The sequence below is a fragment of the Salvelinus alpinus genome, chromosome 5 (assembly GCF_045679555.1).
Source record: "Salvelinus alpinus chromosome 5, SLU_Salpinus.1, whole genome shotgun sequence".
In the NCBI taxonomy this organism is placed as follows: domain Eukaryota; kingdom Metazoa; phylum Chordata; class Actinopteri; order Salmoniformes; family Salmonidae; genus Salvelinus; species Salvelinus alpinus.
Window position 1 is genome coordinate 62142989 of NC_092090.1, and position 288358 is coordinate 62431346.

The 288358-nt window shown below is 44.3% G+C and overlaps 2 protein-coding genes across 5 annotated transcripts in view; both read right to left on the bottom strand.

The window, feature by feature from the left end:
• Positions 1-22214: 22214 nt before the first annotated feature.
• LOC139576442 (ephrin-A5b-like) lies at positions 22215-136932 on the bottom strand. Of its 2 annotated transcripts, XM_071402568.1 has the most exons (5): positions 135802-136929; positions 49807-50099; positions 30565-30630; positions 30102-30182; positions 22215-27033 (listed from the first exon to the last, which is right to left on the bottom strand). In XM_071402568.1, exons 1-5 carry the CDS (start codon positions 135924-135926, stop codon positions 26906-26908), a joined length of 693 nt encoding a protein of 230 aa, XP_071258669.1. In that variant the 5' UTR covers positions 135927-136929; the 3' UTR covers positions 22215-26905. The 2 variants fall into 2 exon arrangements, with proteins under 2 accessions (XP_071258669.1, XP_071258670.1); XM_071402569.1 differs by lacking the exon at positions 30102-30182 and having other exon boundaries at positions 135802-136932.
• A 79062-nt stretch (positions 136933-215994) lies between these two features.
• LOC139576443 (F-box/LRR-repeat protein 17-like) overlaps positions 215995-288358 on the bottom strand; it is a 321636-nt gene continuing 249272 nt past the window's right edge. For all 3 annotated transcript variants that reach the window (XM_071402571.1, XM_071402573.1, XM_071402572.1), the window contains 2 exons: positions 242944-243086; positions 215995-218407 (listed from right to left, as the gene is read on the bottom strand). In XM_071402571.1, coding sequence (XP_071258672.1) covers positions 218270-218407; positions 242944-243086 — 281 coding nt within the window. In that variant the 3' untranslated portion in view covers positions 215995-218269. The remainder of the gene's footprint in view (positions 218408-242943; positions 243087-288358) is intronic.

A 288358-nucleotide genomic window follows, 5' to 3' on the forward strand; every position in this document is an offset into this window, starting at 1 on the left:
ATCTAAAGAAGGTATTTAATTGCTACCCAGAAAGGATTTGATACTGAGAGAAAAGCGGCTGCATTGGACCTTTAAACCAAGGGCAACCATATGGATCTTCCCTAGCCTCAAGGGGGCATAACAGACCAAACTGACTATGCCACACTATGGTTTTACCACACACCCCTGGGGGAAATTAAACGTATTCACATTCTAACAACAGCAGTCTCTATTTTCACATAGGGCCAAATAGAACCACCCGAGCCTCTGCCTGTTCACACCGCTATCATCCAGAAGGCGAGGTCAGTACAGGTGCATCAAAGCTGGGACCGAGAGACTGGAAAACAGGCCATCTCAAGGCCATCAGACTGTTAAATAGCCATCACTAGGCGGCTTCCACCCGGTTACATAACTCTGCACCTTAGAGGCTGCTGCCCTATATACATAGACTTGGATTCACTGGCCACTTTAATAATGGAACACTAGTCACTTTAATAATGTTTAGATATTTTTGCTTTACTCATTTCATATGTATTTACTGTATTTCGTCTATGCCACTCCGACATTGCTCATCTTAATATTTATAAATATTCCTTAATTCCATTCTTTTACTTTTAGGTTTGTGTGTATTGTGTGTATTGTTGTGAATTGTTAGATATTACTGCACTGTTGGAGCTAGAAACACAAGCATTTCGCTACACCCGCAATAACATCTGCTAAACATGTGTATGTGACCAATAAAATTTGATTTGATTTGAAATACTATATTGATATGTACATTTATGTGCGTGACACTAGAAGTCTCCCATGAACAGCAGTCCATGTTTCCCATGAAAGTCTAAGATGTGTGTGTATCTCAAGAAGAACACCCATTTTTAGTTGCGAAACATTGACAAATATGTGATTCAATGAAGACGCATATCTGTTTAAGGTTGCAACACAGACAAGTGGGTATATCAAGTAAGGATTTAGCCCTTCACCCCCTAAGTGTTAAAAGCTGTAAATGAGCCACAACCTAGGGTGTAGTACATTTTCATGCCTCCACAGACGTGTGTGTGTGTGTGTGTGTGTGTGTGTGTGTGTGTGTGTGTGTGTGTGTGTGTGTGTGTGTGTGTGTGTGTGTGTGTGTGTGTGTGTGTGTGTGTGTGTGTGTGTGTGTGTGTGTGTGTGTGTGTGTGTGTGTGTGTGTGTGTGTGTGTGTGTGTGTGTGTGTGTGTGTGTGTGTGTGTGTGTGCGAGAGAGAGAGGAGCACCACACACAGCACTGTGATTTATATTGCAACCCCACTCATAGATTTATGATGAATGGAATTAATCTACTTCTAATCTGTTACAGATCTAGCAGGGGGAAATAATGAAAAGTGATCATGTGAGTGTGGCGAGCCAACCGCATCAATTAACACGGGGTCTGCTGACGGCAGCCTTTGTGCCCGTGACAGATGTAGTACTCCTCGTTTGGGCCTGGGTGTTCGCTATACGTGGAGAAATTTGGCGAGGCGTGATAGCCTTCAACAATGCATGACACAAGAAGACTGATAAGGTGGGGTAGGGAGTTGAGGGAGACAGAGACAGACATACGGACAGAGGGAAAGAAAGAGAGACAGACAGAGAGCTGAGCTCAATCATGTTCGATTGCAGTGATGATAACTCCTGAAAGTCATTTGATTGATTTAGGCCATCAGAGATTAGGTTTTGATTTACTGACTTGTGTGTCAAAGGTCAAATAGGGGGTGCTTATATTTGTCCAGTTTCACTGCATGTTCATGTGTGAGATGTGAATTGGAAATGTGTTTTTTGCATATCCCAACTCTACCTGAGAGTGGGGTCACAGCCACGGATCAGCCATTATTGATGCAGACCGTGGAGCAATTAGGGTTAGGGCAGATCGACATCATTTTCACCTTGTCGGCTCGGGGATTCAAACTAGCAACCTTTCGGTTACTGGCACAACACTCTAACCGCTAGGCTACCTCTCTCTCTGTGTGTGTGTGTGTGTGTGTGTGTGTGTGTGTGTGTGTGTGTGTGTGTGTGTGTGTGTGTGTGTGTGTGTGTGTGTGTGTGTGTGTGTGTGTGTGTGTGTGTGTGTGTGTGTGTGTGTGTGTGTGTGTGTGTGTGTGTGTGTGTGTGTGTGTGTGTGTGTGTGTGTGTGTTATCCACATCTACCCTGCACAGATGGCACAAATATGGAAGCACAACACTCTAACCGCTAGGCTACCTGTGTGCGCATGTAGAGACGCATTTGCACTTGCTGTATTCTGGTGTTAACCTACAGCATGATTACATATCAAACCCCAAGGAAATGGAATCTTACATCATCAATGGATGAAATATCTCTTCTGCACACATTCTTGTCTTATCTCGTATGGACAATGTGTAATGTATCGCCAGTACATGTAATTGGCCTATTGATAATGACTGATTCAGTGCCACCAAATACAGAACTAGCGTTCTCTTCACTGTAAGAAAAACAAACTGGTTTGGCATCATTTGTAACCCACAAGAAGTTACAACTCCAAAAAGGAGAACACCTACTCCTAGCAATAAAGGCAATAAAAAGAGCAAGCTATCTGTCCCCCTGCTTGGCAGTCCTGTAACTCTGTCCTGGTGATATATTCAGTGCAGTGATGTGATTGTAAAACCCCATCTCATCCACCCCGCCAGACCCCATAAAAAGGCTGTGTGTCGCTGGCAATACTGATGTGAAGCTATTGCCTTGAGCGCAGCACAGCCAGGTGAATGGCCCAGAAAGACTGTGTGTGTGTATGATCACATTCAGATCCCAGGGATTCTACAGCCTACTTCTGACAGTGGGGATAGAATACAGACATATCCTGGAATGGCGCCAATGGAATTCTATGAATATAGCCTGTAGACGTGACAATAGCGATGACAAAAATATAATGCATAAATTCACTCCTCTGTCAATCCTCCACACAGAGGGAAAGAAAATACAGTGATAGTGTATGAATTTGTTTTGATTTTATTTGATAGGGGCCAGACATTCTGAGCACAAAGATAGATGTCATGACTGAAATCATAATAAGGGGAGGACTTCGCTCCACGTCCTTGAGCTGCCTCTGTCAAACTGCACACCAGGGGCACAAAAAAAGGAAAAGAATGTGAGAATGACAAAGCCGGAGGAAAGAACCAAAGTCTGCAGTCACTGTTTGTAATCTGTGCAGAGAGAGAGAGAGAGAGAGAGAGAGAGGAATTGAGAGTGAACGAGGGAGAGAAAAAGAGAGACAAGGCACTGAAAATGGGGAGGTACTGAAAATTCTAAATGTTCCCCCTCATAAAAACTCAACAGACCTCAATTAGCTGAGCACTTAACGGAGCCGGAAAGAAACACAGAGAGAGAGTGGCTGCCTAACAGCAGCTGAAGTGCTTCATCCGAGGAGACATTAGGGGCAAATTAATTACATTTGATGGTAAAACATGAGAACGTATTGTACAGGCCTTTGAAAAGGGGAACCAGGTTGTATTTGGAAGGCCGTGATGCTTAATTTAAGGCGTGATGAGGGCTCTGAAAGCTTTCCCAGTGACACGGCGAGCCGATTCCATTGTGGAGACAGGAGTTCCATAATCAAACCTACATTACTGCCATGGAAACTGAGGAAGAAAATAAATTAAATGATAAAAAACAAACTTAATTGTTGACAATCTTGTGAAGAGGGGAAAAAATCAAGGGAATGGAATAAGTATTGTGAATGAACTGTGTATTATCAGACGGTAAAGACTGTTTTGTGGTCCGTAGAAGGAAAGCTCTCCCCCTAAAAGGGCTTATTATCCACATTTAGACACATAACTTTCCTACTGACTGACAGAGAGGACTGGTTTGGATGGGACACACACACACACAGCAGAAGGAAACAAACACTTAATTATCTGAGATTAGCAGGGTGGTCAAACATAGCGGCTGGAAACTTTCTCTACTTCTGATGTAGGAGTGTGTGTGTGTGTGTGTGTGTGTGTGTGTGTGTGTGTGTGTGTGTGTGTGTGTGTGTGTGTGTGTGTGTGTGTGTGTGTGTGTGTGTGTGTGTGTGTGTGTGTGTGTGTGTGTGTGTGTGTGAGAGTGTGTGTCAATCCCTCAAATCATTGCCTGGTTTCTCACCCCACAACGTAGCTGCCAAGCGTTGCTGGTTTGGGTTATTTTGTTTTTTTGAAGTTCAAGTGGAAGGGTTTAAAAGCCTCAGACATTTTGCTTCTGTTGGAGAATGTGGATCTGTGAGTTTTCTAGTGTGTTCTGGAAATGTTGTTCTGATGTGTGACCTTATGCACACAGGTCTTAAAGGGATAGTGTGAGATTCTGGCAATTAAGTTTTTCTACTTATAGAGAGTATACCATTTTTTATGTGACTGCGTGCAGCATGCTAGCCTTACCGGTAGACTTCCAGTCATTGCGCTAACGCTAGTTAGCATTGGCTTGTGAATCTACCTTCAACTTCCTTCAAACGGCGCAGAGACATACAAATGATATCCATGAGTTAATCTAACTCTGGGTAAGTTGATTACCTGAATCTCGCACTATCCCTTTAAGGATTCTGGCATCAACATGTACAGCAAAACCCAGTAACATGGAAATATGGCCATGTGGTAACCCTAAGCCTAACCCTATTAAGGTGTGTAGTAATTGAACCTTTTGTTTTTTGAAAACGATTTCTCGTTGATGTGAAAGTTAAGTTCCAAATGCTTCCAAAACCGTATCACAAGCGAGGCGTATTGACGTTTAGACACCGCTTCCGTGCATTTGCACGGTACATGTTTAGCATTACCGTCTATGAATGGGCTAGTCATTTGCTAGGCTGCTACTGTACCACAGATTCAAATTTGCTTCCTGTTCGCACTGTCAAACAGGAAGTGTTGTCATCACCTGGTATAAGTCCTGGAACCCCTATTAACAAGATGTCATCATTTTTTCAGCATTCTGTTCAAGAAATATAGCGTTCATATATTGATCAAGGTTTTGTTGAGTAGATTGACTCAACTTCTTCAGTCCAAGAGCAATGTTGTTTTGGACTAAACTCAGAAATCGGCTAACCATTTCTCACTTAATAAGACTGGCTTTGGACTAATACACCAATCTCCATATCCCTAAAAGACTGTACTGTATTCGTCGTATCTTGCTCAGTCCAGTCTCTCTAGTTTAGCTGAACCATCGATCCACTTCATTGAGGGCCTTACCAGTCCTTTCTATGCCCGTTTCACTGGAAATGTAGCATACTTAATGGGTATTATTCAAAGAATAAAGGGTTACAGTTCCTCTAAGTGCCTAGGATAGAAATAAATGAACTGAAAACGCTATTATCCCAGAAGAAGAGATTAAAAAGCTTTAAAGCTATTAGGCCCCTAAATAAAGGGAAACAACTTTTATATGCCTTTATTTCAAGCTGTATGCATTTGGTAATGGCGCACATAACCTGATCATTTCTCTGTAATCCTGTAAGGATTAGAGTTCTTTTGAGACTCGACTGTTTGTGATTATGCCCCACGCAGTTGCTCAGACGAGAGCATGTGTTTAAACACTTTACTGAGAATTTCCATCGGTGCTCTGCGGCTTCCAAGATGAACTGCATTCTGGCTTATTTTTAATGGTGCCCAATAAAAATCCACAGTATGGTATTTATCTGAAATGGTGGTGGTAGTGTTTGTGTGATGTATGCCACCTAACTGGGTTGTGTTTAAGGGAGATTCCAGAATAAACCTTTGCTGAGCGTTGATAGAATGCCCAAAAATGTCCCTAGGTGGCCTTAGACTTATCACTCGATGGTGGGCTCATACGCAAGCTCTCTCTCCTTCTTTCTCTCTCTCTCTATCTTCATCTCTCTCCCTATCCCTGTCTTCATCTCTCTCCCTCCCACACTCGCTCCCAGAAAAACATTCCTAATTTGTAGCCATCGATTCAGTAATAACCACATGATTTCTGTATTGTTAACAGAAAAATCAAAGCTTTTTAATGAAGCAGACATGTGATGTAAGTGTGATCAATACTGGCTAGACAATGGTTTCACTGATAATCCTAAAACTGGACAGCTTTAATGTTTATTGGGGACAATAATATTGGAGGCTCGTTTGCCATTTCGAGCTTAAAAGCAACTGTAAATTAGAAGTACACAAGGCCATCAAGTAGAGTCATTGTTAATTCTCGGAAGGCCTGTAGACTTAGAGGCAAAGTTCCCCTATGTCTCTGTAATTCGAGCAGTTAATAAAGAAATGGAAAGAAATCTTTTTATTTTTTCACTTTTAGAAAGAACTTGGTAATTTAATATGGCTATGGGAGGTAGAATAAAGAGAAATCAATAGTTGTATTATTCAGGGAAGAGAGGATATAAGTCATCCAACCTCAGGGACCGATGCCAGATATTACCACAGAAAGCATATTGACTTTATCAAACAATAAGCACTGGCCTCCACAAACAGGCCTGAATAACAACCTGACTGTATTTGTGTGCTTCTGGTCACTATATACATGGTAGCAGGCATCCTTTCACACAGCCTTGTGGTTGTCCCTGTTCCCATTCTCTCTCTTTCCCTTACTATCTCTCTCTCATTGTGAATCACTGATACGTCAAATGGTAAATATACTTTACACACACCGAGCAAAGCCTATATCATCCTGTTGTACGGCATTGTTGATGTAGTAGCCTATGGCCCTTTCAGGGTGTCTGTAAACCAACAAAGACCAGACATTATGTTCAGGCTTCTCTACAGTAACCACAATAAGCTTTGTTCAATTTCCCTAGAAACCGAGGGTCAAATTGACTCCATTACACTACAGTACACAGACTCACACTCTAACACTTCTGTTACAGAGCAGACGGTTATTGGATTTGTTTGTGATGCATTTCAGCGACGAAGGTGAGAGATAAATCAGTGTGTGACACAGGCCTTGACATTGTGCTGAGAATTTGATTAATACACTGTTCATGTATTGCTACACCAGAAGCCCATGTGTGCTACACTGTGTCGGGAGAGAGTGGGAAAACGTGTTTTTGCTGCTATTGTATGATTTGAAAAGTTGAAACCCCCCCCCCAAAAAAAACAGTAAATCTGTTTATTCTTTGTGTTGAATAACCTGATTGCCTCAGGACAATGCGAGCAAGTGTGTGTGCACGTGTGTTGGCCCAGTGTCGTCCGGGTTTGGCCGGGGTAGGCCGTCATTGTAAATAAGAATTTGTTCTTAACTGACTTGCCTAGTTAAAAAAAAAAAGGTAAAATAAAAAAATAAAATGTGTGTGTGGCTCACAAATAAAGATTGGGGCTTTATCTTTGTAATCTTTTCATGCTGGGCAACACCTCTCTGTGGGTTAGTGGTGTTGGCCTTCCATTACTGCTCTTTACTCTGTTTTTATCCGGAATTACTAGCTAAACCCATCTAGGAGTGGCTGTCTGCATCTTAAAGCATGGACACAGAAATACACAGACACACGCAGACACAGACACACGCAAAACACACAGCCAAGCACATACACACAAGCATACACACAAAGCAAGGCGCACACACACACACGCAGCCAGGCACACACAAAGATGTACACACATGCATACACGCAAACACACACACACTGCGTGCATGTGTGTGCATCTGTGTGCATGTCTGTGAATGTGTGTGTATGCCTGTGTGTGTGTGTGTGCCCTGCTGTATGTGTGCGTTGTGTGCATGCGTGTGCGTTGTGCTTTGTGCGTGTGTGTCTGCGTGTGTGTGTGTCTGTGTGTGACTGTGTCCATGCTTTAAGATGACACACACAAACACACACACTTCACCCAGCATTCCAGGTGGGCTAGCTAATTTAATTTTCTGTGTGTAGCTGCTTGGTTGTCCTTTGTCCTTGACTCCATTCCTGGTGGCCATTCCCTACACGCAGACACACAGGCAAGCACGCACGCCTGAATCCAAGCGCACACACACACACACCACTACATTCCAGGGGGCCTTGACATATTTACAACAGCATTCAGGAGAGTCATGTCAGCTCTGTAAATGAAAACTACAGGAGGACCAACACATGGTCACAAGATCCAGGAACCTGACCGGCTTCAACATTGAATCGATTAATTAATAAACCAATCAATTAATCAATGAATCAGACACGCACAACGCAACATGACAGTAATGACACAGAGGCAGAATCGTATGGCTAGAACGAATAATCTTTCATTTATGAAATGGTGTTTCGTTAGGTTTACAGCTCATTAGCTCTTCTTCTCCTGAATTGAGGCTGATGTCATAGATGGTATTTGATTCTTCAGATGCAATCTCAGTGTTCTTCTTTTAGGTTATGAACGTCCATGACCCTCCTGTATTTAGTAGAAACGCCGTCTATTTCAAGAGGTAGATACGCTCTGTAGAAACTCTAAAAGCTGGAGTTGTGTTGGTGCAGGTGTATTTGGCAGGTTGATCCTGTCAACAGCCGGATTTGCCGGATTTGCTTTGTCTTCAGAGGGGTAAAACTTACATCCTGAAACTGTACTCTCACAATCACTTCTACAATCTAGTTCAGCTCGCGTACGCTCTTAGATAAAAGGTGTGATGTAGAACCTAAAAGGGTTATTCTGCTGTACCCATGGGAGAACCCCTTTACCTGTAACCAAAAAGGGTTCTCCCATAGGGAAAGACGAAGAACCCTTTTGGAACCATTTTCTTTCTTAGAGCGTGGACCATATTGATGGCACATGAAAGCAGCTCTGATTTGTCATGAATGCTGTCAAAAGTTGTAATATTGGATGTTCTTCCAGTGCCAGATGTTGAGTGACCGGCTTCCATTGTCCTCTGAGATGTAAAGACCATAAGAGGAGACAAAGTCAAAGGCTGCATCACGTGTCTTTAAATGGCCTCTTCGCCTCGTTTCCTCTACTTGTTGTTTGTGTCTGATTCAAACCAGTTCATTCACACAAGTGCAAATGCAGGAAAGGAGACAAGGAGAGGAAATCCCTGTAGACTATTGAGATGCACCCTGGGTGGTCTGTCTCTGGTTTTAACAGCAAAATAAGTGCACTAACCATATGACAGTTTTCCCAAATGGTGGTCATGACCAACTGATGCCTGCTAGCCAATGGTTCTTGGGTAGTGGTGAAAGCCTGGGTTGTGGTTGGAAACATGCTTTTTCTATTTGGTGGGTCACAGGAGAACTCTAAAGACTTTGGGTGGATTAAGGAACCAGTGGTGATGGGGTTTAAAAATTGTATTTAGGTAATGAGGAATGGGATTGTGAGGGTACATTCATTCCATTTAGTATTTTTTCCCATTCAATGTATCCTAACGCTGAGTTAAAGATGAACATATTTGTTGCATAATGAGCGAATTGTCAGAAGCACAAATTCTTGTGAAATGAGGTGCAGTTATGCAGTTACAAAAAAAAAAGTGTTTTGACTGGAATTACAATTAACCATACATCAAAATATTGCTTTCAGCATGAAGATCTTCCAGGTAGTAACCCATTTCTCGTTTTTCCCTCAGGCCTGCTTAGCCTCTCATCTCTCGCTCTCATTCTCTTTCTCTCACTCGGTCTCTCTCTCTCTCTCTTAGATGGGTAAGGAATAATTTAATACATTTTTAATTCAGGCTGTAAAACAACAAAATGTGGAATAAGTCAAGGGGTATGAATACTTTCTGAAAGCACTGTATACGGTAGTGTATTTATTCGTGTATTTACTTATTCCACAGTTTGTTTAGTTACAGCCTGAATTCAAAAAGGAATAAATATATTTTTTCTCACCCATCTACACACAGCACCTCATAATGACAAAGTGACAACATGTTTTTCGAAATGTTTGCAAATGTATTTAAAATCAAATACAGAAATACAGTATCTAATTTACATCATTATTCACACACATCAATACATGTTAGAATCACTTTTGGGAGCGATTGCATGATGATTATTGTTTTATACAAAGAGTGTGCAAAGCTGTCATCAAGGCAAAGGGTGGCTACTTTGAAGAATCAAAAACCGAAGATATAGTTTGATTTGTTTAACACTTTTTTGTTATTTCATAGTTTTGATGTCTTCACTTTTATTCTACAATGTAGAAAACAGTAAAAATAAAGAAAAACCCTGGAATGAGTAGGTGTGTCCAAATTTTTGACTGGTACTGTACAAATATATATATATACAGAAATGTCCTCTCACTGTCAACTGAATTTATTTCCAACAAACTTAATATGTGCAAATATTTGTATGAACATAGCAAGATTCAACAACTGAGACATAAACTGAAATAGTTCCACAGACATGTGACAAACAGAAATGGAATAATGTGTCTCTGAACAAAGGGGGGGTCAAAATCAAAAGTAACAGTCAGTATCTGGTGTGGCCACCAGCTGCATTAAGTACTGCAGTGCATCTCCTCCTCATGGACTGCACTAGCTTTGCCAGTTCTTGCTGTGAGATGTTACACCACTCTTACACCAAGGCCCCTGCAAGTTCCCGGACATTTCTGGTGGGAATGTCCCTAGCCCTCACCCTCCGATCCAACAGGTCCCAGACGTGCTCAATGGGATTGAGATCCGGGCTCTTTGCTGGCCATGGCAGAACACTGACATTCCTGTCTTGCAGGAAATCACGCACAGAACAAGCAGAATGGCTGGTGGCATTGTCATGCTGGAGTGTCATGTCAGGATGAGCCTGCAGGAAGGGTACCACATAAGGGAGGAGGATGTCTTCCCTGTAACGCACAGCGTTGCGATTGCCTGCAATGACAACAAGCTCAGTCCGATGATGCTGTGACACATCGCCCCAGACCATGACGGACCCTCCACCTCAAAATCGATCCCGCTCCAGAGTACAGGCCTCGGTGTAACGCTCATTCCTTCGACAATAAACGCGAATCTGACCATCACCCCTGGTGAGACAAAACCGCAACTCGTCAGTGAAGAGCACCTTTTGCCAGTCCTGTCTGGTCCAGCGACGGTGGGTTTGTGCCCATAGGCGATGTTGTTGCCGGTGATGTCTGGTAAGGACCTACCTTACAACAGACCTACAAGCCCTCAGTCCAGCCTATTGCTGTCACGCCCTGACCGTAGATTGCTTTGTATGTTTCTATTTTAGTTTGGTCAGGGTGTGATGTGGGTGGGTATTCTATGTTGTAGGTCTGGGTTTTCCTTTTCTATGTGTTTGGCCTGGTATGGTTCTCAATCAGAGGCAGCTGTCTATCGTTGTCGCTGCTTGAGAGCCATACTTAGGTAGCCTGTTTTCCCATTTTGAGTTGTGGGTGATTATTTTCTGTTTAGTGTTTTTCGTCACCTTACAGGACTGTTCGTTTGTCGTTTTTGTTGTTTTGTTCAGTGTTCAGTTGTTTTATAAAAAATATGAACACTTACCACGCTGCACCTTGGTCCTCCTCTCTTTCTCCAGACGACAATCGTGACAGAATCACCCACCACCAAAGGACCAAGCAGTGTGGGAGAATGGACTCCTGGACAGGTGAGCAGCTCTATGTGGACTATGAGACAACCTGGGAGGAGATAGAAAGGTGGTCGGTCGACCCAGGGAGAGTGCCGGAGCCCGCCTGGGATTCTCTGGAACAGTGCGAGGCGGGATACCGGAGAATGGATTTGGCAACACGAACACGGCTGGCAAGGAAGCCCGAGAGGCAGCCCCAAAAAATGTTTGGAGGGGGGCACACGGGGAGATTGGCGGAGTCAGGTAGGAGAACTGAGCCAACTCCCCGTGCTTACCGTGGCGAGCGTCGTACTGGTCAGGCACCGTGTTATGCGGTGGAGCGCACGGTGTCTCCAGTACGTGTTCATAGACCGGTACGTTACATCGCAGCTCCTCGCATCTGCCGGGCGAGAGTGGGCATCGAGCTAGGAAGGAGTGTGCCAGCCCTGCTCTCCAGGCCTCTATTGCGTCTCCTTGGCTCGGGTTATCCTGCGCCAGCTCTGCACACTGTGTCTCCAGTGCGTCTGCATAGCCCAGTGCGTCCTGTGCCTGCACCCCGCACGTGCAGGGCCAAAGTCACCATACAGCCAGGACGGGTTGTGCAGGCTCTTTGCTCGAGACCTCCAGTGCGCCTCCACGGCCCAGTGTATCCGGTGCCTCGGCCAAGGACAAGGCCTCCTGCATGTCTCCCCAGCCTGGTGAGTCCTGTGCCTGTGCTAAGCTCTAACCCTCCTGCATGTCTCTCCAGCCTGGTGAGTCCTGTGCCTTCTCCCAGAGCCAGGCCTCCTGTTTGTCTCTCCACTCCAGTGATAATCCATGGCACGAAGCCTCCAGTGATGATCCATGGCAAGAAGCCTCCAGTGATGACCCATGGCACGAAGCCTCCAGTGATAATCCATGGCAAGAAGCCTCCAGTGATGATCCATGGCACGAAGCCTCCAGTGATGATCCATGGCACGAAGCCTCCAGTGATGATCCATGGCACGAAGCCTCCAGTGATGATCCATGGCAAGAAGCCTCCAGTGGTGATCCATGGCACGAAGCCTCCAGTGGTGATCCATGGCAAGAAGCCTCCAGTGATGATCCATGGCACGAAGCCTCCAGTGATGATCCATGGCACGAAGCCTCCAGTGATGATCCATGGCACGAGGCCTCCAGCGACGCCCTCTAGTCCGGAGCCTCCAGCGACGGGCTTCAGTCAGGAGCAGCCGGAGTCTCCCTCCTGTCCGGAGCAGCCGGAGTCTCCCTCCTGTCCGGAGCAGCCGGAGCCTCCCGCCTGTCCAGCGCTGCCAGAGTTGCCCTCCTATTCGGGGTCCGTTGTAAGGGTCCCCAGTCCGGGGTCGGCGGCGAAGGTCGCCACTCCAGAGGCGCTACATAAGGGGGCCAAGACTAAGGTGGAGTGGGGTCTACGTCCCGCACCAGAGCCGCCACCCCGGTGAAATGCCCACCCAGACCCTCCCCTATTGGTTCAGGTTTTGCGGCCAGAGTCCGCACCTTTGGGGGGGGGGGTACTGTCACGCCCTGACCGTAGATTGCTTTGTATGTTTCTATTTTTAGTTTGGTCAGGGTGTGATGTGGGTGGGTATTCTATGTTGTAGGGCTAGGTTTTCCTTTTCTATGTGTTTGGCCTGGTACGGTTCTCAATCAGAGGCAGCTGTCTATCGTTGTCGCTAAATTATTATTTTCTGTTTAGTGTTTTTCGTCACCTTACAGGACTGTTCGTTTGTCGTTTTTGTTGTTTTGTTCAGTGTTCAGTTGTTTTATTAAAAATATGAACACTTACCACGCTGCACCTTGGTCCTCCTCTCCTTCTCCCGACGACAATCGTGACAAATGCGGACAGTCTGAGCACTGATGGAGGGATAGTGCGTTCCTGGTGTAACTCGGGCAGTTGTTGTTGCCATCCTGTACCTATCCCGCAGGTGTGATGTTCGGATGTACCAAACCTGTGCAGGTGTTGTTACACGTGGTCGGCCACATCTGCAGTCCTCATGCCTCCTTGCAGCATGCCTAAGGCACGTTCACGTATATGAGCAGGGAACCTGGGCATCTTTCTTTTGGTGTTTTTCAGAGTCAGTAGAAAGGTCTCTTTAGTGTCCTAAGTTTTCATAACTGTGACCTTAATTGTCTACCGTCTGTAAGCTGTTAGTGTCTTAACGACCGTTCCACAGGTGCATGTTCATTAATTGTTTGTGGTTCATTGAACAAGCATGGGGAACCGTGTTTAAACCCTTTACAATGAAGATCTGTGAAGTTATTTGGATTTTTACGAATTATCTTTGAAAGACAGGGTCCTGAAAATGGGACGTTTCTTTTTTTGCTGAGTTTATATATACAGTTGTAATCGGAAGATTAGGTTGGAGTCATTGAAACTTGTTTTTCAACCACTTCACAATTTTATTGTTAACAAACTATAGTTTTGGCAAGTCGGCTGGGACATCTACTTTGTGCATGACACAAGTCATTTAAAAAAAAATGTTTACAGATTATTTCACTTATAATTCAATGTATCACAATTCCAGTGGGTCAGAAGTTTACATACACTAAGTTGACTGTGCCTTTAAACAGCTTGGACAATTCCAGAAATGATGTCATGGCTTTGAAGCTTCTGATTGGCTAATTGACATGATTTGAGTCAATTGGAGGTGTACCTGTGGATGTATTTCAAGGCCTATCTTCAAACTCAGTCTCTTTGCTTGACATAATGGGAAATCAAAAGAAATCAGCCAAGACCTCAGAAAAAAATTATAGACCTCCACAAGTCTGGTTCATCCTTGGGAGCAATTTCCATATGCCTGAAGGTACCATGTTCATCTGTACAAACAATAGTACGCAAGTATAAACACCATGGGACCATGCAGCCGTCATACCGCTCAGCAAGAAGATACGTGCAAATCAATCCCAGAACAACAGCAAAGGACCTTGTGAAGATGCTTGAGGAAGCAGGTACAAAAGTATCTATATCCACAGTAAAACGAGTCCTATATTGACATAACCTGAAAGGCCGCTCAGCAAGGAAAACCGCCATAAAAAAGCCAGACTACGGTTTGCAACTGCACATGGGGACAAAGATCGTACTTTTTGGAGAAATGTCCTCTGGTCTGATGAAACAAAAACAGAACTGTTTGGCCATAATGACCATTGTTATGTTTGGAGGAAAAAGGGGGAAGGTTGCAAGCCGAAGAACACCATCCCAACTGTGAAGCACGGGGATGGCAGCATCATGTTGTGGGGTAGCTTTGCTGCCGGAGGGACTGGTGCACTTCACAAAATAGATGGCATCATGAGGGAGGAAAATTATGTGGATATATTGAAGCAACATCTCAAGACATCAGTCAGGAAGTTAAAGCTTGGTCGCAAATGGGTCTTCCAACTGGACAATGACCCCAAGCATACTTCCTAAGTTGTGGCAAAATGGCTTAAGGACAACAAAGTCAAGGTATTGGAGTGGCCATCACAAAGCCCTGACCTCAATCCTATAGAAAATTTGTGGGCAGAACTGAAAAAGCGTGTGCGAGCAAGGAGGCCTACAAACCTGACTCAGTTACACCAGCTCTGTCAGGAGGAATGGTCAAAAATGCACTCAACTTATTGTGGGAAGCTTGTGGAAGGCTACCCGAAACGTTTGACCCAAGTTAAACAATTTAAAGGCAATGCTACCAAATACTAATTGAGTGTATGTAAACTTCTGACCCACTGGGAATGTGATGAAAGAAATTAAAACTGAAATAAATGATTCTCTCTACTATTACTGTGACATTTCACATTCTTAAAATGAAGTGGTGATCCTAACTGACCTAAGACAGGGAATTTTTACTAGGATTAAATGTCATGAATTGTGAAAAACTGAGTTTAAATGTATTTAGCTAAGGTGTATGTAAACTTCTGACTTCAACTGTACACCGCTTATGGCTGGAGCCGCCCCGGTACACTGCGTGCACAAAATATTAGGAACACCTGCTCTTTCCATGACATAGACTGACCAGGTGAATCCAGGTGAAAGATATGAGCCCTTATTGATGTCACATGTTAAATCCACTTCAATCAGTGTAGATGAAGTGTGAGGAGACAGGTTAATGAAGGATGTTTAAGCCTTGAGTCAATTGACACGTGGTGCTGCCTTGCTATGTTGTTTTCTTAGGTCTCTCTTTATGTACTGTTGTGTTGTCTCTCTTGTCGTGATGTGTGCTTTGTCCTATATTTATAATTTTATTTTAAATTTTTAATCCAAGCCCCTGTCCCCGCAGGAGGCCTTTTGCCTTTTGGTAGGCCATCATTTTAAATAATAATTTGATCCTAGCTGAATTGCCTAGTTAAATAAAGGTTAAATAAATAAAAAATAAAGACGGATTGTGTATGTGTGCTATTCAGAGGGTGAATGGGCAAGAGAAAAGATTTAAGTGCCTTTGAATGAGGTACTAGCTGCCAGGCACACTGGGTTCAGTGTGTCAAGAACTGCAACGTTGCAGGGTTTTTCATGCTCAACAGTTTCCCGTTTGTATCAAAAATGGTCTACCACCCAAAGGACATCCAGCCAACTTGCCACAACTGTGGGAAGCATTGGAGTCAACATGGGCCAGCCTCCCTGTAGAATACTTTCAACACCTTGTAGAGTCCATGCCCCGATGAATTTAGGCTGTTTTGAGGGCAAAAGGGGGTGCAACTCAATATTAGGAAGGTGTTCCTAATGTTTTGTACACCCAGTGTATGTAACCATACAGAACGTAACATATCATACTAATTTCAGTGTTCTGGATTTTCGTTTACTACTTTACGTCTAATCTATCAGACCTGTTGAGTTGATGTGCTTTACACACACACACACACACACACACACACACACACACACACACACACACACACACACACACACACACACACACACACACACACACACACACACACACACACACACACACACACACACACACACACACACACACACACAATATGCAAAACTCCTTTCATACCTGCAGTCCACCACCTGGCCTGGACCAGAGCGTCTGTCAGATATCATCTGTTCACCTGTGCATCCACTTTCTCTCTCTGCTTCTTTCCTGTGGAGATCTACTGCCGCCAACTCATACACACAAAGAAGAGTTTACTCACAGATTGCAAATGAAAATGGCCACAAACCCACTGTGGGATAGAGATACTATTCTACTTACTTTGCTTTCAACAGCGGTTATAGGAGTCATATTTTTTTTAGCAGAAATAATTATTCAACTCCGAGATGCTTTAGTATAGCATAACAGGCGGTCATGCTAATGAAACCTGTCATGCTCTACTAAACCCAGATTCGACAGTGTAAATCATGCAATTTGATGCTATAATTGTTCTGTTTCATCAATGTTGAGTCTAGACACTTAGTACTGATAATTTAATTCCCACAAACATTTTGGACGAGGTGTTAAAAACAGTTATTTAGTCATTAAAGCAGGGGAAATTAATGTGTTTTCCACCTAAAGCTGTTCTCTCTGCTTGTGTTATTAATTTTTTACATTTATCAAACCATGTAAAATATTTGTTATTTTAAAATATCCATCACCAAGGCCCAGTACAAGATAAGTACGTAGCTACCTACTGCTAGATAAGACTAGACATCCTACCTCTTTACATGCTGGAATCAGTCAGGTGAACTCATGTATTCAGTAAACACACTTCACAGTGACATTTGATGTCCAGGCAAACATGGAAGTGAACATTTGAATGGTGACCTTTGGCCCTGACCTTCAGGGGGACCCCCAGAGGCGAACACACAGACGCTTAGCAACCAGACCACACCAAACCAGATCCAACAGAAAGGTGAAAGTTCAAATTAGGTGCCACTCATGTAGTGGGAGAGGAATTTAAATAGATAGGGGGCTTGGGGGATTTGAGCGACATGGAGGGGTGTGGGGTGGGTTGTGGATGAGATTGCAGCCTTGTGACACAGTAGAGAAACCAATGTTAGAGAGAGAGAGAGAGAGAGAGAGAGGGGGACATTTGCATGGTCTTTGGGAATATTACACTGCCAGAGGCTTGTTCAGTACAACTGAGAGGGAAACGATTGCTATTTTACTTCTGGTCTTCTCTCCACTGCATATTCAAGATAAATAAATTAAGGACTGTGGTGTATTAAAACATTTTCTCATTAGATCTGTATTTTTATTCTCAATGTATTTTATATTATCCACCATTTATACTATAATTATTTTATATAGCAGCATTAGATTAACTATTTATAATTGTAGAGAATGAGTCAGAAGAATGGAGAGATCCGAACCAAGCAGGCAGGTAATTGTATCGTCCTAACCGAATTTTCTCATTTTAGATAAAATACGACGTTACTGACAACAAGGGAAGATAATCCATCTGACTACATATTTGGTGAAATTGAAGTTTCAAAGGAAATGGGAAGTAAGAGCTGAGTGAAATATCGCCATGGGAGAAAAGTAATAATTCAATTAAGTCAGATTAAAATGAAGAGTCAGATTAAAGTTATGACAGGCTTTATGAATAATTCAGCTGGCGTTTATTTCCCAAGAAGTCAGCTGTAAAATATATTATTCTTGCCAAGGTCCCCCTTCTCCCGTATACTCTACATTTAATCTTCACCAATATTGATGGATAGCATTATAAAATAAACTAATTAAATCTGAAAAGCAAAATGAATTGTGTCGATATTTCATCCCCTCTGTCTGCATCATTACAGAGCAAGACCCAGACAATTTTTCACCATCAAAATATTAAAAGCATAAATCAAAGGTCATAGGAGAAGAAAAAATACTATATAGGCTTGAAAGTTATTGTTTTAACAGAATGACAAAATCATTAGAATCAAATTTATGACCCAGGGTGGCAGTCCTTTATATTATCTAGTGTTGGTACGTCACTGTAATATCCCATGGCTCTCACTCGCTCTCATCCACTCAGTGGTGCTGTGGCAGAAACTAATCCCATTTCAATCCTCCTCTTACTGTAACTGGAGGGCTCTGTTTAAGGAGATGGGCCTCCTTCCCTCTGGCCACATTGGCAAATTGGTATTCCGGAATTCCCACAGCCATATCCCACAAATTCCACTCATCCGTTATCGTGGGAGGTAGCTGGCTAGATCTGGATTTGATGGATACTTTTTTGTTACATAAAAAAAGGGTTTTATGGTGTAAAAATGGCACACGTTTTAACTGTGTTCTTATGGTTAGTTGTGAAATGTTTGTTGAACATCATTTCCTGTGTCTCTGTGAAGACTGTCATGGAGTGGTAAATGGGTAAAGTGCATTCGGAAAGTATTTAGACCCCTTCCCTTTTTCCACATTTTGGTACACTGAAAAAAATGTTTCCTCAATCTACACACAATACCCCATAATGACAAAGCGATACATTTTTTATATATCTTTTTAAAACAGAAATACCTTATTTAGATACGTTTTCAGACTCTTTCCTATGAGGCTTGAAATTGAGCTCAGGTGCATCCTGTTTCCATTGATCATCCTTAAGTTGATTGGAGTCCAACTGTGGTAAATTCTATTGAGTGGACCTGATTTGGAAAGGCACAAACCTGTTTATATAAGGTCCCACAATTGACAGTGCATGTCAGAGCAAAAACCAAGCCATGAGGTCGAAGGAATTGTCTGTAGAGCTCTGAGGCAGGGTTATGTCGATGCACAGATCTGGGGAAGGGTACCAAAACATTTCTGCAGCATTGAAGATCCCCAAGAACACAGTTGCCTCCATCATTTTTAAATGGAAGAAGTTTGGAACCATCAAGACTCTTCTTAGAGCTGGCCAAACTGAGCAATCAGGGGAGAAGGGCCTTGGTCAGGGAGGTGACCAAGTACCCAATGGTCACTGACAGAGCTCCGGAGTGCCTCTGTGGAGATGGGAGAACCTTCCAGAATGACAACCATCTCTGGAGCACTTCACCAATCAGGCCTTTAGGTAGAGTGGCCAGACGGAAGCCACTCCTCAGTAAAAGGCACATGACAGCCCGCTTGGAGTTTAACAAAAGGCCCCTAAAGGACTCTCAGACCAAGATTCTCTGGTCTGATGAATCCAAGATTGAACTCTTTGGCCTGAATGCCAAGCGTCACATCTGGAGGAAACCTGGCACCATCCCTAAAGTGAATAATGGTAGTGGCAGAATCATGCTGTGGGGATGTTTTTCAGCGTCAGGGACTGGGAGACTAGTCAGGATCGAGGGAAAGATGAACGGATCAAAGTACAGAGAGATCCTTGATGAAAACCTGCTCCAGAGCTCAGAGGACCTCAGACTGGGGCGAAGGTTCACCTTCCAATAGGACAACAATCCTAAGCACACAGCCAAGACAACACAGGAGTGGCTTCGTGACAAGTCTCTTAATGTCCTTGAGTGGTTCAGCCAGAGCCCGGACTTGAACCCGATCGAACATCTCTGGAGACACCTGAAAATAGCTGTGCAGTGACGCTCCTCATCCAACCTGACAGAGTTTAAGAGGATCTGCAGAGAAGAATGGGAGAAACTCCCCAAACCCAGGTGTGCCATGCTTGTAGCATCATACCCAAGAAGACTCGAGGCTGTAATTGCTGCCAAAGGTGCTTCAACAAAGTACTGTAAAGGGTCGGAATGCTTGTGTAAATATAAAAATTTAAACCTGTTTTTGCTTTTCAATTATGGGGTATTGTGTGTAGATTATTGAGGAAAAACAATTTAATAAATTTTAGAATAAGTCTGAAACGTAACAAAATGTGGAAAAAGTCAAGGTGTCTGAATACTTCCCAAAGGCACTGTATGTGGGAACATTTATCATAATCGAGCTGAAAGAGTGTGGATTCTTACGTGGGAAAATACTGTAAAACAGCTCTCAGCAACTGATTGAAGATTCCTCTACTGGCCTCAAATTCAAATCTGGTCCTCGAAGCCAGTTCCTTTGCTTTTTAAAATGATTCCCCTGTAATCAGAGAATGATTTAGACCTGGGACACCACGTGGGTGCAATTAATTATCAGGTAGAACAGGAAACTAGCAGTAGTCTGGCACTCGTTAGTGTAAAACTTGAATAATCCTGCTCTACTGTATGAAACTACTGTATTTTTTATCTGACACACTTATAGCCTAATCCCTAGGATTATATTGACAAATTAAATAATGTCAGTCAAAACATGCACATTCAAGTTTCACTCTTTTATCTATTCCTCTGTGTCTGTTCTCTGTTTCTGTTTCTCTGTCGGTCTCTCACTTTCTCTAGCCCTGTTTATATCTGGTTCTAACATGCAACCTTTGTCTTGATCTTATCCACATTCTGATTGTGCCTACATTTATAGACCAGTGTTGACGATTAAAAGACGCATTGCGATTAGATTGTGATCAGATCTTATAAATGTAAACAGACAAGATCAGGTCAAGATCAGGACATCATCAGGACGCATGTTAACTGACGGTTTAAACAGGGCTTCTGTCTCTCTCTCTCGCTCCTTCCCTCTCTCTATTTGCCCCTCTCATTGATGAACAGGGTCAGTGGTTTGTCACACTGAGAATCCCAATCCCAATCTTGAATTCACTGTAAGCTACGTTACCCAATATTACTCACTGTGGGATTAAAAATATAATAATTGAAAACCCACCCAGAAAAAAAACACCTAAATAGCCTGTGTGTCCTAAATGTGTCCTGCAGTTACAGTATTTTATATTCAAACAATGGATTGTTTTAATGAAGAGCTATTCCCATATTCCCCTTTGCATAAACCTCCCTACCTTAATGCTTGTCACACTGTCTGATTATGATCAGAAGTTAATAGTACACTGGGTACAGTTCTAGACATAAAGCTACCATTACACCAGACGTAATCATCAGACACAGTGAAATGTCTGATCTTTACCCAGGCCTACCTATACATCTCTGTAGTCTAATGGGTCTTACTTGATACGTGGTAATACACAGCTGAGCCTGTTGAAAAAGAGGAATTGAACCCTGTTAGAACCCTCTCACACAGCGGACCCAGAGGACTCTACGACTCTCGCACAATGATACCATAGACTTCTGTTTTCCCTTGTAGTCCCAATCACTTACCATCACCCACTGCAACCCAACTGTTTACATTGCAGATAAAGAATGAGGCTTATAGACTGGAGAAGTGAAATTGCACTAAGCACCAAAGTATTGTTGGGTTCTTAACTTCCAATTGGATTTTCCGTGGGTATTTTACCCTGAAGCCTGGAATGATCTGGACGTGAGTACAATTCCTAGAGATAATGGAGGGTAAATCTAACCAGCGCTGATTGGGTCCTGATGGGGTCCAGCAGAAGGTTATTAGGAGGGCTCATTAGTGTACGACTGAAATGAAAGCAGGTCTTAGGTCTGATTCTGGCACTGACTGACTGGCATTTGTCTTCCAACCGGAGTCTTGCACAGTCTACTTTCAAAAGGGGGATTTTTCATTTGGCAGAGAGGGAGAGAGGCTTACTGTCAGCCTTATGGTCAGACAGTTAATTAGCATATATGTGAAGACGGGGGATACCAAGTGAGTGTGTGAATGGGGGAGGGTATTGGCAGGTTGAAAGAGAGTGTGTGTGTGTGTCCAAAATGGTTTTAATTGTTTAAACTTGGCATATAGGGAAGGAGAGATAATGAGCAATAATCGTCTATAATTGGCAGAGAAATATAATGATTCTAAATGTGTTTATGAGGTAGTTATTGAGGAGACGCTTGCCAGGTAAAGCTTGACTCAATCTTCTCTCCAATTAGTTGCAATTCTATGTACAATACATCTGTCATGCGGAGTTAATGGTAGGCTTCCGTCTACAATCCAACCTACCATGATCCTATATAATGAGTTCTGGATAACATGCACACCCCTTATATCAACAAACCAATGTGAAAACAAGAACAGCTACGCAAAACTTCAAAGCAATGTATTTCCATTTTATTAATATTATTCATTGTTGCTCAGACACGTGTATATACAAATACAGACCTTTTGATAATTTTTTGTCAGTTTTTCGTTCTTGTTTATATACTGGAAACAAAGCAGGTCGGTCGATACTTCTGCCCCCCAAAGAGGATCAGAGGAGAGGGGGAGAGCAGGGGGTGGGGTTGTTACAAGCACAAGAGGAGTACGCTCAATGGGATTTGATGCACACACAAATGAGTGGTTCTCGACACATGGGGAACGAGAGTAGGTGGAAATGTGCCCTACAGTCTGATCTAAGATCAGTCTAGCCAGTGTTTGAGCGTTTCCCTCTAATGGTTTAGGTTGAGCTAGGGAGAGGGTAAGCTGATCCTAGATCTGTGCCAACGGACAACTTCTACCCAGACCAAGTAGTGACTTAGCTAACATATGTCATCTAGCTGCTAGGCTATGGTGAGGCGGGTGGGGGTCCAAATTCCATAACAGGGAGAGAGTAAAGGCCCCTGGGTAACCTTTGTGCCGCCAGCACCCACTCCATGGTTGGGGAGGATGGCAGGGGGTGTTGAACACAGATGGTTCTGGCCTAAGGCATGGGAAAACCTATTTGTTGCCAAAGAGAGTTTCCGTGTCTCCCATTCAATGCGGCAATAGTAAATGAGACACAAACCCCCACACTCGCTGGAGTGCTCGCTCATGCACATTCTTGTGTAAGATGCATTACGAATACACATACACACACATGCACGCAAACTAGTTTGCACAGACAAACCTCTTCCTCACACACAATGATAGAGACTCTCTCTCCCACACATACTGTACACAAACACACTCACACATTAAACAGGGCATGAATAGTCCGAATGGACAGACTACAGCTACTTGGTAGAACAGTATAAAGTTACCAGACGATTGAGTCTCAAAGTTAAAGAGGAAGAAAACAACAATTATCTCGACTACTAATGAGCGTCTCCCTCTGTAACTCCACCCCCCCCCCCCTCTGTAACGCCACAACAAGCCTGCATTATGTACTGTACATGTCATCTGTTTCTGTAGCCACACAGCTCATCAGCCAGATGACCTCATTTTAATGGGATGCAAAACACACAACATGACAGTGGGGAATAAAAAGGGAGAATCCTACATTTAGCAAAGTTCTAAAGAAAAAAAAGAAAAAAAAAAAAAACATGTTATCATTTTTTTTTTTTTTTCTTACATGTTTCGTTAACAAGTCCATGCGCATGCCACATATGAAGCTGGCAAGATCCTTCCATTAAAAAACCAACCAAAAGTCCAGCCATGGCAAAACTCTGGGTTGGCCAACATGCTATCAAACGTTGAAGGCGAAAAAGCACAAACACTGTTAATCTTGTCCACGTCTGTTCTGTTCTCTCTGTCTGTTCTGTATGGATCCTTGTGACGAAGTGGTGACGGTGGCTGTTGATTGATTGGTTGAAACATAGCTATGTAGCAGGTGAGGCCCCCATTGGCTTTAAGTCCAAACAGCCGTACACAGGTACGCACAGGTGCAAAGGTACACACAAGTACTCATGCACAAGTACACACAAGTAAGCACAGATGTGCACAGCTTGTAATTTCTAGGCATTGAAGATCACAGTTCACAATGCACTTTTCATGTGTATAACTCCCAAATATCCAGAGATTCTACTGTGTTCATTGTTTTGTTTTTTAGAAAAGACATACGAATCAAATTAATACTTTAATATCAAACACTATTTACATCAAGAGTTTTTGCTAACAATAATCATCATCATAACAATAATAATAGTTTTAACAATGAAGTGTCTATTTTTTATTTTTTTTTGTCCTCCAGAAAGGTACAAAAACAGTAACTGATCTAACACTAATTGTTATATGGTTGACTACCTCAGGATACACGGTATCCAGTTAACAAGTTGATCCTCATTTCCCAAGTTAACGTGTGTACAGAATAAACCATGGTAATAATAGTAGCAATAATGATAAAGAGTAGTACGGGTAATTATAATAGAATACAATTAAAAGCTGGTCTTCCCAAAAAAAGTGTAGGCTAAAACGTTGTTGATGAAAGGCGGCCATCTTGGATTGAACATGGCGCCCATCCCCTGTGGCGTTCTGGTGAAAATTAGTACCTCATTAAATGGCGTCATCTCCTGTTACTCCCCAAAGATGAGCTGCTATTCTACTGTAATAGCATTGTTACTATAGTATGAAAACAAATACGGCCGAAAGCACACACAACCCTTCAGGAGAAGAATATAGAAGGCAGCCGAGAAAAATCAATAACAGAATAAATCAAAACAAATCAAAACATGCCTTGGGGAGAACAGTAGTACTTTAAGCATATGTATATATGCCATTTTATCGAGTGTTTTTAAAAAGGTTGTATTGGGTGGTTTTTTGTTAGGCACTCCAGTCATATATGCAACTTGTTTCCTCATTCACATCTTTCTTTCTCTCTCCTTCTCTCCTTATTTCTCTCTCCCCCATCTCCTTCACTCACCAGCCCTCTCTAACTGCAAGGTCACTGACGCTTTAAAAAAAACCAGGGTGAAACGTACACCCAATCCCCCCCCGGAGACCCCCCAGGCCTTCCACCATCTATTTTTAATACCAGAAAAAAACTCCCTTTACTCCACAACATGGGGTCTGCATGCCTGTCATTTTGAACCTCATTAAAGAGTCACTTAAGCCCGTAACAGTAGGAGCGGTAACTAGGCACGCATCTCTCTCTCTCTCTGTGTCTCTCTCTCTGTGTGTCTCTCTCTGTCTCTCTCTGTCTCGCTCCGTCCTCTGAAAGGAAACCTGTGTCAACAGACCTAATTCATGTATCTGAAACAGTGTTTCCATTTTAAATCTCTCCAGCTATGTTAATCTACCATCTGAGCCTGTGTGAGTCTAAGGAAGTTGAATGTCATTATAAAACAGTGCAATGTAGAAATACCAAAACGTGGCCTAAACAGCTCTGCATTCCAACTCGATGTTAAGGGATATTTTCTCTATTAACACACTCATTGCGAGTTGATTAAATTGAATTATGCGGTTGTAAAAATGAATGTGGTCCGGTCAGTGGAGAACAGGCCGTCTGCTATAATGGACTGTAGCTACAGCGTCTGAGCACTATTTGACTAATGGCTGCTGAATCTGTGGTTGGAGTTGAAGTTGTGGTTACGCATGAGTGGTAAAAAATACAGGAGAGCAACACTGTTGATGCCTCCTTTAACGGGTATACTGAATAGCTCTGCTGAGAGACAATTCCACATGTGAAGTTTTGTAGCATATCTAAGTGAACTAATGATAATCAATTGTGGGGAAAATATGTCGTTGCGTGGTAGGGGAGTGGTATTTTGAAAAGGGTGAGAGCGGCAGCTTTCTTAGCTGTTGATCCAGACCCTAGAGCTAGAGTCACATTCTTCTCTCCGCCAGTAACACAACCGTTCAACAACACAACATCTCTCCACACTCTGATACATACATGTCTTTGTTGTCACCATAGATGGCATTCAGAACATCAGCAAGAGAAGGCGTAGTATGTGAGGAACAACTCTCAAATGGTTTCTTATAACAAACTGAATCTAAACTGCACTCAGTGAGGGTTCAAGCTTCAAGTTAAGAGTCTTGTTATTATTGACAATGCATCATCTGGCACAAAGGAGCAATTACAGATGAAGTCGATGAATGAAGCACAAAATTACCTGCATGTTTTGCCACTCTTAAATGAAGTAATCGTTCAAAAAATTGATATTGTATTCTAGCGACGGTCCACAAAAGTGTTGAACGAAAGTGTTTGATTTGTATTTTATTTTGTGTGCCATGGCAACATTTCCTTGACTGTACCAGGCCATTCTCTACACACACAAGGACGGTAAAATGACAGCAAACCTTCATCAAAGAGGCCAAGGGGACTCGGCAATAGTTCAACCGACTCAGCTCACACATTCCCATACCCTCCTACTAAACATGTTCTGCACTGTATCTCAACTGGTACCTATGACCCTCCTCTATCTCTAAAACCCAACCAAAAACACCCATCTACATTCACCTGGTCCAGAGAGAGGTGAATCTGGAAAGACTAGGAGATGTGAGTGCTACCCATATCTGCTCTCTTGTTCTCTGTCTACACACGAGCTAAAACCACCATTACGTACTGTGTATTACTGCTTTACAACCTACCAAAAGAGCTACTGCTAAACTGTCAGTGTAAAAGTGTGCGTGTATGTGCGTGTACCTGTGTGTGTGTGTGTGTGTGTGTGTGTGTGTGTGTGTGTGTGTGTGTGTGTGTGTGTGTGTGTGTGTGTGTGTGTGTGTGTGTGTGTGTGTGTGTGTGTGTGTGTGTGTGTGTGTGTGTGTGAGCGGTGCAATGGATCAGCATGATGTAAAGTGATGTCAGAAGTCATAGGAAAACAAGAATCACTAAGTGTCAAAAACAAGGATTTGGCATCTTAGTTGACAGTTTTAAGAGGGAAACAGTCTCTCCCGCTTCCAACATCAACTTTTACAAACTCACTGAAGGAGAAAGACCACTTAAATATCTGGAAGAAAATAGAGTGTTTCTTATGAAGCCCACTCTCAATACCCCAACCCCCCCCCCCCCCCCCCCCGAATTCTCCCACCCCAGCTCCAGCCTCAGCATTGGGCAGATTCAGGCCGCACAGGGTATAATTCCCGTCCAGGACAGTGGGAGGCGCTATAAGGTGAAGAGTGTTGCTAGGCAGATTAGCAGTGCAGCCAGAAGTGGTCTGGCTATCCGCGAGTGTGACGCTGCATTTGTGCCGTCACTCCTGGAAGGTTCGGCCGACTCGTGACTCGTATCATCTAAGGGAACAAGAGAAGATAGTGAAATGAGCAGAGATTATCAACACATACACTGTTTTTCTCTATTTTCTTTGGAATGCCTATATCTTACAACTAAGAACAAAATGATGGCTGAAATAACACCGGTACACAATGTGCTGCTGCTACTGCTGCTGTTACACATCAGCCAGCCAGCAAGCCGGCCGCCCACTCTGCTTCGTGAGTCCCATCCTCTAAAGCTCAATGGCATGGTTAAGAGTCTCCCCAGGCTGACTGGCAGTGTTATCAATTTGCAGCCATGGGCCTGTCTAACGGCACACTGAGGGAGCAAGCTAGGCCAATGCAGAGCCACACAGAGCACAGGACTTTCCCCCACACACACTCACAGGTGGGTAACACAAACAGACAGATAAGAGAGAGAGAGCGAAAGGGGTAAGGGGGTGGGGCTGAGAGAGATAAAGGGAGAGAGGAAGAGGTACATAGGTTGGGGATGGCATTAAGGCAGGCAGGAAGATGGAGGCAGTCTAGGTCTCTGACCTTAATAAATCTAAACGCCAGACTCCCCAAGCTTGTGTGCGTGCATGTGTGAGCGTGAGAGAGAGAGAGTGTATGTGTGTGCGTGTGCGTGTGCGTGTGGGTGTGTCAGACGAGGTGACAGCTAGTGATAAACCCTGATCACCAGGGTACAGTGAACGGCTTCCATGAATAAATATAGAAAATGTAATATTCTCCAACTCCCAGACGTAAATATACATTTCAGAAAACTGTAATTGCTAATGCGATGACAAATATGATTCATAAAACTCTGTTTGAAATGACTAATGTGTTGCATTTTGACAGAGGTTAATTTATTCGCAGAGTCAGTGTGTATATGTGGTGTGTCCTTGAGGTAATCCAGAGCAGGAATTAGACAGCAATGTGTGTGTGAGAGCGAGTGAGTGAATGAGAGAGAGAGAGAGAGAGAGAGAGAGAGAGAGAGAGAGTGAATGAGAGTGAGAGAATGAGAGTGAGAGAAAGAGAGTGAGAGAAAGAGAGTGAGAGAAAGAGAGTGAGAGAAAGAGAGTGAGAGAAAGAGAGAGAGAGAGAGAGAGAGAGAGAGAGAGAGAGAGAGAGAGAGAAAGAGAGAGAGAGAGAGAGAGAGAGAGAGAGAGAGAGAGAGAGAGAGAGAGAGAGAGAGAGAATACCTGACCACTGTGACTGACCCAAACTGAGAGAGAGAGAGCTTTGACTATGTACAGACGCAGTGAGCAGAGCCTGTGCGATTGAGAGAGAGCCGCCGTAGAGCAGACATGAGCGCTCAAGAGAGTGACAGGCTGAGTGTGCGACACTGCCCACAAAATGAGAGTGAGAAACTGAGCTGCACTGCCTAACCTCCTGCCCAGATGTAGTGACCATGAGTAGAGAGACATGAGAGTCCCGCAGAGTACACAGAGTCCACAAAGAATTCGAGAGAGACAGAATCCAGATTTTGATAAACTCCCATAGTCTACTGGGTGAGAGATTGCCACAGTGTGCGCATCACAGCGAGCAGAGATTGAGTGTGAGCCTGATTGCCAGCGAGAGAGAATGAGGGCGAGAGCCAGTGAGAGTGAGACAGAACGAGCCACTGTGAGAATGACAGTGACCCAGATTGAGTGATTGATTTAGTTTTAGACTGTGTGTGCTTTAGAGCCAGTTTGATACAGTGTTACAGACACTGCGATATATATAGATATAGACAGTTTGTGAGATAGTGCTTTATTGTGTTTGAGAGAGCTTCTGTGAGTGTGTGAGAGTGTGTTACTGTTCGATTTTTATTGTGTTAGTTTGAGCTTTTGTGATAGTGTGAGCCTGACCTCGACTGTGCGTGTGTGAGCGAATGTTAACGACATGTGTTCGCCAGTGCCAGAGTGAGAGAGCCCCTGAGTGAATGAGTGAATTGAATGTGAGATTGAGAGAGAGAGAGAGAGAGAGAGAGAGAGAGAGAGAGAGAGAGAGAGAGAGAAAAAATGCAGCTAGCTGACAGAGGGTTAGAGTATGAACATGCATTCTGTCATAATAAAGCCTTGGGTTCTTAGAAGAGTAGAATAGAGTCAATTTAAATGAAGACAGAGGGTAGAAAAGGCCATGGAGTCAATAGTCAGGATTTCAATAGACTTCAGCATTAATGGACTCTATTGTGCAAATATTTATTTTTCAATATTGCATATCATGTTCCTCAGATTGAACATATGTGAAACACAGCTCACAGTTCAATTAAAGCAAACTGGAGGATTACATTGAATCTAGGATATATAGCAGCCCCAAAAATTATTTGGCTGCAAGCCACCCAATTCTGTTCTTTTTTTCACCATTTTGTCTTTTGAACAATCAGATCACCTCTGAAAAAGATCTGATGTGAAAAGATCTGATGTGATTGGTCAAAATACCAATTAGTGGAAAAAAGGTAAGATTGGGCTGCCTGTCTAAACGCAGCCTCTGTGTTCTGACACAAGTAGCCTATGTTATATGCTGACATGAGACATGAGGCGTTTTACCAGGGACAACTGTGGTGTATGACATATGACACATGCAAACATAGACCATATCACCAGCAAAATACAACTGGCAACAGCTAGCAGCAACACAACAATGCAGTAGCATGAACATTCTAACATGACAACCATGCTGGGAGAGCATACAGATGTAGGATCTTAATTTGATCCCTCTTTTGTTGCCGAGAATTTTCGTGTAGTGTAGTGTAGTGTAGTGTATTTCAGTTTTAAAAAGGCTTCTAAAGTTTATAATTTCCACTTTGAAATTTCAGACTCGATTTGCCCTGATGAAAAAATGTATTAACCCTGACAAAAACATTTTCTGTTGCTGCGGGATTATTTTCCAGCTATAGCATACTGGCTCAAATGAAGAGCCTACATCTGTAGATGGATCAATCAGCGCAGAAAAAGAGAGAAAGAGAGGAAGGGATGTGTGTGTGTGTGTGTGTGTGTGTGTGTGTGTGTGTGTGTGTGTGTGTGTGTGTGTGTGTGTGTGTGTGTGTGTGTGTGTGTGTGTGTGTGTGTTCGTGCAAGGAGGACAGACAGAAGTACATGAATGCAGAAAGCCATACTAACCTCGAGGTTCTAACGAATTGTCTACTTTGTCGTTAACGTCAAAAACACGGTCATGTACGCCTATAGTTTTCACGCAGTTGTCTAGAGATAAAAATAGAGATAATAGATGTCATTAGAGATAATAAGCCAAATAGGTTAGTGACACCCCCCCCCCCCCCCCCCCAAACTACCCATCCTTAAAACAACGATCCCCAAGCCCCAAGCTCATGACAGCATTCACAAGACGTGTGCAATTCATTTCATTCAAATCTTTCATTCTTTCACTTGTCTTTGGATAGAAACAAATGGTAGGCACTGCCATAGGTTAACAATATTGGAGTTGTCATGAGATATGAAACTGACATGTTCAACAGAGAGCAAGGAGTCATTCAGAAGGCGTTCAAGTATTGAGAGCAGGGAAAATACATCACGAGTGTTAAACAGGCTCCGTGTCAATGTTTCTGTTGCAGCTGGAGAGACTTACTTGATGGCCGGACGAAAACTTTGAGTTTCAGGCATGTTCTTCTCCCGTTCTCGGCGATAGTGGAGGCTGGAAAACAAGGACACAAGAACACGGATAAAGACAATGCTACTACAGTACACCTTAAAACATTTTCAAACACACAAACACAATTGTCCTCTTTTCAAAGGACTGCAACCTACTGTTCAACACAATATTTTCTGCACCAAAAGAGAGCAGAGTTCAATTTAATCTTGCATTTGTAATATGACTCTGAGCAAGCGTTCGGCTAGTTAATTGTGCTCATGCTGACTGCTAAGTGGATTTGGTAGGTGTTGTCACGGTGCTATTGGACTGGTGGTCGGAAAGCTTTTTCAGACAGTCTAGGTCACTCCAGAGATTGTGTGTGTGTGTGTGTGTGTGTGTGTGTGTGTGTGTGTGTGTGTGTGTGTGTGTGTGTGTGTGTGTGTGTGTGTGTGTGTGTGTGTGTGTGTGTGTGTGTGTGTGTGTGTGTGTGTGTGTGTGTGTGTGTTTTTGTTTTACTACCATTGTGGGTACCAGAAGTCCTCACAAGGATAGTGAATAAGGACAAGTGGGGACATTTTGCCTGTCCCCACGAGGACAAAAGCTATTTTAGGCTTAGGGGTTAGGTTTAGCGTTACAATTAGGGTTACGGTTAGGTTTAGGAGTTAGGGTTAGGTATAGTTTTAGGGTTAGGGTTTGGGGTTAAGTTTAGGCTTAGGGTTAAGTTTAGGGTTATGGTTAGGTTAAGGGTTAAGGGTTAAGGTTGGGGTTAGATTTAGGGTTAGGGAAAAAAGGATTTGGGATGGGAATCAATTCTTTGGTCCCCAAAAGGATAGCAATACAAAACTGTGTGTGTGTGTGTGTGCATGTGTGTGCGTGCGTGTGTGTGCGTGTGTATTAGGCTACTGCGGGCAGGATTGCTTTATAAAATAGCCAGTGTGTGTGTCGCTGGTTGGCCATCAACACTAACGGCTTGGTAGCTGAGCAGGTGATGTCTCCTGTAAGAGAGGGTAAAACAGGAGTTGTGTGGACTGTGTGTGTGACGATCACATCCATCCCTGCCACAGAAAATAGTTTAAAATACATTGTGTGTTCTTCATGTCTTAACACCCATGTTGGAAAGAGAACATCTTTACATTGCGCCTCCTATTTTATCACCTTCTTCTACAGAAGAAGACAATCAAATATACTTCTCCTGAGTCCTTCATGCCCAGTTCCTTCCACAACAGCCTCCTTTGTGACTTCCAGTAACGGGTTCTCTGGGCACCATTTTGTGTCATCTGAGCATCATTCCCCAGCAGATGAGATGAAGTCAAGCGTATCCCTGGCCCGCCATTTGGGATTCGGGGTCTGTCATCGCCTCCTCACTGATCCTTACCCTGATCTATCGCTCTCTTTCTATTTATATATCTATCCCGTCCTCTCTAGATGAGGCTCTCTCCTCTCTGCTGTTTTCCTCTCCTCTTTGAACACACACATGTACACACATTCCCTGGATCTGTCTCATCTACGTCGTCTATCTAATCATTGAACAAGTCGCGGAGCGGGCTATTGTCTCTCTGCCGTGTGCTTTACATTCTCTCTGCCGTGTGCTTTACATTGGAACAGGCCTCTTCACACAGCGCTCTGGGCAGCGCTCTGGGCAGCGCTCTGGGCATTTATTCCCTTTTACAAAGACAACAACAGAATGTGGGGCATTAGGAAAAAAGCAGTCTCCCAAGTCCTCTTATCGTTCTAGCACATAAAAGAGAGCCTAATAGCAATGGGAAAGAGATGGAGATCCATTCCTCTAGGGCACAGCTATATTTCATTCTCTTTTTCCATTTCCCCTTCTTCTCCGTCTTAGGTTTTGATGTTCTCAGCTCATCAGATGTGCTGCATATGCACTGGCAAAACCATCTCCCCAACTTCCTCCTCTCTTTCGCATTATCTCTTGTAGTGTGTGACACCGTTGGCTCATCAGCTGAATGTAAACGCGTGTGGGAGGAGAGCGGAGCTCCAAACGGTGTCTTTGCTCACATCAGTTCACACGGAGCCGATGAAGGAGGGATGGAGGAGAGATGAGAGGAAATAAAAAAAAGCCGTGTCTTAACATGGCGAGCATGGCAGAGGCAGTCAGTGACACATTAATGAACCTTGGCTACCCTCGCTCGCCTGTTCGGTTGCTCACTCGCCCTTTTTCACTCCCCCCCCCTCTCTCAAATACACACGCACGCTCACGCGCAAGCTCACAAGCACACACACACACAGGGCCCTGCTGAAATCCAAATGTCTTATCTTCATCATCATCTTTGTGGGTGGAGTCGAGTCAGGGCTATCCACACCAACCACATAACTCACACTACAGATCAAAAGTGATGAGCTTGGTAAAAGTGGCAGAACACACTCCATGTGGGAGCCTCTCTTTGCCATCTGTAAGCTATTTGCCACCCACACAAACAGAAAATAATTAAGTGCATGGAAGAGAAAATATGCAGTACTATCTGTCCCAATACTGGGGATTACTGCCAATTTACCTCTTTATCGCTCTAACCACTGATATGAAAGGATAGAGTTTCATAATACTTTTTCATCAATCAAGCCCTTTCATAACTGTGAAAATTATAGAAAGCGGACAAGGAAAGGAAACTTCTTTGCCGTGGTTTAGTGTTAAATATGCATTAGTTGGGAAGGTTTTCATCGTTCGTAAACTACGAAGGGAAGATTTAGCTGCACTGCATTCCTTCCTTGTAGCAGCTATACATTCTTTGGGCTTGATGAGGACCCCTCCGCCCTCAGAGCCCGCGCCGTCCACGCCAGAGCCTGTTTATTTTGGATTACCATGCAGTGGAGGGGCAGCTTATTGTTCTTGTCAGGCACTAACATCAACACCTGCTATTCTGGTTCCCATCAAGCCCAAGCCCCAGCCATCCATCCATCCATCCAGGCTGATGCCTTTGAAAGGCAGAGGCACTGAAAGGATGCCCCAGAACAGAGGACCAGGTTGGGTTACTCCTTAGAGCGATGTCCCCTGGCTGTTAATGACTGGCCCCCTCAGTACACTGCATAATGCAGGTGCATTAAGGCAAATGGAATGAACCAGAATCCAATTACGCAAGAACAAACAGGTGCGCTCAGGGTGGATTAAATGAGATATTGTTTCAATCTCAGCCACGCCGCAATTGTAATGTTATCTGGAAAACACATTTCCTTTGGCTTACTTACAATATGAAACATAACAATGGATACAAAATGGCAACATTATGTGTTTGGAAAGGGAGGGAAATTAAGTTTGTTCGTGAGTTACCTTATTGGGTATTATTATGCAACATTATTATCATTTTTACGAGGTAGTTTCAGTATGTAGCTGGAAAAAATAGTAAAAGCTGTGAGTTAATGAAGCCAGTCAAAGAGGATTTGGCAATTCTTTTCCATCTGTTTTTTCCCTAAATCCAAAGTCATTTGGGGGCTTTCATGGCCAGTGAACCATAGCCCAGCTTTGATACTTCCAACTCCTCATCATTTCAGATTAGCAAGCACAATGCGGATGATAGGCTTAGAAATCATATAATTATTATTTTGGACAATATTGGAGAGATTAGACAAGGCAATAACGCAATCATTTCAAATGATTACGTTTATGGTTAGTAATAATGATGGATTACATCTATATACAGTGGGGAGAACAAGTATTTGATACACTGCCGATTTTGCCGATTTTCCTACTTACAAAGCATGTAGAGGTCTGTAATTTTTATCATAGGTACACTTCAACTGTGAGAGACGGAATCTAAAACAAAAATCCCGAAAATCACATTGTATAATTTTTAAGTAATTAATTAGCATTTTATTGCATGACATAAGTATTTGATACATCAGAAAAGCAGAACTTAATATTTGGTACAGAATCCTTTGTTTGCAATTACAGAGATCATACGTTTCCTGTAGTTCTTGACCAGGTTTGCACACACTGCAGCAGGGATTTTGGCCCACTCCTCCATACAGACCTTCTCCAGATCCTTCAGGTTTCGGGGCTGTCGCTGGGCAATACGGACTTTCAGCTCCCTCCAAAGATTTTCTATTGGGTTCAGGTCTGGAGACTGGCTAGGCCACTCCAGGACCTTGAGATACTTCTTACGGAGCCACTCCTTAGTTGCCCTGGCTGTGTGTTTCGGGTCGTTGTCATGCTGGAAGACCCAGCCACGACCCATCATCAATGCTCTTACTGAGGGAAGGAGGTTGTTGGCTAAGATCTCGCAATACATGGCCCCATCCATCCTCCCCTCAATACGGTGCAGTCATCCTGTCCCCTTTGCAGAAAAGCATCCCCAAAGAATGATGTTTCCACCTCCATGCTTCACGGTTGGGATGGTGTTCTTGGGGTTGTACTCATCCTTCTTCTTCCTCCAAACACGGCGAGTGGAGTTTAGACCAAAAAGCTTTATTTTTGAATCATCAGACCACATGACCTTCTCCCATTCCTCCTCTGGATCATCCAGATGGTCATTGGCAAACTTCAGACGGGCCTGGACATGCGCCTGCTTGAGCAGGGGGACCTTGTGTGCGCTGCAGGATTTTAATCCATGACGGCGTAGTGTGTTACTAATGGTTTTCTTTGAGACTGTGGTCCCAGCTCTCTTCAGGTCATTGACCAGGTCCTGCCGTGTAGTTCTGGGCTGATCCCTCACCTTCCTCATGATCATTGATGCCCCACGAGGTGAGATCTTGCATGGAGCCCCAGACCGAGGGTGATTGACCATCATCTTGAACCTCTTCTATTTTCTTCTATTTTCTAATAATTGCGCCAACAGTTGTTGCCTTCTCACCAAGCTGCTTGCCTATTGTCCTGTAGCCCATCCCAGCCTTGTGCAGGTCTACAATTTTATCCCTGATGTCCTTACACAGCTCTCTGGTCTTGGCCATTGTGGAGAGGTTGGAGTCTGTTTGATTGAGTGTGTGGACAGGTGTCTTTTATACAGGTAACGAGTTCAAACAGGTGCAGTTAATACAGGTAATGAGTGGAGAACAGGAGGGCTTCTTAAAGAAAAACTAACAGGTCTGTGAGAGCCGGAATTCTTACTGGTTGGTAGGTGATCAAATACTTATGTCATGCAATAAAATGCAAATGAATTACTTAAAAATCATACAATGTGATTTTCTGGATTTTTGTTTTAGATTCCGTCTCTCACAGTTGAAGTGTACCTATGATAAAAATTACAGACCTCTACATGCTTTGTAAGTAGGAAAACCTGCAAAATCGGCAGTGTATCAAATACTTGTTCTCCCCACTGTAGCTCTTCTTGTCATTATGTCTACTGCAAAGTGCTTTATGATCGATTGTATGATCGTACATCCCATCCACCACCTACAGCAGGGTTCCCCAACTGGTGGCCTGCGGTCTGAATTTGGCCCATGGGTGGTTTTATTTGGCCCCCTAAGTTTATTGAGCAGAAAATAAAACTCATTATTGGACATTAAAGACTGTAAAAACACCACGAAATCAGCTACAAGTTATTTTAATTTTGAAAATCTGTTCCCAAGTATTCCCACACATAATAGAGAGATGCTTGATCGTAATAGCAACACTGCTTGTATTCGCTAAAAAGGCAAAAAAGATGGTGCCGACAGGAGATGGCCGCCTCGCTTCGCGTTCTTAGGAAACTATGCAGTATTTCGTTTTTTATGTATTATTTCTTACATTGTTACCCCAGGAAATCTTAAGTCTTATTACATACAGCCGGGAAGAACTATTGGATATAAGAGCAACGTCAACTTACCAACATTACGACCAGGAATATGACTTTCCACCACCCAGGACAATGGATCAGATCCCAATAGGCGACCCAAAACAACGGCGCAGCAGAAGGGGCAGACGTAGCAGCCTTCTGGTCCGGCTCCATAGACGGACACATCGGTCACCGCTCCCGAGTAAACTACCCGCCAATGTCCAGTCTCTTGACAACAAGGTAGACATAATTCGAGCAAGGGTTGCCTTCCTGAGAGACATCAGAGATTGTAAGATTCTCTGTTTCACGGAAACATGGCTCACTCAGGATATGTTATCAGAGCCGGTACAGCCACCTGGTTTCTTCACGCATCGCGCCGACAGAAACAAACATCTCTCTGGTAAGAAGAAGGGCGGGGGTGTATGCCTTATGATTAACGAGTCGTAGTGTGATCATAACAACATACAGGAAATCAAGTCCTTTTGTTCACCTGACCTAGAATTCCTTACAATCAACTGCCGACCGCATTATCTACCAAGAGAATTCTCTTCGATTATAATCACAGCCGTGTATATATCTTTACTAGCTTTACCTAGTAAAGACTTACAGATGACCTGGAGCCAGTGGGTTTGGCGACGAATATGAAGCGAGGGCCAGTCAACGAGAGCATATAGGTCGCAGTGGTGGGTAGTATATAGGGCTTTGGTGACAAAACGGATGGCACTGTGATAGACTGCATCCAATTTGCTGAGTTGAGTGTTGGAGGCTATTTTGTAAATGACATCGCCGAAGTCAAGGATCAGTAGGATAGTCAGTTTTACGAGGGTATGTTGAGCAGCATGAGTGAAGGATGCTTTATTGAGAAATAGGAAGCCGATTCTAGATTGAATTTTGGATTGGAGATGTTTAATGTGAGTCTGGAAGGAGAGTTTACAGTCTAACCACACACCTAGGTATTTGTAGTTGTCCACATATTCTAAGTCAGAACCGTCCAGAGTAGTGATGCTGGATGGGCGGGCAGGTGTGGGCAACGATCGGTTGAAAAGCATGCATTTATTTTTACTTGCATATAAGAGCAGTTGGAGGCCACGGAAGGAGAGTTGTATGGCATTGAAGCTCGTCTTGACGTTAGTTAACACAGTGTCCAAAGAAGGGCCAGAAGTATACAGAATGGTGTCGTCTGCGTAGAGGTGGATCAGAGAATAACCAGCAGCAAGAGCGACATCATTGATGTATACAGAGAAAAGAGTCGGCCCGAGGATTGAAACCTGTGGCACCCCCATAGAGACTGCCAGAGGTCCGGACAACAGGCCTTCCGATTTAACACACTGAACTCTGTCTGAGAAGTAGTTGGTGAACCAGGCGAGGCAGTCATTTGAGAAACCTAGGTTGTTGAGTCTGCCGATAAGAATGTGGTGATTGACAGAGTTGAAAGCCTTGGCCAGGTCGATGAATACAGCTGCATTGTATTGTCTCTTGTCGATGGCGGTTATGATATCATTTAGGACTTTATGCGTGGCTGAGGTGCACCCATGACCAGCTCGGAAACCAGATTGCATAGCGGAGAAGGTACGGTGGGATTCAAAATGGTCGGTGATCTGTTTGTTAACTTGGCTTTCGAAGACCTTAGAAAGTGGTGACAGTGGTGACAGTGTTTCCTAGCCTCAGTGCAGTGGGCAGCTGGGAGGAGGTGCTCTTATTCTCCATGGACTTTACAATGTCCCAGAACCTTTTGAAGTTTGTGCTACAGGATGCACATTTCTGTTTGAAAAAGCTAGCCTTTGCTTTCCTAACTGACTGTATATATTGGTTCCTAACTTCCCTGAAAAGTTGCATATCGCGGGGGATATTTGATGCTATTGCAGTACGCCACAGGATGTTTTTATACTGGTCAAGGGCAGTCAGGTCGGGAGTGAACCAAGGGCTATATCTGTTCCTGGTTCTACATTTTTTTGAATGGGGCGTGCTTATTTAAAGAACAACCAGGCATCCTCTACTGACGGAATGAGGTCAAATTAAGTGCTTTGAGAGACTAGTCAAGGATCATATCACCTCCACCCTAACGGACACCCTAGACCCACTCCAATTTGCTTACCGCCCCAATAGGTCCACAGACAATGCAATCACAAATCACACTGCCCTAACCCATCTGGACAAGAGGAATACCTATGTAAGAATGCTGTTCATCGATTACAGCTCAGCGTTTAACACCATAGTACCCTCCAAACTCGTCATTAAGCTTGAAACCCTGGGTCTCGACCCCGCCCTGTGCAACTGGGTCCTGGACTTTCTGACGGGCCGTCCCCAGGTGGTGAGGGTAGGAAACAACATCTCCACCCCGCTGATCCTCATCACTGGGGCCCCACAAGGGTGCGTTCACAGCCCTCTCCTGTACTCTCTGTTCACCCATGACTGCGTGGCCATTCACGCCTCCAACTCAATCATCAAGTTTGCAGACGACACTACAGTGGTAGGCTTGATTACCAACAACAACAAGACGGCCTACAGGGAGGTGGTGAGGGCCCTTGGAGTGTGGTGTCAGGAAAATAATCTCACACTCAACATCAACAAAACAAAAGAGATAATCGTGGACTTCAGGAAACAGCAGAGGGAGCACCCCCCAATCCACATCGACGGGACAGTAGTGGAAAGTTTTATGTTCCTCGGCGTACACATCACGGACAAACTGAAATGGTCTACCCACACAGACAGCGTGGAGAAGAAGGCGCAACAGCGCCTCTTCAACCTCAGGAGGCTGAAGAAATTTGGCTTGTCACCAAAAAAAACTCACTAACTTTTACAGATGCACAATTGAGAGCATCCTGTTGGGCTGTATCACCACCTGGTACAGCAACTGCTCCGCCCACAACCGTAAGGCTCTCCAGAGAGTAGTGAGGTCTGCACAACGCATCACCGGGGGCAAACTACCTGCCCTCCAGGGCACCTACACCACCCGATGTCACAGGAAGGCCAAAAAGATCATCAAGGACAACAACCACCCGAGCCACTGGCTGTTCACCCCGCTATCATCCAGAAGGCGAGGTCAGTACAGGTGCATCAAAGCGAGGACCCAGAGACTGAAAAACAGCTTCTATCTCAAGGCCATCAGACTGTTAATAAACAGCCATCACTAACGTTGAATGGCTGCTGCCAACATACTGACTCAAATCTCTAGCCACTTTAATAATAAAAAATTGGATGTAATAAATGTATCACTAGTCACTTTAAACACTTTATATAATGTTTACATACCCTACATTACTCATCTCATATGTATATACTGTCCTCTATACCATCTACTGCATCTTGCCTATGCTGCACGGCCATCACTCATCCATGTATTTATATGTACATATTCTTATTCATTCCTTTAGATTTGCGTGTATAAGGTAGTTGTTGTGAAATTGTTAGATTACTTGTTAGATATTACTGCACGGTCGGAACTAGAAGCACAAGCATTTCGCTACACTCACATTAACATCTGCTAACCATGTGTATGTGACCAATAAAAATCGATTTGATTTGATACAAATATAGTCCTCACATTGCGTTAGCGTTGCGTTAAAATGCATTTCCAGTGTGCTGGGCCTGGATCTCAAGCTGGCCTTAATAATAAGGGGATCCATATCCTTTGATCCCAGCTTGTCTGTTAGGATAGGTTGGGTTAAGTTAAACCTGAGTGCCCTCCAACACTGTATGCAGCATCCCTAGCAAGCTAGCTTTGCCAGCCCGCTGACTAACTTGCGCTTCCCCAGAGCCATGATGTTTCTGATTCACTGGGATTACTCTCGTGTTTCCGTCTTCTGGGACCCAGTCTGGGTTTACAGAGCATGGAACGATATAATGAGCTCCGTAAGTATCGGGGCAGTGACACATTTGTTGTTTTGACTGTGTACTCCAGCACTTGAACTTGAAATAATGCAATGACTATGAGGTTAAAGTGCAGACTGTCAGCTTTCATTTGAGGGTGTTTTCATCCATTTCAGGTGAACCGTTTAAATCATTTTGTCCCTCATAGTCATTGTATCATTTCAAATCAGAGAGTCCAGAGCCAAAAAAAACAAAAATGTGCCACTGTCCCAATACTTTTGGAGCTCACTGTAGCACGCACCCAGACACCCTTGCACGCATTCACATGCACGCACACGCGTCAACGAGCCGCACAGCAGTCTGCATTTCTGTCGTGAAAGAAACAATAGAAGAAGAAAAACTAAGACAAAGAACAACAACTGCAGTGCTGACGGCCACACAACCTGTGTGCGGGGAGATTGAGGAGATGGCCCCGGGAGAGGACCATTAACCAGATGTTGCTATCGTCCAATCACAATAGGCGGTACTGAAGGATGGATGGAGGGAGGATGAGGGTCGGAGGAGAGAGGGTCGGAGGCAGTGGAAAGCATATAAACTCACACCCCTGGTGGTAACTGGCCTTTCGCTCTTTCCTCACATCTTTCAACCGGTGCCAAATATGAACCCAATTCATCCCTCATGCTACTGGCTCAGAGATGCAAGAGAAAGCGAGAGGGACGCAGTGAGAGAGAGAGGATGTCGTTCTCGATTCTGGTGACTTTTTTATATGTATATATATATATATATATATTCTGTGGAAAAACTGTCATTGTCTAGTTCGTGACTCCTAGTTCGTCCTCGTTTCTCTTATTTCCAGGCTTTTCACAGCATTAGCGAAGCGCCATTACTCTTTCCCGGGGACAAAAGCGATGATTACATTATTGGTGGTCAAACGCTAGTTTGTTGATTAGAGCCTTTCCCCCCCCTATCTTCCTCCCTCCTTTCGTCCTTCAACAAGTGTTCCATTACTTACCTCACTCCTTTGATTAGCTATGTCTGGCCAGCCAGGCAGGCAGCTCGCTGGACAACTGTTTCCAGTTAATTTTTTTTAAACGGGGGGCCTCAGAACCATGAGGATTCTGATGGCTGGGCCATTAGTGGCTGTGTTCTGTGACTGGAACCTTAGCGGCAGCCAATAGAGACGCCCCCCAGGGGAGCAGTTGGGTGGCGGCCATTCTCTGGTAGTGTTTGAGGGCGGGAGGGAGTGTAACGTGCTGTCTGGAGGGCAGGCACACTGGGCTAGCCGCCATGGAGAGGAACAGTGACACACAGGGAGGGAAATGACCCGGAATCACAGAGGAGAGGAGAGAAAGTAACCCATCTATCTAAATTATGATAATGCATTTGAGTCCAAGCGGTTGACTGTGGTTTCTGTCACACTATTTCATGTTGTTGAGTCATTTCTGAGAGCTGATGACAGGAATGATTTTTCACATGAATGGGTAGAGCCTGAGTTATTTCTCATGTCTGTACCCAGGTTTCCTACTAACCCATAGGAATGGAAATGCAGAGGCCCTCTGTGACTATTAAACATCCTCCTTCAGCCTAAAAACATATACATATTGTGTACATATATACCATCCATGCCTTTGCTTAACGCTATTCCTGCTACCGCAGAATAGTGCCTCTGACTTGCATTATAGGGTACATGATACTATACCACAATCACGACAGAGCGGCTATGCCTTGCATCTGGAACCATACGTGTGCACCGTCAGACAAAATCAAGACAATCCTTTTGAAAATGAACATCAAAACTATGTCCTTAGGTTGGCTTACCACTTACTGTACGATCCAGCGGTGTATCGTGTTGCACTTTATAGATTATGCTGTAACATTTGTGAGCACGGCTGATGTTTTTGACCATGGCCTGGTTTTTGTCAGGTCAATCAGACAGATCTGTTCTGTTTCTAACTCCGCACCTGAGAACTAATTTCATCCTTGTTCACGGGACATAGAAGTGATGGATCCTGTTTCCTGTCACTGTGTAGTCCAACAAGGCATACGAGCAACATAACTCATAGCAGACAACTGTTTGATGACACCAGCTCGTTTCCCATTCGCCACACATCTCATCGACGAACAGACACGTTTTTTTCCTTCTCCCAACCCTCACTCTTCTGATATTGGATTTAGGCCCTTCTGAGATTAAAATCGCTCCACAGATTCTCTATATTAGAAAAAGATGCTGCCTTCAGCTTTCCCTGATCTGCAGGGTTCACTTAAGCCACCAATGCTGGCTGACTTCTGACCTAGGAAGCGCTCCCCTTGCCCTTCCCCAATCCCTTCCTTAGCAGCGTCTGTCAGAGCGGCCGACACGTCACAGTCGTAACTCAATCCCAGCTAATACAGTATTCTGCTGAATTGCTTGCAGATGTGAGTAACATTAAATGGCTTCCTACAGGCAGTGCATTTTGCATACTCACTCTCTCACTCTCACACTCTCACTCACACCCACTCTCCTCTCACTCACTCACTAATTTATAGAAAGAAAGGAAGCATGGGAGGAAGAAAAAAGGTTTTGGCCCATGCTGTTACGACTGACTCTAGCCCTCTGTTTCCCTCTACCTCTCTCTCCCTCTACGACTTGATAGACAATTCAGCTCCTCTAAACAGAGAGCTGCGGCTGACAACGAAAAATGAAGAATCATGGTCTCGATTTGGGTTTATTCCCCGCGACCGGCTAGCGTTGATTAACCCGTGTGTGTTGTTGAAGCGCCTGACAGCAGAACTCTGTCTCCTCTTTATAATTGTATCACAGACGCAACAAATCAAGCCCTCGCCCGCATCGAACTCAAAGGTCGAAAACACCATTAGCGGGCATTTCTCCGTCAGAATATAATTTAACATCTTAATCTTCATCTACGGACCAGATAGTGAATCAATCAATGGTTTGCAGGCATTTTTTTCCCAGCCTTTTCTCCCTCAGCTCCTTGAGTTACTGAAAGAACAATTCATCATGAGACTCAAAGTAAATCACGGTGGTTGCTTTGAGTTCCTCTCTCCATTGCAATTAATATAATACACATTTTTAATACACATTTTAAATACACATTTTTGAATATAATTCAATTATAGGATTATTTACTTTCAAATTCCTTTGCAATTCCTCAACACGAATGTCCCAAAATAAGCACTACATCATCACATTACTTCCCCAGCCATATGTATTGTCCATATTTCCAGTCCCAAACCACACAGTATATCATGTCATTTTTCTTCAACATTATACCAACCACAATATACAGAGCTATCCTGCCAGACACACTCACACATACATGCCCCCATCCCCCACCAGTCTATCTTGTTAAACAGCCACTGGATTTTCCTCTCCCGCAATCATCTGTCTGCTCTGCGTGTTTCTGAATGCAAATGAGGGTTTTCTAGAGCCTCCTGTAGTGTGTTTAGTACCCCACACACACATACACACACACTGTGCCCTCCCTGTCAGAAAGCTGAACCTGTCCAATCAACAGGTTCTCAATGGCATCCACTGCTGTGTTCAACAAAAACACAACCATTCCCCGTTGTCCTTTCAGAAGAGTCATGTTGAAGAATGTTTAACAATATCACTCTTACTTGTCTGCTTCTTTCATGCTAGACAATATCCCCTCTGCAAACATCCACAAAACAATTTCTCCAGGTTTGGAAGCAAGCTAAGAGAACGTTGACTGAACTACGTGCTAAATCGTATACTGTAGAGTTGAATATATATATATATGTAAGGGTAGTTACGGTATGCCTGACCTCTTTGCTGGCAGTAGGTGTTGTATGGCAATCTGAAAGTAAGACGGATGTATAACAAATGCTGGTGATACAATGGGGATTTTGATGATGTTGTAAGCCACTCATGAAGCAAATGAATTTCAGAAGCAGCTGAGGATCATAACGGCTATGCTTCTGCTGCCGCTGATGACGCTAATGAGGATCAGGAGGAGGATGAGAACTACGATGAAGGTGCTGCTGGTGCTGATGAGGTGGCGGTCAATCTGGGGCTTTCGTGAGCAAACATGCCCCAGAAAGAGTATTACTATAATACAGATGTCATTTTTTATCCTTCCGCTGTCCTCTCTTCACTATACTCTATCCAATCAACAAGCAACCCCCCCCCCCCTCTATGTCTTACAGATGTTCAATCTGGACACAAAAGCATTGGGAAATCACATGTCAGCAGAGCTCATGGTGGATGACTTTAATATCCGCAGCAGTGGCCAGAGAGGCGACACGCTGGAATCACTCAGAGAGCAATGAAGCCTCAGGCATCTAAAGCAATATGACATTGTATAGCAGAATGGATGTGTTCTATAGGCAGCCTATCAGTTGGAGTGTAATTTAAGTTAGCACTTTGGACAGGCATCTTTCAGCGGGATGAGAAAAAAGGTTGGAAATAAAACGTACAGGGGGGGGGAAGTGTCTAACCCTAAACCTCATCTAACTCCAACCTTGGAGACTTCCCTTCCCTTCCCTCTCCCTTCGAATCAAATCAAATGGTGTTTGTCACATGCTTCCGTAAACAACAGCTGAAGACTAACAGCGAAATGCTTACTTACAGGCCCTTCCCAACAACGCAGAGGGATATAGTCGAAAAACAATAACGCAAGAAATAAATACACAATGAGTAACGACGTGCCATTTCTCCTGTGATTCTCAGCTCTATCAGGGCTGACAAGGCAAGCAGTCTGTAACATAAAACTCTACGAAGAAACTTTTGACCTGCTGCCATAAGGCTTAATAAACACCGTTATAGAAAAGGCATATGAGACATAAATACCATATATAGTCATGGCAGCTGGTGTTAGCTCATGACAACTGGCCATACACAGGCAGTTAGTTATTTAGGTAAGGTTTTTGGCTAGCGGTGGGCCTAGCCAATTAGCTGAATTAAACGTTGGTTAGTATCATGCTGACAATGGCCAACATTCAAGAATTTTGGAGGTTTTTGTAATGCAACCCCTCCATCTCGACGGCTTCGGAAGGGAAAGAAAGAAACAGGTGGAGATAATAAAGGAGAGAGAGAGAGAAGTCCCTGGTTGGCTGTCAGGTTAACTGCCTCCATCATAAATGGTGATGATGGATAAAACAGACTTGTGTGTAGATCTACCAATAATATCCCACTGATATCCCCTGCCCGTTTCAACACTCCAGGCAGGGGTCATGTTTCATGGGGAAAGATGTCTGGGATTGTTTGGCAGCTTGTCCTTAACTGTCAGAAATGATACCATACCAAAAATACAGATGGAGGATCTTAATTTGAGCCAGTTTGCTATAGCAGGAAACGAATCCTGCAGCAGCAGGAAATGTGAATTATTATGTGGATTATACTGTAATTATTGGGCATTTTTGTAAGGGTCTGACACGTTTTTCGTAAGGGAAAACCATGTCTGACATGTCAAAGTGGAAATTACAAACTTCAGAAGCCTTTTTAAAACCTCAAATACACTACAAGTTTAAATTGTACTGCATAGCAATGAAGGCCTACCCCGGGCGATGCTGGGGCAATTGTGCGCCACCCTATGGGATTCCCAGTCACGGCCGGATGTGATAAAGCCTGGAATCGAACCAGGGACTGTGGTGAGGCCTCTTGCACTGAGATGAAGTACATTAGACCGCTGCGCCACTGATACCATTTGAAGGGAAACATTTTGAAGTTGGTGGAAATATGAAATTAATGTAGGAGAATATAACACATTAGATCTGGTAAAAGATAACACAAACAAAGAACATGCTTTTTTATCATCTTTGAAAGAGAAAGGACATACTTTCAGATAGGAGTCTAGGTGTAATTTAGATTCTGGCTACCAGAAGGCAGCAGTGTTTGTGCAAAGTTTCAGACTGATCCAATGAAGAATTACATTACTGCACAATATTTTGAAACAAGTCTGCCAGGAGTTTGCCCAAATGTGCCGAATTGGTCCATTGATACATTTTCAAGTACGTAACTATAGAGAACATACAAAAATGCTATGGTAATAAAAAATGTAAGTTTACACACTCCCAGGAATGTCATACATGATAGGGTTCCGGTGGCATGCATTGAAACATGTGTCCTTATCGTGGCTTTCTTTAGCAAATTTCTATGAGTTAATAGACTTATTTCCTAAAACTTTTCAATACTAAGCATCATATTAAGGTGTTGGACATTAATTGTGTGATAGTAAATAACTAGCAGGTCTATTTTGCTTCAGCAGCTAGAATTCGTCTGTCCACAATTCACTTGCGGGAACAAGGTGGCTCATAACACCAGACATCAGAAAGAGCTGGCCGCTACCATACGAGAGATTGTTTGTGAGGAGATTACATATGCCCTCACCTTTAATTTAAAACCGGTAAATGAATCATTGGCAGTGCTTGCTGCTGAAGTGGATACCTATTCAACTAACGTGGAAAGTCTGGAGAAGACAGCCAATGCGACAGAGGTACAACTCCATGACTTGGAAACAGAGCAAGCTAAGTTGGAAGGGATAATCAAACTCCTAAAAGAGAAAACAGAATCACTCGAAAATCATTCCTGTAAATTCTATGTGCGGGTCACAAGAAACTAGTGTGGAAGTGGGCAACCTAAATTCCTTCATGACTAATCTTTTTCCTTGAACTGTTCGAGCAGGAGGAGCTGGATCCTATACCGCTGATTAACATTGCGTACCGCACGGGTCAACTCCGCAATGGTTCTCGTTGTATGATTGTACGGATCCACAGGTTTGAAGTCAAGCGGCGAATTGTTCGCCTTGCTGCGGAAGCCGGGGGTCTGACCTATGCAGGGAAGAGGATCAGCATCTACCCAGACCTGAGTGCCGAACTGCTAAAATAGAAGGAGACTTAGAACAAGGTGAAATCCCAGCTACACAAGCTAAACCTGAGATGAAGCTTCATCCACCTGGCAAAACTGATCTTGACCTTCCAGAACACAACACACATGTTTTCCACTGCTAAGGAAGCTCAATACTTTTTCGAGTAGCACATCAATCCCAACACACAAGGACAAGCCGACCGATGGAACCCCACGACTGGCTCATTATTCAGGTATGCTATCCATGCACAATCACACAGCCTAGCTTATGGCTATGATGCTGGCCTCAGCATAAGACAATGATGAGGACACGCCCCCCATGTTTGGGAACAAGGAACAATATTATATTATTGCTGAGCATTGAACTTGTTTTAATTATATTGCCTATGGTCCAGGACATTTGCACAGTGATGACACCATGGCAAATAATGAACAATGGACAACAGACACCGAGTGTTCAAAACATTAGGAACACCTTCCTAATATTGAGTGGCACACCCTTTTGCCCTCTGAACAGTCTTAATTCGTCAGGGGGAATAGACTCTAGCAGGTGTCGAAAGCGTTCCACAGGGATGCTGGCCTATGTTGAATCCAATGCTTCCCACAGTTGTGTCAAGTTGGCTAGATGTCCTTTGGGTGGTGAACTATTCTTGATACAAACGGGAAACTGTTGAACGTGAAAAACCCAGCAGCATTGCAGTTCTTTAAGCACTCAAACCGGTGCGCCTGGCACCTACTGCCACACCCTGTTCAAAGGCACTTACATTTTTTGTCTTGCCCATTCTCCCTCTGAATGACACAGATACATAATCCATGTCTCAGTTGTCTTTAAAAATCCAGAGGAAGACTTTAGCTTGACATCGAAACATCAGTCACCTGTCCACATCCTGTACAATGGATTAAAGTGAGCTAAAATAAATAAATCGTTGCTGTTTTGTTGTTGAGTGCTCCATCTCCTTTTAACCTTGAATTAGTCCTTTTGGAAGTTTTTCTTGGTAAGCCCTTCCCACGCTTAAAAATCCTTCTTTAACCTGTCTCCTCCCCCCTCATCCACACTGATTGATTGTGGATTTAACAACATGACATCAATAAGGGATCATAGCTTTCACCTGGATTCACCTGGTCTGTCTGTCATGGAAAAAGTTCCTAATGTTTTGTACACTCAGTGTATGGAGGTGTCCTATGTACTGGCGCTGGTTTCTTGCGTGGCTACAGCCCACATCGGCGGCTCTGTGTTGTATTCATCTTCTGGTGTTTTGTGGTGGGAAACCGAGCGGGTCGAGCACAACACGTCAACCCTGTTATCCATAGATAGACAGTCTAGAAAGGTTTTATGACGCGTGCATTCAATTGTCGCACACAACAAGCTTCCCTCCCCTCTCTCACAAAGGGGTTTTATGGCTGATTTTAAGATATTCCCTTTTGTAAATTTAACCTCTTGTGATGGGAAACCATGTTTTTTTATTTTTATGAAGTTGGACATGTGCTCTTTATGACAGAATGTAAACATTTGGTGAAATTCAACTTTTTACAGTACACTTCTCAAAAAGGCCACCAAAATGGTGGAACGACCCAGAAGTTCTGGGGGGAAATATAGAAGTGTTCTTCTCCAATACGGTAGCATATTCTAACCTCACACTATGGTTGACTCATACAGTATGATCTCAAACAGTACACACACAAACAATACACCGAAGTGAAGTATCAGTACATCAATAGACATATTGGTGTCAGAGTACGCGGTTTGAGACCGTGTGTGGAGGTAGTATTGGCAGTGCAGTGAGTCAGTGAGTCCAACTAGAAGCCTATTTCAGCAGCAGCAAAGGGATACTTTCAACCCAACTCCATCACCCAGCTTTGCTAAAAAAACTGATTTCCCTGGGGTGGCAGCCTCAGACGAACTCACACACACACACACTCCTCTCCACTGCCACAGACATGAAACATGAAACTCCAGCACCTCTGAGCTGTTTAACCTCACATCGTAATATGAAGAGTAACCACTCTGTCATTCTTTATGAAGCATGGGATACTGTTCTGCAGGGAACACTTCTAATGTTCAGATTTGTCTTAATCAGTATCCCAGAGGATTCCGTTCCCTTTTTAGGAAAGAACATTCTAGGAGCAATGTGTTCTAAAGGAAAAGCTGCAGTGAAATGTGAGTCTACAAGTGTCTCCTCTAATCGTAAGGTTGTAAAAACATGGGGTTAGGAGTCAAGGCTGTTAGAGGCTGTTTTCTATCAAACACACACCACATTTTCTGTAATATGGGGTTAGGGCTCTGTGTTCTGTGTATCAGGCAGAAAATGAGCTGAGATAGAGGATATATTCTACAAAGGTCCATAGAGAAGTGGATCAGTCCAGTAAAGAGTTATAGAGAGTAATGTGTTGTTTTTTTATGACAGCTTTGCCAAGACTTCCTAACAACCAGACCAATTTGAAGTACCATATTCTTCTAATATAAACGTGGATGTGAAATGGTTGTTCTTCTGAGACAGCTTGATAAAATTCTAAACACGTTAAGGGCTGCATCCGTCCTCCCCTCCGACATCAGTCTTCCTTCAACTGTAACACGTAATAGTACAACACGTGACATTACTCTCTAGTACTCTCACACACAGATGCAGGATCGTAATTTGATCACTCTTCTGTCGCTGAGCAAATGCAAACTTGTAGTGTATTCGAGGTTTAAAAAAGCTTCAAAAGTGAGTAATATCCACTTAAAAATGTCAGACTGGATTTGCCCTAACGAAAAATGCATCACCCCTTAAAAAAAAATCCATTCATTATAATTCAAATAATTCACATTTCCTGTTGCTGCAGGATTCTATTCCTGATGTAGCAAAAATGTCTAAAATGAAGATCCTACATATGTATATGGTGATAGACGTTAGTACTCACAGATGTAGTAGTACTCTCTGCCCGGTCTGAACTCGAAGCCCAGAGAGAAGGGGGTGAAGAGCTGGAACTTTTCGGAGAACTTGAGCGGCCCGTTGGGGGAGTGAGGCCTGTTACACTCCCAGCGTTTGAAGCCCTTGGCGGTGTGGTCACACGTACTGTAGCCGTCGTAGTTGACCATGTAGAGGACGTAGCGTTCCGTCCGCTCCTCCGGCACCGTGTCTTCATAGTGGGGACAGAACACGTCCAGGTAGTCGTTTATACACACGTCAATGTGGTAGTCTCCACGGTGGAACCTGATTGGACAGAAGCCAAGGACGAGAACGTTAGTGTTTGGAAGACTAGTGTGAAGGGCTTCAACTACAGATGGAATGGAAGATAAAAATCAGCTAATCCGGAATGAATTCGTTGATTACTCATTAACAGTTGGACACTATTGAAAGTGCCTCGAAAAGTTCCGGAAGCTCAAAGAACCGGTCCATTTAGGGTCCGAATGAGAATGTATATTTGGCTGCCTTTACACACGGTCAATCACAAAACACAAAGTACATTTCATAATAAGAACGTTTTTTTGTTGTTGTTTTAAACAAGGAAGTGACTTTGCTCTAGACAGTAATAGAGATTGATTGTAGTTCTTTAAAAGTAGAGTTAACATTCACGGTCCTAAACACGTTTCTGCAGTACACAGTGTGCTGGTCACAGAAGTCAATGTGACTAGATGAGCGCACTCCCACTCCCGCTCCACATCAACAAGATCACCAAGGAGTACTAAAACATCCTCAATTGTAAAACACACACACAGGGACACACACACACACAAACATAAACATGACAGTCCTGTTAACATTTTCTCTACGTTTTATGTTGATGAATTTGTTTAGATGTGACATGGTTTATGGGCACTGGCTGGCTATTAACATTCTTTAGATATCAGTCACGTGGCTTCAGTGAACGAGGAGGTTCGTCTATGAATCCATCGGAGCAGCACTTATTTACCACTTCTCCCCGGCGTGGTGATTCGCACACTGAAAAACCCTATTTGGACAAAATCTCTCTCTTTCGGGTGCCAGAAAGTTCCACCGGGGAAAACAAGAAGAGACAAAATATATTTTTGAAAACACAGTGAAGGAAAACACTCAGACCGAGGGTTCCAGAGAGAAAATTATTAGGGGAGATGTGAGATAGTTGAAGCAGGAAATGTCAAACGATACCAAAATACAGCGTGTGTTTTTCCCCCCAGAAGGCTGTGCAGAGAGGCATGTTTATAACTCCACTGATCCACAACAGACTACAGAAGGCCATGAGGTTCTAATGCCCTCATCTGATACACACACACACACACACACACACACACACACACACACACACACACACACACACACACACACACACACACACACACACACACACACACACACACACACACACACACACTAAGTTCTGAATTCCTCATTGATTTGTCCACAAACCACTGTCCTGGAGTTCCATTGAATCTAGCCTTAAAATCCTACAAGGAAAGCGATTTGTGTGGGTGTGTTTAGTTCTGGGGTGGGTATGGGGCAAGCTAACTCTAACCTCAGGGCACCGAACCCCACTTTACCCCTGAAAACAGAGTTTCATTCTCCTCCTCGCCTTTGATACGTCTGGATTTTTAATTGGGAATCAGTCTTTGTCTGGCATGAGAGAGACCTGACAAGAACTTTTAATTGAAAACCCTCTCATCCTTGTTCATGGGACGTAGACATCACTTAGAACACTCTGCGCTCCCTCTCTTCTAGGCTTTATCCTCTGCCCCTCATCATCTCTCCCTTTCCCCAAACTCTCTCTCTCCCTCCACCCTCTGACAGAGTAGAGAGTCGGCCAAAGTAAGCAGACTGCTGATGATGTTATGATGATAAAGGTGGTCTGGGCTGCATTAATAATCACACTGATGAGGACGACACACACACACACACACACACACACACACACACACACACACACACACACACACACACACACACACACACACACACACACACACACACACACAGCTGCTTCACTACTCCCCAGTCATTAAGGGAGGGAGAGGGGGAGAATAGCCTTTGATAGTCCCTCTCTCTTTGTGGAGTATCACATTATATATGGAAGCCTTCACTAACACAATGTTACTAGTGGAGATTGGGCTAGCTTGGGGACTCTGACTGACACCATCTGTTTGGTGTGTGTGCACCTGTGTGTGTGTGTGTGTGTGTGTGTGTGTGTGTGTGTGTGTGTGTGTGTGTGTGTGTGTGTGTGTGTGTGTGTGTGTGTGTGTGTGTGTGTGTGTGTGTGTGTGTGTGAGCGTGGGGTATGTAACGTGTGTACAGTATGTACGTTTGTGTGACGTTTATGCTAGCGTCTAATGGGGTTTTCCTGTATTTACTCATTAGAATAAATAGCTGAGTAAGACTGTTTACCTTTGGGGCAGGCAGCATCTCATGTGTAACATCTCATTTAAAACATGTCACTGCAACCCACAGGTAGAGCAACACATCTCCTCTGGCTTAAATGTCACTGATTTAATCATCACAACACACGCTTCGACTGCTCAGCCTCTCTGCTGTGTGTGTACATGTGTTTGTTTGTGTGTACATGCACCATGGTTTCCCTGCACTCCATCAAACTGCCTTGTGTGTGTGTGTGTGTGTGTGTGTGTGTGTGTGTGTGTGTGTGTGTGTGTGTGTGTGTGTGTGTGTGTGTGTGTGTGTGTGTGTGTGTGTGAGAGAGAGAGAGTGAGAGTGAGTGTGAGAGAGTGTGACAGAGAGCAAGAGAGAGTGAGAGAGAGTGTGAGAGAGAGTGTGAGAGAGAGAGTGTGAGAGTAAGAGATGGATCAACTGTCTCCCCCTTTCCTTGGTTCTGCTGTAGAGAAAATGGTCTGGACTGCAAATGAACCAGAGGATGTTTGGGTGACTGAGCAGGACACACACACTTCCCTGCTATCAGTTCAAAAGGTGGTCTGGCACTGGGACAGAAGAGGGGGGGGGGGGGGGGGGGCAATAGTAGCAGATACAACAGAGTGAGTGAGTGAGTGACTAGAAGCTAGTTTCCTCAGCCAAAGTCAATCTACACACACAACCTACTAGTTCCACATCTTAGCGACAGATTGTTTTACCCCTGTGTCAAACATCTTCTCTAAACGTCAGGTTCATTAAAAGTAGAATAAGAAATATTGTTCATGTTTTTTTGATGGTCCTCGTGTCTTAGTGTTTATCAATAGCAGACAAGATTGACTGTGGGGTTTTATAAACAATGCTGTAATTCACCGGGAAAAAGGAACGAGTTATTCAGCACAGAACGATCTTCAAAACACACCAGCCTCTCACATAGCCTCTCATGTAAGTACCACATAAATAAATCAAGCAGAAAAATATGTATCGTAGGCATCGTAAAAAGCGAAATACAACTGATGTGTCAGTTGAAAAGGTCTACGGCGATGGAATTCTGCTGGAGTGCAGTGGAGGTCGATGGAGAGGCTGGTGATGAGTGGAGGAAGCTACATACCACCGCTACACGCAAACATAACACACTGTAAATTACAGCTCTATCAAAGGGCTAAGGGAGGCACTCTCTGTGTGTGCGTGTGTGTGTGTGTACATATAACTTGAAAATCTTCTCACACTGTACACCAAATTGAATCGGCAGAAGAGAAACACACACTCCAAGAATAATACTCCCCTGTCGAGTGTTTGAGTTGAGAGCCCTTAACCCCCGACACACACACACACACCTTGTAACTGCCCCGAATACTCTCTTACTCCGGGCTATCACAGGCACACTTCCCTTCTGACACCCTCCACCTCTAACGACGGGTAGAACACTTTTCCAGTCTGGTGAGTAGAGTCCTTGATGCCCTGGTAATTTAGCAGGGTAATTAAAAACCGGCAGTGGATGGCAGGCTAATTGTCAAACCATGATAATTGCACGTCTTTGTTATGCTACAGCTGTTGCCAGAGAGCTCCAGGTCACAACACAGTCCTGGGGAAGAAATGGTCTCGTAAGTACTCTGGCTGTGTGTGTGTGTCTGTGTGTGGGTGTGTGTGTGTGTGTGTGCGTGTTTGTTAGGTGTTTAAACCTTTTGTTACCAGCTGATTACACCGTTCAAACACATTTCGGCAGGGCCGAAAACTATCCTTGCTACTTCCTACAAACACACTCAGAGTCAGGAGAGTTGGAACAGAGGAGTGCATGCAGAGTAAGGTACCGTGCCACACCAGTCCCTGATTGGCTTATTTCCATTTCAATTACACAGTCCAGTGACATCGCTCACACACACCGCGCCCAATGAGCTCCCATCAGCCTCCGCTCAAGAGCTCAGCGCAGCCGCCGGAGAGATAGAGCAAGGACGACAGACAGAGAAAGGGAAGGAGGGAGAGAAACAAAGGGTGCAGAGGGAAGAAGAGAAAGAGAGTGTCATTCCAACCACTTTTACGACGAAAGGAAGATCTTGTATAGAAAGAGAAATCATACAGTGGAAAGGACAGACGTGAGAGAGAGAGAGGAGAGAGCGAGGAGAGAGAAGAGGCAGAGAGAGAGAGGAGAGAGTGAGCAGAGAAAAGAGAGAGAGAGAAGAGAGCAAGCAGAGAAAAGATAGAGAGAGAGAGAGGAGAGAGAGAGAGAGAGAGAGAGGAGAGAGAGAGCGAGAGAGAGAAAGAGTAGAGAAAAAAGAGAGAGCAGAGGAAAGAGAGAGGAAAAGGGAAAGGGAAAATAGCTTTTCATTACATCTTTCTCTCCCACCAGCCCCATGCCTCCCTCTCTCCGTCCCACCCTATCTACATCGCTATTGATCCCTCCCTCCCTCTCCACCTGCCCAGACCGGCAGAAGCTCATCTGCTGTTATAGGATTGATAAAAAAAACAATGGTGTAAGAAAGAGAGAAGGAGAGGGAGATAGGGGATTAGCAAGGGGTGAGAGCAGAGGGAAAAGAAAGAAAGACTGGTAAAGGAAGGCGGGAAGAGGAGGGAAACCAATTACCAAGGCAGAATGGTGTGGCTGGTAAAGGCTGTATCGGTCTCATGTAAAGGATTTAAAAAATCTATAGCAAAGCTACCACACAGACACACAGTCTTCCCACACTTTACATCTTCAAAATGCTGCATTTATTAAAGCATAAAATTACCCCTACGGCATATATGTATGTATGACAAGGCAATTTAATACTGAGCAAAGCCTGAAAAGCCACTCAGACATACACTACCATTCAAAAGTTTGGGGTCACTTAGAAATGTCCTTGTTTTCCATGAAAAGATACATGAAATTAGTTGCAAAATGAATAGGAAACATAGTCAAGACGTTGACAAGGTTATAAACAATGATGTTTAATTGAAATAATAATTGTGTCCTTCAAACTTTGCTTTCGTCAAAGAATCCTCCATTTGCAGCAATTACAGCCTTGCAGACGTTTGGCATTCTAGTTGTCAATTTGTTGAGGTAATCTGAAGAGATTTCACCCCATACTTCCTGAAGCACCTCCCACAAGTTGGATTGGCTTGATGGGCACTTCTTACGTACCATACGGCCAAGCTGCTCCCACAACAGTCAAGCTGCTCCCACAACAGTTCAATAGGTTTGACATCTGGTGACTGTGCTGGCCACTCCATTATGGACAGAATACCAGCTGACTGCTTCTTCCCTAAATAGTTCTTGCATTGCTGTGCTTTGGGTCATTGCCCTGTTGTAGGGGGACATTGGCTCCAATTAAGCGCCGTCCACAGGGTATGGCATGGTGTTGCAAAACAGAGTGATAGCCTTCCTTCTTCAAGATCCCTTTAACCCTGTACAAATCTCCCACTTTACCACCACCAAATCACCCCCAGACCATCACATTGCCCCCACAATGCTTGACAGATGGCGTCAAGCACTCCTCTAGCATCTATTAAAAAAATTCTGTGTCTCACGATTGTTCTTCTTTGTGATCCAAACACTTCAAACTTACATTCATCTGTCCATAACACTTTTTTCCAATCTTCCTCTGTCCAGTGTCTGTGTTCTTTTGCCCATCTTAATCTTTTCTTTTTATTAGGCCAGTCTGAGATATGGCTTTTTCTTTGCAACTCTGCCTAGAAGGCCAGCATTGCGGAGTCGCCTCTTCACTGTTGACGTTGTTTTGCGGGTACTATTTAATGAAGCTGCCAGTTGAGGACTTGTGAGGCGTCTCTTTCTCAAACTAGACACTCTAATGTACTTCTCCTCTTGCTCAGTTGTGCACCGTGGCCTCCCACTCCTCTTTCTATTCTGGTTAGAGACAGTTTGCGCTGTTCTGTGAAGGGAGTAGTACACAGCGTTGTATGAGATCTTCAGTTTCTTGGCAATTTCTCGCATGGAATAACCTTCATTTCTCAGAACAAGAATAGACCGACGAGTTTCAGAAGAAAGTTGTTTGTTTCTGGCCATTTTGAGCCTGTAATCGAACCCACAAATGCTGATGCTCCAGATACTCAAATAGTCTAAAGAAGGCCAGTTTTATTGCTTATTTAATCAGAAGAACAGTTTTCAGCTGCGCTAACATAATTGCAAAAGGGTTTTCTAATGATTAATTAGCCTTTTAAAATGATAAACTTGGATTAGCTAACACAATGTGCCATTGGAACACAGGAGTGATGGTTGCTGATAATGGGCCTCTGTACGCCGATGTATATATTCCATAAAAAAAAATTCCAGCTACAATAGTCAATACAATAGTCATTTACAACATTAACAATGTCTACACCGTATTTCTGATCAATTTGAAGTTATTTTAAGTGGACAAAATGTTTTATTTTCTTTCAAAAACAAGGACATTTCTAAGTGACCCCAAACCTTTGACCGGTAGCGTACACACAAACATAAACACCGTTGTACAGTTGTCTACAAGGTCGTACACTGTAAAACCAGTAGATGGTGATAGCGCTGACGTCATCCACATGTTCCTTTGGAAAACTCCCGACGGCGCATGATGCCGGAAATATTTGAAGCGCGCCACTTTTCTGAATGGGGCTGAATGGCACCAAGAGTCGCTAAGGATCCTGGTGAAAGTGGCCGTAACTAGCAAAGGATCCAGCCAGGTCATCCGTGATACAAGTCAGTATTCGACGTCCATACATTTCTGAGGACGTCGGGAGATGACATGGAAAATGGCCACTAGGGGCAATGGTGAGACCTGTTACCTTTAAGTGGGCAAACATCTGCCTCCGCTGCCAAAGGCGGCATGTTCGAATCCAGCGATAGAAAGTTGTTATTGAGATTTTTGTTCTAAACCTATCCCAAACCTTAACCCTTACCTTAACTAGTCAGAGCTCATGCCTAACTTTAAGACTTCAGAGTTAATGCCTAAACTTAACCTTAACTTAACGTTTTGGAACCACTTTGAAATTTGAGAAACATGGATGAATGTCTAATTGTAACGCGAGACTGTGAGAGCTAGTTGAAGGATCATCGTCGATGTAGTCATTTTCATCCTGCCAGAGAGAGTCAACCGGGAGCCTCCTCGTAGCCTGCAGGCCCGTGATTGGTTTGTGTCAGCACATGGTCCTGTGTGACGACAAATGTAGCAGTCAGAATGCATCACTATTTAATTAAATATCTTGAACTTTAAAATAATTCACTGTAGGGCTCGAACTTGATCACAATAAACACATTTTAGAGGCCAAAACGGTCATCACATTATTTTGGGGACCATTCTGGCGATCGGAATTTACATAGGCTGTCTGGGGCAAACGCTAGGTTGCTGCACAGTAGTCAACCAGCAGAGCTAGTGACACTGGAGGCCTGGTAAAGGTACACGCACAGTATAATATATACACACACCACACACACACGCGCTCATAGCCCCAGATGAGTGCTCCAGCCGCTGGCAGGTACACAGAGCTGACAGGTGCATTTGTTTCAGGCCTCTGTGTGTGTGTGTGTGTGTGTGTGTGTGTGTGTGTGTGTGTGTGTGTGTGTGTGTGTGTGTGTGTGTGTGTGTGTGTGTGTGTGTGTGTGTGTGTGTGTGTGTGTGTGTGTGTGTGTGTGTGTGTGTGTGTGTGTGTGTGTGTGTGCGTGCGTGCGTGCGTGCGTGCGTGCGTGCGTGCGTGCGTGCGTGCGTGCGTGCGTGCGTGCGTGCGTGCGTGCGTGCGTGCGTGCGTGCGTGCGTGCGTGCGTGCGTGCGTGCGTGCGTGCGTGCGTGCGTGCGTGCGTGCGTGCGTGCGTGCGCAACTTGCTTCCTTACACTCTATTTTCTCATTTCGCTCTCTGCTGGTATCCTAAATCTTAGCCAAGATGGATTCTGCTGCTACAGCTTACTGATGAATTGTAGAGGAGACTTTATACACACCATTAACTAGTTTGCCTTGCAGGTGTGTGTACATTCGTACTTGTGTGTTTTTGTATATGCACGTGTGTTATACTTGTTGACTTGAATCCACAGGGAATGTGTTTAGCCGGGAGTAGCTCTGACCAAGCCCACAGCACACATAACTAGGCAACACCAGTTAGAGCAACTCTGACCCAGCCCACAGCACACATAACTAGGCAACACCTGCCGGTCCAGCATCACTACTCTGGACGGTTCTGACTTAGAATATGTGGACAACTACAAATACCTAATACAGTCTGGTTAGACTGTAAACTCTCCTTCCAGACTCACATTAAACATCTCCAATCCAAAATTCAATCTAGAATCGGCTTCCTATTTCGCAAAACAAAGCCTCCTTCACTCATGCTGCCAAACATACCCTCGTAAAACTGACCATCCTACCGATCCTCGACTTCGGCGATGTCATTTACAAAATAGCCTCCAACACTCTACTCAACAAATTGGATGCAGTCTATCACAGTGCCATCCGTTTTGTCACCAAAGCCCCATATACTACCCACCACTGCGACCTGTATGCTCTCGATGGCTGGTCCTTGCTTCATACTCGTCGCCAAACCCACTGGCTCCAGGTCATCTACAAATCTCTGCTAGGTAAAGCCCCGCCTTATCTCAGCTCACTGGTCACCATAGCAGCACCCACCCGTAGCATGCGCTCCAGCAGGTATATCTCACTGGTCACACCCAAAGCCAACTCTTCCTTTGGTCGCCTCTCCTTCCAGTTCTCTGCTGCCAATAACTGGAACGAACTGCAAACATCTCTGAAGCTGGAGACTCTTATCTCCCTCACTAGCTTTAAGCACCAGCTGTCAGAGCAGCTCACAGATCACTGCACCTGTACATAGCTCATCTGTAAATAGCCCATCCAATCTACCTCATCCCCATACTGTATTTATTTATTTATCTTGCTCCTTTGCACCCCAGTATCTCAACTTGCACATTCATCTTCTGCACATCCTACCATTCCAGTGTTTAATTGCTAAATTGTAATTAATTTGCCACCATAGCCTATTTATTGCCTTACCTCTCTTATCCTACCTCATTTGCACATGCTGTATATAGATATTTCTACTGTATTATTGATTGTATGTTTGTTTATTCCATGTGTAACTCTGTGTTGTTGTATGTGTCGAACTGCTTTGCTTTATCTTGGCCAGTTCTCAGTTGCAAATGAGAACTTGTTCTCAACTGGCCTACCTGGTTAAATAAAAGAGAAAATAAATAAATAATTAAACACCAGTTAGAGCAGCTCTGACCCAGCCCACAGCCCACATAACTAGGCAACACCAGTTAGTGCAGTTGGCTAATTACGCGTGTGCTTTCGGTTGGAAAAGTGGATTGGAGTCGGAACTGGAGAATGAAAGAGTGAGGGGGGAAAGGAGGGGTAGCAAGTGTGAAAAGAGGATAGACAGTCAGTCAGATAAGCTGTTTCATTATCAAATGCATTGGCAGAATTGATAGCATTAACCATGAAGCCCACGTGGATTTGGATGCGACTTTGATAGGTGGATAGGGCTGACTTTCCTCCCTCCATCCCTCACTATAGACGAGAGAAACAAGTGCACGACACGAGTCAAAAGCAAAGCAGAGTCCGCCAAACATTCCCACACTGCTTTGGAAACTTTCCCCTGTCAGCGCTGCTCTGACTCAGTGTGATGTCACTGGAGCATGTGACAGGTCCATTTATGATGTGATTGACAGCTACATTCACTGCTGTCTAACTGGCCTATTGATTGACAGGGAGAGAGGGGAATCAGACATATAGGGTTACCATATTACCTGAGCTGGGATTGTTTTACACACACACACACACACGCAAACACACAAGCTTGAGCACACACAAAAACACACACAGGCGCGCACACACACAAACAAGCAGGTATGCATAGTGTGGACATGTGTTTTTCATAGAGGGGACTCCTGGATCGCAGCAGGTTAGCAGCTTTCTTCAGAGGAAGAAAATAAAATCTGAATACGGATTATTTCATCTCTCCCTCTCCCTCCCTCCTTCATTCTGGGGGGTTATCTGGGACTTGGCAGCTGTCAATCGCACAGATGGTATAGGCGGGCAGGATATGTAGATATTGATGAAGTGGAGAAGTTTTTAAGAGATATTTTCCTATATAAAGCTTAGAGTTAGATCAGCTACAGTAAAACACTGGTGTGTGTGTGTGTGTGTGTGTGTGTGTGTGTGTGTGTGTGTGTGTGTGTGTGTGTGTGTGTGTGTGTGTGTGTGTGTGTGTGTGTGTGTGTGTGTGTGTTTGAAAGGCCCTCTTTATCCTGGCCCGTCACCAAGGAAGTGGTAGAAAAATGTCCCCCCCCAACATCCTGCCATCCAAGCTTTTCATGCTTCCTATTGACCTGATCCAATTGTAAATATGCTTTGACATGTTTGCAAGTGTGTGTGTGTGTGTGTGTGTGTGTGTGTGTGTGTGTGTGTGTGTGTGTGTGTGTGTGTGTGTGTGTGTGTGTGTGTGTGTGTGTGTGTGTGTGTGTGTGTGTGTGTGTGTGTGTGTGTGCAAATCGATATGGAATAGAAGTCTAATACCTTAATCCACTCACAGGCAAAGAGCCTCCATCAGATTATAAAGCAGGAGACAAAGTCACTGAAGGCTCTCTCTCTCTCTCCGTCCTTCTCTCTCTCCCCCGTGCCTCTGTCCATACCCCTCTCCCTCTCTATGACCTCAACTTTGAGTACAACAAACTAGAGCAGAGATCTTTTTTGCCACACCGTTTATCGTTATAAAACAATCTGTGTGTGTGTGTGTGTGTGTGTGTGTGTGTGTGTGTGTGTGTGTGTGTGTGTGTGTGTGTGTGTGTTGAGTGTGTGTCATTGTAAACTCCTGGTGGGAACGACCAATTCAAGGCATAATCAAGTATAAAACACATATCAACGTCAGTAAGTTTACTTACGCAACTGGTCCAAACATTGCTCTGAAATAGATGTGTTTAGAGCTGTAGATGAGTGGTGATAAGGACATACTGTTCCAGGTACTAAACATTACGGTCTAAACGCTGGGAAGTAGCAAATCACTCCGTGTTCCCTTCTAGTGCAGTTTCCTGTGTTTCTGTCGCTTAACCTCGTCAGAACAAGGTCAGGAGTAAAGCAATCTCGTAAATTCAAACGTTAGAATATTTTCAGTTGAAAAAGCATTTCAAAACAGGTGCGAGAGACAAATGCAGTGTTCACGAGTATGTATTTGACTTTATATAACGAGGACCACTCTCGTTCATTATACTTGGTCTGGTTGCTGACACCTGGTGTAAAAATGTCATGTCATCAGTTCTTCCCCCGTCTTTACCTCCTCTGTCCGTCCTCCCCCTCTCTCTGCCTTTTGTCTTTATTTCTTTCAGCCACACCTGTAGCCCACCTGCTCTGAGAGTCCAACTCACACACAGGGACATCTGTGGTCAACCCTCCCTTCCTCCTCCTATCCTTCTATTTCTTCTCCCCCCCCCCTTCTCTCTGTCTGTCCCACCGGTCTCCACTTTTCAGGTAATTACACCTGTCGCCCACCTGTGCACAGTGGACACCACACAAGCCTCACTCTGTACCTCACTCCTTCGCCCTCTCCTTCTCTCTTTCTCAACTAACTCACCTCTCTGTCCCTCTCGCTCGTGCCCTCCCTCCCCTCTCAATACCTCGCTCTCCCCTTCCCTGGGAGCGATGGCGGTGAAAAGAGAGGGGGTGGGAGAGAAGTAAAGAGAACGAGAATGAGCGATTGAGGTGATGTCGAGAGAGTGGGAGGGTGGGAGGTAGAGAGACAGGCTGAGAGGATGAAAAGAGAAAAAAGAGGGTGAGATGAGAAGAATGAGAGAGAGGAATTCATATCAGCAGAGCGGTGACTCGCGTCAGTGCAATGATCATTACCTCCAACAGAACAGAGTTGAACTGCTAGCTTGAAGACACACACACTGACCTTCAGAGCAGGTTGCCATGGAGCTGTGTCAGGATGTTATAATGTCACCACTTTCATAAAAGGTAACCCCTTTCACAGTTCACAAACTGTGAAAGGTGTGGGGGGCTGTTACAGGCTGCCACAGCCGTATAACACTTCAAGAGCGAGCCAGAGGGAAACAAAAGTGTGCCATTATTCTGCAGGGAAATAACAGTTATATGCTTATGGGTGTGGCCATATCAGTCATTTAAAGCTGACATACTCTGGCTGTGGCCGGCCTATACATCCAACTCCTATTTAGGATGGCACAGGCCTCGCTCGAAACGTTGTGTGGAGGTTGGTCACACTCGAACACAACTGAACCGCTCCTACTAAGTCCAAACGGACAAGTTTGGTGTAGTGAAGCTGTTGGAAGAAGGACAGCAGGGAAGCAATCTGAGGGACTAAAGATAAAACAGGAACAATGTTGTTAAACAGACAGACGAACACTTAGAAGACTGTCGACCCCCACATGGCGATTCGACAACGCTTTCAGATCCACGATTACGCCACAGCTCAGCTTGTCACGGAGCCACGGCTACAGGCAGAGATAATATCCTTGGCGTATGTTGAGCGTTCAAAAAGCTGTGTTTGTAAAAAGCAGATGGTGATTTAAAGATGATGGAAGTGCTTGGTAACAGTAGCACTGGTCCCTACACACAGACACGACAGCACCGTCTGGTATTGTACGACTGTGTCTCCTCCCAAGATGTCTCATTTGAGTGTGTGTGTGTGTGTACACCTTCCTCAGAGAGCCACAATGAGCAAATGCATATAGGTCGTATTGTGAGAGCACCGTCTGCTAAAAGCAGCTGTGGAACAGAGAGAACAAAGAGAGAACAGGCAGAGAGAGAGAGAGAGAGAGGGAGATCGAGATTGCCACCTCATATCCCCTGGACGTGACGTGGGACAGGCGGAGAGGGTCGGACAGAGAAAGAGGGAGAGAGCAGCACAGAGAGGTTTAACAGTCCCTCGGACATTCCAGAAGGACACTGTGTATCTCTCCGCTTTTGGTGAGTGAGTGTGGTGACAGGGTCAGGGGGACAGTCATAACTCCTGTAGGATAAACGGCATTATCGTCAGTGGGGGGGGGCTGACACCTGCACCTCACTACTAATTCCTCATTCCTGTAAGAGCTTCCGTTTGGTGTGTGTGTGTGTGTGTGTGTGTGTGTGTGTGTGTGTGTGTGTGTGTGTGTGTGTGTGTGTGTGTGTGTGTGTGTGTGTGTGTGTGTGTGTGTGTGTGTGTGTGTGTGAGCGCGTGCGAGTGTTTGCTAAATGCGGTGTTGACCGCACCCTTTAAGGTCAACCTCCTGCAGAGAGCCTGTCAGGGTTGTGTGTGTGGGGTTAAATGGTGAGTAAGAGGCCCACAGCAGTAGGTTATAAACACGGTAAAGGGGTTACAGTGAATTTGACAGTAGCTTACAGGCAGCTCGTGGCAAGTACAATTCTGTATTTCATATTACAGTACACCTACTGAATATAAATACGGTATCAAAGCAAGTACTGTGTAATGATACATAGCACAATATGGTTACATTGACTGGGTTATACTTTTTTATTGTTTTAAAGTAAATGCTACAGCAATTGAAATGAATGAATGGATGAATTAATTAAATTCATTGAGGGGAGGGGTTTGTATTTCACAGTATTTTACTGTAATTACAAGAGATTGGTGCAAGCAGGTTGGCTGCTAGGTAAAGTGTTAACACATTACAGTATATTAATGAATAGCTGGTGTTTTACATCACTTGTACTTCTGAAGGCTTCCAAACTGTCAGTGACTACAGGGCAAAACAGACCAAAAGGACATGGCAACAGGCTCAACCGTTTAAGGAGCAAGACTTGTTGCCATTCCAATCTGTCCCCTATACAAATTGATGGGGGTACTATAACCACATGGGAGTTAAATTGGTATAGCATTCTCACTCACAGGTGCAACACATATCGTCTCTTACAAGGCACTGTTAATGAACCAGAAACAACAATACCATGGTACACACTATTGGTCAAAATGTTTTTGGCGGTGCAAAAATACGGTCCGGCACTGTAATCTGTGGGGTGGAATTACAATACTATTCGAAATACCAGCAGTATGATAGCAGTACCATCATTTACATTACGCTGCAGTAAAGCATTTCAGGCTATCTTACTGTTGATAAAACCCAAGATTACCTTGTAGCAAAGAATAATAATACTTCATTGCTGTATCTCCAGTCTGTTCGCTCCTCGCTAACATATCAGTGGGAGTTTCAAAGCAGGGAAAACACGGCTTCATTACGAAGGAAAAGCAGAGATATGAACATGAGCCAAAAGTGTGCGTGTGTGTACACGTGCCTGCATATTTGTGTGTCACCGCACTGATTTTCACTATACTTCCACCCAAAAGTCTGAGCTCTGTTAGCCTTGTACCGCCCTCATTGAATGAGAAAAAACATTCCCCAAAAGTCTCCAGAATATCTCCACAGTACCTCAATACATGACCTCAATGACAACCAGCCCTGATTGGATCTTGTGATCCATAGCTAGTAATTGGCCTGGTTCAAATCAGACACCAGGGGAAGGAGAGGGAAGGAGTGCGCTAGGTCAGGTCTTGGGGGGGCAGAAATTACAATCTGTTCACATCTTACTCTATGGGGTACTGAACTTCTGAACTTTGGCCAGCTAGGGCCAGACGGAATACCAGGTCGTGTACTCAGAGCATGAGCTGACCAGCTGGCAAGTGTCTTCACTGACATTTTCAAACCTGACCCAATCTGTAATACCAACATGTTTCAAGCAGACCACCATAGTCCCTGAGCCCAAGAACACCAAGGTAACCTGTCTAAATGACTACCGACCCGTAGCACTCACATCTGTAGCCATGAAGTGCTTTGAAAGGCTGGTCGTGCCTCACATCAACACCATCATCCCAGACAACCTGGACCCACTCCAATTCGCTTACCGCCCCAACAGATCCACAGATGATGCAATCTCTATTGCACTCCACACTGCCCTTTCCCACTTGGACAAAAGGAACACCTACGTGAGAATACTGTTCATTGACTACAGCTCAGCGTTCAACACCATAGTGCCTTCCAAGCCCATCAGTAAGCTAAGGACCCTAGGACTGAACACCTCCCTCTGCAACTGTATCCTGGACGTCCTGACAGGATGCCCCCAGGTGGTTAGTGTAAGCAACAACCCATCTGCCACGCTGACCCTTAACACGGGGGCCCCTCAGAGGTGCATGCTTAGTCCCCTACTGTACTCCCTGTTCACCCACGACTGCGTGGCCGTGCATGACTCCAACACTATCATTCAGTTTGCAGACGACACAATGGTGATAGGCATGATCACCGACGATGATGACACAGCCTATAAGGAGGTCAGAGACCTGGCACTGTGGTGCCAGGATAACAACCTCTCCCTCAACGTCAGCAAGATAAAAGGAGCTGATTATGGACTACAGGAAACGGAGGGCTGAGCACGCCCCCATTCACATCGACAGGCCTGAAGTAAGCGGCTCGAGAGCTTCAAATTCCTCAGTGTCCACATCACTAAGGATCTATCTTGGTCCAAACACATCAACACAGTCGTGAAGAGGGCACGAAAACGCCTCTTTCCCCTCAGGCGGCTGAAAGGATTTGGCATGGGCCGTCAGATCCTCAAAACGTTCTACAGCTGCACCATAATGAGCATCTTGACTGGCTGCATCGCCACTTGGTATGGCATATGCCTGGCATCTGATCACAAGGCGCTACAGAGGGTAGTACACTACTGGGGCCGAGCTACCTGCCATCCAGGAACTCTATACGAAGGCCCTAAAAATTGTTAAAGCCACCCAAGTCATAGACTGTTCTCTCTGCTACCACATGGCAAGTGGTACCGATGCACCAAGTCTGGAACCAACAGGAACCTGAACAGCTTCTACCACCAAGCCATAAGACTGCTAAATAGTTAGTTAAATAGTTAACCAAATAGCTGCATTAATCGTTTTTGCACAAACCTTTTTGACTCATCCCATTCACTGCTGCTACTATTTACCATCTGTCACTTTATTCCTAGTTATATATAAACATATCTACCTCAATTACCTCGTACCCCTTCAAATCTACTCGGTACTGGTGCTGGTATCGTTACTCATTGTGTATCTATTATTACGTGTTTTACTTTTCTATTATTTCTCTATTTTCCTTCTCTCTGCATTGTCGGGAAGTAAACATTTCACTGTTAGTCCACATCTGTTGTTTAGAAAGCGTGTGAGGAATAACAGTTGATCTGATTTAGACATGGAGAGCGTTGTCTCCCTTTTTTGTCTGTCTACATTTGAGACATTTTACGTTTGATGTTAAATTAAAGGATGCATGGGGTTGGAATGGAAAAGATTGGTCATCTAAAAGAGAGTGGATAATCGAGGGTGAACGATAGAGACTATCTGAGCCAGTGATGTGGCGGAGGAACTGCAACGCCAACAGAGCTCAGGTGAAACGCCCTTTTATGGTTTACAGCAGACCAAGTCGACTGCCGGCTCTTAGCAAACTTTTTGGAAATAACCGTTTTTTGACCAGACACAACGTCATTTCTCTCTGAAGCTAATTAACAGACGTTCAGCATGCCTATAGAGAGGGTGCATTCTACATGTACCGCACTGAAACGAATGGCTGATGATTGGCCACAAGAAATGGATAATAAGAAGATGATGGGAGCTGTACTGTTAGATTTGATATTATTGACCGTCATTTGTTAGCGGGAAAAACGTGTGTGTTATGACTTTAAACCCTCAAAAATCTTATAGAACACAGATGGGGTTTTTCCCCAATGGAAGCCTCTCTAACGTTATACATGTAAAGTGTGCAATTTCACAAGGCAGCTGTCCTGACCCCATTACGGCATTCTATTATTACTCATTTACCACTAGTCTTAAACAAAGCCTGTGTGTCTATGTACGCCGATGATTCAACCCTATACACAGCAGCGGCCACAGATCGTGAAACGGCTGGAACTCTAAACAAAGAGTTCCAGTTCGTTTCAGAATGGGTGGCCAGCAATAAACTAGTACTGAATATATCTAAGACCAAGAGTATAGTATTTGGTACAAATCATTCCCTAAGCTCTAGAACTAAGCTGGATCTGGTTATGAAAAGAAAAAGAAAAAAAAAATCAGGTTATAGAACCAGTTGAGGAAACTAAAGTTCCTGGTGTCACCTTAGACTGTAGATTGTCATGGTCAAGGCATACTGATGAAATTGTTGTCGAGACGCGGAGAGGTCTGTCTTTGACAAGGAGAATGCTCAGCATTCCTAATGCCACAACTGACCAAACAGGCTCTAGTTTGATCATATCTTGACTACTGCCAGGTAATATGGTCTGGTGCTGCAAAGGAGGAAACAATGAAGCTAAATCTCTCTCAAAACAGAACCGCACATCTTTCCCTGGAATGTTCCAAGAGCGCTAGTGTCAACAAAACGCCTGCTGACCTTTCCTGGCTCAAAAGTAGAGGAGAGATTGTCTGCGTCACTTCTCATTTTTAGTTCGAAATATGAACGTGTTAAAAACGGCAAACTGTCTATTCAATCAACTAACATACGGCTCCGACAGACATTCGTACTCCAGAAGGCATGCAACTAAAGGTCTCTCCATAGGGCATGCAAATAAAAGGTCTCTCCATAGTCCCAAAAGCCAAAACAAATTCAAAGCAACGCACAGTAGTATATAGAGCCATGATAGCATTGAACTCCCAGCCATCTCGAGTCACTCAAGCAAGCAGCAAAAGTATCTTTTAAAAAAACAAATAAAACAGCACCTCCCAGCATAATGCCTCTGACGTAAATGGCTGTAGCATCTCCCTCCTGAGCACATCTGGTGTCTGGATAAGAAGTTAAAGATAAGATGTGCCCTTGGTATCAGGATATCTGGGCATGCTCAGAGAAAACATTTGCAAGCAAAGTCTCAGGAGAGTAAGGCCGTACTGCTCCTTATGATAGCCTGGTCAGCCGGCTGGTCAGTTAGACAGTAGAGAAACATTTGATTGAAGTCTGTGAAAGTGTATTATTATTTTGTGTGTGACTAGTGGATGCTGCTGGGTGGGAGTTTGGTGCGGGGACAAAAAATGGAAATGCAGAACAAGTTTACGAGAACCGGCGGAAACGCCATAAGAGAACCGGAGGAAACGCCATAAGAGAACCGGAGGAAACGCCATAAGAGAACCGGAGGAAACACCATAAGAGAACCGGAGGAAACACCATAAGAGAACCGGAGGAAACGCCATAAGAGAACCGGAGGAAACGCCATAAGAGAACCGGAGGAAACACCATAAGAGGAAACACCATAAGAGGAAACACCATAAGAGAACAGGAGGAAACACCATAGGAGGAAACACCATTAGAGAACCGGAAGAAACGCCATAAGAGGAAACACCATAAGAGGAAACACCATAAGAGAACAGGAGGAAACACCATAGGAGGAAACACCATAAGAGAACCGGAAGAAACGCCATAAGAGAACCGGAGGAAACACCATAAGAGAACCGGAAGAAACACCATAAGAGGAAACACCATAAGAGAACCGGAGGAAACACCATATCAGGGGGATTTTTTCATTTCATGAATAAGTCCAAAGGCCACGTACTATACCTCAGTTAACCCTTTACGGACGGTATACTGTAACACGTTGCAATATACAGTACCTCAGTTAACCCTTTATGGGCGGTAGACTGTAACACGCTGCAATATACCTCAGATAACCCTTTATGGGCGGTAGACTGTAACACATTGCAATATACAGTACCTCAGTTAAACCCTTTATGGACGGTAGACTGTAACACGTTGCAATATACCTCAGTTAACCCTTTACGGACGGTAGACTAACACGTTGCAATATACCTCAGTTAACCCTTTACGGACGGTAGACTAACACGTTGCAATATACCTCAGTTAACCCTTTATGGGCACTAGACTGTAACACGCTGCAATATACCTCAGTTAAGCCTTTATGGGCGGTAGACTGTAACACGTTGCAATATACAGTACCTCAGTTAACCCTTTACGGACGGTAGACTAACACGTTGCAATATACCTCAGTTAACCCTTTACGGACGGTAGACTAACACGTTGCAATATACCTCAGTTAACCCTTTATGGGCGGTAGACTGTAACACGTTGCAATATACAGTACCTCAGTTAACCCTTTACGGACGGTAGACTAACACGTTGCAATATACCTCAGTTAACCCTTTACGGACGGTAGACTGTAACACGTTGCAATATACCTCAGTTAACCCTTTTACGGACGGTAGACTGTAACACGTTGCAATATACCTCAGTTAACCCTTTACGGGCGGTAGACTGTAACACGTTGCAATATACCTCAGTTAACCCTTTACGGACGGTAGACTGTAACACGTTGCAATATACCTCAGTTAACCCTTTACGGACGGTAGACTGTAACACGTTGCAATATACCTCAGTTAACCCTTTATGGGCGGTAGACTGTAACACGTTGCAATATACCTCAGTTAAGCCTTTATGGGCGGTAGACTGTAACACGTTGCAATATACCTCAGTTAACCCTTTATGGGCGGTAGACTGTAACACGTTGCAATATACCTCAGTTAACCCTTTATGGGCGGTAGACTGTAAAACGTTGCAATATACAGTACCTCAGTTAACCCTTTATGGGCGGTAGACTGTAACACGTTGCAATATACCTCAGTTAACCCTTTATGGGCGGTAGACTGTGACACGTTGCAATATACAGTACCTCAGTTAACCCTTTATGGGCGGTAGACTGTAACATGTTGCAATATACCTCAGTTAACCCTTTATGGGCGGTAGACTGTAACACGTTGCAATATACAGTACCTCAGTTAACCCTTTATGGGCGGTAGACTGTAACACGTTGCAATATACCTCAGTTAACCCTTTATGGGCGGTAGACTGTGACACGTTGCAATATACAGTACCTCAGTTAACCCTTTATGGGCGCTAGACTGTAACACGTTGCAATATACCTCAGTTAACCCTTTATGGGCGGTAGACTGTAACACGTTGCAATATACCTCAGTTAAGCCTTTATGGGCGGTAGACTGTAACACGTTGCAATATACCTCAGTTAACCCTTTATGGGCGGTAGACTGTAAAACGTTGCAATATACAGTACCTCAGTTAACCCTTTATGGGCGGTAGACTGTAACATGTTGCAATATACCTCAGTTAACCCTTTATGGGCGGTAGACTGTAACACGTTGCAATATACCTCAGTTAACCCTTTATGGGCGGTAGACTAACACGTTGCAATATACCTCAGTTAACCCTTTATGGACGGTAGACTAACACGTTGCAATATACCTCAGTTAACCCTTTACGGGCGGTAGACTGTAACACGTTGCAATATACCTCAGTTAACCCTTTATGGGCGGTAGACTGTAACACGTTGCAATATACCTCAGTTAACCCTTTATGGGCGCTAGACTGTAAAACGTTGCAATATACCTCAGTTAACCCTTTATGGGCGGTAGACTGTAACACGTTGCAATATACCTCAGTTAACCCTTTATGGGTGGTAGACTGTAACACGTTGCAATATACCTCAGTTAACCCTTTATGGGCGGTAGACTGTAAAACGTTGCAATATACAGTACCTCAGTTAACCCTTTATGGGCGGTAGACTGTAACACGTTGCAATATACCTCAGTTAACCCTTTATGGGCGGTAGACTGTAACACGTTGCAATATACAGTACCTCAGTTAACCCTTTATGGGCGGTAGACTGTAACATGTTGCAATATACCTCAGTTAACCCTTTATGGGCGGTAGACTGTAAAACGTTGCAATATACAGTACCTCAGTTAACCCTTTATGGGCGGTAGACTGTAACATGTTGCAATATACCTCAGTTAACCCTTTATGGGCGGTAGACTAACACGCTGCAATATACAGTACCTCAGTTAACCCTTTATGGGCGGTAGACTGTAACATGTTGCAATATACCTCAGTTAAACCTTTATGGGCGGTAGACTGTAACACGTTGCAATATACCTCAGTTAACCCTTTATGGGCGCTAGACTGTAAAACGTTGCACTATACCTCAGTTAACCCTTTATGGGCGGTAGACTGTAACACGTTGCAATATACCTCAGTTAACCCTTTATGGGCGGTAGACTGTAACACGTTGCAATATACCTCAGTTAACCCTTTATGGGCGGTAGACTGTAACACGTTGCAATATACCTCAGTTAACCCTTTATGGGCGGTAGACTGTAACACGTTGCAATATACCTCAGTTAACCCTTTACGGGCGGTAGACTAACACGTTGCAATATACCTCAGTTAACCCTTTATGGGCGGTAGACTGTAACACGTTGCAATATACCTCAGTTAACCCTTTATGGGCGCTAGACTGTAACACGGCAAATGTTTGGTTTACTTAATTTCTATACACGGCGAAGGACATAAGTGAACCCCGTCTGATGATAATGAGGACTCTGTTCAATTTATTGAACACATTGGCGTGATGGATCTCTAAGAAGTCCGTGTACGTAGCTAAAGTGAAGGATTCTATTGAGACTTTAGTTGGAGAGAAAAAACTCCCAACACGGTTGCCGAGGTGAAGGATTAAATTGAAGCTTTTAGCGGGGAGGAAACTCCATCTGTAGCCCGTTGCTATGAGCAGGGGGTGAAAGACTTTGGAGAAGAGCCCCCAATCTGTGTGCTGGATCTCTGAAAAGTCCACATATGTGAAGGATTGAGGTGAAACTTTACCTGGAGGACACTTCAGCGGCCGTGTTGAAGTTCAAGATTGAATTGAAGTGTGAGCAGAGAGGACACTCCATCTGTAGCTCATTTATGGGCTGAATGGCACGGCGGCTAGGGGGAAAACTGTGGTTGAAGCCTCAGCTGGGGGAATTGTTGCACTCCCACTGTCGTTTTCGTTGCACTTGCATTCAGTAGCGTCTATGAATCACGCTAGCATTGTGAACAGTACTGACGTCAATTGGGAGAAACCGACGCGGGCGGTTTCTAATGGGGTGAGATTCACACCAGTGTTTTCAGAACAACTGGTTCTGAGAGATTAGGATCAGGATCTGCAATTGTTACAGTGAGCAACTGTGACAAAATGGATGAACACAGCCGTTGTTATGGGTCCATGTTGCATGGGTTGCTCAGGCATAAGAATATGAAAGTGTGTATTTTACATTTATGTGTATGCTATGTATTATGGCATTTGATGTAGTTCTGTCCTTCGGCTGTAATTGTCTGTTGGTGTTATGTATCATGTCATGTTTCATGCTTTGTGTGGAACCCAGAAAGAGTAGCTGCAGCTTTGGCTGTAGCTAAAGGGGGTCTTGCTAAAAAAACGAAATACTAAAAGGCCATGGCGGTATATTTTTGTCGCGCTCGCCTCTGTACCTTAGTACTGTGCCTACAAACGGCGCGCACGCACACAACACACACACAGTGTTTTATGGAACCAGGTGGTGACACACCGAGGACAGGTTTTTAGAGGTCTGGACATGTGGAGTCTAAAGTTAGCGCATCCTCCCATCGCCTCGTTCTGTTGTTCACACACTCCTCTCAGCTGCTCCATCTATCTCAAGCCCTGGTTAGGGAGACCTGTCAGAGCCGTGTGTCTCAACCCAATATGCAGTACATTCACTGCATACAAGGCCAGCACACACACTCACACAAAGTCACAGAGACAACAAACTCTGTACCCCCCCCCCCGCTCGCTCTCTCTCGCTCTCTCTCCCTCTCGCTCTTTCTCCCTCTCCCTCTCTCTCCCTCTCGCTCTTTCTCCCTCTCTCTCTTTCTCCTTCTCTCTCTCCCTCTCTCTCTTTCTCCCTCTCTCTCTTTCTCCCTCTCCCTCTTTCTCCCTCTCTCTCTTTCTCCCTCTCTCTCTTTCTCCCTCTCTCTCTCTTTCTCCCTCCCTCCCTCCCCTTCTCCCTCTCGGTTAGTATGTGGCAGGCCAGTGTGTTGAAAGTCTAACTGGTGTGTTATTGATGCCCCCATTAGAACACAGCCGGGGCCCCTTCAACGTGACTCTGTGGATGGCTGTGTCAGGTGTCCCTGGTAAAGCCTGGCTTAGCCGTGTGCTCAGCCAGCGGATGTCAAGGCAGGAATAACAACTGTTATGGAGGTGAACCCGTGTGTGTGTATGTGTGTGCGTGCGGGTGTGTGTGTGTGTAAGCAAATCAACTCAACAGTATGCTGAGTTACGAGAGCTGGGTCTGCATCCACAGGTGTTACAGCTTAACCCTAACACAAATCACACTGTAGCATGTCCAAGACTCCCTTTGGTGTGTGTGTGTGTGTGTGTGTGTGTGTGTGTGTGTGTGTGTGTGTGTGTGTGTGTGTGTGTGTGTGTGTGTGTCAGAAGAGGCTGGTGGGGGGGGGCTATAGGAGGACGGGCACATTGTAATGGCTGGACTGGAATGAATAGAACAGTCAAACGTGGATTCCATATGTTTGATATCGTTCCATTGATTCCATTCCAGCCATTGCAATGAACCCGACATCCTATAGCTCCTCCCACCAGCCTCCTCTGGTGTGTGTGTGTGTGTGTGTGTGTGTGTGTGTGTGTGTGTGTGTGTGTGTGTGTGTGTGTGTGTGTGTGTGTGTGTGTGTGTGTGTGTGTGTGTGTGTGTGTGTGTGTACATGTACGCATGTGTCTCTGCATGTGTGTGTGTGTGTGTCCGGCCATTAAAGACACACAGCTGTGAATGGTAAAAGCCATATTTCCACATGGACATTCTCCATAACCTCCCTCTCAGAGAGAACTATTGTTTCCGCGAAAGGCTCGACATCAAACAGAGAGAGAGGAATCTAATCAATGGAGGAGAATAAGAGGCAGATGGCCTTATCTAATCGACCATCTATGCACCTCACTGCATCAGCCCACAGAATCAATCATAACCAAGGAACGCTTAATAACAACACAAGTTGTTTTGTGGCTTTCATGAGAAAATAGGCTTTCATGAGACAGCACGTTCACAGCTAATACCAACGGCAGCTGGAAAACTAAAGGGAGGAGTTGTATAATTGCAGAGAGAAATGACAAATGACAAATGGCAACAATTACAAGAAACAATCTGTCAGCAAACCTACTGCAAAAGAGAGGAGGCGAGGGAATCATACAAAATATATACTGTTCAACGGGAACAACATTTCACACATCTCCACTTCATTAATTAAAAAGGTTATCTGTGTTCATAATATGTTATACCAAATCACCTGCGTTAGACAAAGACATCAGAAAACATAGACTCATAGAAATAACATTCCTATATGTAAGAGTGTAAGATAAGGAATCAAAAGGCAGGGGGAATTATGGAACTTATGGGTCGGGAAGAAGTGATTTATCAGGAAGAGAGGGGGGGGGGGGGGGTTCTGGGATTTAGTGATGGGGATTGTGGGTAATATCCCCACATCCTTCCCGGTCACAGTCGACTAGCCTTAAATTAAACCAGGAGAACAGGAGAACACATGAACACACACAAACACACACAGTCTTGTATAACTAACCTTGTGGGGACACGTAATTCAGTTCCATTCAAAATCCTATTTTCCCTAAGCCTAACCCTCAACCCCAAAACCTAACCTTAACCTTAAACCTGACCTTAGCTCCTAACTCTAACACTAATTCTAACCTTAACCCTAAACCCACTAGAAATAGAATTTGACCTTGTAACAAAATGTCCCCAGTTGGTCAAATCTTTGTTTACTATTCTTGTGGGGACTTCTGGTCCCCACAATTATAGTTAAACATGTCCACACACACACACTCCTCCCCGCACACCTTCAAAGAAAAGCAGCGTTGCATAAAACATCAGACTGTGAGAATGTAAGTGTTTTAAGTGCTCGTATTCTAATGTAGGCAGAGCAATAACCCCTCCTATTAAGCTTCAGAGAGAGTGTGTGTCCATTTATCCATCCAGCTGAACAGCTGAAAGCCCATCCACTGATCAATGGACAAACTTGTTAGGTTAATATGCTGTGTCTGCCATATTATGACAAAGGCGGGTGGGCTGTAAGAGGGTCATGGTGGTTTTGCTGACCTTACACACGAACACACACTTTCACGACAACACAAAGGCCTCAGTCTTTGATGGAAGCTTACCAGTGGTCGTGTGAGCGGCTGTGTGTGTGTGTGTGTGTGTGTGTGTGTGTGTGTGTGTGTGTGTGTGTGTCAGGTTTAATAGGAGAGTGTGACTGTCGTTAGACCTTCTCCCACCTTGACCAGACTGTATGGCCTTGACATCATTATCTAGCTAATCTATATCACTCCCTCTGTCCGTCTCTATCACTCCCTCTCTCTCTCTCCCTCTCCCCAACTGTCTGTCTCCCCCGGAACCGGAGAGGTGCAGAGAGGAGCGAGGGCAGACAGAGAGATAGAAACGTAGAGACAAAGCGATAGAGTGGGATATTCTCATGAATAGAATTACACCCTCTAAGTGATTACATTGAGCCACTGGCCTCTACTGTCTGTGTCGTGTGTGTGTGTGTGTGTGTCTGTGTGTGTCAAAATCTGGTCCTCTCCTCACCTCAGAGGGAGGAAGAGATGGAGGGATTAAGAGAATGGATGATTGTGTGAGTGAATGAGTGAGGGAGGGATTGGGGTAAAGAAAGAGGCTAAGGAAATTGAAAGTAGATGAAATTGCCACCAAGTAAAAAAAGACTCTCCACCTCTACTCTCTTAATATAATAACTCTTAATACTCTCTTAATATAATAACTCATAATACTATCTTAATATAATAACTCTTAATACTCTCTTAATTTAATAACTCTCTGAATATAATAACTCTTAATACTCTCTGAATATAATAACTCACTTAATACTCTCTGAATATAACCTGCATACTACTTTCTCTACTAGAGAGAAAGAGAGAGAGCGGGAGAGAAACAGAGGGAGACTAACTATTTGCACATCATTATAACACTGTACATAGCCATAACATGACATTTCAAACCTGTGAGTTTAATGTTTACTGTTCATTTTTTAAATTGTTTATTTCACATTTGTTTATGATCTATTTCACTTGCTTTGGCAATGTAAACATATGTTCCCCCATGCCAATAAAGCCCTTTGAATTGAAACTGAATTGAATTGAGAGATAAACAGAGAGAAGGAGGGTTACCAAGAGAGATAGAGCGATAGTGTTAGTGTGAGTACTGAAAAAGAGGAAGGGTGAGGCGGGGTGAGGCCACAAATTGAATTTCAGTCGAGGTTACAGCAACGGTGAGAAATTATCTCTTTGCCAAAGGCAAACTGTCAGAGCTCACACTCCACTCTCACCAGCGCATGTACACCTACACACAGCTCTGGCCATTCACAACTCCTCTATGTGGAATGACATTCAGTGGCACTAGCTATCCTCCATGTATCCCTCTTCTCCCCCTCTCCCCTTTCGAACCAGGAGAGTGCGGCCAAAACGACAGCTCTGTTTTGACAGGGGCTGGCACACTTCAAATGGCGGATGAGAGGAGAGAGAGGGAGAAAGATAAATGGCAGATTGAGGAGAGGAACACGAGGGCCTCTGGTACGTGGCCTTTGTGTTTGAAAACGGGGGGGGGGGTTTCCTAGCGTTTCACTTGTATGACACGCTACTCGCAACAACACCCAGAATATCAACGCGATTTCACTCATTGAGCTTGAGGAGTGTGCCGCCTGCTGCTATTGTCGAACGGAGATGGGATATTTTGCAATATGTATGCTTTGGTTGTTTTGTCTCTTGACCATAGCAGGGCTAAACTAGCCCAGTAGAGGGGGAAAAAATGTATAACTCCAGTTCCCGACGGGACTTTTAAAAACAATGAAAGAGACACGATGGCGTGAGAGATGAAATCAAGGGGAGACGATTGTGTTTCCACTATGGAGGGCTTCACTTAGGCCTGCTGTTAACCGTGGCACTTAACGCCCATCACTGAGAGAGAGAGCGAGAGAGCGAGAGCGAGAGAGCGAGAGAGCGAGAGAGCGAGAGAGCGAGAGAGCGAGAGAGCGAGAGAGAGAGAGAGAGAGAGAGAGTAAGAACAGGTAACACAGGGAGACGGAGAAGAAAAAGAGAGGAAGAGAAGAGCTATCCCACGCTAGAGATCAACCAGAGCAATCGCACATGCTGCTTCCTACAGACAGTGGATGCAGTGCCCATCTTGGAAAAGCTAGGTACTGAAAGTTTACAGATGACTCTCTTTTGTAAGCCAAGCACACATATACTTCTTGACATACCCCAGATTCTACAGCCTTTTTTTTTAGGAGTTTCTTTTGTTGCTCTGCTATTCAATGGGCTTATGCAGACCCAAAGGCCAGCCAGTCAAGGTCTCTTTTTGTGTCTCTTTCAAATCCTGTGAGTCACACGACCAAATACATCAGGACAAATCGCTCTCTGTTGAGTGTGTGTGTGTGTGTGTGTGTGTGTGTGTATGTGTGTGTGTCTGCAATTCCCTCTGTTTGGAGAAAAACAGCTGAACAATCACCGTGACAACTGGCAGAAGAGTGTGCGTTTGTACAGTTCAATGGACTGGCCCATCCTCATTTACTCTCTCTCTCTCTCTCATCTTTCCACCTCTCTCTCTCTCTCTCTCTCTCTCTCTATTCATCTCCCGAATCCCGTGCTCACTCACCAGCATGGTACCGTTCCAAATTGCTAATTGAATGTGTTATCTTGTGTGGTAGGATCATTGTTGGTTCGTCTCGGTCTGTAAGAAGATGTAAGGCTCGTCTCTCTGTAGGAACTGTCACTCACCAACGTAAGCACATTCAGTAAGGCACCATAGAGGACTTCTATGAAGGAGCATACAGAAGTACAATACCCGAGCATAGACACACCATCAGAAAGTCAAAGAAAAGGTGAGAAAAGACACACACACACCGGTGTTGTAACAGCAGGATGAGAGGGGTACTGCTGAGAGACACACGCTTTGATAAACCTGACCATCGGCCAGCAGGGACCTTTCTGGACTATGGCTTAAGGCACTTGCACACGCACAGCCAGACAGCCAGACAGCCAGACAGCCAGACAGCCAGACAGCCAGACAGCCAGACAGGGAAAGTAGCAAGGAGGAGAGATAGGGTGAGAGCGGGAGGAAGAGAAGAGCTAACTGTATGACATCATAGATTCAGCGTACTGTGACATATTTACTAAACACAATCAGGTTGAGCAGGAAACGGTGAATGTTGACAGCAATAATAGTTTAGATCAACGCCCTTATTAAAGAAAGCCTCTATTCATCCACACATACATATATGGGCAATATGAGCCAAGCAACACACACACACCCAGTCTCACTCGAAACGTCCCGCTCTCGCTGGAAGGGGAAGTGGTTTTAAAAGCGAGCCGTTCGGTACAGCCATCCAGTTCCCGGGGGAATACTGTCATATGTTCTAACCACGAGAGCATCCCACCAGTCTTTATAGGGAACCCAATAATACAAGTCCCCCCCCCCCCCCACCTTTGGGTGTTTATGTGGAACCCTATAAAGCCTGTTCAGCTGTCTGTCTGTCTGTCTGTCTGTCCCTCGCCAAACCAATAAACACTTCGCTATGTCTCTTCCGGAAAGCGGCCTGGTTTGTTGGGTGTGTGCAGTTGGTGAGCTGTGTAAAATGGCCGTGACACTGCCACCGTGTTCCACCCTGCCTACTGGCATTCCTCTCAGGACACACAGAGGGTGTGTGTGGTCCATGTTATCTCCACCTATTCTAAGCTGTGAGGACATATATATATATATATTTTCTCTATCTATCTCTCTCTCTCTCTCACCCTCACTCACCCTCTCTCATTGTTTAGATACGGATAGGTGTGGGGATTAGGATGGGATGTCTGCAATGGTTGTGTGTGTGCCTGTGCATGTTCATGTGTGCAGGCTGGCATGACTCAATAAGGGCAGGACAATCACACTGCCTGTCTAACTATTCGGTTTGAATGACACACGCACACACACACACACACACACACACACACACACACACACACACACACACACACACACACACACACACACACACACACACACACACACACACACACACACACACACACTGACAAATACTGTATACCTGTGCTAATTTGGCTCACAGTGGTGAAATCTTTTCCCCATGAGCTAGTTTACATCAGTGGTTTAGTGAGCTCATTCAACCACAAGGCAATTCACACAGACTCCATCTCTGCAGATCTCACACAAAGGGAATGTCTGTGGGATTGTCAGAGTTGTACAATTTCTGCACAATAGTGTGTTCCCTGATGTTGTACCATACACAGGTGGAGATGTCTAGCTAGTGGAGTCTCTGTAAGTCTGTCTGGAGACAGAGGGTGATAGGTCGGTGGTCCGCCGCAGAATAATCTGGGATCCGGTTATCTACTCGCCAGCCTGTATAATCAGCTGACTGAGCAGTGAGCGTTTGATCAGCCTGACATGCTGCCTAGTGGGAGATAAGCCACCACATAGAGAGACGCCAATCACAGAAACGGAGGAAGACACACACAAACCTACTGTTAGGTTAACATTATTTTGTTTTAAGATGCCCATAGACTGTCAGGAGAGCTGTGGGCAGGAGAGCTGTGGGCAGGAGAGCTGTGTGCAGGAGAGCTGTGGGTAGGTGAGCTGTGTGCAGGAGAGCTGTGGGTAGGAGAGCTGTGGGCAGGAGAGCTGTGTGTAGGTGAGCTGTGGGTAGGAGGACTGTGAGCCGGAGAGCTGTGGGTAGGAGAGCTGTGTGCAGGAGAGCTGTGGGCAGGAGAGCTGTGGGTAGGTGAGCTGTGGGTAGGAGAGCTGTGGGCAGGAGAGCTGTGGGCAGGAAGACTGTGGGTAGGAGAGCTGTGGGTAGGAGAGCTGTGTGCAGGAGAGCTGTGGGTAGGAGAGCTGTGGGTAGGAGAGCTGTGTGCAGGAGAGCTGTGTGCAGGAGAGCTGTGGGTAGGAGAGCTGTGGGCAGGAGAGCTGTGGGCAGGAGAGCTGTGGGCAGGAGAGCTGTGTGCAGGAGAGCTGTGGGCAGGAGAGCTGTGTGCTGGAGAGCTGTGGGCAGGAGAGCTGTGGGCAGGAGAGCTGTGGGCAGGAGAGCTGTGGGCAGGAGAGCTGTGTGCAGGAGAGCTGTGTGCAGGAGAGCTGTGTGCAGGAGAGCTGTGTGCAGGAGAGCTGTGTGCAGGAGAGCTGTGTGCAGGAGAGCTGTGGGTAGGTGAGCTGTGGGCAGGAGAGCTGTGGGTAGGAGAGCTGTGGGCAGGAGAGCTGTGTGTAGGTGAGCTGTGGGTAGGAGGACTGTGAGCTGGAGAGCTGTGGGTAATAGAGCTGTGGGCAGGAGAGCTGTAGGCAGGAGAGCTGTGGGCAGGAGAGCTGTGGGCAGGAGAGCTGTGGGTAGGAGAGCTGTGGGTAGGAGAGCTGTGTGCAGGAGAGCTGTGTGCAGGAGAGCTGTGTGCAGGAGATGCAGGAGAGCTGTGTGCAGGAGAGCTGTGGGTAATAGAGCTGTGGGCAGGAGAGCTGTGTGCAGGACAGCTGTGGGCTGGAGAGCTGTGTGCAGGAGAGCTGTGGGCAGGAGAGCTGTGGGCAGGAGAGCTGTGGGCAGGAGAGCTGTGGGCAGGAGAGCTGTGGGCAGGAGAGCTGTGGGCAGGAGAGCTGTGGGTAGGAGAGCTGTGGGCAGGAGAGCTGTGTGCAGGAGAGCTGTGGGTAGGAGAGCTGTGGGCAGGAGAGCTGTGGGTAGGTGAGCTGTGGGTAGGAGAGCTGTGGGCAGGAAGACTGTGGGTAGGAGAGCTGTGGGCAGGAGAGCTGTGGGCAGGAGAGCTGTGGGTAGGTGAGCTGTGGGTAGGAGAGCTGTGGGCAGGACGAGCTGTGGGTAGGTGAGCTGTGGGCAGGAGAGCTGTGGGCAGGAGAGCTGTGGGTAGGAGAGCTGTGTGCAGGAGAGCTGTGGGTAATAGAGCTGTGGGCAGGAGAGCTGTGTGCAGGAGAGCTGTGGGCTGGAGAGCTGTGGGTAGGTGAGCTGTGGGTAGGAGAGCTGTGGGCTGGAGAGCTGTGGGCAGGAGAGGTGTGGGCAGGAGAGCTGTGGGTAGGAGAGCTTTGGGCAGGAGAGCTGTGGGTAGGTGAGCTGTGGGCAGGAGGACTGTGAGCCGGAGAGCTGTGGGCAGGAGAGCTGTGGGCAGGAGAGCTGTGGGTAGGAGAGCTGTGGGCAGGAGAGCTGTGGGCAAGAGATCTGTGGGTAGGAGATCTGTGGGTAGGAGAGCTGTGGGCAGGAGAGCTGTGGGCAGGAGAGCTGTGGGTAGGAGAGCTGTGGGTAGGAGAGCTGTGGGTAGGAGAGCTGTGGGCAGGAGAGCTGTGGGCAGGAGAGCTGTGGGTAGGAGAGCTGTGGGCAGGAGAGCTGTGGGCAGGAGAGCTGTGGGCAGGAGAGCTGTGGGCAGGAGAGCTGTGGGCAGGAGAGCTGTGGGTAGGTGAGCTGTGGGCTAGGAGAGCTGTGGATAGGTGAGCTGTGGGCAGGAGAGCTGTGGGCAGGTGAGCTGTGGGTAGGAGAGCTGTGAGCCGGACGAGCTGTGGGTAGGACGAGCTGTGGGTAGGAGAGCTGTGGGCAGGAGAGCTGTGGGCAGGAGAGCTGTGGGCTGGAGAGCTGTGGGCAGGAGAGCTGTGGGCAGGAGAGCTGCGGGCAGGAGAGCTGTGGGCAGGAGAGCTGTGGGTAGGTGAGCTGTGGGTAGGAGAGCTGTGGGTAGGTGAGCTGTGGGCAGGAGAGCTGTGGGCAGGAGAGCTGTGGGTAGGAGAGCTGTGGGCAGGAGAGCTGTGGGCAGGAGGACTGTGAGCCGGAGAGCTGTGGGTAGGAGAGCTGTGGGTAGGAGAGCTGTGGGTAGGAGAGCTGTGGGCAGGAGAGCTGTGGGCAGGAGAGCTGTGGGTAGGAGAGCTGTGAGCAGGAAAGCTGTGGGCAGGAGAGCTGTGGGCAGGAGAGCTGTGGGCAGGAGAGCTGTGGGCAGGAGAGCTGTGGGCAGGAGAACCGTGGGCAGGAGAGCTGTGGGCAGGAGAGCTGTGGGTAGGAGAGCTGTGGGTAGGAGAGCTGTGGGCAGGAGAGCTGTGGGCAGGAGAGCTGTGGGCAGGAGAGCTGTGGGTAGGAGAGCTGTGGGCTGGAGAGCTGTGGGCAGGAGAGCTGTGGGCAGGAGAGCTGTGGGGAGGAGAGCTGTGGGGAGGAGAGCTGTGGGCAGGAGAGCTGTGGGCAGGAGAGCTGTGGGTAGGAGAGCTGTGGGTAGGAGAGCTGTGGGCTGGAGAGCTGTGGGCAGGAGAGCTGTGGGCAGGAGAGCTGTGGGCAGGAGAGCTGTGGGCAGGAGAGCTGTGGGTTGGAGGACTGTCAACTAGTCTGTAGTGATTGATGTCTTAGTGTAACACTGATCATACTGTAGTCAGCTCCATATGAATACTCTCTTACCCTCACACACACACACACACACACACACACACAGTTAAACGTGCATTAACACGCACATGCGTGTGCGCACACACACACAGACGCACGCACACAGTCTTACAAGTACTGTTCATCTCTAAGCCTATGTCTGTATGTTCCTACTTTCTCTAAAGCCAAAGATTTCCTGCCCAAGCTGCTAAAACTGGTGGTGGCTGTGTGTGTGTGTGTGTGTGTGTGTGTGTGTGTGTGTGTGTGTGTGTGTGTGTGTGTGTGTGTGTGTGTGTGTGTGTGTGTGTGTGTGTGTGTGTGTGTGTGTGTGTGTGGTGTGTGTAAAAAAAAAAAAAAAAGGTTATTTTGCTTGTTTTTCAAGCTTAATTACTGGAATAACAGTGTCTTTTCAAACAGTGACCAGATGTGTTAAGCTAGTCTTTAGAACATGTAGGGGGGGGAAAGAGAAAGAAAGGGAGAGAGGAGAGACACACAGACAGAGAGAGATTTGTCATCCTTTCATCCGCCCGTGAAAAGATAAACACTGAGGAAGAATAAACGAAGCAAGCAGAGGAAGAAAAGGGTGGGGGGGAAGGAGGGGGGGAATCGTAGACACACAAACGAGTGCAGTAGTCCATCTCTCTCTGCCTCTTTCCCTATCCTCACCTCTCCATCTGGACCGCCTCAGAAAGAAGGGAAGACTGCCCAAATAAAGGGAGGAGAGGAAAGGAACATTCCCTCAAAACACAAACAGCCCCGAATGATGCATTCAACAGCAAAAAAAACAGCCGACCTAAAGCCTCTCAAAGAGAGCAACGCTTAGACGGCAGCCATAGGCGAACGTAACGCCATGACCCGATGCATTTCATCCACCCTCGTTCAGACTTGACGAACCGGTCCAGTCTCACGGAATCCCTGGCCAATCAATGATGTTCTAAGGATCGGCCATGGCGTGTACTGGAGCTTGGTCGACAGCCCTTTCCGGAGCATGCTCAGTCCACCCCAGCCAGCCCTCCCAGCTGGCACGGTACTGTCACTGGTGTGAGACGTGAGCAGCAAGCCAACGCGCAAAGGGACGCAGCGCACATGACACCGGTGAAAGGTGCTATAGAAACGTTAGCCACACAAAGCGCAGTGTACAAGACGGGCGGGTTGTTGTCACAAAACACACACTGCATGGGTCGATCTGGGATGAACTGTCACGTATGCTGCGTAAACAGGGTTGAGGATCCAGACTATAGCAGGTATTCAGGCGGTGTAGGCTAGTGACCTTTTGACCTTGTGACACGTCAGGGATGAGAGATAGTCACATACTTTACCAGACCAAATCAAATAAGCGTCGACAACTTTTTGAGAATACCTCAAGTATGCGCGACCACATAACAGACGCCAGGTGACACGCAAGCGTGCGCACGCACACACACACACATCTCTGCTCGCTTTTTTCCTATTTACAGGACGTGTAAGAGTACTTGTGACTGTGTGGTGACATTATGCAGGAATGCTTTTGTTCTCAAAGTCTCATTTAAACTGAGTCCAGATTCCCACTGGTAGACACCACACACACCGAAACACACACACCGAAACACACACACACACCCGATTCACTCTCCGGGCTGTAATTAAAAGGCAGAACTCTGGCAGAATGAGAAAGTACAGGATAAGAGACCGGAGCGAAAAGCTTTCACAAATTTCACCAGCCTCCCAAACAAATGTTGAGTAAATCTCCTGGGTTTAGAGGAGGCTGAAGAAGGCCTAGAATTAGAATGAGCAGAAGGGACATTCCCATTCAGAGCAGCCTTCCGTTGAAGGTACACGCGCAGACCTATTGAATGCGTCTAGTTAACCAACGCGTGTGGCACTATCAGGATTCTGTCCATTTACCTCGTCGGCCACACAAAGTACAGTGCACAGTATAAGACTTGATCATTCCTACATTGACCGTTATTGGGACAAATGATTTGTGAAGCCTTGCTGTTGTAATGGAGGTCCAGGGTACCTATTTATACTTGTAATCCAAAAGCACAGTAAGCAGAGAAGAACTCAATCTACACATGGGTGAAAAGGCTACAGGAGAGAGAATGTATTCTGCAATAGGAAGAAACGCCTTAAAGGAAGCTGCTGAGCCTCCTAATTTGTTCATCGCTCTTAATAACCGGGAGAGGCTCTGTCACACACACCACATTCCGGGAAACACACACGGTTCCCCGAGGGCCAATTATCTCCACAAGCCCAAAGCCAATGCAGGCTAACTTTACCCTACCAACTCGCCTAATCTACTTTACAAGCCTTCAACCATTTTAGAAAAGACATTCCACGGATCAAACGCACACGCGTAAGACGCACATATACACACACACACACGTCGACATCCTTAGGTGTTGCATTATCTAGCATTTACCGGGATTTGCCGTCTCATAGAGCTCATTTAAATATAGCAACAGGCAGTCTAACAGTCTAACGGACACGGCATCACTTGCTAGAGGACCGACATGGACACACAGCAGGCTAACACAGACTATTCCCCGTTTAAACGTCAGGAGGCGATTGATAATTGGAGGATATTAGAATGCCTTCTCGGGTTTCCTGCTCAGCTTGTTTCAGTCTGTCCTGCTTTTCATCTCTCCCTCTGTCTCCCTCTGTCTCCCTCTGTCACTCCCTCTGTCACTCCCTCTGTCACTCCCTCTGTCACTCCCTCTGTCACTCCCTCTGTCACTCCCTCTGTCACTCCCTCTGTCACTCCCTCTGTCACTCCCTCTGTCACTCCCTCTGTCACTCCCTCTGTCACTCCCTCATTAGCATCTTTATCCAGTAGAGACACATTGTTGTCTTGGCCAGAACTGGAAATATCTGGCTTTAGGGACACACTGGAAATGAGAGGATGGAACATACACTACCGTGGGCTCTAGTGCCTGATTGGTGCTTCCTTCCAAATCTCTTTCTAAAATTCCTTCCTGGTGTTTAAAGAGATAGTTCATCCAAAATGTATATTTCTGTTGTTATTTTTTGCTTTACCCGGACAGTTTTGTTTACTTCTGGTAAGCGATCCGCGTCGAAGTGCCTGCCCCAGTCATCACTGGAAGATGCATTGAGATGCTCTGTGCTGTGGCTACATGAGGACATAGTGCGGGGGGGTTAAAACACACACACACACACACACACACACACACACACACACACAATGGGAGCATATGCACTATAATGATATCCGATAAGTTATGTGTTCTGCATCTCATATACAGTCCCTGAATGACAGTCCAATGAGTTACAATCTGATTTTTACCCAATCCCATATGTGTGTGTAATCTCACCTTCAAAATGAGATTACCGCTCATTAGAAACACACACATCTGGTTCTATCTAAAGCGTGTACATACTTAGGTACACGTGTCTGTGAGAGAGGCTGAAATCCAATATGTGTAAAAAGTTTCACTCTTGGCCAATCTCTTATTTGTAATATTGAGAAAATATTCTCTCTAGCATTTTCCATTCCTTATTCAACATGGGCTGTCTCTTAAATTGGTATTGTGTTTCCATATATAATTATAATTGGACACACTCTAATTAGATATTTGCTCCTGGGGAATTAATACTGCCTTTCTCCAGGTCCTGTTAAGACTTCTCCTGAATAAGCCCTGAATAATAAGCCCTGAATAATAAGCTCTGAATAATAAGCCCAGCCCAGTCTTCTCTAAATGAATACAATCTTGGCTTTATTTTTTAAAATTAATTAGGAAAGTCAGTTAAGAACAAATTCTTATTTACAATGACGGCCTACTGGGGAACAGTGGGTTAACTGCCTTGTTCAGGGGCAGAACGACATATTTTTACCTTGTCAGCTCGGGGATTCGATCCAGCAACCTTTCGGTTACTACCCCTTTAAACAGAGCGGAGTTGGGCTTTCTGTGTGAATATGAACATTAGCATACACACACCCACATACAGTAACATACACACACACACACACAAACATTAGCATACACACACCCACATACAGTAACACACACACACACACACACACACACACACACAAACAGTAGCATACACACACACATACAGTAGCATACACCCACATACAGTAGCATACACACACACACACATTAACATACACACACCCATATACAGTAGCATACACACACACACACACACACACAAACAGTAGCACACACACAGACACACACATACATTAGCATACACACACACACACAAACAAATGCACAGATCGGGGCTTATATTTATACATACACACATATATTCACACACATGTTGTGGATCTACAGGGTTGCTCCGACAGACATTCCAGGTCTAGATTTTCAGACGTGGAGAGTCATCCGATCGGGGACAAACACCGGCACACCCTTCTCTGGCCTGGTTTGGCTTCCCTCCCTCTTGGTGAGACAGCGAGCGAGCGTCTCACACACTTTTCCCAGACTTCTCTGTGGGAGAGGAGGAATGCACTGACTGCAACAGTCAAACACACTCTTGTCCCTTTTTCCTTCTTTCCCTTCTACATCTATACAACACCACCCCCCCCCCCCCCCCACACACACACACACACACACACACCCGACACACACACACACACACAGAGAGAGACACGAACAAACACACTGGGTGGCATCTGAGGCTTAGCCTCATATCCCCAGTGCTGAAGGCAATAATTCATAATCATGTCTGTACCCGTTCACTTTATGACAGACAGAAATGTGCAAGTATGTGCTTCTGTCACTTTGTGTGCGCGTGTGTCTGTGCGTGTTTGTGTGTGTGTGTCATCTGACAGAAAAGTAGAGGAGGCGGGAGGAGAGTTGGGTACATGGGTACATTCCTGAGTAATGGATGTGTTTAGGGTAAACACCGTCATGCCAATCATCTTCTCTTTATTCTTCTCCTATCCCCCTGTCGCCTTGGGGGAGGGATGATTCCGTCTTTACAGGCGACTTGTGTTCGATCGCACACAGACAGCGCAGAGTTTGTTAGAGCGTAGAAAAGAAACGAGGACGGGGGTCCATCGTCAGAGCTGCCGACATCCAAACCCCAACAACTCAGTCCCCCTCAGGGGTACAACTGTACCTCCTACTGTACCACCACGCTAGACGCTAGGCAGTTCCGTCAGGTGTGTGTGTGTTACCTGACAGCCTTCCCAGGTACGCTGGAGGGGATGACGAAGCTGGACCAGGTGTGTCTGTGTGACTCGGTGTGTGTTTTGAGAGAGTGTGTACCTGAGCGCTTGTGTGAGGGTGTGACAGATACCCCTGGGAGGCATAGAGCTCTTCAGGTGTCAGGATCTTGTTTATCCAGCATAAGAGCCATGCTGGATCCAGACAGAACCGCCAGTCGCCTGGGGTTAGACTGACTGGGGCTGTATGAGGGGGAAACTGCTCACGTCTTTGAACTACCATCAAGCCAAGATGGAGAGTAGAGAGCCTGTTCTAAAATCAGGCCCTTGTTTTTTTCTTTCTTATTTATTCTATGGTAGAGTGAGTCAGGATAAATGAGGCGTGGGTGACTATTTCACAACCACAGAGGCTGACACATACACACACACACATCCTCTAGTCTGTAGAGCATTGTCCACAGTTTCTACACTGACCAAAAATATTAACAATTTCAATTTCAAATATGTAACTTTTTTTAACAACTATTTTTAGAAGGTGAGCCTTTGCCCGCTGAAGTCGGTTACGAGGCCGAACTCCAGTCAGGTCAAGACCCTACACTCTTAGAAAAAAATGTGGTATCTAAAACATTCCACATGGACCCCAAAAGAGTTCTAACTGGAACCAAAAAGGTGTCTGGTCTCACACCATCCTACAGGTGAATAAGCCGGATGTCGAGGTCCTGGGCTGCCATGTTTACACGTGGCCTGCGGTTGTGAGGCCGGTTGGACGTACTGCCAAATTCTCTAAAATGACGTTGGAGGCGGCTTATGGTAGATACATGAACATTCAATTCTCTGGCAACAGCTCTGGTGGACATTCCTGTAGTCAGCGTGCCAATTGCACGCTCCCTCAAAACTTGAGACATCTGTGGCATTGTGCTGTGTGACAAAATGATCATGCTGTTTAATCAGCTTCTTGATATGCCACACCTGCCAGGTGGATGAATTACCTTGGCAAAGGAGAAATGCTCACTAACAGGGATGTAAACAAATTTGTGCAACAAAATTTGAGAGAATTTTTTTTTTTTTTTGCGTATAGGAACATTTCTGGGATCTTTAATTTCTGCTCATGAAACAAGAAATAGGACACAAACAAATGTAAATGTCTCACTTATGAGAGATGTGCTGTAATTGGCCTATAAGATTCTTTGTTGATTCACACAGAACACAATCTACTGCGCACGCACGCACGCACGCACGCACGCACGCACGCACGCACGCACGCACGCACGCACGCACACACACTAACAAAGCAGGATGAGTTAGTGTCATTAACAACCCCCCCCCCCCTTTGAGAATGAGCCGTTGGTTCAGAGATGCTTAATTACCTGAAGTCAATGGTAACGCAACACAGCATATAAGCTTTGTTTACAGATACATATCTCCCATCCTCCCCCATCCTCCCCCCTCCCCTCACTCTTTCTCTCATCAAATATTACAATACAGAACCATGGAGGAGAAAAGAAGCAGTGTCAGTCCAGTATTTTCACAGAACATTACATTGAAGTCCAGGAGGCAAGAGTGTTAGGTCAAGAGAGCAGAATCATTCTGATCACACAGAGAGAGAATGAGGAAGATGAGGAGGAAGGGGGGGGGGGAGAGTAAAAACAACAACAAAAAAGGTTTTCAAATCCTTCCGGAGTGTCTTGCTTACTCAGAATTTCATTCCTTTGCAACGCGGCATCAGGATGAAATTCATGCGATGAGAGCCGACATAGCCACTGAACACAGAGAGAAAACAGAATGGGAGATGGGGTACAGCTGGGAACTGGGGTGTGTGTGTGTGTGTGTGTGTGTCTGTGTGTGTGTGTGTGTGTGTGTGTGTGTGTGTGTGTGTGTGTGTGTGTGTGTGTGTGTGTGTGTGTGTGTGTGTGTGTGTGTGTGTGTGTGTGTGTGTGTGTGTGTGTGTGTGTGTCCATCGCAAAGGATAACCTTGAAAGTAAAGGGAGCACAACCCAAGGGGTCAAATGTGAACTTCCTCTATGGGGGACACAGAGGAAAGGCTTCTTTCATTCCAGATTCTATCCATGCATTCTTTTCCATTCCCCTCTATTCCCCCAAGATTCTGAAACACACACAGAGAGAGCGAGAGAGCGAGAGAGCGAGAGAGAGAGAGAGAGAGAGCGAGAGAGAGACAGACAGCTGGTTCTCCTCTGCTCTGATCTCTCAGCTCATGCCCCAGATGATTTAATTCGATCACACCGTGTTTCTAAAGCAAACACAGGGGTAAAGAACAATACTCTCACACACACATGCACGCACACACACACACAGAGACTGCAATTTATTCAAGCATGTTTTCTCAGCTAAATACAATATAAGGTTTGTCAAACCTGATGGGAAAATAACAGACAGAGAAATCAGCTATTGGCAGCAACCCAAAGACCCATTTTCCTGTCATGATACCACTCTCTATTTTTGTACAGAGAAGAAGGGGAGGAGAAGCGCAGGGGGAAGTTTGGGAATGAAAAAAGGGGTCATACTTGCCCTAGATATTCTCTCCGTCTCTCTCTCTGTCTCACTCTCTCAGGTAGTCCTAGAGGCTCATGGGAAATAGACTGGACCTACAACCTGAGAGTCTGTTTCGATTGGCTCTCACAAAGACCATTGAATAAAGTTTCTCTGAATTTCTTCTTTCTCCAGTTCCTTCTCTCTGTCTTGCTAAAGGTCCACGCCATAATGTGTGTGACCTAGAACTCTGTTCTTAAGCAGCTAGACATTTCCAGCTCTGAAACAATGTGAAAGGTGACGTGTGTGTGTGTGTGTGTGTGTCTTGTCTCTCTTTAAAGTGAGATACTGTTATAGTGCTGAACCTTTTTAACATGTCTATACTAGGGGATGACTCCTTGGCTTACAGCAAGTGTTTATTGAGGAAACTATGTGAGCAGGCCTTTCTAATTGACCTGGCCCGGGTATCCTGGAAGGATATTGACCTCATCCCGTCAGTAGAGGATGCCTGGTTGCTCTTTAAAAGTGCTTTCCTCACCATCTTAAATAAGCATGCTCCTTTCAAAAAATGTTGAACTAAGAACAGATATAGCCCTTGGTTCACTCCAGACTTGACTGCCCTTGAACAGCACAAACACATCCTGTGGCTGACTGCACTAGCATCGAATAGTCCCCACGATATGCAACTTTTCAGGGAAGTCAGGAACCAATATACACAGTCAGTTAGGAAAGCAAAGGCTACCTTTTTCAAACTGAAATTTGCATCCTGCAGCACTAATTCCCAAAAATGTTGGGATACTAAAGTCCATGGAGAATAAGAGCATAAGAGCACCTCCTCCCAGCTGTCCACTGCACTGAAGCTAGGAAACACTGTCACCACCGATAAATCCACGATAATTGAGAATTTCAATAAGCATTTCTCTACGGCTGGCCATGCTTTCCACCTGGCTACCCAACCCCGGCCAAAAGCTCTGCACCCCCCCGCAGCAACTGGCCCAAGACCCCCCCCCGTTTCTCCTTCACCCAAATCCTGACAGTTGATGTTCTGAAAGAGCTGCAAAATCTGGATACCTACATATCAGCTGGGCTAGACAATCTGGACCATCTCTTCCTAAAATTATCCGCCACCATTGTTGCAACCCCTATTACTTATTATTACTCGTCTGTTCAACCTCTCTTTAGTATCGTCTGAGATTCCTAAAGATTGGAAAGCGGCTGCGGTCATCCCCCTCTTCAAAGGGTGAGACACTCTAGACCCAAACTGTTACAGACCTATATCCATCCTGCCCTGCTTTTCTAAAGTCTTCGAAAGCCAAGTGAACAAACAGATCACCGACCATTTCGAATCCCACAGTACCTTCTCCGCTATGCGGTTTCCGAGCTGGTCACGGGTGCACCTCTGCCACGCTCAAGGTCCTAAACGATATCATAACCGCCATCAATAAAAGACAGTACTGTGCAGCCGTCTTCATCGACCTGGCCAAGGCTTTCGACTCTGTCAATCACCACATTCTTATCGGCAGACTCAACAGCCTTGGTTTCTCTAATGACTGCCTCGCCTGGTTCACTAACTACTTCTCAGATAGTTCAGTGTGTCAAATTGGAGGGCCTGTTGTCCGGACCCCTGGCAGTCTCTATGGGGGTGCCACAGTGTTAAATTCTCGGGCCGACTCTTTTCTCTGTATATATCAATGATGTCGCTCTTGCTGCGGGTGATTCTCTGATCCAGCTCTACACAGACGACACCATTCTGTATACTTCTGGCCCTTCTTTGGACACTGTGTTAACAAACCTCCAAACGAGCTTCAATGCCATACAACACTCCTTCCGTGGCCTCCAACTGCTCTTAAATGCTAGTAAAACTAAATGCATGCTTTTCAACCGATCACTGCCCGCACCCACCCGCCCGCCCGCCCGACTAGCATCACTACTCTGGACGGTTCTGACTTAGAATATGTGGACAACTATAAATACCTAGGTGTCTGGTTAGACTGTAAACTCTTCTTCCAGACTCATAAAGCATCTCCAATCCAAAATTCAATCTAGAATCGGCTTCCTATTTCGCAACAAAGCATCCTTCACTCATGCTGCCGAACATACCCTTGTAAAACCGACTATCCTACCGATGCTTGACTTTGGCGATGTTATTTACAAAATAGCCTCCAACACTCTACTCAGCAAATTGGATGCAGTCTATCACAGTGCCATCCGTTTTGTCACCAAAGCCCCATATACTACCCACCACTGCGACCTGTATGCTCTCGTTTGCTGGCCCTCACTTCATATTCGTCGCCAAACCCACCCACTGGCTCCAGGTCATCTATAAGTCTTTGCTAGGTAAAGCTCAGCCTTATCTCAGCTCACTGGTCACCATAGCAACACCCACCCGTAGCACGCACTCCAGCAGGTATATTTCACTGGCCACCCCCAAAGCCAACACCTCCTTCGGCCGCTTTACCTTCCAGTTCTCTGCTGCCAATGACTGGAACGAATTGCAAAAATCACTGAAGTTGGAGACGTATATCTCCCTCACTAACTTTAAGCGTCAGCTGTCAGAGCAGCTTACCGATCACTGCAGCTGTACACAGCCCATCTGTAAATAGCCCATCCAACCAACTACCTACCTCATCCCCATATTTGTTTTTGTTTTTCTGCTCTTTTGCACACCAGTATTTCTACTTGCACGTCCTCATCTGCACATATATCACTCCAGTGTTAATTGCTAAATTGTAATTACTTCGCCACTATGGCCTGTTTATTGCCTTACCTCCTTACTTCATTTGCACACACTGTATACAGATTTTTCTATTGTGTTATTGACTGTACATTTGTTTATGTGTACCTCTGTGTTGTTATCTTTGTCGCACTGTTTTGCTTTATCTTGGCCAGGTCACAGTTGTAAATGAGAACTTGTTCTCAACTGGCCTACCTGGTTAAATAAAAGTGAAAATAAATAAATAATAATACCCCGTCAAACCCTCCCCTAACCCGTACGACGCTGTGCACCACCCAATGGGACTCCCGATCACGGCCGGTTGTGATACAGCCCGGGATCAAACCAGGGTCTGTAGTGACACCTCTAGCACTGAGATGCAGTGCCTCAGACCGCTGCGCCACTCGGGAGCCCATTAGTTGAGCGTGTCACCCCCTCATCTGTCTATGACATACTGTACAACCCACGCCAGGCCTATTATCATGCTGTTATTAGGACTGAACTGCCAACAGTGAAGACAGCCACTCTTGACACTGTGGACAGATATTTCACTGGTCGATTGAAACATATGGTGTTTTAATGGTATAATCACCATTCATCCATAATGTTCCGTAGTGTGTTGCATGACTACCTTGCCCTCACAGTCCTCATAGCAGAGACGAGCAGACAAACTTTCACCCAAAATATGAAGAGCAGGCTTTCTGGCTATCTGTGGCATGCAGGAATTTAACCTTTCCAACAGCCTTTAATAACATGCAATACTGACAGACTGACGGACACCTGAGAGGGGGAGGAAGAGAGAGAGAGAGAGGGGGGAGAGAGGAATACAAGCTGTCTCTTCCTCTCCCTCCCTCTGTCCTTCCCATTATACCTAAATCTATAAATCAATCTCACTTCCTCTCTGCTCGCTATGCCCCTACTTCGCTCTCGTTCCCACCCTCCATCTCTTCCAGCCCAGTCTCTTCCAGCCCAGTCTCTTCCAGCCCAGTCTCTTCCAGCCCAGTCTCTTCCAGTCCAGTCTCTTCCAGTCCAGTCTCTTCCAGCCCGGAGTCTTTCAGTATCAAGTTTATTAACACTTCTTAAGTTTGTCTCCCCACCGCAGAGAATACTAAACCGCACTCCTCGTTTCTCCCGTCAGACTCTTTTCCTCCCTCAAGTCCTTTTGAGGAAATCAAACAAACCAATAAGAAGAAGGGAAAGCGAGAGGGAGGGAGAGGAAAAAGAGGGGCACAATGGCACTCCTCGGGAACAAAGCTGGGGTCCGTTGCTAGGTAACGCAGTGTCCGTCCCAACCAGCCATTCACCGGTTTTATTTATGTCCCTCTCTCCATCACCCGTTCTATAAATCTATTGTTTTATCGGACCCACAAAAAGAGCAGAGGCAGTGAATGAACAACAGATATTTCAAAGCACAACCGTTGTCATTTTCTCCCAACGGTAGTCAGTGCTAAGGTACCGCTCGCACCAAAAGAGCTCTATTAGACACACAGCCCCAGTATCCAGGTAGACTACAGGGAAGAAGCTATTGTCATCGCTGTAGTCTTCTCGTCTGCATGGTCCTAACGGGTTCTTAATGGCAGCACAGTGTGGCTCGCGGGCACGACAACACAAGCCCACAGACACGCATACACACACGCGCACACACACACACACACACACACACACACACACACACACACACACACACACACACACACACACACACACACACACACACACACACACACACACACACACACACACACACACACACACACACACACACACACACACACACACACACACACACACACACACACACACACACACACACAGGGTCCAGGGTTGATGCCTGGCCTGTGGTGTCACTTCTGGCCGAGTCCATCTGTTTGGTGGCTGCTGGATGACTTAGTGTCTGGAGGCTGTTTGGAAGACGAGGTGCATTAAAAACATATAACAAACACTATTTGTAGTCTCCCATCAGCACACCATGCCTACAGGGTGGCAGGTAGCCTGGTGGTTAGAGCCGAAAGTAACCGAAAGGTTGCTGGACCGAATCCCAGAGCTGACAAGGTAAAAATCTGTCTTTCTGCCCCTGAACAAGGCAGTTAACCCACTGTTCCCCGGTAGGTCGTCATTGTAAATAAGAATTTGTTCTTAACTGACTTGCCTAGTAAAAAAATTAATATATATATATATATCTATCATCTAAACTCCTATGGAAGGAGGGGTAAAGGCATATTGTCTACTGTTTTTATCATGTCTCTGCCGGCCCTCTACTTGACTAATCATACGCCTTGTGCAGCAGGATATAAGCAGAAAGAGTTTTACTCTGGGCTTTCCTGTTGTCATGTTGGGAGTCATCGGAAAAACAACTTTCTCTGAATAACAGCAGGGACATTTTGACTAGCACGAACGCACACACACACACACCTGGGTGGGAACAAATGCACAGTGCTAGAATTCTTCACAAGTGGTTGTCAAAATAAACATCCTGGACACGGTTAGTGATGTTTGACAGGTTAGAGGTAGGGAGTGAAACAGCTCTCCTATTTTACTGTTCCTCGAGTTTAGTACATTTACATTTAAGTCATTTAGCTGACGCTCTTATCCAGAGCGACTTACAATTTGGAAAGTTCATACATATTCATCCTGGTCCCCCCGTGGGGAATGAACCCACAACCCTGGCGTTGCAAGCGCCATGCTCTACCAACTGAGCCACACGGGACCCCTAATAGTACAGGTCCTAACACACACACACTGGGAAAGCAAACGCACACAGATGCAGGAATGCGTGTGTTTTACATATTAAAACAATATGTGTGTGTCCTCACACAGCGTTAGCTTTCATGTCAACACTATGTGTGTGTTCTACACATTAGCATACTACCTCTAGTGTGTGTTCAGCGCAGTCTGGGAAGGGAAGGGAGAGAGTCTGAAAATCATTAACAGCATTCCATGTGGACTGGATGGGAGATCGCCGAGCCGATAGAGTGCGTGTGTGCGCGTGCGTGTGTGCGCGTGCGTGTGTGTGTGTGTGTGTGTGTGCGCGCATGCGCGATGCGAGCACAGCCAGACTACAGATAGAATACACTGTGCACGACACACACGAGGATATTCAAATGTCATTGAAGAGGCTCTCATGCGTAGACTACTGATGAGAAAAGGAGGAGACAGAGGAGATAGATGTTATTAGGGGGCGACAGCTCTGGTTTGGGACCGTTGAGTATCAGAGGAAACTCTTCTTATGTTCTGTAGCAGACCACAAAGTGTACAACTGCTGTTCAATTCCAAGGCAGTGCAGCTCTCAATGAAAATCTATAGCAGTCACAAACACACACACGCACAAAAGCACACACACACACAAGGCTGCTGGAAGTTGCCATACGATCACAGTGCTTGCAGCTTTTGATGACCTCATCTATTTGGGCATAAAGCAGAAGGAAAGAGAGAGACAGACTAACACCTGTCGGTCCACTATGCAAATAGTTCCACTTCAAAGCATTGCAGAACAGGGAGCATCAGATAATTGTCAACAGAAAAAGGTCTGGGGAGGTGATTTGACTGTGTAACCCGGATCTTTAAGCATAAGGCAAACACTCTGGCACACATACATGAACCATCAGAGAGGGAAGCGAAGAAGAAAATGAGAGGTTGTGGCTTCGAACGTGTAATTCAACAGAAGATACCTCTAAGGAAGCCTGTGTGTGTGTGTGTGTGTGTGTGTGTGTGTGTGTGTGTGTGTGTGTGTGTGTGTGTGTGTGTGTGTGTGTGTGTGTGTGTGTGTGTGTGTGTGTGTGTGTGTGTGTGTGTGTGTTCAAGTTCAAGCATGTGTGAATGATTCAGGAGAATATCAAAGGCTGAAAACACCTGTTTCCTTCCCACAAAATTATTACTGAGAGAGAGAAAGAGAGCAAGAGCAAGAGAGAGAGAGCGAGAGAGAGAGAGACAGAGAGAGAGAGACAGAGCGATTGGGTGAGAGTGAGAGAGAGAACGAGAGAGAGACACAGAGAAAGAGAGAGAGAGAGAGAAAGAGAGAAAGAAAGAAAGAAAGAAAGAAAGAAAGAGGGAGAGAGAGAGAGCCAGAGCCAGAGAGAGACACAGAGAGAGAGAAAGAGAGAGAGAGAGAAAGAAAGAGAGAAAGAAAGAAAGAAAGAAAGAGGGAGAGAGAAAGAGAGAGAGAGCCGGAGCGAGAGCGAGAGAGAGAAAGAAAGAAAGAAAGAGAGAGACAGAAAATAGCGAGATCAGTAAGTTATTTGTTTACTCTTATTAGAAAAGCAAACCTCTAGCTGTTTTGTCATTCATCAACTCATTGCATGTTACCCTTTCCTTCGGGCCCTGTGCATGTCTGTGAGCCAGAGGGATTCCAACAGTCAATCAAGACAGAAACATATCAACAATATTATCTTTAAGGGACAACCTGGGATTCAAAAATCAATGGCTGTATTTTATTAATTTAAAATTCTAAAAATGGATGTACCATTCCCAGATTGCCCATTTAACATTCAGAGAGGTTGAAGCATTCGATGCACCAAGCCCAGATCAAGTGTATTATCGTACCATACGAGTTCGATAAAGACTATGTACACTACATGGACAAAAGTATGTGGACATCCCTTCAAATTAGTGGATTCGGCTTTGGGTAGTAGGTGGGCCACACAAGCTCACAGAACGGGACTGCGGACTGCTGAAGGGCGTAGTGTGTAGGTTCTCAGTTGCAACACTCACTTCCGCGTTCCAAACTGCCTCTGGAAGCAACATCAGCACAAGAACTGTTTGTCAGAAGCTTCATGAAATAAGTTTCCATGGCCGAGCAGCTGCACACAAGCCTAAGATGACCATGCGCAATGCCAAGCGTCGGCGTGAGCTCGCCACCATTGGACTCTGGAGCAGTTGAAACGCATTTTCTGGAGTGATGAATCATGCTTCACCCTCTGGCAGTCCAACGGACAAATCTGAGTTTGGCGGATGCCAGGAGAACGCTACCTGCTCCAATGCTTAGTGACAACTCTAAAGTTTGGTGGAGGAGAAATAATGGTCTGGGTCTGTTTTTCATGGTCTGTGAAGTCTTAACGCTATAGCATACAATGACATTCTAGACGATACTGTGCTTTCAACTTGGTGGCAAAAGTTTGGGGAAGGCCCGTTCCTGTTTCAACATAAATAGTTTGTTTAGATCGGTGTGGAAGAACTTGACTGCCCTGCACAGAGACCTGACCTCAACCCCTTCGGGATGAATTGGAATGTTGACTGCGAGCCAGGCCTAATTGCCCAACATCAGTGCCCGACCTCACTAATGCTCGTGGCTGAATGGAAGCAAGTCCCCGCAGCAATGTTGCAACATCTAGGGGAAAGCCTTCCCAGAAGAGTGGAGGATGTTATAGCAGCAAAGGGGGGACAAAATCCATATTAATGCCCATGATTTTGGAATGAGATGTTCGACGAGCACGTGTCCACATTCTTTTGGCAATGTAGTGTATCTCTGTCTTTACTCTGTCCCTCAGGTTGGCTCAGATACTCACCATGTTTCCCCCTTCCTATTCTAATTCACTTAACATGGGCTTCAGTGAAAGAAGAGCAAGATGGATTGGATAATGAAACAAACGCACACACACGCACACTGAGGAAAGCAGGATGTATTGGATAATGAAACAAACGCACACACACACTGAGGAAAGCAGGATGTATTGGATAATGAAGTTGCCTCTGACCCGGTCCACTTATGATCCTTCGTCCATTACCCAAATGTGCACCACTCTCTCTTCTATCGATCACATCCCTCTCCTCCTTAGCGCCTGTCGCTTTTTCATCTTGTTAGCTCATCTGCATCGCTCTGCTGACGGTTACCGTGGTGGCTGATGGGATCATATATCAGACATCGCCAGGGACACACTTAGCGGTTATCACCACGGTGATGAGGGAAGTCCCCCACCCACCACCCCAAACTGTCCTCCTCTGGGGTCGGGACAAGACAGGACACACACACACAAAACAGTCCCTCATCGGCGGTCTGAAATAAAGCACCCCAGAAGAAGAGAAGCCCAGGGAGCCATTAGGGCAGAGGAAGGGCTGAGTGTGTGAGACACGTCTGCTCCCGTTATTCCTGACTGAACACCGGCGGTCACCCGGGGAATGTGACAGGAAGAGGGACGAGAGATGGAAGTGTTCTGGTGACCTGTAGAATGGGATTCCTTCCACCCCAGTTCTCCTTCCTATGACTTCATAGAAAGTTACTTACTGAGAGATGAGGGGAAAGCAACCACTGCCATCTCCAAATACCTCCATAACGGTGCCACACGGTACAAACGCATGACCGCAGTTCTATGGTTACTCGACATGCGCTCTTTTGAATCTTCGGGGGCCTACCGCATTGAACAGCCACTACCACTGACAGAGAGTGTGTAGGGACACAGGCAGAGGGACAACCGATCAGATCGGTCGTTCTCTCCCTCAAAAGAGGAAAGAAGAGAGGGTTAACAAGCAGCACGTCCGTCTCAGCTGAACTACAGACTCCAAGGATTATCCACAAGGTCTCGGTCGACGATGTTCCATTCTGGGATTGCGTCACACTCGCACATACACACACCCTGTAACAGAGACTGTAACAGAGACTGTAACAGAGGCTAGAGGCTAGAGGGAAGTGTGGGGAGTGAAGTCACCATAGATAGGATCAGATGTGATGAGATAAGAGTGTCTGGCCTCTTTAGCTCCCGATCCAGATGACACACACACCTCCTTAATCACAAACACAACCTGGATCAAGACTTCATGGCCTCGTAGGGATCTCTCTCTTTCCTCCACACAATGTGGTTCTCGTCACAACCCCAGACTAAAGTGTCTGTCTGTCTGCCAGAGAAGGTACTACACCAGATAAGACAACAATCTGTGTGTGCATGCGTGTGTGTGTGATGTGGTACACGTAATGGGGGGGGGGAGTGAATTATTAATACTCTCAGGGTGGTGAGACGATGCGAGGCCCATTCAGCGACTCGTCAGCCGTGAAAATGTCACGGGTGATCGAGCGAGGCTGCAGCGGCTTTATGACATCATCAGTGTGCTGCCATGGCGGAGGTATACGCAGAGAGACAAAGCACTTCCACGTGGGACTAACGGCACACACACTACCGACCAAGGCCATGAATTACAGTAAGAACGGGGGATGTGCAGAGGATGTTTTTTTTTTATATATGAAAGGTAAAGCACAACAGATACTGTCCAACCAACTCCCCTAGGAGTTGAGAACACCAACGTTCTCGAGTGAATACCGACCTAAATCAAAACGATGCAGAATTAGCATGAACCTCAACGAGGTGGCATGAGGACACTGATTTGTTGACTGGTGTGTCGGTAGGTATAACTGGGCAGGAGAAAAAGGGAGATTGGTAGAACATGAAGAACAGAAGAGAGAAAGAAATAGAGGGGGGGGGAGCAGTGAAAAAAGTGAGAGAAAGAGGACAGCATGGTAGATTCAACCTTTCTCAGTGGCAGACCTCTTTCTGTAGCAAACACACTCTCCGCTCAATGCAATTCAATTCAAGGGGCTTTATTGGCATGGGAAACACATGTTAACATTGCCAAACCAAGTTAAATAGATAATAAACCAAAAGTTAAAGAAACAATAAACCACCCCCCTCTCTCGCTCTCTTTATCCCCCAACTTCTCTCCCTCTTCAGTGCACACTAACATTACACTGCTTTCATACAGGACCAAGGTTCACACACTCACAGACCCCTCACTGAATAAACAGCACCTACAGGGTGTGTGCGTATGTTCTCCAAATCCCCTTACTCCAGCTAAGGTCACACTTCACACATACACACACACACTTCACACACACACACAATGCATCCTGCAACCACCATATCTTTCTGTTAGAATTGTCTTATCCTCGTATCATTTATATGAAACATGACTCCCAAGGCTGATCTCATCTTCCAAATCCACAGATTCTGTGAATATCTCCTTCGAGAGAACGATCTACCGCCACACGCATAAAGCAGTCCTCCCCAAAACATACCTCCATATTTCTTACTCCCTTCCGTCATCAAGCCTGGTCTTGCATTGAGTCTCTCTCCCCCGTCCTGCCTGTCACTCTGGCTGACATTACAGGGTTAATATATTTCCACGCCACTCTGGAGCCACTTATCACAGGGATACAGAGTGCAGCGTTAACCTCCCATTCGTTCTCCCTCTCTGTTTTCACAGAGCCTGGAAGAGAGCACAGCCAAGGCCCCTGATGCTAGGTGAGAATGAATACAATCATTTGGAAAGAGGAAAGGGAGAGACGTGTAGGGAAAATAAGACAAAGAAAATAAGCTCTTTCTATGTTTCGCCCTTGACAGCTCTTTGGTTCCCTCGATAAGTGACCTCTCAACATGAAGCAGAACCACTGACAACAGATATTTCACAGTATGCTCATCTTAATCTCGGTTAACCCAGAACTAAAGTCTTGCGTAATTGGTCAGATGCTCGATTGAGTTCTGGGTCCATGAGAAGGGATAGAACGAAGAGCTCCTCCTCTCTCTCTCTCTCTAACTGGTGATGGGTCTCTCTCTCTGTGTGTGTGTGTGTGTGTGTGTGTGTGTGTGTGTGTGTGTGTGTGTGTGTGTGTGTGTGTGTGTGTGTGTGTGTGTGTGTGTGTGTGTGTGTGTGTGTGTGTGTGTGTGGAACATGGTTAGTGCTTGATTAAGAGGATGATTTCTCAAAACTAAACAGGAAATGTGCGAGAGTGTTCCTGTTAAGAGAGGCAGACACTGGATATGTCCATTTTAAACTGGTATTTACACCGTGGCAGAGGGAAGGGTTATGTAGCCATGTTTGACAACGTCTCCTAGAGCCAAGCCAAGCAAACAGCACGGTGTGTAATCAGAACGACACTGCCGTCAGCGAGAGATTTCATATCTAAACACTACCTTAACTCAGCTGCACGCTGTAACACACACACACACACACACACACAATCCTCTGGAGCAGGCATCTCTATATCCAAACTCCTGGTTTGCCAACATACAGCTGTATCCATTTCCCCTAGTGTTAACGTGAGAGTTTGAGCGTATGGAAATGATGTTTCATAGTCTGTCAGAGGACTAATGGAAATAAACGTTCAAGACAACAAGGCCTCACACTCCACATTGATACATATGGTGAGGATAGAAGCTGTAATAATGTGCATATATTTGTACAGCTAAATGCAGGACATACTGTAATGTAATTATTAGATATCTGACCTACCTCAAACTAAATCCAGAACCTAATGGAATAGCTACGAGGGAATAAATAAATTATCAAATGGGAGCAGTTGCTGAAATCTGTGCGTGTGCGTGTGTGTTTGAGTGTGAGTGATTCCTCATGAAACCCAGACACAGAAATACCATGATTTGGGGGATTTTCATGAAATGTAACCCATAGAATGGTTTACATTTGGAGGAAGGATTGTTAGCATATATTTGACATTCGTATCTAAAAGCATATTTGAGGAATCATTTATTAAAGTTGGCATATTCATGCCATTTTGGCCTTACCCAGTTCTCCTTTAAGACTCCATAATTGTTCATCTATAGGTGCGGCAAAGCAAATATTGGTGTCATATGAAGCTTCATCACTTGCTCTGTAATACGAGTCGTTTTTTGATTTCAAGAACTTATTTTTCATTCGATAACCTTCGAAGAAATTAGAGACGGGAATATTGAAAATGTATTTTGCAATATATTGTTGAACACAATATGCTCTACAGGCATATCAAAGTGTGTGTGTGTACATATAACTTGACCATCCTGTCACACTACACTACACGGCAGAAGAGACACACACACTCCAAGAAAAACAGGAGGCGTGCGTTTTCCTTTCATGGAGGAAATGTGAAGTTTGAAATGATAACACCCCAGACATCCACATACGAGGCTGATGTCTGAAACTGCGACCTTGTACTCTCTCTTGGTCCTTCCATCAACGGCCTACTCTGCTGTGGCGATAAGAAAGCCTTGAGAAGTCGATAAGTAAAACATGTATATACATTGGAGCGTATATACCACTGTGACGTCATACGGGCCTGACTAGTTCCATCTGTTGGGTTTTATTGCCGGTTTCCTGCCTCGCTAACGTGGACGCTATCAACTCAGCACGGGAATATAAAACCTATTGATTTATCTCTCCATTTTTTGGATGTTATAGGAAAAAAGTAACGTTTCCTTTTAAAACTGTCCGTCTCACCCCTGACCTAACTATCACATATGAATACATACACATATTTCCACTCACTCTCGTGTTCAATTTTATACACACACTCACACACAGGGAGCCATGTTTTTGGGGGTAAAATACATCACCACTAGATCATGCAGTACCCGCCAACTCCTTGGCTCACAATCCACCAATATAAACGTATTTCATGGACGTATGTACGGATTAAAAACATATATTAGAATTTTCCTCCGTATTTCCAGCCTGCCAATTGAAGGGAGTGGACAGGATATATAGTAAAAAACTTTAACAGCAGGAGTGATGAATGATGTGAGATGCCCAAGTGCTGGGATATTCAACTGAGGAGTGTTGAGCACACACACACACACACACACACAGATTCTTGAGCTAAATGTGGAAAACATGAGCTGTGAGCAGCAGGGGAGGACTGGAGGGCTGGATGGATCTAGTGAGACACACACACACACACACACACACACATACATACATACATACATACTTACATACATATATACACACACACAGGAGAGGGATGGACAACTTTCTGTTAAACCAGTGTAATTACCAAACACCCAAATTACATACCCTGATTTAACTGTACTCTATCATTTACCTCGCCTCCGTCCACATGTTCCATGTACTCCTCCTTTCTACCTCTCTCTTCTTTTCTCTCTCCTCTACTTTCTACACCAGTCCCTCTTCCTCCCTCTCCTTCACTATCCTCTACTTTTCTACCCCTCCTTTCTATTTCTCTCTCTCCCCCTCTCCAGGGGACCACAGCTCAACGGGCATAACAACTCTCCACTTCTCCTATCTCGTGTTTCATTTGTTGACTCGAACACAGACATACTAACATCGTCCCAGAGTCCTAACCACCCAATCACCAGTGTCAGGTAGTGAACCCAGGTGTTAAGGGAGAAACCTAATCCAGCTAGTAGTTTAACACTCCAAAGCCCGTAGAGCTCAAGATTTCATAATCCTATACCTTCAGATTACATTACCTCTCCGCTGCTTTTTAACAAGTCAATGCAGACTTCTACGTACACTGAACCAAAATATAAACGCAACATGTAAAGTGTTGGTTCCATGTTTCATGAGCTGAAATAAAAGATCCCAGAAATGGGCATACCGAGTGGCGCAGCGGTCTAATCTGCGTTACTACAGATCTTGGTTCGATACCGGGCTGTGTCGCAGCCGGCCGCGACCGGGAGACCCATGAGGCGATGCACAATTGGCCCAGTGTCGTCCGGGTTAGGGGAGGATTTGGCCCGGCCGGGATGTCCTTGTCCCATTGCGCTCTAGCGACTCCTGTGACATGCCCGGGCGCCTCACGCTGACACGGTCGCCAGGTATACGGGCCACAACCAGCCTGATCAACTCTATGCGAAGGAGATGTGTCGTGCTGCATGAGGCAAATGGTGGTCACACTGGTTTTCTGATCCAGGACCCTACCTTTTTTTTAAGGTACCTGTGACCAACAGATCTGTATTCCTGTGAAATCCATAGATTAAGGCTTAATCAATTTATTTCAATTGACTGATTTCCTTATATGAACTGTAACTTTTGTTGTTACAATTGTTGTTACAATTGTTGCACGATGCGTTTTTGTATTTTTGCTCAGTGTATATAAATACATGGTTTGGCATGGTTTTTGAGTTGGTTTGCGCATGATACTGACAACAACATGATCCATGGGCCACAGAGTATCGTGAATATATGTCGTCATCTTGACTTCATGGGGAAATAAATGATGATTATTGACACTATCTATTAGCACATTGATTGTGTGTCTCATATTGATATCCTGTACATGAGGTCAGCTGCTACCCATAACTCTGACTTTGTCCCATTTCAGTGGATAGCACTATAGGGGACTAACATAGAGGTCATAGGGGAATAACATAGAGGTCAGAGAAAGGGGTCCTTGGACAAAAGCCTTGGTTGTGGCGGGCGTCTGTGGGTCCCCTGGGGTCACAGAGGATCACCCCTCTCCTGTCCTCTGCACACCCCATCACGCCACTCTGCAGGGACGTAGGAAGGAACAACGGTCTATTTCTGCCCCACATTCAGCCCTGTGCTGCGGACGCACACTGAACAGAACCCTGAACCCATGTACCACTCTACGACTCTACCGTTCAGACTGTTGGATCACTTCTTTCTCTTTCAAATCACTCCTCTCGACACCCTGTACTCCTTTCACCCCTTCTACAACCTCCCCTCTTTTTTCCCGCTATCTCCTCCCCTGCTTGCCCCTCACCCTCCATCATCTCCAGCCCTCCCTCCTTTAGTGGCAATCTCAGGGCAGACTCTCCAGCATGGCTCTACAAGCTGACCTCTGAACTCACAGCTCAGCTAGAAACTCTTCCTCACTCTCTCTCAAACACACACTCACATACTCACACACACACACACAATCTCCACCGCTGCCATCGCTGAAAGAATGCCAGCAAGAGAGAAAAAGAGTGGGGGAACAAGACACAAAGCGACAGCATTGTCCCTCTCATCTGGGGGTTCAACAAGAGTGAAAGAGAGAGGGGGAGCAAAGGAAAATGTCAGCCATGTCCCCCCCAATTCAATTAAGGGTTAGACCCGAGTGTTTCCCCATGTACTTCTGTCAGTCCTCCATTTTGTGTGTGACTGACCTCTCTGGTTCTCCAGTTGCACCTTAGCAAGGGGGCTCTCTGTGAAGTGGCAGCCATTCCGTGTCCAAATTAATTTGCTGCATTCACTGGATTGTTCTCCCACACAATACAGATGGACTGGCTAAGAGTCCATTAACAAACCACACAAGCCAAAGGGCCCCAGTCCCAGCCACTTGGCAAGAACCTGGGGGTCACACACTACTGCTAAAAAGAGTTCCTGTTGTCAAGAAGTGTTTGTGTGTGTAGTGCATGTGTGCGTGTGGGTGAGTGCACTGACTTTCAACTTACTCTCGTACACCGGGTTGCAGAAGAGATGAAAATATTGATTATTGGTTAAGTTTTCCTCCTCACCCAAGATACACTGCACTCTTAGAAAAGAAGGTGCTATCTAGAACCTGGAAATAATTCTTCAGCTGTCTCCATAGGAGAAACCCTTTGAAGAAGGGGTTTTAGGCTGGGTTTCTGTACAGCACTTTGTGACATCAGCGGATGTAAGAAGGGCTTTATAAGTACATTTGATTTGATTTTGAGTTGAAGAACCCATTTTGGCTCCAGGTAGAACCATATTGGGTTCCATGTAGAACCCTTTCCCCCAGAGGGTTCTACATGGAACACAAAAGAGTTCTACCTGGAACAAAAAAGGGTTCTCCTATAGGGACAGCCGAATAACCCTTGTGGTAACCAACCAGTTTATCAAGCTCTCTATGTTTTGACTTTTCCTTATTACTGTCTGTAGACAGAGACTCTCATTCTGGAACAGAAATAGCCTAATATTCCCAAAACGAAAGATGTCTTATGAAGCGGATGAAGATTCACTGAGCGCAGACATGGCTATTTCTGGTAAATATCACCACGGTGGCGACGAGTAGCTATTTGATATCATTCAAATATCCTCGTAGAGCGAAAACAATGTCTTTGTGGCCTGCTTATGAAGCGTTCCCGACTCTCTCGCCAAACAATGTTGTTCTGTCTGATTGGACTAGAGAGATAATGAGTCTTGATTGATGTAGCGTACTAAACAGGATACAATTAGCATACATAATACTGCTCTGGATATCAGAGAGAGAGGTGTTGGATACGTTGGACTTGGGCTCAAGTCCAAACAGTCACACCATGGGGAACTTATAGGCCGCCAGAGTGTACATGCATCCCAGCGCTTCCCCAGCACCTTCTACCCCAGCCCTGGGCTCTCTGTCTGGGGCTCCGGGCTGGGGAAGTCCCCTGGGCCACTGGAGACAAGCAGGAGAGATGTGGAGAACGGGTAGATTTTAAGACACCCTGGGAGGAGGAGGGAGAGAGGAGTGAAAGAGCGGACAGAGTGTGAAAGAGCAACAGAGAAAGAGAGGGGGGGGGGGGGCGTTAGAGGTGGGCTGTAAAAGCTGGTTAAAGAGCAATTAAGTGACAGAGAAGGAGAGTGGTAGAGAGAAGGGAGAGTAGGAAGGTAATCGCTCTCTCTCTTTGACATTGTCAGTCTCTAACCATTGCTAGAAATGACCAGAGAGGTGTGTAGCCTCTTCACTTCTCTGCCTCATCTCAGTGGGAGTTAAAGCGGTTTACCTACAGACTACTACTCATACAAACTCTCTCTGGGTCGTTCCACAAAAAGAGTGCCTTTTGACATTTTAAGTAGAAATTGTGCACCGATATTGAATTAAAAAATATTAAATGAAGTGCCCTTTAATATAGACCACATGGAGAATATATATATATTTTTTTCTTTTATAAAAATAAAGACTTGTGCCAAAATGCAGCATTTTAACATGTCCCTCAGTGCACCCTCTGTGACCTCTAGGAAGATTTGAACCGACTCAACCTCAAAACTTCCCGTTTTCACCATCATTGTAAAGCCACAGTTATTTTGTTGCTTTGGCAGTCATTTCTGAAGATTATGATTGATTAAATGTGATTGCTGATTCATTTATGCCTGTCCCTCGTTTTAAGGTCGACCCTGAACTGGACTCTTGCCGTAGCCCTTTACACTCTTACTCGTAGACGGGTTGAAAAGGGCAGATTTGGGCACTGATACGCGCCTAAATTGGAACGTAGTGGCTGCACAGTAACATGCTGTACATGACATCAGAACTCTGGCTCTGGGTTTTGACTGACAGCCGTTATAAACTTGAGCACCGCAACACGAGAAGACGTTGCCCCCATCCCTCCTGGTAATTAGTCAACTTTAGCAACATTTTTGTTGTCTGAGTGAGGGAAATGCGGTAAATTAAGATAACTCAAGATGTTGAGGATTATAATAAATACCACGTTGATGTCATACAACCAAGCCAAACCCCCGTGATTCCAACTGTGCACTTCCCGTTTCCAAATCACAAAACGCATGTCATGTACAGTGTCAACGTTTAGGATCAATTTGTTTGATGTGCAGTTACATGGCGTAATACCCTGGGTTGTTCTGAACAGAATGAGCCTGTTTGTTTATTGTGAAGAAAATTTGCCGGGGAACATGAATGCACTCATGACTCATTTCTATGCTCACCAAAATGATGATCTGTTTATCTGAATTGCTCTGTGAAATAACACTGGAAGATCGTATTTTATAACTTGGTTAGTCGTGTTGCCAATAGAACAAGCATTCAAATCATGCCCACCTGACCCAGATTGAGATTATAATGGACCGTTTTTTGGATCGCGTAAACAACAACAGTAATTGTGTGGTGTCGGGGAGGCAGGGCTGTGTTCCAAACGGAACTCTAGTTCCTCAGCGGCACAGCTAGGAGAGCTTGAGAAAAAAAAAGTACTTTATAGTTGAAGAGTCATAAAAGGGCATTGAAATTGCTTAGGAACTGTGCACACTTTGGAGAGGTGTGTGTCCACTTGGAGACACCAGGTAGTCCCCTCTCTCAAGCCCTTGTCATTTTTGTGTCTTACGTTGCACCTACCCCACATTTTCCAAGGAACAGTCTTATCATATTGTTGGATGTATCGGAAAGTACAGTAAATGTAAAATGCACATAAAACCAACAGTGGAATGTTTCAATTCAGTCTTGTGTCAGGCGAACGGGTGTGTACTCACCTTTGGTCTCATCATTTTCCCATTATCTCCACTGTTTCCTTTCATTTGCTGCCATGGTTACGCATATGCTTTTTCATATTTCTTCTGTAAGACACAGTTCAATTCAGCCCTGTCCATATGGGCCAAATTCCCAAGAGTGTAAAGGGTTAATATGGTAAAACCATTTCTTTATTATTTACAAAAGAAACATCTAATAGTCAAATCATACTCTTTTTGGCAATTTTCGGGTGTTTTTGGGGTGGAAAACTGAGCAGATCAAGTTTACCACGTCAACCCTTTAACCCATAGATAGACAGGCTAGAAATGTTTAAACACATTTTTTACTGTAAACTTTGCATTCAATTGCCACTCCCTGTTGCAAACAACAAGCTTCCATTCCCCCTGTCACAAGGGGGTTTAAGGGCTGATTTAAGCTAACATTGTCAACCCATCTTCATTTGGCAATTAATAGGCACTTATTATATAATCTTTGTATTTAAAGTTGCAATATGTAACTTTTGGGGCGACCTGACAAAATTATAGATCTGTCATTCTCATTGAAAGCAAGTCTAAGAAGCCGGTAATTCTGTTCCATGTGCACTATTTCTAGGTTTCCCGTTCTTATGTTTTGTTTTTGCATCTTTTACTTTTCAGTTTTGTAGACAAGCTTTATACAGCTGAAAATACAATATTTTGGGATATGGAAAATATATTTCACAGCAGTTTAGATGGTACAATGATTCTCTACACTATAATTGCTTGTTTTGTCACATAAACTGAAAAGACGAGCTATTAGAATTCTAGCAACCAGGAAATGGCGGAGCGATTTCTACGTAGTGCGTCTTGAGATGGGAAAACTTGTTTTTTTATGAAGTTGAACACGACAGAATGAAAAAAAAATTGTGAAATCAAAAGATTTTTTGGGACCAAGTTACACTTCTCAAAAGGAACCGAATTAGTGAAAAGACCATTCTCTCACACACACACACACACACCTGCGCGCACACACACACAAACACTATGAGGTAGCCTATGAGCCCCAGCTCCTGGCAGTGTGATAGTTAAACAGCAGGGGGGTAAACTCCTTTACTCCTGTTAACAGCATAGGTCAAACTCTTCAACATCACACACAGCTCAATGTCACCACGCACATTACACCACAATAACCATCCCACACACTGCTCCTTGGGATTGTTCTCTCTTTTTCACTCTCTTCCTCCTCCCCGGTTCTGTCCCTCAGATTTCACACATTCTCTAGGAATTATACCCCCCCCCCCCAGGCCCCCTCCTCCCTGAGAGAGAGAGCCGGCTAGGCGCCCCATCCAGACGCACATAAACACATTCTCAACCACAATGGCACAATCTCTTTTCTTTATTAGGGTCTTACCATAAGCTGTGGCCCTTCGCGACCCCTCTCACGTAGCCAAAACTCATGAATGCGATAAAGCGTTAGTGTGAAAACACATACATGCACACGCGCGCGCGCACACGCGCGCTCAGCCAGTCGTCAGTGGTATGAATGTGATATACCATTAAGTGTGTAAAGAATTTGTCAGTTTACATAAGGGACGTGACCTGTACCAACCAACCCCTGGCCTGAACATTTCTCCAGATGGCATCAGATTAGGATCCGACTTTTACTCTTTCACCCCTCAAACTCTCCATCCCTCCTTCACCCCCCCCCCCACCCCCGCTACAAAAGTACCCTTTTCTCTCTCCTGAAAAAGACCGGCTTTCACACTGGGGTTTATATGTGTTGACTGAACTATAGGAACCTTGACAGATAAATGTGGAATTTAAAAGGAAAATATTGGAGGTGTTATTTTACAGTGCAAATGTAAAGTGTATGGCCGATAGCCTTATCACAAAGTCTTACAGTATAGTATTGTATTATTTGTGAGCCTTTAGCAGTGTTTAGCCTACTCTTGCCAATGTACTTTAATATACAACGTCTCTATACGGTACAGTTAACCATGTCTCCATTTGTTTGCAGTGAAATGATTGCCATGAGCTTCGACTGGCTTCAAAACCCCCTGCTAATAGGCCTGTATGCTTCAAAGTACCTCCTCCCCACTCCCTTATTTCAATAATTGCAGAGAAGAAATGGTCCAATTTCCCAGCAAATTGAGGGTTTTCTGATTCCTGAAACATTAGCGGGAAAAAAGGCATGCAGCACCATGATCAAATAGAGACATTTCAAGCTTTAAAAAAAAAAAAAAAAAAGTAAAAAGAAAAGAACATCTATATATACAAAAATATTGTACATTGAAAGAACTGCCGTGTGTGAATTAATCGTGGCGGAGCAGAGCTTGAAAAAGGGCAAGTTGAGAATGTGTGCTGAAAGCTGTAGTCAAAGCTGGCTCTTTTCCCAGCTGAATCATTCTAATCCTCTCTAAGGCCATGCAGCATGCTAAATGTCTGTCTCACACAGCTTCTATTAACCCGGTATAGTGTCAAATCGTGTTCCTGAGCCCAAAGCCGTACCCAGACTTCTTTTTCGCTAATAACAGAGGGAGTGTTAATGAATCAGGCTATACCTGGCCCTGCCTTAGCCTTACACCATGAGACAACTGAACGGCACATACACACGCGCACGCACGTGCACGCACCTCTCCCCTGAATGTAAAGTAAAGTCGAGTGTGTCTCCATTAGCAGTAATGCTGATTCAGAGCCTAGCAGCAACAGTAGCAGATGAATCAGGGCTAATTGTGAAGCTGGCTACTCCTTTAGCCACGTCCGCTACTATCCCACACAGCTTACTGGAGAAATCACACTCACACTCACATCCACTTTAACTGGCCTCCAGCAACTTAGTGGAAAATCCCATTTCCATCTGCTGTAACAGGCTTCTAGCTCCTTCTGGGCTGAAAAATGATCCTGGATGCAAACGACTGTTTAATATGACTGATCTAATCACCTCAAATCTGCTCCACAGAGTCCAATGACTCAAACAAGACCAGCGATGTAGGGATAATATAGCTATGCTTCCTCTCTCTCGTTCCCCCATGCACTTCCTCATAGAACAGAAACCATGCTTATGAGCTCACTCACTCTCTCACTCTCTCACTTGCTCACAAGAGAAGGCTACCACTTCATCATATGTGACTGGAAGAGGAGTGACTGTCTGTTTGAATTCACATCTCTGTGGTGAGGGAATCTGCTCACTGGCTCTATATACCATCCTGTAATTCTGACCTTTTCATTATCACATTAAGGAAACACCCAGTCGTGTCCCGTCACGTCTCATTCTCCACAAAAGCAAATGACACCAAAGAAGGAAGAGAGGAACGATAGCAAGACAAATGAGAGGGTATAGTGTTTCCATCGCCACTCTTAGATGAGCCGTTCCCTTCACCCCAGCCAAGGTGAGTGGAATAGCATGCATCTTTATTAGGTTACTTGCGCGTGTGTGTGTGTGTGTGTGAGAGAACGGGGTTTGATTGGTTTAGCAGTAGATACAGGTCTGGCTGCAGCCTCCTGTGAGTGAATAGGAAAGTGATCGTTTGCTTGGTTTCCCCACCTGGCTGTGAAACAGAGGGTTTGTCAGAAAGCCTATACAGCATATCATCCGTACATCTTAGGCCAGGCAGAGAGGCTGAACTGTCATGTATCATGATGCTGCTGCTGTTCCATCCGTCAGGTCGTACACCAGTACACACACACACTCATTTATACACACATATCTGTGCACATGGGAGTGCACTTTATCACCGTATATAAAAGGGAGGAGGGGGGGGGGGGGATAACACCTTCATTAGCTGAAAAGCCCTAACATAGTAATCATATGTGCACGTGCATAACCACCCACACCTATTCTGAGCTAATGTAAGGCCTTCTACAGTGCTGTACAGAATATCACAGGTCAACTGCCATACCACTGTGTCGGACTCATATTCCTCTTTTACTGTGTGTCTGTGTGTGCGTGCGTGCGTGCGTGCGTGCGTGCGTGCGTGCGTGCGTGCGTGCGTGCGTGCGTGCGTGCGTGCGTGCGTGCGTGCGTGCGTGCGTGCCCGCAGGAGGCCTTTTGCCTCTTGGTAGGCCGTCATTGTAAATAAGAATTTGTTCTTAATTGACTTTCCCTAGTTAAATAAAAAGGTTAAATAAATACATAAGTGTTTGTGTCTGCTGACCATGTTCATTAGAAGAGGAGCTCTGTCTCAGTTCAATCAGAGTTAGCAGCAGAATACCTCGTGGGTTCTCATTTAGCCATTTCAGAGGAACTCTTCACTTGTATTGATTGGAGAAGATTGGACAGGATTGCAGACTACCGTTTTCCCTTTCTTTAACCGTTGCTCAGGGCTTTCAAATGTGCACACTGTGCAGTCAGTGAAATGTCAGAAACAAAAAAAATCAAAATAAAATAATCTTTCTATCTCTTTCCTATGTGACCTCCGCGGCCATTCAGGGGACTGCTGTGGAGCAGTTTGCCCAGCGAGGGCAGGGGGTCCTGGGCCACCTTTCCACCGTCAGACCCCTTCAACTGGAGCCACCACACATAGATGAATAGAAGCAAATGGTGGATGACCCCTCCACCTCACCCCCCCCATCTTCCCTACCACCCACCCAGAGGAACATGTAATAAAGTCCACATACCAAGGGCGACACAGGAGAGAATCTATAAAAGAGAGATGGAGGGATGGATGGAGGGATGGCATTGATGAGTGACCTCTCTCCTACAGAGTCAGCCCTGACCTTAAGAACACAGCCTCAGAGCCCTGAACCCCGGGAGGACTGATGAAAAGGAAAGCCCCCCCCCCCCCCCCCCCCCCACACACACACACACAACTCTTTTCTTCGGTATAGTGTGGACACATACAGCAGCCTTTACAACATGGGAGAAAGATGGTCTCTTTTAGCTGTGCATGGAGACTGAGAGCGAGGAAGACTGGCTACTGATGCTCTTTTCCTGTGCCTGTAACCTTGGCTGATGTGCTCATATTCAGTAGTATTGTGATGAAATGGCATTGAGATCTTAAATGGTACATTCAAGACTAAAGCCAACTAAGATGGGAACGCGTTCTGTTTCAACGCTCAGTGGTTACAGAGGATGTGTGATTAGGTTAATAGGACGGTGTGTATGGGTGGTACAAAGGAAAATGGAACCGTATTCTCACACACACACACACACACACACACACACACACACACACACACACACACACACACACACACACACACACACACACACACACACACACACACACACACACACACACACACACACACACACACACACACAGAATGACTGTGACCTTGAGGGAGGATTTTGGAAAGGAGCGGCATGGCGACAGGCAAGGCAAAAGGGGCCGAGATGCCAGCCCCCAAGCACGGACACACACACACACAGCTAACATTAATGTGTCCTCTTTCATAGATGATTACTCCCAGCAGGAGAGGGGGCATCTTTTTAATGACATTCTTTCACACCCAAACACCCAGTCCAGACGGACAGAGGGAGAGAGAGGGGGGAGATAGAAGGTGGAGGGAGCATCTCTATAATGACAGTCTTTTCTCACACAAACAGCCGGACAAGATAAAAGGGAAGACGGACGCAGAGAGAGAGAGATGAGAGAGAGAGAAACAGACAGAGAAGAAAGAGGGAGAGAGGGATGGATTGAGGTAGACAGGGATGGCAGAGAGGGAGGTATGGCCAAAGGGAGGGTTGGTTGGAGGGGCAGAGAGGGAGGTAGAGGAGGAGGACGGGAGGCTTGGAGGGGAAGAGAAGGAGGACTAGAGGCAGGGTGTCATGCCACCCACCAGATGGTGTCTGATCTGAGCGGGCACCAGTGGAGCATCATGGGTAATGGAACAGAGTCAGACGCCACCAGAAACCCCCACCAACCACACCCCGCTGAAAGACAAACCGCTTTGCTCTCTCTTTCTTCCTCCATCTCTCTCTCTCTCTCTCTCCATCCCTGTCTCTCTCTCTCTCCATCCCTGTCTCTCCCTCTCTCGCTCTCTTTCTCTTTCTCCCTCCATCCCTCTCTTATTTTGGGTAGTAAACTCAGGCCTAGAAACAAGGTCACTCACTTCAGAACTGAGTCACAGACAATGGAACACAGACACAAAGAGAGAGGTATTGTGTGTGCGTCTGTGTGCCTGTGTTTCAAATAGTGGGTATCAGCTTTAACAAATTAACAAATACAATATTTATCACCACTCACCAATCATTCAATATTCTATCCCATCTCAAAATGGGTCATTCTATGTGTTATCTAGTCTCGTCGCTCTCTCTGTTCACCCCTCTCCGCTCAACCTTTTTTAAATTCATCCCATACAACAAGGTACTTTACACATTAAGCCTTCCCTCATCCCACCCTCTCTGTGGCTCAGTGTGTCTGTCCTCCTGGTCCCTCTGCATGTCCACATGTATTGTGTGTATGTGTGTGTGTGTGTGTGTGTGTGTGTGTGTGTATGTGTGTGTGTGTGTGTGTGTGTGTGTATCTACTAATACAGTGTCAATCTCTCTCAGTCTCTCACAAGGGCAGTATGAGCATCACATGGTGAAGGATACAACACGGGACGCTCTCCTCTTTGCATGTATATTGCAACCTTCCCTAGGGGTCAAAGGTCATAATGGACACCATCCAGCCCTGCCACGCGTGTCCTCTCTCACCGCCACCTCTTACAGACACCACCGACCCACAACCAGGTTCTCAGACTCTCATTAAATAAACTCGCACGCACACACACACACTCTTAGACTCTCATCACATCCGGGGCAGGGCAGAGGGAGGGGAGCAGAGCAGAGCTGTAAATGCATTCTCAATCTCTTAACTTCTTCACCTCTCCACATTACATATTTTCACAGGGAGGGAGCGGGAAGGCAGGGGAGAGGGGAGGAGGGAGGGAGAGAGAGAATGCAGGGGAGGGGGGAGGAGGGAGGGAGAGAGAGAGGGAAGCCAGGCAGGGGAGAGGGGAGGGAGAGAGAGAATGCAGGGGAGAGGGGAGGAGGGAGGGAGAGAGGGAAGCCAGGCAGGGGAGAGGGGAGGAGGGAGAGAGAGAGGGAAGCCAGGCAGGGGAGAGGGGAGGAGGGAGGGAGAGAGAGAAACAAAGGGGAGTGAAAATGAGAGACAGGGAAAGGAAGAATGGGAGGGAAGGAGACTAAGTGCCAGTCCAGTAGCAACACCTGTACAAGCTTTTCTCCCCACACAGATGCAGAGGTTGTATTGACTGGTGCTCTGAGAGGCAGGTAATGGCACAAGGGCATTACAACAAGAAAGGAGGGGGAAAAGGATTAGAAAATCAATTATCTATGCTTTAATAGGGGCCAGTCATCTCCATGTACAGGCAAGAGGTGAAAAAAGGAGGAGAGGACTACAATCCAGTCATAATCATGCTAGTCTAGCTCTGGTCCACACTGTGCTCCCCCCTCTCTCTCCACCTCCCCCTCCATCCCTTCTCCTAGCCTTGCTCTGCTCAGCACATTCTTTCCCTTTGTCTGCAGAACCTTCACCTCTCCTTCTCCCTCTCCTTCGGTTTGCTCTATTACCAAACAGGGACGGAGGGGACCACACAGCCATCGGAACAGCAGAGAGGGCAAACATGTCTTTATCGCACCTACATACACACCGCCGCAGAAGGGACTGTATTTGGGAATGAAAAAACAAAACAAACTGTTTAAAGAGAAAGAACAAAAGGCCGAGTTCGCTGGATGAGGAGTATAGGACTTATTTAGCGATGCAGATGTGTCATCAGAGACCTAAGACAGACATGATGTGAGAGGGACAGAGCCTGATTTAAGTCTTCCCAGATCAGATCCCGGAGGTTCTACACGGTGACAGGAGGCACAGAGAGAGCAACGCAATGTTTTTATTGGCTCCCGACTCCAGTAGAGAGGCGGGCTGTGTGTGTGTGTGTGTGTCTATAATCGTGTATGATATGAGGGAGTGTGTGTGTGCGCATGCTCCGAGCATCGCGTGCCAAGAACCATCCAGGGAAATCTCTCCGGGGCCCACGTGACCGAGCCAGACCCAACCATACTCTCAAGACATCGGGCACTTACCTTCTCGACGCCACCCTCTACCCGCCACCCTCCGCCTTCCTCCACCCAAACCCCATCAACGCCAGCTCTACGCCACAGGCCCAGGGAAGCGTGAGAGAGGGCCTGGTGACAGACACGAAATGTGGCACAAAATGCAGGAGGGGAGCCCATCAGACATACACATTACACACACCCCGACACACACCGCACAGCCCTCCAATCCTGGCTACGGTTAACTCCTGGCGTGCTGTACAGCCCTGAATACAGACACACACACCGCCGTACAATACCAAGTACAGCTGCTCTAGTAAAGAAAATGGCGGAGAAAGATCAGATGACTGAAAAGGGCATTCTTACACTTCCAAAGGAAGTAAACTCAAGACAGAGTGACCTTCACAAAGAAACAGCTAACCTCTAACGTTTTTTCCCCCCACAATGTCTAAAGGCAAATTCACATCATGTCGTACGACTAATAATTTCAAAATATTCCACACATTGGTTTTTATTAAACATATATAAAACATAAACTGTGATATATGTTGGAGTTAATATTTTTTTATTAATATGTGTTGTCATGTATGCATTGCCTTTACCCTGTAAAACTAACTGTGTTGAACGATAATACATTAGATCCCTTGCACTAACAAGAGGAAGGCAGATGTATCCCCCAAACAACGATATCTGATGATGGAATGGTTTTTTCTCTTTCTTCAGGTCATAGGCAGTGTTTAGATAACCTTTAAATCTCCAGTAAATGGGGGATCTGCTGGACCCTGTGTTACGTCGAAACACGTCCCCCTGACCTTCCAATTAGAGCTCACTGCCGAATGGAGGCAACACACTAAATCTTCCCCTGGCTGCACGTTTGGACACCCGTATAAAACAACCCGCTGTAAAATCATTACTGGTTCGTAAAACACAGGAAAAATACACAATTAAGAGACTTGTCGAGAGATAGAAAAACAAAGCCGGGAGGGTAAGAATTATCCTGGGCTCAGATATGGGAAGATAAAATATTTACACAACACACACGCAATAACTCCCAATGTCATTGTCTTACAACAACATATTCATGAGTTTATCTCCGTGTTGTATAACAGGAATTGTAAAAAAAAAATAATAATAACCATCAAGAAAGAAACACACTATCAAATGAGATGCATAATCAGTACATGTATGTGCTGTCAGTAGTTTCTAAATAGGTTTTATATGAGGAGGCATTAACAGTGTACATAAATTAACAGTTTTATTCCTAACTGTATCACTGTGATCCCAACAGCTCTCCTCGGGGGGGTGACATCCTTAATTGGCTGTTTGATAAACAGTGATACATTGCAACAGTGTACGCACACTTTGCATATTAAAAAGACATCAGACTTCCAATAACAGCCACGTAAGGAATATCACCAAATGTCAGACGTACAGTAGACGTGCGAGTTGAACTTTACAGCACCGTGTGATGAGAACCATACTCGCTAGCCCGGCTAAATGTGAATGTGTTGCTTGATAAGGCATTTAGAGTGAGATATGGAAAAGAAGAAATGACAAAAGTGTCATTGTAAATTCCATTGCTTAATTGCTAATTCTTTGTATTACTAAGCAAACCATTAGTGGAATAATTCATGTAAAATAAGACTGTAACATATCCAACTAACTACTATACAATCTAATTAGTGATAGGATAATTAACCATTATATCTTGTTAATGACTTTACATTAACATCTCAGGGAGAGAGAAAAAAAAACCGGAGGATATATTATATTATTATCTGAGACTCTCATCTGGTGTAGAGGGGAAGACTGGAGTCAAAATTAAAAGTGAAACTGTGTATGGCTTTTTTTTTTTTAATGGACGCCGCCACTGCATGGAGATTGAGGGTGAACCCAGACCGCTGTGGGTGGAAGATTCCCTCAATTAACTTCACAGCAAGGGAGAGGGGAACTAATCCATACCTGCTAATGGCGATAACATTTCAGCCCGAGCATACTGAGCCAAGCTCAGTAAACAAGTATATGAGCGCAACCAAGCGTGCTGGCCCTTTTCACACTTCCTCATTTCGGTTTGCAGAGGACTAGATTATACAGGGTGACAACCAGAGGAAATGTTGTGGGCTTGCTACAGGTCAGTGTAGTTAATGATAACTAACGATGGTTGATCTTGAATTTTCTGTTCATGAAAAATGTTCTATTGCTATTTGAGACGACCAGGCATCTGCGATATTCTAGTCTTGTCTTGAAATTAACACTCTTAGCCACAGTTGTGTAGAAATGCAATATTCATGAGTGTTTTTTTTGATCTCTCCATATGTGGCATAATGTGAGGTCAGAAGACATCGACGAATACATCTATGAATACTACAGTTTTACATACTGTAAATGTGGCTGTGTTATCCCTGACATCAAATGAAATAATTTCATGAAACAGATTCAAATATGGAATAAAAATAGATGTATGCACATAATCTAAGAGATATCATTGCTATTATAGTATCATTTGCATAAGTATTTCATTTGCTATAGTTTTATATATGCCTTCCAGTACATTATTCAATGGCCATTTTAATCGCCACATTTGTGCACGAAGTCTTCCGTTAATTAAAGCCGACAAAATATATAATAAGACTTTTTTTTTTTTTTAAACGTGATCATATAATCTTCTTCAAGATTAATGCTGATTTGAGCATTTATCGATCTTCTTCTACATTAGTTTTAAATGAGGGTAATTTGGGAGAGTTTGGTGCAATCTCAGTCTGCATCTTTCCAGAATGGCTCCGGTAGGTGCATGGCCCATAAGTGCACTCGTAAATCGGCTTTATGACTTTCCCAGATGTATCGCTGCTAATGTTTCCATCGGACGTCTTTATGGGCACATTGTAGTGACTCCAGCGATAGATACAAATATATTATATAAGTGTTGTTGGGAAAAAAATATATAGCTTGGACAGAGTGCTTCCTTTTAAACTATAATGGCGTGTACGGTACATCTATCAAAGGGAAATTTATAGTTGGACTCCACTAGAGATATATGGGTACTCATACTGTGCAGTAAATATAAAAAGTTTCAACTGAAATTCTTTATGATCGGGACAACATCACTTTGACGCAATCACACGTATAAAACTTGGGATTTCATTTTGCCACTCAACATATCTTAAAGAGTCAATTAGCTGAAAAGGAAATGCTAAAATCGAACGTATCGATCCTTTTGTCTAGCCTGCATCAGTTTACAGGGGTTTCATGTGTCTACAAGATTGTCTAAGCGATGTACTGTACGGTATATGTTAAGGCTTGTTCGTCTGTTCAAGAATGTCCAGATGTATGCATGACTCCACACGTCGGATGTGTGTTTATGTACACAAAATGGCCAGATGTATGTGGACACCGCGTCAAATTAGTGGATTAGGCTATTTCAGCCTCACCCTTTGCTGACAGTTGTATAAAATTGATCACGCAGCCATGCAATCTCCATAGAAAAGCTCAGTGACTTTTAGCGTGGCACCATCATAGGATGCCACCTTTCCAACAAGTCAGTTAGTCAAATTTCTGCCCTGCTAGAGCTGCCCTGGTCAACTGTAAGTGCTGTTATTGTGAAGTGGAAACGTCTCGGAGCAACAACGGCTAAGCCGCGAAGTGGTAGGCCACACAAGGTCACAAAACGGGACTGCCGTCGGTCCCCGGTTACAACACTCACTACCAAGGAGTTCCAAACTGCCTCTGGAAGCAACGTCAGCACAAGAAATGTTCGTCGGGAGCTTCATCAAATGGGTTTCCATGGCCAAGCAGCTGCACACAAGCCTACGATCACCATGCACAATGCCAACATCGGCTGGAGTGGTGTAAAACTTGCCGTCATTGGACTCTGGAGCAGTGGAAACTGTTTCTCTGGAGTGATGACTCACGATTCACCATCTGGCAGTCCGACGGACTAATCTGGGTTTGGCGGATGCCTGGAGAACGCTACCTGCCGCAATGCATAGCGTCCTCTGTAAGTTAGGTGGAGGAGGAATAATGGTCTGGGGCTGTTTTTTTATAGTTCGGGCTCGGCCCCTAAGTTCCAGTGAAGGGAAATCTTAACGCTATAGCATACAATCACATTCTAGACAATTCTGTGCTTCAGTGCCCGACCTCACGATGCTCTTGTGGCTGAATGGAAGCGAGTGTAAAGCCTTCCCAGAAGAGTGGAGGCTGTTGTAGCAGCAAAAGGGGGGACCAACTCCATATTAATGCCCATGACTTTGGAATGAGATGTTTGACGAGCACGTGTCCACATACTTTTGGACATGTAGTGTACGGTACTGAACATGCATGGCTCCGGTTGACTGTATGTGACCTGTATTATTTTCCAGATGTTCTCCTTTACAGATCTCTTCCGTGTCTGTTACCACAATTCCCAGTCTCCCCAGTCACTACCAACTGATCTCCCTATCAAAGCAGGCCACTTTACCAAGCATGATCCCCGAGTGTTGTGTGTTGGTGGGTTTCGAGCAGAGGATTAAACATTTCCCACCAACCTCTGATATGAAAGCTATCTCCGGTTACCACTGCAGCATACAGGTTGCGGGTTAATAACAGCTAAAGCGCTTTGTTATCGAAGCACAAAGGGCGTGCTAGGCAGCAGTTAGTGCGGTCTTTGTTAAGGGTCAGCAAGGTGTAAAATAGGTTTCACCTGGGGCCATGTTTACAGCTTCCACCTGAGAAGTGTGGGGGTCCGTGGCCAGGATACCCATTCACACCGACTGGGAGAGAAGACAGAGGGAAATATAGAGGAGGAATATTCTTGAGGGTGTCTTTTAAACCCAGTAGTCTTACAGTTGACGCTGTGAAATAGATCAATGACCTAAAGATAGGAAGATAAGGGCGAGTCAGGTACAGTCAGTTAAATAGGAAGAATTTAACAGCCAGCTATTTTTTCCTGGATGGGAATTGCTTTCTTAAAACATTTTCAGGAGGTTATCTCGGTCAATTTCTCAATGGACAGCATCTGTTTGGTGTTGGAGCTCAGCCAGTAACTACTCTTCTCCGGAGGTTTCAGTTTATCGATCACTGTATCGTATGGTTGTAATGTGATGTCAATGCCTCTCTCATCTACCTGCCTGTGGTGCAGTACAGTAGGAGTCAGAGGAAAGTGTGTTGGAGGGGTTCCAAAATAAACACCAACACACTCAAATATATCTGAAGGACAATCGAATAAAGTCCATCATTTATAGCTGATTGGTTTGTTTGCAATCGAGGAAACGGAAACATTAAAAAATCCCAAAGACGAGAGAAGTGTTTCCTAAATGTTTACCTCATCAGCCTTTCGTGGTTAAACTTTGTAACACTTTAGCATTCGAATGCTCCAGTAACATCTAATCCCAAGCCGTTCCAGACTGGGTTATGTGCGAAGGGATGTAAAAAAAAGGGAAGTAAATGCCCAGTCCAGTCGCGAAACTCCAATCTGACTCCGGGGAGAGACGACATTCTAGCCCAGCTCAGCGTCAACACACATTACACAGGATCCCCGTCTCCTCCTCCTCTTCTTCCATCTCAACCCCCTTTTTCCTCCCCCTCCATCTCAGGCTGGCCTGCACACGCGATCCTCGCGCTAGCCCCAGCTAAGCCTGACAAAGGCTAACACAAGCTCTGCGCAACAGCGCCCAAACCCACTTCCCTGTCTGCCTCCCCACTTCTACTCCAATCCCCTCTACTCCAATCCCCCCTCTCCGCTCCCGCCGCCGCCTGGCTACACTTTCGCTTCGCATTACTTCTGCTATTCTAACTTTTCCACTTCTGAGCACTATCAATTATGCACTAGAATAACAGTGGTGCCCGGGCCGGGAGGCGGGACATAAAGGCCGATTATGAGTGTGAATAATTCAGCCCGATTCCGTGCCATGTCCCTCTTACCACTGATACAGGCAGGGGGAGTTCTGCTCCGCTCTGCCGTTAATGTACCACAGACAGAGGGAAGCCCGAACAGGCCCTAATATAAGAATGCCTCTCCCTGTCACAGAAAGAGTGAGTGAGGGTGAGAGGAGAGGGGGATACTGCATTACTAAAGATCACTTTAGATTACTAAAGACCCTGTTCCTCTGCTCATTAACAGATTGGGGTGGAGGATATGTTGAGGGACTGAGCGATTGACACCTGTCAATGAGAGGTGAGGTCACAGACTGACACGTCTGGCTTCGGAATATGACGCTGTAAAACAGCATGTGTGTTGCCTCTTGTTTGGTGATGCCAAGTATATTGTTGATTAATTACTTGGTTGCCATGTTATTTTATATCTGGGAAAGTTGGGACTTTGGAAGAAAAAAAAATTGTCAACAGACCACATTCATATGAAAATTGCTCTGAAACATTAACTTAAAATGGCGTCCGATTTGAAAATGGAGGGTCTCACTAGGTAGTAAGTAGTAAACTAAAAGTACCACTCAAAGTCATCCTCAAAGTAAAAGGTGATATAAAAAAAAAAAACATTTTCAACAGCAACATTCAATACGCCAATTTGACCTCTCAGAAAACTCATTAAAAGTGAATTATCGCACATAATATGTATCATAAAAGGTAGTCAGGGTCAAACCACATGACGAACAGAGTCCTGAGACTGACGACAGTCTGTCACCTTCAAGGTTTGAAACATGTCCGCCTTGACCTCGATTCCCCAGAATTGCGTGCGAAGGATTGCAAGTAGAGCTCGACCTGGAGATCGCAAACAGCTCTAAATATTTAATCGTCCTCCCCCAAGCACAGAGCGGGTTGCGTTCCAATCCAATACAAGGAAAGGTTCTATCTCTTATACCTTACTGGCTAATAATCTAGCTTAGCACATTTCCCGTTAAGTCTCTCATCATGTGAAAATAATTCACTTTATACAGCTGCAAGCGGCAAGCTGTATCATCGAAAACAAATCTAATTGCCATTGTATTGAGTTTTTGTAATGCGTGTGTTGGTACTAATGCGAAAATACTAATGAAAGCTCCAGTCTGGATATATTTTGTGATGTTTTATGTGTATTAATGAAACAAAAAAAAGAATAGAAGCTTCATGTGAAATATTTTACTAAATTAAGCTAGGCCTAAATATGACGTTTTTTTACATTGTTAAAATAAGCAAGACAGAGGCAAGTGGAAATCTTCCAGCTTTTTTAAACATTATATAAATTCCTACTTTTAAGAAGAAAAAAATATATAGTTGTATTGCAGTGATATAAATATTACAACAAATGTAATATATTTCAAATAATAATTGACAATGAAAAGTAAATGAAATTGACATTTTAATAGGATGGAAGGGTAATAAAAAAAAGTGTGAATAACAATAAACATGAATAAACCCCACAATAAATAAGAAAAATAAAATGGAAAAGATTTACATTTAGGTAAACAATTAAATACAATTACAGTAAAAAATATCATACTCATTGCAAATGCATGATTTATAAAACACGTTCCTATTCTTTAAACGTGTAATTGTTTCAAGACATTGGTCCTATTATTATATTCATTTTAAGAGGAACACAGCATAACTTAAGGCCTAATGAGGCCATTCCAACATTGTTCATTCCTGCGAAAATAAAAAACCTCCTGCAATCTTGACTATTTAGGTTACCATTTGCCGTACCCCCCCCCCCCCCCATTTAATCCTAACTGGATTGTCTCCGGTCGTGTTTTAGAACTGACGTGAAGTTCTATCGGTGAGGAGTACAGAGCACAGCAGGTGAGACGGAACTATGGAACTCTGAAACACTTGAACACTGGTGTTCTGTGTGTTCCGTATTCGAAGGAACTCAAGTCGGCCTACTGTATATTCCAAAGAGACCTTTTCAAAACCAAAAACCAACCCCACAGATGGAAATGCCTGAAACAAGAATGCGTGCCTATTCATTGCCCGAAAAGGAAATGTTTAGAACAGTACAACTGTAGAGATTTAAATCAAATAAAGTCAGAATGCCCTTGTTTTGTTATCAAATTGCATTATTTCATGTCTCTCATGTCTATTTCTGCTCTGTGACTGACCCACCTTCGATCTGGTGAAATATTGTCAGATAATCACAGATTCATTTGAGATGATTTTCTTTTCATTCGGAAGACAGTTCCTTTAAAATCACACGTCTCTGATTTCGGGCCATTTTATATACAGTTAAAAAATTCCAAAAACTCTTGTCATGTAAGGCTGTATAATTTGGCTAAAGAATGGCTGCCAGCATTACCCCTTTCTTTGTGTCTGCTCAAAAGGATGGCGCCACGTTTTTTTTTTATTTCTCCTCGCTGAGCCGCCATGTTTTTTCACTCGCATGGCCCTGTCTCAGTCTGGGAGAGAGCGAGAGAGCGAGTGAGAGAGAGAGCGAGAGAGCGAGTGAGAGAGAGAGCGACAGAGAGAGACAGCGAGACAGAGAGAGACAGAGAGAGAGAGAGCGTGTAATATTCCTATCCCATCACTGGATTCACCTTAGCCATCTTGAATGCACAGAGAGGGTTGGCTAGCCACAAAGACGGACACACATGATACAGTAACGTGTTAGCCAGCCGTCAGTCAGCCAGGCCAGCCACAACACTGGGCCTAAACCTAACACAGTGCATGCTGGGTCACCCCAGCAGGATTCCCCAAAACCCAGGAATTATTACTGACACATCTACTAATAATCTTCGGGAGAGAGCATGCACGCGAGAAAGAGAGAGAGAAGCAGCTGCCAGGGTTGTAAGGGCGGTAGGAAGAGAGGGGCAAGATGGAGATCAAGAGAGAGAGAGGGGGAACGAAAAAGGCATATTTTTCAAATAACACCCACACACCTCACAAACAACCAGCTAAGTCTCAACTACGATTCCACATATCTTTACCCCCAAACATCATTCCACCACACCCCACTTTCCCCCAAACTTATTTATGTATATATATTTTTTTAAAGTACTGCATTTCTCAATTCTGACTGGACTGTACCAAATAAAGGGTATTCAAAACTAAAGTGTAGTGATCCTTAAAAAACCACATACTGACTGTAGCCCCAGGCCACGTTCATCACCTCTGTTTATCCTGGAGGCTTAGGGCACTTTGGGGGCTCCCCTTAAGTCTCTCTTATCTCATTAGCCTTTTAAACTGATTAATATGAATGCCCGGGCTCTCTAAGAAAGGAGGGAAGGAGGGAAGGAAGAGAGAAAGAAGAGAGGGATGGGGGATTTGAGAGGAAGGGGTTTTGTGTCACAGGACAATGAGCTGATGGCTTTTTAAGCCTCTCGGTGACTCCATGGTTAATACCCTGGGTAGTAACGTTAGATTCAAAAGGCCCGGGATAGGGGCTTCACTCCACACTCACTCTGGAGAGATTTGGGGGGTAAAAAATAAACATGGAGAATAAATACCGCAACTAGAGCCAAACAAAATAGATGAACTCTACTTCTTAAATAGAACAAAGACATTTTTGTGTGTGTGTGTGTGGGGGCGGGGGTCTGTGTGTGTATGCCCTATGTTCGTTGGGGTGTCATATTTGGTTATCTGGGATAATGTTTTGGATTATCCAGGGAACCAAAGCTGGGCCTTGAGGAGAGGAGAGGGTGAGGATAGGATTTAACACACATTCCGTGGATTAATTGCTTCCCCTGTATGGTAGAAAATGAGGTCATAGAATAGTGCTGTGGTCTGTTGTAACACTGCTGTATACAGGGGGCTTCTGCTCACACACTCGAACATCGAACCCAAACCGAAGGGTGCGGGAGATACAGCTAAGCCAATCAGAATCCCTCCGGTAGAATCCCTTTCTAAACCAGATTTGATGTACAGAGGAGTAAAAGGAGTCTACTCTACTTGATCAAACAACGGTCGAAGAAAGGAATGGTGGGTCTAAAATAACTACTTTTAAGAATATATCCCAGTGATAGCGGTATTGTAAGTGGAAATCACTCCACAGTCTCTCTCTCATGCGCGCGCGCGCGCGCACACACACACACACACACACACACACACACACACACACACACACACACACACACACACACACACACACACACACACACACACACACGCACACACACACACAAAGGGAGACAAAACATGTGGCCTGAACCGGAGAAGGGTTAATCCTTTCTGCATAGACCCATCCTACCCCACCATCACTGGGAAGGAGGGAGGGAGCTAGCTACTAGCCAGCCCTGTGTGGAAGGGAGGTAATCAACTACCTCTGTATGGGAAATAAGGTAGCAACCTGAGAGAATGTAGAGAGGGAAGCTAGTTAGCTCTATGGAGGGATGGAAGGAGGGCGGCTAGAAGAAGGCAGTTAGAGTAGAAAGTCAGGGAAGGAGGGAAAGGGAGGCGTGAAAGGAGTGATGAGAGGGTTACAAACAGAAGGGTGTGAGGGGTATACATGGGGCCACCTCTTCACCACTCTCCTCAGCCTCACTGTCGCCCTCGGTTATAAGACTCTGCCTTTCCCTTTCTTTCTCTCCTCCGTGAACATGCTACAACTTCAGCTGTGCCCCACCCCTCCCTCATCAACTCCTCCAACTGCTCCATCTATCCCTCCCTCCTTTCCTCCCTCCGTTTTAAGTGCATGCATACTTCCAGTCCTGGCCGTGGAGAGAGAGTGGACAGAGAGAGGAGGAACAATGACCGCCTTTCAGCCTGTCAGAACCCGGCGTGTGTGTGTGTGTGTGTGTTTGTGGGTGTGTGTGTGTGTGTTGAGTGAGAGAGGGTTGTGTTGGTTGTATTCGAAGCTAGTTTGGAAGTGGCCTAAATGTTTAGTGGCTCCTCTCTCCCTTTCAAGCAGCGGGGCTGAGCGAGGTATAGGCCTTGTTTCCTTGTATTTGTGTTTAAGGAAATGGAATTGAGTGGGGAAATTAGTGTTGCACGGTATACCGGTACCACGGTAATATCACGGTACCAAAACATCATGATACTTATGATACCAACATTTTAGAATACCATAGTAGCGTTTCATATGATATTCCCAACCTTTCAGCCCTACCAATCTAAAAAACCTGCTGGCACCTGTCATAAAATGGTTATAAAGTCAGTTTTTTCTTTTTATAAATTCAGTTGAATTTAAGCAAAAGCCACTAGTCTCTTGTATGCGCAGGTCCAATACTATCCACTTCACTTCCATACACATATCCCATTTGGCAGCTGTAATAAACCAGAGCATCCCCTACCAGCCGTCACTCACCTGCTTCTCTCAGCATTCCGCTTTTTCAGCATTCCCTCAGTGTTTTCCCTGTACTGACACAAAGACATGCAGATCATTATGCATGTATATTCCTACCCCCCGTTCATCCAGACAAATCACAGGTAGGCCTCTGCAAATGTGAGCGAATCAGTCATCCAATGCCGTTTTCTATGACACACTGAACAGTGCGAAGTTCAATGTGCCACGTTGACTAGAAGTGTGAATTTCAGTTTCTTTTGGAGCTAGGCCACTGATTTTTCTCCGCCGTCGTGATACTTGGCCTGGTATCGTATCGTATGTAACATGTTGTTATTGTGACAACACTAGGGGAAATACTATAAAGACTGACGCAGACAGAGACTGACGCAGACAGACCGACCAACTGCTGTGCATCCAAAACCCACATGCTGAGACATGCTGGGCTTTCAGTGGCTCTGGCTGGCAATACACAGATGAGGGTGCGGGTGTATTATGTCCCTCTGACGAAGGTACAATACGATCAATGCAGTAGGTTGCCTTAACGTTGAGGAGCAATGACGTCTCCAACGTCTTTTATCCAAGCACCAGGAGTCATGGTACAATAAGGCGTGCTAACATTTCCTTCCTGAATTTCATATTCTGCCAATCGGGAAGCAGCAGTAATGTATGGGCTCTACTCGTGGAAAGGGACATTAGGGAGTAAACCCAGCAGACTGTGAACGTTAGACTGGGGAGAAGTGAAATCTGTTCTAACGTTGGTGACTCTTCATGAATCTATTGCATCGGAACTAGAGCGTACCGGTCGGCCGCATTCTTTTCTATAGGAAAATGGACCACACAGCCTAACCATTTGACAATTTCTCTCTCTCTCTCTCTGTCACTTCTGAGAAATTACCTCATGAGTCATTTATGACGGGCTACAACTGTCAATTAGTTCTTTATTCTAGAACTGGAGATGTGTCGTCCTCTGGGACCCATTCTCCACACTGCTCCCCAGCTAGAACAACATCCACTCCCTCCCCCGCCAAGCCAGCCCCCCCCCAAGTTAAATAAGGAAAACGTCTGTGAATGGTCAAAGTCAGTGTACCATGGAAAGGAATTATCTGTGGAAAATGGGTCTGGTAAAATCAAGGTTTTCAATCGGTTGGTCTCGGTGGCGTCACATTTTCCAGTTGCACAGTAAATTGTGACAACAAAAAGGAAACTCAATCATCCAATCAAGCCCTTCTGGTCTCTTCATGCAAATGTTGTTATTGCGTCACAATGCGATTGAACTCGGAGAGTAAAGGAGTTCTACAGCGGAACACAGAGAACAAATCAAGCAAGACTAAGTGAGCTGGTCGATATCAAATAAATGATTTTACTACACTTGATCAAAAGCTCCAAAAATATATATATTTGTTTTTCTTGGCTTCAATTGAAAAAATGTTTTAACATATATATGTGCATGTAGCTATACGCCTGACTTATCCATAAATTTAATAAGTCCAAAAACAGACACGCAACATAAAATCCAAGTTATGTTCTTGGACTCCTCTCTCTATATTGACACAGGGCATAAAGAACTGGTGCCATGGGTGGCAATGTTGAGTTACTGCAAATTCCATACAACCCGTCCACAGCCAAATCTAAAACGTTGCATAGACCCATACAGTCACCCTACACTAAACGGACGAAGACGAGCAGTGAGGACAAGGATGGGAAGGATTGGAGGGTTGGACGACAAGAGTGTCTGATAAATGATTGACAGGTCAAGGTTTGGAGTTGTGGGGGGGGGGGGTAGGAGACCTGCACAATAGCGCCCACATCTGGTCTGGGAAGGCAGAGCACCCCATGCCACTACCAGCTGCTTCCAGACCTCCTAATAAAAGGCCAGAGGGTTGGTGGTGGTGGTGGGCAGAGAGAGGGGGGGGGGCTTACTCTGCAAAGGCGGGTGGGGGCTTACTCTGCAAAGGGGGGTGGGGGCCTTATTCTGCAAGGGGGGTGGAAGGTTGAGGCTGGGGGGGCCTCAACAGTTTCAGACACAAAGGCATGAAGCCGATAGAAATAGAATGCATAGAATATACATCCTTCTACAATTCTGATTCAGAGCTTCAGAGAAGCAAGAACAAAAAACAACGTGTTTATGATACACGGCATCTAACCCTAGGAACTGATCCAGAGTCATTTGTGTGGTTTAGGTCTATAGGTAAAGGTTACTGAACTGGGAAAGGGAGTACTGGTACGGAATCATTTCTTAAAGAGTAAACCCATAAACAGACCATAAAATATTCCCCTGTCTCTTATACCTCGGAGAACCCTGACACACAGAAACTAAACTCAGACCAGGAGGATATAGAAAGCATTAGGGCTTTATAAAAACAACCCGTGGAAATAGAGGAGAAACACAGGAAAATCGGACAGGGATAAAGTTATTTTTATCAATATAGTGAGAGAATTTGAGAAAAGTACAGTATACGGTCAGACACATGTGGGTGTTGCGTAAGCTGGTTAATACTTTATTGTTTCTAAGTAAAGCTATAGCGTTCCTGTGAAAGCTGAGGGTTAGCGAGCAGCTGAATGGAGATGGGCCGGCCGATAGCAGAGTTTCAGCACTCCACTTGACCTTGGAGTGATTAAGATCAAAACGAAGCACAAAACTGGGCATTGAAAATGGGGAAAAGGTCCACAGTGAGTCATTGAAATGAGTTAAGGCCACAGTACAGTATGTGCCATCTAGAGCCTGCCAGTGCTATGCACATTGTTTTTTACAATAGTTTGGGGAAATATTTTCTGCTCTCTTAGATGTACCAAATCCATGTCATTTATCTACATCACTGTTAAACTTGGACAAAAAAAAATCGATCAGAATTAACTTTCATGTAAAGAACGCTAAAAATCGCTAAACACCAATTCTAAATTCACCAAAACAATTACAATCAGCAAAACATATTCTCAAAAAGCTTTTTTATATTAATTTGGTTTTAATGTATGCATGTTTCCCTTACAATGACATGCAAGTTCATATAATCTCCAAGGAGTGACACATCCACAGACCCCAGTGGAGCTGACTGTTCCGCCCGCCGCTCGGCGTCTCTAATGGGGTCAGAGCCGAGAGGCAGTAGCAGTTACTGAAGAACATCCCACACACATTTGACTGAGATGTGTTGTGTTGCGTTCTCTACCAGAAAACCCCACCCCTACTGTGGTCTCTCCTCTCTTTCATTACAACAACCCACAATGGATACACTTCAGAGGTAGGAAATGAAACTGTTGTCATGACGGCGTCATAAGTTAAGTCAAAAATACACAGAGGTTACTTGTTCAAACACGGCATTCAGTTTTTTCCCCAAAAGACTCTCTTGAAATGGAAAGATATTATTGGTATCAAAAAGGCAGTGAATGCTATTTAGACCTCGTAAAAGTCATTCACATTCATATCACAAAGCATTCTCTTCTCACTTCATATTTTTCCCGTAATCTTAATAATTTATCACACCTTGTACGTTGTGTATCTCTACCACTCTCTCCTTTCCTCACTGTATCCCTCTCACGCCATCTTTCCCTTCTCTCTCTCTCTTTCCGTCTCTCTCTTTCTCTTTCTGTCCTTGCTGAGTCTAACCTACGCTCGCAGTGAACGTGCTCTTGCGGACGCTGCAGGGTTAAAAGAACGACAGAGCAAGAGGCCATTAACGAGAACTAATCAGCATTCAGTCAGAGAGAGAGAGAGAGAGAGAGAGAGAGAGAAACAACTGACGGAAAATAAGTCAGAGGGTAAAGAAAAAGAGAAGCGACAGGGCAGATGAGATAAAGTGTGTAGATCATTGGGGTCAAATTCATTTAAACTCAAATCCACTGTTACATTGGGTGTGGGATTTAATCTAAAATATCCCTTCCATGTAAATTAATATATCTCTTATTAAATAAGACATGGAACTTTAATCAAAACACTTCCGTAATGTAAATAAATAAGATCTTATTGGCTTTTGAACCCCCTGCACGGACTAGTCTCCTATCTCTCCATAGTTATGGCTAAGGTAGAGACGACCAAGGGGTGTGGAGACTGGCTTTCCCTCTACAGTCTGAACATGTACCGTGCCTGTGTTAGTGTAGTCAGCACACGTGCACACACACACACACACAAACACACATGCAGAGTGACAGACAGTTTGTCACGTCCCGCGGCTCAGCGACAGGTAATGAGAAGTCCAACCGAGTGAGATGTAATTATCAGACGTTTATGAGAGTCTGAAGGAGAGGGAACAAGCACTCGGTGACCTCCCAACCCATTATTCACATAGCAATGATACATGCACAGAGTGGCCTAAGAGCTATAAGGAAGGCCAGACGATCGGGGTCGGGGTCAATAATACCATTTCAGTTCAGTACATTCGGGATTTACTGTTTGGTAAATCTCACATATACACACACACACACACCTCAACGTTCTCCAGCAGACACAGGCTAGCTTTGTGCTGTATTGCTGTGTGACCTCTGTGTGTGCCTGTGAGTCTCCGAGTGTGTGTGTTTGTGTGTGTGACCTCTGCGAGACTGTGTGCGTCTCTCCAACAAGCACCCCTAGTTGGGTCCATGGAGGGACTCCTGAAATATTTAATTGTATTCATTCATTTTCGGGGCCCAGTGTGAGAACGAGAGAGCGAAAGAGAGAGAGAGAGATCCACAGCTACAGGGGACAGGGAGAGGAGAAGGAGAAGAAGCAAGGGGGAGAACGTGGGGAGAGCTCTCACCAGCAGGACAGCAGGGACCTCCTGAGAGAGAACAAACTTCCCTTCATTACACCAAATACTCAAGGTACTGAAAGAAAGAAGAATCCTGAGACAAAACTGTGTCCCTTCATTAAGGACGTGAGAGAGAGAGAGTGAGAGACAGAGACAGAGACAGAGAGAGAGAGCGAGAGCGAGAGAGAGAGAGATTCACCAGAGTAATTAAGCAGTTACAGGTTCCCAGTCTCCTGCCGAAGGTGTGAAGCATGTAAACGATCACTTCACGTTGAGCCAAAAGGGCTACAAAAGCCTACAGTCTGCTACCATACACCACTGAACTGTACACTCAAGTCCTGAGAGTAAACACTTACGCTAGCAGATAACTAAGGGCTGTATGATTTCTCCACAAATCCCCTTTCGGAGAGTAATATTTCATACAGAGAACATACGCCATGCACCACATACAGAGAGAATACATATTTATTTACTGAGTCATCCGTAAGAGCGCCTTTGCTGCTCTACTCTCCTCTCTCTCCCGCTGTTCTAGTTTTCTGACTCTGCCCTATAGGGTTGAGAGTCAAACAAACTTGATTAGTGTAAGTAGAAGAGAATGACTAACATTATTAAACCCTTTCACAAAACCTGTTTCCTGTCCTCGGGCTGGTCAGGACTTCAAAAACAAGACAAGGGCTAGGGAAACAATCTATTTCTCATATTTTACAATGAGACACAAAGTTCAGCACGTATCGAAGTCTAGTTTACTTCTCCTGACAGTTTTGTTTTTGTCAATTTCCACTCTCAACCAGAGATTTACAGTGAGTTTACTCAAACGTTTTAATTTCTGCGTCTTTTATTTTTTGCTTCCCCTGGAACTAAGTAAACGGTCAGCCCATCTGGAGTGAATCAAGTGGTCCACAGAGCCGCCAGTCAAAGTCCTTGTGAAAAATGTGCACCCTAATGAAACTGTGTCTATCAGCGTAAGACATCAGATTGAGCCCAACTTTGCGTTACTTGTATTGAACAAAGCGGCACACAAATAAACAACTGGCTTAAGCCGGAGCACAGAGCTAGACCACAACAGTCACGGTGGAGTGTATCAGCACTGGGGATCTCTAGTCTACAGCTAGAACCGCCCAACCCCAGCTCTACTAGGCCTCTATGCTGAACCCTACACTTGTACCATCACCACTAACTGCTCTCAGCGATTAATCGTTTTTTTCTCTCACAAACTTCAAACTGAACATAAATAGTTATACAAGGACGTCTGTGTAGCTACAATTAATGACTTTTAAAAAATTATTTGGAGAATTAGCTTAGGGGCTTCAAACAACAAATAGTGAACAGCTAAAACTGCATTGGAAATATTCAGACCAGAGTTAATGGTGATATAGAAAGTCATAAATACTCATTTAAAGTTAAAATAACACATAAAATAAGAAGCTAAATATAATAAGTAAACATATTTTTGACTAATGTAAAGTGTGATTGTCTGCTGTTAAGTTTTCCAGAAAATTTTATTTATTTCCGTCATCATAGTTTTATTACATGTATGGCCCTCTGTTGAAAACGGCAATAGCTAGACGTTCTATGGTACGGGTTCAAGGAATTCTAAAGGTCAACCTACGCTGACCTTATTCTCACTGTAATACTGCTACATTAGTGCTTTATTGTACCACTCAATACAAATAGATATTTTCATGAATATGGTGAATACACATCTTGGACACACATCTTCTTAGTCCTATAAATAACTATGTTTGTAAAACTATTTTCTCTCTTGATCAATATCACTGTTGTTTTAAATTATTCGATACAAATATTTTTTCTCCACTAAAATAAAACAATTATTTTGCCAATTCTTGTTGATATCACCCATACTTTGTGGAAAAGTTTCAGATTCGAATGTATCCTAACAGCTCCATGCACGCTTGGATGTCCATCATCTTTATTCAATATTCAAGAAACTAAAGTTAGTTACATCATTTGATATCTAAGAAATCCATTAAGTGGGTTTTTTGGGGGGCAAAATGTGGTTTGGAACTTTGTTTGTTTATGAATGTATCCCTCAAATAGGCTATCATTGCGAGCACAATGGTTTTGGAGCAGAAGTGTCACAGTTTCGAACTACCTGGCCGTGGGCTAATAAATTGGTGAATACATTCTACATTTCCTATTTTGATCATCAATTTATTTTAATGTTTGTGATTTTAGACTGTATGACAATAACGTTACCTATCGAAACTCGCAAGAGGTAGAATACTTTAGTGCAGCAAAAGTGATTGCTTTTCAGAACTCTTTGGGACTTTTCAGTCAACCTCCAATTGAATTACAGTATTTACATAGGCTATTAATTACATATCTATGAATTAAATCTATAAAGCAAAATAGTCGCATAATGATATAATAATTATAAGTAGGTGAAAAGATTTTGGGGGGAAATCCAGAGGAGTTTTACTTTTTTCATAGGATTAAAACATGTTTTCCGAATGAGAACAATAAGTGGATTGGATAAATCCGTGGTGAACAGCTCATATCATGATCAAAAGAGAAGACAAGAAATTAAAAGACGAAATTAAGTCCAACCTATATCAGCCTGTCGAAGCGTTCTGTTCCTGATTGAGTAGGCAAGGCCTATTGATTTCTGATCATCTTCAAAATTGTAAGAGGGATCCGCAAATGTGCCGATAGGCTACAACTAGTGCCAAAACATAAACGGAAGGCCTACAGACTTGACTGGTTCCCTTTTCACCCCGCTTGTTGTTCTTACAAATACGAAATCTGGGTTAATCATGGTGCCATGTTTGACCAGCATTTGCTACCTGGAGTGGAATTCCGCTCCTTCGAAGATGAGAGAAGTAAGCTACAAATACGCGTGTACGCCGTCCAAACAACGCAATGATCCACGCGCTATCGTACATGCGCCAACAGCAGGCTTACTCTAATCAAATAACGTTCCATGATTTAACCCGGTGTCTATCCAGAAAACCGGCACTAGCGCACACTCTTAGTTGGGGGTTAATTTCAGTAACACCGAATGCTGGTACTGTACTGTACTGGAACCCCTGCGAATTTACTCTCCAACAGTGCGCTTTTCGGGTAACACATCGAAGTTTTATTATATGCCAAGATGACAGATTTGATAACTTGACGAGTTTGATTACTGTTGATTGTATACAATTCAGTGTAGCATATATCCCAAATAGGCTAGCCTAAATCCAACCCGGTGTGCACAGGTTGTGTTCTGTTGCATCAATACCCGACCCACATTTCTGGGAAATATAACCCATCTGAGTGATGTGTTCAATAGGCAGTAATCTATACCTTAAATAAAAGGCACCGCCATCGGTCTATATATTTGATCCACCGAAACGTATTGGTTCACACGGGCCGCCCCTGGAGAACATCGACTCGCTTCGGCCCCACTGGACGCTCTGAGTGGCACCTACCTGGGGTTGGTTCGGTTCCAGAAGACGGCATAGCGGTCGGCCACCACCTTGGAGCTGGGTTCCTGGCTGAATACACACATCCATATCACCAGAAAGACGAATAGCACCATCTCCACTTGCAGCATCACTACAGCAAAGTTCGGCACGTATTCCTCTTCGATGCGGGGTGACTGCGGGATCAGTCAGTTTAGGGTACACTTCAGCAGGAGAGATGCTTTCTCTTGTTTACATTTGTGTGCCTTTTCTGTCCTCTGTCGCAGTTTATGAATGGCAGAAATAGGCAAGACAATTCAACAACAGAAAATCGCTGTCTCCTACCCCAAGGTGCGAGAGGCTTTGATAGCGCAACCTGCAATAGAGATGACGCCTCGTTGGTCAATTGGAATCACACTTAATTTGACGACAGTAGCAGGTGAAGTTATCAAATGCGAGTGTCACTGTGGTTAGTGCTTCTCTCTTCAGGTTCAGTGTCTGGTCCAGTTGTATGATATGTTCACGGGACATCCGTTTTGACGGTTCCAGTATGCGTAAAAAATTACTCCTAGGCAAGACAAAATATGTTCACACAAATACACATATAGGGGTATCAAACAAATATTGATAAAACAGTTGTTAGAAGTCCCCTCTAACAGACTACCGCAGTCTCTGTACGGTCATGCGCTGAGCTGGATCGGTGTCAAGACTGAGTAAGGAAAAGGAGCAATATGTGTCCAATGTCCCCCTATAGCTCGTGTCCTTCAATGTCCACGTTTTCAGAGATGGAACGCCATATAGGCAACCCCCGGTTCTAGTCTAGTCCTTTTTTCGTAACGGCTGTCTCTGCTCCGTTCGCAGACTGGCCGAAAAGGGCAGCTATCCTTTCTCAGCGCTGTCTTGGAAGTGTCAAGGGGGTGGTGGGGAGGAGTCCGCCCTCGAGCCTCTCTCACGCGCTACTGCTGGGTGACAGTAGAGACGCTTCTTTACCCGGAACCCAAATGGTAGCATTCCACTGCGTCCTCTTCATATATAAGCATTGGGAGAGAAAAAATAAAACACGCTTTATTCATGTGCTTCTTTCCCCTGATGTTTAGATTCAACGGGACGAGACTAAAGGGACGGTGAGAGCAAAGGCAGCCCGGTGCAGACAGAAAGTGGGTTCGGTTACATCCGAACGGAGGATAGTCCCATTGGTTTGAATTTTGAATGGGCGTCACACTAACAAAGCAAACGCCCTCCCCTCCCAACCGAACTAATTCAATTACTATGAGGGAGCTGAAAGTATCGTTTGCACTGGGAGAAGGAGCTCAGGACAGGGACCGAGACATAGCCTGTCAGATCACACTGATTAACGCACTGCGCAGGCTATTTCATTACCAAGAAAACGGACACAGTCCAAGGTTCGAGTTACGATCTGGACCGATATGGTGTGTGTGTGTGTTTGTATCTCATTAACTCAGAATAGAATCGAACACAACATATTTTCTGTTCTTTTGACACACATTTGTAGCCCTGGGTCTAAAGCTATCTTATGATTTTAAAGAAACTGCAACAATACATTTTTCATCCAGAGTTTTTTCATGATGACATGACCTTCCGCAGCGGATGGATATCCAAACTTGTTGCAGTGTGGTGTCAATGCAGCGCCCAGACGCCCCGTAGTGGAGACAAGGAAAATCAGCCAAGGCTACTCCTACAGTACAACTCCTACAGTACAACTGGCACAACGAAGTCCGACTGGATACAGAGGTTATGAAAACATGTTATGGCATGTTATATTTTATATTTTACAGAGAGTATAGAACCTTTACGATGCATAAAACATTATATTAAATGTTAGCAAGTGAGACTTCAGAGTGAACTATGGGCATGGTGATTAGTCTAAATAATTATTAGCTACTCTTCTGTTGATTAATGTGGCTTGCCAACGCAGACACACTTTCAATATTTAACTGTAATTAATTCCAGAAGCATCAGAAAGTATTGTTACCACAACAGTTATAGTTGAAACTACACAGATATAAAGGGTTAGCCACGTTTTAACCACTGTGTGACTGAATAACAGGTGTCTGTTGAGCCATAGCCTTTTTAATCAGCCAGCAGGTCATATATAGAGGGGCCAGGAGAAGAATGGGAGGAGGGGAGCTAGAGAGAAGGAAAAGAGGAGGGATGGTGGTGGGGAGGAGGTTAGATGGGTCACAGCTCGTACTTTAAAATAGTCCTTTTGACCTCGTCCTGGTAGCTGGTGTATACTGAACACACACACACACACAGATTGGAACTCAGGCCACTGACAGCTACCAGGAGAGGAGGAGAGCCTAGAGGTCAAAGAACAGTCCTTTTCACAGCCACTTTACAGCCATAACTGCATTCCTTTCCTGCTGGGTCTCTCTCTCTCTCTCTCTCTCTCTCTCTCTCTCTCTCTCTCTTGCTCGCTCTCTCCACACACACACACAAACATACACCAACAATGCACAGACACTAATGTCTGTCCATAAAAGGAAGATTGGGCTGCTGTGTATGAGAACCCCCTACTGCCTACAATTCTCTTTATCAGGGAAACAGCCATTTACCCTGTCCCCTGTTAAACCCACACAAACAAACACAATACACACACACACCAGATATTCTCTCTGTCCCCCTCTTTAACCTGCAGTCCCAATGGGTGGCTGTGATTACATCTATCTGCTACAGGCCTAGTTTTCTTCCAGGACCATCTACACATTCTCATGGAGAAATGACAAGGAGCTTGAACTCCATTTCCAAGAAAAAAGAAAAAAGAATCACTTGATTGATTGGTGTTGAAAAATACAATTTCGACAAAGAACATTGTGATAGTAAAGTCGTGGCCAAAAGTTTTGAGAATGACACAAATATTCATTTTCACAAAGTTTGCTGCTTCAGTGTCTTTAGATATTTTTGTCAGATGTTACTATGGAATACTGAAGTATAATTACAAGCATTTCATAAGTGTCAAAGGCTTTTATTGACAATTACATGAAGTTGATGCAAAGAGTCAATATTTGCAGTGTTGACCCTTCTTTTTCAAGACCTCTGCAATCCGCCCTGGCATGCTGTCAATTAACTTCTGGGCCACATCCTGACTGATGGCAGCCCATTATTGCGTAATCAATGCTTGGAGTTTGTCAGAAATTGTGGGGTTTTGTTTGTCCACCCGCCTCTTGAGGATTGACCACAAGTTCTCAATGGGATTAAGGTCTGGGGAGTTTCCTGGCCATGGACCCAATATATCGATGTTTTGTTCCCCGAGCCACTTAGTTATCACTTTTGCCTTATGGCAAGGTGCTCCATCGTGCTGGAAAAGGCATTGGTCGTCACCAAACTGTTCCTGGATGGTTGGGAGAAGTTGCTCTCGGAGGATGTGTTGGTACCATTCTTTATTCACGGCTGTATTCTTAGACAAAATTGTGAGTGAGCCCACTCCCTTGGCTGAGAAGCAACCCCACACATGAATGATCTCAGGATGCTTTACTGTTGGCATGACACAGGACTGATTGTAGCGCTCACCTTGTCTTCTCCGGACAAGCTTTTTTCCGGATGCCCCAAACAATCGGAAAGGGGATTCATCAGAGAAAATGACTTTAGCCCAGTCCTCAGCAGTCCAATCCCTGTACCTTTTGCAGAATATCAGTCTGTCCCTGATGTTTTTCCTGGAGAGAAGTGGCTTCTTTGTTGCCCTTCTTGACACCAGGCCGACCTCCAAAACACCTGCCTGCTGCCAGTCCTGAGCAAGCTCTGTACTGGTGGTGCCCCGATCCCGCAGCTGAATCAACTTTAGGAGACGGTCCTGGCGCTTGCTGGACTTTCTTGGGTGCCCTGAAGCCTTCTTCACAACAACTGAACTTCTCTCCTTGAAGTTCTTGATGATATGATAAATGGTTGATTTTAGGTGCAATCTTACTGGCACCAATATCCTTGCCTGTGAAGCCCTTTTTGTGCAAAGCAATGATGACGGCACGTGTTTCCTTGCAGGTAACCATGATTGACAGAGGAAGAACAATGATTCCAAGCATCACCCTCCTTTTGAAGCTTCCAGTCTGTTAATCGAACTCAATCAGCATGACAGAGTGATCTCCAGCCTTGTCCTCATCAACACTCACACCTGTGTTAACGAGAGAATCACTGACATGATGTCAGCTGGTCCTTTTGTGGCAGGGCTGAAATGCAGTGGAAATGTTTTTGGGGGATTCAGTTCATTTGCATGGCAAAGAGGGACTTTGCAATTCATTGCAATTCATCTGATCACTCCTCATAACATTCTGGAGTATATGCAAATTGCCGCCATACAAACTGAGGCAGCAGACTTAGTGAAAATTCATATTTGTGTCATTCTCAAAACTTTTGGCCACGACTGTAGTTGGCCATGTTTTTCAAGGTCTATGCAGACAATTGTAAGTGTCGGAAATCATCTTTTGGTGTATAACCCGCACACACACGACTGTATGAAGAGAAATTGAGTTGAACACGGGTCTTACTCGCTCTACTCCTGCTCTCTCTCCCTCTCTAGCTCTCTCTCGCTCTCTTCAATATCACTTCACACAGGAAGCATTGAGTGTGTCTAATCCATGTACTCACAACATACCAGAGGGGAATTTTACGCTCTGCCCCAAACCAACACAGGTGTTACACACACACACACACACACACACACACACACACACACACACACACACACACGTCAGTGGGAGTGCGTAGAGGACTGGCTGTTCAGTGTGTAGGGTTCTTGTTGGTTAGCCAAATGTGTAATTAGAGAGTAAACAGTATCCGACAGCATCACAGACTCATTAAAGGGGTGTGAGACGAGAGCATGGGGGACCTAGCTAGTCTGGTGTCAACTCTACAGCTCCACTTCTGGCTGCAATACAGTATCTGTACTCTCTTAGAACCTGGAGTCAGCAGAGGGGAAACCTCAACTTTAGCAACAAAAAAATATATGTTTGGAAGCATTTGTCACTCACTCACTTATCCCCGTCGTGATGGCTGGCGCATAGAGCAGCAACAAGCTTCTGTCGGTCTCGGGACGTCTTCTCCACTGTACGGCAGTTCTGCTGATGTTGTTGGAGCTCAGACTCCATTGTTCTCTTCCATATTGTCTTGGGCCTCCCCCTCTTGCTGCCCAATGTATCCATTTGTGGCATCTGCAAAAAAAAAAAAAAATGAGGAAAAAAACAAAACTATCAGACAACATACAGTGAGCTCCAAAAGTATTGGGTCAGGGACACTTTTGTTTTGGCTCCCTAAAATGGGAGGGACTATGTACAAAAAGTGCTGTAATTTCTAAACGGTTCACCCGATATGCATGAAAACACATACCGGGTCTGTCTGCACGTTAACCTCATAGTCATCATTTTAAGTCCAAAGTGCTTGAGTGCAGAGCCAAAACAACAACAAATCTGTCACTGTCCCAAAACTTCTGGAGCTCACTGTATGTAGCTAAAAGAAAATGCATTCTCAGTCTACTTACCTTATAAAATAAAGGTGTAATACATGTGTAATAAAGGTGTAATACATGTGCAATACAGGTGTAAAACATGTGCAATACAGGTGTAATACATGTGCAATACAGGTGTAATACAGGTGCAATACATGTGTAATACAGGTGCAATACGTGTAATACAGGTGCAATACATGTGTAATAAAGGTGCAATACATGTGTAATAAAGGTGCAATACATGTGTAATAAAGGTGCAATACAGGTCTAATTGAACATAAACAGGCATAACCAGTAGATAACAGGTCGGAGCAGCAGGTCCTTCACAGGAGCTCAAAGACCACTTAGCCCCTCATCACACACTCACAGCTCCTCCAGCATTGTTTGATGTGGGGCTGTATTATCTGGGTCAGGGGCTTAGGTCACTCTGGACTAATAGGTCTGAAGAGAACACTTTGACCCTGTAGTCTACCGGTAACTGTACGTAGTGCTTACAGGATAAACACATATTTTTACCAGTTTGTTCTGAAGATTACAATAAAGCGCTTGAGTATTCCAGTTACGTGAATTCTAAATCAGCAATAAATATATTAAATACGCATCGATAATGGTGAAGAGTACTTATGACATATCTCCTATCTGTGTTGTAATGTAGGAAGAGAATCACATATAAACATGTGTATCGACATGCAGTATGTGATGTGTTCAGACGTCGTGTAGCTCCTGGCCTCGTTGGTACACAGCTCACACACACGTTAATATGATGCTCTCTCAGCTTAGACAATGGAGTCCGTGTGAGTTCGTCTTACAGAGTGATCACTGCACATACAGTACGCTCCTGTGCTCTACAGAGGCACGCAGGGAGGGACCAAGAGGATAGGTAATCACAGTAGAATCACATCACTGAGAGGATCGAAAATGCTATGCTATAAAGTTATACTGGTCATTTGATATGAACAAATGCATACAATTTTAGACTTGGGTTATTGCTAGTTTTACTTCATGCACCCTGTGTCCACTCCAGTCTGACACCACAGTGTCTCTCCACCTGTTTTTACCAGTCTAAGCTGATGTCCTCCTCATTGATGTCATTTCAGAGGTCATTTTAGGTCATTACACTGGATTTGACCTTGTGTCGGTGAATCATAACAGTATCGATTTTTTTATCGTCCCATAACGAATACTCTAAAATTGAATCCGTAGACGCTTTCAGAGAGTGGTCAAACTACTCCGACACTCAACGCCCACCACCATGTGGTGAACATTCTTGTCGTTATCACTGATAGGTTGCACCCCCCCCCTCTCTCTCCGAGTCCTTTTCTTTAGACCGCATATCAGACGAGGTCTTTTATTGTCACACAATGCACTTCGAGCCTCAGCAAAACAGATCACTCAGAGTGTCTGTGTCACAGAGAAGACACCTCGGGTTGACGGAGTCATGAACAGCAGACAGGAATCAATAGGAAGGACTAATCGGATGTATTTGCTGGGACGGGCTCAGCCCTGAATGTCAATGATGGAGCGCTGATGGGAACCGATGCTGTCATTACGACACACTCTATAGAGCAGACAGGTGTAGGTGGGAGAAGACAGGACGAGCCCGTCTAGTCAATGAAGAGAAATAAAGTGGGTTTCCCAGGCCTGCTGAGGGAGAGTTTTCCTGCGTGAGTGAAAAAGGAGCAGTTAGTCAAACTGCGTGTTGAGAGAACGAAAGAGCGGGGGTCTGTGCGCGAGCGTCGAAAAGGGAGGTCTTATCTAGCCCAATAAATCTTTCCCTGACTGCTCTATCTCAATGTAAACATTATGAACACACACTTTTTTTTGTCTCAGATGAGTGAGAATAACAATGTGAAGCAGGTCTGGTCTACACGGGGCTGTTGGAAGTACAGTAAATGATATAGAATTAATAAGGACATTCTTTAGTAGGGTCAGTATCAGCCGTGCACTTCGCCTCTCAGCAGTACAGATAGCACTTTTCTTTTCTCCCTTTTCTTTCCTCTTTCACACAGAGTACACAGTAACGGGCGTGTGTGCACTCTATCACAGCACCTTCACAGACACATACAGGATGGACCTTTAAGACCCTGCAGCCCACCAAATCCCCAGCTGCTCTATAAATGTTTATTTGGCGCTTTGTTTCTCTATGTCGGTGTCTGCTACATTATTCTCTCGGTTTTTATCACACAGCTCACAAATGAGATCTAGTCCAGCTGGATTATGCGTGTGTTCTCGCGTCTTAGACAGACTGTGTGTGTGTGTCACAGGAGGTTGGTGGCACCTTAATTGGGAAGAATGGGCTCGTGGTAGTGGCTGGAGCGGGATGAGTGGAATGGCATCAAATACATGGTTTCCATGCATTTGATGCCATTCCATTTGCGCTGTTCCAGCCATTATTATGAGCTGTCCTCCCCTCAACAGCCTCCACTGGTGTGTGTGTGTGTGTGTGTGTGTGTGTGTGTGTGTGTGTGTGTGTGTGTGTGTGTGTGTGTGTGTGTACCTCAACAGGCTTTTTTTTTTGAAAACTCAATCCTAAAAATGGTATAATATATTCAGACAACTGCATTATTGTACATATGACTTCTATACAGAATAGTTGTGTTACAGACTGTGATGACCCAAAGGTGGGTGGAGAGAAGGCAGACCACTGTTGAACATCTTTGTGTGTCGCACTCTTTCATTATAGAAATGAGTGTAAAAAGCCTTTGATATGACCTTAATACAATCCAGTAGTCATTCTGGTCCATGGGGCTCTGACTTCTTTCAAGTCCCTGAATGAAATGGATGTTCCACATTCGTTTATTCCAGTTCTGTAGAAATGACTGAACACATTGTGATTCAAAGGCAATGGGGGAGCCTTACTCAAAGCAAAAATGGAAATAAAGGAATATTAGCCTTGTGTCAGTACTGTTCACAAGAAGAGTCATCTTCTTTAATACAGGTTTACTCTTCTCCTTCATTCCACATTCTCTCTCATTCTCTGTCCCGTTGCTACGTGGGAAGGGGCACAACTGAGTTCAGCCGCACATCATTGATCATAGTACAATAGCATTAGGGTATGTTGTTTAGCATGCTAATTAGCTTAAGCATGATGGATTGGGATTCGTCGTAACGGGATGAGCTGAGATCCAAGTTGACCAGAAGGCTTGTGACTCTGATCAAATGAAGACGATGATAGCCCAATAGGATCCCTGATAATAGGGCGAGAGTTGGAATATTGAACGTGACAGAGTGTTTACAATGGTGGCTTAGAGAAGAAGCCAATTAAAAAAGTGACCATAAAGGAACTAAGACGAATCAACAGCTTTCTTCGGGATATTCACTTTGTTCTACCCCTTTCTTTCATCAGAATATTATGAATTAGAGTCACCTCAGTTGTCTCCTTGCTTCAGGCATTGAGAGCCATAATCAAAGTCACCGCCCAATCTTTTTAATAATCTTGTGCAAAGGTAAACTCTTAATTAATCATTAACTCAAACGTACTTTCTTGCAACTGTAGGGGTAAATCTTATTTTTGACGAACTGTGGTTTAAATTTTTTGTTATGAATCAACGTTGTTTCCACATCATTTCACCCCCAAGAAATGTCACGTGCTGACGTTGAATCAACGTGGGAAACTGATTGGATTTGAGAGAAAAAAAGTCATCGACATATGGGAATATCGTCTTTTTTCCCCACCCAACTTCTGTCGATCTCACGTTGAATTCACGTTAGTTGGCAACTCAACTGTACATCAAAACTAGACGTTGAACTGCCCAGTGGGTACCCTCTTAGTGTGAGTCAAGAGGATGGAGAAAAAGCTTTTTAACATGGCGTCCATGTGAGTGGTTGAAAACATTACAAGGAAGTGACCCGAATGAAGATCCTAGTTTCATTCATGTCCTTATTTGTAAGGACCTCAATTGAGGGCTGCGTTCCTCCATGGTTGTTTTAATGTGAGAACATTCATATAGAGCCTGACACCAGAGTAATCCTCCTTCTATAGATGTCACTCAGTGTCCCTAATAGCCCACTTCCTTGCCTTATTCTTAGTTTGTCATTTTTAATGGGAGGAAAGAAGAGCGATTTGGAGCCTGCAGCAACTGCATCTGTGCAGTCTGTGTACTTCCGGCGCCGAAAAGAGATGGCCGCCTCGCTTCGCGTTCCTTGGAAAATATGCAGTATTTTGTTTTTTTACGTGTTATTTCTTACATCGGTACCCCAGGTAATCTTAGGTTTCATTACATACAGTCGGGAGGAACTACTGAATATACGATTAACGTCAACTCATCATCGTTCCTACCAGGAATATGACTTTCCCGAAACGGATCCAGTGTTTTGCCTTCCACCCAATACAATGGATCTGATCCCAGCCGGCGACCCTGTGCGACGCCGAAAAAGGGGAAAACGAGGCGGTCTCGTGGTCAGGCTTCGGAGACGGGCACATCGCGCTCCACTCCCTAGCATACTACTCGCCAATGTCCAGTCTCTTGACAATAAGGTTGATGAAATCCGAGCACGGGTAGCATTCCAGAGAGACATCAGGGATTGCAACGTGCTCTGCTTCACGGAAACATGGCTAACTCAAGGGACGCTAACGGAGTCGGTGCAGCCAGCTGGTTTCTTCATGCATCGCGCCGACAGAAACAAACATCTTTCCGGTAAGAAGAGGGGCGGGGGGGTATGCCTTATGATTAACGAGAAGTGGTGTGATCATCATAACAACACACAGGAACTCAAGTCATTCTGTTCACCTGATCTAGAACTCCTCACAATCAAATGTCGACCGCATTATCTACCAAGGGAATTCTCTTCAATCATAATCACAGCCGTATATATTCCCCCCCAAGCAGACACATCGATGGCCCTGAACGAACTTTATCTGACTCTTTGTAAACTGGAAACCACACACCCTGAGGCTGCATTCATCGTAGCTGGGGATTTTAACAAGGCTAATCTAAAAACAAAACTCCCTAAATTCTATCAGCATATCGATTGTGCTACCAGGGCTGGAAAAACACTAGACCATTGTTATACTAATTTCCGCGACGCTTATAAGGCCCTCCCCCGCCCCCCTTTCGGAAAAGCTGACCACGACTCCATTTTGTTGATTCCAGCCTACAAACAGAAACTCAAACAACAAGCTCCCGCGCTCAGGTCTGTTCAACGCTGGTCCGACCAATCTGAATCCACGCTTCAAGACTGCTTCGATCACGCGGATTGGAATATGTTCCGCATCGCGTCCAACAACAATATTGACGAATATGCTGATTCGGTGAGCGAGTTCATTAGGAAGTGCATTGACGATGTCGTACCCACAGCAACGATAAAAACATTCCCAAACCAGAAACCGTGGATTGACGGCAGCATTCGCGTGAAACTGAAAGCGCGAACCACTGCTTTTAACCAGGGCAAGGTGACCGGAAGCATGACCGAATACAAACAGTGTAGCTATTCTCTCCGCAAGGCAATCAAACAGGCTAAGTCTCAGTACAGAGACAAAATCGAGTCGCAATTCAACAGCTCAGACACAAGAGGTATGTGGCAGGGTCTACAGTCAATCACGGATTACAAAAAGAAAACCAGCCCCGTCGCGGACCAGGATGTCTTGCTCCCAGACAGGCTAAACAACTTTTTTGCCCGCTTTGAGGACAATACAGTGCCACTGACACGGCCCCCTACCAAAACCTGCGGGCTCTCCTTCACTGCAGCCGAGGTGAGTAAAACATTTAAACGTGTTAACCCTCGCAAGGCTGCAGGCCCAGACGGCATTCCCAGCCGCGTCCTCAGAGCATGCGCAGACCAGCTGGCTGGTGTGTTTACGGACATATTCAATCAATCCTTATCCCAGTCTGCTGTTCCCACATGCTTCAAGAGGGCCACCATTGTTCCTGTTCCCAAGAAAGCTAAGGTAACTGAGCTAAACGACTACCGCCCCGTAGCACTCACTTCCGTCATCATGAAGTGCTTTGAGAGACTAGTCAAGGACCATATCACCTCCACCCTACCGGACACCCTAGACCCACTCCAATTTGCTTACCGACCCAATAGGTCCACAGACGACGCAATCGCAACCACACTGCACACTGCCCTAACCCATCTGGACAAGAGGAATACCCATGTGAGAATGCTGTTCATCGATTACAGCTCAGCATTTAACACCATAGTACCCTCCAAACTCGTCATCAAGCTCGAGACCCTGGGTCTCGACCCCGCCCTGTGCAACTGGGTCCTGGACTTCCTGACGGGCCGCCCCCAGGTGGTGAGGGTAGGTAACAACATCTCCACCCCGCTGATCCTCAACACTGGGGCCCCACAAGGGTGCGTTCTGAGCCCTCTCCTGTACTCCCTGTTCACCCACGACTGCGTGGCCATGCACGCCTCCAACTCAATCATCAAGTTTGCGGATGACACTACAGTGGTAGGCTTGATTACCAACAACGACGAGACGGCCTACAGGGAGGAGGTGAGGGCCCTCGGAGTGTGGTGTCAGGAAAATAACCTCACACTCAACGTCAACAAAACAAAGGAGATGATTGTGGACTTCAGGAAACAGCAGAGGGAGCACCCCCCTATCCACATCGACGGGTCAGTAGTGGAGAAGGTGGAAAGTTTTAAGTTCCTCGGTGTACACATCACGGACAAACTGAATTGGTCCACCCACACAGACAGCGTTGTGAAGAAGGCGCAGCAGCGCCTCTTCAACCTCAGGAGGCTGAAGAAATTCGGCTTGTCACCAAAAGCACTCACAAACTTCTACAGATGCACAATCGAGAGCATCCTGTCGGTCTGTATCACCGCCTGGTACGGCAACTGCTCCGCCCACAACCGTAAGGCTCTCCAGAGGGTAGTGAGGTCTGCAGAACGCATCACCAGGGGCAAACTACCTGCCCTCCAGGACACCTACACCACCCGATGTCACAGGAAGGCCATAAAGATCATCAAGGACAACAACCACCCAAGCCACTGCCTGTTCACCCCGCTATCATCCAGAAGGCGAGGTCAGTACAGGTGCATCAAAGCAGGGACCGAGAGACTGAAAAACAGCTTCTATCTCAAGGCCATCAGACTGTTAAACAGCCACCACTAACATTTAGCGGCCGCTGCCAACATACTGACTCAACTCCAGCCACTTTAAAAATGGGAATTGATGGAAATTATGTAAAAATGTACCACTAGCCACTTTAAACAATGCCACTTAATACAATGTTTACATACCCTACATTACCCATCTCATATGTATATACTGTACTCTATATCATCTACTGCATCTTGCCATCTTTATGTAATACATGTACCACTAGCCACTTTAAACTATGCCACTTTATGTTTACATACCCTACAGTACTCATCTCATATGTATATACCGTACTCTATACCATCTACTGCATCTGCCATGCCGTTCTGTACCACCACTCATTCATATATCTTTATGTACATATTCTTTATCCCTTTACACTTGTGTGTGTGTGTAAGGTAGTAGTTGTGGAATTGTTAGGTTAGATTACTGTTGGTTATTACTGCATTGTTGGAACTAGAAGCACAAGCATTTCGCTACACTCGCATTAACATCTGCTAACCATGTGTATGTGACTAATAAAATTTGATTTGATTTGATTTGATTTGATTTGATTTGCCAATCTGGTAATCACACTCACGCACACAAAGCACGCATGTGTTGCTTCTGGAAAAACATATTTTCAAAGGTTTTCTTATTGAATTTCGAAAAAGATTATTTAGGCGTTTTAGCTTGAGTAATTTTCACCAATGAGAATCAGGAGTGAGAGAAAGTGCAGATCTAGCACGAGCACACAGTTTGGATTACCGGGGATGTCATGAGAAAGTGTTGAATTTAGCTTAAGTAATGGATGATGGATTCACACACACAAACCAGCACCAAAATGATACTGTCATACAGAGAGTTATTGCCCATGCTAATGCAGTGTCCAGAAGAGAAACACCCAAAGCCTTTCCTGGTCCCCACTTGCATAGTGATGTCATCATTCTGTTCACTGTCCTATGATGTCATCATACCGTTCCCTATGCTCCCATGATATGAAGCAGGAGATGTGAGCTCACTGCATAGTTCCCCACAGTAGTATCAATCACTTTGGCTATGGAGGAAACGGATGTGTTGGACTGCGGTCATGGCAGATCAGCTCCTCCTAACACACAGCTGGCAACATGGTCGAACCACTCCTCAGCCATCATTGACTTTTCCCTCTCAGGAAATAGTTTGATGTATTGGTGTCATTACCTATTTACACAGTAACTATATCAGGGGGGGGCTACAAGAGATTAGCATCTTTCATCACATAAGCGTTTATTAAATAGAATCTGATTTTTATTACTTGATACAACTCTGTAATACCTGAAAAACTCTTGGCCCTGGTAATTATAACCTGGAACAACGACCCTCGGTTCTCCTGGTCACCATTTACAGTGTAGCCCTACCAATGAAAGCTATGATCTTTTTTGTTGTTGAGGTTTTTATATATTTTTACTATTTTATACATTGTAGAATAATAGTGAAGACATCAAAACTATGAAATAACACATATGGAATCATGTAGTAACCAAAAAAGCGTTAAACAATATATCTTTTAGATTCTTCAAAGAAGCCACCCTTTGCTTTAATAACAGCTTTGCACACTCTTGGTATTCTCTCAACCTACTTCACCTGGAATGCTTTTCCAACAGTCTTGAAGGAGTTCCCACATATGCTGAGCACTTGTTGGCTGCTTTTCCTTCACTCTGCGATCCAACTCATCCCAAACCATCTCAATTGTGTTGAGGTCGGTTGAATGCGGAGGCCAGGTCATCTGATGCAGCACTCCATCACTCTCCTTCTTGGTCAAATAGCCCTTACACAGCCTGGAGGTGTGTTGGGTCATTGTCCTGTTGAAAAACAAGTGATAGTCCCACTAAGCGCAAACCAGACGGGATGGCATATCACTGCAGATTGCTGTGGTAGCCATGCTGATTAAGTGTGCCTTGAAATCTAAATAAATCACAGTGTCACCAGCAAAGCACCCTCACACATCACACCTCCTCCTCCAGGCTTCACGGTGGGAACCACACATGCAGAGATCATCCGTTCACCTACTCTGCGTCTCACAAAGACACGGCGGTTGGAACCAAAAATCTCAAATTTGGACTCATCAGACCAAACAACAGATTTCCACCGGTCTAATGTCCATTGCTCGTGTTTCTTGGCCCAAGTAAGTCTCTTCTTATTATTGGTGTCCTTTAGTAGTGGTTTCTTTGCAGCAATTCGTCCATGAAGGCCTGATTCACGCAGTCTGCTCTGAACAGTTGATGTTGAGATGTGTCTGTTACTTGAACTCTGTGAAGCATTTATTTGGGCTGCAATTTCTGAGGATGGTAACTCTAATGAACTTATTCTCTGCAGCAGATGTAACTCTGGGTCTTCCTTTCCTGTGGCGGTCCTCGTGATAGCCAGTTTCATCATAGAGCTTGATGGTTTTTGCGACTGCACTTGAAGAAACTTTCAAAGTTCTTGACATTTTCCTGATTGACTGACCTCCATGACTTTAAATAAAATGTTAAAGTAATGGTGGACTTATTTTTTTTATTTTCTTGATGTCTTAACTATTATTCTACAATGTAGAAAATAGTAAACATAAAGAAAAACCCTGGAATGAGTAGGTGTGTCCAAACTTTTGACTGGTACTGTATATGTGGTGCCCCAGTAAACTGCCACAAAATGCCCTTAATACCAACATGTCAACACATGTGCATCCAACCAGGAGACATGATATTGGAGCAATTACTTCCAGACTCAGGACAGCAGTCTCATAGGAGCAGGGGGTGTCGAGCTCCCTTTCCCTTTCTCTGATATATCTGTCTGTGTCAAACAGCCTAAATGGAGGCTCGGAGGGTGTCATAATTAGCATTGACATTTGCTGACAGAGAGGGTGAGTCCTGTGTGTGTGTTTGTGTGTTTGTACATGTGCGCGTGTGTGAGTGCGAGTACGTGGGGTCAGGTTCCTCTGGGATTATTGAGCAGAGAGAGATCTAATGGATAGGCCTGTTAGAGAGAGAGGTCTCTGGCTGTGTTAGATGGATGTCATTGCCTCAGGGACTCTGGTGCCAATCAACACTTTTCACCCAAATCATTTGCATTATAAACAGCCGCTCTTGATGTGTCTCGCATTAATTTCTCGTTTTGTGAAACTCTAAACACTGTTTCAAGGGCTGTTAGTTACTGAACTGCTTTAGAATCAATCGTTTGTGTAATTATAGGGAAACGGTTTTTGGAAGGCCTCGCCATGAAGTCATCTCTCGCCACAAAACACAGAGCCCTTCTCTTTTTTCTAAAGTTTCACTCCGAATAATAGCTGTTTTTGTTGTTATTCAAAAGCTTCACAACAAAACAGCCAAGACAAAAAAAAAGGGGGTTTGAATTTGCCCTTCTGACTGTTTTTTTAACAGTAGTTAAAGGAAACTATTCAAGTATCGCAGCAGCTGGCGACTCCAATGACACAGTTAGGAACAGTCGCGTGGAAAGCCGCGCACGTTAATTACCCGCCCTCGGGGGAACGTGGATCGCGTCGCAGCGCAGGTCCTCTCCGTTTCAAGTCTTTAACTATCTCCCCCTTGCCTGATGAAACGCAGCCAGCACCACGGGTGAAGCGTTACAAATCAGATTTTAGCGCGCGGCCCCGTCTCTAATATCTGGTGACTGTGGTGAGCCGTGTGAGGTGTATTGTCCCGTTGGAACAGTGATTAGCACGCTGATATGATTGGGCTTGTGTTACACTGCATGGGACCCATTGACTCAGCTACTAGGAGAGAAGGAATAATGGCGCTACAGAGAGAGAGAGGGGGAAGAAAGAGGAAGGAGAGGTAGGAGAAGGGAGAAGGAGGTGATATGATTGGGATTGTGTTACACAGTGTGGTACCCATACAGTCTGCTACTTGGAGAGAGGAAATAATGGTGGGACGCGGAGGGAGAAGAGGATGTACTGTAGGGAGGAGAGGGAGGTGTAGAGGAAAGGAGTTCATATAATTGGGAGTTATTATGGAGAGATGAGGACATGGAGCGGGTTCAGGAGGAGAAGGAAGAAAGAGAGGAGAGAAGAAAGACAGAGGAGGAAACAAAAAGGCAGGGAGAGGAGAATGAGGAGAGGGTACATTATAATGGTCACCTGTTCTTTCCTGAACAGATGTGCTGAAACAAGAATTTGAACCTTAGACCTTTCTGTAGAACAGCAAGCAATATGCCGACTGTAAGCGTCTGAATGTGCACAAACGCCGCAAAAAAACGGAGCACATTAAGCATCAGATGAAAGCTTTGATTAGTAATGAAATGACAGTAAAAGAGTAGCAGCTACAGAAATCATAAACCAAACGAACAATTGTACGCAATAAAGGCTTATGTGAGAGTAGTCCAGTAACAGGTTTTAAAAGCAAATTCACTGAACTATTTTACTTTCAAAGTTTCAAACAAACGTTTCATGCATTGGTTCTCACACCTTGGCGGCCATTTTGATCTCCCCTCCTACTCACATTACCCTATACTTAAAGTGACAGGTCCAATCAACAGAATTTCAACCTCAGTGGTGTATAAATCATAGTATGGATCTATACATGTACAAATTAATTTCACATTTAATGTGGAGATGTGACAAAATACCAATGCCTCAACTACATACACTAGCGCGGTTAAAGTGACGATTCACAGTAAATAACACGGACATTTTTCTCATGAGTAAAGTAAACAGTCTGTTTTTGTGTGGATGGGTTCACATAGGCTTACTATCTCAACAACATATGTCTCCATCTACCTGTAAAGACATGCATGAGTAAATTACTTTCTGTGGCATTATACATCCGCTGATATACAGTACATCCCCCATGCAGGATATTTAAATATACCCTACAATTACAATACTCACAAGCAAATGGTTGGCTAATATACAATACATACTTTGATGGCTACATAAACAGACATGTGCAACTAACATGCATTTCTGTGGCATGCTTTGTGCCTCAGAGGACATTTACAGTATACTGTATACTCTATGTGGAAGTGCATCAGTCATGTTTTGGTAAATAAATGATATATTCCCCATACAGAACAGGATATTTACATAGACTTGCAAGGGAATACAGTGTATTCCCCAATCTACATACAGGCATGATTCACGTCTTAGCAGGTATGATATGATTCACATCTTAGGAGCTGAAAGACGAAACCCATTCTCACCACATCTCCACACTTTGTGTCAATCACAATTACATCCACAGGGAACAGGATGAAACAGGGGGTGTGAATCATGTTGAGAAAACATTGATAAACGATTGTGAACATGCCCCTACTCGCTCATTGACACAGTTGTGTGAAGTATGTAAAAGCATTCTCTCTCTCCCTCTCCCCAGGCCAGACACACAGACAGGCAGTCAGACAGGCAGCACAGAGGACCACCTGCCATGGGTGATGCAGGAACACAGGCAGTGATGACAGCCCTCTGATGGGTTCAACACGCCAGTACAAGACCCTCTGGGTGATGGGGAGCTGGCGAGCGAGAGGGAAAGGAGGAACGAAGGCGCTTGAGAGAAAGAGGGAGGGGGGAGTGTGGGAGAGGAATATGGGGAGCAAGGGAGAGATGGAGTGTTCCTATTTACACAATCAAAATGTTGCTGTTGGACAATCGTATGACTTTATAACCAAGTATGAAAACTATATAGCTGTATTATTCTCTTAACTGTGATTTGTAAGTCCAATATTGCTGTCCTCCATTGCTGTGTCAGCTACAGTAGCTACGTTCCATGTGTAGGCTGACTTTTCTCTCCCTCCTCACAGCCTAAGCCACAGAGACCGTTCACGGTTCGACAAACCTAAGAGAGATTTAAACAATGGCATGTGAAACAATGGCATGTCAGCATGGCATGTCTAATGTTGTTTTGCTAGAATGAACGTGAATCAGCTAGTATTCTCCTCATGGTAATCCAAAGGCCTGTGTGTGTGTGTGTGTTCATTTTTGTGCTAATTTATGCCTCTGTGTGTGTGTGTGTGTGTGCAAGGTATTTACATTTACATTTGAGTTATTTAGCAGATGCTCTTATTCAGAGCGACTTACAGGAGCAATTCGGGCCAAGTGCATTGCTCAAGACACATATACAGATTTTCATACAGTCTGCTTAGGGATTCGAACCGGCGACCTTTAGGTTACGGGCCCAACGCTCTTAAATCAGGGATCCCTTGTGATGTAGGCAGGACAGAATGGGGGTGAGTGAAAGAGGCAATGCATATAGGAATGGCGGTCTCCACTCTAATGCAGTGGCTTTACTGGCCCTCTTGTGAAACACCCAAATTAAAACACATCTCAATAGCTCTGGGGAAAAACCGGTGTGTGAGCGTGTACAGGGTATTATTAATACCATTTCTATAGTCTAGTGAATCAGACCGTGGGGATTACAGGGGCAGAATGCATGAAACCCCACCAAAACCTTTTCCGCATAATTTGCCTGTGCTTGTATAGCCGACGACAGATTGAAAAGCGTTTGTGGAAAAGTTAGACAGCAACAAGGGAGCAGTGGCTAAAAAGGTCACCGCTGTGGCAGGCTAACAAAGGACGCTGAAAGGTTAGACAATAACGGGTACTTAATTGACAACGCATTGTAGCTCGGGAAGGATAGAGGGATGGGGGATGTGGGGCGAGGATGTGGTCTCTTGTCTTAAAAAAGGAACAGAATCCTAGCATTGATCATTGAGGATATGATATGCTGTATTGCGACATGGCTACAGCATTTGGACTGGTTAGTTACATGGTCATCTCTCAAAGAGTGGCCTTTTTTTGGGGGGGTTGTTACCCAGTGAGGACTAAAGTTACAGGTAAACATCTGTGTGTTTACATGCTGCACATTGCTTGCGCGTGCAGTGTAGTGTGCGCGGGTGTACCTGTGTGTAGGTGTGTGTGTATAAGCTCTCTCACACCCAGCTTAGTGGCGGGGGAGACACAGGGATAGACAGTGAAGATACACACCACACAGTAATCCCAGAGGCACACCATTAATTAAGAAAAGGAATAAAAATGTACACAGCTGGTGGTATAAACCCCCCCCCCCCCCCCCCACACACACACACACACACACACACACACTGACATGGACACACACAAAAGCGAGAGAAACTGTCTGCTGGCGAGAAAGGATTTGTTTGTGAGCTGGCCTCCTCCACCTAATGATTTTCCCCTCGGTCTATGTGTGGATGTTTTTACAGCCTCTGGTTTAAGAGGAGGGATTTTTGTTACCTCTATTGCACAATTGAACAAACAGTTAAAATATATGCTTGTGCTAGCATTGACGACCCTGTGTAGGTTGAACTAACAAATGATTGTGAGAAAGAGGCGTTCACTTCTCCACTCAGCCACCTTGGGACTCATTGTGGGTTGGCTTATCTTAGACTTCACATCCCAGCATCATTTATCATGTCAAAGACTGATACGGACAAGCTTTAGTCACACACACACACATGCACGCCAAACCCATGCACGCACACACAGGGTAGAAGTTATATCAGGTTGTTTAGATTGGCTGTCTCCGAGTAAATCCCTAGTCCTGGACCCTATGGAATGAGGTCATTCAGGACCAGTCAATATGGATTAAGGCAAATTGCTGGGCTGTCTTTGGGAGAGCAGGAGGAATGGCTCCACTAGCACATGGGGAGGAAAAAGCTTTGTGTGTGTGTGTGCTTGTTTTCCTACATTATCAGGACCCCAATGTCCTAATATTTCAACTTTATGTCCTGAAAATGTAGGAAAACATTTTTTTTTTAAGTCAGTACTTTTTTCAGGTCCTGAATTTGATCAAATGCTATTTTAAGCTTTGTGTGTGTGTGTGTGTGTGTTCATAAATCCAGCATAAGGTATGCCATTCAAATCAAAGCTCTAATTACAGCTGTGTTGCTCTGAAAATAGTCTTTATCCTGTATACACAGGCACGTGCTTTATCCTGCATACACAGGCACGTGCTTTATCCTGCATACACAGGCACGGGCTTTATCCTGCATACACAGGCACGGGCTTTATCCTGCATACACAGGCACGTGCTTTATCCTGCATACACAGGCACGTGCTTTATCCTGCATACACAGGCATGTGCAGTGACAGGGGGGGGGGGGGATTATTTTTTGTATACATTTTGTGTCATTGTTCAGAACCAACCTCCCGCAAGCCGTGTCCTGTATCCAAACATGCATGGCTTGAGAGATGGGGTCACTGGTCGAGTGCTGCCTAGCCAGCTGCCCACTTTAAATATCAACAGTACTGCCACAGCAGCATAACATTTGGTTTACACTTGATAGCACTTCATTTGACCTACATCATCATCAATATTCGGTCTGGTTGACTGATACAGTACATGCAGCAGAGAGAGGCAGTAAGATAGAGAGGAGCGGTTGCATCAACGAACCTCCGACCGAACTCCATCCCTTCTTCAGTCAGGAGTTGCACATGTGTGTCAGGGCAGCAGCAACACAGGTAGTCTACACTCTAGCTAACCACCATATACTAAAACATCCACACAAGCCAATCACCTGCCAGCCGTATATCATGAGTTAGACAGTTATGAATATTATATTATGCCGTTATTATTTGATACAAGTGTTGAAGATAAATCACAAATCAGGAAAAGAAATCGAGCTAGCTATTGATTTACATCAATCATCAACGTCAATGATCAGCTGATAGGCCACCCTCTTTCCCCAATGTCAATCATGTGTTTAGGAGGCACTGTAACTAGCTTGCTTACAATTTGTTATCAGTGAGTGTGGTGTTGCAGAAATAAATAGGCCTTTGCCATTTTTGCTTTAAATGTTCACCACAGAGGCATTTGGTATGTTATGAATTTCAAGATTTGAATTATGTAAGTCAATTATGGCACTTGAAAGGTCTGTGCACGGCCCTTTGCATATAAAACCATTTCCAGTAAACACACACACACACACTGTCTATTGAGTTGGGAAATATTATGTTGCTGTAGACAGAATCCAATCTATTATAAGCACAGATTTAGAGTTTTGACATTTATATCAGTTTGCAATTGACATCATCATCATCGATCCCTTTGTATCAATGGCAGTTTCGACACCACTCATTCTCAGCTCCAGGTAGAACCTCCCAAGCACAGATCTAGAATCAGCAAACCCTCTGTTAATTCTCACATAAACCATGAGGAGGGAAGTTGCTAAACTGATCTTGAATTAGTGTCTATTCATGGGTTACACATTTTGTCACAATATTTTTTTTCTACTCAATGCGTTGTCAATTGACGTTGATGAAGATGACAATACAATGACATTTCTAAAGGAGGCAAATAATTAGTAGGAAAATCTTTTGTATAACGTTAGCTTGCTAGCTAAGATTGAGGGAAGAGCACCGGATTATTGCTAGCTAACGTTAGCATTGCTAGGTCATTTTGACAAAATTTGCTAGCTAACGTTAGCATTGCTAGGTCATTTTGACAAACTTTGCTAGCTAACGTTAGCATTGCTAGGTAATTTTGACAAACTTTGCTAGCTAAATGTCATAATGATGGCAAAGTTTTTCCCTACAAATGATTTGCCTACTTCTAGCAATGTCATCGTATTTCCAGGCCACTATAGTCTAATTTAGACTAAAAAGCCATTAGCCCCCGTTCAGAATGACTGGGCACCATCTTGGGAGTCAGTATGGCTGAGGTGTCTTTAGAATGTTCTTAATGGTGTGACGTGACCAAGTAATGGGGGTGCAACCCATGAATAGGTGACTTAATCCACCTCCTCTCTGTCCAGAGGATGGGCACTGGGCTCAGCGATGTAATATCCATTACCCATAAGCCCCAGTGGCAGCCCTGGGCCTCCCATCAATGGAGGGGCAGAAATGAAACCATCTGCTATGGCCATCTGCACTCGTTTTGTTCATTATTCTTGGGCCAACACTGCTCCAATCTTCCTATTCTCCCTACCTCTCTCTCTCCCCCATTTGTGTGGTCAGTAAGTCAGTCCAGTGTGTGTGTGCAGATATCCACCTCTTAGCTTTCAACGTTTTAATAAAGATGGAGATTGCATCACGACTGGACTTATTAATCAGCTGTCCCTAAAGGATCACTCACCACCGTTAAGTGTGTGTGTAATCCTGTGTGTGAGCATGCGTGTGTGTGTGTGTGTGCCAATTTTAAACTTCATAAAGCAGGGTTCTCTTATCCGATTAAGTGATTAACATCTGATTAAGAACGTGGGCTTCCATTAGAAAAATGAACTGCAGAGAGAGTTTATGTTCCTTAGCTTTGTCCCAACATTCATATAGTTATTTTCAGATCAACAGAACCTTGCTCTCTCACTCACTCCCCCCCCCCACCCCACCCACCCCAGCTGATTGATGATGTGCGGGTTGTGAACATTGTGGCTCATGTGAACTCCAGTGTCCCCTGCCTTGATTAGCCGTAGTTTTCAGATGTTTCTAATGCGGAATTAATGTCCAGCTGTAGCGTTTGTTGTGGGGACTAATTTAGATTTACTACTCCACCGTCATGACATTGTAGAAGATTAATCACTGCGGTCTTGTTAAATCAACGGGCAAATATCTTCATTTAAATGCGGTGTCAGTTACCAGAGAGGTGGGATTCAACGAGGAAGACGTCTTGTTTTTTGTTGTTGTGTGTAGTAGATACACTCCACTTTCCGAACATGTGTGCATGTCCGTCAGAAGTTCTGAAATACATTGATATTAACAAACTGTGATGTAACATTATGCAAAAGACGGGATTGACCAGAGAATAATAGGATGCTCTCATTGTTAAAGCTACAGTACGGCCATTTCTAAATTACAACATGTCATGTTCTATGTAAACAGGCGTTTTAGATGCAGATGGATGAGTTTTGCCAAACCCCATTAAAACGTTACATTCAAATTCAAATTCATTAATAGATTTACCAGACATGTCAAAACACACTTTACCAATTAAAACCAGGTCATGACAATGGCTGTTAAATAAATCAAATACTGAGACTGAAACCTTCCTAATTTCAATGTCACAAAACACTTGTATCAACGGTGGGAGGATATTGGAGGAGTACGTGGTCGCGTGTGAGAGAGAAAGCGAGAGAGAAAGAGAGCGAGAGATAGACCGAGGAGGTTTACAGGAAAGGGACATTGATTGTCGGACTGTTTTAGAAAGTTAACGAGAGGAGGTCCTGCCCTCTCACTCCCCATGCCCAAGCTTAAGTGCCTGCTACCCCGCTACTCTACACATGTGTAAATCTCTCCCTCACACACACACATTGCTGGGAAAGTGAGAACAGGGGAGAAGCAAGTCTAATAAAAAGTCCCTTTGCTTTGAGTGGAGTGTTTTGAGGGCGCAGTGGTACGTTTGACAGTCTATTATGTTTAGGACATTCTGCCCTTTGACAACATGTCCTGCTTTAAACACCTACTACTTCAATCAGAAATATTATACCAAAACACACACACACACACACACACACACACACACACACACACACACACACACACACACACACACACACACACACACACACACACACACACACACACACACAGAGAACCATCAGAACATACCTCTTTAACCTCTTGGTCTAACAAGGCATGTTAAACCAGTCGCCAGTTTGAGACTGAGTGAAGACATAAAGAAACCGTGTAAAAGGCCAAAGATTTCATAAGCTGGTTGTAAAATGAGCCTGTATATGTCACAGCAAGATGTGCTCTTAGTTTCTGGGTCTAATTTTACGACCTGTTTCCCACTGTGTGGTATCTGCCCCTGAGAGAGAGGAGGAGACAGGAGAGAGAAACTGAAAGAGAAAGAGAGAGAGAGGAGGAGAGAGAAACTGAAAGAGAGAGAGAGAGAGAGACAGGAGAGAGAAACTGAAAGAGAGAGAGAGAAAGAGAGAGAGAGAGCGAGAAAGAGAGGTGGGGTGGTGGAGAGAGCAGTGGCAGAATGGATGAATGATTCTCAGTCGCGATGGCCCGCTCTGGTTGTGTTCTACACTGGGATTCCATCAGAATTAACCAATTTCAACCACATGAAGTTCATGCCAAGAACATTGCTATTTCCCGCTTAGTGTAGAGGATGGCCCGTCTGAGTAGCCTTTAGTTCAACCCCTGTACGACATACAGATGCTACCCAGCTGTGCATGTCCTCGGTGTTTCCGAAGAGGTGTTCCAAGTGTGTGTGTGTGTCTGTTGAGGTTATAGAAAAGTGGTCTGCAGTGTTAAAGGCCCGCCAATGAGAGAAAGAAAAAGAAAAAGGGGGAAGAAAAGAACGCAGAAGGAGAGGTGGATGGGGTCAGGAGGAGAGAGCGGCGGTCTGCAGCTCATCACAGGTTTGGTGTGAAACAGACCAGAGGAGGGACTGTTTCTCCTCTTCTCTCTCTCCTCTCCCAGCACAGGGAGGAGGAAGGAAAGAAGGATGGAATGAGAACGCAGGAGAGGTCACGAGAAGGCGAGAGACGTAAAGGAAGCGAGAAAAGAGGGAGCGCGAGAGACAAGGAGAGAAAAAAGAGGAGGAAGAGAGGCAGGCGGGAATGGAGTGAGCAGGAGAGAGGAAGGGAAAAAAAGAGTGAGGCGAGAATAGCAGAGAGGGAGGAGAAACGAGAACAACAGGAAGAGATGGGAGAGAATGATAGTGGGGTGGACAGAGGAGAAGATGGAGAGAGCAGGGTAAGCCAGTGGAGGTTTGAGGGGATTATAAAATTGCCCTGTTTGTTCTCTGGTCCTCGTCTCTCATGACAGAGCACTGAGAGAGGCATATTACTGAGCTATGCATCACAGTGTGTGTGTGCCCATGGTCATTAATATGGTCTTGAAGGGTTTCTATGAATCCCGTCATCTCAACTCTGGCCTGTACAGACAGCATGCTACTGACCTCATGACTGTCAGTCTACACACACACACACACACACACACACACACACACACACACACACACACACACACACACACACACACACACACACACACACACACACACACACACACACACACACACACACACACACACTCTCTCTCTTACGGAACTTCCAAAAATAGACTGACGATGTTGCAACTTGCAAAAGTTATGCATCTAATAGCAATCTGGCTGGTGTCCAGTACTTTTATTCTACTTATGAAAATCAATGACAAAACAGCATAAGAGTCACTAGACTAGAAGGACACTATTTTATATTAACGGTCAGGTGACGGCCGGTCGTTTGAGAGACTGACTGCCTGCCTATGAGCCTAAAATGGCTGGATGAATGATTCTCCTCCAGATCACACACATTTCCACACCACTCAAGTTTATTTAGATGGTATTGATTATACGCCACACGCAGCATAAATATCATAAGCAAGCAATATGATGGGCGTTATGCTACAATAAATAATGCTTAAAATGTTGAGTTGATGTATCCAGATATTCAATTGAAATAAAAGCATGTCGCTACATGAATTTGGGCAGGATGCAAATACATTAAAAAGTGATGCACTTTACCTGAAAAAAAGCATACAGGAACCCATACTCACATCACCGACGTGGATAACATTGATTTCATTGGTGGCGTATTAAGCATTTGAGAATCTAAAGCAGGGGGCTCCAACTCAACAACTGGAGGGCCAGAGGAAGGGTTTAATTTTCTCATTTTGATTGGTATCTGATTCAACCAGCTCTCCCTGTCTCACGTCAGAATTAGACGTTCATCCATGTTTCTCAAACGACACATTTCAAAGTGTTTAAGGTTAAGTTTAGGCACTAACTATATTTTTAAGGTTAGGGTTAAGTTCAGGCATTAACTTCAAAACGGTTAAGGTAAGGGTTAAGGTTTGGAATAGGCTTAAAACTAAAATATCAATAACAACTTTCGATCACTGGATTTGAACTTGCAACCTTATGAATCAGAGGCAGATGCTTACGCCCATGGGCCATACGCGTCCATAAGATCCAAGCAAAACCAAAACCTACTTGAAGGCAACAGCGCTCACCGTTGCCCCTAGTGGCCAGTTTCCACTTCATCTCCCGACATCCTTAGACATGGATGGACGTCGAATACTGACTTGTATCACACTAGACCTGTTTGGTCTGATTTAGACCCTAGAAAACAGGAGTGTAGACACTAGCCAATCAGTGGCAAGTAATCAATATAGCGCCGGAGGGAGAGAGGAAAGCCAGCAGACGCTGTGGGCCCTTTAGGACTGCAGTTTGACACCCCTGATCTCAAGTATAGATATCTGGATAAGATCTATGGACCAAATGCTGTCTTTTCAGATCTATAGGGATGAGTGGCCATGCTTTCTGTAGTTACGGGGCTTTTATTTGATGTTAATGGTCCTACAGGCCATGAAGAGACATCAATGACCCAGGACCCATTTGACTACCAGACTGAGACGCTCTAGTCTAAGGCACACTATCAATACCATCAATAACATCAGCAGCTAATCAAACAGAGTGCATGGACCCAGCTCTTTCCGCTCGTCAAAAAATACATTATAATCTTTCTCCAGGGATGGATGTGGGGGTTTGTGGATTCTTGGTGAGATCTCTCGTATCACAGTTTTGGTCTGGCTGTTGACAGATGCCGAACACTTCGGCGGTGCCCGGGTCAATATACCATGCTGGTGTATGGACATACAGTATCAGTCAAAAGTTTGGACACACCTACTCATTCAAGAGTTTTTATTTATTTTTTACTATTTTCTACATTGTAGAATAATAATGAAGACATCAAAACTATGAAATAACACATATGGAATCATGTAGTAACCAAAAAAAGTGTTAAAACAAATCAAAATATATTTTATGAGATTCTTCAAAGTAGCCACCCTTTGCCTTGATGACAGCTTTGCAAACTCTTCGCATTCTCTCAAAATCCTGGAATGAGTAGGTGTGTCAAAGCTTTTGACTGGTACTGTATGGACCTAAACTATGCTAAATATGTAACAGAGAGAAAAACAGAGAGAGAGAGAGAGGCTGTCCGTGCTCCATTGAAGAGCTGCCTAGGAGCCCATAAACATGCCAGTGCTAATTGGAGGCTGTGCTGAGCCTCAGGGTGTTCATGGTGTTTAATTTACCATCCACTGATTTACTTCATCTACTGTGAATCTATGGGCTGGTTTCCCTGACACAGATTAAGCCTAGTCCTGGACTAAAAGGATTGCTCAATATGGTGAATCCCCATTTAAATACTGGTTTAGTCCTGGTCTTCACCATCTAGCCATGAAGGAGCAGATAGAACTACAATGCCTTCTTAACGCATACCACAATTTCAACCACTAACCCTAAATCTTGACCCTCAAGTAGGAAAAAAATGTACCATCTAGTTACTTCCGATCTCAAAGCTATAGGGATTTAGCTATCTCTGATTTCCTGTGCGCAGGGACCTAGGCAGGTTGAAATGGACGACAGTTCCTGTTGAGTTCAATTGGTTTCTCTTAAATAGCGATCGTGGAACAGCACCTTATCACGGAGGCAGTTTCACCACCCACACGCTCCAAAGCGAACCCACAGGGATAGCTCCTGCCATTCAAAAACAACAGGAGAGTCACACTTGTTTAATACATCATTTTTTTTCAATCCCTCCTTCCTTTCTTTCTCTCCTCTGCGGGTGGGTGACAAAATAATTTAAGGTGTGACATTTTATTTTGTCTCTCCACTCCAGTAGATATGTGTTCTCATCTCTTTGGCATTGAGTGTTGTATTATAGGTGTATTATAGGACAAACCTAACCTCAAAAAAAAAAAAAGAAAATAGAAAAAAAGCTTCATAAACTACAAGTATAGACAAAAAAAAGTGAAACGGTTACTTACTGGTCATTTAAAGATAAAGATAAAACGTGTCATACAGAGTAGAAATAGTGACACGAGGAATAAATACACAGTGAATAACAATAATGATAAAAAAATAACATGCCTATATATAGTGCTTTCGGAAAGTATTCAGACCCCTTGACTGACGAGTCCCACATTTTGTTACGTTACAGCCTTATTCAAAAATGTATTAAATTGTTTTTTCCCCTCATTAATCTACACACAATACCCCATAATGACAAAGCAAAAACAGGTTTTTATAAATTTTTGCTAATGTATATACAGTTGAAGTTGGAAGTTTACATACAATTAGGTTGGAGTCATTAAAACTCCTTTTTCAACCACTCCACACATTTCTTGTTAACAAACTATACATTTGGCAAGTCTGTTAGGACATCTACTTCGTGCATGACACAAGTAATCTTTCCAACAATTGTTTACAGACAGAATATTTCACTTAATATTTCACTGTATCACAATTCCAGTGGGTCAGAAGTTTACATACACTAAGTTGACTGTGCCTTTAAACAGCTTGGAAAATTCCAGAAAATGATGACATGGCTTTAGAAGCTTCTGACAGGCTAATTGACATCATTTGAGTCAATTGGAGGTGTACCTGTGGATGTATTTCAAGGCCTACCTTCAAACTCAGTGCCTCTTTGCTTGACATCATGGGAAAATCAAAAGAAATCAGCCAAGACCTCAGAAAAGAATTGTAGACCTCCACAAGTCTGGTTCATCCTTGGGAGCAATTTCCAAACGCCTGAAGGTACAACGTTCATCTGTACAAACAATAGTACGCAAGTATAAACACCATGGGACCACGCAGCCGTCATACCGCTCAGAAAAGAGACGCGTTGTGTCTCTTAGAGATTAACGTACTTTGATGTGAAAAGTGCAAATCAATCCAGGAACAACAGCAAAGGACCCTGTGAAGATGCTGGAGGAAACCGGTACAAAAGTATCTATATCCACAGTAAAACGAGTCCTATATCGACATAACCTGAAAGGACGCTCAGCAAGGAAGAAGCCACTGCTCCAAAACCTCAATAAAAAAGCCAGACTACAGTTTGCAACTGCACATGGGGAAAAAGATCGTACTTTTTGGAGAAATGTCCTCTGGTCTGATGAAACAAAAATAGAACTGTTTGGCCATAATGCAAGCCGAAGAACACCATCCCAACCGTGAAGCACGGGGGTGGTAGCATCATGTTCTGGGGGTGCTTTGCTGCAGGAGGGACTGGTGCACTTCACAAAATAGATGGCATCATGAGGGAGGAAAATTATGTGGATATATTGAAGCAACATCTCAAGACATCAGTCAGGAAGTTAAAGCTTGGTCGCAAATGGGTCTTCCAAATGCACAATGACCTCAAGCATACTTCCAAAGTTGTGGCAAAATGTCAAGTCAAGGTATTGGAGTGGCCATCACAAAGCCCTGAACTCAATCCTATAGAAAATGTGTGGGCAGAACTGAAAAAGCGTGTGCGAGCAAGGAGGCCTACAAACCTGACTCAGTTACACCAGCTCTGTCAGGAAGAATGGGCCAACATTTACTCAACTTATTGTGGGAAGCTTGTGGAAGGCTACCCAAAACATTTGAACCAAGGTAAACAATTTAAAGGCAATGTTACCAAATACTAATTAAGTGTATGTAAACTTCTGACCCACTGGGAATGTGATGAAAGACATAAAAGCTGAAATAAATCATTCTCTCTACTATTATTCTGACATTTCACATTCTTAAAATAAAGTGGGGATCCAAACTGGCCTAAGACAGGATTTTCTTACTAGGATTAAATGTCAGGAATTGTGAAACTGAGTTTAAATGTATTTGGCTAGGGTGTATGTAAACTTCCGACTTCAACTGTATATACAGTCGTGGCCAAAAGTTTTGAGAATGACACAAATATAAATTTTCACAAAGTCTGCTGCCTCAGTGTCTTTAGATATTTTTGTCAGATGTTACTATGGAATACTGAAGTATAATTACAAGCATTTCATAAGTGTCAAAGGCTTTTATTGACAACAAGGCTCCCTATATTTTATCAGCATATCGATTGCGAGACCCGGGCTGGCAAAACCCTGGATCATTGTTATTCTAACTTCCGCAACGCATATAAGGCCCTCCCCCGCCCTCCTTTCGGAAAAGCTGACCACGACTCCATTTTGTTGCTCCCGTGTTTCCTTGCAGATAACCATGATTGACAGAGGAAGAACAGTGATTCCAAGCACCACCCTCCTTTTGAAGCTTCCAGTCTGTTATTTGAACTCAATCAGCATGACAGAGTGATCTCCAGCCTTGTCCTCGTCAACACTCACACTTGTGTTAACGAGAGAATCACTGACATGATGTCAGCTGGTCCTTTTGTGGCAGGGCTGAAATGCAGTGGAAATGTTTTTTGGGGATTCAGTTCATTTGCATGGCAAAGAGGGACTTTGCAATTAATTGCAATTCATCTGATCACTCTTCATAACATTCTGGGGTATATGCAAATTGCCATAATACAAACTGAGGCAGCAGACTTTGTGAAAATTCATATTTGTGTCATTCTCAAAACTTTTGGCCACGACTGTATACACATTAGCAATATACAGTGGGGAGAACAAGTATTTGATACACTGACGATTTTGCAGGTTTTCCTACTTACAAAGCATGTAGAGGTCTGTAATTTGTATCATAGGTACACTTCAACTGTGAGAGACAGAATCTAAAACAAAAATCCAGAAAATCACATTGTATGATTTGTAAGTAATTAATTTGCATTTTATTGCATGACATAAGTATTTGATACATCAGAAAAGCAGAACTTAATATTTGGTACAGAAACCTTTGTTTGCAATTACAGAGATCATACGTTTCCTGTAGTTCTTGACCGGGTTTGCACACACTACAGCAGGGATTTTGGCCCACTCCTCCATACAGACCTTCTCCAGATCCTTCAGGTTTCGGGGCTGTCGCTGGGCAATACGGACTTTCAGCTCCCTCCAAAGATTTTCTATTGGGTTCAGGTCTGGAGACTGGCTAGGCCACTCCAGGACCTTGAGATGCTTCTTACGGAGCCACTCCTTAGTTGCCCTGGCTGTGTCTTTCAGGTCGTTGTCATGCTGGAAGACCCAGCCACGACCCATCTTCAATGCTCTTACTGAGGGAAGGAGGTTGTTGGCCAAGATCTCGTGATACATGGCCCCATCCATCCTCCCCTCAATACGGTGCAGTCATCCTGTCCCCTTTGCAGAAAAGCATCCCCAAAAAATGATGTTTCCACCTCCATGCTTCACGGTTGGGATGGTGTTCTTGGGGTTGTACTCATCCTTCTTCTTCCTCCAAACATGGCGAGTGGAGTTTAGACCAAAAAGCTCTATTTTTGTCTCATCAGACCACATGACCTTCTCCCATTCCTCCTCTGGATCATCCAGATGGTCATTGGCAAACTTCAGACGGGCCTGGACATGCGCTGGCTTGAGCAGGGGGACCTTGCGTGCGCTGCAGGATTTTAATCCATGACGGCGTAGTGTGTTACTAATGGTTTTCTTTGAGACTGTGGTCCCAGCTCTCTTCAGGTCATTGACCAGGTACTGCCGTGTAGTTTTGAGCTGATCCCTCACCTTCCTCATGATCATTGATGCCCCACGAGGTGAGATCTTGCATGGAGCCCCAGGCCGAGGGTGATTGACCGTCATCTTGAACTTCTTCCATTTTCTAATAATTGCGCCAACAGTTGTTGCCTTCTCACCAAGCTGCTTGCCTATTGTCCTGTAGCCCATCCCAGCCTAGTGCAGGTCTACAATTTTATCCCTGATGTCCTTACACAGCTCTCTGGTCTTGGCCATTGTGGAGAGGTTGGAGTCTGTTTGATTGAGTGTGTGGACAGGTGTCTTTTATACAGGTAACGAGTTCAAACAGGTGCAGTTAATACAGGTAATGAGTGGAGAACAGGAGGGCTTCTTAAAGAAAACCTAACAGGTCTGTGAGAGCCGGAATTCTTACTGGTTGGTAGGTGATCAAATACTTATGTCATGCAATAAAATGCAAATTAATTACTTAAAAATCATACAATGTAATTTTCTGGATTTTTGTTTTAGATTCCGTTTCTCACAGTTGAAGTGTACCTATGATAAAAATTACAGACCTCTACATGCTTTGTAAGTAGGAAAACCTGCAAAATCGGCAGTGTATCAAATACTTGTTCTCCCCACTGTATATACATATAAACTCAGCATAAAAAGAAATGTCCTCTCACTGTCAACTGCTTTTATTTTCAGAAAACTTAACATGTGTAAATATTTATGTGAACATAACAAGATTAAACAACTGAGACGAACTGAACAAGTTCCACAGACATGTGACTAACATAACTGGAATAATGTGTCCCTGAACAAAGGGGGGTTCAAAATCAAAAGTAGCAGTCAGTATCTGGTGTGGCCACCAGCTGCATTAAGTACTGCAGTGCATCTCCTCCTCATGGACTGCACCAGATTTGCCAGTTCTTTGCCAGTTCATGCAAGTTCCCGGACATTTCTGGGAGGAATGGCCCTAGCCCTCACCCTCCGATCCAACAGGTCCCAGACGTGCTCAATGGGAATGAGATCCGGGCTCTTTGCTGGCCATGGCAGAACACTGACATTCCTGTCTCGCAGGATAGGAGGCTGAAGAAATTTGGCTTGTCACCAAAAACACTCACAAACTTTTAAAGATGCACAATCGAGAGCATCCTCTCGGGCTGTATCACCGCCTGGTGCGGCAACTGCTCCGCCCACAACCGTAAGGCTCTCCAGAGGGTAGTGAGATCTGCATAACGCATCACCGGGGGCAAACTACCTGCCCTCCAGGACATCTACACCCCCCGATGTGGTGGAAGGCCATAAAGATCATCAAGGACAACAACCACCCGAGAAATTGTTAGATTACTTGTTAGATATTACTGCACGGTCGGAACTAGAAGGACAAGCATTTTGCTACACTCGCATTAACATCTGCTAACCATGTGTATGTGACCAATAAAATTTGATTTGATTTGGCTGAAAGTTGTTAGTGTCTTAACGACCGTTCCACAGGTGCATGTTCATTAATTGCCTATGTTGAACAAGCATGGGAATCAGTGTTTAAACCCTTTACAATGAATATCTGTGAAGTTATTTGGATTTTTACGAATTATCTTTGAAAGACAGGGTCCTGAAAAAGGGACGTTTCTTTTTTGCTGAGTTTATATACATTTATATATACACACTACTGTTCAAAAGTTTGGGGTCATTCAGAAATGTCCTTTAAAAAAAAAAAAAATTGTCCATTAAAATAACAACAAATTGATCAGAAATACAGTGTAGACATTGTTAATGTTGTAAATGACTATTGTAGCTGGAAACGGCTGATTATTTTATGGAATATCTACAGTGGGGAGAACAAGTATTTGATACACTGCCGATTTTGAAGGTTTTCCTACTTACAAAGCATGTAGAGGTCTGTAATTTTTATCATAGGTACACTTCAACTGTGAGAGACGGAATCTAAAACAAAAATCCAGAAAATCACATTGTATGATTTTTAAATAATTAATTTGCATTTTATTGCATGACATAAGTATTTGATCACCTACCAACCAGTAAGAATTCCGGCTCTCACAGACCTGTTAGTTTTTCTTTAAGAAGCCCTCCTGTTCTCCACTCATTACCTGTATTAACTGCACCTGTTTGAACTCGTTACCTGTATAAAAGACACCTGTCCACACACTCAATCAAACAGATTCCAACCTCTCCACAATGGCCAAGACCAGAGAGCTGTGTAAGGACATCAGGGATAAAATTGTAGACCTGCACAAGGCTGGGATGGGCTACAGGACAATAGGCAAGCAGCTTGGTGAGAAGGAAACAACTGTTGGCGCAATTATTAGAAAATGGAAGAAGTTCAAGATGACGGTCAATCACCCTCGGTCTGGGGCTCCATGCAAGATTTCACCTCGTGGGGCATCAATGATCATGAGGAAGGTGAGGGATCAGCCCAGAACTACACGGCAGGACCTGGTCAATGACCTGAAGAGAGCTGGGACCACAGTCTCAAAGAAAACCATTAGTAACACACTACGCCGTCATGGATTAAAATCCTGCAGCGCACGCAAGGTCCCCCTGCTTAAGCCAGTGCATGTCCAGGTCTGTCTGAAGTTTGCCAATGACCATCTGGATGATCCAGAGGAGGAATGGGAGAAGGTCATGTGGTCTGATGAGACAAAAATAGAGCTTTTTGGTCTAACTCCACTCGCCGTGTTTGGAGGAAGAAGAAGTATGAGTACAACCCCAAGAACACCATCCCAACCGTGAAGCATGGAGGTGGAAACATCATTCTTTGGGGATGCTTTTCTGCAAAGGGGACAGGACGACTGCACCGTATTGAGGGGAGGATGGATGGGGCCATGTATCGCGAGATCTTGGCCAACAACCTCCTTCCCTCAGTAAGAGCATTGAAGATGGGTCGTGGCTGGGTCTTCCAGCATGACAACGACACGAAGCACACAGCCATGGCAACTAAGGAGTGGCTCCGTAAGAAGCATCTCAAGGTCCTGGAGTGGCCTAGCCAGTCTCCAGACCTGAAACCAATAGGAAATCTTTGGAGGGAGCTGAAACTCCGTATTGCCCAGCGACAGCCCCGAAACCTGAAGGATCTGGAGAAGATCTGTAGGGAGGAGAGGGCCAAAATCCCTGCTGCAGTGTGTGCAAACCTGGTCAATAACTACAGGAAACGTATGATCTTTGTAATTGCAAACAAAGGTTTCTGTACCAAATATTAAGTTCTGCTTTTCTGATGTATCAAATACTTATGTCATGCAATAAAATGCAAATTAATTACTTAAAAATCATACAATGTGATTTTCTGGATTTTTGTTTTAGATTCCGTCTCTCACAGTTGAAGTGTACCTATGATAAAAATTACAGACCTCTACATGCTTTGTAAGTTGGAAAACCTGCAAAATCGGCAGTGTATCAAATACTTGTTCTCCCCACTGTACATAGGTCTACAGAGGCCCATTATCAGCAACCATCACTCCTGTGTTCCAATGGAACTAATCCATAATAATAATAGCTAATCCAAGTTTATCATTTTAAAAGGCGAATTAATCATTAGAAAACCCTTCTGCAATTAAGTTAGCACAGCTGAAAACTGTGGTTCTGATTAAAGAAGCAATAAAACTTGCCTTCTTTAGACTAGTTGTGTATCTGGAACATCAGCATTTGTGGGTTCGATTACAGGCTCAAAATGGCCAGAAACAAAGAACTGTCTTCTGAAACTTGTCAGTCTATTCTTGTTCTGAGAAATTAAGGCTATTCCATGAGAGGAATTGCCAAGAAACTGAAGATCTCATACAACACTGTGTACTACTCCCTTCACAGAACAGCGCAAACTGGCCCTAACCAGAATAGAAAGAGGAGTGGTAGGCCCCGGTGCACAACTGAGCAAGAGGACAAGTACATTAGAGTCTAGTTTGAGAAAGAGACACCTCACAAGTCCTCAGCTGGAAGCTTCATTAAATAATACCCGCAAAACACCAGTCTCAAAGTCAACAGTGAAGAGGCGACTCCGCGATACTGGCCTTCTAGTATATTCTATATTTGAAATTCTTCAAAGTAGCCACCCTTTGCCTTGATGACAGCTTTGCACACTCTTGGTATTCTCTCAACCAGCTTCATGAGGAACACTTTTCCAACAGTCTTGAAGTAGTTCCCACATATGCTGAGCACTTGTTGGTTGCTTTTCCTTCACTCTGCAGTCCAACTCATCCCAAACTATCTCAATTGGGTTGAGGTTGGGTGATTGTGGCAGCCATTTCATCTGATGCAGCACTCCATCACTCTCCTTCTTGGTCAAATAGCCCTTACACAGCATGTAGGTGTGTTGGGTCATTGTCCTGTTGAAAAACAAGTGATAGTCCCACTAAGCCCAAACCAGATGGGATGGCGTATCGCTGCAGAATGCTGTGGTATCCATGTTGGTTAAACGTGCCTTGAATTCTAAATAAATCACTGAAATTGTCACCAGCAAAGCACACCCACACCATCCTACCTCCTCCTCCATGCTTCACGGTGGGAAGCACACATGCAGAGATCATCCGTTCACTTACTCTGCGTCTCACAAAGACAAGGCGGTTGGAACCAAACATCTCAGATTTGGACTCATCAGACCAAAGGACAGATTTCCTTTAGTAGTGGTTTCTTTACAGCAATTTGACCATGAAGGCATGATTCATAGTGTGTGTGTGTGTGTGTGTGTGTGTGTGTGTGTGTGTGTGTGTGTGTGTGTGTGTGTGTGTGTGTGTGTGTGTGTGTGTGTGTGTGTGTGTGTGTGTGTGTGTGTGTGTGTGTGTGTGTGTGTGTGTGTGTGTGTGTGTGTGTGTGTGTGTGTGTGTGTGTGTGTGTGTGTGTGTGTGTGTGTGTGTGTGTGTGTGTGTGTGTGTGTGTGTGTGTGTGTGTGTGTGTGTGTGTGTGTGTGTGTGTGTGTGTGTGTGTGTGTGTGTGTGTGTGTGTGTGTGTGTGTGTGTGTGTGTGTGTGTGTGTGTGTGTGTGTGTGTGTGTGTGTGTGTGTGTGTGTGTGTGTGTGTGTGTGTGTGTGTGTGTGTGTGTGTGTGTGTGTGTGTGTGTGTGTGTGTGTGTGTGTGTGTGTGTGTGTGTGTGTGTGTGTGTGTGTGTGTGTGTGTGTGTGTGTGTGTGTGTGTGTGTGTGTGTGTGTGTGTGTGTGTGTGTGTGTGTAAACTCAAGCTCGTGTGTGTGTCGGGTCATGTGCAGTGAAGCCAGCGGTTGCTGGGCTGATGAGACCCAGGCTTAAAGCACAGGTCACAAGGGACCACAGTGACAAGCAACAGAGTCCACTGTAAGAGTCTCTGGTGAAAGAGTACATACCAGCCTAGAATGTGGAAAAATACATTCCTGTGCCTTTAAAGCAGGGTTCTCCAACCTTGTTTTCTGAGAGCTACCGTCCTGTAGGTCTTCACTCCAACCTTGTTCTCTGAGAGCTACCGTCCTGTAGGTCTTCACTCCAACCTTGTTCTCTGAGAGCTACCGTCCTGTAGATCTTCACTCCAACCTTGTTCTCTGAGAGCTACCGTCCTGTAGGTCTTCACTCCAACCTTGTTCTCTGAGAGCTACCGTCCTGTAGATCTTCACTCCAACCTTGTTCTCTGAGAGCTACCGTCCTGTATATCTTCACTCCAACCTTGTTCTCTGAGAGCTACCGTCCTGTAGGTCTTCACTCCAACCTTGTTCTCTGAGAGCTACCGTCCTGTATATCTTCACTCCAACCTTGTTCTCTGAGAGCTACCGTCCTGTATATCTTCACTCCAACCTTGTTCTCTGAGAGCTACCGCCCTGTAGGTCTTCACTCCAATCCTAATCTAGCGCACCTGATTCTAATAATTAGCTGGTTGATAAGATTAATCAGGTTAGTTACAACTGGGGTTAGAATGAAAACCTACAGGAGTGTAGGTCTACAGGAACAGGGTTGGAGAGCCCTGATATAAAGTATATATTGTTTTATAAAGGATATATGAAACTGTGCCTAACACAATTAAATCTAAACGTGTCATGTGATCGCAAAATCAGATCTCATGTTTTCTCGATTGCTGGTTTTATTGTGTGTAAGCCTAGGTCTGCCTATTAGTCTTCAGTATAATTCCCTTGGTATAATAGAGGTCACAGTGGAATGTTTATTACAGCATCTTTTCACCCTTGAGCATGGCGTACACCTACAGTACACACACACCTACAGTACACACACACCTACAGTACACACACACAATGCCGTTTCACTCTGGAGCCTGTGAAGTACAGAAACAGCAAGCACTCTGTCTCTCAGTCTCTGTTCGTATTATTCAAACAAATAAAGCTTTTCCATCAAATTGAATTTCTAAACAAAATGCCTATTAAGAACTAATAGTCCTCCCTGGAGCAAAGGGCTGGCATTTAACATTAAAACCCCGCGTTTATTACCACCCTTTCAAAAAGCACTCTAACCAAACCCAATTTCCCAGAGAAAGAAACAACAAATGTCTTGTGGATGGATTCCACTGGAGGCACAGACATATAAAGTGAAGTGAAAACCTTCATGGTTTATTAAAGCCGAGCTGGGACTCTCTCTCTCTCTCTGTGTGTGTGTGTGGTGTGTGTGTGTGTGTGTGTGTGTGTGTGTGTGTGGTGTGTGGTGTGGTGTGGTGTGGTGTGGTGTGGTGTGTGTGTGTGTGTGTGTGTGTGTGTGTGTGTGTGTGTGTGTGTGTGTGTGTGTGTGTGTGTGTGTGTGTGTGTGTGTGTGTGTGTGGTGTGGTGTGGTGTGGTGTGGTGTGGTGTGGTGTGTGTGTGTGTATGTGTGTGTGTATTTGAATGGAGGAATAAGGATAAAGTTGATATTTTCCATCTTTTATCATGTTTCAAGGAACTTAAAGCTCCAGTGCAGCCGTTTTTATCTGAACATGAAATCATTTCTGGGTAACAGTTAAGTACCTTTACTGTGATTGTTTTCAATAAAACTGTCAAAAAGAAACACAATTAACATTTTAGCAAAGAGCAATTTCTCAAGCAAGAATTTTGCTAGGACTGTCTGGGAGTGGTCTGAGTGAGGTGCCTAATTGGAGGAGCCTAATGGGAGGGATGTGTAACCTGAAAACTAGCTGTTATTAGCAGAGAGGTTTAGAACTCTCATTGCTATTGGTCTATTAACTTATATCACCTGGTGATGTCGCCAGGCAGGCCAAAACGTCACCCATTCAAAACAAGCAGAAATCTTAGGCGTTCGTTTCAAACAGCTCTCACACTAAAAGGCCATTATCCTAATTCTCACAATTTCACAGTATTATTCCAACCTCAGTGTGGAAATGTATATATATAAAACACAGGAAAATCACATTTTTGACTACACCTTTAAAATGCCTAACACACACACACACACACACGTTTACCTACTGTTACAAATGTAAACTCTGAGAACATGACGGTCACTGATATGTCTTACCCCCTATTATTAGCTGTCAACTAATATTTAAGTCTGACTCCAGACATTTGGTAAACAGTAAGGGCATGACTGTGTTATACGGGGTAACTATGCTAATCATGACTATGTGTCACAGGGGTAACTATGCTAATCTGAAAAGGCACAGGGTCGCTGGCCTTTAAGAGACTTAGCAGATGAGAACAAAACAGATACTTATTACAACAACTCAGAGGGTGGAGCTGGGGAGGTTGGGATGGGAGGTGGTCTGATGGAAAGCTGGGGATGTTGGAATTGGAGGAGGTCTGGGGGACTAAGCTGGGGAGGTTGGGAGGATGTCTGGGTGACTGAACTGAGGAGGTTGGGATGAGGTCTGGAGGACAGCTGAGGAGGTTTGGATGTGGTCTGGGGGACTGAGGTGGGAATTTTTGATGGGAGAAGGTCTCAGGGACTAAGCTATGGAGGTTGGGAGGAGGTCTCGGGGACTAAGCTGGGGAGGTTGGGAGGAGGTCTCGGGGACTGAGCTGGGGAGGTTGGGAGGAGGTCTCGGGGACTAAGCTGGGGAGGTTGGGAGGAGGTCTCGGGGACTAAGCTGGGGAGGTTGGGAGGAGGTCTGATGAAGTGAGGTGGGGATTTGGGGTGGGAGAAGGTCTGGGGGACAGCTGGGGAGGTTGGGATGAGGTCTGTGAGGAGGTCTGAGTTGGGTGTTTTGGTTAATTAACAAGGCATTTTCCTTCATTCACACTGGAGTTTGTGCTCTGACGTTAATGCCATTGTAAGAATAACTGCTGGTCTCTCCTGAGAGAGAGAGAGAGAGAGGTAAGGGTAGAGAGAGGTAGAAAGAGAGAGAGGGAGGGAGAGGGAGACAGAGAGACAAAGGGGTTTAAAGCTGCCCTCATTAATTATGTTTACTTAGTTGTTCCATTTTCAGGCATGGCTGACACAGTATGACTCGGTCTCTCTGAAGTTGATTGTAACAGCGCAACCAGAGTAGAGAAGCAGAAGGAGCGATATTAGTGTAACGTCTCATCACTTTGGTTTATGTTGCCAGTATAGACACTTTACTGGTGGTCGTGGAAGTCTCTGAACATTTAGAGATTGTCAGAGGAGCTAAGTGTTAATGTAAATGCCAGGGTTGGGATCAATTCTAATTCAACTTGAAGTTTCCATTCAATTCTTTAATTCACTCATGAAATTGAGCATTTATACATAAATTCCATAAATCTTCAAGTTACGTATTTGGAATTGAATTGGAATTACTCTTAGGACTGTTTGAATTGGAATTAGATTGGAATTATAAAACCATTTAGTCTTTGGAATTCAATATTTGTACATTTCCCAGGTAGTGGAATTAATGCACTTAGCATAACACATTTACAGCAGGATTTTTATTATTTTTTTTACTTATATTCTTTATTTCCAGTATAGCTAGGCTGTCTGAACAGTGACATGGTCAGCCTGAATGCCTGAGGGAATTGAAATCGAATTGGAATTTGTGGAATTGTTGGGGATAATATTAAATTGGGAATGAAATTATTGGAATTTACCTAACATTGGAATTGAATTATCTCTGAATTCAAAGACTGACCTGGAATTTTAATTGAATTAAATGGAATTCACGAGAGGGAATTTAATTCGAATTGAACCCTGGTAAATACACAATTGCAGTAACAAAAATACCACCAAGAAACAATAGTGCTTAATTAAACTAAGACACTAAGAAACAACTCTATGTAAATATCATGTGATGGGTCAATTTACACGAGGCTACATTTCTGCCCTACACTAACTCATTTCTGTTGACTTGGTTGAATTTTCTCGGTGTATTTAATGTTGATGAAAGAGCAGATACAATCCAATGGCATCCATCACATCAAAGCTGCTCTCTGTAATGTGAGGAGTGAGATTGGAGGGTTTAATCAGGCCCCTGATCTAGAAGGGGATTTATTGAACCCTCCCAGAAGAATGTGAAACATCTAATCGGAGGGTATTGTTATGCCTATATGTACAGACCATATTACACAGAGCCAATCCACAGAGGGAGCAGAAATAGTTTACAAGACGCTCAGGCTCTTTTCTCTCCTCTCCCTCCTCAATCCCCCTCTCTAGTGACCTCTGACACATCCTAAATGGCCAGATGAACCACTGAGAATCAAGCTGTTCTTGGGCAGGCAGCCAATGCAGAAAAATACAAGGAAAAAAAGTACATCTCACAGCTCCCTCTCTCTTCGCTACGTCCTTCCCCTCTCTTCGCTACGTCCTTCCTTTCTCTTCGCTACGTCCTTCCCCTCTCTTCGCTACGTCTTTCCCCTCTCTTCGCTACGTCCTTCCCCTCTCTTCGCTACGTCCTTCCCCTCTCTTCGCTACGTCCTTCCCTCTCTCTTCGCTACGTCCTTCCCCTCTCTTCGCTACGTCCTTCCCCTCTCTTCGCTACGTCCTTCCCTCTCTCTTCGCTATGTCCTTCCTCTCTCTTCCCTACATCCTTCCCCCCTCTCTCTCTCTCTCTCTCTCTCTCTCTCTCTCTCTCAAGCATGACCAACATGACACATCTCATCACATGCTTCTCCTTAGCGGATTAGCGTTGAGACCTCAGACACCATTTATTCCAATTACACACAGTCAGACCGAACTGCAAGCATACACGCACAGACTGACGCCATTGCATCCAGTTCTCCTGTGGGGGCTGGTTTTGTGCAGGAGACAGGAACATTCAATCACTGCTTAAAGAACAGGAACCAGCACAATGAAACGCTGCTTTGCTTCCATTTCCGTACTAACCGCTGTTATTCAACACCGTTGAACAGAGGAAAAGAAACCCGTTTCAAGTTCTGTTTCCCCCCAGTTTGTGTCATGTGATGTGAGAGGTCAGGAATGTGGTGCAGTGGCCATGGCGCGGGAAGTCGGTGTGCTTAGGGTGCTGCAGCACCACCGGAAAAATGTGAATAATAATACATTGTTTTGGTTTTAGTGCACTGGGCCTTTAACAGTTAGATATTGGAGGACCGATACGGCCGTCTGCAGCACGGGCAGAACTTTTTTTTCCTACCTTGGGAAGGTGGTAGTTGTGAATCCTGCGTATGCATGTTGTGTGCGTTTGTGTATGCGAATGTGTGTGTGCAAATGTGTGTGTGTCTTTTAGATGCTTTGAATAGAAGGTCAGAGGGAGGCAGATTAATCAAGGAGAGAGAAAATACAGCAGCTGGAGTGATTTCTTTCACTGACCAAAGCAGAGAGGCGCACACACACACACACACACACACACACACACACACACACACACACACACACACACACACACACACACACACACACACACACACACACACACACACACACACACACACACACACACACACACACACACACACACACACACACACACACACACACACACACACATCTAAAATTACGTTGGGCCGAGGGTTCCAATCAAGCAACCATTGGCCCTGGTCCCCATTGGAACGAGAGACACACAGTACTTATTGTTTTTCTCATTTAAGGGAAGAAGCCTTCGCGTGCATACTGAAAACAACCTGTGGGTCTGTAGGTAGGTAGGAACCGATCAAGCACCTTGACAGTCTTTGAGGGCGCTGTATTGTAAAGTGCAAACACAATACCTTACATACAGTTCCTTTCCAGGTTCCCTCTTCACAAACAAACTCAAGGTCTTTTTATGTTTTCAGCATTCTGTCCCATTCTATTGGCACTATGAAATTGAATGAATGTATGGGCAGAAAGGAAGATATACACACACACCCGTCCCTGTACAAGAGGTGAAATTATTCCTGTAGATAACTCTCTCTCTAGAGGGCCAAGGTTTCCGTAGCTAATAGGAACTGCACTTCAGGCCTCCAAATGATGGGGATGGAAATAAATGCAGGAGAGAGAGAGAGAGAGAGAGAGAGAGAGAGAGAGAGAGAGAGAGAGAGAGAGAGAGAGAGAGAGAGTGAAAAAGTGGACACAGGAGCAGGATAAAGGGAGGGAGAGGAGGGTGAGAGCCCATATGGGTGGGGGATGGGGAAGAGATAGAGAGCGATACTACACACTGTGGTAGGTGTACTTTTGGGCTTTGACTACTGGGATGAAAGGAGATGAAAATGGTATTTGTATGACTCATCCCATGGCCAGGAACTGTTACACCACCTTGACTAATAAAAATACCAACCTGAACAGGGAAACCAGTGTACAGTAGAGCATGATATTGCCTACACCATGGCATACACTAACAGGGACAGCAATGCAAAATAAAAGTGAATAAGGTGAATAAAGTCAGACATTTTCAAGGAAGGGTGTATTTGTTCCTAGAACCGATATTACACTGTAGCTTCAATGAACCACTGCCAAAGTTGTTCCATTTTTTTAAATTATAAATCTGGACAATATAATTTTGGGGGGATGATGTCGTTTGTGTGCGCGTTCATGCATGTTGGCCAATCAGAAGGAATGATATAGGTCGTAAATAACGAAAATCCATGAGCTGACGCTTGACTCCGCTATGAAAAACAGATCAAATCAGCGACCCTCTGCCTCCCAATCAGCTACTCTTCTCTACGGCAATTTAGTGGACTCAAACGGCTAAGGAATTAGCTATTTGTTCCCCATATGAAAGAACCTTAATTTACCAACTTGAGATGAGAAACATGTTGATCATAATAGCATTTGTCTCATCATGTCACTGCTACTCACTTCACTGCATATATGCAAGGGCATAAATGATTCTCCATTCAACCCTAGCATTCTCGAGTTCCTAGAAACCAGATAGGGACTCAAATCCCGGAACAATTTAAACAGCAGCAATAGACGACCCGTGGCATTCTATAACTATAGAGTGGAGAGGTCAACGTTGTTGTTTGGGAGCTTTTAGCAATTCACTCCGTCGCGTTTAACGTCGGGTCAACAGGAGCCCAAACATAGAGAAAACACAACAACACCCTCTCCATCGGATTGGCTTGTTCGGGGCCGTGGCGTGCCAAGCACCGTCCGCATTCTGAAGAAGAACTTGACCGTTCTTATCGCTCTCGCTCTCTCCTTTGCTCTCGACCTATTTCCTCCCCCTCCTCTCTTTCTCTCCTCTAGAACTCCCCCCTCACTCTCTCTCTCTCTCTCTGGGGAGCTGATTTGTGGGAGTCCCGGGAGTGGGGAGAGGGAGGAGGGAGGGAGGAGAGAGTTAGTGAAAGAAAGGCCGAGGGAGGTTTCAATCAGTGATCTTGGCAGTAGCTTTCTCAGCTCTGGAATGCCAGGTCTCCTCCATTCTAAGTGGTTGCCTCTCTGAACTTTCCCGGCTAAGTGAAAACTCAGAAGAAGTCCAGCGGAATGCGCTGGGATGGCAGAGCAGTCGTGGGCAATGGGAAAAGTTTAGTGTCTGTCCAGAGGTTGGCTCTGCCTTTATAGCACGGTGAACTCTGTGGCCCTTCTACCTAATATAATGTATTACCTACTGTAGCTGAGACTAACTAGAGTACATGGAGAGGGATAGAGGGAAAGAGAGAGAGAGAGAGAGAGAGATGGGGACAGATGAGAGAAAGGGAGAGCGAGTGAGGAAGTGGGGAGAGAGCAGGCAGAGAGGGGAGAACGTAAACAGCTAAATGTGTTACAGGCGATGCAAACACTAGTTGCCGTTTTCAAAACGTACATTGCATTGTCTGCTGACCCAGCTATTACATTTGTTCTGCATGTGCTACATCCTGTGAGAAAAAAACAAAAACAGTTTGAAGACAACAATAAAGAATGAGCAGTGCTTGGCAGCGATTCCCGAACCGTGCAGGAAGTATATCTGTGGGACGATGAAGATGATGAAGTGTTCTTTGGAATAACAATCTTCCTCTGTCGGACCAGCTGAAGAGCGATTGCTCATATGGGCTGACAGACGGTTATTGGAGCTGTGATGAGCGATGGCGTTAATTATGTAGTCCAACACGGACTATTTTTACACCCCAAAACCAGGGCACATCTTTATTGAACGTGTGACTATAGACAGTCAATCAAATATTAGTCATTCACTTTTGGTAGATGCCTATGAGATATGAGACCAAACACGTGCCTGCATCACAGACTATTACAACTATACACATCTAATCACCTATTGGTTCATATTGGATAACATAACAACTAGCCATTAGGGAGATGCCATGCTCTATGTACTCAATAGAGCCCTTTGTCTATTTGGCACTCATTAACCACAGTGCCCAACTTGGCAATGGTTGTAATGCTTAACAGGTTGGTTAAAACATGCTAGCTGTTGATGATAGAGAATAGAGAAGTAGCATTGATCTGTAGTCTGACTGATGGAGACCCTTGTCTACTGGGTGTGTATTATCCTGGCTCTGCTCCAGCCTGGTAAATAGGACACAGCTTGCCCACTCTGGCAGCTAAACACATGCACACACACACACACACACACACACACACACACACACACACACACACACACACACACACACACACACACACACACACACACACACACACACACACACACACACACACACACACACACACACACACACACACACACACACACACACACACACACACACACACACAATCTGTCTGCAAGGTCAAATCTGTGGATCAGCAGTGTCCCTCTCCTCCCTCCTTATCCTCCTCTCTCCCTCCCTCCCAGTTTCCACTCTCTCTCACTGTGTGTGTATGTGTGCCTGTGTGTGTGCCTGTCCGTCTGTCGTCTCTCCACTCCTCACCTTTCTGCCCTCGTTCTTGTCTCCCTCCCTCGCTTCCTCTATCACACGCATGCATGCTCTCTCCTACCACTGCATGTCAATGCTCCTGGTCCCTTCTTCCCCATCCCTCTCTCTTCCTCTATCGTGTCTCACCTCTTGACCCTGTGACCCGACCTGTGACTCGACTCCAGCTCCTCTGCAGTCCACCAGCTGTCAATCAAAAGGACTGCTAGACTCCCAACACTGGTTGTGGAAGAAGGCATGGCTGTTTCAAATTCTATGTTCACATTGCATGGCTAAAGAACATCTGATAAATGGTGTAAAAGTATTTACCCATCTCTATAACATCCACACCCACTAGAAGCTAGTCTCCCTCACCTCTCCCTACTGTATGTCAGTTTAGTTTCCACTGAGTCCTTCTCCACTCCACAGCGCCATCTAACTCCAAGCCCAACCTATTTCCTCTGCAATGGGACAAATTGGCCCGTTACATTTCTGTCTCGGCCACGATTGCATTTCTCCTCTCATCCCTCCAATACCGTTTCTCCCCCCAGTGTGACAGCTCTCTCTCTCTCTCTCTCTCTCTCTCTCTCTCTCTCTCTCTCTCTCTCTCTCTCTCTCTCTCTCTCTCTCTCTCTCTCTCTCTCTCTCTCTCTCTCTCTCTCTCTCTCTCTCTCTCTCTCTCTCTCTCTCTCTCTCTCTCTCTCTCTCTCTCTCTCTCTCTCTCTCTCTCTCTCTCTCTCTCTCTCTCTCTCTCTCTCTCTCTCTCTCTCTCATACAGTAGTGATGTGTTGCTTGCCTGTTTTGGCACACAGTAATGTACTAGAGTAAACTACATAAATTTTTGAGTGTGTTAAATAAATCATTACGTAAATACAATAAACTTCTTTGAGACCTGATACAGAGTCTAGCTCACCATCTGGGAGGGTGTGACAATGTCAGTCAGACTTAACTGTTTCAATTTATTGGCGACACCTACAACTGTGAAGAAGTGATACAACCACAGGATAGTATTGGTTTTCCATGCTGGAGAACACACTCTATAAAGCCACGTACACACACACACAGACGCTCTCCGGCATCTCCTCATTCTCTGTCAAGCCTGTTTACAAACATTGCAGAAGTGGAGGCATTAGGTGAGGTCACTGTATGGATGAGTTGGTTGGGGAACACACACCACAATTACGTGGGTGATTCTCAATGTGCATACTACCATGCTCCGAGCATGAGTTAAAATGAAAGTAAACGAAACGGAGCATGGTGGGCGCTTCTAGGATGCATAGTTTGTACATATTTTGAAGCATGCATCAATGCAAGCTTCAACGGAAAGTATGCACAGAAATATGACACAACCACATAAAAACAAATCTCAAAATTCTTTAAATCAAGGGCGGCCATTGTTTGAGCTGAATCGAAAGAGTATAACCTCCCACTTTGGAATGAAATGTTGCCTCATATCTCATATTGTCACGCCTACTCCCACTAACACTCCAGCGCTCGATGTCGCCGGTCTACTAACCACCAGTCCTGGCATCATCATTACGTACACCTGCTCCCCATCATTACGCACACCTGGACCTCATCATCACCTTGATTAATCTCCCTTTATTTAGCCCTCAGTAGCCTCAGTCTTGTCTCGTTCAGTACACTTCTCCTGTTTTGTTTATCTGCCTTCTCTTATCATTAAACTTAACTTCTGCACCTGCTTCCTGACTCAAAGCGCATATGTTACAGAATACTGCCTCAATTATTATGGAAGCAGAAGAGAAAGACATCTCCCAGACGGTCGGTGGACAGGGATACCTACTCCGCCAACACCACGATCAGCTGGTGCAACAGGGTGCGGCTATGGATGAGGTCCTCCGCGTCCTCCACCGCCTCGAGGTTTCACCTCCAACTAGCAGAGGGCCTCCTACCATGAGTCGTCCCAGCTCCCCAGCCAACCCAGCAGTCTGCCCAGGGAGGCGATACCCAACTGTCCCTCCCAGTATAATGGGACTCCATCCAAATGCCGTGGCTTCCTACTCCAGTACTCCCTCTATTTTGCCCATTAGACGGGAGCCCCCACCGCCGAGAGGTCCAAGGTTGCCACGGTCATTTCCCTGCTGACCGGGCGGGCGTTGGAGTGGGCTACAGTCATCTGGGAAAGAGGAGGAGCTGGGTTCATACGAGAGGTTCATGGCTCTATTCGGGGCTGTCTTCAACCATCCACCGGAGGGCAGAGAGGGAGGAGAGCGACTACTCCAAATCCAAAAGGGTGCCCAGACAGTTGCGGAGTACGCCCTCACCTTCCGCACCATGGCAGTCTCCAGCAGGTGGAATGAACCAGCGTTCTGCATCCTATTCCATAGAGGAGTGCGCGAGTAGGTCCAAACGGAGTTCGCGTGCCGGGACGACAATCTTTCTATGGACGCAGTCATCGCGATGACCATCCGTCTGGACAACCTTATTCGGAAGCGCCGGCACCTCCCTCACCCTCCTCCTTTGTCCGTCCTGAGGCAGAGCCTGAACCCATGGAGGTAGGTGCCACACACCTCTCCGCGGCAGAGTGACATCACCAGAGACAGCTGGGGTTGTGTTCCTATTGTGGCCAGGAGGGGCACCAGCTTCAGTGGTGTCCAGTGCGTCCCAACCCGGGGTCCACTAAGGCAGAGGGGCGGCCCCGTGAACATAGTTTTCCGCCAAACCCTTCCTGGTTTCCATTTAATTCTGCCTAATGACTGAGGGCAAAATAAAGGGAGAGTAATTCATTTTTGAGTAATAACATTTTTGAGTTGCATATATTTGAAAATGTCTACATTGATCAGTCCAAAATTGCTTTTGAATTCTATCATAGAAACAATTGTATTTCCTTTTACCATGTAATTTACAGTTTCTATGGTTTTCCACATGGGCCAATTTATTGGTGAATTCTGGAAAGCTATCCAAAGATTTTTCCATAAGGGTGTATTTTTGTAGGGAGTGATATTGGTTCTTGTAGAATCTGTTTCATTTTATTCTATACTGTTATAGTGTTCTTAACTATGAAATTGTTAATGTTCTTAGCTTTATCCTTTGAAAATAGACACGTGAAGATATTGGGTATGAGCATCTTCAATATGTACCCATTTTTCCTCTTTAGTCCATTTAACATTTTATCGCAAATAAAATCTTTCGGTGGTGAGTTGATATAATGCCTGAAAAGCATCCCAAATTATGTCAGGGGTTGGCTTTTCTCTGTCCATTTTTTCATTTACGTATTTAATATTCATGCTCCATATTCTGTCACTAAGTGTATTTTCTGTTGGTATAATTTAGCGTAAAGGACAATGATCCAATATCACTATGTCATGGACTTTTGAACCCAATAAATTGTTGAGTGCATTTAAAAATATATAAAATGTAGTAAATTCTTGAATAGCTTTTAAGAAAAAAAGGAGATGTCTTTTGTAGTTAGGAATGGTAACCTCTAGGTGTCCTGTAAATTATTTGTAAAGATAAAAATGTTCAGCCTCTTTTTCAAGTTTTCTTGAATTTGCCCTTTTTATTGCTATGTCTGTCTAACTTGCCGGATGTATGCTTTAGGTCACCTGCTAAGATAATAGTTCCAATCTGGAATTGATCTAATATAGCTTGAATTATATCTAAACCCCCCCCCCCACAGATTTGCCCCTGGGGGATATACAATTAAATCAATGTGTTTTTTTCACCAAGGTACAATTCAAAAACAGAAATCTGCCTTCTTGGTCCATGTGCTGGGATATAAGGGAAAGGGTGTATTCTTATTTATCAGGACGCCTACACCTCTGCTGTTACTACAGTGGGTGGCAGAATAGGCCTCTCCAACCAAGCTCCTCATTAAATATTAAATTTCATTTTTTTTTTTAAATGTAACTTTTGAGGGAAAACCACATCTGCTGACGACCTCTTTAAATGTTCAAGAACCCTATGCTTTTTCTTGCCATCATGGAGCCCATGTACATTCCATGTAATTAGTTGGATTTTGTTGGCCTTCTTTCATTGAAGGACCAGATAAAACATTTAAGCAGACCTGTCATATGAGAGCGGTGGACATCCTATTGATATGGGAGAGTCATAGTATAAATACATAGTTATTGTATACATTACATTTAACGAAAGTCAAAGCTGAGCAAACATTTAACAGAGAACACGCTTTTTTAGAGATTTTAACTCCTCTCCTAATGTACCAAAAGTCTGTGGATTTTTTCAATATAAATACATTGGAGAAAGACTAGCACTTACGTACTGTGGTCAGTTTGTAATACCTTGTGAATTAAAGTATAGTGGCTAGCGGGGCTCTACTTGAGGAGAGTGGGTCCAGCAAAAGACTGAAGTGAGATGAGTGGAGGCATCACATGTACTTCAGGGAAGTGTTTGATGCACTCCCAGCCACCACGTCCCAATCTGTCGGATAGAGCTCTCACCAATAACCACCATTGGATCTTAGCTATAATGACAAACACAGAATAATAATGACTCGACATCCTCTCCTAACCTGGCAAGAACTCATTCATTTTACAGCAGATTTTGCAAGTCACAAAAATAAATACAATTATTTCCTAGTTTTCCTCCCCCACCCAAGTCAAACTCATCCCAACCTCCCCTTTTCCCACCCCCCCCCCTCTTCTCAGACACATTTACAGCCATCCATACATTGACTTACTCGTCCATTCTCATTCATTCACATAAAACATATATCCTATTCATCCACACACCAATTCTCTCAAGCCCTCCTATATATATATATATATATATATATATATATATATATATATATATATATATATATTCACCCTCCCTCACATATCCATTCATATACACCCGCACACATACACACCCATCCATAGAACAGTTGTTGACATATTTCCCCCTTTGAATGAATTGTCTTATCAGTGTCCTTGTGTAACGTGGATGCCGGGAGTTGGGAAGCATGTGCAGGTGGTGAGTTTAATAATAATCAGAACAATACAAGAATCACGAGTAGCGTACAGACATGAAACACCTAGTCAATAATGCCTGGGGAATAAACCTAAGGCAGTGCCAGATAAAGGGGGGGTAATGAGTGAGGTAATGGAGTCCAGATGTGCCTATTGATGAAGCGCAGGTGCACGTAATGATGAATGCCAGGTGTGCATAATGATGGTTGCCAGGACCGGTGGTTGGTTCACCGGCAACGTCGAACACCGGAGGGGAGGAGCGGGAGTAGACGGGACAGTAACCCCCACCCCCCAACGCACGGCTCCAGCCGCAGGACGACGCCGGCCAGAGGGACGGCCTGAGGACGAGGAGCGGGCCGTGCGGCGAAGATGGAAATCCCGGATAATGTTGGGATCCAGAATGTCCTCCAACACCGCTCCTCTGGGCCGTACCCCTCCCAGTCCACCAGGTACTGGAGCTGACCCCCACGACATCGGGAGTCCAGTAGGGATCTGACGACATAGGCAAGACCTCCCTTTACATCCAGGGGGGGCAGAGGGGTGTCATTGGGTACAGCATCAGCCAGGGGACCAGGAACCACCGGCCTGAGAAGGGAGACAAGAAAAGAATGTGCGATAGGGTAGTCACTGGGAAGCTGTAACCTAAATGTCACCTCGTTTACCCTCCGGAGAGCCTTGGACGGCCCCACAAACCGGGAGCTCAGCTTCTTGCAGGCAGAGTGGGAGGTTCCTGGTAGAGAGCCAGACATGGGTTGGGAACACGGGCGCCTCACTGCGGTTGCGAACCGCCTGCTCCTACTGCCGATGGACGGCAAGCTTGCGCCTCACATCAGCTTCACTCCAAACTTCCTCTGCGCCCGGTGGAGGAGTGACGTAATGAATTCTGGGCATATTCCATCCAAGGAAGGAATCAGGCCCACTTCCCCTGCCGGTCCTAGCAGTGACTCCTCAGGAACCTCCCCAGCTCCTGGTTCATCCTCTCCACCTGCCCGTTGGACTGAGGCCGGTACCTGGAAGTGAGGCTGACCGTGACCCCAGTTTCTCCATGAAAGCCCTCCATACCGTGACGGGAATTGGAGGCCATGGTCGGAGACGATGTCCTTCGGAAGGCTATAGTGCCGGAAGACATGCTGGAACAAAAGCTGTGGGTTTTTGAAAATCTGTCGACAACCACCAGAATGGTGGTGAAACCGTCAGAGGAGGGGAGATCGGTAAAAAAGTCAATGGACAGATGAGACCAGGGACGCTGAGGCACAGGAAGGGGAAGGAGCTTCCCTTCTGGAGAATGCCGGGGGGACTTAGTTTGGGCACACACAGAACAGGAGTTGACGTAATGAATAACATCCTGCGCCAAGTTGGGCCACCAATACTTCTCGGAGAGAGATTGAATAGTATGGGTGATCTCAGGATGTCCAGCGATGACAGCTGTGTGTGCCCAGGCCAACAGCCGCTCCCTTATCCCCATGGGAAAGTATATGCGCTCAGGAGTACAGGTAGTGGGTGCGGGTTCCCTCTCCAGACCCTTTGGATTGTCCACATCTACATCCCAGACCACAGGGGATACGACTCGAGAGGGAACAGGAAGCAGGTCCTCCGGCATTCAGGTGACCAGTCCATGATTCTCATCCTCGACCATGAGATGGTGGGGTTATGGTATTGGAGCCATGGGAGGCAGAGGATGATCTTTGTGAGCTGATGCAATAGTGATGAAGACGGGAATATTCTCCTGATGAATGGACTCCATGGCGAGGGTGATTGGTGTGGTGATGTGTGTAATGGTTCCAGATCCTAGTTGTCGATTATCAAGGGCTTGGACCAGAAACGGATGGGAGAGTGGGTATGAGGTGATATTAAGAGAGGAGGCAAGGGACTGGTCAATAAAGTTCTCCGCAGCACCAGAATCCACTAGCGCTGTAGAAACAGTACACAAGGGACAGCCAGCTAGCGTGATCGACACTAAAAGGGTCTGGCAGAAAATGATGAAGATGGGATACTCACACCTGTCCCAAGAGGTGGAAGATCACCTGACCGTCCCTCTGCTCTTGTGGATCACGAGTTGCAATGTACCGGACACTGCTGAAGCTGGTGCCCTCCTTGACCACAATAGGGACAGAGCCCCAGCTGTTTCCATCTACGTCGTTCAGCCGCGGGAAGGCCTGTGACCCCTACCTCCATGGGTTCAGGCTCTGATACAGAGTGGTCAATGAAGGAGGGAGAGAAGTGATGAGGGTACCGACGCTCCCGAAATAGGTTATCCAGATGGATGGCCATCGCGATGAGTGCGTTCAGGGAGAGTTTGTCATCTCGACATGCCAGTTCCATCTGGACCTCCTCATGCAGTCCTCTTCTGAATAACGTACAGAGCGCCGGCTCATTCCATCCACTGGATGCTGCTACAGTCCGGAAGGTGAGCGCGTGCTCGGCAGCAGTCTGGTCATCCTGCTGTAGTTGGAATAGGTGCTCATCCCCCTCTCTGCCCTCCGGTGGATGGTCGAAGATACCTCTGAACAGACCCATGAACTCCTCATACAAATCCAGCTGCTCCTCTTCTCCCTCCCAGACGGCCGTAGCCCACTCCAACGCCCACCCAGTCAGCAGAGAAATAACCGTGACAACCTTGGATCTCTCAGTGGTAAGGGCTCCCATCTGATGCGCAAAATAGAGGGATCACTGGAGTAGGAAGCCATGGCATTTAGATAGTGTTCCATCATATTTATTATTTATTAATTTGTCACAAGCGCCGAATAAAAAAGTTATTTAGCTCGTCAGGTAGGCTCGTGTCACTGGACAATCCATGTCTCTATTTTCTCAAGAATTAAAAATCCTTTAACCTGTGTCCTCCCCTTCATCTACACTGATTGAAGTGGATTTAACAGGTGACATCAATAAGGGATCATAGCTTTCACCTGGTCAGTCTATGTCATGGAACACTCCATGTATGTTGAATAGACCAATTGGAGAGACATTCCTAATCATGGCATTCCACAGGGTAAAGTGTGAGTGCAATGAGTCATAAAGGTCATAAAGGTCCTTAGACCTATGGCGTTTTCACACTTGGTCCCTTTCAGACAATTTGTGTGAACTCATTGTGGTTCGCTTATTTTCTGTGTGCAGTGTGAACACTCCAAAGGAACCCAGACCCCTCAAAAGAGCCCCCGAAGTGAACCGAACTGAGACCATCTCGAGAGGTGGTCTGAGTTTGGTTCGCTTGAATTCCGCGGCCCGGTTCACCTTTTTTTAGGGCAATGTGAGCGCAAAGCTCCCCAGGTTCTCTTGTCATTATTCCTGCACCACACACTAGGCTACTGCAACACCGTTTCCCCTGCCATAAACCCTCACATTGTTGCCACAAAAGAGAGAAGATGATGATGTGCAGGTTCACGGGAAGAAAAAAACTGGTTCCGTTTTTGGATATTGACTAGCGATTGTCAAGGATGCACAGAAGTTCCAAAATATGTATTTTTAGTTCAGATTATTTGTTTGCAATATGTGATCTACAGGCTAAGAGGGCTTCGTAAGCTGTTTATTCGATTGTGAGGTTTGAATAGTGTGAGAAGATGACAAGATGTTTTGTGAGAATCGGGAACAAAATCAATTTTAGCTCTTAAAGGAGCAGTAGCCTATTTCATCTGCAGTTACTCTATTGCTATTTATTCTGTTACCAATCAAATGTACATGTTAATAGTATCTTCTGTATACAATTGGTATGTCTCATATTTTAACTAAATGCAATCTATTTGCTTCCAAAATGTAAGTAGGTATATGATACAGTATATCTGTAGTAGCTGTCCGATAACACATTCTGATGGAATGGCTCATCCTGCAACTTTGTAAAAACCGACAGCGCATTGAGTGAATGTTGTTAAAGATCTTGGTTCCTTTCTAAAATATAGCCACGTGAATGCAAAGAGGACAGACCACAAAATAGGTGAAGTGAACTGGCAAAAGAGTCCTCATTCAAACGGAAGGGCCGTGGGATTACAAAGAGAACTGAGGAATTTTGCATTTTTTTTTTCACACCAGAGTTCACTTTAAAGAGGACTGAGATCGGTTCTCTTAAATAGGACGACATGTGAAAACACTCCAACACACCTGTGTCTCTGTAGCTCCTCCGTCTGCTTTTCACTTTTCTAGAAACAGACAGGGCAGAATTTCACACTACTAATTATCTCGTCATGTCCACCCGGTGTATTCAAGCCTTAATATGTCCTTTTTTATGCACGACAATGAAAACCCCGGCATAATTGATCGAGCTAAACATTATCACGCTGCACATACCACTCTTTTCCATTACTAATTTCCCCTACTCATATGAAGAAGCACTCGAGCACGGTCCTTCTGCTTTTCCACATACAGTATCTTCATCCTGGGCTTTTCAAGCTATGATTAGAATCTGACGATGCAGACTGAACCGTGTGTCTCTTGTCATACCTGGGAGAGAAATGAGCAGATTGGGGAATGAAAATGCCGGAGCCTTCCATATCCTCCATCTGGAATGAGGGAATGATTAGATTCAAAACATTTACAATGACATCATTTCCTTCCTCTGTTCAGTCGGGCCCAGTGGGAAAAAAAACTGGGGACTACATCACTGTAGGGGGTATGTGAATCTCAAACAGAGACATCATGGGAGATACTACACTAGATGATGATGATAATGATAATGATGATTCTCGCAGCAGTGGTGTATGAGAGGCGAGAGGGATGCGGGGGGCAGGGATGGTTGCAGGGTGACAGTAGGGGGTTGTTGACAGTAGGGAAGCTGTGTGATAGCTAAAATAACATCAGGCCCATAGAATGAGATTGGGCCCTAGTTCTGTTGGGCCTCAAACTGTTGCTGGATTACAGACACACCACACACCACACACACACACACACACACACACACACACACACACACACACACTAAAGGGCAGAGAGGAAAAGTGCAGCATCCTACACAATTGACTGGAGGGCAATCTGAGGCAGTTGACAGTGTCTCTCAGAAGAAGTGTGTGTGCTTTTAGGCAGGGCTATTGTTTACAGCCCAGAGAAATAAGACTCCCTTTTCTCCATAAATTAATCAAAAGGTTCCAATCAGGACCATGTCCACTATGATGCAGGGTCCAAACATGACCTAGTGTTTAAGTCATGCATAACAACACGCTGGCCAACTGCTCATCTGACTGCCAACCTAAGATCACAGTCACCAGCCGGCAGTCTGTCTCTCACCAAAACACACCTGAAACCGTATATCCAAATGACCAGTGAAATCACCAAACATTGCCATCTCACCCTAATGCTGGCCAATGAGGAATGAGGGTTTACAATCTCTGTCTAGTCAGCCAATGAGTAGTATGAGGCATCTCTACATTTGGTGAAGTCTTGGCATACCTCATAATGCAGATCAACACACACACACACGTAACACACACACACACAGTGAGGTTACATTTGAAGGTTAAATTCAAAGGTGATGCTCCTTAATTTGTCTTATTTATATGGTTATATTTGTGTCCTTTGTAGCCTACTTGTTCCCAGAGAGGAACATTTTGAGCTGTTCCTCACACAGTGACTTGTCAAACAACCACTTCAGTGTTGGAACACTTACATTGGCACAAGTAGTTCTGAGGATGTCTCTTTTCCTCTGTGTCACTTTCTGACAGTTCCTCTTTGCTCTTCATTCTCCTGTTGTCTGGACAGAAGTGTTATGATCCAACAGTCTACAGAGAGAGGAGAGGAGACAATTCAGAGCGGACAGACAGAGCGTCTCTGTGATTGTAATAAGAGGGTTTTTATGGCAGGCCTGTGAAGCACAGTGACAATGTAAAGCTATGTCTCCAGCTCGATAGCACTCTGCTGTAAAATATGAAAAGTATTGATCTGGTTTTACCTCAAACAGCTTAGCAAACACTTCCACACACTGAGCCAATAATGTCTCTGTAGCTAACCTTCAAACTCAATACGCTTTTCTTTCCATCACTCCGTTTCTCCCCAAAAATGAGAAAAAATAAGATTGTCAGCGCAGACAGTGACCTCTGAGAGGCTGTATGTCAGAGGGTTCAAGTGAAGTGTCACTGGTATATTTTATTTCATGCCAAAGTAGGAGTGATGAGTTTGGGCACAGGGGAGATAGGAGATATAGCCAGTGACCCGTACATCTCTCATACAGCCACTGAGAATCCTGCGACTGAACTTTCAAACAGATAACTTCAGAAACACACACAAGAACACATACTGAAAATGTGCACATGCACACATACAAACACACACACGCTCGCCTGTGAACCGAGAGAAGAAGGGGAGAGACAGCGTTGGGGTAAAAGAGGGTGGGGTGTAGAGTGATACACTTAAGAGCTAGGGTATGAAAGTGAGAAATCGTAGGGAGCAGGGGAATCGACAGAGCCATTTAAGAGCACACTCAGCACAGGTCCTAGATCAGAGAAAACTGGTCCACAGAGGCCATGTCTCGGTCTTGCCTACTACTTACTAAAACGGCATACTGTGTACTAATTATACTACATACTATTTAGAACATACTGTGTAGTAAAAATGTATGTAGTACAAGCATTTACAAGCATTTCGTTACACCACAAGCAATTCGCTACACCCACAATAGCATCTGCTAAATATGTGTATGTGACCAATAAAATTTGATTTGAGTAAGCAGTAGTGGTGCTTGGGTAAAATCACTGGCTATATTACAACCTGGGTTGTGATAACTGCGTGTTTTGCTCTGTAACCTGTTAATTCAATTGTCTTGCGACAGTGATATATAGGCCTAAAGGCCAAGACAAGAAGACACAGTGGCAGAATAAATTCAACCACACCTTTTTTTTGTTGTTGTTGTACATTTGACCTTCTTTTCCACACCAATTTCGTGATTACAATCTTGTCTCATCGCTGCAACTCCACAACGGGCTTGGGAGAGGCGAAGGTCGAGTCATGCGTCCTCCGAAACATGACTAGCTTAGCTGCGCTTCTTAACACCCGCCCGATTAACCCGGAAGTCAGCTGCACCAACCTGTCAGAGGAAACACAGTTCAACTGACGACCGAAGTCAGCCTGCAGGCGCCCGGGCCGCCACAAGCAGTTGCTAGAGCGTGATGAGCCCCCCCGTCCAAACCCTCCCCTAAACTGGACGGTGCTGGGCCAATTGTGCGCCGCCCTATGGGACTCCCGGTCACGGCCGGTTGTGACACAGCCCGGGTTCATTCCCAGGCAGTAGTGATGCCGCAACACTGGGATGCAGTGCCTTAGACCGCTGCGCCACTCGGGAAGCCCCACACCTTTGTTTTATCACAAAAACGGACAGCAAGCGCTGTCCAGTGAAGTCCACAAAGCATATTGCAAGTACAGTAACAGACAGTTACATGACCTACAGCAAGTTAATGTTTCCGACATTTTCAAACCACTAAATAACTATTGATTTAGAACCACGGAGAGTTACCGCAAGTCTCAAGAAAACAGGAGCTACCTCCACTATTCCAGCACCATTTTAACTTCAAATCACCTCTGCTTAGTCTAATACAGTGACAACTAAAAGATACCAAAAACTATTTGGTCCAATCAATGTAAGCATTATGTGGCTGTCTATGGTTCTGATTTATGTGTGTGTGTGTGTGTGTGTGTGTGTGTGTGTCTACGTTCATGCAAGTAGAAAAACATGTTGACTCACCCTACTTGTAGAGAAATGCCAATACCATCCTCTCTTTCATGATGACGAAACAGTCTATCACTATGTCATACAGTACACAATTAAATGTTTTTTTGTCCTAGGCTACCTGGCTAAAATGTTTGCTCGCTAGCCTAACTTCCATTCCTTGGCAACGTTAGCTAGTTAACATTAGCCTCCTACATCTAGCTACATATTGAACTTCCATCCTCAGACCAGGGGAACAACAACGTATGACTTAATGGTGGGATCTGAATTGCCGTTATAGTCATTGGCCAGTACGGAGAATTAAGTAAAACCACAAATCCAAATCCCTATCGCCACCCATGGCTAATTTAGGAAAGGGACAATTTTAGAACACACTGTGTAGTAAAAATGTATCCAGTAAGCAGTAGTGGCGTGTGGGTAAAATCACTGGGGAAGCCATATGATTAACTTTTAATACATTTACCAACGTCTTTTCTCGCTCTACTTTTTTCATTCATATTTTTCACCCCATACGCTTTATTTGGACATGGTTCTACGGGACCTCCACCAGCCGAAAAAGCTTAGTATCATCATTAACACTATGCCATCTAATTGCAGTCACTGTACTCGTAATATACAGGAGAACTTTCGCCTTAAGTGAGGATAGCCGTGTTGCAAGCCCAGCTTCATATGCAATCGTTAGGCAAGGGTCATTTCAGTGTAGGAAAGGATGAAACAGCATCTGTGTCACCAGTAAGTACATATAGTAGTATAAATCCCCCCGCACAGTCCCCGCAGCCGGATAACTTTCTCATGGCTTCTGGAAGGAAATTCTGTCGGCATGCTCAACCGGTATCGCTCATTCAGCCGACAGAAACTTTCAACCGGTTCTCCCCATTAAGCAACGAGTCGGGGGTCAGAAACCGAGCCTTCTCAGGTCTCTCCACCACCCATTATGGAATCCTCTCACCATTAGCTCTGACACATTGAAAACCCTAGTCATTGGCGACTCCATGACCCGCAATATTAGACTTAAAAATAATTATCCAGTGATCATACACTGTTTACCAGGGCTACCGACGTAAAGGCTAATCTGAAGATGATGCTGGCTAAGGCTAAAACTGGCGAGTGTAGAGAGTATAGGGATATTGTTATCCACGTCGACACCAACGATGTTAGGATGAAACAGTCAGAGGTCAGCAAGCGCAACATAGCTTCAGCGTGTAAATCAGCTAGAAAGATTGAGTAATTGTCTCTGGCCCCTCCCAGTTAGGGGGAATGATGAGCTCTACAGCAGAGTCTCACAACTCAATCGCTGGTTGAAAACTGTTTTCTGACGCTCCCAAAATATAGAATTCTTAGATAAATTGGCCCTTTCTGGGACTCACCCACAAACAGGACCAAGCCTGGCCTGCTGAGGAGTGACGGACTCCATCCTAGCTAGAGGGGTGCTCTCATCTTATCTATCAACATAGACAGGGCTCTAACTCCTCTAGCTCCACAATGAGATAGAAGGCAGGCCAGGCAGCAGGCTGTTAGCCAGCATAGTGGAGTCTTCCACTAGCACAGTCAGTGTAGTCAGCTCAGCTATCCCTATTGAGACCGTGTCAGTGCCTCGATCTCAAAATAGGGCTACTTAATGTTAGATCCCTCACTTCCAAGGCAGTCATAGTCAATGAACTAATCACTGATCATAATGTTAATGTGATTGGCCTGACTGAAACATGGTTCAGGCTTGATTAATTTACTGTTAAATGAGGCCTCTCCTCTTGGTTACATTAGTGACCATATCCCCCGCCCAGCAAATTTCAATTGACCCAAAAAAATGACTGCGTTTTTGTCTTTTGAGCTTCTAGTCATGAAATCTATGCAGCCTACTCAATCACTTTTTATAGCTACTGTTTACAGGCCTCCTGGGCCGTATACAGTGTTCCTCACTGAGTTCCCGGAACTCCTATTGGACCTTATAATAATTTTTGGTGACTTTAATATTCACATGGAAAAGTCCACAGACCAAAAGGTCCAAAAGGTTTTCGGAGCCATCATCGTTTCAGTGGGTTTTGTCCAACATGTTTCCGGACCGACTGATTGCCACAGTCAGACCCAAACCAAGGATCATCAAACCCTGTGCTATAAATTCTCGGACAACCCAAAGATTCCTAGATGCCCTTCCAGACTCCCTCCACCTACCCAAGGACGTTGGAGTACAAAAATCGGTTAACCACCTAACTGAGGATCTAAATGTAACATTGCGTAATACACTAGATGCAGTCCCTGGTATACAGAAAATACCCAAGCCCTGAAGCAAGCTTCCAGAAAATTGGAACGAAATCGAGCTCCACCAAACTGGAAGTCTTCTGACTAGCTTGGAAAGACAGTACCGTGCAATATCGAAGAGCCCTAACGGTTGCTCATTCTATTTTTCCAACCTAATTGAGAACAAGAACAATCCCCCCCAAAAAAATTGATACGGTCGCAAAGCTAACTAAAAAGCAGCATTCAACAAGAGAGGATAGCTTTCACTTCAACAGTGATACATTAATGAACTTCTTTGATGAAAAGATAATGATCATTAGAAAGCAAATTATGGAATACTCTTTGAATCTGCGTATTTCTCCAAAGCTTAGTTGTCCTGCGTCTGCACAGAAGTACCAGGACCTAGGATCAATGGAGACACACAAGTTTTTTTATCCTGTATCCCTTTCACACATTCATGAAAATAGTCATTGCCTCTAAACTGTCAAGCTGCATACTGGACCCTATTCCAACTAAACTACTGAAAGACTTCCTGTGCTTGGCCCTCCTATGTTGAACATAATGAATGGCTTCCTATCCTCCGGATGTGTACCAAACTCACTAAAAGTGGCAGAAATAAAGCCTCTCTTGAAAAAGCCAAAGCTTGACATAGGAAAATGTAAAAAAAATAAAATCAGCATACATCGAATCTCCAATTCCTCTCAAAGATTTTTGAAAAAGCTGTTATCGCAGCAACTCACTGCCTTCTTGAAGACAAATAATATATACGAAACGCTTCAGTCTGGTTTTAGACCCCATCATAGCACTGAGACTGCTCTCGTGAATGTGGTAAATTACCTTTTAATGGCGTTAGACCAAGGCTCTGCATCTGTCCTCGTGCTCCTAGACCTTAGTGCTGCTTGGTGATCGGATCACGTGGTGATCGGACACTACCGATCACCACGTTATTTTGGAGAGATTAGAAACCCTAATTGGTCTACAAGTTCTTGCCTGGTTTAGAGTTTATCTGTTGGAAAGATATTAGTTCATCTCTGTGGATGGTTTGTCCTCTGACAAATCAATTGTAAGTTTTGGCGTTCCTCAAGGTTCTGTTTTAGGACCACTGTTGTTTTCACTATATATTCTACCTCTTAGTGATGTCATTCAGAAACACAATGTCAACTTTCACTGCTATGCGGACGACACACAGCTGCACATTTCTATGAAACACGGTGAAGCTCCAAAATTGCCCTCACCTGGAAGACTGTGTTTCAGACATAAGGATGTGGATGATGGCAAATGTTTTACTTTTAAACTCGGACAAAACAGAGATGCTAGTTCTAGGTCCCAAGAAACAAAGATCTGCTGCTGGATCTGACAATCTTGATGGTTGTACAGTTGTCTCAAATAAAATTGGGAAGGACCTCGGCGTTACTCTGGACGCTGATATCTCTTTTGACGAACATATCAAGAATATTTCAAGGACAGGTTTTTTCCATCTTCGTAACATTGCAAAAATCAGAAACTTTTTATCAAAAAATGATGCAGAAAAGCTAATCCATGCTTTTGTCACTTCTAGATTAGACTACTGCAATGCTCTACTCTCCAGCTACCCGGATAAAGCACTAAATAAACTTCAGTTTGTGCTAAACACGGGTGCTAGAATCCTGACTAGAACCCAACAAATGTATCATATTACTACAGTGCTAGCCTCTCTACGTTGGCTTCCTGTAAAGGCTAGGGCTGATTTCAAGCTTTTACTGCTAACCTACAAAGCATTACATGGGCTTGCTCCTACCTATCTCTCCGACTTGGTCCTGCCGTACATACCTACAAGTATGCTACGATCACAAGACGCATGCCTCCTTAATGTCCAGTAGGTCCTATGATTGAGTGTAGTCTGGCCCAGGGGTTCGAAGGTGAACGGCAAGGCACTGGAGCGACGAACCGCCCATGCTGTCTCTATCTGGCCCTCTCTCCACTAGATTCTCTGCCTCCGACCCATTACAGGGGCTGAGTCACCTGCTTACTAGTGCCCTTCCATGCCATCACTAGGAGGGGTGCGTCACTTGAGTGGGTTGAGTCAAAGACATGATCTTCCTGTCCAGTTTTGCGCCGCCTCAGGCTCGTGCGGTGGAGGAGATCTTCGTGGGCTACACTCAGCCTGGTCTCAGGGTAGTAAGTTGGTGGTCTGTTGATATCCCTCTAGTGGTGTGGGGGCTGTGCTCTGGCAAAGTGGGTGGGGTTATGTCCTGCCTGGTTGGCCCTGTCTGGGAGTATCGTCGGACAGGGCCACAATGTCCCCCGACCCACCCCTGTCTCAGTCTCCAGTATCTATGCTGCAATAGTCTGTGCAATAGTCTGTAATTCTCCTGTATTATCTGGTGTCCTGTGTGAATTTATGTACGCTCCCTCTAATTCTCTCTCTCTCTCCTTCTCTCCCTCCCCTCCCGGAAGACCTGAGTCCTAGGGTCATGCCTCCGGACTACCTGGCCTGATGACTCCTGACTTTCCCCAGTCCACCTGGTCATGCTGCTGCTCCAGTTTCAACTGTTCTGCCTGCAGCTAGGGAACCCTGACCTGTTTTGCCTTCAATGCTATGGGCGGCAACAATGTTAGGACCAGACAGCATCAGATAGATGGCCTACAAGTAGAGAGACAAAGGGGTGCTGTTTTGCTCACTCAGATGCTTTCTCGTGTGAGATACATTCAGCCTCTTGCGAATTGAAGGAAAATTATGAAACAGAGAGACGAAAGATAAATAATTGTATTTTTTTTATTGGTAATGTCACTGGCAGTAAGCAATCAACAATCAACATACTAAACCCATAATGAGAATTCGCCATCTAATGCGTAATTTTGTTGTCCCCTTTTCATTATCAGCTGATTATCAGCGGCTGTCAAATGCGTGGGTCTGAAAAGACGATTCTCTTCCTCTATAGAAAGAAGCAATTTTGTACTAGATGAAAAGCTGAAACGATTATGACATCCTGGCATTCAAAGCATACTAAATTTTTCTATTTCTATTTTGACATACCCCCAAAATGCCTAATAATTATAACTGAAGAATGGGTATTCCAACACAGCCACAGATTCTAGATCAGAGAAAACTAGTCCATAGAGTGGAGCACAGAAGGAGAAACACCCAGGATCATTGAGAGCTAGAGTAACACAGATCCAGGATCAGCTCAAGATCAGAGGAACAAGGTCCAGAGAGAGGTTCACAGAAAGACACCCAGACAGCTACTGATCCTAGATCAGACAGAGCTGGTCCGCAGAGAGAGAGATACACCCTGCACACATATCCCAGATGATATATTAGATCAGAAAGAACTAGTCCACAGAGATGTTTGACTTGTGGACTTGAACTGCAATGCACACAGAGCCAATATTATACAGCAACATGAAGTTCAATGTCCATTTTTGTCAGGAGCCAAGCAGGTCTGGGGGTAAGAAGTATAGCACCACCTATCCCTCTGATACTATAAGTTTAGGTGGAGTTGCACCTTAGAGACTCCACCTTACCCTTGGAGACCGCACCTTTACCTTGGAGACCGCACCTTTCTCTCGGAGACCGCACCTTTCCCTCGGAGAACGCACCTTTCCCTCGGAGAACGCACCTTTCCCTCGGAGACCGCACCTTTCCCTCGGAGACCGCACCTTTCCCTCGGAGACCGCACCTTTCCCTCGGGGAACGCACCTTTCCCTCGGGGAACGCACCTTTCCCTCGGGGAACGCACCTTTCCCTCGGGGAACGCACCTTTCCCTCGGAGACCGCACCTTTCCCTCGGAGATCGCACCTTTCCCTCGAAGACCGCACCTTTCCCTCGGAGACCGCACCTTTCCCTCGGAGACAGCACCTTTCCCTCGGAGACAGCACCTTACCCTCGGAGACCGCACCTTTCCCTCGGAGACCGCACCTTTCCCTCGGAGACCGCACCTTTCCCTCGGAGGACGCACCTTTCCCTCGGAGACCGCACCTTTCCCTCGGAGACCGCACCTTTCCCTCGGAGACCGCACCTTTCCCTCGGAGACCGCACCTTTCCCTCGGAGACCGCACCTTTCCCTTGGAGAATACACCTTATCCTGCACCTTAGAGACTGCTGCCCCATATACATAAAGTCACTGAACACTGGTCACTTTAATCATGTTTTCCCCAATTTATATGTATATAGTGTATTATAGCAGGGTTGTGTCTGTAGCCCTCTAAGCAGCTGGATTAACAACGGGCCATGAGGGTATTGATGTTATTGAGCGACCGGTCTGATGAATGCAGCTTGGATGGCGTGGGAGTCTGCAGTGTATCTGGGACTGCTGCTAGTCAGTTAACCACTGCAGGCAGCGGAGGGGTGTGTGAGTGTGTGTGTTTATGTGTGTACCATACGTGTGTGTGTGTCCGTGCATGCGTGTGTGCTCGTAACACATTTGAATCTGAATAGGGAGCATATCTGACTGATTCCATAGCAACCTACCATACCAATAATTGCCAAAAAATGAAATACACGTTTCAGTATTTGACATTGCGTTAGCCATGAGAAGTTGTATCATCTGTGTTTCATAGGCACCATTTGTTTTCTAATGGAACCAGGTGTCTGTGTTAACGTCTCTTAACGCACCTTTCTGTTAGCCAGTCATCTTTTTACAGCTCTGTGTGAGCTGCGGGAGAATCAATGGAGTGTTCAACTACCACTCTGTCTGCATTGTAATGCCACTAAAGTCCATCTCAAAACTATGTCTGGCTACTGTGTAGTTAAATACAAATATGGTACTTGAATTGAAAGCCAGTCAATTTTTCCATGTCATTCTGAAATGAAATGGTCTTCATTGCTATAGATGTTCCAATGTGTAACAGTCATGGACTTAGAAAGCCTTGATATCTGTATCAGGTCGTTGCTTCATAATTTCCCATCGCCTATTCTCTAGATCAGTGGTTCTCAAACTTTTTATAGTCCCCTACCCCTTAAAACATTCAACCTCCAGCTGCGTACCCCCTCTAGCACCAGGGTCAGCGCACTCTCTCAAATGTTGATTTTTTGCCATCATTTGTAAGCCTGCCACACACACACTATATGATACATTTATTAAACATAAGAATGAGTGTGAGTTGTCTTCACAACCCGGCTCGTGGGAAGTGACAAAGAGCTCTTATAGGACCAGCGCACAAATAATAATATAATAATCAATAATTTTGCTATTTATTTAACCATCTTACATATAAAACCCTATTCGTTCATCGAAAATTGTGAATAACTCACCACAGGTTAATGAGAAGGGTGTGCTTGAAAGGATGCACATAACTCTGCAATGTTGGGTTGTATTGGAGAGAGTCTCAGTCTTAAATCATTTTCCACACATAGTATGTGCCTGTATTTAGTTTTCATGCTAGTGAGGGCCAAGAATCCATTCTCACATAGGTACATGTTTGCAAAGGGCATCAGTGTCTTAACGGCGCGATTTGCCAAGTCAGGATACCCTGAGCGCAGCCCAATCCTGGCATGTTGTGTTAGCTAATCCAAGAAGGCCAGCATCCCGGAGTCGCCTCTTCACTGTTGATGTTGAGACTGGTGTTTTGAGGTTTACTATTTAATGAAGCTGCCAGTTGAGGACTTGTGAGGCGTCTGTTTCTCAATCTAGACAGCTAGAGCCAGTTTGCGCTGTTCTGTGAAGGGAGTACTACACAGCGTTGTATGAGATCTTCAGTTTCTTGGCAATTTCTCGCATGGAATAGCCTTCATTTCTCAGAACAAGAATAGACTGACGAGTTTCAGAAGAAAGTACTTTGTTTCTAGCCATTTTGAGCCTGTAATCGAACCCACAAATGCTGATGCTCCAGATACACAACTAGTCTAAAGAAGGCCAGTTTTATTGCTTCTTTAATCAGAAAAACAGTTTTCAGCTGTGCTAACATAATTGCAAAAGGGTTTTCTAATGATCAATTAGCCTTTTAAAATTATAAACTTGGATTAGCTAACACAACGTGCCATTGGAACACAGGAGTGATGGTTGCTGATAATGGGCCTATAATGTGATGTACACCTATGTAGATATTCAATTTTAAAAAACAGCCATTTCCAGCTACAATAGTCATTTACAACATTAACAATGTCTACAATGTATTTCTGATCAATTTGATGTTATTTTAATGGACAAAAATTTGATTTTCTAAGTGACCCCAAATTTTTGAACGGTAGTGTATATACAGTATATATTTTTTTATGTGAATTACATTTTGATTTGGCATACCCCCAACAGCATTGCGCGTACCCCTGGGTGTATGCATATCCCAGTTTGAGAATACCTGCTCTAGATAAACACCTGCACATTCACATACCTCTGTGCACACCGATACGCTCACCTAATTGCGTGCATCACACACAGACACATGCACACAATCAAATAGGCTGCCAATTTATTTTCTAATATATACACAACAGGACTATTTATCGTCCTGTGGGCGTAATCAAATTAATCCAATGATAAGTTCATGAGGCTTACACATATTTGTCTAGATTCCTTTCTCAGAGGGAGAGGAAGGGCGAGACAGAACCAATTCACTATTTCTTTCTCTGGTGAGCCACATACAGTATACTATTGAGACAAGCAACTCCTCTGACCAAGAATGACCTTTTCCTCCCAGCCATTTGTTCTAAAGCCAAGTCACTCGTGTGACATAGAAATAACATAGAAAATCTGCTCTTTCTCTGACATACCTAATCAAAGAACAAAATCAAACAGCGCCTCTGAAATGTGGTAAGGGCGGGAGAGGACAAAGATATGTAAGACAGAAAGAATATCCCCTGTGGAAGAAGTGGTTGGATAACAACAAGTTGGAGGAGTTCATTTTCCTTTATGAAAGCGATCTGTTATCGTCCTCCCAGCGAAGCAGAAAGCCAACATACCAGCAACACAGTACCTTGGCTCCCAAACACAGTGGCCAGGCCAATAATCTAACAGGGATATTTCATTGACTATTGGCTCATCTTTCATTTCCTCCTTAACCTCTGCTTTAACTAAAATTGCTCCCCTGATCCAGAAAGAGTAGGATCCCCAGTGGACAAAATGTGGCATATCACGTCTCACTCACATGCAACACGTGTACAGGTAACTACCAAAATAAAGGAAACGCCAACATAAAGTGTCTTAATAGGGCGTTAGGCCTATTAAGCTCGCTGCTTCATAATCCCCCTGGACTATTGTCTAGATACACACCTGAACTATAAAGGTAATGGCAACACTGCACATTAACAAGACGGGAGGAAGTAGGCAAGCTGAACCGCCTTGAAATAACGTCACGTCTGTCACCTCCTCTAGTTTCCTTTCAACTCTCCTCTGGGCAGAAGTCGAGTTCCTTTCAACTGTTTGAGAAGAATGGTTGTGAGGAGACAGCCTGTCAGTCCTTTTACCACAGAAACGTATTTCCTGAATGGTTTGCATGTTGTTCGTGGCATTACAATGGAGGGAGGAGGGAATGGCTGGACAGGAGGGATGAGGTCGGTCACGTCGGCCCATAGTCTCAGTCAATCAGTCAGTCAGTCTGTCTAAATTAAAACACACACACACAGGCTTATTGTGAGATGTGTTAAATATTCAGATAAAGATCCCCTTCTATTCAATGAAATCATGCTATAAAAATATCTGTTATACAAGAGAACAATAACTAAAAACGAAAGAAAGATGAATATGCCTTAATTCTCACGTAGCTATCCAAGTTGGTGGAAGAGTTCTGAGTAGAGCCTTTACATTCTTAGAAAAAAAGGTGCTACCTAGAACCTAAAAGGGTTCTCCTATGGGGACAGTCGAAGAACCCTTTTGGAAGCCTTTTTTTCTAAGAGTGTAGTTCAGGGTCTACTTTGAGGACAACTCATAGAGGACAGTCAAATATGCGACATTTGGAGAGAGAAAAAGGTGGAATGTAAACGATGTGGATCAAAGTCAAGATCAGCTCTAGACGGAAGAGATGTAATCCCATTTGACTACAGTGTACAATACAGGCCTACTATTGCCTTCCAGCTGAACTGTAAACAACATCCTGTCTTATACACTTGTCTTTGTTGTCAATAACGTCATGTTTATCTTTTAACCAATGGGAAGGCAGATGCAGCGTAGAGCTGTACTCACACATTGTTTTAAACCCTCCCAAGTGGCTACTTCAAGATTTAGAGACTATTACCCACTAAATAATCCTGTTCAGATTAACTACAAATAGCATTATCTTCAATAACAACAGCGAGAGTGTAGAATATAGATGATTATGCTCTCCTCCTGTGTTCTGTCACTGGTCTGGTAACGTGTAGATGTGGCCCCCGCCAGTCTTGTAACGTTCAAAACGTATCCTATAAAGAGACATAGCATGTTAAAGTGGTTCACACTCGTTATTCACAGGTTAATCTGCAAACCAATGTGAGGGAATAGCCACCGTATGGTCTATTAATTCAACACCTCTCACAGTCTGACTGGCATTTCTACAGCTGGCCTTTTGAAGGGCTTTCAACTCCTATTTCTACTCCAACACACACATGAGGACAGGCACACCGGTACACACACACATGCATCACAGTCCCACAGAATCACTTCACACCAGCGGGGCCAACCTGGACTCAGGGGTAGACGTAACATAGTAAATGTAAATCCAGGATCTCAGTTTTGTATGGTATGTATTAAGTTGTAGACGTCCATCATCCATTTCGTATGATATGTTATGAATTACAATTAATATTTTTTGTTACGAATTGCAATTCGTATATTACATTTTTGTGGCTAACGTTAGCTAGGTGGCTAATGCTAACGTTAGCTAGGAGGCTAATGTTAGCTAGGCTCGGGGTTAAGGTTAGGAGTTAGGTTAAAGGATTAAAGTTAGGGTTAGGGGAAGGATGAGCTAACATGCTAAATAGTTGCAAAAAAATTGATAAGTAGCTAATTAGCAAAAATGCTAAAGTGGTCCATGATGAGATTCAAACATGCTGTTTGCGTTATATGCCGACCCATCCCACCAACCACCCTACTTCAGTTTCTGCCTGAAGTAATATTATGTATTTTATAACCATACCAAACGTAACATATCATACTTTAAAAAAATGTTTTATTTATTTAACCTCTTACCCCTCGCTAGGGGTCAGATTATTATTATTATTATTTTTTTTTTAAACGTTCCCAACGTAAACTGACATTTTCTCTGTCCCAGATCGTAGAATATGCATATTCTATGCATATTTACAGATTAGGATAGAAAACACTCCAAAGTTTCCAAAACGTATAACAATACTTATTCTGCAGGCGAGGCGAAAACCTGAGAAAATCTAAAAAAAATCTAAAATCTAGTGATATAAAAATAAAGAAATCTGTGTTTCCTGGACCGTCTATCCTCCATCTAAAGGGGTATCAACCAGATTTCTTTTCCAATGGCTTCCTCAGGCTGTGACCAGGCTTTAGACATAGTTTAAGGCTTTTATTTTGAAAAATTAGCGAGATGTTTCAAAAGAGGTCAGGTGTCCTCTGAATAGTTCCTGCGCGCGAGAGAGGGGCTCCCCATTTTCCTTTTCTCTCTTAAAGAATAGGTTATGGTCCGGTTGAAATATTATCGATTATGTTTGTTAAAAACAACCTGAGGATTGATTATAAAAAACATTTGACATGTTTCTACGACCATTACGGAAACTTTTTGGAATTTGTCGAACGGAACAAGGCTTTGGTTTTCTCAACATAATGCGCAACCCAAACATCCGAAGATTATCAAAGGTAAGCGATTCATTTTATTGCTTTTCTGACTTTCGTGACCAAGCTAACCAAGCTAACCAAGCTAATATAAGGCTAGCTGTTGTAGCATTGATTGCTACACTCACAAAAGCTTGGATTTCTTTCGCTGTAAAGTATATTTTCAAAATCTGACACGATAGGTGGATTAACAACAAGCTAAGCTGTGTTTTGGTATATTTCACTTGTGATTGCATGATTATAAATATTTTTAGTAATATTTATGCATTTGGCGCCCTGCAATTCTAGCGGTTGTTTAGGAAAGTGATCCCGTAAAAGGGATCCATAGCGCAGAAAAGTTAACTAGGCAAGTCAGTTAAAGAAGAAAATCTTGTTTATAATGACAGCCTAGGAACAGTAGGTTAGCTGCCTTTTTCAGGGGCAGATCGACAGATTTTTACCTTGTCAGCTCGGGGATTCGATCCTTTCGGTTACTGGCCCACCGCTCTAATTAGCCACTAGGCTACTTGCCGCCCCATATATGCCGCTACCTGCCGTAACATTTCATACGAATTTGAGTGTCTCGAATTTACATTTACTATGTTACGTCTAATCTATGAGACCAGGCTGGCAGGCCCCTCCCAGCCCTCGGCCCCTGCCCTGGGAAATCACCCAGCCCCTGTCCAGCCAGCAGGCCGTGAAACACGGAGACCAGTGTGGGGTGAGTAGGTTGTATAGGGGCTGGGGCACAGGGGCAAAGCGTGGCCTTGAGAATGTGTCCGTCACGCTTCAGGTCTCAACGACCCAATCTGTTCCATTGATTCTGAGAGACTGGACTGTAACAGTGGAGGAGTGGGGAGTGACATGTCATACCGTTGGCTCTAACATGTCAACATTCAGACATGGCTAGGAGACTATGGCCGCCGCCCAGCCATCTGTTGCTTTAAAACAGTGGAGGCTTGGAATAAACCACAAAAAGGTCTGGAAAGCTTGTCAGATCTGTGAAATCATGTTAAAAAGAGAGAACAATAGTTATTATATCACACTTAGAATGAAAATGCAGTGAATTGTAACAATGTGCAAATCAAACCAGAGCATTTGGTTTTTAACTCAAGCCAAAATGGAAATATCTGCATGATGAGACTTGAGCATTACTCAACTCCCCTGTTGGTTGATTCCATCTATTCATTCTGTTTCCCCTGTAGTCATCGAAGCTGTTTTAATAACACAGAGGAGTGATGAAATGGAGCAATTACACATCCATTTGTGCTATTCAGGTGAATCCAGGTGTAAAATTTCCAATCTGCTCACCGGCTGTAACTCTAATTCCTTCTGATTTCACATTGATGTTGCCTGTTAGATGACAATATCCTAAATACAAAGCAATGTACATATATCTATTTAGCAAAAGATGAGATTTAGAGAATAGTCTCTTTAAAAAGCGCCATATAAGGAGTGTACAAAACATTAAGAACACCTGCTCTTTCCATGACAGACTGACTAGGTGAATCCAGGTCAAAGCTATGATCCCTTATTTATGTCACTTGTAAATCCATTTAAATCAGTGTAGAAGAAGGGCAAGAGAAAGGTTACAAAAAAGATTTTAAAGCCTTGAGACAGATGTGTCAAGAACTGCAATGCTGCTGGATTCTTCACGCTCAATAGGTCCCCGTGTGTGTCCACCACCCAAAGGACATCCAGCCAACTTGACACAACTGTGGGAAGCTTTAGGGGTCAACATGGGCCAGCATCCCTGTGAAACACTTTCGACACATTGTAGAGTCCATGCCCCGGTGCAACTCAATATTAGGAAGGTGTCTTTAATGTTTTGTACCCTCAATGTATACAGACACATTATTTGAACACAGAGGGCACAACAAAGCAGTATAACAACCTTGAGTTTGACAACGCACAATATCAAAATATCACATTATAATACAATACAATTAGCTTTCATTGTGATAGCTAGTACACAGTGTTCAATTTGATGTTTCTATTTAGCTGTTGGGAAAATAAAAACGTCCATCCGAAGAATGAGAAACATTCTTTTTTTTATGACAACAGATAGCCTGAGTCATTTCCCAACGGGCGGTAGATTAATTTTCATTTGGGAAACAGTTTGTGTGTATAAATATTCATTACCCACCTTGAAAAGGCATGGAGGCCTTTGTAGCTCCAGTCAATGGAGACAGGCCTCCCTTCCCTCCCTCTACCACTGCAGCTGGGCTTAGACCCACTTCCAACACACGACCTTTACAGCCTAAAACAAAGATTTGCACAATTAACTACTTTTAAATGTCACCAACCGCCAAATCTGCATATCAACGCCAGACCTTGCATAGAAATGAGGACGTTTTTAAAAGAGTAAATGTTTTCCCTTCATTTCGCCCTAAATGGGGTTCTTTCTCTGGTTTTATGAGAGAGAAGAAAATGTAAATGTCAACATATCTAGTTGCGTTATCCTTCTGCTGCTAATTAACCTTTGTGGTTATGGGGGACTAGGCTCAGCTCTGGCTTAACACTGCAATTAACACCATGCCCACCCTGAAAGACTGAGCTCGAGACTGACACGCTAACCAATGACAGAGCATGGTGGGTGTTGAGGAGGATTAAAGAAACAAAGTCTGATTTTGGATAAGGTGTATGTGTCCTTAGAAACCCAAGTTTGGTTTCTAAGCCAAATCAAATCAAATGCTATTTGTCACATGCGGCAAATACCGTGAAACAGTCTTACCTTGCCGTTATTGTGTTGCTTACTTACAAGTCCAGTGTAGTTCAAGAAATAGAGTTAAGAAAATATTGACTAAATAGAGTAAAAAATTAAATAAAAAGCAACAATAAAATAACAATATAGGCTATATACAGGAGGTACCGGTACCGAGTCAATGTGCGGGTGTACAGGTTAGTCGAGGGAATTTGTACATGTAGGTAGGGGTAGTGACTATACAGTACATATATAATAAACAGCGAGTAGCAGCACTGTACAAACAAAAAGGGGTGTTTGTAAATAGTCCTACGGTCAATGTAAATAGTCCTGCTGGCCATTTGATTAATTGTTCAGCAGTCTTATGGCTTGGGGGTAGAAGCTGTTAAGGAGCCTTCTGGATCTAGACTTGGCACTCGGGTACCTCCTGCCAATGTTTTGGGCCTTCAAATGACACCGCCTAGTATATACAGTACCAGTCAAAAGTTTGGACACACCTTCTCATTCAAGGGTTTTTCTTCTATTTTTACTATTTTCTACATTGTATAATAATAGTGCAGACATCAAAACTATGAAATAACACATGGAATCATGTAGTAACCAAAAAAAAGTGTTAAACAAATCAAAATATATTTTATATTCGAGATTCTTCAAAGCAGCCACCCTTAGACTTGATTACCACTTTGCACACTGTTGGCATTCTCTCAACCCGGACGACGCTGGGCCAATTGTGCGCCGCCCTATGGGACTCCCAGTCACAGCCGGTTTTGATACAGCCTGGAATCGAACCAGGGTCTGTAGTGACGCCTCTAGCACTGAGATGCAGTGCCTAGACCGCTGCACCACTCAGGAGCCCAAACACAATGAGTTGTACCGCAGAGTGAAGGAAAAGCAACCAATAAGTGCTCAGCATATGTGGGTATTCCTTCAAGACTGTTGGAAAATCATTCCTCATAAAGCTGGTTGACAGAATGCCAATAGTGTGCAAAGCTGTCATCAAGGCAAAGGGTGGCTACTTTGAAGAATTTAAAATATAAAATATGTTTTGATTTCTTTAACACTTTTGGTTAGTACATGATTCAATGTGTTATTCCATAGTTTGATGCCTTCACTATTATTCAACAATGTAGAAAATAGTAAAAATAAAGAAAAACCCTTGAACAATATGTAGGTGTGTCCAAACTTTTGACTGGTACTGTATGCAGGTCCTGGATGGCAGGAAGCTTGGCCCTAGTGATGTACTGGGCAGTACGCACTACCCTCTTTATTGACTTACGGTCGGATGCCGAGCAGTTGCCATACCAGGTGGTGATGCAACCGGTCAGGATGCTCTCGATGGTGCAGCTGTAGAACTTTTTGAGGATCTGGGGACCCATGCCAAATCTTTTCAATCTCCTGAGAGGGAAAAGGCTTTGTTGTGCTCTCTTCACGACTGTTTTGGTATGTTTTAGACCATGATAGTTTGTTGGTGATGTGGACACCAAGGAACTTGAAACTCTCGACCTGCTCCACTACAGCCCCGTCGATGTGAATGGGAGTGTTCGGTCCACCTTTTCCTGTAGTCCACGATCACAGCTCCTTTGTCTTGCTCACGTTGAGGGAGAGGTTGTTTTCATGGCACCACACTGCCAGGTCTCTGACCTCCTCCCTATAGGCTGTCTCATCGTTGTCGGTGATCAGGCCTACCACTGTTGTGTCGTCAGCAAACTTAATGATTGTGTTGGAGTCGTGTTTGGCGACACAGACATGGGTGAACAGGGAGTACAGGAGGGGACTAAGCACGCACCCCTGAGGGGCCCCCGTGTTGAGGATCAGCATGGCAGATGTTGGGGTGGCCCGTCAAGAAGTCCAGGATCTAGTAGCAGAGGGAGGTGTTTGTCCCAGGGTCCTTAGCTTAGTGATGAGCTTTGTGGGCACTATGGTGTTGAACGCTGAGCTGAAGTCAATGAATAGCATTCTCACGTAGGTGTTCCTTTTGTCCAGGTGGGAAAGGGGCAGTGTGGAATGCGATTGAGATTGCGTCATCTGTGGATCTGTTGGGGCAGTATGCAAATTGGAGTGTGTCTAGGGTTTCTGGGATGATGGTGTCGATGTGAGCCATGAACAGCCTTTCAAAGCACTTCATGACATGAGTGCTGCGGGGCGGTAGTCATTTAGGCAGGTTACCTTCGCTTTCTTGCGCACAGGGACAATGGTGGTCTGCTTGAAACATGTAGGTATTACAGACTCGGTCAGGGAGAGGTTGAAAATGTCAGTGAAGACACTTGCCAGTTGGTCCGCGCATGCTGCGAGTACACATCCTGGTAATCTGTCTGGCCCCGTGGCCTTGTGAAGGTTGACCTGTTTAAAGGTCTTGCTCACATCAGCTACGGAGAGAGTGATCACACAGTCGTCCAGAACAGCTGGTGCTCTCATGCATGCTTCAGTTTTGCTTGCCTTGAAGCGAGCATAAAAGGCTTTTAGCCTGTTTGGTACGCTCGTATCACTGGGCAGCTTGCGGCTGGGTTTCCCTTTGTAGTCTGTAATAGTTTGCAAGCCCTGCCACATCCGACGAGTGTCAGAGCCGGTGTAGTAGGATTCAATCTTAGTCCTGTATTGACGCTTTGCCTGTTTGATGGTTCGTCTGAGGGCATAACAGGATTTCTTGTAATCGTCCGGATTAGTGTCCCGCTCCTTGAAAGCGGCCGCTCTAGCCTTTAGCTTGGTGAGGAAGTTACCATGGCTTCTGGTTGGGATATGTACGTACGGTCACTGTGGGGATGACGTCGTCGATGCACTTATTGAGGAAGCCGTTGACCGAGGTGGTATTCTCCTCAATGCCATTGGATGAATCCCGGAACATATTCCAGTCTGTGTTAGCAAAACAGTCCTGTAGCTAAAACATTTGCGTCATCTCACCACTTCTGTTTTGAGCGAGTCACTGGTACTTCCTGCTTTAGTGTTTGCTTGTAAGCAGAAATCAGGAGGATAAAATTATGGTCAGATTTGCCAAATGGAGGGTGAGGGAGAACTTTGTATGCGTCTCTGTGTGTGGAGTAAAGGTGGTCTAGTTTCCTCTGGGTGCACATGTGACATGCTGGTAGAAATTTGGTAAAACGGATTTAAGTTTGCCCGCATTAAAGTCCCCGCCCACTAGGAGCACCACTTCTGGATGTGCATTTTCTTGCTTGCTTATGGCCTCATAGCTAGTTGAGTGCGGTCTAAGTGCCAGCGTCGGTTTGTGGTGGTAAATAGACAGCTACGAAAAATATAGATGAAAACTCTCTTGGTAGATAGTGTGGTCTACAGCTTATCATGAAGTAGTCTACCTCTGGTGAGCAATACCTCGAGACTTCCTTAATATTAGACATCGCACAGCAGCTGTTTCTGACAAATAAACACACACCACCGCCCCTCGTCTTACCTGACATAGCAGTTCTATCCGGGCAATGTACGGAAAACCCAGCCAACTGTATATTATTTGTGTTGTCGTTCAGCCACGACTCAGTGAAACATAAGTTATTACAGTTTTTAATGTCCCGTTGGTTAGACAGTTTCGAATGGGGATCATCCAGTTTATTCTCCAGGGATTGCACATTGCCCAATAGAATGGATGGTAGAGGCGGGTTACCCAGTCACCTGAAAATTCAGCCAGATCTCCGCCCCCTGTACCTCCGTCTTTTCTTCACGTGAATTACGGAGATTTGGGCCTGGTCTCGGAGAAACAATATATCCTTTGCGTCGGACTCATTAAAGAAAAAAATCTTCCTCCAGTTTGAGATGAGTAATCGCTGTTCTGATATCCAGAAGCTCTTTTCGGTCATAAGAGACGGTAGCAGCAACATTATGTACAAAATAAGTTAAACAATGTGAAACACACAAAATAGCACGGTGATTGGTTAGGAGCTGGTAAAACGGCAGCCATCTCCTCTGGCGCCATTCTCATGTAATCTTAGTCTGAAATCCATTATTAAGCAGTACATTTTGTCAGTACACATTTTATATTCTAATCTATTGTTTTCTATTGTTACAGGTCAGAGGTAGTCATAATCCGGTAATAGCACTGAGTGAGAGACTAATCCTAACAAAGCCAGCCAAAACCTGGCAGAGTCCGTGTGGATGAAACAGTGGAAAAGCAAAGTAATACTTAGTCAAATAAGCAATGTTCTGTGTAGTGAAAGGAGTTATATTTGTGGTTGCACTCCGGCTTTGAACAACAAAGCATGGCGGTCCAAAACAAGCAGATGAGGTAGTGTAACTCCTTGCCTCTCTCTGGTGTTCCCAGTGGCTGTACGGTTCCTAGCCAGCGTTGTTCCTCTGGATTCACGGATAGGCTCATGGGCTTTCCCTCCACTACTCCACTGGAACCCAGAGTCAGTCAGTGCCTATTACAAAATCAACCCATTAACATCTTCTCTATTCACAAGCCTGATTTTCCCCTTCTGCAGAATCAACACAATTCTATGCTCTGAAATACCGCAGGTAGCAAGGCAAACAAAATACCTCGGTACACTATATGATGACGGACAAGAAATGTGTTTCTTTTCAGGTTGATAAATATTGAGATTCGTCGAGCGGCTGGGTCATGGGTAGACAAGTGATTGACATAATTTCCAGTAGGAAGGAAGAGTTTGGTTTTGGAAAGGGTTAGGGGTGAGCTGGGGGGGAATGCTGAGGGGTTGCCAGAGTAAAGTTGATTCAGTGTAGGATGTAACCAGGACTTTTAGATGAGTGGACCCTCCGCAGACTGACTGAGAGGATAGGGAGGGAGACAGAAAGAGTAGGAGGAAGACCGAAAGGGAGAGAGAAATAGAAGCAGGGATGTGGGAGAGAAGAGGGTAGTGAGAAAGAAAGTGAGAATAGGAAGGTGGGAGAGACATGGAGGGAGAAAGACGAAGTAGGATGGAAGGAGTGAGGTAGAGAGAGAAGGAGAAAAAGAGCTGAGTGACAGTAGAGTAAACCTGGACAGAGAGAGAGAACACAGCTCAATAGCCAAAGCAAAGCTAGCCGGGAGAGGTTACCCAAAATAGTTAAACTGGTTTAGACTAGTTTCATCAAGAAGCCAGAGTTCAATGTAAATCAGTGAAAATTTGCTTAGAAAAACACCCCTTTCTTGGTTTGTCAGCTAGATAATATCAGTTCCCTTGACAACTGACATGACAAATGTGCCATATGGTCACTGCCGATTCTTATCAGCTCCTCATAAAAAATGTAACGAAGGGCATGAATATTTACTACGTTTAATTTATCTATTGCTATTCAGTGCTGACCGCCTGGATACTCAGCAGTGGCTCTTCCTGAGGGCAGCCTCTGAGTGCATGCGAGGCTAGCAAACACACCTTGATGAAAATTGCAGAGGTCCGAGGTTCGCCCGAGACGTCAATGGAATCCACCTCAATCAGCGAGCGAATCGATGGCACACACTCACATTTGCCTAGGCGCTAATTGGCGGCAGTAAAAATTCAGCAGGCCGCATACTTTACCTCCGAGGGGAAATGGAGACGGGAGAAATAGCTCATTTGTAGCGAGCAGACCAGAGACATTAAAAATCACTGTCATTCTACAGCCAACAGCCAAATCATTTATGTATTTCCTTGCCAGGGTTAATGCAACAGAAGACTAACCACACATATTGAGAGAATTGTATTTCTTTATGAGGAAGAAATAGAGAAGCACTTGACCTGAACAGTGAAAAAAACCTAAGTACTATAGAAAACGTCTGACTCTTCGGCTCCTGACAGAGCCTCTGTCAAGCAGAGGAGGCTGGTTGGAGGAGTTATAGGAGGACGGTCTAACGGCTGAAATGAACGTAAGGAGTCTAACGTTGTCTCCGTATGTTTGGTATGCCTTTACAATGAGCCCGTCCTCCTATAGCTCCTCTCACCAGCCTCCTCTGCTGTGAAGTCAATATCATCGGTGAACTGAAATCAAAGTGAGTCTCTAAACCACCTCCACACAGTGAATAATACTAAGATATATCAATAAGATATATCAATGGCATGAACAATTATAGAGGTGGTGTGAGGAGTTCTCTCTCTATCTTTAATGACATGGATGCTAGAGAGAGAGAGAGCTAGGAGGGCATGGAGGGCAGGGCATTAGTGCCACTGGGAAACAAGCAAGAACCAATTAGTTTCCTGAACAGGGTTTGTCTGATAAGAGGAGAAGAAGTGAAGGATGTGCAAGAAGAAGAGGTGTAAGAAGAGGTGATATAAGGGAGAGGCGAGGCCAACAAGGCTCTTTTAGGAAATTAGCTTCTGAACCTCACTCACAGGGTAATTTGTAGACTTGGCCACACATTCTAAACAGCTTTCTACCCCAAGAACCACAATTGTGACAGACAGCCATGTAAATTCAAAAATGACATGAGCTACTTGACTAAGATTCAGATAATAATAGTAATTGTTTGAAGAATAAAACCACAAACATATTGCATCCTCATCTAAAATAATAAAAAATAAAAAAATAAAAAACTATTTTTTAAAAACACATTTTTTAGCCAATCACAGATGATTTTGCAGCAGAACCAAAATAGCTGTCAACTCAGGCTGTCCGTTTGAATTGAGACAGGAAGCCGTCATCTCAGGGAGAGTTTTCCCTTCCCGTTTGACATTAGCTTCCCCGTTTCATCCTCCGACATGAAACAAACACCTTGAACAGCGAAAAGAACACTTGAAAGGGACAATATCCTCCTCTTGATCGTCAAAGATGGGGGACATATTGAATGACAGCTTTTAGCGCTTTGAGAACGTCACCAGCGTGGGGAAGCAAGCTGACGCCTCATCTCAGATGTGTGGCTGCTATGATGCTAACACAGTGCTGACCTTGAAATCACAAGTTTCCCTGCAATGAGACAGAGACTGGTTGATTCAGATATGAGCGAACTGCTGAATATTCACAGCATTAAGGTGTCACTCTCTGAGGAATGAATCTAGTACAGCTACTAGGCCTTGGCATGCAACTGTATATATTAACAGAGTGGATAGTTCCAGGATTTGAAAATCTACTTGGGTTTATGCTTTATTTTATAGTCCGATTTGATGCTGAGGAGGAGAACACTTCATGTGGCATGAGTTAAAGATTCATTTCAAATTTCACTTAATGGTTCTTTCTTCGATCAAACAGAGAGCAAAAATATGACAGAAACAAGAGACAAAAAGAGAGAGAGAAAGAGAGAGCGCTTTAAGTAGTAGTGTTTTATTCATCTGTATGTAAATCCAGTCGTCTACTGATTGCTTTAACAAATCAGGGATCAAGAGTGCCAACATCAAGCAGAGAAAAAGAAAGTTAATGTTGAGATTACAAAAAAATAAAAATAAAAAATGGTGGGAGAACGAGGACTCGATCTGAGGGCAACAAGTCCTGACAAGGGATGTGTTCCTAATTGTCTCTAATCTCTATGTTTCTGTAAAAATATTACAGTGCTACTTCATATCCTAAGTTCAGAAAACTACTAGTGTATACAGTCGAGTGACGGCATCTAAAAAAAATGATTCCAGTTGGTTATCACCATAGAAAAATACCCTGGTTATTTGCTTAATGAACATACCATTGACAGATGAGGAACAGATGAGGAACGAGAGGGAGAGAGAGCGAGAGAGCTCACCTATTATTTCCATAAAGGGCATGATTATACGTTCTGAGCCAGTATCTTAGATCCTATTGCTAACAAAGATATACTGTAAATGCATGGCTACACAACTAATACTGAAAATATATGCTCAAACAAAACCAATATTGGGCTAAGTATAATCCTATAGTAGAGTATACATACTGTGGAAATCACTAAATTCTCATACAGCCGAGCACAATCCCAAACCATTGATTATTACACCATACTAATGGTACAGTATACAACATCATCTTCAACTGAGAGAAAGAGAAAAAACGATATCAGAGAAAGACATTACAAGTTCTGACCCATCTACGGTCATTTTTTCTTACCTTTTTTTTTTGACATTAAGAACAACTACAGACATCTTCAAGACAATGTTTCTGTCAGAAGAGTTGAAGTATTGAACCTTTCCTCAGCCAGGTAAGTCATTGAGAAACAAATAGCATTTTACAATGATGACTTTAAAGTGTAAGTTTCCATCAGTGAAAGTAGAGAGTTTCTCTGATTTACTCGTGTTCAGTGCTGAGAAACTACTCCTTGGGAACGTGCTGAGCCGTTCTGGATAGGCTGACTTTGCCCCTGACCACTGGTCCAGAGTCAGACATTGATTCATCTCCCTGATGGTTAAGGTTGGGATAAGGGGTAGGATCATCTGATCCTAGATCCGCGAAAGCAACTTCTATGTTGAGCCCACTGTGTACTGTGACAGTAACAATGATTAGGGATGGCATTCAATGAAACCTGAACTGCACAAACCAATATCCAACACTGCTCCTGTGCCACACAAATGTCCATCAACTGTGTGAATGACATTTACTGGATGAAACAAGAACATATTAAGATTTGGAATGAAAATATACACTTTTAGTGAGCTGGAACAATATTTCCTTGCAGTTCTCCCGTGCAGCTGGGTTGAATCGCTCAACTGTACCATTTTATCAGGGAGCTCATAGCTATGGCCCATCAGATGGAGCTTAGTTCCATATTGGGAACCTCATATTAGGTCGGGAGTTTACCCTGCCCATTTGAGCTCACCAGGAAAAAACGAGCCTATATCTTGGACCTGGAGTTTTTCCTGAACGGGTCACACGGTCAGAGAACCCTCAGGTCCTTAGAAACACGACACACGTATGAACATCCAACAGAAAAGGTAGAAACACGACACACGTATGAAACAACATTGACTTCACAGTGATCAAAACATGTAGCCCTAATGGTCAACGAGACCAGAGTATAATGTTTTTAACATGTTTCGAACAATGTTTCCTTGTTTTCAGTTGCTTCTCCATAACCTCAATTCTGCTATTGCATCCAGACTGAAGTTAGGGGGAAATGTAAGGCTCACAAAACTGCCAGCACAGCGAAAGTCAACCCTCAAACGACACCCTATCACCATGTACTGTAGCACTAGTTTTGACTACAGCCACATAGTGCTCTGGTCAAAAGAAGTGCACTATGGGCAATAGAGTTCTTTGATACACAAGCCTAAGACAGAGGTATACAGTGATGTACAGTATGATTTGTGTATGACTTATGACTGAACTACAATGGAATCCAAAAAAGGTCCAGAGATAAAATAAAAAAATACATCTACAAAAATAAAAACCCAAAACTACAGACATCTTTCCAGAAGGTGAAAATGTGGATCAACCGGTTTGTTTAAATGAACGAGTGTGAAGGTATTACTGAGTGTTTGTAGTAGTATGTTTGAAGTAAACATGATTGGCCATGTGGTGCGTTTTCACTTTGACTGTGCACACGCCTATGTCAGTTGGTGTGTGCCAATGTATACGCATGCGTGTGTGTGTGTGTGTGTGTGTGGGGGGGGGCTACAGCAGTGGCTATGAGGCGTTGGATGTGTTGGGGCTCCAGCCCATCTGATAGGCTCTCTCCAGGGTTCTCTTGCAGTCCTGCATCACCGTACTGAACACGATGTGAGGGTACTGAACCACCAGCCTCTCCACAGTCTCCTCGTTCACCTGCAAACACAACAGCAGAATACAAGACGCATTAAAGGCACAATATGTTACTTTTTGTAGTAAGACGTCTGGTTATATTATCGACGACTGAGGTGGCAGAGGACTAGACGCCATGATTCGCGTTAAATCAAACAACATTTGTCTGTTCTCTTACGGTTGAGCCTTGATTGCCAAGGAGGCAGTTGTGGCCTGACAGCCCAGTCTACCTGAGGCTTTAGTGTCTGGTGGTTAAGCAGCAGTGCATATCTGTCTAAATGATCTCATGAGAGAACCAGAGGACGAGGAGAGAGAGAAAGAAAATAAGAGTTCTCAGATAGAGAGAGAGACAGGGAGAGAGGCAAAGAGAGTTCCCAGAGAGAGACAGACTGAAAGAGAGTGGGCGTAGAGACGGAAGACAAGCGTCTTCTTCTAATTAGTCCTCTTCATGCTCTAAAGGACAAGGGAATAACAAGTAGTCAAGCACCTTCCCAGCGGTTCCATCATGCAGGGTGTCACAGCTAGGCTGAGCCAGGCTGACAGTGAGCAGGCCTAGGAGGGCTCAGGAGACCACAGGGGTGAAGGATGTTAACCGCAAACCACCCAGGCCAGAACCCACCCTGCTGGTGTCTCACTCTGGCATCAGGACACTGTCCAAAGGAAATATGTGTAAACACACACACACTTCCATGAGAAGAAATACGCACATGCACTCACACAAAACGTGCTTGCCTGGTCTGTAGCACTGCTGGTTTTCATCCTTCCCCTCTAATCAGGGTCTGATTCATACATGGGACACCAGGTGAGTGGAATCTCTGGACTGGATCATCAACGACATTCATAGGGTTGCCAAATTCCGGTGACTTTCCCAGAATTCCCAGGTATCCCAGAAATTCCGGTTGGAAGATTCCCGGAATCAGGAGGGAATAAGCCGAAATCCGGAATCCTCCAACCAGGATATCTGGAAAATTGATGGAAGCAACCCTAGACATTCATCAACCAACTATCAGAGAAAAAAGAAAACCAGCAGTGTGAAACTTGAAGACTCCCCACTGGTCGAGAAAAAGAATAGCAAAGGAAGAAGTGAAGATTCTGATGTGTTGTAGAGCAGGGGTTCTCAACCTTATTGCCACCAGGGCCCCCTTTATCACATCAGCAAAATGTCACTCCACCCCCTCCCTTTTTAATATTGTTTATTGAGATAATATCTACACCACCAAAACATAGATTTTGTTTCATTTGAGAGGCCTAGGAAAATGTTGATGATTCCCCGTAGTTTAACAAGACAAACGACACATTTTAGGTGGGCTATTAAATTACGATTATAATAAAAACAATAAATAAGGAAAATAAAGCCATGACCTTGATTTCCCCAAATGTTATTCTGCTACCAAATTTGACCAAGTTTTATTATTACAATAGAATTTATATGAACCCTCAATTTAAATATACAGTTGCAGTCAAAAGTTTGGACACACCTACTCATTCAAGGGTTTTTCTTTATTTGTACTATTTTCTACATTGTAGAATATAGTGAAGACATCAAAACTCTGAAATAACACATATGGAATCGTGTAGTAAACAAAAATAGCTTTGTACACGCTTGGCATTCTCTCAACCAGCTTTACCTGGAATGCTTTTCCAACGGTCTTGAAGGAGTTCCCACATATGCTGAGCACTTGTTGGCTGCTTTTCCTTCACTCTGCGGTCCAACAGCAGCCCAAATAGGTGTGTCCAAACTTTTGACTGGTACTGTACATATTCTCTTTTACAGAAGGTGAATAGATCAATTGATAGCAACAGAGTCACACATTTGGCTCTATTATAACAAACCTAACACAATGTTAAATATAAGTGCTGGTGGTAGCTCTATAGGTCCAGGGTTGCATCAGAAATAGTTTTGCTATTTTCACAGCTGTTATTAAAAGGGCTGTGTTCTGGTGAATAAAGTTGTATGTAGAGGGCTTGGCCACTCAAGGCATTCCATGGCTTAAAACCTCTTGACACTACAGGGGGTGCTGTTTCAACTTGGACATTTATCGTTCCCAAATTAAACTGCCTCGTACTCAATTCTTGCTCGTACAATATGCATATTATTATTACTATTGGATAGAAAACAATCTCTAGTTTCTAAAACCGTTTGAATTATGTCTGTGGGTGAACCAGAACTCTTTCTGCAGCGAAATCCATGACAGGAACTGCGAAGGTCTGAAAACGAGGCTCTGTTCTCAGATCAGTTTAAAGCTCTGTATGTGTCCTATGGGTCGACATGAACTGCACCCGCCTTCCCCTGGATGTCAGTAACCAATGAGAAGTGGAATGGAGTGTCTACGTAGTTCTCAGAGCTTATAAAAGGCCAAGGAACGAAGTGCGCTCTCTTTTCGTCGTTCGTCATTGCGCAAAGCAAGACCTCAAGATGGCATTATGAAACGCTCAGTTATCGGCCTTAGCTATATCCGTCTGTAATTTAATTCGATATAGGTGTTAGAAACATCATAACGAAGTTATTTTAAACCGAGTTATATCCGTTTATGCGAGTATATTGCTATTTTCGGAATTTCCTTAGTATTGCGTTTTGGGGAATGTTGTGGCCACATAGCTATTGTTAGCTGCTAATTCCGAAGTTGAAGACGACGTTTTACAACCAAGCAACGATTCTTTTGGACAAAGGACACCTTGCCCAAGATTCTGATGGAAGCTCGTCCAAAAGTAAGAACTATTTATGATGTTATTCCGTATTTATGTGGAAAAATGTAAACGCATTTGTCCGCCGTTATTGCGGCACTAGTCTGACTGTAACGCACACTGTATGTCTAGTAACGTTAATTTTAAAAATCTAACTCAGCGGTTGCATTAATAACTAATGCATCTTTCATTTGCTGTCCAACCTGTATTTTTTTGTCAATCTAATCGATAAATAATCGTAAACTTAGGTGCCTTTCCAAGATGGCATGACCTGTTGCCACTCATCACATTGTATAACCACGATTTGTGCTGCTAAATATGCACATTTTCGAACAAAACCTATATGCATTGTGTAATATGATGTTACAGGACTGTCATCTGACGAAGTATATCAAGGTTAGTCAAAAATTATATATCTTTTGCTGTATTGTTACGATCGCTAACCTGTGCTGCTGGTAAATTGCTTGTGTTTCTGGCTATTGTGCTAAGCTAATATAATGCTATATTGTGTTTTCGCTGTAAAACACTTAAAAAATCGGACATATTGGCTGGATTCACAAGATGTTGGGCTTTCATTTGCTGTACGCTGTGTATTTTTCAGAAATGTTTTAAGATGAGTAATTAGGTATTTGACGTTGGTCTCTGTAATTATTCTGGCAGCTTCGGCACTATTTCAGATTGCAGCTGCAATGTAGAACTGTGATTTATACCTGAAATATGCACATTTTTCTAAAAAAACATATGCTATACAATAAATATGTTATCAGACTGTCATCTTATGAAGTTGTTTCTTGGTTAGTGGCTATTTATATCTTTATTTGGTCGAATTAGTGATGGCTAATGATGGAGTAAAAAACTGGTGGAGTAAAAAAAGTGGTGTCTTTTGCTAACGTGGTTAGCTAATAGATTTACATATTGTGTCTTCCCTGTAAAATTTTAAAAATCAGAAATGATGGCTGGATTCACAAGATGTGTATCTTTCATCTGGTGTCTTGGACTTGTGATTTAATGATATTTAGATGCTAGTATTTACTTGTGACGCTATGCTAGGCTATGCTAGTCAGCTTTTTTACTGTGGGGGGTGCTCCCGGATCCGGGTTTGGGAGGAATTAGAGGTTAATACACATTCTGTAAGTTATTGACGGTCTTTGCGTTGTTGTCAACTCCAATTCGGTTGGGGGAAAATAATACTCTCATCCTAGTCCATTGTGGATTGATTTTACAGTTGATTAAATAGCATAGGCTACAATAACGAGTGATAGCAAAAAACATTCAGTGTTTACTCAATATGTTTGGAGTGTTGACAGTCAACATTGTTGTAATTCGCGTCAAAGAGTAAAGGCCTTTTATGCAGCACACTTCTCCTCAAATAGAAAATACTAGGCTCCTGTAAATTGTATTGTATGTGTGAAGCACATACTCAATGAGAAAGATATAGCCTAGGCCTACCGTTGATATGACGTTATAGGACAGAAATATTTGAATAGCCTATGTTAGGAGGAGCAAGAGGCTGTCTTTGGAAATGGGGCTAGATACAAGCCAAATGGAGCACTGCAGGTAGGTCTATGTGAATTGTGAATAATGCACGCAAAAGTATGTCGGAAAAAGCCTCACGAGTAGACCATTTAAGTACCTTTTATGGATAGGCTAATGCACGGCCAGGATGAGAAAGACACCCGACGTATTTCTGTTGAATAAGCATCATTATAGTACGGTAAGGGTTTTTAATCAAATTAAATCAAACGAAACAGAAAACAAGAAATTGTTACAGGAAAATAACTTACATGTTTCTAAATGTCACTGGATTGTCATCTTTTTTTATACGTTTATTTTTATTTTTTACACACATCCAAAATAATAACAGGAGCGGACTAAAATAACGTATTAACCTACATAGATAAAAACCGGATGTCCGCTCACTGTTTTGATGCTGCGCAAAACTTGATCATTCAATAAAGCTTTGGTGACAAAGATTCAAATTAACCAAATTAACCAAAATACGAGGTTTACGGGCACAAAAGGCACATCTATCTTGTTTCATGTGCATAATAGGCACTAAGCGTCACCGCTGGATAGGCTGCACTTCCGCTGTCAAAACCCGTGCCATAACCAACCGAGTTACATTGAAGACCAGATTTCGGTTGGTCTTAAATTTCCCCACCAGCGCATACTGAAATTGGCACTTCGGCGCATGTTTTTAAGGACACACCTCAGATATTGCCTCCCCTCCCACCTCAGCGCAAGCGAGTTTATAAAACAGGTGAATTACCAATCCCGGCACCAGGGTTTGAAAGCTCCCCACTGCCTTCATTTCGTTTGCCTATCCTGACGTGAAGTTTGTTCTATAGAATTTTTTGACTCTGATGTTTGCCACAGAAAGTATTTGACTCTAGCTACAAAATTAAGGAAATTAGAAGGGGGGCAGGATTTCGGCAAAGCCATTTTCTTGTCTGCTGAAATTCCCCCCCCCCCCCCTTCTAATTTCCTTAATTGTGGCTAGAGTCAAATACTTTCTATAGAACAAACTTCACGTCAGGATAGGCAACCTAAATTAATAATTCAGGTATGTGTGTTATATTAAACATAGGGGGAGTAAAATGTAGGCAAGCAATAAACATTTCAGAACAACTACTAGTCGAATGAGACATGGGAGAGATGGCGAATTTTGTCAAAGAGATTTATTTATAGACAAATACACTTGAAACAAATAGCCAAACCGAAAACTGCAGACATTACTAGTGCCTCCCACGCGATCAAACCAACATAAAAAAATAAAATGAAACTCAGCCAAACGTGATCAGAAATCTCAACTAGCAAGCAAGTTGCAGCAATGAAGAATTGAAGGGGGGGGAGGAATTCTGGCAGGGGGGAGCTTTTCGGCACAACACCGGCTTTACCAGGTCGAAATTGCAAACAACTACCCTGGCTTAACGGCAGTCGAAAATAGAACCCATTGTATAAGATTACTTCTCAAGCAAAGTCCGATTTCCTTGACTCCTCGAATTTAGAAGGTCGTAGCTCAGCTTTTGAACGACAGAGACAAGCCAAAGATATCCATGTATCAGAGATACGTCTTTGTTGGGCACTTTACCCCTTTGTTTCTAGCCTAAAGCATTGTGGATTTATGCGTCGTTATAGATCGGTATATACAATCATGAATTCGTAATTTTTTTAAAATGACCCCTTAAATAAAGGAAGGTCCCGTGCCCTCCCCAGGTGACCCCTAGGTTGGGAACGCCTGTTGTAGAGGCTCATTAGAGAACTAAATGACAAGCCTTTGATTGCTTTGATAACATATTATGTACGCTATATTGTACTGAGGAGAATAGAACGATTCCCCCACCAAACTCGTTAATCAGGCCTTAATTACAATTACGAGGGATCTAAAAAATGGGCCTGTCAATGTGATGGGAGGCCATTACCTTCATTAATGCTAATTTAGTGCAGCGCTGTGTGCAGCGTAAACACGCTTGACACAAAATGGCTCCCAATCAAAGCGCTGAATCATCCGCTAATTGCTAGTTGCTGCAACAATAAAACTATTTAAGCCGTAACACTACCACTGTTTGATGTGTGTGTGTGAAAGTATTTCAATGACCTGTGTTGTTCTGTTCAGATGATTGGTTTGTTTTGGTCTTGTTCTTTTATGCCTGTTCTGTCTTTTTGACTGTTTTTCCCTGTTAGTCAGAACCAATTAATACACATTGGAAAAAATTGAAAGGAAATAAGTTAACTCAGGATATTTATTTAGATTTATTCCGTTTGTGAGAAGTTTGAGTCAAAAACTTTTTGAATTTTTACAAATGCCATATAAAGGCTTATTTCCATGGGAGGTTTTGAGATCCTGCCACAGATGATGTGGACATTACCTTTATATAGCAAAGAATGTATAAAGGTAAAACATTGTTATTAAATAATGAATATACCTGATCTGATGCACTAAAAACCAATACAATTACAAGTTCAAAAACAAAGGGAGAAGGATAAAGCAAAGTGATGCATGAAATATGAATTACTGGATCATTACAATCTTAGAGGATTTATGCCTGTCTTTTTTCAAAATAAATAAATCCAATCCCCTGTACCATCCTGAGTTCTTCACTGTCCCTTATAAAACAAAGCCGTGCCCTTTCCAAGACATGATGACATCACCACACCTGCTTGGTATTTACAACCATCACACACACACACACACACACACACACACACACACACACACACACACACACACACACACACACACACACACACACACACACACACACACACACACACACACACACACACACACACACACACACACACACACACACTTTGTATTGTGAGCCAGAGTCTATGTACAGACATGAAGGTCACTACTCAGCGCTTTGTGTCTGGGGGTGTTTTCACCAAACCCTGATGTACTATTCTGAAAGAGACCCATATGAAACTGTAGAGCCATAATATGATAGAGAATATCGCAACAGGCTGGTGCTTTTCATCTTACACACAGATCTGAGATGGCAGCCACACATATCTGGAGCCAGGCCTATACTTAGGATATTTTCCCCCAGTTTAACTTCAAAGATGCAGTTCCTGTGGATCTGAGGGGATCCTAATGTTGTCTGACATGACAAAGTGCTGTTGTCAGAGAGACAGAGAAAGAGAGAGAGACCGAGAGAGAGACCAAGAGAGAGAGACCGAGAGAGAGAGAAAGAGAGCGAGAACGAGGCATACACAGACACACACAGAAGGAGGACAAAGACAATCCTTTCCAATACCCTATTAAAACCCCCCTCTTTCATTTGGACAAAACAGATACAACTCTTAAATCAGTAACAGAAACTCAAGTGAAAACGTAGAGTGAAAACATTGGGTAAATCATTTCCATTTCAAGAAAAGACTAGGTTCTGTAAAATGAAGTCGAATCTCTTTTCCTGAATGAGTGTTCCTCAGACACCATGTCCCATCTATCTGTGATTTAGAGCTCAATAGTGTCTGTGTATCGACAACTGTTCCTTGGCGTTGCACTTCAGCCATCGTTCAGGCTAGCAGTGACTGGCCAGTAGTAAAGGTGACCTTTCAGAGAGTGCTGCCTTGCTGCTCTCCCTTTTACTGCCAGGGGTTTTAAGAGCCACTCTCACATGCAAATGTATTCCATCACCATGTAAAATATACATTTACCGCCTGCACCGGGCCTTTCGTGAGTAACCACGTCACTAAAACACCTCGTAAAGATGACAAACGCTGGCGTGGTGCACGGTGGCACCGTGACGTCCATGGGGAAAAGGGGCTCGTAAATCGATAATCAGATACACAAGCAAAAGATGCATATCAGGGGACAAGGACAATGAGCAGCCTGGTTGCCAGTCTTTTCCCCCAAATGTTGTTGTTGTTATTGTTGTCATGAGTGGGCTAAAGCAGACACAGACCTGGCAACATGGAGTGATCCATGAGTCTAAGGGAAAATATGAGAAACAAGGAAAGGAGAAAATTAATACCTGGCATATGTTCTCTGGGACTCAATTTAAACAGAGAGAACATGGAACTCATGTTCCCAGATACAAGTTTTAAAATACAAAACCACCTCAGTGCAGTAAAACAGGTCAGATATCCAGAAGGAGAATTTAGATGAAGGTGAAATGGAGTTGAATTGACCCAAATGTGCACTCAATCAGAGATGGACTACAACTCAAAACATCTTTCCATTTGTACTGTTCATTATGCCCTCTCTCTAAACATCAAAAGAGACAAACACAGCCAACACCAAAGCCTCTTTCCACTCCCATCCACAGAGTGCATCACTCACCCACTAAATACATTTGGGGGACAATGTTTCAACGTTTCAAAGGGCAGTTTAAGCAGCTGAGGAATGCTGTGCCTCAGATATCTCAGTAAAAGCAAGTTTAATAAACAGGCTGAATTTATAGTGGCCCTAAAAGTGCCTGCAGGAAAAGCTGCAGTTGTAAAGTTCCTAAACGAGTGACTGGACGGACAGCGGATACTTCTCTGGCTCTGATAAGAGCTCTGAGGAGAGGGGAGGAGGAAGGAGGGAGGAAAAAGGAGAGGAGAACAGGGCGGAAGGCAACGAGTGTGAACAGAACAGACATGGTTGCGAATGGCACATAATGGGGGCATATCATGCGATGAAAAAGACTGGGTATGTCGAATGCAGATTGTCTTCATACGGTGCCTTCAGAAAGTATTCACACCCCTTGACTTTTTCCACATTTTGTGTTGTGTTACAGCCTGAATTGAAAATTGATTCAATTGAGATGCGTCACTGGCCTACACACAATACCCCATAATGTAAAAGTGGAATTATGTTTGAAGAAATGTTTACAAATGAATAAGAAATTAAAAGCTGGAATCTCTTGAGTCAATAAGCATTTAAACCCTTTGTTATGGCAAGCCTAAATAAGTTCAGGAGTAAACATTTGCTTAACAAGAAAATCTATGGCAAGACGTTAACATGGTTGTCTAGCAATGATTAACAACCAACTTGACAGAGCTTGAAAAAAAAAGAGAAAATGTGCAAAGCTCTTACAAACGTACCCAGAAAGACTCACAGCTAAAATCGCTGCCAAAAGTGATTCAAAGATATATTGACTCGGGTGTGAATTCTTTACGTAAATTAGATATTTCTGTATTTTATTTTCAACACATTTCCTAAAAACACGTTTCTACTTTGTCATGATTGGGTATTGTGTGTAGATGGATGAGACATTCTTTTTAAAATTCAGGCTGTAACACTACAAAAGTGGATTAAGTCAAGGGGTATGAATACTTTCTGAAGGGACTGCAATTCTGTAGCAGCTGGTACCTAAAGAGAAACCAGTCCAGGTCTGGTTCTCGTTACCAGATTACATCCCTGAGCAATGACTCACTGAATCTCTCACACACACACACACACACACACACACACACACACACACACACACACACACACACACACACACACACACACACACACACACACACACACACACACACACACACACACACACACACACACACACACACACACACCTATACAGCATCAGAGCGAGCGGCAGCCTCAGTGCCAGAGACAGAGGTAAAGCTCTGTGGGTCAGCACGGGGTTGGATCAGCTATGTTAGTAAACCCTCCACTCCATCATGTGTGACAAACAGAACATGGGGAATGTGTTCAGGGCAACCCCAATTTCTCCCAGCATGCCTGGATTTTTTTTATCTACACAGGGAAGGAGGCATTTCCTGACCCCAGAGGGCAGAGACTGGCCCAGAGAAATAGATGGCTTTAACATCACTGAACACTACTAAAAAAAAAATCCTCTTTTAGTTTTATATATTCAGGAGTCAAACACCACACGCACACACACTCCTAGAGAAGATAGTGAATTGGTAAATAAATGGTCAACTCACCTAAATGGTCAACTAACTTAAAATAGAACATTATAATAGAATAACAGCTTTAGTGTTTACAATACAGGAAACGCTCCCTTCAACCTCAACGCACACACTGGAAAAGCACTGGGAAACATGCAGGGGATTTCCCCTAATCATAAGTAATATCACGTAAATCAAACTACTTGTGTAAAATAAGTTCTGGTCCTGTCATTAAGTCATTTGTCATATGTTGTATTCAGGCGTAATAAGACTAAGTCGGGATTGTATGTACTATCCCCATACTATTACTGGAGCTCAGTGATTTATACTGAACAAAAATGTAAAACCAACACGCAACAATTTCAAAGATTTTACTGAGTTACAGACCATATAAGGAAATCAGTCAATTGAAATAAATGAATTAGGCCCTAATCTATGGATTTCACGTGACTGGGAATACAGATATGCATCTGCTGGTCACGGATACAAAAAAATACAAAAAATAATGGGCCTCGGGATCTCGTCACGGTATCCCCGTGCATTTTAAATTGCCATCGATAACATGCAATTAGGTTCGATGTTCTTAGCTTACGCCTGCCTATACCATAACCCCACAACATTTAAGAGAAATACGTTTTTTTTTGTGCGTATAGAACAATTTCTGGGATCTTTTCTTTCAGCTCATGAAACATGGGACCAACACTTTACACGCTGCGTTTACATTTTTTGTGCAGTGTAGATTATAAGATCTGGCAACAACAAGACAACGATGACAGTCTACATACACTGGTTGTGACCGGCCATCAAATCAGCCTTCAATCATCATACTGTTCACATTGGAAGATGTTCAAAGATGTACTGTACTTTTGGCCCTAAATAACAGATGTATCTAATGAAGTATCTATCTATCCAGAAGATACATGAAGATGTGCATTGGAGAAAAGGGGGAAAAACTGTCCTTTCATCAAAAGGGACAGTAGTCACATTGGTATTCTAAACATGTCACAGCTCTTGAAACTCCTTTCTGATCCAGCTCTGTAGAGCCAGTGTACATTGGTTTTCCACATAGACTAGTATGGGTCAGAGTAAGGCAAACCTAAAAGACCTGTGGACTGATGTACGCTTCACTTGATCTCAACAGGCTGATCTTGCTTTTTTCCTGAGACGGGAAGAGATATAGTACAGTACTGTACTGTACTGTACAGCACGCACACACACACACACACACACACACACACACACACACACACACACACACACACACACACACACACACACACACACAAACACACACACACCCACCCCCCCATGGACGCACAAATCTCCGGAAGCAAGCAGGAACAGATTCCAGAGCAGCTTACTGGAGTCCGAGACATGAGGAATTCCATAAGGAAAGTGACAACAGGGCTATTGTGTTGGGGTTACAGTAGCCCAGAAAATGGCCCCTTTAACTGCCCCTGGAATCAACACAAGGACACCCTGACCCTGTCCCTTTAAAGGGACAACGTATTCTGAGATCTGTGACTGGCAAATTAGGGATCAGTCTTGGTTAAGTAAAGCACTACATCTCTCGGTACACATCTCATGTGGTTCTGTTAACCTCCTCTGACTGGAGGGTAAATGCTGCAGGATGGGAGGAGGAGAAGAGGAGAAAAAAGGGGGATGAGGAGGATTTTATCAAACGGAATAAAATAAATTGAGCAGAATCCAAAACTTACACAACCTTGCTTGGTCTTGACTAGAATAGAAAGAGAGAGAGAGAGAGAAGGAAAGAGAGCGAGAGAGTTATAGGGAGAGCGAGAGACAGAGAGAGAGAGAGAAAGAGAGTGAAAGAGAGAGATGGAGAGAGTGAAAGAGAGAGAGAGCGACAGAGAGACAGAGAGAGACAGAGAGAGACAGAGAGAGACAGAGAGAGAGAGAGACAGAGAGAGAGAGAGAGAGAGAGAGAGAGAGAGAGAGAGAGAGAGAGAGAGAGAGAGAGAGAAAGAGAGCGCTAGCGCGAGAGACCTAAAAGAGCATACACCAGTGTGTGTGTCTGCCTCCATACTGTCTCATTGAAGGGCACAGCTGAGATTCCTTTCACATCGTTAGTGGACTCTCTCCGTCTTTCACTCTTCTACCCTCTACCTCACTCTTGCTTTCTCCGCCACTTTCTCTCGCTCCTGCCCTTTAAAAGTGAGATGAAGAGATGATGAGGAGGAGGGGGGGGGGGGTTCAGTTAAGACCGCCGATCAATAGCCCTTCACACGGCGGCATGAGATTTAAGATTACACCACTGACCACACACGGCAAATGACTCATCACTTGGTGAACTTTGACCTTCAAGCCTAACCAAAGAGGAAAAGAGAGAACCAAGGCAGGGGGAAAGACGGAAGGAATGACAAGTCAATGTAATGATATCTTACCGACTTAGCACTGATATTTTAGACCTTAGAAAAATAAACATACAACTTTCAGGACATTAATATACTAGTGTACATTATAGGAAAAGGTCAAGTAGGAAGTGGTCATTCTTGAAAAGTCCTTTCATTTCCATTCACAAACATAGACCATGTCATGATTCTTACTTCCTTCAATCTGAACTTGAAACTCTGTATGTAATAACAAGAACTGGCCAATAGGCTTGCTAGACCTCAAAATCTCTTTTCTGAAAAACTTCTTGAAACTTTACACATAATTCATCCTTTTCTCCGAGCCCAGAGTCTAGTCCCTCAACAATTACTGTAGTGTTTGTGTCTGCAAATTGCTCTGAATATCTGTCTCTAGTCATAACAGAGGTATGCATCAGCCAAGCATCCATATTGATTATGATGCCTGTGGTTTTAACAAGGTCCATGTGGTCCCTCAATGGGGAGAACACCATGCATCGCTCTGTCCCCCTCTCCCTCTGTTGGCCATTAATATAACTCATTATGCTTGCGACCAGTGTTACTTGAGAGCAATGTCATTATTTTCCCGGTCCTGGTTCACGCTGATTCAGTGAGTTTGCCGTCGTTCTGTTTCAGCACCAGAGATATTTGTTTTCCCTCTAACTAAGGAGAGGAGAGGTACAGTAAGCTGTGTAAAAATATTCTAATAAAAACATTCCTATTAGGAACACATGGATGGGATCCCTCAGATGGTACATCAACAGTCTTGTGTGTGTTGGTTGGCTGTGAAATCACGGGCGCCTGTTTGATTTGATGGCTGGTCAAAGCAGTTGTGAATGTTATTGCTAAAGGAGACCGACTTTGCAACGTTGCAACAACAACAAAAAAGTCCATTAAACATTGTGTGTTACTCAACTGCAAAATACACAAGGGGCTGGGAAGCAGTTATGCGAAGGTCGACTCATAACCCGCAGTCCCCACGGTTATATCTGCGGGGCGGGCGGGTTTAGGGTCATGAAATAGTGTGGATGAAGGGCGGGTGGGTGGCAGGCGGGTTGAATAAAGAAATAACAAGGCATAAAACATTTGCAATTCATATCTATAGGCTACATTTAGGTTTTTCTTTCAATTCTATCTGGCTTTAGGGCTCCCGGGTGGCGCAGCGGTCTAAGGCACTGCATCTCAGTGCAAGAGGCGTCACTATAGTACCTGGTTCGAATCCAGGCCGTATCACATCCGGCCGTGATTGGGAGTCCCATAGGGCGGCACACAATTGGCCCAGCGTTGTCCGGGTTTGGCCGGGGTAGGCCGTCATTGTAAATAAGAATTTGTTCTTAACTGACTTGCCTAGTTAAATAAAAGGTTCAATAAAACATTTTTAATTCAAAATTGAGTGCGTAGCCTAAGCTTTAAGGCCTAACTGTAGTATCAAATACAGGCCAATTGCCAAATGCTTTTGGAAACTTGGGCAGAAAAGTTCACGTAGATCCAATGAGGCAAAAAGGACAATGTCAGAGTTGAATTAAATAGAGAGGCGCTATACAAATTTGACAGTCACAAGATGGAGACTTCAAAATGGCACGTCAAGGGAACTGTACTGTTCAGATGGGTTAAATGGAATAGTAGGCTAAATGAAATCTGGACACTGACTATAGGTCTAACCTCTCACATAGCCTAATATAATATTAACTCCTGTTGAATAAAGCATTTCTTATAGTAAAATTATACACTAAATGTACATTTTGATTCAGGAACAGGAGTGGAGAAATATAATTTCTTTCAGCATCTTGAGAGAATGAATGTACAGTTAGGGACCATCTGTAAAAGTGATATCTTGATTAGCATCATACAAGCTGATAGTATTTCAATCACATAAAACATGCATCCAAGCTGAACTGAAATCTTAATGAAATACATTTTGGGTCATTTTAACAGCTTTTAATTTCCCCAAAACTGGTCATTTTGATAAATGTACAAAAAATCTTCCCAGTTTCTTTTGTTTTGTTATTGCAATTTCTCTCTGGTCTCTAAACGTCTTTAAAAACATAAGATAAGTACATTCACACCAGTTTACTTTTTCCACATTTAAAATGTATTAAATTGAGATTTTGTGTCACTGGCCTACACACAATACCGTATAATGTCAAAGTGGAATTATGTTTGCAGAAATGTTTGCTAATTAATAAAAACTTTAAAGCTGAAATGTCTTGAGTCAATAAGTATTCAACCCATTTGCTATGGCAAGCCTAAACATTGGCTTAACAAGTCACATAATAAGATGCATGGACTCAGTGTGCAATAATAGTGTTTAACATGATTTTTGAATGACTACCTCATCTCTGTACCCCACACAATTATCTGCAAGGTCCCTCAGTCGGGCAGTGAATTTCAAACACTGAATCAACCACAAAGACAAGGGAGGTTTTCCAATGCCTCGCAAAGAAAGGCAGTTATTGGTAGATTGGTCAAAAAAAAAAAAGCAGACATTGAATATCCCTTTGAGCACAGTGAAGTTATTAATTACACTTTGTATGGTGTATCAATACACCCAGTCACTACAAAGATACAGGCATCCTTCCTAACTCAGTTACCGGAGAGAAAGAAAACCTGCTCAGGGATTTCACCACGAGGCTAATGGTGTTTTTAAAACAGTTACAGAGTGTAATGACTGTGATAGGAGAAAACGGAGGGTGGATCAACAAGATTGTAGCTACTCCACAATACCAACATACATGACAGAGTGAAAAGCAGAAAACAACTACTGTATACCAAAACATGCATCCTGTTTGCAGGCACTAATGTAAAATGTACAAAAATGTGGCAAAGAAATTCACTTTATGTCCTTGGGGCAAATCCAACACAACACATTTTTTCCAGCATGGTGGTGGCTGCATCATGTTATGGGTATGCTTGTAATCTGCAAGGACTAGGGAGTATATTTTAGGATAAAACTAAACGGAATAGAGCTAAGCACAGGAAAAGTCCTAGAGGAAAACCTAGTTCAGTCTGCTTTCCAAAAGACACTGGGAGACAAATGCAACTTTCATTAGCAGAATACGCTAAAACACAAGGCCAAATATACACGAATTGCTTACCAAGACAACATAGCATGTTCCCAAGTGGCCTATTTACAGTTTTGACTTAAACCAGCTTGAAAATCTATGGCAAGACTTGAAAATGGCTGTCTAGCTGTGATCAACAACCAACTTGACAGAGCTTAAATAATTTTTCAAAGAATAATCCAGGTGTGCAAAATTCTTATAGACCCAGAAAGACTCACAGCTGTAATAGCTGCCAAATATGATCTAACATGTACTGACTCAGGTGTGTGAATACTTATGTAAATTAGATATCTAAATCTATTTATTAAGGCATTGTCCTTCAAGAAAAATCCAGCATGTTACATTTTTGTAGATTAGTAAGACATAAATAGTGCTGGGGCAGAAATGCCATTCCAATGAGGACTGGCCATGTGAAGAGCCTGCTGTTCTGAGGAACATGCTCTGACATATGGGCTACTTGTGGCTAAAATGGATCTGTTTCTCTGAAGATAAAAGGAAGACACATCTCCAGTCTTTCAGCTCCCTACTTCAAAGCCTGGCAGGCAGACAGTTTAAAGATGACAAAATGAAATTATTTGATTATTTTGGGGGAGTTTGGATCAATAGCATTCTTTCTCTCCCTGTCAGGCCGTGGAGGTTTGGCCCTAAGGGCAGCGGGGTAATGAGTGGAGGCAGGCAGAACGCGCCATTCCCCAGACCCTAGGGGTGTTTAATCTCAATGCCCCATTCTAAACTGTGTTAACAGCAAATAGCACAAATTCCACTCAGGGACAGTAACTCCACACATCTATTTTATAGTACACATGCATACACACTCCACACAAGACATAAAGGGAGACAGACACAAAAGGGAGACAGAGACCGACAGACAGACACATGCATAATACATTTTTACATCGTCGAAACTACAATTGTAAATTTGGATCACAATTTGAATCGACTTTTCAGTGGAAAAACAAGCGAGAACCTTCATTGTAGTTGAAGTCAAACCCCCCCACCCTCCCCCAGCTAAACCCAGATCCCAGCAAAGCAGAGCCATCACCAGTTCCCAGACTATAAAACCCATCCAGTGAGGAAGTGTGTTAATATACAAGTATAACGGTCGATCCTTCACATCCCCGGCACCATGGGCACCATATGGTCCCTGTTAACAGTCCTGTGAATTCTACACATTATGGGTTCTAGGACTGGTCCACATTGTGAGGCTATGGACACACACACACGCATGCACACACACACACACATTAACATTCCCCCACATTCTAACACTTCCAAACAAATCCACACGAGACCTGCCAAGGAAAAGCCGTGGCTAAGTCCTGCGCTCCCCACCCTCCGCGTGTCAAGGTTATCACACAAGTGTGTATTTGTGTAAAAGAGACGGGGCCTGCATCCCAAATGGCACCCCATTTCCTATATAGTGCACTACTTTTGATCAGAGCCTTATAGGCCATGGTCAAAAGCAGTGCTCTATACAGCGTATAATAGGGTGCCATTTGGGATTGCGGCCCTCTGACACCTCTCTCTTTCCAGGGAGGGAGAGGAAACCAGTGAAGTGAACACAATCACATCCTCTCAATCAAACTGTAACCATGCACCATGTCCACTATCAGCTGCACAGCTATGGATGACAACAAGCTAATAGGGGATAATGCTAATAGCTAACTGGGGGCAGAATCGGTGACTTGCACTATTCTCTCCCTAGAAACAAACTGGACTTCATTCGACGAAGACGAAAAAAACATGACGAGCGAAGCCAACCAATCAGGAAGGAGCTCCCTGTACCCCATGTGGATCAATACAAACTAATCAAGATCATCCTGCAAACACATGTTTTGAGCCTTGCCAAATAAGAATCTTCATAAAAGAGAAATTCATCTTGCTCTCTCTCCAACCCTCATCTCTCAAGGGTAGACCAGAAGGCCTCCAAACTACACAATGAAAAGACCGTAATAAACTCATCCAGATGAGGACATGGCTCTCAACAGACCGGCTATATTTTATCCAGAGCTAATACAGTATAATACAATATCTGGAGCGCACTCCGAGAGCCCCGTGCCCAGCTGATCCTGAAGGACATGTCATATCAAACTGAATTGAGTCACCATGGCAGCGGGACAATATAAATGGCCCTGGCCCTAACTAAGCAGCCCAGAGCCCGTGTTTTACCAGGCTGATGTCTCTACTGCTATCACCACTGACCTCACACTGCTGTGAATGACTAGTCTTAGGGATAGAGGGATGAGAGAGATCAACATTTCTTGTGAGGAAATATAGTTTAGAGGCACTGCTCTTTTCTAAAGGGAGGGATACAGGAGAGATGGAGACATTTAGAGAGAGAGAGAGAGAAAGCCATCGACCGGTTAGAGAGAGAGAGAGAGCCATCACCGGTTGGAGAGAGAGAGAGAGCCATCACTAGTTAGAGAGAGAGAGAGAGATAGAGACATCACCAGTTAGAGAGAGAGCCATCACCAGTTAGAGAGGGATAGAGCCATCACCAGTTAGAGAGAGAGAGAGAGAGCCATCACCAGTTAGAGAGAGAGAGAGAGAGAGAGCCATCACCAGTTAGAGAGAGAGAGAGAGAGCCATCACCAGTTAGAGAGAGAGAGAGAGAACCATCACCAGTTAGAGAGAGAGAGAGAGAGAGAGAGAGAGCCATCACCAGTTAGAGAGAGAGAGAGAGAGAGAGAGAGAGAGAGAGAGAGAGAGAGAGAGAGAGAGCCATCACCAGTTAGAGAGAGAGAGAGCCATCACCAGTTAGAGAGAGAGAGAGAGAGAGAGAGAGCAATCACCAGTTAGAGAGAGAGAGAGAGAGAGAGAGAGAGAGAGAGAGAGAGAGAGAGAGAGAGAGAGAGAGAGACATCAGCAGTTAGAGAGAGAGAGAGAGAGAGAGCCATCACCAGTTAGAGAGAGAGAGAGAGAGAGAGAGAGCCATCACCAGCTAGAGAGAGAGAGAGAGAGAGAGCCATCACCAGTTAGAGAGAGAGAGAGAGAGAGCCATCACCAGTTAGAGAGAGAGAGAGAGAGAGACATCACCAGTTAGAGAGAGACAGAGAGCCATCACCAGTTAGAGAGAGACAGAGAGCCATCACCAGTTAGAGAGAGAGAGAGAGCCATCACCAGTTAGAGAGAGAGAGAGCCATCACCAGTTAGAGAGAGAGAGAGAGCCATCACCAGTTAGAGAGAGAGAGAGAGAGAGAGAGACATCACCTAAAAATCTACTAAAAAAATATTAGGTAACAACAAATTCCATCCCTTCTAGACAATGTCACTGTAATAGTGAAGGTGTAAACTTGGCAGTAGAAAACCTAAACAGTATGATTGACCTCTCAGCTTCTTTATCAAATCTAAAAATGTCAAGCAGACAACCTAAGAAAATGAACAACAATGACAAATGGTTTCATGAAGAATTCAAAAACCTAAGAAAGAAATTGAGAAACCTATCCAACCAAAAACATAGAGACCGAGAAAACCTGATCCTTCACTATGGTGAAAACAATACAGAAATACACTATGGAAAAAGAAGGAACAGCACGTTAGAAATCAGCTCAATGTAATTGAAGAATCCATAGAATCGAACCACTTCTGGGAAAATTGGAAAACAAACAACAACACGAAGAGTTATCTTTCCAAAACGAAGAAGTATGGATAAACCGCTTATCCAATCTTATTGGCTCTATAACAAAGAACAAACAGAAAAAGCATATACATGATCAAATACAGATGTTAGAATCAACTATTAAAGACTACCAGAACCCACTGGATTCTCCAACTGCATTGAATAAACTACAGGACAAAATACAAACCCTCCAACTCAAAAAGGACTGTGGGGTTGATGGTATCCTAAATGAAACAGCCATCTTGGGAAAATCCTCTGCATTATCATTAACAGCAGACTCGTACATTTCTTCAGCGAAAACAACGTACAGTACTGAGCAAATATCAAATTGGCTTTTTACCAAATTAGACCACATATTCACCCTGCACACCCTAACGGACAAACAAACCAAAACAAAGGCAAAGTCTTCTCATGCTTTGTTAATTTCAAAAAAGCTTTTGACTCAATTTGGCATGAGGGTCTGCTATACAAATTGATGGAAAGTGGTGTTGGGGGAAAAACATACGACATTATAAAATCCATGTACACAAACAACAAGTGTGAGGTTAAAATTGGCAAAAAACACACATTTCTTTCCACAGGGCCGTGGGGTGAGACAGGGATACAGCTTAAGGCCCACTCTCTTCAACATATATATCAACAAATTGGCGAGGGCACTAGAACAGTCCGCAGCACCGGGCCTCACTCTACTAGAATCTGAAGTCAAATGTCTACTGTTCGCTGATGATCTGGTGCTTCTGTCCCCAACCAAGGAGGGCCTACAGCAGCACCTAGATATTCTGCACAGATTCTGTCAGACCTGGGCCGTGACAGTAAATCTCAGCAAGACAAAAAGAATAGTGTTAAAATAATAGTGTTCCAAAAAAGGTCCAGTTGCCAGGACCACAAATACAAATTCCATCTAGACACCGTTGCCCTAGAGCACACAAAAATCTATAGATTCCTCGGCCTAAACATCAGCGCCAAAGGTAACTTCCACAAAGCTGTGAACGATCTGAGAGACAATGCAAGAAGGGCCTGGAGAAGAGCCCCCTAAGCAAGCTGGTCCTGGGGCTCTGTTTACAAACACAAACAGACCCCACAGAGCCCCAGGACAGGAACACAAGTAGACCCAACCAAATCAAGAGAAAACAAAAAGAGAATTACTTGACATATTGGAGAATTTACAAAAAAACTGAGCAAACTAGGATGCTAAACTCAGCAAAAAAAGAAACGTCCTCTCACTGTCAACTGCGTGTATTTTCAGCAAACTATGAACATAACAAGATTCAACAACTGTGACATGAACTGAACAAGTTCCACAGACAGAAATGGAATAATGTATCCCGGAACAAAAGGGGGGAGGGGGCAAAATCAAAAGTAACAGTCAGTATCTGGTGTGGCCACCAGCTGCATTAAGTACTGCAGTGCAACTCCTCCTCATGGACTGCACCAGATTTGCCCGTTCTCGCTGTGAGATGTTACCCAACTCTTCCACCAAGGCACCTACAAGTTCCCGGACATTCCTTGGGAGAATGGCCCTAGCCCTCACCCTCCGATCCAACAGGTTCCAGACATGCTCAATGGGATTGAGATCCGGGCTCTTCGCTGGCCATGGCAGAACACTAACATTCCTGTCTTGCAGGAAATCCTCCACAGAATGAGCAGTATGGCTAGTGGCATTGTCATGCTGGAGGGTCATGTCAGGATGAGCCTGCAGGAAGGTTACCACATGAGGGAGGAGGATGTCTTCCCTGTAAAGCACAGCATTGAGATTGCCTGCAATGACAACAAGCTCAGTCTGATGATGCTGTGACACACCGCCCCAGATCATGACGGTCCCTCCACCTTCAAATCGATCCCAAAACAGAGTATAGGCCTCTGTGTAACGCTCATTCCTTTGACAATAAACACGAAACCGCGACTCGTCAGTGAAAACTGCGACTCGTCAGTGAAGAGCACTTTCTGCCAGTCCTGTCTGGTCCAGCGACGGTGGGTTTGTGCCCATAGGCGACGTTGTTGCCGGTGATGACCTGCCTTACAACAGGCCTACAAGCCCTCAGTCCAGCCTCCCAGCCTATTGCGGACAGTCTGAGCACTGATGGAGGGATTGTGCGTTTCTGGTGTAACTCAGGCACTTGTTGTTGCCATCCTGTACCTGTCCCGCAGGTGTGATGTTCGGATGTACCGATCCTGTCCGGCTGTTGTTACACGAGGTCTGCCACTGCAAGGACGATCAGCTGTCCGTTCTGTCTCCCTGTAGCGCTGTCTTGGCCTCTCACAGTACGGTCATTGCAATGTATTTCCCTGGCCACATCTGCAGTCCTCATGCCTCCTTGCAGCATGCCGAAGGCACGTTCACACAGATGAGCAGGGACCCTGGGCATCTTTCTTTTGGTGTTTTTCAGAGTCAGTAGAAAGGCCTCTTTAGTGTTCTAAGTTTTCATAACTGTGACCTTAACTGCCCACCGTCTGTAAGCTGTTAGTGTCTTAACGACCGTTTCACAGGTGCATGTTCATTGTTTATGGTTCATTGAACCATGAAGCATGGGAAACAGTGTTTAAACACTTTACAATGAAGGTCTGTGAAGTTAATTGGATTTTTACGAATTATCTTTGAAAGACAAGGTCCTGAAAAAGGGACGTTTCTTTATTTTAGTTTATTTGGCCCTAAACAGAGAGTATACAGTGGCAGAATACCTAACCACTGTGACTGACCCAAAATTAAGGAAAGCTTTGACTATGTACAGACTCAGTGAGCATAGTCTTGCTATTGAGAAAGGCTGCCAAAGGCAGACAGGCTATGTGCACACTGCCAACAAAATGAGTTGGAAGCTGAGCTGCACTTCCTAACCTCCTGCCAAATGTATGACCGTATTAGAGACATATTTCCCTCAGATTACACAGACCCACAAAGAATTCGAAAAACAAATCCAATTTTGATAAACTCCCATATCTATGTGAAATACCACAGTGTGCCATCACAGCAGCAAGATTTGTGACCTGTTGCCACAAGAAAAGGGCAACCAGTGAAGAACACCATTGTAAATACAACCCATATTTATGTTTTATGTTTTCCCTTTTGTACTTTAACTATTTGCACATCACTACATCACTGAATATATACATAATATGACATTTGAAATGTCTTTATTCTTTTGGAACCTCTGAGTGTAATGTTTACTGTATTTTTTTGTTCTTTATTTCACTTGTGTTTATTATCTATTTAACTTGCTTTGGCAATGTAAACATATGCTTCTCTTAAATTGAAATTGAATTGAGAGAGAAACAGGTGTAGTCTATGGGACGGAGGGACGGAGGTTGAGAGAGGGATTAGGTTCGCACCAAAGGAGAGATGATGGGTACATTTATCTTTATATTTTTTTCACCTTTATTTAACCAGGTAGGCTAGTTGAGAACAAGTTCTCATTTGCAACTGCGACCTGGCCGAGATAAAGCAAAGCGGTTCGACACATACAACAACACAGAGTTACACATGGAATAAACAAACATACAATCAATAATACAGTAGAGAAAAGTCTATATACAGCATGCGCAAATGATGTAGGATAAGGGAGGTAAGGCAACAAATAGGCCATGGTGGCGAAGTAATTACAATATAGCAATTAAACACTGGAGTGATAGATGTGCAGAAGATGAGTGTACAAGTAGAGATACTTAGGTGCAAAGGAGCAAGATAAATAAATAAATACAGTATGGGGATGAGGTAGTTGGATGGGCTATTTACAGATGAGCTATGTACAGGTGCAGTGATCTGTGAGCTGCTCTGACAGTTGGTGCTTAAAGCTTGTGAGGGAGATAAGAGAGAGGAATGAGGGATGAGAGAGTAGGAGGTGCAGAGTGAATGAAGGGCATGGTCACACTTGCCCACCGGGCCTACATGGGGAGACTAGATGCCTACTCCAGCTTCAAACTCCCGCTTTGAACCACCCCCTCCCTATTTCTCTCTCTCTCGCTCTCTCTCTCTTCAACATCACTCCATCTCATATACATTCTACATACGGTTTATATACAGTTGATTTCTACTCTCTCTCTCTGTGACCTGATCATCTGTAGCTCCGCTCTCCACAGACTTGAGCTCACCAAACAAACTGACACCTCGAACAATAACAGCCCAGAGCTTGACTAGTCTAATCCCTTCACCTCTACAACATCTATTGACTTCATTTGCAATGCTAAACATGCTTTCAGGGCACAGAGAATAACAACAGCTTCCAGTATGGCCTTGCTTTGTGTGACCTTGGGAGACCGAACACATCTCTGCCTCTCCAGGAAAGGATATTCTTCTCGGCTTCTCTTCACCGTTTATGGCCCATTAAATACCTAATACCTTTCTAATACCGCAAATTACTGCTCCATTTAGTGGAATTAACGCCTCTCTCCTGGCATACACACTCTAAATAAATACAAATGTTTACCCATCTTTCCTACAGGCCAGAAATATCCGTATCAATATCATTTCCCTCTGGAGTAAGATTTTGATGTAACTTTTTATTTGAACCTTTATTTAACTAGGCAAGTCATTTAAGAACAAATTCTTATTTACAATGACGGCCTACCGGGGAACAGTGGGTTAACTGCCTTGTTCAGGGGCAGAACGACAGGTCCAAATGGACCTTGTCAGCTCGGGGATTCGATCCAGCAACCTTTCGGTTACAAGGAACAACGCCTCCCATGTTTGGTGTAGATATTCGCAGTAGACGTTGTAATTATCCGTGTGTGTGTGTGTGCGCACGTGGCTATAGATATTGATTGTAAGGTCACAGGGGGAGAGGGTCCTGCTAAATCACCATAGAGAATAAGCGAGCACCTGTGCTGTAATGTGCTTAGTCTTTATTACACAGAGATAAATACGATCCATATAGACCGTGTCCTGGATAATTATGTTAACAGAGACCAATTCATCAGTGAGTGGTCCCTAAGGTCCCTCCATACTTTTCTATACATTTACTACATACATATTCATCTTCATTAAACAACTACAGCATAGCGCCACTACCAAGTCCTATATGATCTCTTTTGAAGAGAAATATTATGACGCATATCCACCCACCCATCTCTATAATGATGTCCGTCCGTATAGACCACTTCATCAGTGGGATCTGCACGTCTCTTAGCTCCGATACAGGACTGACTCTTGATTGTGAGAACATAGGGACGTTACGCTGATGTTCTCTCGCCCCTCATACACCAGCCCACACTGGACACAGGGAACAGGGACGGCCCGAATGCCCTCACACACTGGGCCTACGGGGCAGTGGCTTACGGACACGCTCTCCTCTGGACACTGTTTAATTGGTCATCCTCTGACCTGGACACCGGTGGCCTCGTGTCGCGTGTGGGTGTTTGTGTGTTCACAGTATTTTTAGGTAGAGCAGGCACACCGCTCTCTCCCTTCCTTTACCTCGTTGCGTGACTATTCACGCACGCACAGAGGTTCCACATGAATACGGTAGCCGTGTCTACGCATCATCTTACCTTGTCACACCTCATGAGGCCCAGGTATCGCAGCGACTTGCTGCTTCTGGCAATCTGTGTCGCTCCCTGGTCAGTGATCTCTTTACACCAGCCTGCATCCACTGTCTCTATGGTGCTGCTGTACTGGCCAATCGCTATCAGAGCTATGGAAAGAGAGGAAAGAAAGGTCATGTAAGTGATATGAGAGAGAGAGAGAAGAGAGGAGAGAGAGGAGAGAGCGAGAATGCATAAACAGCCCGCTGGTTCGATGACCTGCGTGACTGTCACACACACACACAATTCCATTGTTTAGACAGAGCACACCCACACACATTTACATTTTAGTCATTTAGCAGACGGCTCTCATCCAGAGCGACTTACAGGCGCAATTAGGGTTCAGTGCCTCGCTCAAGGCCACGTCGACAGATTTTCCACCTTGTCAAATTGGGCAAACAAACCAGCGACCTTTCGGTTACCGGCCCAACACACTAGGCTACCTGCCGCCCAAACACACACATACATGATCACACGGTGCTGGCAGGGTGCACCACTTTACCCTGGCACACTGTCCTTCCCCTGGCAGCGCTGTGACACATGCCAGCGCTCTAATGGATTAGTCCAGCAGCAGTCTAAACAAATGTGTGTGTGTGTATGTGACAAGGCTGACAAGCTAAGCACAGAGTGCCAAAGTAAAGAGGGGACATCATGCCAGAGGATACAACCACTGTCTGTCAGTGCGTGATCGCATGGATCCGTGTGTGTGTGTGTGTGTGTGTGTGTGTGTGTGTGTGTGTGTGTGTGTGTGTGTGTGTGTGTGTGTGTGTATCTGTCCCTGTGCGCGCGCGCATGTTACTGTGTTCGTAGTGAAACGCCGACCTCTCATTTCGGTCCATGGCACTTTCTTTTTGTTTCGTAGCAGTACAAGGTGAATAGTTTCAGTGTTTCTGGGAACAAACACGTACGCACAATCAAATCGCCAACCCGTCAAACGCCGAGCAGACGGACGAGCGGAATGCTACTCTGTGATCGATTAAAAAGAGTCTCGACTTTGTTCTCTACACACTCACGCCATCGCTAATGAGTGGCGGATGAGAGGAGGGTGAGAGGGATGACAGAAGAGGTGAAAGGCAAAGTCAGCCTTTGTCTGCATGCTCTCTCATGTACTTAACCTCCGTGTTGTTTTCCCTGAACATCATCTAACTTCAAATCTATTTAACTAGTAGCATGAGAGACCTCAGGCCTTGCCTTCAACAGATGAACCCAAGCAGCCTACATATATGTGAGGTTAAATATAGTGTAGGGTTATAATTGATCCTGGAAGTGGAGCATGAGGTCAGGTGCTGGTCAGGTCAGAGTGTGAGGCTGAGACAGACTCAATGAAATCGGCAGACTTGCATTTCAACCACACACACACACACACACACACACACACACACACACACACACACACACACACACACACACACACACACACACACACACACACACACACACACACACACACACACACACACACACACCCTCATATCGACCTTTCCATTTCAGACATATTTAGCATACGTGACCTCAAATACACCATCAGCCCAATGAGTCAAGGTATGAGATTTAGGGTCGTTTTTTTTTTTTTTTTTACCTTTACTTAACTAGGCAAGTCAGTTAAGAACAAATTCTTATTTTCAATGACGGCCTAGGAACAGTGGGTTAACTGCCTGTTCAGGGGCAGAACGACAGATTTGTACCTTGTCAGCTCGGGGATTTGAACTTGCAACCTTTCGGTTACTAGTCCAACGCTCTAACCACTAGGCTACCCTGCCGCCCCAATTCTAGTTCTAGATTCTAGTTACAGTGTAACTCTCAATGTATTACGAACGCATTATAATCACCTGTATATTTAGAGACTGTTACAAAGAGCCACACACATCTACTATACAACGTGCTAAATACAGTGCAGGTGGTCCAAAGCAAAGCGTCATTAATTACACCAACCTTTATTGTACCAGTTTAGGATCCAAAGACGCATACAAGCACAGAACAAAGAAACCACATGTCTTAAACCAAGTGCCCTGAGCTACGTATGCATTACACCCAATATTATATGTTACATTACACCCACTCAGCAGGAGAGGGCTTTAAGGGAAAGGAGGTCTATTTAAAAAGCATTAAATGATACATTTCCGTTCCGCCGTGAGCATACGGTAGGAGCCTTATCGGCCAGAGAGAGACGCTCGCCCCTGAGAGAAGGCTCGAGCAGAGATCTGTGCGATGCGTGAAAGAGAGACCGACCGGACAGAGGTAGGGGGCAGAGAGCTAAAGAGCTTCCCGGCCTCTCCTCGCCACCTCCCACTCCCCTTGTCTGTTCCCAGCAGGAGGACCTAAAACCAGATCAGTTGTCCTCCTTTGATGTTTGAACACATTCTTACTACTACTCTCTCTCTCTAGGGAGGAGGGGGAGGGTCAAATCTGGTCAGAAGGGCTTGGGAAAGTGATGGGGGGGGGGTTCATTTCAATCTGACCAGACAAAAGTTTGTGTCTTCAGAGACACACCCGTTGCCGTAGCGTCGCCCCATATATTTCCACTCTCCCAAACACCCCACCCGTATCAGCCCCCCCCCCCTCCCCAAACCACTCCCTCCCCCGTAAAACCTACCAGGACTTTGATATCAACACGACAGAGAGTTCGTCTATAGCAGGGATCATTATCTAGATTCAGATGCGGCCATTTTGTTCTTGAGTGGATGTTCGGAGAGCCGGAACATAATTACAAATCATTTGTATTATGAAGCTCAAATATTTGTCTAAAATACATAACAATTTCAAACCTTGCTTACATTTGTATATGATCACGTGTCTCTCTATTATGCGTGGAAATAGTTGGGAACAGATTTCCCAAATTAAAATCATTTGGAGCTGATTTCCCGGTAATTTTTATCCTGTTCTTTTTTGTTGCTCAGAAAACATGGGGGGGTGGCAAATTCGGCCCACGGCCCGCCAGTTGGGGAACCCTGGTCTAGAGGCAGGAGGGAGCGTAACACACTGCATATCTAAGAATGAAGCATGAAAAAGTTGCTTAGCCATTCCCTGATTGCAGTGGGACTCTACTCTTCTACATGCAGTGGTCCCCCTACTGCGAAACACATCCGCACTACAGGAAGGCCGAAAGCAACAATGTCACACATAAAATGGGGCCTTATCCATATGACATGAACGGAGAACATTTTAAATCAGATCCTGTTCAGAGTGGAGATATAAAGCGGGCCGACTGTCACTTAGAAGACGCCGTGGATCAGACAGACCGCTCATACTGTTCTCATTATTGCGTCCCCCCCCCCCCCCCCCCCGCAGACGTTTCCCCTCAACAATAACTTCTGTACTGGTCTATAGTAACCCGGAAGGTTGCTGGATTGAATCCCTGAGCTGACAAGGTAAAACATTTTTTTTATTTTTTTTATCTGTCGTTCTGCCCCTGAGCAAGGCAGTTAAACCCACTGTTCCCCAGGAACCTCGACATGGATGTTGATGAGAAGGCCACACCTCTCGGATTCAGAGGGGTTGGGTTAAATATGGAAGACACATTTCAGTTGAATGCATTAGGCACCCCCCTTTCCCTTTCCCTACTGCATGTAGCCTAGCGGTTAAGAACGTTGGGCCCGCAACAATAAGGTTGCTGGTCCGAATCCCCGAGCCGACTCTGTGAATAATCTCACAATGTGCCCTTGTGCAAGGCACCTAACCCTAATTGCGCCTGTACGTCGCTCTGGATAAGAGCGACATGCTTAAATGACTAAAAAAGGAAATGCATTTTCATCCTCCGTCCAGGGGACAGTCTGAGACAGCATCTACTACAGTCTGAGACAGCATCTACTACAGTCTGAGACAGCATCTACTACAGTCTGAGACAGCATCTACTACAGTCTGAGACAGCATCTACTACAACCTGCTATTGGAAACCATTGGCCACGGCCACTTAGCCAAGAGGAGCACTGCTTCCACCAGAATGCATTGTATGTAGACGGCCATATTATACACGATACACCCCCCCCCCCATTTATCCCGGTACCGTGAAAGCAAACCCTGATAAATACACGACACATCTGAGATGCTCTCTTACCCTGCACTAGGTTGCACTGTGAATCCACGAGTGTGCGTCTGTATCTCTCTGTGTGTGTGTGTGTGTGTCTGTCCAGCGATGACGCTTGGCTATAGATAACCACGAGTGGTTGATGCATAGTTTTTATTATTCATGTTAACGGCGAGAGTTGATTTGGTCCTGGGTGAAAAATGCTCTACTTTTTTTTGTGCCCCGAGGCGACTGTACACACTGACTGTATGGAGAGAGAGAGAGAAAACTGCAGATAAGATCAACTGGCCCTGCCACACAGGGTTCAGAGAAGCAAAGCAACACAAATACACACACACAAATAAATACACACACACACACAAACCAAGACAGATACACCCGGGCCACATCTCTCAGACACAAATCCAATAAGGAACGGGAACTAAAACAAATGTGTCTGTGCCACTATTACTCACACACACACACACACACACACACACACACACACACACACACACACACACACACACACACACACACACACACACACACACACACACACACACACACACACACACACACACACACACACACACAGAGGTAATGTAACACACGCACACACATGCAAACACACCGACAAGCGCACAGACATACAGTACACACAGACCATCAATTTCATTAGTCATTTTTTTTTTCATTTTTCTAGATGGATGATTCTGTCAAAAGACAAACCTGGATATTCTTCTGTTTTCATTATGAAGATAACCGGCCTGTCTTAACGGAACGTACGCACAGAATGATCATTCATGTAAAGGGGAGAGGAACATAGATCCACGCATACACAAAGTCACACACATACATGCACTAGCGCAGGCAAGCAACACAACACACAGAAATGCAAAGACTGGTCTGAGAATTCAGAGAACTCCAATTCAATTCCTATTAAAAAACGGCAAATGGGACATGATTACCGGGAAAATGTCCATTCAGGAAGCTGACAGCTCTATTTTAGGGAAACCTTGCATGCTCAGTTAGTGCTAGACAGAGGATCACAGTATAGACCATGTGCCTCAAACTAAGAGGGCCAGTGACACACCCAGGACAGTTTTAACCTTTGCTATTCCACAAAGAAGAATACCAAGGACAATAACTTTACCCAGATAAACACCTAATTCCAAGAGAAGCCTTTCAATAGTGCAGGCACATCGACATTTAAAGAGGGAGAGTTTTATTTTGGTCAGTGCAGGTACCCATGTTTCAATGGGGTTTCAATGGGCGACCATGCTTGGCGGCAACACATTCCATTAGGCTTCAATACCGTGGCATTCCTCTGGCCATATTCAGAGACAGGAGAACCCGGTCACCTGACACGTGCGAGCACACACAGGCTGAATCCCAAATCTCCCCCTCGGCCCTGTCCCAAAGCTGAGGGAGTGAAAATGATCGAGGCTGCAAGGATTCAGAACGAAGTGATATCCCGACGCACTGCGATACGTTTGGAGTTTGCGCAATTTAAAAAAATTACGAATGAGACGTGCCAAATTATATGCCATGTGCATTTGTTTAGGTTTGATTTGGAGACTTGACACATTTAACAGATGAAATATCTCCCAAATTAAACATTTAACTGTTACTGAGGTTTAAATCTTGTAAAACGACAGAGGGATTTGTTCATTTGAATTTCATGCTCATTTTATTATGTAAAAGTGGAACAGGAATTGCATCATTCAAGTCAGGAGTGTGTCCCGAAGCTGATTGGTTTGTTGAGCCCATCGCCACTGTCAGGAAGTCACCCTCGGGGTTTGTCATTAACACGTGACAACGGAAACCCCTCCGAGCGAGTTGGTAGGGGCGAAGGGGTGGTTTGGGATTCACCAATACTCTCTCCTATCGCACACCCTCTCCCCTCACGCACACTACACAGCCTCTCTCCTCACACACGACACACCCTCTCTCTTCACACACGACACAGCCTCTCTCCTCACACACGACACAGCCTCTCTCCTCACACACGACACAGCCTCTCTCCTCACACACGACACACCCTCTCTCTTCACACACGACACACACTCTCTCCTCACACACGACACACCCTCTCTCCTCACACACGACACACCCTCTCTCGTCACACACGACACACCCTCTCTCGTCACACACGACACACCCTCTCTCCTCACACACGACACACCCTCTCTCCTCACACACGACACACCCTCTCTCCTCACACACGACACACCCTCTCTCCTCACACACGACACACCCTCTCTCCTCACACACGACACACCCTCTCTCCTCACACACGACACACACTCTCTCCACACACGACACACCCTCTCTTCACACACGACACACCCTCTCTCCTCACACACGACACACCCTCTCTCCTCACACACGACACACCCTCTCTCCTCACACACGACACACCCTCTCTCCTCACACACGACACACACTCTCTCCTCACACACGACACACCCTCTCTCCTCACACACGACACACCCTCTCTCGTCACACACGACACACCCTCTCTCCTCACACACGACACACCCTCTCTCCTCACACACTACACAGACCCTCTTCACAGACACTCTTCACACACTTCACAGACACACTTCACAAAGGACAGACCATAGGAGCTGGAAATTGTCTTTCCTGACTGATAATGATTTCCTGTCTGAGAAAAATAAGTATTATGCAAGAAAAGGTCATGAAAAAAATGACGATGTGTTATTGTCACATACAGCAGGTAGGTGCAGTGACGTGTTGTTTTACAGGGTCAGCCATTGTAGTACGACACCCTGGAGCAAATTAGGGTTAAGTGCCTTGCTCAAGGGCACAGACAGATTTTTCACATTGTCGACCCGGGTGTTCGAACCAGCGATTGGCTCAGCGCTCTAACCGTTAGACTACCTGCCGCCAGTGTGTGTGTGTGTGTACACGCATGAGTGTGTGTGTACATTCATGCGTCCTTTGGTGTGCCGTGTGTGTAAAGGCGAGGACCTAGGTGAGAAGTAGAAAGGAGAGATCAATTGAGACTTCACATACACACTGGATTTCAACCATTTTAAACACATGACAGAAATGGTATCTCTCGAAGCTACAACGGACTATTCCAGCATAGAGAACATTGACCTTCTGCGTTCTCTCTCATGTCATCAGCTAATGGGGATCCTAATAAAATTCTAAATTCAAATTCTCTTCCACTTTCTATCGCTCTGTAAACCATGGCATCAGCTAATGGGGATATTAATAAAATTCTAAATTCAAATTCTCTTCCACTTTCTATCGCTCTGTATACCATGGCGTCAGCTAATGGGGATCCTAATAAAATTCCAAATTCAAATTCTTGTAATGGGGATCCTAATAAAATTCCAAATTCAAATGCCCCCCCCCTAGATTTAGTCAGCTACCATTTTTATGAGCAGGAGGTCAAGTAGTGGTCAACCTTGTAACCATTCTGTGAGACTGTGGGACTAGGGAGTGCACTTAAAAGTATAAACTTAATCAGTTTAGTCCCCTTTCTATCTGACCTAGCAGTCAGGGGTTAACCATTCTTTACTGGCATATCAGATGGAATATTCAAACATGCGCACACACATAAGTCCCTTATTTCATTATTTACAGGCATATTAGATATGGAATCCACTTATTTCATTATCCTAAATAACGGTAGGTAATTACCTGAGAGCTCTGAACCCATTCCCCTGCCTGCCGTAACCCTACACAACATCCTAACCACTGACTCTGATTAAGACAGAATGGCTACTAAGGACGTTACGTGATAACTTGAAGATTTACTGGGATGCTGTGTGTGTGTGTGTGTGTGTGTGTGTGTGTGTGTGTGTGTGTGTGTGTGTGTGTGTGTGTGTGTGTGTGTGTGTGTGTGTGTGTGTGTGTGTGTGTGTGTGTGTGTGTGTGTATGGGGTGTGTGTGTGTGTGTGTGTATATCCCCAGTAGCAACTGAACAGCCTTATATTATAGCTGATGTATTCCAGAGAGTCTAACTGTCATGTCTACTCTAAAGCAGCTCCATTCTGCACTTTGTGTCGCGTCTAAAGTATCCCCCCCCCCCCCCCAGGCCGCAGTATGATCAAACCCCAGCGTAAGGCCCTTCTGGTTGCCTGGCTGTAACGCCATCCCAGACACACCCATCATTACTGCGCCAGAAAATACGCCTGGTCCAAAAACCCTTTAGAATGGGACTGGGTATGTCTTCATGATTCTGGCTCGGTGTGTGACTGAGTTAGATGGTGCAGGTTTGAGGCCACAGTACCATCAGCAGGCAGATGCACACACTAAAGCCATTCAGTATGACGCGGACCACAATGTCTATTGTAGCATTACGCTAGTAACAGACACAGTACGACTTCCTTCCCCCTGACGTAGTTATCGAGAAGAACGACCAGAAAGAGAACATGTGTCATCGGTAAATAGGCCTAGAGATGACATGGCATCCATGGAAACCCCCAGTTAACAGCCACAAGACATCGAAGGCCTCAGCTAGCTCCGAAAGCACCGGTGATTGACGTGTGAAGGAGGGACAGTCATGATCAAACGGGAGCGGGTCACCTGACTGGGGTCATGTACAGTAGCAACCAGGTCACAACAATCAATATCATGTATAATAAGTACCACACAGTGACTTGGCACCGCCGGTGACCCCAGCAGTAACTGACCCCAGGTCAGTGGAGGACACACCTTGCACTGTGTGAGAATCAAGACTATTATTATTAACCCTTATTTTACCAAGTAGGTTTTACTAATCTGGTGATACTGGGTAAAGAAAACCTTGTATGCTTTGAAGTAGAGGTCACGCATTGTACATTCTAAATGGTGTTTTGTAGCTAAGCAGGGGACATTATACAAAGTCTGTGTGGGGAGAAAATCAACAGGATACGACAAGACTGGATATGTTTGAAACAATTTGTTTTCCTGTTTGTGTGAATAGGAGAGAGAATAAGACACAGAGGAAGAGAGCGAGTGAGATAGAGAAATAGAGAAAGGGAGAGGTTGTGTGAGGTGAGGTTTACTGCTCTGGCGTTTCAGTCAAACTGAATCAAATGAGAGGGAACAGAAATGCACCAGGCACCAATATGTGGCTGAGCTGGAGAGGCACATAGAGAGGGGGAGCAGATTGAGTGTGACACCGAAGAGGGGGGGAGTTTAGGAGGGACACGCTCAATCAAGGAAATTCATTAACTAGAGGGCAGGAAGAGGGCAGGAGCACACCCACTGGGTCAGCTGCTTTAAATTAGATCAGAGGCTGACTAAGAGAATGCCCCTGCCCTCTCCCACTCTGCCAGTGTGTGTGCGTGTGTGTGTGCGCCAATCACCATGCCCTGAGAAGCCCAACTAGCGAGGTCAGTAAAAAAAACTCTGATGTACTTTATGGTGGTGCATCTGAGACAAGAAAACACACACAGTGATTGAATTCTGTGCGATAACCTTGTGGTGGAAGGTGGAGTTTTAAACATATTGGGGGGGGGGGGGGGGGGGTGTGTGAGAGAGAGCGAGAGCGAGGGAGAGAGAGCAAGTCTCTCTTAAGAGATGAGAGAGATGTGACCTAAGAGAGGTGACTTTAAAGTGGAGCATATTTTCTCCTGGAACATTGGCAAACGTTCCAAAGTGTGTGTGTGTGTGTGTGTGTGTGTGTGTGTGGTGTGTGGTGTGTGGTGTGTGTGTGTGTCCGTCCAAGGTATGTCTTATTTATTTTTGGCATTTTATTACGATCCCCATTTGCTGTTGCGAAAGCAGCAGCTACTCTTCCTGGGGTCCACACAAAACATGAAACATAATACTGACCATTAATAGACAAGAACAGCTCAAGGACAGAACTATATCAATTGAACTCCATAAATAAATCCATCACTTTTGTTCTGCCCACTTGTTAAACGCAAACACTGCTAGCCTGAACGATGGCTGAAGTGCAACGCCAAGGAACAGTTGTCGATACACAGACACTATTGAGCTCTAAATCACAGATAGATGGGACATGGTGTCTGAGGAACACTCATTCAGGAAAAGAGATTAGACTTCATTTTACAGAACCTAGTCTTTTCATGAAATGGAAATGATTTACCCAATGTTTTCACTCTACGTTTTCACTTGAGTTTCTGTTACTGATTTAAGAGTTGTATCTGTTTTGTCCAAATGAAAGAGGGGGGTTTTAATAGGGTATTGGAAAGGATTGTCTTTGTCCTCCCTCTGTGTGTGTCTCATTCTCTCTCTCTTTCTCTGTCTCTCTGACATCAGCACTTTGTCATGTCAGACAACATTAGGATCCCCTCAGATCCACAGGAACTGCATCTTTGAAGTTAAACTGGGGGAAAATATCCTAAGTATAGGCCTGGCTTCAGATATGTGTGGCTGCCATCTCAGATCTGTGTGTAAGATGAAAAGCACCAGCCTGTTGCGATATTCTCTATCATATTATGGCTCTACAGTTTCATATGGGTCTCTTTCAGAATAGTACATCAGGGTTTGGTGAAAACACCCCCAGACACAAAGCGCTGAGTAGTGACCTTCATGTCTTTACATAGACTCTGGCTCACAATACAAAGTGTGTGTGTGTGTGTGTGTGTGTGTGTGTGTGTGTGTGTGTGTGTGTGTAAAAAACATGTATTTTAAAATGTGTACAACAGCATCATCCTCCGACTTCTCTCCAGACACAGAGAGATACACCAGACGAGGGATTCGAAAACAAAACAAGTGATTCTCCAGGACAGCAGAGAGACGATGTTTGACAGAGAGAGGCTGTGAAGCGTGGCTGTGTTCATGCTTATGGATTTGGGCTAATCCACTAGCGTAGAGAAAACGTCTTAAGGGTAATTACACGCTCTGATCTCATCCAGAGATCCCCAAAACAAGCTGCTCTTACATACTGTATGCTGGTTACGCTTGTTAAGGTCTTGAGGTATTACATATGGTTGGCATAGTCAGATAGAGTAGCCTAAGTGGAAAATCCCTACTGGAAGGTACTGTAACATAGACTACTGTTAAGCGGTTAACCAAGGTGGTAAATTCAAAATAAATTAAATATGCCCAATTTCCTTTGATGGGGCGGCAGGTAGCCTAGCGGTTAAGAGCGTTGGGCCAGTAACCGTAAGGCCACAGGTTCGTCTTCCCGAGCCGTCTGGGGGGGGGGGGGGGGGGTCTGACGATGTGCCCGTGAGCATGGCACTTAACTCGAAATGCACCTGTAAGTCACATTGGATAGGCTTGTCGAATTCAGCTTCAGATCCCTGTCTCCAGTCGCCACCACTTCCTATCAATGTGCTGAGGTTGCAAAGACAGGCCAAACTCCTCCCTGCACCGTTGGTTGTAAAGCAGCATCACCTGTCCCTGAGCCTTGTTAACACAGTGTGTGTGTGTGTGATAACCTTGTCACACACACACACATTATATCTCTCCTGTCCCCCGTCGTAAAGTTGGACCCCATCACTGTCCCTGACCCCAGTGGTTAATAGTGTGTAACTTTACCTCTCTTTTTACCCGTCTATTTCCCCACTAAACAACCACCCACACCCCCATACACCCACCAGGGTGGTCTCAGCCTAATTACAGAGGAGGACCTCCATTCCAGAATCACATTCCAAAATCCTCAGGTCTAAAGCTATTCTGGACCCACTAATTAACCACCATTCTCCATCACTGGTGGAAAAAGTACCCATTGTCATACTTGGGTAAAAGTAAAGATTTCTTCATAGAAAATTACTCAAGAAAAAGTGAAAGTCATGCAGTAAAATCCTACTTGAGTAAAAGTCTAAAAGTATTTGGTTTTAAATATACTTAAGTATCAAAAATAAACGTAATAGCTAAAATATACTTAAGTATCAAAAGTATAAATCATTTAAAATTCCTTATATTAAAGCGAAACTCCAGCCAAAAACAATATTTTGGTATTTGTTTCATTAGTCCATTGTTGACATAGTCCCAAAATATTTTGCTTGTCAGCAGTCAAGCAATCAGCAGCAATCATATGATGCAAAACGCATTATACGGGGATGATTTCTGTATTTTGAAAGTCACATATCTTGAAAACTTGATTGTTGACAAGCAAAACATTTTTGGGACTACGTCAACAATGGAATAACGGAGTTTTGGGTGAGGTTTCCTTTAAGCAAACCAGATGGCACCATATTGTTTCTTATTTATTTACAGTTGAAGTCGGAAGTTTACATACACTTAGGTTGGAGTCATTAAAACTCGTTTTTCAACCACTCCACACATTTCTTGATTACAAACTATAGTTTTGGCAATTCGGTTAGGACATCTACTTTGTGCATGACACAAGTAATTTTTCCAACAATTGTTTATAGACAGATTATTTCACTTATAATTCACTGTATAACAATTCCAGTGGGTCAGAAGTTTGCATACACTAAGTTGACTGTGCCTTTAAACAGCTTGGAATATTCCAGAAACGATGGCATGGCTTTTGAAGCTTCTGATAGGCTAATTGACATCATTTGAGTCAATTGGAGGTGTACCTGTGGATGTATTTCAAGGCCTACCTTCAAACTCAGTGCCTCTTTGCTTGACATCATAGGAAAATCAAAATAAATCAGCCAAGACCTCAGAAAAAAAATTGTAGACCTCCACAAGTCTGGTTCATCCTTGGGAGCAATTTCCAAACGCCTGAAGGAACCACGTTCACCTGTACAAACAATAGTACGCAAGTAGAAACACCATGGGACCACGCACCCGTCATACCACTCAGGAAGGTGACGCGTTCTGTCTCCTAGAGATGAACGTACTTTGGTGCAAAAAGTGCAAATCAATCCCAGAACAACAGCGAAGGACCCTGTGAAGATGCTGGAGGAAACAGGTACAAAAGTATCTATATCCACAGTAAAACAAGTCCTATATCGACATAACCTGAAAGGCCGCTCAGCAAGGAAGAAGCCACTGCTCCAAAACCTCTATTAAAAAAAGCTAGACTACGGTTTGCAACTGTACATGGGGACAAAGATCGTACTTTTTGGAGAAATGTCCTGTGGTCTGATGAAACAAAAATAGAACTGTTTGGCCATAATGACCATCGTTATGTTTGGAGGAAAAAGGGGGAAGCTTGCAAGCCGAAGAACACCATCCGAACCGTGAAGCACGGGGGTGGCAGCATCATGTTGTGGGGGTGCTTTGCTGCAGGAGGGACTGGTGCACTTCACAAAATAGATGGCATCATGAGGATGGAAAATTATGTGGATATATTGAAGCAACATCTCAAGACATCAGTTAGGAAATTAAAGCTTGGTCGCAAATGGGTCTTCCAAATGGACAATGACCCCAAGCATATTTCCAAAGTTGTGGAAAAATGGCTTAGGACAACAAAGTCTAGGTATTGGAGTGGCCATCACAAAGCTCAACTGTACGTATAGCCAGAGGCACACTCCAACATCATTTATAAATGAAGAATGTGTTTAGTGAGTACACCAGATCAGAGGCAATAGGGATGACCAGGGATGTTCTCTTGATAAGTGCGTGAATTGGACCCTTCTCCAGTCCTGCTAAGCATTCAAATTGTAACAGGTACTTTTGGGTGTAAATACTAAATAATTTTCTTTAGGAATGTAGCAAAGTCTAAAATAAAAGATGTCAAAAATATAAATAGTAAATAAAGTACAGATACCACCAAAAAAACAACGAAAGTATTTTTATTTAAGTAGAGGTTCCCAAACGTTTTCACTCAGGCCCCCCTTCCAGCATTGGGGAACATCTCCGTCATGTTTATTTCAATGGGCACAAACACTGTTCATGACACAAACTGTTCACACCCCTCTTGTTGGCGGAGAGAACATTTTGCAGGTTTAAATCTTATTTCCTGCAACATTTTGCCATGTCTAATGTGTATTTGTGTTGTGTTTGAGTGACTCAAACACTACAACAAAATCTATGGGCTAAGAAACCTAGCTGAAAACATTAGCTGACATGGGCTTGTTGATATGGACATTTCTGAAAAGTTATAAATAGTTTTCTAAGGTATGCAATGAGTGACATGACGAGGAAAGCTGATGATACACTACCCAATTAAAGAATTGCACCTTGTGCATTCTACTATTACACCTTTCAAGAGTAAGTTGAAAGCTGGACTGAGTTCCACAGATCCACAGGCCTTTTAATCCACAGGCCTTTTTATCCACATGCCTTTTTATCTTCATCATTCCCCTCTTAGACCTCAAATAAACTCATAATCAGTCGGATACTACCCATAGTCCTATACAGAGTGTATAAAACATTCGGAACACCTTCCAAATATTGAGATTTGCCCTCAGAACAGCCTCAATTCGTTGGGGCATGGACTCTACAAGGTATTGAAAGCGTTCTACAGGGATGCTGGCCCATGTTGACTCCAATGCTTCCCACAGTTGTGTCAAGTTAGCTGGATGTCCTTTGGGTGGTGGACCATTCATGATACACACAGGAAACTGTTGAGCGTGAAAAACCCAGCAGTGTTCCAGTTCTTGACACGCTCAAACTGGTGCCCCTGACACCTACTACCATACCCTGTTCAAAGGCATTTAAATCTTTTGTCTTGCCCATTCACCCTCAGAATGGAACATATACACAATCCATGTCTCTTTCTTTAACCGGTCTCCTCCCCTTCACTGATGTTGGGCGATTAGGCCTGGCTCGCAGTTGGTGTTCCAATTCAATTTCAAAGATGTTCAATGGGGTTTAGGTCAGTGCTCTGTGCAGGCCAGTCAAGTTCTTCCACACCGATCTCGAAAAAACATTTCTGTATGGACCTTGCTTTGTGCACGGGGGCATTGTCATGCAGAAACAGGAAAGGGCTTTCCCCAAACTGTTGCCACAAAGTTGGACGCACAGAATCGTCAAGAATGACATTGTATGCTGTAGCGTTAACATTTTCAAGAGAGCAGACAATGCCTTATCATGAGCAGACCTCTTCCCATTATTTATTTAATTATTTATTTCACCTTTATTCAACCAGGTAGGCTAGTTGAGAACAAGTTCTCATTTACAACTGCGACCTGGCCAAGATAAAGCAAAGCAGTGCGACACAAACAACAACAGAGTAACACATGGAAAAACAGAGTCAATAATACAATAGAAAAAGTCTATATACAGTGTGTGCAAATGAGGTAGGATAAGGGACGTAAGGCAATGAATAGGCCATAGTGGCTAACTAATTACAATATAGCAATTAAACACTGGAGTGATAAAAGTGCAGAAGATGAGTGTGCAAGTAGAGATACTGGGGTGCAAAGGAGCAAAATAAATAAAAAACAGTATGGGGATGAGGTAGCTGGATGGGCTATTTACAGATGGGCTATGTACAGGTGCAGTGATCTGTGAGCTGCTCTGACAGCTGGTGCTTAAAGCTAGTGAGGGAGATATGAATCCCCAGCTTCAGTGATTTTTGCAGTTCGTTCCAGTCATTGGCAGCAGAGAACTGGAAGGAAAGGCGGCCCGAAGGAGGAACTGGCTTTGGGGGTGACCAGTGAAATATACCTGCTGGAGTGCGTGCTACGGGTGGGTGCTGCTATGGTGACCAGTGAGCTGAGATAAGGCGGGGCTTTATCTAGCAAAGACTTATAGATGACCTGGAGCCAGTGGGTTTGGCGACGAATATGAAGCGAGGGCCAGCCAACGAGAGAATACAGGTCGCAGTGGTGGGTAGTATATGGGGCTTTGGTGACAAAACGAATGGCACTGTGATAGACTGCATCCAATTTGCTGAGTAGAATGTTGGAGGCTATTTTGTAAATGACATCGCCGAAGTCAAGGATCGGTAGGATAGTCAGTTTTACGAGGGTATCTTTGGCAGCATGAGTGAAGGATGCTTTGTTGAGAAATAGGAAGCCGATTCTAGATTTAATTTACGATTGGAGATGCTTAATGTGAGTCTGGAAGGAGAGTTTACAGTCTAACCAGACACCTAGGTATTTGTAGTTGTCCACATATATTCTAAGTCAGGCTTGCAGGTGCGGGCAGTGATCGGTTGAAGAGCATGCATTTAGTTTTACTTGCATTTAAGAGCAGTTGGAGGCCACGGAAGTAGAGTTGTATGGCATTGAAGCTCGTCTGGAGGTTAGTTAACACAGTGTCCAAAGAAGGGCCAGAAGTATACCGAATGATGTCGTCTGCATAGAAGTGGATCAGAGAATCACCAGCAGTAAGAGCGACATCATTGATGTATATAGAGAAAAGAGTTGGCCCGAGAATTGAACCCTGTGGCAACCCCATAGAGACTGCCAGAGGTCCGAACAACAGGCCCTCCGATTTGACACACTGAACTCTGTCTGAGAAGTAGTTGGTGAATCAGTCGAGGCAGTCATTTGAGATCGGGTAGCCAGGTGGAAAGCATGGCCAGCCGTAGAAAAATGCTTATTGAAATGCTCAATTATCGCAGATTTATGGGTGGTGACAGTGTTTCCTAGCCTCAGTGCAGTTGGCAGCTGGGAGGAGGTGCTCTTATTCTCCATGGACTTTACAGTGTCCCAGAACATTTTGGAGTTTGTGCTACAGGATGCAAATTTCTGTTTGAAAAAGCTAGCCTTTACTTTTCTAACTGCCTGTGTATATTGGTTCCTAAATTCCCTGAAAAGTTGCATATCGCGGGGGCTATTCGATGCTAGTGCAGTACGCCACTGGATGTTTTTGTGCTGGTCAATGGGAAGTCAGGTCTGAAGTGAGCTAGGCACTGCAGGGCTTGGATTAACCTCTACATCACCAGAGGAGGAGTAGGATAAGGGTACGGCTAAAGGCTATAAGAACTGGTCGTCTAGTACGTTCGGAACAGAGAGTAAAAGGAGCAGGTTTCTGGGCACGGTAGAATAGATTCAAGGCATAACATACAGACAAAGGTATGGTAGGATGTGAATACAGTTGAGGTAAACCTATGCATTGAGTGACGATGAGAGAGATATTGTCTCTAGAAACATAATTTAAACCAGGTGAGGTCACAGCATGTGTGGGAGGTGGAACTAAAGGGTTAACTAAGGCGTATTGAGCAGGGCTAGAGGCTCTACAGTGAAATAAGGCAATAATTACTAACCAAAACAGCGATGGACAAGGCATATTGACATTAGGGATAGGCATACGTAGCCGGGTGATCATAGGGGTCCAGTGAGTGGCTTGTCGGGCCGGAGACACGGCGATTCAGGCAGCTGGTGGGCCGGGGCTAGCAGAAGGGCCTTTGAGGGACGTCGCGACGGAATAAGTAAGTTGTATCCCCCTCGTGCTGTTACATCGGCAGACCAGTCGTCATGGATCAGCAGGGCTCCGTGTGGTAAAAGGGTCCAGGCCAACTGGCAAAATAGGTATAGTGGCCAAAGAATTTGTCCGATGGGTCTCTTAAGCTAACAGTCCGATATGCTCTAGACAACTAGCGGGCCGCGGCTATCAGGCTAGCAGATGGGCATTCAGGGGACGTTGCAATGGAGGAGCCAGTTGAAAAACCCTCTCGGGCGAATTGCGTCGGTAGTCCAGTGGTGATGGGTCAGCGGGGGTCCAGGCCAATTGGCAAAATAGGTATTGTAGCCCAAGGAGTGGCTGATGGACCTCTTTGGCTAGCTGGGAGTTGGGCCTAGCAAAGGCTAGCTCCAGGCTAATTGGTTCTTGCTTCGGGACAGAGACATTAGCCAGGAGTGGCCACTCGGATAGCAGCTAGCTAGCTGCGATGATCCAGGTGAAAAGGTTCCGAGCTTGCGGCAGGAATCCGGCGATATGGAGAAAAATAAGTCCGGTTTGCTCTGGTTTGAGTCGCGCTGTGCAGACTGGCGAGAGTTGTCCGGGCTAAAGGTAGCTGATGACCGCTAGCAGTGGCTAGCTGACTACTAGCTAGTAGCTGGCTAGCTTCTGTTGGGGGTTCCGGTTCTGAAGTAAAGAAAATAGCAGATCCATACCACATTGGGTGAGGCGGATTGCAGGTGAGTATGTTGAAGTTGAGGTTAAGCAAAATATAAAAAAAATATATGCAAAGAAAAAATATATAAAAAGATATGCACGACGTAAACACGACAAGACGAGGACAAAAGACGTCTGACTGCTACTCCATCTTGGAACTTGCTCAATAGCCACATTATTCAATAATAGATCCAGATGAGGTTTAGGGTTGAGCAAGTGATTTGTCCCAAAGATTATGCTTTTAGTTTTTTTGATATTTAGCACTAACCTATTTCTAGTTACCCATTCTAAAACTGACTGGAGCTTTATGTTAAGGGTGTCAGTTATTTATGTTACTGTTGCAGCCAACGTGTATACTGTTGAGTCGTCAGCGTACATGGACACACAGGCTTTATTCAAGGTTAGTGGAAGGCCATTAGTAAGCACAGAAAACAATAATGGTCCAAGCCGGCTGCCCTGCGGTACACCACACTCAACCGAATTTGCATTAGAGAGGCTTCCATTAAAGAAAACCCTCTGTGTTCTATTGGCTAGGTCCATCCATCCATGATAAGGCAGAGGATGTTAATCCATAACACCTACGTTTTTTCAGCATTATGTTATGGTCAATGATATCAAAGGCTGCACTGAAGTCTAACAAAACAGCTCCCACAGTCTTATTATTATCAATTTCTTTCAGCTAATCATCAGTCATTTGTGTCAGTGCTAAGCATGTTGAGTGCCCTTCCCTATAAACATACTGAAAGTCTGTTGTTAATTATACATATTTTAAATAACATTGTATTTGATCAAACTTTTTCCATAAATGTTTTCCATAAGTTTGCTAAGCACCGATAAGAGGCTGGTTTGTCTGCTGTTTGAAACATTAAAAGGTGCTTTTCTATTTTTGGGCAGAGGAATGACCTTTGCCTCCCTCCAGGCCTGAGGGCACACTCTGTCTTCTAGGCTTAGATTGAAGATGTGGCAAATAGGAGTCGCAATGTATTCTGCTAACTATTTATACTTTTATTTATTTTTTATTCATTCTTTGGTCCGTTATGCATGAATATGAAGGCTTAGCATTTGTGGTTTGCATGTCATGCCTAAGTTTGCTAATCTTGTCAACAAAAAAGTTATTAAAAGTGGTTGGCAATATCAAAGGGTTTTGTTATGATTCAGCTGGCTAGTCTAATGGAAAGAGCAGGTGTTCTTAATGATTTGTGCACTCAGTGTTCACTGCATTCTATCTTTGCAAGCTCATAAAAGGAATAGATCTACAATAAGCTCTTATTAGGGCGGTGCACCCACACAGCAGGATACTTAGTGGTGTATTTTCCCCTCTAAATATCTATAATTACTTACGGAGAGAGGTTCAACCTCCTCATAGGCTGATGATGGCATCACTACTTTCCCACTGGCTGTTCTATACTGCGCTGATTGAGTCATGGTTTAGCAGTGCCACTGTGTCTGTCTCTCTCTCTTATCTGCTGTCGTTTACAACGTCTGTCCGTTTTAGCCAGGGGGGACTCATTAACCAGACGCACACTTCCTGTTCCTCTTCCCCAGATAAAACCATTAGAACCGTGACTACTGGAGTCAGTGAGAACAAGCCATAGAGATAGAGTGAGTAGAAAGGACATTCCCATTCAGAGCAACGCTCAGTGGTTTGGTGGGTGGAGGCAGACAGTAGGGGACTACTTAGACATGGTTGAGCTACTGCCTCCCTGCCCTCATGCAAGGCACTTAGCTAATGACTCCAAAAGAAATGGCTTTACAATTGGGTTAGACAACGTATGCAATGAGTCATGAACCTGACTGAAACGTTGCGTCACCGGCGCAGGGGTATGACGTCACAGAGACACGTCCTAAATCAAAGCTAGCGAATGTTAAAGGAGTCAGCCACAGTCCACTGGTGTCCACCATTTAGACAACATTAGGTTACCATACCATCACACGGATCCTTGATCCACAGCCCTTGAACCAGTCCCTTCATCCACATCAATCCCTCCCTCCCTCCATGACCCCTTCAGTCTTCTTATCCCACCATTCCTCCCATTTCTGAGCAACCGCTCTACCAGTCCCTTCATCCACCCTTAATCCTTCCCACCCTCCACCCCTGACCAGTCCCCTTGTACCAGCTCTCATCCACCCCTGCTGCTCCCTCTGTCCCCCAACCCTGAACCTTCCCAGGGGAGAGGTCACTGGAGGTCATGACCCCTGCTTTTTTTAGAGGCTCTTTAGAGTTCTTCTCCTGTGGTGAGTCACACAGGGGTTAATGCTGGGAACCAGACCCTATAACCAACTGTAGAGGGGCTCCTCACACTCACACACACACACACACACAGTCCTGTTTACTCAACCCTGACACTAAACAGTCACACACCATTCATCCACCCTGCTTTCTCTCTCTCACATCCATACACACTAAGCCAGCGTGTCAGGTTCAGCTTCACCGCCTGTCATTAAACTAATTTCACAAACGACAAGAGATTAGCCTGAACAAAGGAGGAGGAAGGAAAATAAAATATCAAAAAGAGCAACTGCTAGGAAAGTCAGAGTGTGTGTGAGAGAGTCGGCAGTCCCCCCCCCTCAAACACAATAGGAGGACATCCCTGTAACGTTGCGTAGAGTGATGGGTGTGGAGTCAGGTGCAGAGAGCAGAGGATAAAAAAAAAAAAACAACAACACTTTATTCCGTACAATAACCGCGCACAAAGAGGGTGACGCCGAACACAGGCGTAAAGCACTCCAAAATCATGTACTACACAGGCACATGCACTGTACAGCGGACAATCCAAAAAACAGAAACACTCCTATATCAAATACAGCAAAAACAATCCCGCACGAACACAGGCGGGCTAACTGAACTTAAATAACCCCAACCCAAAACCCCAAACAAGGAACAGGTGAAACCAATTAGACCCAACGAAAATGAAAATGGAAAACGAAAATGGAAAAAGGCATCGGTAGCAGCTAGTAGACCGGCGACGACGACCGCCGAGCGCCACCCGAACGGGAAGGGGGAGCCACCTTCGGTGATATTCGTGACAATCCCTTCCAGGTACCAGCTTACCCACTGTTCTGCAGCTGTAGAATAAATCCCTAGTGTGTTGGGTTCGTTCAGTGTGTGGTCAGTGTGTATATATGTGTGCGTTGTGCCTGGTGTGTTGCGGTGGAACTAGCATGGATCAAACCCAGAGCTGTAGCAGGTGCTCCACAACTTGTATTTGGAATATCTATTTCAAGAGTTGGTTCACGTTTCCTAAAAGTAAACCAGTTTGCATGTATTGTTGAAAGCACAATACTACCACTCATATTGCAACTTGCTCAAGTATTTAATCAAGTATAGTTAATGACGTCAATCAACAAATCTGAAAATAAAGCCTTTGAAGAAGTGCTACAGTAAAGGATTGTTTGGATTCAGAAACAGGGTAAACAAACCATTAGACATTTACATACTGGAGTATGAATACCTAATGACTGAAGAGGAAGAACACTAATAAATGTTGTGATTTGGACCCATCTGTGTTGCCTGTAGGCGGTAAACAGATACAGAAGCAGCGTGAATTAGTATGGCGTGGGGAAAAACACGAGAGAAAGAAAAGAAACCACAAAAGGGAGAAAATATGAAACCGTGGTGTTTATCATACTGGGTGTAATACCCTCAATGATTGAAGCCAGACACCAACCCAGTCTTCCACCGCTTGCAGAAAACTCGAGACGCACATTCGCCTAAAAACATAATGGAATTACGTTAACGTTGTGAGTCACAAAGAAACAAATCTGTTAACGTAATCCGATATTAAACAAGTGATCATTAAAATACTAATTGGCATTTTACAAAAATGTACAGAATGTGTTTTGGGGCTGGCCAGGGTTGTTCTCAGACCTCCATCCAAAGTTTTCACTAATCTGTTTTCCCTCCTCTTCCTCTGTTTCTACCTCCTCCTTCCCTCCATCTCTCTCCCTTCCTCTCTCAACCTCCCTCTCTCAATTTCTCCTATCATAACCACTTCCACTGCCATGACTGCAAAACACAAAGCTGCTAAAGCTGATATAGGTCCACTACATTGTGAGACAGTGACAGGCATATACATCATATTAAGGTGCTATAATGACTTATAGAAGCATATAAGAGCTCTTTGTTTGGGCCTCACTAACCTCCTTAGTGAATTTAGAGCCACGGTTGACTTTTATGATCAATACCTTGCCATATATCAAGCACCAGTTCTGCTGATCTCACACACACACACACACACACACACACACACACACACACACACACACACACACACACACACACACCTTGTGATCAATACCTGGCGATATATCAAACACACTTGTGTTTATGACGAGCTCGTCTGATGGCTCACTTTCAAACCACAGTATAACGTTGGTCTATAACTCATACCTGACATTTTTACTGCTTCCATGAAATTGACAAGTGCTTTTAAATGCAAAAATGACAGTTTAAGAACCTTGTATTTTTGTGACGTGATGTAGTCAGATTCTCACTTCAAATTACAGGGCACTTTTCTAGAGAAGGTAAAAAGAGGTAGAGCGAACGCACACCGGCGCGGGGGCGCACGCACACACACACACACAGACACCACAGAGAGATATTGACACTGATTAAACTGAAGCCTGCTGTGTCCCTATTTGACCCACCTTTTGACTCATGGGCAACCCCCCCACCCCCCCCCCACAGTCTGTCTCTCCTTCCCCCATCTTCTACCCATAGTCAGGGGGTAAAGACCAAAACCCAGTAGATCTGTGTGTGTGTGTGTGTGTGTGTGTGTACACGCATGAGTGTGTGTGCACATTCATGCGTCCTTCGGTGTGCAGTGTGTGTAAAGGCGAGGACCTAGGTGAGAAGTAGAAAGGAGAGATCGATTGAGACTCAACATACACACTGGATTTCAACCATTTTAAACACATGACAGAAATGGTATCTCTCTAAGCTACAACTGACTAGTGTGTCTTCCAGCAGACGGAACGGCAGCACATTGTCCTCTCTCCCTCTCTTTCCTTATTTCCCACTCCCCCCTTCCTTCTCTAGACTGTCGGATGTCCCCTACGTTCAGGGTCACTGTCTTCCCTAAAGACCCAGTATGACCCTTGACCTCTAGACCGGGGGTCAGTGCCTGTCGCCATGGTGTTTAACATCCCAATGGGGAGCCAGTCCGGAGCACAGCTATGGTCTGACACACACACAATCAAGCAGGCGCGCGCACGCACAATAAACGTGCACGTACATCTTACCCCCATCAATGTAAAAATGTCCCAATCAAATATGAGCCATTAGACAATAGAGTAGATTAGCATTCATACAGGACTTTCCTACTGGCATACCGCCGCACATCTTTGACTCATTTCCCTCAATCATCTCTCTCCGCTCTCTTTTCTCTCCAGGCTATTGTGTAACAGAACCATCTTATAATGACAATTATCTTACAGTGAAATTCCACAAACCTGTTTCTGGGACCAAAGGAAAGTCTTTATGAAAATGACTCCTGGAATAACAGCAGTAAATGGGAGAGGAGAACAATCAAGGCAATTTAGTCGAGTTACCGGGGAGAAATTGTCCCACATTTTCATCGTTTTTACAATATTTTAGGCCTTAAAGTTTAGTCTAATGATTGAGATCTTCTACTCTCCAAACACAGGCACGACTACAGGAAATAGAGATGGGGGAAGAATGTGTGTGTGTCAAACAAGCAAACCTGCCGCAGAAGATAGATATGAAGTCACATGTATGGATGAGGAAGGGATGTCTCACTCTCTCTGTCTATCTCTTTTACTGTCTCTCTCTCCGTATATGAGTGAAGTGTCTCTGATAAAAACACAGTTCACATGTCATTTTAAAATCGGGGCGGCAGGTAGCCTAGCGGTTAGAGCGTTGGGCCAGTAACCAAAAGGTTGCTGGATTGAATCCCCGAGCTGACAAGGTAAAACAAATCTGTCGTTCTGCCCCTGAACAAGGCAGTTAACCCACTGCTCCCCGGTAGGCCGTCATTGTAAATAAGAATTTGTTCTTAACTGACTTGCCTAGTTAAATAAAGATCAAATAAAATACAAAAAGTAAATACACACACTGGGTGTTTCAAATGTGATTTTGGACAGCCAGTGTGATTTCACTCCACTAACGGAGACAATCAACGTGAATTGTGTTTAATGGGTGCTTACACTCAAACCCTCTCACTTTACTAGTCAATTACAGCTGGGACACTCCTCTCTCTTCTTTCGTTCCTTCACTCTCGCACTCCTTCTCTGAGCAGACTCTCTCTCCTGTCTTCACCCCCCCCCCCCCCCCCTCCCTTGCCTACTCCGGTTCAGGCACTCTCCGTATTGATATGTGTCCATTGTTTCTCCACCAGCACAGATGATAGTTTTTAACCTAATGAAAAGCACTTCTGCTGGGATTGAAAAGCCCCTTAACCACATCAATGAAACCCTCCGATCCCATACATCCTCTGCCCAACAGCCCTATTCGCTCTCTCTCACTCTCTGCCTGCTCCATCCACCCCCCTCTCCCTTTCCACAGTCTTAGCATTTTCCATTTCTGTATGTAGCCTGTGTCACAGTAGCTTCATCTCTCTCCTTTACCGCCATCTCTCTCTTTCTACCTCCCTCGCTCGCTCGCTCGCTCGCTCTACCACCCCCCTCGCACTCTCTCTCTCTGGTCACAGTAAATGGACTGCATTACTGTAATGAGTTTGGAATTTATGGCGGAGCTACAGTGGAATAGTATCATGGGCCTATAAGTGTGCGAACTGCAGAGTGGAGATGGTGTGTGTGTGTGTGTGCAATGGTCCTGGCATACCTCTGGGCTTTTAGCTGGGCCTCAGGACACACAGTGACACAGTGAGACCCATGAGCCATTTGCATCCACTGGTCATTCAGTCAGTCAGTTAAACAGAAAGAAAAAAAGAAAGAAAGGAAAATGCTCTTAAAAATAAGTTCGAGAGTGCAAAAAAGCAAGATGGAGAGAGAGAGAGCAAGAGCAGAAGCCCAAGGGCAGAAAGCCAGGGAGAGCGAGTGCACCTCCTAGTGCTGACCTTTTTTCACACACCCTCAAACCTCTTGCCCACACGCACACCCCCACCCACACTCTCCAGAGAGGGAGGGAGATGTAGGATAGTGCAGACAGTGAGTGCTTTGAACTTTCCACCTGGACCGCAGAGAACCAGGATTTATGGGGATGGCTGTTAAAATATGGCCCACATTAGCACGTCTCAACTACAGTCAATTAACGCAGGCTCTCCTCTTCTCTCCATGTGCTTTCGCCTCTCTTCATGCCTTCTCTCCTCCCCTTGCTCTTTCACTTTTTTCCCCTTCTCTTCTCTCCTCCTCCGTCTCTTCGTCTCCAACAGAAGAGTCGAGGCAGCAGTGTGACTGCAGCTTGTTCTCTGGACCTCCAACGTAATCCATCCATTCTCCCTCTGCTCCTCTTCAATAGGTGGCCTTTGAAGACATATTTTCCAGTCGGGTTAGCTTGCAGTAAATCTACCTACTATAGCAGGTCCTGGACACCTCAGGGAATGAGAAAAGACACTGTGGTTCACAGCGCTGTTTGACACCACCTCTTAAAAGAGTCCCTGCTGCGGGGGAGAATAGTTCCTCTGTCCACCTCAGTCGGTATCTCTCTCGCCGCCTCGCTCTCTTGGTCTCCCTCATTCTCTTCGAAAGACAGCGAAGCACAGGCAATAAGCTAGATGCCTTTAAGACAATGGTAGAGGAGCAGAGCTCTTGTGCTGGGCCTCGGGCAGGGAGTGCTCTGCTGGGTGTAACCCTTCTTTAAATACCCTCCCGTGTCAACATCACAGCGGAGAGACCCATAGGATAGCCGCCTCGCACATCTCTAATCTCTCTTCTGGTTTTCTCGGAGCGGAAAATGTGATCAAACAAAGTGCCTGTCATGACCGCGCGGGCGTTTCAGCTTTGCATCAGCGCGTCATTGGACAAAGATCACCGTCAGCGGGGATAGGAGGCACCTTCCTGATAGACATCACATCAACACTACCTACAGTAGTGGGAGGCAGGGTGCCCATTGAAAACGCCTATGGGTCCGATACGTTCTAAGACGATTATGTCCTCTGAGGATTCCATGTTGGAGCCAGGGAGGGAGATGGTGACAGCATGTCGCCCTTTTTTCATATCATGGATGAAAGGATGACAATCCTCCATCTCTCACATCCCCTCCAACTCCTCCTCATCTCTGTCCTTCTCGTCTACTCATCTCCTCTGGCATCAGTTCATCATTAAGCTCTTGGAGATCCATTCATCTCCTGCAGCATGGGGTCCACCGTCTCGTTCGCTCTCTCCTCTCCTCTCCATCCCTCCCTACCGTGTTTATTTCTCATCACAGCGAGATGCTTTTGAGAGACAACGAGCAATTACTATCTCATTGTGGAGCAGAGAGAGAGAGAGAGAGAGATTGTATATTATCTACCTCACTTGTTTTGGCAATGTTAACACATGTTTTTCATGCCAATAAAGCCCCTTGAATTGAATTGAGAGAGAGAGAGGGAAAGAAAACAGAGAGGTCGGGATGATTGTCCTGGTGTGATGTTAATGACTGATTAAAGAGGTCGTAGAGCTGTACCTCTACTGGACGCCCACACCCAGGCCCTCACAACAGGCCCGTTACCACGCTGCCCAGCCACAATCACCACTCACTGGGAGGGATACCACTGAACTCATTCTCCTTTCAATTGAACAGTAGGGGTTAAAGTGGGGAATGATATAACTGTTACTATGAGGATGTCTCCGTATATACAAATATGTTTCAGACTGAAGTACCATTTCTTTCCATTATCCCAAAAGAAAACGGACTCTCCATGGATCAACTTTCTTAGATAAACCCTACGATGAATCAAATTAAAGTTTGATGTTTGGACGTCAGACTATGTTGGGATTATAGCGCGGACGTACACGTGCACGCACGCACACACACATACACACCTCTACAGTGATCAAAGACGTCAACTGTACAAGAACGGAGAAGCTTGGCGGCGGAGAGTTGTCATACCTACAAAGACATCCACACACACAGAGACACACAGAGACACACAGAGACACACAGAGACACACAAAGACACACACACACACACACACACACACACACACACACACACACACACACACACACACACACACACACACACACACACACACACACACACACACACACACACACACACACACACACACACACACACACACACACGTCAAACATCTGCAGCTTTCACCACATCTAAACACAAACTGTATTCAAACTAGCCCAAACAGTGTTCTCTGTAAGGGGGTTATAAATCTTCATAATGAAACAGTATACCTTAAACCTTACATTAGGAGTACGTAGCTGTGTGCTTCAACCCCCTCCCTATTAACTCCTATTAAATGTGATGAACTCTGAAGCACAGCTAAGGCCAAGGCTCTGTCCCAAATGGCATCTTATTTCCTATAGAGTGCCTATAACCACTTAAAAATTGTGTGGTTCGATCCCTGAATGCTGATTGGCTGAAAGCCGTGGTATATCAGACCGTATGCCACGGGTATGAAAAAACATGTATCTTTACTGCTCTAATTACGTTGGTAACCAGTTTATAATAGCAATAAGGCACCTCGGGGGTTAGTGATATATGGCCAATATACCACGGCTAAGGGCTGTGTCCGTTGCGTCGTGCCTAAGAACAGCCCTTAGCCGTGGTTTATTGGCCATATACCACGCCCCCTCGGGCCTTATTGCTTAAAAATAACATTATAGTTCAGTAGACTGGATGATGTACTGTAATAGTATTATGACCGTTTGATTCATACAGGTTAAATGTTGCAAAGTCATTTAGAATTAGAATTGCAATAACGCTGCCCCTCACACCGCCACACACACACACACACTCTTTGTCCCTGCCTCACCTTCCACCATCAGCTCCCCTGTAATTAATCACAGTGTTTCTTCCCCGAGTTAAGCCTGCCACATCTCCCTTTCACTCATTCATCCTCCCGTGCTTTTTAAGAAGCCGCGCGTCGGCCGATATGAGCCCTGAGGGGGTGGAGATATGACGCGGCGTCGACAGAGAACAGCGGCTGCTTTTTAAATCAAACTGACACGCAGATTTATCACTGTTTAACTTGTCCAAAGTGTCACTTCTGGTTGCTCTACATCTGAGCGAATAAGTGCTCTCCACAGGGACCCTTCTCTATGGACTAACTGGAAGTGTACCTGTGACAGTTTGCCGTGTGTGTGAGAGTGTACTGTAAAAGTGTGTGTGCTGACGCAGTCTCACTACAGGCTGCAGGGGACTGCTACATAAGCAGGCCTGCTATAAATGCAACGCTTCGCACAAAATAGTCTATTAAATCGCACATCCTACCCACACACTACACTACACTCACACACAGTCCAGCTTTAAAGAACCTTCCTTAACGTTTCCATCAGGGAGCAGGCCGTGATGGATGTAACACTATACTGGATTACACAGGAAAGACCCCAGGGAGGAGGGGAGGGAAGAACTGGAGGGAAAAGGTTAGTGAAACACAAAGGTTAGTAAACACCGGCGGCTAGAGGGGGGGGCATAGAGAGAGGGAGAAAGAAAAGGAGAGAGTAAATGAGAGAGAGAGAGAAAGAGAGAGAGAAAGAGGCCCAGTGAACCAGAGGAGAAGGAAGGTAAAGAGGTAGGGTTCTCTCCTCTCTTGCAGTAGGCAGACAGGGGTCTGGCTCTAGATGGATGGGACCCAACCATTGATAAGGTCAGACCTCATTTGCAGCAGACCATTTACATTTGAGAAATGTTGGCCTACTCAACTGACTGTCAGTTGCAATCCGTCGCCATGAAAAATGGACTGGCTGATAGGAAATTGTGACTCCATTTGAGAAAGCACGGCGCCCCGCTCAGCCCCGCTACTGTGACTTGTCATAAAAAATCACGTCCGCTTTCTCTCGCCCTCTCTCTCTCAGCTGCTAACTGCAGTCTGGCTCTCCTGTTGGTATTCTGTTCTTTCCCTCTTTTTTCCCTCTTTGTTCCCCTCACTCTGTTTTCCCCTCCGTTGTGAAAGCCATTGTCCTGCTGTCAGAAATGTTATTCCCCCCGACTTCCCAAATGTCACACGTTGTCATGCCGTGTCTTTGTTAGACATCTATTACTAGCTAGCCCTCTCTCTTGCTCTCTCACACACACACGCAAGCACACACACATAGTATAGACTAAAACGCAAACTATACCAGCCAGTGTGTGCGTCATAACGCACATTTTGATTTTGTCCATCCACACCAGACGTGATCATGACATGCAGGTTAAAATATTAAAACCAACTGTGAAACAGCTATATTAATTTGGGGGCATGTCATACACACGTGAAACATTTATGGACATTCAGCTAGCTTGCTATTCCTGAGAGATGAACATTGGGCTGTTAATTTACAAGAAATGCATATGGTATTTTTTTGGGGGGGGGGGGGGGGGATCTTTGTCGAAATTTGACTTGGAGTCATACAAAATTGTGTTTCTCTACTGACTATAAACACTACAAAAGCTGGACATCTAGCAATCCCGTTCTGAGCCAATGTATTCTAACAGTATAATAAATACATTTCATATATGATTTTGTAAAAAAATATAATTTGGTTGTCTTTATGAAGGTTTTAGGTAGGCCTACCATTAGAAAACGTAAACATTTTCATTCGTTTATGTTACTATAGGCTATTTGTAAAATCAATTAAAAATAAAACACTAATACATATTATGTGACTTGTTAAGCACATTTTTACTCCTGAACTTATTTAGCTGTGCCATAATTTGCAAAAATGTCTAAAAACATAATTCCACTGACATTATGGGGTATTGTGTGTAGGCCAGTGACAAAAAAATCACAATGTAATCAATTTTAAATTCAGGCTGTAACACAACAAAATGTGGAAAAAGTCAAGGGGTGTAAATACTTTCTGAAGACTGTATAACCTCATAATGATGCTCTCTGAGTTTTTAGTTATCTACGATTAATCTCTCCTCGTTCATTTTTTAAATAACCACGTGGGGTTGTATGCTCCTGAAAACCAATGGGTAGATGGGAGAGGCGGGACTTGCAGCGCATCAAGTGTCTCAAGTAGAACCAAGTTCTATTTTGGTCCGTGCTATCTGGGATCATTGGGAGTTCCCTACCCCATTGAAGTAGGCATTTAAAATAGTTAAGTTAAGGATTACGGTTAGAGTTAGGTCAAGGTTAAGCTTAGGACAATGGTGTAAAGTACTTTAGTAAAAATACTTTAAAGTACTACTTAAGTAGTTTTTGGGGGTATCTGTACTATACTTCACTATTTATATTTTTGACATCTTTTACTTCACTACATTCCTAAAGAAAATAATGACTTTTTACTCCATACATTTTCCCTGACACCCAAAAGTACTCGTTACATTTTAAATGCTTAGCAGGACAGAAAACGGTCCAATTCACACACTTATCAAGAGAACATCCCTGGTCATCCCTAATGCCTCTGATCTGGTGGACTCACTAAACACAAATGCTTGTTTGTAAATTATGTCTGAGTGTTGGAGTGTGCCCCTGACTATGCATAAATTTAAAAAACAAGAAAATTGTGCCGTCTGGTTTGCTTAATTTAAAGACATTTTAATTATTCTTAAATGTTACTTTTGATACTTAAGTATATTTTAGCAATTACATTTATTTTTAATACTTAAGTATATTTAAAACCAAATACTTTTAAAACTTTTTCTCAAGTAGTATTGATACTTAAGTATATTTAAAACCAAATACTTTTTTACTTTTTCTCAAGTAGTATTTTATTGGGTGACTTACACTTGAGTCATTTTCTATTAAGGAAACTTTACTTTTACTCAAGTATGACAATTGGGTACTTTTTCCACCACTGGTTAAGGGTAAGGGACGTCCCAAGGATGCTAGATTGCACTGACCGTTCTATTTTAGCTCTTGGCTACACAGACACTCATTTACATGGGCGAGCGGAGTGGGTGAAATGATTGAATAACATGTTTACATTTATTTTGCAACGCTCGCACACGCAATGTTGCCGGTGTGGTTTGCATATAAGACCAGGGGCCTCATGTGTAACAGTGTAACTCTCTCTCAGTCTAGGCCCAACTTTGCTAAAAACAATATTTCCATAGGCTAATATTATTAACCATTCAAACAGACAGTAAGTCAAGTGGTAAGTCAAGTGTCAATAGATTATGTCACAGTGAAGGTCAAATAGATGGATGTGACCTAACATCCTGATAACAGTTTCACAGCCAGCCAGCCAGGGGTGGGGGGGTGGGAGAGACCGATAAAGACAGAGTAGTTTGTGGGGGAGGCGGCACTTAGTATCCAACTCTCAGAGCTGCTATGTAAAGATGGGGAATGGAGAGTGATGGCATCTCCTTCCAGTCAGTGTGACATGGCACTCGTCACTTAACCCCAAAACTATGTCACTGTGTAAGAACAGAGTGGCATGTCACCTCTGGGAATAGGGGCTCAAATGGCACTATATATACACAGTAACAACGGAAGACATCACTGACAACGAGGCATCATATGGCAGTTCAACTGTCCTATCTCTACAGTAAAAAAAAAATGTATGTTTTATTGTCACAACACAGTGAAATGTGTTGTTTTACAGGGTCAACCATAGTAGTACGGCTCCCCTAGAGCAAATTATGGTTAAGTGCCTTGCTCGACAAGGGTAAACCCTGTCGGCCTTTCGGGTTAATGGCCCAGTGCTCTAACCGCTAGGCTACCTTCCGCATATTTCACACATGCGTTTCACACATTTCACACTGCGCCACACTTTTTAAATTGAATTAATAACACAGTACAATATTGTGCTGCAAAACAGTGACTGAAGTTTCCCTAAGTCATCTTCAGAGCCACTATTTTGACGCTTGCATTTTATTATATATATATATATATATATATATATATATATATACAGTGGGGAGAACAAGTATTTGATACACTGCCGATTTTGCAAGTTTTCCTACTTACAAAGCATGTAGAGGTCTGTAATTTTTATCATATGTACACTTCAACTGTGAGAGACGGAATCTAAAACAAAAATCCAGAAAATCACATTGTATGATTTTTAAGTAATTAATTAGCATTTTATTGCATGACATAAGTATTTGATCACCTACCAACCAGTAAGAATTCCGGCTCTCACAGATCTGTTAGTTTTTCTTTAAGAAGCCCTCCTGTTCTCCACTCATTACCTGTATTAACTGCACCTGTTTGAACTCGTTACCTGTATAAAAGACACCTGTCCACACACTCAATCAAACAGACTCCAACCTCTCCACAATGGCCAAGACCAGAGAGCTGTGTAAGGACATCAGGGATAAAATTGTAGACCTGCACAAGGCTGGGATGGGCTACAGGACAATAGGCAAGCAGCTTGGTGAGAAGGCAACAACTGTTGGCGCAATTATTAGAAAATAGAAGAAAATAGAAGAAGTTCAAGATGATGGTCAATCACCCTCGGTCTGGGGCTCCATGCAAGATCTCACCTCGTGGGGCATCAATGATCATGAGGAAGGTGAGGGATCAGCCCAGAACTACACGGCAGGACCTGGTCAATGACCTGAAGAGAGCTGGGACCACAGTCTCAAAGAAAACCATTAGTAACACACTACGCCGTCATGGATTAAAATCCTGCAGCGCACACAAGGTCCCCCTGCTCAAGCAGGCGCATGTCCAGGCCCGTCTGAAGTTTGCCAATGACCATCTGGATGATCCAGAGGAGGAATGGGAGAAGGTCATGTGGTCTGATGATTCAAAAATAGAGCTTTTTGGTCTAAACTCCACTCGCCGTGTTTGGAGGAAGAAGAAGGATGAGTACAACCCCAAGAACACCATCCCAACCGTGAAGCATGGAGGTGGAAACATCATTCTTTGGGGATGCTTTTCTGCAAAGGGGACAGGACGACTGCACCGTATTAAGGGGAGGATGGATGGGGCCATGTATTGCGAGATCTTAGCCAACAACCTCCTTCCCTCAGTAAGAGCATTGATGATGGGTCGTGGCTGGGTCTTCCAGCATGACAACGACCCGAAACACACAGCCAGGGCAACTAAGGAGTGGCTCCGTAAGAAGTATCTCAAGGTCCTGGAGTGGCCTAGCCAGTCTCCAGACCTGAACCCAATAGAAAATCTTTGGAGGGAGCTGAAAGTCCGTATTGCCCAGCGACAGCCCCGAAACCTGAAGGATCTGGAGAAGGTCTGTATGGAGGAGTGGGCCAAAATCCCTGCTGCAGTGTGTGCAAACCTGGTCAAGAACTACAGGAAACATATGATCTCTGTAATTGCAAACAAAGGATTCTGTACCAAATATTAAGTTCTGCTTTTCTGATGTATCAAATACTTATGTCATGCAATAAAATGCTAATTAATTACTTAAAAATCATACAATGTGATTTTCGGGATTTTTGTTTTAGATTCCGTCTCTCACAGTTGAAGTGTACCTATGATAAAAATTACAGACCTCTACATGCTTTGTAAGTAGGAAAATCGGCAAAATCGGCAGTGTATCAAATACTTGTTCTCCCCACTGTATATATATATATATATATATATATATATATATATATATATATATATATATATATATATAGATTCTCTTTGATACTGTGACTTTTTTATTACACTGTCTTGCAACTGCTACCGTACGTTCTATAAACTACTGTGGTTTCGGCTGACTGACGAATATCAAAACTAAGTGCTGTCTATGAAATATCACCCTGTAGCATTGCATCACAGGGTAAACCATAACTACTAAGCCAGGACTTTTTGTGCTTTCCATTTTTTGTCCACTATAGGGCGTTAGGGGTGGCGCCCCACTTGTGATTGGAAAAATATCTATATTTTGTATTTATATAAAAAAAAAAAAAATGAGGTAGAGGACAAAAAACATTTTAATCAATTTTAGAATAAGACTGTAAACTAACAAAATGTGGGAAAAGTCGAGGGATCTGAATACTTTCCAAAGGCACTGTATTATAAATAATTCATGGGTTACATTTTAAATGCTCATAAAAGTGTGGTTCATTTGTATATTTTCCTGTTTCAAAAATATATCGTTTAAAACAAGCTGTTCAGTTACTTACTACTGTTATGACTCTCCTGTGAAGATCTGAAGGATCAAGTGGGTCCGCTCTACAGCGCCCTCTCTCTCCCGCAGATGGGGGTGAAGTTGGCCGTTTTATGATGGTCGTAAATACCTGCAGGAACGCTTTCTCTCCCACTCTGCAGAAATGGAAGTTAAAAATCCCTTTGTTACAACAGAGAGATTTTGGAGTACTGTGACACCCAAGATTGGATAATGAAACAATATTTCTGTAATCCAAACAATTGGAATGGTCCATGGGTACTTAAAAAACAATTATGTCAGATCAGTTGTTGTTTTGGGATCTCATTAAGGATGGTATAACAACATAACCGTATCTCTGAATGTGTATATTTCCCAGTTGTCAGGTTTACATCCAAATGTTGTGAAACTTATAGGATTAAATATGAAACTATTTGTGTGAAGATGAAATGTGATGTTAGCCTTCTAAATGAGAATTGTTTTTCATATAAAAGTTCAACCCAGTCAGTGACCACACCCACGTGAGCACAGACATTATGTCGGCTTCATGGAATGCCCCCTTTTGCCAGAGTGCATAAAACCCCTCCTGACGAAATTTACATTCGACCAAGCAGGCAGACGGTGTTGAACTGGACGTCACGAATGGTTAGACTCTATGAGACCAGAAAAATGTGGAGAGTGGCTGCACGTTGAAATGGTAGGAATTTAAATCTCTAGAGACCAGTACATTGCCGGGTTGCTACGGAGGTGTTAAATGGTTCTAGCTCTAAATTAGACCAAGCAGGCAGGCGGTGTTGAATTGGACGTCACGAATGGTTCGACTCTATGAGACCAGAAAAATGTGGAGTGTGGCTGCACGTTGAAATGGTTAAAAACTCTGAAACTCTCTCTCTCGAAGAAGACTACACAGGAACATTCAGTCTGCAGCTGTTCAAGTACTTTAGTCTAGTAAACTCGACCGAGAACCACCGGGTGGTACTTTGAAAGATCCATTCAACGGACATTGGTACGTCTGGAAGATTTGTTCTAACAGACACTCCAAGACCAACCTACTACAACTACAAAGGACATGGTGATCTCTGGTGGACAACCAGAGACTTATACAACTAGAAACTTCCTGTCTAATTACTCCCCGTAGATGGATCGAGTGTTTTCAACAGAGAGAAAGCAAAGACATACACACGTAAATATGTACATTGCAATTCTTTCGAATGAGCGGCCGTTCATGTGCAAAGTATTTGCATTTCCATGAGCATAGTTATAAGCTGTCTGTACGATAGTGGAATTCCTTTCTCTCTCCCTTTCCCCCGCTTTTGAATCTGCCATTTTGTGTAACAAGCTGTCATATCGGTTTAGTCCACTAGGGACTTTTCATTGCATTGTGTAGTAATCAATGTGTAAGCTATCCTGTTTGTGTGTTTATGTAATTCTGTGTGATTATTTAGTTAGTTAGTAAATAAATAATTAAGCCAATTTGTTTATCGCTGATTTGTCATTTATGCTAGGGTTCGTGCAAATATCCAAGAACTTTGAGACATTCAGAATGAGACTGAAGGTAAATAAGAATTAATGAATTGACAGTTACTGATGTAAGAGATATATCTTTAGAGTTTAGTCGGGAGATAGAAACTTGTTATATAACTTTTCCCGTGGTGCCCCAGATTACTACTTAATTAATTGTTATATGATTAATTTAATCGTAACACATTAATGACAGTCAAGACACGACACTACCCCTCAGTGACTGCATAGGCCTTAAGAACATTGCTTGGATTTTTTTGCCAGCAATTTGCAAGGGGGGGGCGACGACACACTGCCCGAATGAAATCGCAGGATTTCATAACATGAATGAAAACAGAACAAAGTAATTGGACCATCCTGGGGTGCTCAAATGTGCGTTCAGTCAGAAATTCTGGATCTGCTCTAGTCTCCATCCCAACGACTCCCGCGCCAGATGGGTTACTTGCGCAAGTGAGACTAGATCTGCTCTATCAGGTACAGATGGGGCTACAGTAAAAAGCTAATTGTAATTAACTTAAATAAATAATCATAATAGTAATGGGAGCCTGGGACCTGATAAACCGGACATCTATATCCAACAATAGTCGAAAGACAGAGGGATTCACGTCTCCGAGTAACGGAAGGCTGTCTGCAGTGACACCTTAGACTGCTGCGTCACTCGAGAGGCCTCACCATCATATTTCTGTCATGCCGCATTGTTGACAACTCCAACCACCCCGCACCCCGGGTATCAGCCAATCAGAGGCTGCCGCTTACGTGAGTACGACAAAGCAACAGCAAAACGGTAATTAATCTACCTCTGGCGGAAAAGTTTTATTAATTAACACTAGAGATGCTTACCAGTGTAAAGCGCATTTCCAATCCTGTCCAGCACGTATTTTAGCTGAGTGTCCCTTCTAATTTGTTATAAAAGCAGGCGATCCATGTCAGCTTTTTAATGTGAAATACAACCACTTCTGATTAAATAGGAGAGGCTGGCTATCAAACAAGGCCTATATCACTTTCTCTGTTTTTGAAGGCGTTTATCATGGAAGTACATAACAAGTTGACCCCACTCCTTCAGGCAGGGGTTTATAACTTATATCAGTGCTCTATAACTTCTATGTACCAAGACACGTATCTGGAAGAGCGCCAAGACACACAGTAAAAGTAGCTTATACAAAACGTCAGCGTTTCAAATGTTCAATCCACTCACATTATACCAGCCCGGCGGCTGCCATCTCTACTGTATGACGTCATGCCTTCCTGTGAATGGAAACGCTATTAGAACGTTCCAGCAACCTGCAGCGCAACACAGATACACCCTGTGTTGTATCTAACAAGGTGATGGAGGGCTGGGGCCTGTCGGTCTACGCTTGGAGAGGGGGGAGTTTCAGACCTATTGTACCCACACACAGATATACAGTAGACTGTCTAAGGGCAATGACTTCTGGTCCGTAATCAAAGACAGACAGCATAATGATACAGGTAATGACGAGGAGAGAAGTTCAAAACACGGCGCACAATCTAATTAGTTGTCTGAGAAAACATGAAAAGGCAAAGGGCAGCCATGTTAGCAGAGCAGCCCGTCTCCTTTGATGATGAAGTGTCTAGGTGGCGAGGTGTCACAAGGTACAACTCTTCCTACTGTAATTAGAAGGACTTCTAAGCACGAGGCCAGCCTGGTGTTCATACATAGACATACACACACACGTCAGCGTAATTGACATAACAGGCCCGATTTGGGCGTCTCGCTGGTTTGCCTCTGTTGATGGTGGAGCCTCTCCTAACCGTAACATTAGTCATTTGGGGGCGCGAGCGAGGACCAAACGGAGCGCGACGGCAACTTCACGGATCCATTCAAACATTTTGTGAGTTTTTTTCTTCTTCTCTATTTCCTAACTGTTTTCCTGGCGAGCGCCAAAACAAGAAAATAAAGTCTCTGTGTTCCACGGTGTCTGTGAGGCATTAATCATCACCACACCGGTGTAGCGCAGCGTTTTGCACCCCATTAAACAAACCACAGTGTGTTCGCTGACTCTCGCTGAGGTAAATATTTTAAATCGCCGGCACGTCTGTACCGGAGTAATTAACGACAGCCAAATAGCATACCTGGTTGGTCATGAGAAAACAAAACAGCCCTCTGGGCTATAGAACTACTGTTCTGTAGTGTTATCATGCCCTCTGGCCATACTGACTAGTCACTACACTACCTCCAGCTTGCTCTTGGCTCTTAACTCAGCTCTTGTGAAAAAGTGTGTTAAATGCAAGCGTGAGGGTGGAAAGAAACAGTGAATGACATCCAGAGAACCCCGGGCGGCCATGTTGTTAACCACACTGTGCCATTGTACATGGCACCATGGGAAGATAATAGACCTCGCTGGGCTATGAGCTGTATATGGGCTCCGTGATGTTTGTGTTGGCAGACTGGGGGGAAACAACAATGCCCTGCTGTAATACGTCTGCAATGCACCTTCCCTTCTTACTTCATTGTGATCAGTCATCTGACATGACTTACTAGGCAAAAGCAAGGTTTCCACTATACTGCACTCCATGTGAGATGAGTTGCTGTTCAATGTGAGATCAGCTGCTGATTATGTTGTTAATGTACTGAGAGAATACAAATGAGGCCTAACTATGACCTGTGAACTAGAAAATGGCTGGTTTTGTTCTGGCCTCCGATAGACTTCTAGTCCTTGACTTCTAGACTAGAATGATTCCTTGGGTCAGAAAGCTATTCTTAAACCAGCGGTCCATTCCTATAGAAATCCCCACGGCCTGCCTCCCTCCCTCAGACACACTGAACCAACCGTTGAACTCATGAGGAGTAGGAGGCTGACATTCAAGGGATCTTAAAACGACAAGTAGGAAGTTTACATACACCTGAGCAAAATACATTTAAACTCAGTTTTTCACAATTCCTGACATTTAATCCTAGTAGAAATTACCTGTTTTAGGCCAGTTAGGATCACCACTATATTTTAAGAATGTGAAATGTCAGAATAATAGTAGAGAGAATTATTTATTTCAGCTTTTATTTCTTTCATCACATTCCCAGTGGGTCAGAAGTTTACATACACTCAATTAGTATTTGGTAGCATTGCCTTTAAATTCTTTAACCTGGGTCAAATGTTTTGGGTAGCCTTCCACAAGCTTCCCACAATAAGTTGGGTGAATGTTGGCCCATTCCTCCTGACAGAGCTGGTGTAACTGAGTCAGGTTTGTAGGCCTCCTTGCTCGCACACACTTTCAGGTCTGCCCACAAGTTTTCTATAGGATTGAAGTCAGGGCTTTGTGATGGCCACTCCAATACCTTTACTTTGTTGTCCTTAAGCCATTTTGCCACAACTTAGGAAGTATGCTTGGGGTCATTGTCCATTTGGAAGACCCATTTGCGACCAAGCTTTAACTTCCTGACTGATGTCTTGAGATGTTGCTTCAATATATCCACATAATTTTCCTGCATCATGATGCCATCTATTTTGTGAAGTGCACCAGTCCTTCCTGCAACAAAGCACCCCCACAAGATGATGATGCCACCCCAGTGCTTCACGGTTGGGATGGTGTTCTCCAGCTTGCAAGCCTCCCCCTTTTTCCTCCAAACATAACGATGGTCATTATGGCCAAACAGTTCTATTTTTGATTCATCAGACCAGAGGACATTTCTCCAAAAAGTACGATCTTTGTCCCCATGTGCAGTTGCAAACCGTAGTCTTTTTTTATGGCGGTTTTGGAGCAGTGGCTTCTTCCTTGCTGAGCGGCCTTTCAGGTTATGTCGATATAGCACTCGTTTTCCTGTGGATATAGATACTTTTGTACCGGTTGCCTCCAGCATCTTCACAAGGTCCTTTGCTGTTGTTCTGGGATTGATTTGCACTTTTCACACTAAAGTACATTCATCTCTAGGAGACAGAACGTGTCTCCTTCCTGAGTGGTATGACAGCTGCGTGGTCCCATGGTGTTTATACTTGCGTACTATTGTTTGTACAGATGAACGTGGTACCATCAGGTGTTTGGAAATTGCTCCCAAGGACGAACCAGACTTGTGGAGATCTACAATTTGTTTTCTGAGGTCTTGGCTGATTTCTTTTGATTTTCCCATGATGTCAAGCAAAGAGGCACTGAGTTTGAAGGTAGGCCTTGAAATACATCCACAGGTACACCTCCAATTGACTCAAATTATGTCAATTAGCCTATCAGAAGCTTCTAAAGCTATGACATAATTTTCTGGAATTGTCCAAGCTGTTTAAAAGGCACAGTCAACTTAGTGTATGTAAACTTCTGACCCACTGGAATTGTGATACAGTGAATTATAAGTGAAATAATCTGTCTGTAAACCATTGTTGGAAAAATGACTTGTGTCATGCACAAAGTAGATGTCCTAACTGACTTGCCAAAACTATAGTTTGTTAACAAGAAATTTGCGGATTGGTTAAAAAACAAGTTTTAATGACTCCAACCTAAGTGTATGTAAACTTCTGACTTCAACTGTATTTCTTCTTTTAGTTTGTGCAACCAATACTGTAAATTCCACCTATTTCTTATTCCCATCTCCTCAAGAAGAGATATGAATCTGGCAAGCTCTGATAAGTTTACAAGCAGGCTTTGCCCACTGACATAACTCTACGCTGATTGATGACGTAAGTGGGCGGCCATATTTATTTGTGGTGACCTTGTAGTGGATTCCTCTTCATCACAGAGACAGACAGACGGTTGCTGCTAGCAGACCCTGCTAAATCACAATGCTCACACCATCCCATGAGATAACTACTACCGTAGCAGGCACTGGCTGGAAAGGCAACATTCCACAGTACTGTACAGCACATATCAGATATCTGTCTGGAACATTCCATCAAACACTATCACATGGACCATGATCCTCTCTGCCTGCTGCTGATCCGTGGAGAGTAAATGTGATGAAATATTCACTCGTGTACACACACACACACACACACACACACACACACACACACACACACACACACACACACACACACACACACACACACACACAACGGAGGGGATTTCTACCCAATACTTATACTGTAGCTAGAAAAGTGGGCAAAACACACACAACTATAATGCCCTGATACAGTAAAGGATAAATCAACAAAACTACCCCATTGTAAACAGAGCCAACGAACGGAATAGATGTATATCCCTTAACAAGGGATGAAGTAGCATGTAGCATCATACTGCAAACAAACGTCTTCTCTTGAACTTCAATGGCTCATACAATTGTCAGAGAAACCATTTAACTGTTTTTGTTCTTGCAAATCGCCCAAAATGCTGCCACCAACGCACACCCTGGCAGCAACAACAACAACAACAAAGTAATAAACAACAACAGATGATTCAATTTGAACTTGGTAAACATAACACTGAACCACTTAACTGTGAGCAGCACTACAACTGCTTCCCTCTCTCTCTCTCAGTGACTAACTGACGGTCTCCCACACACAGTAGAGATGGCACTGTGTGTGGATGGTGGAAGCTAGCCTTAGCTAGCCTTGTAGCAGTATACTATATACAGTACCAGGGCTGGCCTGGCACATATGCTGAGCACTTCTTGGCTGCTTTTCCTTCACTCTGTGGTCCTTGAATGAGTAGGTGTGTCCAAACTTTTGACTGATACTGTATGTGTCATTCAGTGATATGCCAGCACACTCAAGGTGCTACAAATGGCTAGCTAACCCCGGTGGGTGACAGTGACACTATTAGACAATATCAAGAATTAGAAAGACTCATACACTGTCTCGCTTTTTCTCGATTTCTTACACAGAGACACACAAAAGCTTGCAATAGCCTATGAGGGCAAAAAGGTTGTCATGTAACCACAATTGTCTCAAGTTGACTTAAGGATCGGATAACACACACACCTACGAGCACACACACACAGATTCCAGTTGCACACACACACACCCCTCTTCACAGTCTCAGTGTTGACGGCCATAAAGTGTTCCACCTGACCGTTCCCTCATGAAACATTCCAATACAGTGGCCTTAATTAACATACCCAATGATTAGAATGTCATGTTCTAGAATGAGCTGCAATCTGTCTTCCTGTCACTGACGCGCACACACAAACACACGTCAGTGACTTAATGTTTTTTTGTCACTCAGTGTAACGGCTAGTGCCAGGCCAGCCCACTGCTACTATGACAACAGAATAATAAGGGAATGAAGAGAAAGCTTAGTGTAGACTGCCCTGGAGACAGACACACACAATATATACGGTGCCTTCGGAAAGTATTCAGACCACTTGACTTTTTCCACATTTTGTTACGTTACAGCCTTGTTCTAAAATGGATTAAATAAAACAATTTCCTCAGCAATCTACACAAAATACCACATAATGACAAAGTGAAAACAAGTCTTTAGAAATGTTTGCAAATTTTTTTTAAACAAAAATACCTTATTTAAATAAGTATTCAGACCTTTTGCTAAGAGACTCGAAATTGAGCTCAAGTGCATCTGTTTCCATAGTGTGTGTACACACACACACACACACACACACACACACACACACACACACACACACACACACACACACACACACACACACACACACACACACACACACACACACACACACACACACACACACAGTATACCAAGTACACATGTACTGGCACCGGCATACACACACACTTTGAATTTCTTTTCAAATAGTAATTTAATAATACTGACTCTTAGGAATACTGCCAGATAAACCTAAACCAAACCCTAATGTGATTCCTCTAATGTTATTACTGACTATAGCCACATGACATACGTTGTTGCCATTGCTACTGTAACCTGCTGCACTGTTCAATAAGCATAGAACAAGCATGCATACAAGCCCAATCCCAGCCCATGTCCAATACAACACTCAACATACACTTGGCTGTGCGGTAGCTAGGGAGATTGTGTATTCTAACCATGTATTGAGAAATAGATGGGTCGTTCCGCCAATTAGGTGCCTTTTGAGTGTAGAAAACATTTAATTCCACCTAATTTGAACACTGTCATAAAGAGCACATGTTCAACTTCATAAAAAAATAAGTTGTCCCATCTCAAGAGGTTAAATAACACAAATGCCTCTAAGTGGCTAATAAGTGGCAGGGTTGACAGCTTTTTCTTCCAAATCATCCATAACACCCCCCCCCCCCCCCCCCGCTTTTGACAGGAGAAATGGAAGCTTGTTATGTGCAACAGGGAGGGGAAATTGAATGCAAGCTACACACATTTTTTAAAATTGTATTGTTAAAACATTTCTAGCCTGTATATCTAGGGGTAACAAAGTTGACGTCTTATGCCCAACCCGCTCAGTTTCCCAACACAAAACGGACAAAAAAAAGCCGTATCAGCTCACCTGCTCTCACACTATGATTTGACTATTAGGTATTCAATGTTTCTTTAGGAAAAATAAATAAATATATATATTTTAAAAGGAATAGTTTCACCATATTAAAACGAGAGTTCCGTTAACGTATCTGGGTTGACCTTAAAATGAGGGACAGGTTGGTTTTTTTACCTTAAAATTATACACTAAATAATCTAAATAATCATCTTTAGAAATGACTTTATCAAAGCAACAAAATAACTAGGTTTTTACAATTCTGGTGAAAACTTAGATAAATGCTGGGGTTACGTGGGTTCAAATCTTCCCAGAAGTTGGCACTTTAGCAAATGTATAGAATTATTGAAGGGCACTTCATTTAATATAACAGCCTTTTAAAATTCTATATCTGTGCACAATTTCTACTTAAATCATCAAAAGGTTACCAAACGTTGCATCTGCACTGTTCTTCAAGTACATGTACTGTTGACAAATTTTCAGTGTAAGTTGTTAAAAGTAGTCATTGTGCATATAGTTGTATGGTTTGTTAAACTTTGAAATCAAATGTTTTTGGTTTGACATACATTTTCAAGAGAAAAATTTGAGTCTCAGCCTAATTCCGTTTCCCTCTCACTAAAACCTTGAAGACGTACATTCGGGTTCCATGAGCGCTCAGTAGGTGTTTGTCTCCAAGCGAAATAATCAGGTAAATTAATAGTCTGCGCTTTGATAATACTGCGTGTGCACACACAAGTGTATGTGTCTATGTGTGTATGCGCTTGTGCGTTTTCTAGCTATAAAAACTATTTACAAGAAAGCTACAATTTCCATCCCATAAAGTATAAGTGAGGATGGAAACATTGACCGTCTCATATTTCTATAGCTAAACACTAAACAGGCTGTATGTGCTGCCACTTCCCCTCTGGCTCACAGGCTAAATGGTCCCATAACAGTTACGTTATGTGTTTATCCAAGTTCGACCAGGGTGTGTGTGTGTGTGTTTTGTTTGTTGTTAGATAGGGCCCTTTTGGGCCTTTTGCCTTAGGTAGGCTAATATCCCCTAATAACGTGGAGTGTTTGCGTGTGCGTTATAAGACAAGGGTCCTATGGGAGTTTATCTACAATAATATGTTCTAATAAAAAGGTAGTACTTGGTCCCTTAATGACAGTTTTCCTGCCAGGCTGTCTGAAAGGACTGCTTTGTCTGTCTCCAGCGGCCTGAGCAGGGTTATGGGTATTACGGGTTATTTGGATTTATCAGCAGTGCACCCCTCGAAGCCCCATAGAGGGTTAATATGGAGGTTCACAATAAGACAATAGTACAGTGAGGTGTAGTAGTAACTTTGTCCACGGGAGGTTATGGGGCTATAGCAGAGCAGTGAAGCGGTTAATAGTGGGCCCATTGATATCATCACATGGGTTTAATAACATGGAGGCGGTATGAGCCAACAGTTGTGTACCGCGCTGAGGTTATGGGGCTCTATCAGCAGTGACTGAGTTAACTCTGTAATCAAATTCACACTAACAGCAACAAGCACAGTGTTACCTGAACAAAGCAATACTTTGCTGTTTGAACAAAGCAACTGCCCAGTATAAGGTCACTCTAATTGTACTGCCCAGTAGGATGTGAAGGTTGTTTCACTCTGGGCACAGCCTGTCCATAAAACTAATAGTTCAAATGAACATTGTACAGTAATGGGAGACCAATGCTGGTTTAATCTAGCTGTGGATGAGGACTATGTTTGGTTTCCTCTTGACATCTCGGTGGGCCAAAGACTAAATAGGACCACATATTTTACAAAATAAACTACCAAATGAGTTCCATCTACATCTTTTCTTCGCTAAACTCATACACCACCACTTACGCCCAACCCGCTCAGTTGGGCAATAAAATGCAAATTAATTACTTAAAAATCATACAATGTGATTTTCTGGATTTTTTGTTTTAGATTCCGTCTCTCACAGTTGAAGTGTACCTATGATAAAAATTACAGACCTCTACATGCTTTGTAAGTAGGAAAACCTGCAAAATCGGCAGTGTATCAAATACTTGTTCTCCCCACTGTATACACATGACATTTGAATTGACATGATTCTTTTGGAACTTCTGTGAGTGTAATGTTTACTGTTCATTTTTATTGTTTATTATCTACTTCACTTGCTTTGGCAATGTTAACATATGTTTCCCATGCCAATAAAGCCCCTTGAATTGAACTGAATTGAGAGCAGAAGGCCAATGTGCTGTGTTATTCTGTCTGCTGGAAGAGACAATAGTCAGTCGTAGAGGAGAAGAGCTCATCATTTATCAGAAAGGCCTATGACAGACAAACGCATGGAACATACACAAACGTGTATTATCTGTCTGTTTGTCTGTCTGTCTCGTTCCCTGTCTCTCTCTGACACACACACACACACACACACACACACACACACACACACACACACACACACACTTTCGTGTCTCAATGCCGTATCAGTCTGTCGGGCATATAATTGAGGGCTTACAGTGCAGTCCCCCTTCTGCTAAGCCCTGCTATCTGCAGGCCACACACAGCTCACTTTCTGTCTCTCAAAACACTGCTCTCTGCTGGGGCACATCTGATTAAGTCAGCTCTGT

What these genes read in the sequence shown, in the direction of transcription:
- LOC139576442 (XM_071402568.1), bottom strand. Translation starts at nt 135,926, where the DNA reads ATGCTGCAAGTGGAGATGGTGCTATTCGTCTTTCTGGTGATATGGATG. An exon ending in TGGAACCGAACCAACCCCAG is followed by an intron (nt 50,100 to 135,801) that starts GTAGGTGCCACT and finishes CTGTCCAATCAG; the next exon opens with GTTCCACCGTGGAGACTACC. An exon ending in CAGAGAGTACTACTACATCT is followed by an intron (nt 30,631 to 49,806) that starts GTGAGTACTAAC and finishes CTTGTTTTCCAG; the next exon opens with CCTCCACTATCGCCGAGAAC.